The sequence below is a fragment of the Gallinula chloropus genome (genome assembly GCF_964237585.1).
Source record: "Gallinula chloropus genome assembly, chromosome: 3".
Lineage (NCBI taxonomy): Eukaryota > Metazoa > Chordata > Aves > Gruiformes > Rallidae > Gallinula > Gallinula chloropus.
The window spans coordinates 62,883,282-63,171,639 of NC_140087.1; the positions used below are offsets into that span (position 1 = coordinate 62,883,282).

At 39.1% G+C, this 288,358-nt stretch overlaps 2 protein-coding genes across 3 annotated transcripts in view; both read right to left on the reverse strand.

Annotated features, from left to right (window-relative positions):
* Nucleotides 1-37,834, reverse strand: part of USH2A (usherin) — a 385,041-nt gene extending 347,207 nt beyond the window's left edge. The window contains exons 1-4 of the mRNA XM_084261650.1: nt 37,326-37,834; nt 32,239-32,404; nt 2,264-2,393; nt 1,030-1,093 (exon numbers count right to left, since the gene is read on the reverse strand). Of these exons, the coding sequence (XP_084117776.1) occupies nt 1,030-1,093; nt 2,264-2,393; nt 32,239-32,404; nt 37,326-37,810 (845 nt within the window). The 5' untranslated portion in view covers nt 37,811-37,834. The remainder of the gene's footprint in view (nt 1-1,029; nt 1,094-2,263; nt 2,394-32,238; nt 32,405-37,325) is intronic.
* A 33,129-nt stretch (nt 37,835-70,963) lies between these two features.
* Nucleotides 70,964-196,738, reverse strand: ESRRG (estrogen related receptor gamma; the record flags this gene model as incomplete). 2 transcript variants are annotated; one of them, XM_084261228.1, is made up of 6 exons in its annotated part: nt 70,964-71,963; nt 82,470-82,739; nt 116,153-116,314; nt 120,706-120,816; nt 184,689-184,805; nt 196,336-196,738. In XM_084261228.1, 6 exons carry the CDS (start codon nt 196,736-196,738, stop codon nt 71,719-71,721), a joined length of 1,308 nt encoding a protein of 435 aa, XP_084117354.1. In that variant the 3' UTR covers nt 70,964-71,718. The 2 variants fall into 2 exon arrangements, with proteins under 2 accessions (XP_084117354.1, XP_084117355.1); XM_084261229.1 differs by lacking the exon at nt 196,336-196,738 and adding an exon at nt 194,397-194,444 and having other exon boundaries at nt 71,039-71,963.
* Nucleotides 196,739-288,358: the final 91,620 nt, after the last annotated feature.

The following is a 288,358-nucleotide window of genomic DNA, read 5'->3' on the forward strand; positions in this document are numbered from 1 at the left end:
GCAGACAAGTGAGCTCTTAGGAGACTGCTCTACATCTTACTGAAAGGCTATCATTAAGTAGCCTTAAGGTCTGCAGTCACGAGTGTCATTGCATGTAGCCTATCCAGAAGCACCACAGAGACAAATAGGACCTGACTACTTCTGGCTAGCTTGAATTGACTAGATTAATCCAGCATGAACAGGATAACAAAGGTAACATTTCTTTGTAATACACTGGGAAGAGAGGCTGGAGGGCATCAGAAATTGCAGTGGAAACTGTAATTTGGCCTCAGGGATGGAGGAAGTCAAAGCAATTGCCCAGGGCTCTGTGGGCTGAGCTAGCAAAGTCATTGGCAGCTTCTGGTGACAATCTGATATCGAAGGCAATGAACAGTTAAGACAATAGGCACCTCGGGGATGTGAGAGTATGGGGAGCATTAAGAACACCTGACATGGGCCTCTGACACCATGGAGAGCTGAAACCAGAGGAAGGGAACTGCTAAGCACAGAAGTCAAGCTTGCAGCTAGGAAGCCAGCATGCTGACCAATTAGAATTCCTTTCCTTTTTACTCTGATCACTAACATTAGTGTCTAAAGTGGACTACCCTGCTATTCTCCCTTCCTCACCCCACAGTTTACATGGAGCCCTGGGAAAGCTTGGCAAGTCTCATCCAGCAGGAATAAGCTGATCAGCACACACTATGTCAGAATTATAATGCATTGATAACACCTAGATAGTTTATAAGCATTGAAATCTAGCATGTGAATCAACTTTCCGAAAAAAGTCTAAGTCAGGTTGTGGCAGGGACAGCAATAGCAAGGAAAGCACATTTAAGCACCAGTTCAAAAGTAACACACACTAATTTGAATTTATTTTAATACAACATTTTTTAGATTAACAGTCATCTTTGAAATGAGGTTCAGCAAACTACATCATAAGCAATCATCTAAAGGAAACATCATAAAAACACTACACGTTGGGGAATAAACATTGTTATCCTTTCTTCTCACCACACTTCTATTTTTCTTACAAAAATAAATGTTCTTTACCTGTTTGTAAGTGCCACTGGGTAAAATCGAAAATCTTGCATTCTTCCAACAAACTGCTCTAAACCTAAAAAAAAAAAAAACACTATAATAATCTCTGGAAGAGAAAGCAGCTTTGCACTGCATGAGAGCACCTTTAATTCAGTACCCAGAGATCTCTCTTGCACAATTACCCCTCCTGAAGGAAACCATCTTGGACCTGGACAAAACTATAGAGGGCAGTGACTTAATTTTTTTGATAAAAAAGAGAATGATTTATAACAACTTTATAAGAACATTTTGTACCTATCTCTTTTCTGATTAGAGAGGTGGCACGCGGATCGGCTCATTAGACAGAAGTAATGAGCCAGACCATGTGCCACCTCTAATTAGAGAAGAGATACAGTAGGTACAACTGTACCTATCAATTTATACAATAAAGATAAAAAGCATTTTAAAATATTTCTTTCTTTTCTACATTTATTAGTTATCAAGTATTCAGAATCAAAATCACAAGACGGCACATTTCCAAATACAAGCCTTAAGTAACAAGACAAAGAACTACATTCTTGCCCAAGAGCACAATAAAGATTTTAGGTGACACATAGTTATATTTAGGAGTTAGCTTCAAATTCTGCATGTTCCTGAAGAGCAATAGTCAGTGCTCTTATATCAGCAGAGCCAGTAATTCACGGAGAGCAACAAAACATCCCCCAGCTGTTCTGCAATGATCATGTCATGCTACTGTATCATATAAAATTCTAGATGTAGATGAAGAGTAACACTATCAGGCATTATGCTAGTGGTTTACTTGAGTGTTGATAGAAGGGAAGAACATAAACAACCTGAAATCCTCAGGTCTGTTCCTGTCTCTGGAGAGGAACATAGTCTAGCGGCCATACACAATCCCATTCTGAAAACATTTCATATGGTTATGCAGCAAAATTATGATCATAAATTAATGCAATGTATCACTTTAGAGACCTACATTTTGGAGAATACAGGAAAACCTACCTATATGCAGTAACTCATAGAATAAATTATACACCTACCAAACTTCTATCTTTCAGCCAGTCTATTGAGAGAGCAAATTGTATGATAGGAATTTTCTCCTGCAGGAAGATCTTACTTCGCAGCATATAGATAACTTAAAATGACTCACACCTTTGTATTTTAGCTACATTGTGCACATCTTATTTTCAAATATTCCAGGAAAAGTTTACCTGGAATTTTTATTTAGAAAATTTACAAAGTTTACCTGTGAAACTTTGTCCAATTTTTAATGCACCATCAGCATCTACAACTGTTCCCAGAAGAATCCTTGAATCAAAAGGGGTGTTGTCATCTTCCCAGCCATTCAAGAAGAAACTAATTCTGCTGTGATGCACCTATAGAATCAATGCAAATGGACAAATGCACACTTCATTATGCATTCACTAATTACATATACATTGCACCTAACACTGATTAACCATTAACATCACTTTGACCTACTTGCTAACTGTCTGTCTTTTTGGTGCTACTGAGAGTAGATACCTCTTTGCTGTCCATCTGTTAGCAATGCAGCCCAAGATCATCACTTAGATGCACAGAGAATAATTTTACAGTGGTTAAATCAAAAAAGGATCTATGGCACAGTGATCTGTTGGGGAGGCAGAAGAGAAGGAGAAGGGTCTGTTTCACAAGGTACAAGACTGGTTACAGCTACTTCACCACTTCAGGCCACGGGCACATGTTATAGCTGTCAGAGCACTTCTCATACACATCAGCTCATACAGGCCTCAAGGGGCTATCTACCATACTCAGGATAACCTAATGCAGCACGTTTCAACCAGGCCTCTAACACCCCTCCAAAATGCCTCCCTAACCCCAGCATGTTTCTTTCTACAAGGGCTGAAGGGAATAGTAGAGGAACTGGCTTCATCTGCTCTACACCCAGTGGGTAATTCCCTTCCATCAAAGGAGCCCATGGCTACAAATATGCACTCAGCCAGCACCCTTAGGTTACTGTTTTCTGCAAGCCTTTCCTTCCCTGCCAATTCATTTTAAGTTTGAGCTAACATTCACAGAAATACTTTATGGCATTCTCCCAGCTCCACAAAGTCACAAGATGCTGAGCTTTTAATAAAGTACTTTTTCTTTTTTTTATTAAAAACCATCATGTTTACACAAAATTAGAAAACAGTTTAATAATATGTGAGAGCCTTTCAACCTTAAATTTTATGAAATTCAATACACATTCAAAAACTACAGGCAATATAAAATGAAAACTGGAGGCACTGTGGCTACAGTCAGCTTCCCTGACTAACTTAATAAAGTTCATCACAGAAACTAAGTTCAATTTATTCAAAACTTTTGAACACCATTGAATTCTTTACTGAATAAACTTAATTTTATATATTTCAGAAAGCAATTTACTTGCAAATCTGAAATTACTTGTACTTTAGTACTATTTAGCTTACATATGGCTTATTTCACTCAGTAGCCTTCAGATTATTTCACATGGTAGCCTTCAGATTTTGAAACATTGCGTTGTTGCTGCCCATTTTCAGAGCATTATTTTCACTTTGTAGACATGGACGCCTTGCGAATCATTTACAGAGGCCAAATAAAACTAGAGTGCTTCAGCCTGTCTTGATACCCATGCTAATCAAAACAAACCTGGAATAATTGCCTCCATAAGAACAATATTTACGTGAGGACAAACAGAAGGTTTACAAACCAGAATAATTTGTTGCAGACAGGGAAAGCTAGAACATGAAAAAATATCAATTTGAAAACCACAATATAAGCCTTCACAATGGTATTTGACCAATAAAGTCTTTTGAATTTCAGACCAAGAAAAACAGACACAATTATCTATAAATATGAGCTCAGATTATCAGCATCAGTGCCCCAGGCAACATGAGTCTATCAGTATTTTCAGAAAGAAAATATGAAATCAGATGGATATTTTTGTTTGTTGGGATTTTTTTTATTACTCAGGCTTCACACAAAATTGTACAGATGAATTTTTCTTCTTAAACTACACTTTCAAATACAAAGACGCATGCTGAGCTCTATTGCCATTTCCAGATTCAGTCAATATTTCCCAAATTTAGACAGCAATATTTATTGCTCTTCCACTGATGGAAATTTGAAGGCTATTATCATAATTACTAAGCCTTGAGATTTGTTCTAAAAGTTACTGCATATGAGTTTCACCACTCAAAACACATTTCTCCATTTTAAATTATCCTTTGTGTTGACACATCAATGACCTAAATACAACAGTTTTTTATTTAATTTTAATTCAAAGCTCTCTAAACATCTGATCCCCTATTTGCAAGAGCCTAAGTATATGTGTATACGGTGGTTACATTGCATTTTTTTTCTGCATCACATTTTTTACACCCTGTTACTGTCATTTGGTGTTTGACTGTTATCATCATAAAAGATACAGGCTTTTCTACTTTGTTATTTGTAGCATTATCTCATGTTTTACAACATCTTTGCACAACATGCCCGCACGTGAAATATAACTAGTGAAAAGTTCTCAGTGGTATTAATGCATAAAAAAGAATGTGGTTCCATCTCTACTGTCTTTACCCAGCCAAAAGCTGATGAACAGCCAATTTTCCTTTATCACATTAGCACAGCCATGAGGGAAACACATTTGTTCTAGTCAGCTACACTAAAGATACTATTACCAATCTAACATATACATGTTTTATATCAGCAGTATTCTCAGAGTATGAGGGAGCCGACAATATATTAACACTAGCATGACAGTTTATTTAAGAAAAGAAAATTGTCTCTGTAGAGGGACAGAAGTTAGAAATGTATGGCTAAAGCTCAGTGTCACTGGTCTAATAAAGGTAATAATTCTTAAGCTTTCTTTATAGCAGGTAACACTCCTGTGGCAGCTCTGTCATATCATTCAAATAAAAATGTTGTCTTTTACAAGTTTAAAAGTACCTTTATTTTTAGTCAGATATGAAGCATGTTTCTGCTTTCCTGTTTTCACTGCACAACATTTATAAGTGGAAATCGGAAACGGGTGCACTCAGCCCCATCAGCTCCCTGCAAACTTAACTGTCTCAGCTGCAGCTTCTGTGGGACCCGATTCTGCCTCCCCCAGTGGTAAGCTGAGCCCTCACCTCCATACACCCCAACTGATATCAGTGGGACTATTCACGACTTAAGAGTGACAGAATTGGGCCCTAAACGGCCAGGTATATTTTGCTCATTGAAAATAGGTGAGCAACGACAATTTTAAATCTCCCTCCCCCCTCCCCCCTACCAATCTCTTTGTATTAAATAGGATTTAGAATAGTTGGGTTTAATATAGCACATCCCCAAGGTAGCCCTAAGCACTTTACAATGCTGAATTGGATATCAGTAGAGCAGTGACTGTGTAAGGCAAAGGCAGCAGTCATTATGCATTTGGCAGTAGCTCAATGTAATGATCCCCCTGCTGGTTATTAAAGGGGGTATGAATATCTGACATGGGAGGAAGATGTAGGAGGGAAACCATGTGTGGTATAAAAAAAAAATATCCCAGCGGCTCTCCACTGTGGGAGGGGAGGAATGTCACAAAGTTTGGTGTTGGTTTAGACTAAGCTAAATAAGAAGGAAGGCGGGCACCGAATCAGCTGTTTGATGTGTTGGTTGTTTAAGGTCTCCTGACTGTTAGCATTAAATTGCATACAGTACCACAGAAATAAAAGGTGAATTTCACTCCTGCCTGGGACAATGGGATTATTCCTCTGATGCCTTATTAATAAATTTCAATAGGAATTTGTCCCAAGAGAGTAACAGGAGATGGGTAGGAAAGGCTGGCCTCATGGTTGTGCAGAGCATAGGACCAGAAAGAAGCCTGGAACATCAGTGCTCTAATCCCAGCTCTGAAACCATCTCTGAGTCCCATCCTTCCCTATCTTTCAGATACTTAGCAAATCACCTCACAGGGAGGTGGCAAGGATTAGTTACTAAGATAAACTCCCTCTGCAACTACATTAGCCTCTGCCAATGCAGAGCCTAATACCAATTCCAACCAATGGAAAATTCATTTGATGGTGAACAGAGATGGTGAAAGATACCCATAATCTTTTCTCTAATAGCATTCTTGTTATGATCCAGAAGAGTTTTCAAGATGAGAAGTGCCAGCCCAATGAGCTGATAGGCATATTCTTTCAGTGCATCCCAGAGGAAGCTCTTACAGTCCCCTGTGACAAGCAAACTGCCCACTGGAGCCAGCAATATCAAATGCAATCACTTCCTACCTAGAAAAAATTCGCTGCCCTGCAGATCACTGCAGCACAGAATGAAGGAGGGCACATTGAAGAACAAGCTTGTGCTTGTAAAATGAGATAAGCAGAGAAAAGGCATTACAAGTTTTTCTTTTCTCACAAAGAGCTGTGCTACTCTGACCCTATCCATGAAAACGTAATAATGACGTTTAACATTAATTTTGCTACTCGGTTTGGATCAGGCATAGCTGTCAGGTAAACAAAAGCCAATATTTTCATGTATTTACTGGTAATAGAAACTTCCACTACATTGCAGTAGCCCGCGGGGCAAAAATGAAAGATCACAACCAGAGCTGCCTCACCGGCTGAAACTGTGGGAATAACTATGGCAAAAAGCAGAGGCAGGGGAACAAGTAGGAGCATAGTAAGCCTGTACAATACTGCTCCTGAATACTCTTCGAACCTCAAATCACAAGCAGCTCAGAGACTTCATCAACCAGCCATGGTTTCTATGTATTTACTAACTTTCCATGATTTTGTATTGCTGTTCCTTGAACACACAATCTTGTACATTCCCAAAGATGCTCACTGTATAGATTCATTCAAGAATACCATGGCTTTTCTTTTTTTTTAGTATTGAACTCTAGCATTATCTATAGACATAACATATAAATAGGTATATTTATATAGGCATATTATAGGCATAACATATAAATAGGTATAGTAAATAAATAGATAGTATAAGAGGTATAAATGAACAGTATAACAGTTATAATAATTAGGGTTTCAGTAAAAGTTATCAATATGCTTTCAAAAAAACCCTAATATTCCTTTTCATAAACACAGAGATAGAACATATTTTGGTTATCAAGTAAAAGACACAGTTAATATTGGTTCCCCTTTTTTGAGCTACAATGTCACTTTCCAAGGCAGAGCCAATTTGGGGGGAATCCTGAGACCCCAATCTACAAAGTTTTGGCTTTGGGGTATTAGCATGTGCATATATTACCTGGCAAAATATGTGTGTGATATCCAGCACATTCTAGCAATGTACACTTTTTCATCACACGTATTAATCAGCCTGTCAAAGTGTCTTCATATATATATATATATATAGGCAACTGAGACAATATTAGTTTCTTCCACATAGATCCGACTTGCATTATTTCAGACAAAATAAATGAAGTTAATTAATTCTTCTTCACTAGATAATAGTCTTTTTGCACCAGTAAGATTTTTCCATTAAAACTAAATTCTAATACTTACCTTGTACAAAATTATTTCTAACAAATAAAACAGGAAGGAGAGAAATTGAAGACAATCCTTCATGTTCCATTACAAAAATAATAAAGAATACCTCAATACATCATAGGAAAGCTCAATATCACTAACCAGAGATCAAAACTCTAGTGTACTAGACATACAACCAACAGATCCAGCAGTCTCTTCCCCAAACGTTTTACCATTTATAATTATTACTTTTCAAAAAGCTAGCTTTTTTTTTAGTAAGAACAATCTTTTCCTTTATGTTATCTTTCCTCTCCCACTATTTAATGGCACGGGAAAGATTTATTAAAATATTACAGATAAATTAAGGGGAGTTATTTCAAGAAAACATTAATCTCTTCTACTGGTTAAATATACATTCTTTTTACTCTTATTCATCATAGCTTCTAGTAACCATAAAATACAATTTAATCTTAAAGTTTCTTCTCATCATCTATTGTTGTAATAATTAGATCACATTGTCTGGAAAGACAGATGAAGAAACCAGATGGATTTCTTCCCAGATTCGCAGGCCAAAAGGAGGAGTTCCACAATAGACTGAACTCTGGCACCAAAAATGAAAGAAAAAAGCCCCAACTCTACCAGTCATTCAAGCCAAACGATTCCAACCCTGGCCTATTTAGTTATTGTCACAGTTTTGCGTAGCTGGGTGCTGAGAGAGAGACCGGGGGCTGCAGAAAATGGCTGCTGGAATGCGCTAACGGGCCTCAAAATTGTAAACATCAGGAAATTCAAGGCCAAAGTCACTCTGACCAGGGCTGAGCCAATCGGAAATGGATTCATAGCGCCTCTGAGAATCACACATAGGAGAAAAAAAACTCGGAAGCAGCTGCATTTTGCCACCGGAGAAGGGAGCAAGAAGATGTAACGAGCTGTGCAGACACCAAGGCCAGAACATGGCAGGGGAGGAGGCGGCCCAGGTGCCGGAGAGAAAGGTGCCCCTGCAGCCCATGGAGAAACCCATGGAAAAGGCCAAGACCCCACCTGCAGCCCGTGGAGGGTCTCCACGCTGGATGGAGCAGGTGGAGACATAGAGAAGATGCGGTGACCCTACATTGGAACAAGCCCCTGCCAGCACTTGCAGCCATGAGGAGATTCAGAGACACAGAGATGAGAGAGAAATATTTGCATTGGAACAGGTTTGCTGGGGGGAGGCTTGGAATCCCGTGGAGGACTGGAACTGAGAGACATTTTGATAAAGAGATAAAGCCCTGTGGGAAAGGATTCACGTTGCAGAAGTTCGTGGAGGACCATCTCCTGTGGGTGAGACCCCACGGTGCAGCAGGGGGAGGGTGTGGAATGAATGCCTCATCCCCCCCATCCGCTGGCCGAGAAGGAAACCAACTTTCAAGGGACTGTCCAAAACCCCCATCTCCCAGTCCCTGCCCCCCTGTGCTGTGATCAGGGGGAAGAAGGGAGTGAAATCATGACTAGAGTGAAGTCTGCTATGAAGGGAACTGGGGGGGAGGTTAGAGGTGTTTCAAGATCTGAAAGAGGAAAATAGTTCATGAAGTAACCGAGAACCCCATTTTTTCCCAGTCCCTGCCCCCCTGTACTGTGAGCAGGGGGAAGAAGGGAGCAAAATTCTGACTAAAGTCTGCTAAGAAGGGAGTGGTGGGGGGAAAGTCTTTTGAGATCTGGTTGCATTTGTTTTAAGATCTGGTCACACTTCTGATTCTGGGTTTCTTTTTTCCCCACTGTTCTTTGTAGTGTAGTGTAATAAATTAGGTAGTTTCTCTCTTCTTCACTTCGTGTTGAGTCTGTTTTACCCATGTCATTGCTGACAGAATGATCTCTCCCTGTCCTTATTTTGTGTCCTGAGCCTCTTAATATCTATTTTCTCCCCTGTCCAACTAAGAAGGGGAGTAATAGACTGACTTTGGTGGGCATCTGGCCTCCAGCCAGGGCTAAACCACCACAGTTATCCAGCCAACTTAATGATGGCAAACACTTTGACTGTAACTTCAGCTCTTAAGGCTATTTATGCCATCAAAGAAAGTCTCAGACAGCAGGGACAGGAATGACTGACACATATAAAACAAGGACAAGGACCAAAAATTTATCTTTAGGTAAATACTAGTAAATGGAATACGTCCCAGTACGTATAATGCCCAACACTTATTTCAATTAAGATGAAAAAGAAGCAGTGTAGGAATCTCTGATCTGCACCAGAAAGTGAACAAGATTCTTCCACATATCAGCTATCTGCAAACTAAAATTAAAAAAAAAAAAAAAACAAGCTAATCTTTAAGTTAAAAATGTGAACTTATCTAGTTGCAAATGCCAGCTAAAGATTAAACACAAGCTTAAATGTAAAGCCTCTTTCTCAAATATAACAGAACAAGCAAATTCTCCAAATAAGTGACTAAAAAGTAAACTGTAAGAAAACTCAAACAAGTCTGTATTAGTATATCCTTTAAATAAGCTCTATTTGCACAGCAAGTGGTTTCTCAGAATAATTTTATAATTATAGAGGGTGATATACAATATGAAGGGCAATTAGGTAGCTATATAATTTACTTGTAAGGCATAATATGTATATACACATATATATTCATTTTGTTTTCCAGATCAGCAAACTGGCAGAAATACCCTTCCCCATAGTTACTAAAGCAACTTCAGCATCAGTAAGTTACACAGGCTTTACAGAGATGTAAACAAAAGCAGAATTTAACATAACATTTGTTTAATCATTCAGAAACATCAAGGAATCAGAGATTATGAGAAATCAGAAGATAACTCATCCACCTCAAAAATTACTACACAACAAACTGTTACAATTCCTTACCATCACTTAATTTGGTATCATTCATATAAAAGTTGCTACCTAAATGTGGCTTGCAATCTGTTAAAATAGTTAAGATTCAGAAAACCTTTTTTTCTTCTTCTGAAGGTATTGCAGATTTGTTGCATCAGGAACTTTTTCAATGAGTTTATTCTATAGAAACAGACAGTGTATTAACACATTTTCTCCCAAGGTGAGAAAACAGATTAAGGTTATGACCAAAATGACAGGCCCTTGGCTTCCTTGAATACTTTAATAGAGTCAACAAATCAACAGTGGTCACTGATGACAACATATGAGGGAAGACAATAGATGGACAGAGGGGAATTAGTGATGCTGCTATAATGGTCTAATCAGAAACTTGAGCATAAAAATCTTTTTCACCTTCAACCTGTCTAAATATGCTCTTTTTGTCTGCTCATATAAAGATATATGGTCTATTCTACCACAGAGGGACACATGTGCATTCACATCTCTACTCTGTGAAAGCAGGTATGAAACAGAAGCGTAACAGTTAATAAAAGATACAGCAAAGGGTGTTTGCATATCAAGGAGATGAGACACACAGGTATATATTTCAGTATTTTCTTGCATAATTGCAAATCTTGCTGAAGCTGCAGTTATAAAAGGCTTTCACACAGCTTTAGGATTTTGTAACTGAATTTCTGTAAAGAGGAAAGGTCGGTCATACAGACTTAAGCAACACAAAGAGGACAAACGTAATTTCGGGGGTGGGGGGGACGGTGCATGTGTTGTGGAAAAGGATTAAACCATTCACATAAATCCAAGTTTACTTTCAGCCATTATTTTAACAGAATTAATAACCAAACCCCACAATACTGCATTTTGCATATTTTTAATACTCTGCTGTGTGTCCCTAAATGCATGAGAAGCAGCAGACAACCTTGTGACACAATTCAACACCTTCCTTTACTGAATAAATTACAGAATTTATACAGCTCAAACATCCATCTCAAAGTCTCCTTTCCAATACCCAGTTCTTAGTCTTATTTTGTATTATCCTACAAAGGAGAAATAAAAAGTAGTAAATCACTACACTTACATTTAGGGGGTTGCTTTTAAAAAAAAAAAATAAATACAACAAAAAAATATATAGCATATAGATGTGGGAGCAGTTTCCATGCCCCAAGGACTATTTTTCTTAAACATTAATACAAACAGAAAAAACCCTGTTTATCCAAAAATTCTTCTATTCCTCCCAAGCTTTCAGGTAATCTGTCTGTCAGCGGCCTCATGACTGCTTTAGAAAATAAAGAGGTGGGGTAGTTTCCACAGTTTAACCCCTGCAGATGGGTCAGGAATCCACACCACGCTCAACCACGTCCTACTCTACACATTACTCACTGGCACCGGTGTACAGCCTGCTTGTCTCTCCTTACAACACACCACAAGCAGCCTACCCCACTCAAAAACCTTAACTGTACGGACATTTCAGGATTTAACACTACCATGCATTTTTGTAGTGCAAGTATGTTTTGGCAGCGATGACATTACTGTTAGGGATGTTTGGGTAGATGTCTTACATCAAAACCCCCTGTGCTCTCAGAGGCAAAACTTACACTGCTAAGATAAAAAGAGTTCACTTCTCCTCTTTTGCTCTTTGCATTTTAATTTTTTTATTTGGAATGAAAATTGAGACAACACAGAGGGAACTTGGCAGATCTAAAGCTTGGCAAGAGATAATGATTTTATGTAGCAAACATATGAGAACACGAATATGTCAGGAGGAATTTGTCAGGGATCTTGTTCTCAAAAAGACCAAAAAAGATGCTAATCACCATGTTAATAGGGCAGGGGGATGGGTGAGGGAGGGGTGTGGAAATTAGAGAATAATATTCAGCAGGACAAGCCAGCTCAGATAAATTACCTGCATGACACTTGACAGATACCAGTAAACACTTCCTGAGTTTGCCAGTGAGCTTGGTGCTGCTTCAGTTAGAACCCTGCTGCCATTTCAAATGCATTTTTCTTTCTTACCAAGTTCAGGAGAAAAGGACCATTATCTTAAAAGCTATTACAGTTGCCTAAAATGTCAATGATGTTTTCAGATTATTTGCCTATTACCTTATAGCAAATGCAAGATATGCACATAATAAAATTTATTTTACCTGCTATTATTACTTTATTCACATTTCTAAATTCCTGTGATTCCATATTCAAATCCTATACCACCCTCACAAAGTAAAATAAATGACATTTTTAAACTACAAGAACTCTACACCTCTGAGCAAACCCAAACCTACTACCCACCCCTCTATTTCAGGCATCTGAAGCAACTTGGCTGCCAGCTTGATGGAAAAGAGCACAGGAAGATAGAGGCAACCCTGGCACCCACGTGGGTTTGAACATGATGCTTTTCATACATCTTTGGTTCTCTGGTCACAGAGGGTTTTAGAGGTAGAAAACAAAGAGGGCTTGGGGCCATTCATTGCCATCCATTAAATATCAGCATGGTCAGGGACTTTATTATGGTAATTTTAAAAAGGAAAGTGTCTACCTTCTCATTCACAGTTAGGGGAGATGCCTTTACTTCCAACCATTCTGTCCTTTTTAGAAGGAGGCCATCCCAAGGCAGTTCTAGGCTGAGATTCAGTAATCGTAGCCAAAAAACATCAAGTCAACTTTGCCCTCTCACCAGAGAATGACAATCTAGCCAGAATATGCAAGTATAAATGTTTTAGCTTAAGTATTTTTAGCTCATTCATATTAAAACTTAAGGATGCTGTGTTCCTATTTTTTACTGAGAAAAGAACTCCAAAATTTTCCTTTTATCACCTCCATAAACTCTACAGGGAAATCACCTGCAGCCTTTTAAAAAGAGGAAATGAAGTTGTGAGTGGAAATGGTATACAAAGAAGTATTTGGCATTAAGTCACTGAATTTCTCTTCAAAATCAGGATGCCGCTTTTAAGCTGTTAGGACCTTGCAGGGGGAAAGTTTGAAATAATGCAGAAGTTGAATTATTCTTCAGCATGTTTTAAGTAAATTGAAGCTTCAAGTTCACCATAAGCCAGATCAACTAGCTTAATCAATGAATTAAACTGTATTTTAACCCAGACAATCTCAGTACCTGTTGTGGTTTAACCCATCCAACAGCTAAAACAACCAGAGCTGTTTATTTATTCCCACACACAGAGCGGTATGGGGAAGAGAATCAGAAAGGGGAAACAAAAGTACAGCTCACTGGTTGAGGTACAGTTTAATAGGACTGAAAGACATAATAGCAAAGAATAATTGTGATTTTAGAAATACACAACACAAAACCAGCACAAATTTTTGCCACCCAAAGCTGATGCTCAGCTAGTTCCCAAGCTGTGCTGCATCCCAGCCAACCAGTTATATACAGAGCATGACAACATAGAGTATGGAATATCCCTTAGGAAAGTTTGGGTCAGCTGTTCTGTACGCCCTGCCAGCTTCTTGGGTACAAGAAGCTGAGAAGTCCTTGACTTCTTGGCAACAGCTAAAACACCGGTATATTATTAATATTATTCCCATCCTAAATCCAAAACACAGCACTATAGCAGCTGATAAAAAGAAATTTAACTCTATCCCTGCCAAAACCAGGACAAGACCATCATAAGAAAAGAGTTGGAAAGATGCCTTTCTTTACAAGATTTATAGGGGATGTGGACACACATCGGTATTTGATAACACCATGCACAGCCTTGTTCAAGAATCCAGAGGATTAACTTTCACTAATACAACAGGGTAAAAACACTTGTGTTGAATATATTTTCCTGCAGGCCAGAAAACTGCTAGAATACCAGGAAAGCATTCCAAAAAGAATAATACTTTTTCATCTTTGGTTTTATCCCCCTTTTTCTTTCTTTTACTGTTAGACTTTGACAGACGCTCTTCCAGGAGTTCCAGATAAAACAAAATCCTCAATTACATGGCTTTTGAAATTAAAACTGCCTAAATGAGAAAACACAACGGTTTTTAAAAACTAAAATTGACTCATCACAGCATTCTGTCCAGAGATAACATGTGAACTGACTAGTACTTCAGCTATGAATTTATTTAAATGTAGACATACACATGCAGTATTAGGAAGGCAAAAACAGGATATGAAATAAACATAAGGCATCAGCTCTAAACTCACTGTCAAGAGTATACCAAGGCTTCTAACCACAGAGTTCAGCTGAAGGTAACTATCTGTCAAATGTAATCTGTGCAAGTGAATATGCTTAAGCTGATGCTATGAATCAACCAAAATTGCTTTGGTCTTATTGACATTCAATTGCAAGAAGTTGCAGCTCATCCAGTCCAACAGACATCTGACAACACCAGGAGTGCTTCAGTGACAGAAAGCTTTAAATATAGATGCAACTATCATCACAACACACATGGAACTAAACATTATGATCCCTCATACCATCTTCAAAAACTGGTCAGTCAGGCATTAGCTGGATGCCATAAGACCACATGGTCATCCTCTCTGCCTGTTGCCAATTTCTGCAGCTAACAAATCATTAGGACTTAAACAAAACAAAAAAATAGAAAGAGGGAATACAGATTGACTGACAGAAAAAGAGCACTAGATCTTTCATCACTGTCCCATTATATCTCTCTCTGATATCCACTTTATCATTATCATCTTTGTTTCACTTTAAAAAATAAAATTTGCTCAAGCTGTTTGCTTGAGTTAAGGGCTAGATCTCTGGCTACTAAAAACTGCCTTCAGCTTCATCAATGCTATTTTACACGCATCGAGATTCAGACCTCCAATATGTCAAATTTACTTTCTTCCTCACAGCTGTTCTTTACACCTTGAAACAAGATGTCTGAAAATGGATGTATGTGGGATGCTGGACAACAACGCATCTCGCGTACTGGGTCCCACAAGATGAAGCAATTTGTGTCCTAACTTTGCACAAAAGAAAGGGACCCCACCTGCAAATATCTATGTGTTTGTTTGACATTTCTCTCAGAGATCTCCTGCCATTTCAGTGGTAGATGCTCCAGCAAGGCACAGTGTCTTTTTCTAAAAGTTTTCATATAGCCCCACTGTCTACACCAGTTGTGACATCAATCCACCTGCTTGCTCTCCCCAGATCCTGCTGCCTCATTCCTTCCCTCAACATACAGTGAATTGAAACCACCCCAAAGCCACAGATAAGGAATTTGGGGAAAAGAACACGTTGCCTACATACAGCCTATACACTGTGGTTCTCCTTAAAAATGGGTAAGTATTTTGGGGAGAAAGGGGGACAGGCACTCACACCCATGTTATGAGCACTCTGAACAGCTATCCTCATGCTCTGAGAAATCAAGTGTACAAAAACCAGGGACTTGAGGAAGAAACCTCATCAGGGGACCACAGCCACAGAACTGTCTTAAAACAGAAGGGCTGGAAAGGATAAAGGGACAGTAGAAGAAATAGTAAAGAACAGCGAAGAGGAAGGAAAAAGCATAAGGTCGGGAGGGGCAAGTTGTCTCTTTGCCTTTCCTTCTTTTGCCTCGGGCCCATATCGGCCTTTCCTTTTCTTGACTTAACTGGGATGAATTTTAATTGCGGCCTCTCTACGTGTTTTATACACTATGTACTCTCTACTTGTGTGGAGTGGATTTCCCATTCATCACAGGATTGCAGGCAAAAATCCCGGGAGCATTTTGCTTTCCTTCAAAGTTAGCTTTGCTAAAATCAATAACTTGAGGGCTGCTTTCTCCCTCTAGCACATGCCCCCTCCCCACAACCATTTCAAATTTCATGATTTTATGATCATTTGATTTTATTTCTTATCTCCATATAGAGATTTATATTTGCAATCTTCCCAGAAAAACAGTGACAATATCCTATGCCATTTCAATAAAAGCATAAAAGCAACAACCTTGCAGCAACACTGGAAACATGTTCTCATTTGTAGTTTTCACACAGTCAGTATCTTAACTGATGTCTAACAACCTCTTTCTTCTCCCTACTGTGTCCTCCTCAGTACCCCAGCATTCTTCAAATCAGTTCTCGTTTTCTTAGGGACCTGTTTTATATCTTAAATATTTTTATTGCTTGGGCTTTATATCTAACCACCTGCAAGTCTAGTGCAACAGAATCCCAACTATGTTACGTTGTTCTTAGCTTGTATGCAAGCCACTGAACTCAGTTTAAAAAGGAAAAAATAAAAAATGGGAGAGGGTGCAGCAGGAGTGTTTCGTACTGCAGATTGAGTATCATCCCTCAGCAATATTGTTACATCTCTTCCAGCTTTATATTAGCTCTCCCTTCACTAAAACTGTGTATCTTGGCATTTTAAATCCCCCTTCATTTTCCTGGTTGTCTCTCTTATTCCAATAATATCTTTCTTATCCTTGAAAACATGTCACTCCAATTCAGCAGTCTTATTACATATGCTCCTAGCATTTGTATAAAAGATACTTAGCTTTTCTTTCTTGCCCTCCATTACTTTTCTTTTTCACTAACTCCTACAATGTTAATCCCTTCTCAACAGGAAATGGTTTTCCTTCAGTTCAAGTCTTTCTGTTTGTGCATATATCCAGTAGTTCAGTTTGAATTCCCTGAACAACATACATTTGAGAGAAAAAAAAAAAAAAGAGGGGGGTCAGGAAGGGAATTAAAAAGATGAAGCCCTGAAGTGCTCCCAAAGAAATTAACTCTGTTCAACAACAAGCATGTATTTATACAAATTTGATCCCAAACAGTGAAACTGGGAATCAACTGAAATTCAGACCGATCCATAAGGTCGTTTATAGGTTTAAGACAAATTATTAGCTATTTCACAGATAAAGCCTTCAAGATGCAACAATGCAAGTAACAGCAAACAGAATGATCCAAAATAAGAATCATGTACGTCATTAATTTCTTGGACAAGGGTAATTTGAGTACTGTGTTAAAAAGCAAGTGATATAACCCACATTGTCAGTTATCTGATAAACAAGGCTGAAGGCAAAGAAAGATCAATGCAAAAACAGACAGCTTTAGAAATGGTCTGTATTTTTAAATAATTATTATTTTAATAAGTAAACATTCTTTTAAAATAAACAGCTGAATCAAAATATTACCACAGAGTATGCATTCCAGTTATGGATTGGCAATTTTCATTTAATCTTTTCTTGTTGAGAATTTCACCAGTATTTCAGCACTATGAAGTAATAATAAAATGGTCAACTACAGCTCTGCCACTTTCTATCCCAAACAAGAATAATACCAACAAAAAAATATTCTTTATTGTCTGTGTCAGTAGAGTCCATCAATCTATTACAGATGCCTCAGGACAGAAGAAACACATCTGCACAGGGGAGTGGCAGAGGGAACGTGAGAGCTCAAAACTGTAAATATAGATTCTGTTTAAAAACTGAAGTAATTAACAATTTAGCTTTGCTCTAACTATTATTTTAACCATTGATCAATCTGGTTTTTTTACATGGAAATGTTTAAAAAGTGACTCTTGTGCTGCAAATGAGTTCCAAATAATAAAACGTAATAAGATCCTAGCCATCAGATCCAAAGAACAATTGCTTTCTTTCTGCATAATGACTCTATTTTCCCCTAGTCACAGAACAAATCAGATCCAAGACCTGATGATCACTATAGTAACATGAAAGGAGACAAGTATTAAGGATTCAACAAGCTGCTTTTTAGCAGCTCAGTTACATAAAATAGGCTTGCCAAAATTAATTGAAACAAAAGGTCTGAAAGTACATTTTAGATAATCTCATAAGAATGCACGTTTTCCCTCTGCCCCCTCCACTTAAAATACAGCACAACCACTGATTCTGAATTTTCCTGAACTACTTGTAATCATGTAAATTAGGGATGAGATGTAGATGTCAAGTGAAACGTCCCTTCTGAATAAAGTCTCTGTGCTTCACTAGTCAAAGAATAAGCACATACCCACACAAATGAAGGGAGCTGTTGCTAATGTACAATTATTAACCCTGTATTACACTATCAGCTGTAGATTAAATTCTAGTCTTTTGAATTGATTTATACGTGAAGAATTTTGCACCACTTTGCACTGCTCAGTACTGGGACTTGTAAGTCATTCCCAAGTTTAATTCAAGAATACATTGGTTCTACAATAGCTGAACAGCTCTGCTGGGAGTAGAAGGTTGCAAATCCATCCCTCTCTCTCTCTTTGTGATGATTTACATAAGAAGAAAGCAATTATTCTTGCCCTCTGAATGCCTTGCCACAAAAGTTCCATGTATCCAGTTAAGGGATTTTTACAAATAGTCTCATCTTTTCTTTCAAGGCTTAGTTTCTCTTCATAGCCAAGGATTCACAAAATTCTGCCTTTGATTCCTTTCATATTCCTCCCTACAACCTTACTTCAGGCCCTTCCCTCCTCCTCTCTGCCCTGCTTTCTTCCTTCCATCACAAAGTCCTTTAGAAATGGTCATTCAACTATTCCTTTGTACTGTAACTCTCCTACACTCTTTTTGATGACAACTCACTGGAAGCTTCAATTTTTGGTTCTTTAATAGCTGCTTTTCTCAAGAGTTACGAAGTATCTTAGCAGCAAAGCTTTGCAAGGGATCCAAACCTGTGCTGTTAACTGAGCATACCAATCCTGATGTAGGAAGACTGCATTCTGGTAGCTTATATTTGGAGAAAGCTGAAGGAAAAAATCAATGTAGAACCTGCCTCAACCACATTTTATTGGAGATGGGCCAGGAGATGACTGGGGGAGTATACTCTGAAAGTTCACTTTAGTATACGGCACGGACACACCATGGAGATTACTGATGAACAGCAAAGATGAGGATGCCAATAAACACAATTTAAGGAAAAGGATAAAAGCCCTTCAAATACAATATAATGCACTTAAAGTCCAGCAGAGGAGTGACAATCTGGTTAACTGACCTGCTACATAAACAGTTACCTGCCTTGCAGGGAGGAGGTACATGTCTCAGGCACAAATAAGTAGTAACTTGCAGAGACAGAGTATCTATCATCAACACTCAAGCAAGCCAACTAGAAAACCTCAGAGAGATGAGATGTTTTTTCTGTTGGCTAGTCTTGGTGCCGAGAACCACTATTGTCCAATGAGACACTGTCATCAAGCTGGAAACAGAAAGGCACATATCTCTCAATACTGAGAATAAGTCTTCACGATAGAATAAGTCTTCACAATAGAAATTTCAGTGGAAAGAAATGGAAGCTTGAAGTTCTGAAATGTCATATTAGGAACAATATTGATAGTTTAACCTTAGCTATCTGAATAACACATGCTGGTTTGCCTACAGGTGCAACGATGATGAACCTTGCCAGAAATATAGGCCATCTATTATTGCAGTCAACAGCAATAGTACACCTAAATATCACCAGAAAAATTATGTTCAAGAATAAAAATTTTTGGCTTGAGTTCAGGAGGAAGACGACCAAAACCAATGCCAATCTTTAAAATTCTGCCAATGTCACGAAAGGCCTCAGACAAGCACAAGGTTGCATGATTCTGCACACAAACAGGGTGGGGAAAAAAGATTTAGATCAATTTGGAATTGAGACATTTTTCTTGAATAGGAAAACAAAAAAAATTAAAGAAATGTAAGATTCTCCTATGCTCAAAGAGGCCTAATTTATTTATCAAATTAGGAAAGAAACCAGTCAATTTAGACCAAAGATTACTTTAAAGTATCTAAAAAACTAAAAAGTCCTAACTAAGCATGTATATAGACTGTGATAAAATATTCCTATCTTTAAAATCTAAAGCTTCAGATATTTGCATCTGATTGTCAGGAACCCCTTCGGTCATACCACTGAAAAGAACTATGCAATTTCTATTATTATTTTTAATATTGAATTTGAACACTGGAAGAACATTTTTTCTTTACCCTCCAAAACATTCTCCTCTGAGAAACAGGCAATCTATTTCTGTATGTTATGACATACCTTTTATATTCATATGCCACTACAATATTAAATAATTTTTTCAACAAAATATATGCTTAGAAATTATATTTTATGTACCATAGCTACAGATGACAGAGACATCTTTTATATTACAATGGCCAAGAGAAGTGTAATTCACTGCTATTAATTATCCTTTTAAAAACATGGTATGCTCAGGAAGACAACTGAAAGTTACTTTCTAATAAAAAACCAAAACAGCCCATCTCTTATGATTCTAAAATAGCACAGATCATTATTTATCTCTAATTTACTCATTTTTATCTAAATAAATTTTACATAAATTTAAAAAGCAAAAGGACAGCAGATGAAAAAAACACAGACTTAAGAACTGCAGGTTGCTTAAAGAATCAAGACTAGAAGGGGGAAAAAAAAGGCAGCATATCATTCTTAACATAGCGCTTCCACTATTAAAAATACATTTTAACTGGCTGCCACATATTTTTGAATAAAGAAACAAACTTCTTCTAATACAAGTTGAAACTTGATGGATTTCAAATCACATCTGAAACTCTCCATACAAGTCAAGTATAAGTTTGCAAACCATTCAATACTATCTTCTTCTAGCATTGGTCATACAAAAGCTTAATTCCATTCCTGCTGTATATAACATAGAGTCTGGGCAGATTTAAATTGGATTTGCATTTGCAATTGAAAAAACATTCCATTTCCAGAAACATAATCAAGATGGCATTGACAAAAACCTGTATTTTTTTCATTCTCTGAAATTTAAAATCTTAGCCTAGGTGAATTCCCTTCTCTTCTGTTCCCAGGCAGCTCTTAGACTGCAAATCTAAATGTGCAAGAACTTGCCTGAACTAAAGAAAGGAAGTAGTTAAAGAGACAGTCTAAGCAAAGACAACAGAGGCATCTAGGAAATAACTGTTTCCCAACAAATTGAAGTTATAAAAACACCCTACTACCCACACACCATGAGAAGAGGCAAGGCAAGCACCACAGGAGGACTTCTGGATGTAGCACAGCAAATTACTACCACTGAAGCATTCTAAGACTGCAAGTTGAGCAGTAGTATCTGAATAGCCTACAACCATAGCAGACTGAAAGATGAAACAGTTGCTGAGTGCACTATGCTCATTGTTTCTATGAAGAGTTCTCTAAACAGACACTCTATACATTTTACACGTTGTAATATTATTTCTGCTGTCTGCTGGGAGCACAGCACCAACCACACAGACAGACTGCATCCTCCTACGTATTTTCAAAACACAGTTAATAGACAAGAAGCTCCAATACATAGAAGCAATGCAAAATTCCCCCCCTCCCTTCTTGGGGTTGACAAACTATTCCTAATAGAGAGTAAATGATTACTTCAAACAGAAGATCAAAGCGATTTGTTAAATTAAAATGCTTCCTTCATTTTACATGTCCTTACTAAACTTAGGGAATACAGAATTTAAAACACCTCCCATTTAGTAACACATACACAGATAGTATATAGAGTAAATGTTTTCCTACCTGCTTTTAAGTTGCAGGTTCTTTGCTTTTAATATAAATTTTCAAGTACTCAAAAACTTGTGCAGAAAATAAAAGGATTTTGCAAATTGGAAAGGACAAGTTTTCTCTTGATAGTCAAACAGTTATGATGTAAAGCGGTCTCATTAAATCATAAGTACTTTAACCTTTTCTTGAAAGAACTGGAAGATTTAAAGATTTATAAAGAAATTTTGCCTAAACTAGGAAATGACTCATATTTGACATGTATTGAAATGATAATGCTGATTTCAATAGGCACTCTAAGAGCATTTTCCTCCCAGGAGAGTAATTCAGTCATGGCTACCTCTCTGCATTTAGATTTTAAACTTACTTTCTAAAGCTTTTAATGTGCTATAGTCTGCCAAAACATGGCATAGTTACATAGATATGATCAGGCAAAATAAAGGCTAGTAAAAAGATTATTTTTATAATTGCAGACACTAAATATGAAACAAATACATCAATCCGACACGTTCTCAAAGAGTCTCCTGTCACAGCATCCCTGGCTGTATCTGAAAATTCATGTTTAAATTCCACTCTTCTTAATTGGTTAAATAAATTCTGAAGTATCAAAGGGAAAGTGAGAAACCCTTAAAAGTGAATCTGAAAAAATACATAATGGAGCTACTGTTACTAAGTGGCACAAATTTGATATTGGTATCACTATACAGAGATAATGAGGTACGCAATTGGGCTTAATTACACATTACTATGCTTTCATATTTTTATTTCTTTAAAAGTCAATTTTTAAGACATTCGTTTTCCTGAGGTTTCATTCCACTGCCTATCAGTTTCTTTTAAGTTCAGACTGTATATTCTTTGTTCCACTGCATACCTTCAACATTCTTACTAATATATACCTAAAAAACCACAGTAATAAATAACAATAAATCACGATCAAACACACAGAAGGACTCAGACTTTCAGAAGCCTGAATGACTTGATCCTCACTAACTGAAATCAACTAGAAGAGTGGCAGTAATTTCAAGGAAACAGGATCCACAATTTATGGTCTTAAACACAAACAAAACTGAAATTGAAAAACAAAAGGATAAGTTCCTTAGAAAATAAATGCAGACATCGTTAAAGTCATATTAATTTAAGAGCAGAAAAAAAAAAAATTCAATTTTTTTGCAAATCCACTTCAACTTACTTCAGCAGAACTTTTCAAGGATTAATTTTTCTCAAATATTTATTGAGTATAAATAACAATATGGATAGCCAATAGCTCTGTCAGCAATATACTGCATACTAAGAAGGCTACATAAACTATTAAAAAGTATGAAGTTACTCTTAGACTGATACCATCTAGTCTCAAGTAGCTTTTCCAACAGTCTACTCCAAGGTTATTAGTGACTTACGTCCAACATCCTGCTGGCTGCAGTTTGTACAGTAACGTTGCAAGAAAAAGGAGAGAAAAAAATTAAAGTTTCCCACCACCTACCTATATAACTAACTGATATGAATTACCATCTTTTCCTGTTGGATGCATTATACCACATTATCCTTCTTATGAACATTACTGAATTTAAATTTAAAACCAAACCCAAACATTTTCTTACCTCCACTATTCTGATCAGAATACCTTTTCAGAAACACTCTGCTGCAATAGAAAAGACTCAGTCTCTAACTTAAATAGTCCCTTTTTCTGCCTGGTGCTTACACTCCAACAGACTTAGAGAGGAAAACTGTATGACTTCCTACTCTTCACTAGGGTTAATTCCAAAAGAGGGTTCTCTATTTTATGTAAGGCCTGTATAGAGCCTTTCATAATCATCATAAGCTTAGCAGCTCTGTTCTGAATTATAGCCCTTAAACATGAATGACAGAAATTGGACCCAACATTTTGCATGAAATCTCACCAGAGTCTGGAGCAGCAACAATGATGCTTTTCTCTCACTACTGGGAATTCCTCTCCTGATTTGTGTCTCCAACATGTGCCTTTTTTGTCACCATGGCATACCAGTAACTCACCACTACCTGGGACTACTACTTCAGCAATTTTCTAATGATTAACTACACAAAAGATCCTGAGGGATTTCAAGTTCATTACTTTGCATTTTGTAATACCAAATTATTTCATCTCAGTTACCCTAGTCCTTTCAGTCATGCCATTCTTCCTGTATGACACCTTACAGTTCCTCTTCCTGATGGTGGCTCTCCACATCATGTTACCAGCTAGTATTGTCAGTGCAGTCTTAATATTTCTGCCAAGATCATTCATGAAAATGTAACACAAGGCTGCTCCAAACCCTAATTCTCAAGGAATTCAACTGCTTTTTCGCTTCCCTTCTCCCCTGCCCCCAGGATTACAAGCATGTTCCTTTGAGCAATATCTATTGCCAACCCTCCCCATGAGCATTCCCTTTGACCCTACAACTTCTTATGGGTTGTCACATCAATGCTAAACTGAACTCCAGATAGAGGAAATCTGACACATTTACTTTTCCTGAAAATCAGTTTTCTCATCAAAAAAGCTAAGAGGTTAGACAGTGATGAGCTATCTTTAGTAAATCCACGCTGCATTTTATCCCCTTTTTCATTTAGCTCCACATCTTTATCTATTCCTTCAAAGATCATTTCTAAATCCTCATATGCCAGTGTCAAGACAAATAGGTCTGCATTGCCAAGATCCTTCTTTCCTCTTCATACATGGTCTGGCTGGGATGGAGCTAACTCTCTTCACAGCACCCTATACAGTTGCCTGCTCTGAATTTGTGACTAACACACCATTGATAATGCACTATTATTTTCGCTGTTGCTGAATCACAGAATCACAAGGTTGGAAAAGACCTTTGAAGATTATCAAATCCAGCCACTCCCATCCCAAGCTAAACCATATTGGTACCTCATCCACCATATTGGTACCTCATCCACCCGTTTTTTTAAACACATCCAGGGAAGGTGACTCAACCACCTCCCTGGGCAGCCTGTTCCATATCCCAACAACAGTTTCTGTGAAAAACTTTTCCCTAACATCTGATTTGAACCTGCCCTGGCACAGCTTTGTGCCATTTCCCCTTGTCCCATCTCCTGTCACCTGGCTGAAGAGACCATTGCCCACCTTTCCACAACCTCCCTTCAGGCAGTTGTAGGTGGACATAAGGTCTCCCCTCAGCCTCCTCTTCTCCAAGCTAAACAGCCCCAGCTCCCTCAGCCGCTCCTCATAGGATTTGCCCTCCAGCCCCTTCACCAGCCTGGTTGCCCTTCTCTGCACTCGCTCAAGGACCTCAATGTCCTTCTTATGGTGGGGAGCCCAGAACTGCACACAGTACTCGAGGTGCGGCATCACCAATGCCAAGTACTTCCCTAGACCTACTGGCCACACTGTTTTTGATACAAGCCAAGATGCCATTGGCCTTCTCAGCCACCTGGGCACACTGCTGGCTCATATTCAGCCTGCAGTCAACCAACAACCCCAGGTGCTTCTCTGCCTGACAGCTCTCCAGCCAGTCTCCCCCAAGCCTGTAGCGCTGCATGGGTTTGTTATGTCCCACATACAGCACTCTACTCTTGGCCTTGTTAAACTTCATCCCACTGGTCTCAGCCCATCCTTCCAGTCTGTCCAGATTCCTTTGAAGAGCTTCCCTACCCTCAGGCAGATCAACACTTCCTCCTAGTTTAGTGTCATCTGCAAACTTACTGAGGGAGCATTCAATCCCTTCATCAAGGTCATTGATAAAGATGTTGAACAAAACTGGACCCAGGACTGAGCCCTGGGGGATGCCACTCGTGACCGGCCTCCAGTTGGATTTTGTTCCATTCACCACCACCCTTTGGGCCCGTCCATCCAGCCAGTTTTTAACCCAGCAGAGGGTCCACCTGTCAAGGCCAGTGGCAGCCAGTGTCTCAGTCAGAATGCTGTGAGAAACCATGTCAAAGGCTTTACTGAAGTCCAGGTAGACCACAGCCACAGCCTTCCCCTTGTCCATTAAGCGGGTCACCCTGTCATAGAAGGTGATCAGGTTAGTTTGACAGGATCTACCTTTTGTAAACCCATGTTGACTAGGCCTGATCCCCTGGCCATCACGCATGTGCTGCATGATAGCTCCCAAGATGACCCTCTCCATGATCTTCCCCGGGACTGAGGTCAGACTGACAGGCCTGTAGTTCCCCGGAATCCCCTTCCAGCCCTTCTTATATATGGGGGTAACATCTGGCAGCCTCCAGTAGAGTGGAACTTCCCCAGTCTGCCAGGATTGCTGATAGATGATGGAAAGGGGTTTGGCAAGCACACCTGACAGCACCCTTGGGTGAATCCCATCTGGCCCCATTGACTTGTGGGTATCTAACTGGCCAAGTAGGTCGTTAATCATTTCCTCCTGAACCATGGCAACTTTGTTATTCCTCCCCTCCCTGTCAGCCAGTTCCTGAGGATGAGTTCTCAGGGAATATCCATCTTTACTATTAAAGACTGAGGTAAAGAAGGAATTAAGGACCTCAGCCTTGTCCTCATCCCTTGTCACTAATGTTCCCCCTGCAACCAATAAGGGCTGGAGATTCTCCTTGACCCTCCTTTTACTGTTAATATACCTATGGGAGGACTTCTTGTTATCTTTTACAGAGCCGGCCAGTCTGAGTTCCAGTTCAGCTTTAGCCCTTCTGACTTTCTCCCTACACGATCTCACTACATTCCTATAGTCCTTAGTACTGAAGAGTACTTGAACAGCGTCAAGCCTTTCTCTTCTCCCACACTGCTGCCCCATCCCACCTCACTGGTAAGCTAGGGTTGGGCAAAGAAGTTGGGAGGGGACACAACCAAGACAGCTGACCCAAACTGAATGATGAATTACTCCGTTCCACATAACTTCATGCTAACTCCCTTTCCTTCACAGCTGTTAAACTGTCATCATTGACCCATGAGTTTTCACTTTTGCTATTCTCCCTCCTGCTCCACTGGCAGAGATGAAGGGGGCCTGGGTACTTGACTGCTGGCCAGCATCAGCCCATGACACTCCTTCCTAAATGTCAGTGTTATAGCTCCACCTCTGGCTTGGTAGATTTGTATACAATCTATTTGTCAAAGGATTTTATGTACTAGTTCTTTCGTAATTTCTGGACAAAACACATCTGATTGCATCAGCATGTAGTCAATAAGCCTGCAAATTCATGTTTCTACCTCTTTATGATCACTTGTTTCCATACTTTCATTTCTGTTACCTAGAAATAACTCTGTGACTGTTATAATTATGCTCATTGAAAACAGAAGCAAAGTATTTATTTAAGGATGATTGGAGTAAGTTCCCTGAATGATTCTCAAGTGCACCTTCCTACTGTACACAGGTCTTGCCTTCTTCCACAAAAAAAAGATAACTTTTTACCACTTAACCCTCATTGCCAAGTGTAATACATTTTGACATCTTTACAGTCTTTCTTTTTCTGTGGACCCCAGAACCAGACACAGTATTTAAGGTGGATCTCACCAGAAAGTGGAGTAGAGAGGCAGAATTGCTTCCCTTGACCTGCTGGTTATGCTTCTTTTGATGCAGTCTAGGATACAGTTGGCTTTCTGGGCTGCAAGAGCACACTGCTGGTTCATGTTGAGCTTCTCATCAACCAAAACCTCCAAGTCCTTTTCTTCAGGGCTGCTCTCAATCCATTCTTGGCCCAGGCTGTAGCTGTGCTTGGGATTACTCCAACCCATGTGCTGGAGACCCTTGGTCTTAGCTCTTGAATTTCATGAGGTTCACACACAGCCACCTCTCAAGGCCCCAATGGATGGCATCCCTTCCCTTCAATGTTGACCACACCACACAGCTTGGTGTCATAGGCAAACTTGGTAAGGGTGCTCTCGATCCCACTGTCCATTTTGCAAAATATGTTAAACAGACTTGGCCCCAAGAGGTACCCCTGAAGAGCACCACTTGCCACTGGTCTCTACTTGGACATCTTGCTGATGACCGGCCACTTTTGAGTGCAACCATCCAGCCAATTCCTCATTCACTGAGTAGTCCCCTCATATCCTTGTCTCTCCAATTTAGAGATAAGGATGTTGTGCAGGACCATGTCAAATGCTCTGCACAAGTCCAGGTCAATGATACCAACTGCAGTTCTCTTATTCACCTACACTGTAGCCCCATTATAGAATGCCACCAAATTTGTCAGGCGTTATTTGCCCTCAGTGAAGCCATGTTGGCTATCACAAATCACCTCCTTATTTTCCATGTCCATGAGCATAGTTTCCAGGAGGATTTCCTTCATGATCTTGCTGGACACAGAGGTTACATCTTCCTATTTTTGCCTTTTAAATGAGGGTTATGTTTACCCTTTCCCAGGCAGCGGGAACTTCACTGGACTGCCACAGTTTCTCAAATATGATGGATAGTGGCTTAGCAACTTCATCTGCCAAATTCTTCAGGACTCACAAATGCATTTCATCAGGTCCCATGGACTTGCACACCTCCAAGTTCCTTAGATGATCTTGAACTTGATCTTCCCCTAGAATGAGCAGTGCTTCCTTCTCCCCATCTCTGCCTCTGACTTCAGTGACGGCCTACTGGGACTTGCTGTTGCAAGCTTCCATTCTTCCACACTGTTGGCTCCTCTCTCCTGTGCATGCCAGTGGAGGAGTTTTTGGCTGTGAATCCACTGTATGTTCCAAGTGCAGTCTACATCTTTAGTGCTCACAGTTCTGGTTTGAGTGTCAGCTAGAACACATGACCTTGACCTGTGCAGGTAGTCACTGAACAGTACTGATTTCTGTGCACTTTAAGTCTCCCACTTGGCCAGTGAAATGCCCCTCCTTTGAAGGGGTGCCCCTCCCTGCCCATCCCTTGTAAGTTGCCAGTAACTAGTTGATGAAAAAAACCTTTCATGCAGAACACAGAGGAATGTTTGAGTCCTGCTCTTGTTAGAAGAAGTTTCCCAGAGAAAAACTAGGGAATAAGTCTCCAATGACACACATAGCAGTAGTTCTCTCTAATGAATTACACATTTAAATCCAAACCCAAGGATTTAAATTCTTGGATCACCTCAGTAGAATTCATTTACTAGCCTTGTCTTTCCCTAGAATTATTTTATTCCAAAGAAATTATTTTCAGCCTATGCTGTCCTTTCTTTCCTTTCTTATCATTTAATTACTATTTGGTGCTATTCTACCATTTAGCTTTCATTTTTATCATTAATGAGTGGGCACACGTTCCTATATCTGAAATCCAAACATATCTGCCATCCTACCATATTCCTGCTCTCTCTAAACTCAGTTTCTACAACCAGTACTTCACACTCCTCTGTCATGGTGTCTGTTAACCAGCATTTATGCCCAAATATTTCAGTTCTTCCTACTGACTACAGGAACTTCCCTGTTTGTGGGCTCCCAGCTTGTAGCAACTGCTTGACTCTAGAGGCTTTGGTCTGTATCAGTCTCATATTAGGCACAACTTTGTTTAGAAATGGACTGGGACCCACACTTACTTGGCAGAGGCAGTCAGTCTCACGGTCAGCTACATCACACACTCTTCACAAAACACAACCAACTTGCTAAAAACCAAACAAAAGCTTACCAATCTGCTGTGAACGCTTATTATAGCCACATCCTTCAGTCTCCCTTAGCTGTTCTTCTTGTCACCAACTTAGCACACAAAGCCTTGTGATTCAATCCCCAATTATTTGGCTGCAACCACTGGGCGTGCAAGGCAGTCTGCCCCTGTCCTTCCCACACGCACCCTCACAAACAAGATGCATAAACTCCCTGTGAGCCAACAAACCAGTATTGTTTTTGCCTGAGGGGCAGGACCCATTAGAAAGCTCTATTAGCTAACGGTATTAGGAACTGCTAACTTTTGGTAATAAAGTTTTGTCCTGAGTCATTCACCCCAGATTTGACACATCTGCAATTTGGTCTGCATTCACTGAGCAGCAAGGCATCATGGCAACATTCCCCTCCATGCCTACCAGTCAAACATGCAATACTACATGCGGCTTTGCAATACTCTGTAGATAATATCTGGTCAAATTTACATCCAATACCATTTACAGGATAGCTATTTTGACCCACTGTTATCACCAAAGTTGCAGAATTTAAGTGAAAAGTTACACTGGTAAAAAGTTTTGTAGTCTCAGGGAAAAATAGGACCAAATATGCTTTACCTACTAGGAGTCATGCATATTGAAGGCCAGGGATATTAATTGCAGCATGTAATGTTTCTAACAATTTTTTGGGAAACCAAACTAGCTGTCGATAAGTTGGCTGCTCATATCTCTGGCATAATTTTTTTTAAAAAATTAACAAACAAAAGAGCTGTTACCACATACATCTTCAGTTGTCACTAGCATCTGAATTATATTACCTGAAAACTGTAAAAGTATACACTTCTGGGGAAAAAAACATCTGAACAGTTTGTTCTTGTGACTTAATATCACAGCCACATATGTGACATTTCACATCCAGAAATTTCCATTTTGTTTCTTTAGGAGGTTACATAGCAAACACACTGATAACACCATCCATACTTCAATACCAGCATGGCTGCAAGATGACTGCAAACTTTCCTGATTTATTAGCTATGGAGTTCAGTCCTAGGGCTTGTCATTGCTATAAAATAAAGGTTATGCTTACAACAGTGACACCGAAATGAGATTGCTAATCCTTTATGCGTTTTAGAGCCAGTTCCATCTCAAAAAGACAGCATGGAAATCTACATGGTCTGATTTAGTTGGAAAAGCTCGTAGGCGGCCATTATTGTATCAACCCCCTCTGCTGACTCGATCCCAGGTAGCTCACCTGTCACCCACAGAAGAATCTCTCCTCCACACTACAGTGCCCTTACCTACGGCATGGACATTGTCTGGTCTGCTTAGTCAGAGAAGTCAAAAGTCACACTTGTGGTAACATCAGGTAACTTGTATTTTTAGATGGAAACTCCAGACTCTCCCACTGCCTTTAAAATTACTAAGGCCTATAAAACTACACTGTACTTTATCGTCAGAAGACTTTCATCAGTTTAAGGAAACACCTATATGCAAATATACATCAATATATACAAATACCATGATGAAATACTGTTATTGTCTGAAGACGTGGGCACTTCCATACGAATGTTATTTTTGCAAATGTTTGCACATTCTCTCTCATATTCTCATTTTCCATTTATTTCCTCATCCATAATAAAAATTGCTTTTGGACAGTTTCTAAAAAAACACCATAACCATTGCCAAATCTAGTGCTAAATGGGTTACGCTGTAGCCACTATGATCTTTAGCAAGAGGCTGAAACCCGCAATACCACAAATCACAGAATTTAAGGTTTTACAGAAACTTGTAAAATGTATTAAGCCCTCAGATTCTATAGAAGTTATGCTGCTTTACTCCTAGGAACAACTTCCCCAAAGAAACAAAGGACCAAGTTGTATTACAAAGGACCCTCAAGCACTCTGTAAAATATGTGTGTGTATTTAAATCCAGCCCTTTTACTCTTCACTTTGCTGTCCCAGGCTTTAGCAGTTTCTGAGGCTAGTAAAAAACACGGCTGACAGCAGCAGCAGTAATATAGCACCCTTGGAGTGTTTGAAGTGTAAAGTTCATTAGTTCTACCTTAAGGTCATTCTTTTAATCCAACAGCCAAAATCTTATTCGCACTACCACGCTGTTATCTTGAAAAAAAAAAGTAAACTGCAAAAAAAGAGAGACATCAGCTTGGATAGTTCTTACAAGTGACAAGATCAGCACTAAAAATCCAAATCACAGTCAATAACTTTTAGCAAGTTTCAAGAAAGCAGCAAAATTATTCTTGATTGTGCTGTAAACCAAACAAAATTTAATGGAATGGATAAAGGAAATGAAGGAAGGAAAAAGATAAACATTTCAATACCTGGTAATTGTGTGTTATAATTATTAGTTGAACTTGGCGTACAAATAGAATTTACTAGAGAGTCTGTTGGGAATTACAAGACATACAAATAACTGAATTTTAATTTCTTCTGTGTTTGTTTGCTGATTTTTGTACATACAGTTTAAATTTTAACAAACTCAATTTTGCTTTCTCCTCAGTGGATATTTGTACACTTATTAAAATGTTATGTCAACAGAAGACTTTTAGAACACAAGGATTGTTTTAACAATTCTGAATCATATTTTTAAAACAAGAGGTAATAGCTCTAGAAGATACTTGCTTGATTGATCCTGCACAAACTCATACAAGTTTACTTATCCACACTGTAAGAATTTTTTTAAATTAAATGAGACACACCTCTGCGATAAAAGTACATTAGGATGTATAGACAAGGACAACATTCTCTTTTTTAGGAAATCATCTCAGAGACCCAAGACTTATTGGTAATGTTAGAAATAAGTAGGTTTTTTTCACCCCAAATACTCATGTTCTTAAAGGTGAGAAAATTCAGTCTTGTTTGTTCAGAACAGGCACAGTATTTCTCTGCTAAATTAGCAGTCATCTCAAAGCGAGCTCCCAAATTAAGATCCTTACATACAAGACTCTGGAATTATCAGTTGCATCCCCCAATTTACCCTTTTATATTATACAGATATACCATTCTCACACAAATGTTGTCTTTCAACAAATATTAAATGTTTTTTATTTTACTCACCTGCACACTAAGATGAATCCATTTCTTCACAAGAATTCTCCCCAGCGTCATTACTTTTATTGGTGGCTGCAAACCATTTACTGTGCGATAATAAAACGTGGTCTCTTTCTCAGAGATTGAGAGTTTGAACACAGTCTGCCCATCAATAGCCTTTTCTATCACACACCTTTGGAAATAACCAAGAAAAACAACATAAGGTCAGAGGCACACACATATACACATTCTTGCCAAGGTGCTATCCTGTAAAGTGATGCTAACCAGAATACATTAAAATAAACGTTAAAAATACAGCTCTTGAGAAGATGCTCAGTGACAGTGAAAGTCACAGGACGTACTAAATGTAGAAGAACTTTAGCAAAGATATTTTCAGTTTTAATCTATGAGGGGTTTTTTTTTGGTTGGTTGGGTTTGAGGTTTTTTGGGTTTGGTTTTTTGTTCGTGTTGTGCATTATAACCGCTGTTCACTTGGGTTGGAAAAGGGGCCCACATTGCCTACTCTCTTCAGGGTTTCATGACAAACCACAGTGGCACTATTCAGGTCTCTGCTGCAATTTTTGTACAAAGCTGTGCAACAATGCCCACCCTATGGAGGCACTTACATACTTCTCTTTAGTCTAAATAGTCAAATTTAATATAACCACAAAAAGCAGAAGAAATGGCACATTTCAAAAATAAGTCTAAGTAAGGTATCAACAACACTAGCTTTCCCCACATTCTCCCTTTGACATAGCCTTTTTTTAGCCTAAGCGAACTACAGCAAGGCAAGCAGGCTATCCAGCCATTTGTTGTGTTTTCTTCACAGAAGATTTCACATCGATATCAAATGGAACACTGATATATAAGGTACAAAGAATACCATCCATAGCAACCCACAGTGCATATCTAGCTGCTGAAACATTTTTGCCAATCCAATCACCATGATGCCAAGGGTCCTGAGAAAGCATAGCCTATACATGCTTGTGAAACAGCTATATATCTTGTTAAGGTAACCAGGAGCACAACAAAAATTATTAATTTTTGCATTCCCATTTCAACTGCTTGAGGAATTCTGTCCCCAATTTACTGAGCTATGAAAAGCCAAATATTTTAACAGTTACGCCAGTCTAAATAAATGCGCTAAATCACAAGAAGCATATAAAATTTGTATGAGACCAGGATTTGCTTAGACTTATTTCAGAAAAAAATAATCCTCAACTACCAGTAAGTGTCCTCACCTACTATAGATTCCTAAAAGAAAAATAGCGAAAATGCTGTTTGTTGATACTGCCATTATTCACCTTTACATCCAAGACAAAAATATTTTAACTATTACCATTTTAGCCTGCTAGAACATTGTCAATAAAGCAATATTCCAAATAGAGACTTCTGTTTTCCAAACATTACTAAAAACCCATTTCTTAATATATGTTAACTGGTCTTTTCAGTATTTTGTTTGCTCGTAAACATGCTAGTTTTGCCAGATAATAAATGTGAGGTAAGGCTCAACTAAGTAGCAAAATATTTAGGAACTGGATTTACCCAGTTCCTGGATAAACAATAATTGGATAATCCAGGTTTTTGCTTATTTTAGTTATCTAAAACAAACATCCCCACATTGTTTTTATCCCCAAAGGTGTCATGACTTTAAGAAAGGAAGTGACCTTGATGCACATCACTTTCAAAACTAGAAAGAACAAATGTGAATTGTGACTCACTGCTGAAAAAAAAAAAAAAAGTGAGTCAGAAAACAGAGGAAGAAAAAAGAGAAAAAAAAAAAGAAAAACTAGTGCTAACATAGGTGAAACAGGCATAAGCATTACTTATGACCCAGAGCACTATTTTCCATTTCAGCCAAGATTACAAAATGAAACCACTGTTCCTTGTAAAGTTTCCATCTTCTGGTAACTCGCAGTCCCACAGAGCCAATTCTTGACTACATAATTCTCTACAGTGGGGTTGTAGGGAGAAAAAGCAAACAACACAAATCTACTTTAGCAGCTTTCTAAGAAAAAAACATTCTAGAGAATGTAACATAGCTGCACGGTGATCCCCACACATTAACTGGAGCACTTGCAAATGGAACATCTGCACATGTTCAAAAAAATCAGATGTACAGTCCAATTCCTAATGTAAAACAACTGAATGTATATAGAGATATAGGATGATTTTAGTCCTTTAAATATATAATATTAAGAAATACATCTACTGCCTATTTCACAATCAGGTCATTTCCTCCAACCTTTTTGTCTGTAAAAGGCTCCAGCTCATTTCTCTCACTGCCAATGTCTCCTGGTCACCTAACTTCCAGTTACCCCAGCTCACACTAAATTGATATAAACTGCCTATAATGATTACTTATATATGCTAAGCTTCAACTCATTCTTCTCCTATTCCATTGTGAAGTGTTATCATCATATACAATTTCCTGTATTCTGCTAGGGCTTACTTACAGGCTATGCCCAGGCTTACTGAAAGCATTTATATTAACTGAGCACATGCAGTAAGAGAGGGAGCATGGGGAACGAATAAAATTCAAGGACAGAACTCTGCTCACTTATTGCACTTACTGCCTAAAGGGAAAGTAAATTTAAAAACTGGAGTACAAAAGTCAGTGTTTGCTCACTATTCCCTTGCTTGTCTTCAAGATTTCCAATCTGCAGTGACTTAAAAGCATACCTACAAATATCTATACTCTATACCTTAGAAGATCAGGGTTTCAAATAAATCCGCAACATGATATGATTTGCCTCTCTTTGTATGAAAGTTTATTCCTTCCCAGATTTACATAAGAAAACTTGGTGTATGAAATCGAAGAAGAAAATTACTGATGTCTGATTATCCACACTTATTTGTTCCCCCAGAATGTCACAATCTTTTAAGGGCCTTCAGACTTTGGATCCTTCCATCAGTATCTCCACTTCAGTCAGAACAGTAACTTCTAGCAGAAAATATCTACTCTTACACAGGCACATGCTTAAGAGAAACGTCAGAGTCCTTAGAAGGATGCAATGGGATACTATGTAAGAGCAATCCTAGCTTCTTTCCTAATCCCTCTCTAGCTGCATAAACCGTATAACATATGGCAGGAAAACACAAATTAGGATGGTATGTCCAAAAACTACAGGTCTGCTGAAATTGATGTAAGAGCACTTTACCAGTAAACAAAATACCTTGTTAAACTTTTGGCTATTCTACTGGTAAAATGAGCAGCTATCTCTGGCTTATCTTCGGTGTTGTGGTGACAGCACAGAGACTTTGCTAGAATGAGGCATCCCAGGTCTGTGAAGTGCCTCTGCTGTGATAATGGGGTTTAAAAGGTCTCAGAAATGACATCTAACAGGGACGAGTCCCCATCAGGGAGTGAAAAATGTAGGACAGCTGGTAAGTCAATTTTCTGCCAACCTAAAGGACTTGCTAAACCAATACAATAAAAGGAAAAGCATCTAAGCTTGCTATTAAATTATTTCTCTCTTGCAGAATGCCTTCTGAGTCGAACTTCGGTGGCAATTCCTGTTTCACCACTACTGGAGCTCTGTATTCATTTTGTGACAAAAGAAAAGTTAACAGGCTTCTTTCTGTGAAGTGTGCAAAAAGTCTGGACAATGGCCTATCATCCTGACCACTGGAACAACTGCTGTCCAACTTCAAATTTCAGGACTGGGCTCTGGTATTGCAGCTACTCAGGATGTAGAAATTACAGTCTCACAAGGCAGAAAAAATTCAGTGATCTATTACAAAAAAATGAATAAAAACATTGAGATTTTAAAGTGATCTATAAAACCCACTGAACAGGAGTATGTACATTGTGTAGTTATTAATACAGTAGCAATTGGAGGTTAATGTTTTACACTAGTCCATGGATAATCAGACAGCAGTAGAGTCTGGTTTCCACACAGCACTTAATCATTTGAAACAAAGGACATACATTTTGCTTTTAGGCTGAATGCAAGCAGAAACCTGTTCCACTGACAAGAGTTTCACGGATCTCACTCAACATGTCACTGCAACAGTCTGCTTGGAAATTAGCAGGACATTTCTTCTTCAAGTTAGGCATGTGCTCTGCAGAACAAGACTGATAAGCCCACATGTGTGTGGGCATGAACTCATGGTGACTCTGGCATTCAGGATTCAACCATCACATAGAAAATGCTAGACCAAAAACTCCAGAGACATCTACACATACCTTCAGCTGATTTAACCTAAGCTCAAGCTAAAGTCACTTGTGCTTTGCAAGTCTCATTTAATTCCCCTCCATCACCACAATTTTTAGTTAGGCTGATTTTTAAGGTAATTATCCTTGCATAAAGCAGGCTATAATTTTACATATATCATTATCATTTTAGACATTTCTATTGTTTGTGATGATTTTCACACCCCCAAGACAGCTTAATATTTCCTAGCAGCATGCAAAATAGGTATCAAGACTTGTGATGCATTGTTCAGAGAGTTCTTCATCATAGTAAGACTCAGTCAAGCTGAAGGGCCACTTACAACAGCAATATTTGGTAAAAATGTGACATGTAAGAGAGGGACGATGCTTGACCACATTTAATTTGTGAACACCTAGTGAAACTCCACTAGTAGTTTAAATACTTGGTCATTTTTTAAAGTAGTAACATGACCTCTCATTCAACCAACATTCCCCAGATCTTCCAGAAAAATTCTGACCACTCTTCTAGACTTCAGAAATATTCATTTTGGAATATCTGGGGGCTTTCATTGTTTGTTTTTAAGGAGTAAATTTATGCTGGGGGATAAGCTTTAGGTGGTTTTCCATCATGAAAGAAGCAAGAGCACAAATCCTTCACAACATGTTTTCCTACCAGCTTTTTAGAAGGAGGAATGCAAATTAGAAACACAAATTCTGATTTTTAAGAACAAACATGCATATTACAGTTGGACAGCTACTGATCTGAGTCAATGCTACTGAAACCAAATCTACTTGTCTTGACATTTGCAAAGACCCCAACCTAAATACAGCTTTTAAACGTCACAGTTTCTCACTGTAGCTTTTTAAAATTTTAAATAGCTTGCTAATAATGACCGTGACTACAATGATCAATTTTTTTAAGAGCACCAGGAAAGTAAACACCTTCAATACTACTTACATTACACCTTCTTGCTCAGGTTTCAACCATACAGTTAATGTAAATGAAGCTGCAAGCCTCAGAGAATGGGGAGTAGAGAAGCAATCCTTGTGATTATGAAAAATAAAGCTGGAAGCATTGCTGAAGGACCCTGGATGCAAATCCCTTTTGTCCTCTGTGATACAGGTACCAAGGCCTTCTGAAAGAAGCGGTTTGTAGGAAGAAGGTGATGACCTGTATGGACATTCCTGAACACAAAACCTCTGGGTGCAGGACTTAATACTTTCAACAGCTACTGAGCTATGACAAAAAGTACTTCGGTCTGGCAGCCCACAAGTGGCTTGAGTTGGCACGATTGACACATTCTTGAAAGCTCCCACATTTTCAAGCCTCGGGAAATGTCCCTGAGAGCTGACCAACACAAAGGAGTCATAATAAGTTAAGATTAATGTTTCAATAGCATGAAACAAGAAACGACACCTCAAGGAAAGAGTCCAGCAATTCATGTTTACAAAAAAGCTCCTCCTGATTAAAGCCTCTGTAAATAAATAATGATGTCCATGTCGGTAGCAACGTCCTCAGGTAGTACACTTTAACAGTTTATGTAGCCTTTCATCTTCAAAACATTCATGCAAGGACTCAGTTGCAGGGGACATCTATGTCTTCTGGCCAGCAAAACGCACGTGGGCAACAACCAGTATCTGCAAATGACAGAAAACAGATACAATATGTGGGAAGAACGTGCCCTTTTGCACAAACAGAGGTAATGCCACACTAGGGACTTAGAGAGTTTGAATTCTTCTTTCAATTTTCTGCCAGCAGGCCCACCTGCACACCTTTTCTGGCTATGGCCAAGACATCTCTTTAAGTGAGGGCAAAGGGACTAGGCCGACGCAAGCCCACACACGTTCATGGCTGAACAGTTTATCCCTGATCTGTCGCGTCACCTGAGGTCAGCGTTCAGCGTTGCACATTAAGGTAACGAGTACAGCATAAGGCAGCAACCCAAGGCATGCAACTTCAGCCTCCAAATGTCTTTCCTGAAGGTTTCGAGCTAGTTCCTCGAATCTTAAATTTACAATCCCCCAGTGCTTACCTCAGCTTTACACCTCTGTCAGGGAGCTGCTCAGCACTATCCCCACCACGCTATTTCAGGGTACGCTAAAGGACACCCCCCACCTCTGCTCCTGAGGCACGCTGGGTGCCAGTGAGCGCCAGCAGCAGCCTGAGCCCCCAGCGATGCATCTATCCTTCTCTCAAGTTGAGTGCCCGCTTCATGCCTTACCCCGCTGCCCACCTCACACCGCTCCTTTCAGCGCTCGGCAAAGCCGATTAAAATCACGTTCCCCATCTGTCCTGTGTGGACCTTTCTAATACCGAACGCCTGCGCTGGGGCTCACCGGCAGGCCGGGTAGGGGCAGGCGGCGAACGGCGCGATGGCAGTGGATAAATAAGTTGATTTACCGTTATTTACTCCTCCTGAGAGAGGAGCGGTGAGGAGCAAGGTGAACGGCGCGGCGCCCAGCGACTCCCCCCACCAACGCCACTCGCCGTCGCCCGGCAACGCTGCGGCCTCCTCCCCGCCCCCGCGGCCCGGGCCCGCCGCGGCCCCGCCGGCCCGCCGCGCTTTAAAGCGGCAGCAGCAGGCGGTAGTCCGGAGCAGACGGGTTCTTCCTTCCTCTCCCCCTCCCTGTCTTAGTTTTTCACGCACCCGCCCCTTCCCCCGGGATTAGGAGGGACGGCCCGAGACAAGCCGTGTTGCTGGCGCTCGGGTGCGCCATATGAAATATTTAACGCAGTCCTAGGTAGCCGCTCGTCACCTCAGAAGGAGCTGGCGACCTGCGGCGGACTGCCCCGGCTCCGCTCGGGCCCGTGGTTCTGTGCAGCGGCCCTCCATGGTTCCAGGTCCATGGGGTCAGGCGCCTTTTCTGGGGGGTGCGAAGCCTCCTGCGAGGCGTGTCTGTCAAGGGCCCTCTTTTAAAGATTTAGAAGGAACCAGTTAGTCGTCTATGGGTCTGATTTTCTCAAGTTTTAGGGTCAGACTTCCATAGTTAGAGAAAGGAGAATTAATTTGTTACACACTAAAACTGGGGTCATAGTTTGAAGTCAGAAGACAGACTGAAGAGCACAAACAAGAGCAGATTAAGTACCATAGGTACGCTTTCCACAGGAAAGAAAAATGAAACGCAAAGAAGAAACATTATCAGGACCTTCAGATGTTTTTGACAAGAACCCGGTTTCTCACTGTGACATAGCTATGCAAAGCAAACAAACAAGCTGCAAAATTGTCATCAATGAGCTGAGCATGAGCTACAATTGGCTGCTTGTATGTATTTCTGGACAGAGAAGCACCAATTAATACCTCCCCTGAGGTTATATGAAGCATCTATAAATTTTATCTTTATTATGGAAGTTGCATGAGCTGCAACCTGGCTGGTATCTTCCCTGTCAATTTTGTTGAAATAGCCTCCAGTCACTTGTCACCTTAGCATGTTTGGACGTTTACTAGCTACATAGTGACAAAATTCTTTGGCAACATATACAATTGCTAAGAAATCCTCCTCTGTCATAACTCTTAATGCATTTTAACAAGCCCTTCATCCCACATCAAACAAGCTCCTCCACTGTTCCTGGAACATCTCTGCTTTAATACAGATCTGTTTCCTAAGGTCATAAAAGATAAATAGTAAAGGGTTATCACTTTGCAGTGTTTTCATGTTCTGGTAGTGATTAAACATAGTAGCTCTTCTGTCAGATTACCTTCTCAAAATTATCCAAAAGTAAAGAATGTTGTTTACCACAGAAGGGATGACGGGGAGGGGGATGGGGCCACACCACTTGTCAGAGGCATGGTGCAACACCTCAGCACATAAAAAAATTCCTAATAAACACAGACCATAGGCTACCACAGTGCCATCGATAATACAACAGTAAGAACGTTTGCACATCAAGAAAAAAATAGGTATTTTAGATCAGGATGGAAAGAACAGACAGAAAACAATGCAATAATAAAAGCCAGGTGTTAGCTGCTATCTAAAGATATCAGACAAGTTGGGAACAGCTCAGTGATGGAGCACGCACCTGACAAGTGGGAGCTTACCAAGTTACCACAGATACCAGAAGGTGAATCGTGTGTACTTTTGTATTTCAGGAATGCCAAGAAGTCAGGTTTTGCTCTGCCCCACCTTTTCCTAGCAATCAGCAAGGCTGCTTCAAGAATCCTTATAAGTCTAATAGGTATCTTGAAAAGAAATTCAGAGCACATTCTTCACAAAATGCACTTTCTGTTGTATTCTGCAAATACTTGACTGCACACTACCTCCCAAGTAGGGTCTTTCATGGTTAGTGTTCAGTTTGGGGAAATGGCCCTGGGTTGTGTTACACCCTCCATCCCCAAAAATAACCAGCCCAGCAGAGATACAGGTATTTGCATTAAATATGTGAAGGGGAAAATTAAGACAATAGTAAAAACCTTGCAAAACCACACTACAGGCCAGAAGTGCAGTTACTCAGGTCAAAGATCACTAGATTTTTGCCAAGGACACCATTGTTAATCAGGAGTAAAATGAATAAGCTACCTGTGGGAGACTAAATAAATGAGAAGGTGTCCAAAGGCCTTTGCAGCCAGGAACAGGCATGTAATATAAATTGCACTGTAAACAAAAACCCCAAGAGTGATTTTGCAGGAATTATTATGGATCCCATTCACAAAATTGTTTTGAAGGCCTTCTAATATGCTCCAACATGTCATTCAGAGGATATGTTCCATGATCTTCCCAGGCACAGAGACGAGGCTCACAGGCTTGTAATTCCCTGGGTCTTCCTTGCTCCCTTTCTTATAAATGGGAGTGACATGACCTTTTTTCCAGTCCACAGGGACCTCGTCCGGGAGCCATGACTTTTCAAATATGATGGAGAGCGGCTCGGCAACCACATCAGCAGCTCCTTCAGGACCCTGGGATCCATGTCATCCGACCCCATAGACTTGTAGACATTCAGTCTCATGAGGTGGTCTCAGACTTGCTCTGCCCTTACAGTGCTGGGGGATTTACTCCCCCAGTTCCCACCTAGAGGTCCAGGGATGCAAGGTTCTGGAACTTGAGAATTACGAGAATCCTGGCTGCTGGAGAAAGACCGAGGCAGAGAACCCATTCAGTACCTCAGCCTTCTCCACATCAGTTGCAGCCAATTTTCCGTTCTCACTTACCAAAGGGGGTATGCTCTCTTTGGCCTGTCTCTTCTGGCCAATGTACCTGTAAAATCCCTTCTTGTTTTTAACATCCCTTGCCAAGTTCAGTTCCATCTACACCTTGGCTTTCCTGATGCCATCTCTGCAAGTCCGAACAGCATCCCTGTATTCTTTCCAGGCAACACACCCTTGTTTCCAGAGCTTGTATTTGCCTTTCTTTTCCCTCAGTTTGGCCAGCAGATCCTTGCCTATCCATGCTGGTCTCCTGCCCCTCCTGTCCACTTTCTTATTCAGAGGGACAGAGCTCTTGAATTCTCAGAAAGGCATCCTTAAATAGCAGCCAACTTTCCTCAACATTTCTGTCTCTAAGGACCATCTCCCAGAAGATCTTGGCCAACAAGTCCTTAAACAACCTAAAGTTTGCTCTCCTAAAGTTCAGGGTCCTGATGCCACTCTGCCAGGCCCACATTCCTTGAGACTGCAAACTCAACTAGGGCCTGGTCACTGCAGCCCAGGCTGTCTCCAATATTAACACCTTTAATGGTCTCCCCCACATTAGTGAGTACCAGGTCCAGCAATGCATCACCTCTGGTTGGTCTGTCCAAAACCTGAACCAGAAAGTTGTAATCTGTAGACTCCAGGAATCTCCTAGATATCTTGCAGCTCACCATGTGGTTTTCCCAGCAGATGTCCGGGTGGTTAAAGTCCCCCATCAGGATGAGTGCCTGTGACAGCAATGCCTCCTGCAGCTGAAGGAGGCAAGCCTCATCAGTAGTCTCTCATTGATCAGGTGGCCTGTAGTAGACCCCTATCACCAGCTGTTCTTTATTAGTCCCATCCCTAATTCTGACCCACAGGTTCTCAACGTGCTCCTGATCACTTCTCAGAGAGCGCTCCTCACAGTCTATCCACTTTTTAACATAGAGGGTAACTCCACCACCCTTCCTTCCTAGCCTACTCCTTCTAAAAAGGCGATACCCTTCTACAGGGGTATTCCAGTTGTGGGAGTCATCTCACCATGTTTCCATGATTGCAACTAGATCATAATTTTCCAGTGACATCATGGTTTCAAATTCCTCCTGCTTATTACCCATGCTGCATGTGTTCATGTAAAGACACTTTAGCTGGGCTTTCTGACTCACTACCTTTTTTGAGGAGCCCTCCCTCAAACCTCTGACGTTTCCCCCACTGCCTCCTAGAGCAACATTAAGAGGTTCTGGAAGGAGGGTCAGCAATACTACCTCCTCCGAGGAGCCCCCAGAAGTTCCTATGGGACACTTTAGAGGTATTTCCCTACAACTTCATAGAATTTCAGTGTCCGCAAGCCCTTCTCTATCTTGTTGAATTTCACCCTCTTCATCCTTCAAATCTATTATAAAGCTAGAGGCTACTTGCTCTACCCTAGCAAGCTTCACTATATCCCCTCCCCACTTCCTAAAAACACTTTCCATTCCAGCTTTTTTCCTAAACCATTGTTAGCAGTCTTAAGACCCAGGGACTGCTCCAGAAGTTTGAGGAAAGTTCCTAAGGAAAAGAAACCATAAAACCCAATTTGTTATACATCAGTCTGTATCATGACTGGAAAATTTTGACAAACACTTGTCTAAAATTTATATTCCTTGAAGCTGGGGTTTGATACAGATATGAGAAGCCATCTTTCTATAGTCAAGTTATGAGTCCTCAAAAATACCAATTTTCACATGCTCAGTGGAGCATATTCTTGGAGATAAAAACTTATCTGCAAGTTTGCATACAGGTCAAACCTACCATCACCATTTCCAAACTTCAATGTGCTTGGCTTTGTAGTAATGATAATCTGGTAAGAAGAAAAAGGATGAAGAGGGACAGTCAATACATAATAAACTTACTCAAAAGTCTAACGATACAAAACTTGACTGCACAAGTAGGGTACAATTGCACATGTTTTACAGTGCTATACCAACTTAAAACAATTTCTTAGAACCATAATCCCTGGAACTATTGAGGTAGAATTTCAGTTAATCTATTTCTCTACCCAAAACAACATGGGTGTTCTGCACCATCACAATTGCTTTTAAATAGTATTTTATTTACTGGTGAGCAAAGTCTTGACAAGTAGTTTGTTCATCAATTTTGCTTGTCTTCTGCTCATAAAGAGTTCTGAAAAACTGAGTAATTTTGCAGTGTTTTGAAGGCTCCCATTTGTATCATGTTGTGCAATCTCCTTATACCAATATTAGCTTGTATTTGTGCAGTGTTGACTAGTCACATCCTACTGTCTTTGCATGAAGAAGCCTTTGCAGACTAACCCACGGAGCATGACTTTCAAAGATTAGGCTCAAGTGTACAATCCAAACTTCACTTTCAGCGAATATTCATAACAACTTGGTTTTATGAGTGCTTTTTCTTGTAAAACTACACCATTTGAATATTTGCAAGAAATTAACATAAGAGATCCATTTGCATAGCCAAGTCAATATTTATTTCAAATTTAACTGCCTAGCAAAATTATTTTTTCCAATATTTTGCAAGTAATAATAAAACTACAATGCAAGTACATTTTAATAGCTGGAGGGGAGTTGATCATGACAACCCAGAAATAATTAACAACTTATGTTTTAAAGGGGAGGAAATTCTGTATAAGGCAGTGAAATAAATATTAGAGTAAAATTTTCTGAAAGCACAGGAGGAGGTGGCAAGTATTTTATAGAGCTGTTAAGAGCCTTTTAACAGCTTTAGAAGTACAGTACATCACACCGCTTATTTTAGCACCAAAAAATTTCTTTGTTACTAGAAAGGCAGAAATGAAAGACTTCAGCAACAAGTTTTACAGGCTTCCTTCACTTGAAAATACTGAGCTAAGACTGTACATATCCACATGGTAAATCCAGTGAGAAGAAACCTCAGCAAGGACTTCTTTACACAAGGTTTCTTTTGCATCACCACTTAACAATGGCCTTTCCAAGCAGGAAGGGCCATCCTATACAGCTGAATCACTTGAGCTCTAGTAATCAATCTTCTCTCTCCCTCTAGCATCTGTTGTTTCCTCCATACCTCCCCTCACCCCAATCCATCATACACTTCCCTGGCAGTTCCAAGCACAGGACATGTCCCAGTAACAGCTTCTCCTTTCCTTTATTAACCCATTCTCCACAAAACAAAATCCCTCCCCCTATTCTTCATTTTCCATTAGACCTTCTCCTTTAATCCCTTATTTCATGGCTGCTTCACCAGGCAGCACATTCCATCCTTTTCTGCTTTATTATCATTATGCAGCCTTGAGCATGCACACTGATGCCACCTTACTTACCCTAAGACTTCTTTCAGCCAAACACGATTATACATCATCTTCCAACTTTTCATTCCATCCCAAAGGAGGATCTTTCAAGCTCTGCAGCTGCCTCCTCTTCTCTGATCAGGTTCAGTTACTATCCATCATCAGCACAGGCCTCAACAGCAAAAGAGGTGGACTGTTCCTCCCCTGCCAGGAGGAGCAGCCAGCAACAAAACACCAGAAATTTTATGAAGAATCATACACTTGAGATGTTAAAGGAAAAAAAAAGACAATCCTGATCTTAAGTTTCAGATACATTCACCAAAAACAGCATTTCTTCTGAAAAATCTTTTCCTTATTTACAAAAAATATATTAACTTCCTGTGTTTTCTTAAAAAAACAAAGCAAAATGGTGAAACTTTTGACATGCCATATACACATTGAAAAACTGGGTTACACTGGGATTTGTTCAAGTTTCATATAATTAGGAAATTTTCTGAAGACAGATGATCTGGGTATTTGATTGAAGACTGCACCAGACTATATAATTTTCTCCTAGAAATATTCAACTTTTTCTTTCCAAAAATTCCTATTCCACAGTTTTCAAAATACTTCACTTCATCTCCCCCCAAAACTCCTGCATTTATATCCTTCTCCTTCATTCAAAATTCACTTCAATTTCATGGCCCTTCCTGTTACTTCTTGCAAATCACTACAGTAAATTCACCCACAGTTATCATTCCCAAGGACATGCTCCTTCCCCAAACAGCTTCCTCCTATTTGGTCCTGTAAGGACCTTATCACTTTCTATTTAGACCAACTCTTCAACCAGCAGCAGGTCCTTCAAAACTTTAACTTCTGTGCTCAGAATCCTCATTTCCCAACAGTTTTTCTCTCTGCTACTCATCACATCTGTCTCTTTCACAGTATTAATTGCCCCACCTTTAGTTTTCCCTCTTTTCCTACTCAGCTTCCCTTCTCTATGAGTTTTTACCCTGACCTCACCTCAGTCCAAAATTCTCCAAAGGTTGTGGTAAATATTTTTTCTTCTCCAGAGCTGTCTGTCTTCTACATGTCCTAAGGGAGACACTCAGAGGGAAAACTCCAGAGCTATAAAATCATTGCTGTCCTTTGCCAAGCTGCTGCAGTAATGGTGAGGTAGGACCTTCATCTCCAGAGCAGAGTCATACTACCCTTCTTTCTTATATAGGGCACATTCAAGGTCTCCCCTAATAAAACATTCCTGCTGCACCAATGAGATCCTTGCTGAAGAACAAGACATGGTGGGGGGGGAGGGGGGAAGCTGCTGTTGTTTGTCCATCTGCTGCCTTCCACGAGGAGCTAAGAAGATAATGATTTGGGTAAAGGCCTGTTTTCTTCTCTTCCTCCCACCTCCTCAAGCTCACCTGTGCTAGCATAGCATTGCCTTCTCAAGTAAAAATTATCTCTTCAAGTCATGCAGTGTCTGTGGAAGCCACATGATTTTCTTTAAAGTCATGATTCCTCTGTTTCTGGTGCCACTTTTCTTCAAGAATCATTTTAAAAGTCTGTTGCATTTAGACAGACAGCCATCTCCCTAGGGCCAGTGAGGTAAGCTCATTACACTTCCACCTGTGAGTGAAGCACATTAACATTATTCATCATCCTGAGATGTTCATTATTCCCAGTTGTCTTCAACAAGTATTATATCTTCTGTAACCACATACACTTTTTTGCACCTTATTCTATACTGTAAATTCCAAGGATCATTAGCATATATTGTAGGACCTCATACTTTCCTAGAATTGTAGGATAAGTATGGGCTAGTTTAAGTAAAATAAATGGACATCCTTCTCATAATAAAATTCAGATACTAGATGAAGGGAGGCCATCTGAAGAGGAAACAAAACAGTCAGACAATCCAAATTCTAAGATTAGGAACTGATAACTGTACGTGTCCAGGTCTAAGCTTCCTTATGTACAAGTCAAGACAATTGATACTCACTTCAGCAAAGCACTAGGAGATGCGCAGGAAGGAACAAAATACTAAAGAATTATCAAGTGCAGTAAAATTTCTGAATTTACCAATCAAATGTCAAAATGAACCCTTTTTCTGAAGTTCGATAAAGTGCTTAACATAGAAACTGAAATCAGAATTACCGCTAACAAAAAGATCTACTACTAAAGGCAAAAAAATTGAATTTTCATATGGTGGCCAAATAGTCCAGAAAGCTGGTCCTGTGAGATGCTAGAGAGCAGTCAATAATTAATATTCAATGGCAAAGGAAAATCGATAGTAGGACCCTGCATCTTTATAAGTTTTTCCTATATGATCAGCTAAAATAGAAATAGGATTAATAACACGAAAATACAATCTAACTGCCACAGCAAGGAATCAGGGTTTTGCATTTCTACTGGTGAAGATGTTCTAGAGGAGAACGTCTTCAAACTTCAAAGTGCTGAGTGACAGCACAAAGAGGCAGAGGAGTCCGCCAGCCATGATAAGGAAAGTGACTATAGAAGAAACAGGCTTTTTGTTTTCCTCAACCATTCTCCCAGTGGAGAAGCTCTTTGAAGAAAGGTTGATTTAACCTCATTCTAGTTTAATAATAAACAGAATCTAGAAAGCATGATAAGCAAGTCCAGTGGGACATAAGGACACAGCACAGGAAAAACATCAGGACAATTGGAGGGAAAGAGTGCTGCTAGAGGATGCATCAGAACCAATCTAACAGCTGACTGCTGCCCAAATGGGCAGTCCTACTCCATCCAGAGGACCAAGCAGATTGTATCCTCTCACCAAGGAGTGCCAATATTGCATACAGAGGTATTGGCAAGAATAGGAACACCCATTCTAAATGCAGCAGGCTTTTGATGGTCTTAGTATGCTTCACGGAAACATATCTCAACTTGCGTATTTATTTTATCCTTCAAGTTTCCTTTCAGGGCCAGGACTAGTGGCAGTTTCTGAAGCAGTTGTGTAGACTGAGGCATGACTTTCTAGTACACTATGCTTCCTAGTGTCTTTCCCTTTCCCAGGAGCTTTGGGGGGGAAGAAGGCCCAGCAAATTTTAAGTGTCTAGAAAGTGCTTAAAAACCTACTAGCTAAGTCAAAGGGAGATATCTTAATTAGTTATACCAGTAATGGAAAAGGAGGCAAAACTCAGCCAGGAAACATTCGCCTTGGCTAATGCCCAGAATCTTAACAGGTAGACCAGAAAACAGAGAAAGATGGGACAGCGCGTGCACATAAGAGAAATAGCACATCACTAAATAGACAAAACCATAGGAAAATGTGTTCCATTTGTTTTGTATGGGGCAGAACTGCTTTTCGCCATTATCATTGCATTTTCATGATCACCCTAATGAATATGCACAAATGTCAGTGCAATTTTCATCATGACTATGCAGAAAAGGCTAACAGTTTGGTACAGCCACAGTCCAATTGACTCCTCTTTGAAATCTCTGAGGAAAGGTAAATTCTACTACTCCAGTTTCCCTAAGGGAAGAGAATTAAACTGTATGTGCATCAATATGCTTATACAGACAGAGCTAAAGACTGGGCAATGCATTGCTACAGCTTTATCAGTATTTCTAAAACAATGCAGCCTATGCAACAGAGAAGGTTTAAATAGCAGGTAATGATCCCACGGCACTTTGCACATAATTTATATTAAATATGATGTATGTATATATTTTTAATCAAGCTCATTTGCTTAATACATATTTTATAAATCTCATAATTACAAGATTTTTTTTCTTGCAGAGTTGGTCTCAGAGCAATGAAAAACCATCAAGCTCAAGTAAGACATGCTAAATAGCTCAGGGTTTCTCTAGCCGCAACTACACATCCATAGTCTTAGACAGGGACTGGACAGAGAAGTCTCATCCCATTAGGATACACTGCAAAGGCGAGTGACAGCTGCATTCACAGGAAAGGCCTCAAGACCAATGAGGACACATGATTTGGCTTGGGCCCAGGCAACAGCATTGAGGTTTAAATCCTCTCATTCAAGGACACTTTGACAAGAAAAAAAAAAAAAAGAAATCACTCAAACATCTATATTTGTGCCTTTCAGCATTTATAAGTTTGGGATAAAGAGAAGTAATTACCATCATTTTACACACACACACACGATGTTAATCATGTAAATTTTCAAAGTAACACTAAAGATACCAGCATTATACTGGCATAACATGAGTTTAACTGAGTATAAATGAGAAAGTGGCCTCATATTACAGTCCAGTTTTCAGGGCCTAGAGAACTATAAATGAATCATCATATTTGCCTATTTAAAAGGTACAATTTTCTAGTGACTGAAACAGATTATGAAAGTCCTTTGAATACACATACCTTTTGTTGAAACTAATTTACAGAAGAATGCAACTATTTTCAATTAATCTTCACAAATTTTTCAAGTCATTGTCCATGAAAAGACTGTAGAAACATTCACTTTAATTTTTAGTTTTTAAAGTTTAACACAGTCATATGAATATGACTGATGTCTACTTCATGGTTTGTACTCCAAGCAAGTCACTGTAAATCCTGCCTTTTGACACTTCTGTTGTCTACTGCAGATGTTTCACTACTGAAATAATTTTCAGTTTTAGAAGTTATTTTTCTTTTTAATATAACCAGATATCTCCATAGCAATCTAGCATTCCTACAGCTGGAAAAAGGAACAAGCATTTGAAAGTTTGATGCCTAAGACAGTATTTAGAAGAAACAAAACCCTACGGACTTCAGCAGGCTAACATAGAAAAAAATCTATTGTGAATGCCAAATAAATGACTGCTGATATTCCTTCCTAGTTTCAGTCAATTAGAAACAATAGATTCTTAGAAGGATAGAATCTGATATTCTGAAAACTTTTTCAGATACATTTCAACTAATAAGCTTGTTCACAAAAAATATCCCAGCTGTTTTTCTGAACTTGCCAGCCATCCTCTGAAGACTGAACTTTGATCTTCTGTTGAGGCCTATTAACTTTTCAGGACAGCTAGTAATGACATCAGGGTTCAGATGGAACATGACAGGTTGGTGGCTCTTTTACCTTTGACAGATAGTTATTTGTGAGCAGGGAGTGGATCACCTACACAGCTATCTCTATTCTGCTGGGAAATTTTTCCTCTTTAAAAAGAAAGGAGAAACCTAAGTGGTTTCAGAACAAACAGAAACTTCCAATGGCATTTTTACAATCACAATTTCTAATCAAGGAAAATGCTTAAAAAGTTTCTAATGCCATAAAAACTTGGTGCTGGCTTTCAATGCTCTTGTACCATTTGGGTTCTACATATAATTTCCAACTCTGTTTTACCTAAAAATAAAGCTATAAAGCATCTTTGCATTTTTTGGGTTCTTCCAACCTTTGTCAGTGTTATTTAACCATACTGGTAAAAGTACTGGTAACTACTGTAAGTTTCTCTGAGGATCAGCAAAACTAGAACCTCACTATCATCATGAGCAGAGCATTAGATTGCACTTCTAATGGTACTGGTTCTCCATAGGCCAGACTAAAGTTACCCTGTTTGTAGTTATGGCAAACACACGTTGAAACCACATTTTTCCATTATTGAATGTGTCCTTAACACTCACAGGTTGAAGGAGATATCCTATCAATCCATTCTAATTTAGTATATTAAAAGAAAGTTCATAGTTAGGATTCATCCTTCTCAGCTTACTTTACATTATAAGGCATTATTGCCTGGATATCCAAAAAAATTAAGTTTGTGACTGAAACAATTTTGTCCTTCACAATTCAGTATTACAGAAGTGAGTCCCATCTTTTAGCCTTATATGAATAACCTGATTGAAATCTGCAAGAATGCTTACTCAGAAGGGCTAGGGGAAATAAAATTGATATGAATATCTATAGCAGCTGTACAGAAATTTTAACTTGAAAGTCATCATCCAGGAAGATGTGATTGAACTCAGAGCAGTCTTGCAGCAGAAATGGAATCTGGGAAACTCTGAAGCTGAATCAGCCTTACAGCTGTTTAGAGGTAATGCAGGGCATTGACTCAGAACCTCCAGCATGACCCAAAAAAAGGCAGTTCAGGTTACTCAGCTGAAGTTTTGCTTCTCTGTTTTGTTTTCTCATTTAAAATGTTGAGCTGGAGTGTTCAGTGTCAAAGTAGAATTACGTGTGCGGTCTGGGAGAGGTATTCTTTCTCTTTTGACAGATTCTCGAATTAGCATGACTCAGCCCCTGACAGCAGAACTCACCAGATGACAAAGACCACAGTCAGCTGCTGAGAAAAGTTTCAACCTTTTTCCTGATTTGGTCCCAGATTGGCTTCTGCTTTTTTTCCTGATTTGGTCAAAGTGTTGGAAGTGTGTTCTTTTCACCTACCATATACCCACTTAAAGGAGACACTGGTCATCATGATATTTTAAGAAAAATTTCTAAAATCCCATTTATTTTCCTTGCTTTCAAGATGGTTTTGTGATACTTTATATAAAGATCATATTTCCAGGACAGAAGTAAAAAACCGCAAAAGACATTCTTAGGCTTTACTGCCAGAAAAAAAAAAAAAAAATTAAACAGAGAGAAGTCCAGAAAATAATAAGAAGGAGAAAATAGAAATCTGCAATTTAAAATCTATTCCTGCCACATAATGCTGTAGCAAAGCCTCCTTCTGTAAAGTTGATAATCTTTCCTGGGAATCCATCTAAGGAAAGGATAACTAAAACTGGACCGGGGTGAAGTGTTTGCTCCCCATAACCAATGCATTGCCATAGACATCTTCTTCCAGAATCAGGCTTGGCCTCTCTTCCCTTTCCCTCTGAAGACAGATTTCTAGTTGACAGTGCTCCTTCCTACTTGAAGGAGATGAGACCTCCTTGTAGACAAAAAAAGGGGAGTAAAAGAGTAAAAGGGGAGCTGAAAAAGCATGGTGTCTTGTCTTCCCCACACTCCATCCCCCAACTCCCAGGCTTTCGAGCATTTTCTGTAATGGCTTTTATGTAGACAGTGCCTGTTAGTCTTCAGCATTCGTGACCAATATGTCAATCTCTTATAATCAAGAACTGGGATTCTTCTCCCTGCCACGTAAAGCTCCTGAGGGTGGCCACTGATACATCAGGGAAGCCTGAACTAAACCACCAACAGCAACACATAAAAAGAGAGCAGAAATAGCATCAGTAGCAAGGACTCGAGGGTGTTTGTTTCACACGATGCCATGAAGTCAAATACTCCTGGCTATAAAAAGCGTATGTGAAACACCACCAGTCTGATAAGTAGGACACATTTTTACAAATTTAAATAAAACCCTGGGCATCACTTAAATCATCTGAAATATTTGATATGTTAGTCCACAATGCTGCGATAGGGAACTCCAGAGGTGCTGAAAACCCTCTTTTTGAAGCTGCTAGACTGAACACTAGCTTTTTATTACAGAAACTGAAGAGGTCTTATTTGACTGTAATGCAGATTAATATGGAAATACAATATTCATAGACAGGTTGCCAACATACTTCAGCTTGGATATGGAGGACTGATTTCTGTAAAAGTAGCTTGGTCCATGTTTTCTCTTCCTTTAATTGCTGTCTTTAGAAAACCAAAGGGAACAAATTATAGCAAGTGCTGTGAAGAGTGTATCTGGTGAGCAGAAATTACTATATTCGGATACTCACTTTGCTTCTCTTCCTGACACACTTTGAGTGTGTCAAATTTACCTTCATGTGAGAACTGAAAGTAACTGTTGTCACCAAATCAAACTGAATTAAGTTGAACCAGCAAAGAATGACATATTTGCATCATCAAGTATTGAATTCCAAAAACACACTCTTCCACATTACTTTTCCACTTGAGGCTTTCTTTAAGTGTTAAGTAACTGAATAATATTTACCAATACTCTTATTCATGAGGTAAGAACATTAAGAACTGAGGAATAAGCCTCAACTAAGCAACTGCACTGAGGGGTAATATAGTCTACCTAAATTCATCTCCTTTGGAGAATAGTTCAAAGAAAGAGCCAAGCCACTGCTTCTGGTCCTAATTGACTCTAAGATTTGTATCTAGATTTCCTCATATGACCACTAATATATCTAAGGAAGATATACCTCTGACACAAGAAGTGTTCTAAAACCTCATGGCTGTATGAGATTTTTCCTGTTCTGAATCAACTGCAAAACTTTTCAGTGCATTTAAGTGTTTACTACTATAACACAAACTGAATAGTTTTCAGCCAGCTATCCCAGATGAAAATAGCAAGCAGCTTATGTATGTAAACTTTGGACTATACTGAAGCAATACTTAGATACAATCAACATTTTTTTGTTTCATAGGTGAGACTTTTAAGCAATTTGCATTAACATTTATGAATACTCTTAATGTGAAACAACTTATTTTGACTAGTTACGGGCCATCTCTTCAACTAGTGTGAATGCTACTGTTCTCACCACCTCACGCAAACCACATCCCTTGGCTCCTACTGACTCCAATCACAGCTGAAGATGTAGCCCACAGTTTAGAATTCACTGAAAAACATTTAAGCCTTCAAACTTTATATTTGCTTGTGTTCATGCTATAAAGCTCAATGACTATAATAGTCATGGAAAATTAACGCTGAAGGGGCACAGACTAATTTAGAATGAATTTGGTTTAAACATGGATGAAGACAATTCATTTGCCTGATTGCCTAGAGAAATGAAGTTTTGGATGATGAAATTGAGGCCAGCTGTTGAGAGAATAGGAAACTCAGAAAAACCTAGAAGAATATGAGAGTGAAGATAGAGAGTCAGCAATGAGGATGAAGTCGTCCAGTTTTTCTACCCAAAGAGTCAAGAAATCAGACAATCTGGGAGGTGAACTAACGCACACTATTCTTATGAAGAACTGTAAATTAAGTTACTATAAATTTTCAGCATGAAAATTGTGAATAAATTACTTTAAAAATCTAGTTTATACTTCTACTTTATAACTAGTTGGGAAGTTTTCATAATAGACTATCACAAAATATTTTCTGGGTAAAATTTATTTTTTCTGCCCTGTTTTTAATTTACTGCTTGAGCCAGACCAACTGTGCTGCTGCACAGTCAGTCAGCATCCACACCAGGAGATCACATTTGCACATAGGGTGGTCACATCATTCATTCTCTTCTAGACCTAAAGTTGTACATGTAGGCATCTTAAAAACTGGAGTTAACTGCCCAGCTCTCTGTAACAATAGGGACTGTCTCAGGACCCAATCTTTGCTGTTTTGCAGTCTACATTTACACAAAACCCATCAAATTAGCTGCAGACATTGTGAGCTTCTAATTGAAGCTCTCTGAAGACAAGGTGACAGAGAACTAAAATAAGGAAAAAAATGGTTAATAAAAGAGTAACAGTGCAAACTACAGGGACTTTGCTTTTGAAAGCCCTCAAATACCATAGAGCTTTTAAGACAAAAGGAACTGCAAGATGCACCGTGCCTTCGGGTTGTCTCTTCTAGCTTGGCATAGAAAAATACACAATTTAAGGTATCTTTCTGCAGAAACAAATCCTGCAGGAGTCTGTACATTTGAGGTAGGCACTCAAATCCATTGCATTTTTGTGAATATTTCTTTCAAAGACTACTCTTCCATTAATGCACCCCAGAGCTACAAGACAATTGCTTTACACGGTGACATTCCTATAGCACAAACCATTTGTCTTGCAATTGGTACAAAGCCTGACTAATGGATGAAACCTTTCCTTAAATCCTTAACAATGGTTTAAGGAACAAAATAACAGAGTAAAACTATGGGGAGATTGAGGCAGATACCAGATGGGAGACTTAGAGAAGTGTTTGCAGTCAGCAGCTAGCTGCACCAGGAGATCTGAAGGCCAATATGTGCAGACATTATGGCAGATAAGGTAGTGGAAAGTAATCCTCACAATGAGATAATATAGCTTTTTCATATAATTATGATAGTTGAAAAATGTAGTAACTTCATTTGAAATATCGACATCAGTCGGCATAAGCTATAACATTAATAGGCTGAGTAAAGAGAATAAATAGTTTTATCCTATTTAATCATAAATTTGGTTTAATGACCTTTATCTGATTATATGAGCAGCCTGAACAACGATATTAAATAAATAAATAGAATATTAAAAGATTGTTAGCAGATAAGCTGCTTGGAAATTTCCAAATTAAATGTATTTTGGGGGGAGGGAGCTCTGTCATTAATGGTATATACATTTTCAGAATTTAGATGCCTGAACTAGTGTTCCAGTTGACCCCTGAGGCTGTTGCTGCAAAATACCTCTCCTTGGAACCCTCATAGGAACCGAAGGATTTTTCTCAGGAGATGCTGGTCCAGCCTTGAATCAGGTAGGTAGGGTTAACTTTCATCTTTCAATAAACCTTGAAAAAGCTCCATAACTAAAAGGTACTTTCTTCTCAATTATACACAAATAACAGTTATTAAATAGTTTTCTAATGTGCTTAGCTTGAAGAATTAAGAAAACCCCAAACACCTAAGTTGTGTTTACTACAAGTTTAAAAGCACAAATAACAAGTTTTGGTTCCCAGGTTGACACTGCACTACGTCACACGCTTCGTTCCACCCTGCCTGAACAGCCCCAAATGCATTTTCTTGGCACAGCACCAGTATGAAAGATCACAGTTCCTCCCTTTCACTCCCATTTTCTCCCTTCCATTTTTTCCACCTTTTATTTCCTTAGCTTTTCACAGACAAACCTTGAACTTAACTGGAGAACCGATTCACTTAGAGCAGAATTTTTTGCTGTGTTTGGGTGTTTTTTTGTTTATCCTATTTAGTTTTTTTTTAAAGCAAGATCATTTCCCTGGTCTTGTTCCCAGCATCATCACAGAAACTCTGCTGACATACCAGAGCAGGCAAAAGATTTAAATCAGTACTTCTACCAAAGACAGACCTTCACCATAAGTCAAGGTGCCTGCTAACTTTCTAAACAGGCTTGATTAGCAAAGCAAAACATAATATATTATAAAGAAGTTCTCAAACGCAGGTGTTATCCCAGAATGACACTGGCTGTATGATCGGGACAGATAATGTTTTATCCTGGCTTATGAATATATTTGCATCTAGAGATCAAAATGAGAATTTTATCCCATTGACAAGTATAGAATGCATTTTTTAATGGGAAAAGGAAGGTACAACATGGTGTATATCTTTGTAAAAGATTTATATACATATATATATATCTCAGATACAGCAGAAAAAAATATTGGAGACAAATAATTGAGCCTTAATATGAGTTAAAACAATACTTTTATGATTGACATTTTATCCTTGCAAGTTTTCTGAGTCTACAGTACTCTACAGGTGAGTTCTTTACCTTGAGATTTTTTTCCCCAGCTCCCTGAACTTGAATTTCCATCCCTGGAAAGACAATGGCTCTGGTCAAACCAGGAAAGTAGCTGCTTTCCTCACCAGCTGGCAGCTACCTAAAGGAAGAGCACCACTAAGCACTGGAAAAAGTCCCTGCTGGCAGAGCTCAGCAGCAGCTATGGTTCTATTCTAGGTGACCACCACCACCAGTGCAATGCTCATCCTACCTCATACCCTAAAGTAGCTCAGCTGAGCTCTATCATTTCCTAGATAAATACGTAATTTAAGACCCAAAGCAAGTGTAAGCCTGTGGGGCAGGGTACATGACAGACACAGGGTATTTTGCTAAAGAATTTTTGCTTTAATTGTAGCAATAGGTTTCTGCTAGTGAAACATCATCTGTATTGAAGATTCAACCTATATACATCTGCCTCAAAACAAGTTATGTATGCAATAAGAGCCAGAAAACTTTCTGTATTATTATGCATTTAATCTTTAAGTAGATAACATGAAAGCTTATACGTGTTCACATTTGCATAAAGCAATGACAACATCAATTCTGATATTCACACAGCAAGGAAATCCAGATTTCTGTAGAATTGCATTCCCCCTACCCTCCTTTCTCAATGTCCCCTTTTCCCCTTACAGGCCTTTTAAGTCACCCTGACCACACCTTCAGCCTCCTCCCTTGACCTTAGTGAGAAGCTTCTCGCATGTCAATTGCCAGGCAAAAAGCCAAGTACCACTGAGCTCCAAACTTTGCCAGACAAGTCTTTGATTTTTGCTTCTCCATCTTCCTGTTACCTTTCATGAAACTTGGCACAAGTGACTATTCCCAGGATTCTCCTCCTCCCCCAGCCAATGCAGGAGGGAACAGGACAGCGGATTATAAGAGAGAGTGGAAACTGCTAGTGCCTAAGCTTTACAGTTTAAGAAAGCAGAGGTCTTCCTTACACAACAGATGCTGAAGGCTTTCTAGCCTCCTTTGCAGCCTACTGAATGTATTTGTTTGGGAAAATAGAAATGACAAATTGACTTTTAGATTAATGGCTACCATATTGGTAATGTACAAATGACTTTTAACAGCCACTATTAACTTGGTAAAGAGAAGCTTGCTAACTGCTCTTTAATTAAGTACTCTTAATGACCTTAAGGGGATTAGTAGTCTTGTCTGATAATCAATAAGCATGGCAAGATTGCTGCCCCATAGACAGGGGCTAGAGAACAAAATTAACCTGTGCAGATTAGTTCTATCTAGTTTGGTTGGTTTGCCAAGACTGCTTCAGTGTTACTTTGGTTTACTATGTGTGATAAAAAAAGCAAGATTGGAACATGTTTTACACGAGATTTCTCCTCATTCAGCCAGTGTTAAATGGCATGTGTGCTTGCTAAGGAAATCCTGTATTCTGAGCAGAAACTAGCACAGATCCATTTAGATTAAAAACCCAAACCATGCAAGTATGAAGCTTTCCAGCCAAAGTGCTGCTTGTTTTCTGTAACAGCTGGACACCCTCCACCCATACCCCTGTCTTAACCTGGCCTTCTGCAGTTCCTTGGAGACACACTGTCTTCTCTTTTTCCTTTCACTGCCCTGCCTTCCTTCTCCTGTCCTCCACACAGCAATTACAATCCAGGCTCTAGCAGCACAAGTTCTGCCCCATTTAACCTATTAATGCAATTATTCTGTCCAGTCCCCACTCACACAGGTGTGTCTTCTCAGTGGCTGACCTCAAGCCCAGATGAATTTTGGTCCATTGGATAAAGCACAGAAAATTTATCCTTTCTCTTCCTCAAAATTGAAGGGAGCTTTCCACAGAAAATAGATATGGGGGTAGAGTTCCTTTTTGCCCTTATTTTTAAGGTCTGTGTTCACCTCCAGGTATTTGCCTTGTCCCAGCACAAAGATTCATCCCTTCGACCCAAGTGCTGATACTCTAAGGGCTCAGAAGAGGTCGGTAATCTTTGCCCTGCAGTAACACTGCCACTGTAAAATGCAGAGAAAAGTCAAAGCTATCAAAAATATTCTTCCTTCCAAATGACCATATTTTCAGACACAAATATATATATTTACAATTTGATAAGAACTCATATGATAAGAGAAATAAGCAGTTATGCTTAGGAGTGGTTTATGAACAGCATCTTCTCTTTTCCCTGAAAATAAACCTCCTCCCCAGCTCTTTCAGCTCAAGTGCCATGCCTGCTGTAAATCAAGTGGCTTAATTGTAGAAGAGAAGCCTCTGTAAGACATGTATATGGTATATTGACACTTACACTACCAGAGCCATAGGGATATTAAAATTGATTTCCAACAAGCTGAGGCCTTCTGCTTTCTAATCCTGCATCCCACAAATATATATTAATCCAACTCCCTAAACAGGGGTAATTAGCTTCCAAAAATAGCTGCTCATATAGTAGGTAGAACACAGATATCCAGCTGCCAAAGTGCACAGAACAGTTTGCATATTGACCAGGGTGAAACTTTATTGCTCTCAGCTTACAGGAAAGCCCTTGCACTTGGTCAAGCACGTAGTACATAGCGACCTGATTAGGAGCCTCTCACTGTTATTTGTGCCCACCCATCCTGTTTGTTTTGTTGTCGTTTTTTTTTTAAACTATATTTTACCTGCTATGCAATACTTTGGTTCCTAAAGCTTTCAGCTAAGAATCACTTTTGCTATATTTGCTTATAAAGGGTTTCATCAGCCACTCAGCCCAAACAGCAACAATCCACACAGGCTCCACTATGCCCAGGCTTTTACTTGTCGCTGAAACAAACCACCACCCTGATCCACTTGAAGCAGCTCCTCTTGAATAACACCTAGCAAGGTGGACAAAAAGCTACTTCTTACCAGACTAGATCCCACACCGGGCCTCATTGTAACAAGAGTAGCTTCTCTCTTTCTGCCTTAAATACAGACCTCCTGTTCCTCTTTCTTAATTGTCCTGGGCCATCGCCTAAACTCCTGCCAGCTGAGAGCAAATTGGGTTAAAGCACCTGGGTGCAAGCAAAGACCCAAACTGCCCTATCAGCTCCAGCGGGGAGCCCAGCTCAAACTACCCTTTTGTCAGGGGGAAATGGGGCCAGGACACTGCAGCTCTTCACACCTCCTGAAACATCCTGCTGCTTAAACAAAACAGGCTGGATCTACCTCTGTCACAAAACCAAAGATCAGTGTTCTGATTTTTCTGTTAAGCTGCCTCTTTAGCCCCTATCTGCCCCCTGCCTTGTCAGCCCGATTCATATTCTGCAATGACTTAAGAAAAATAAAAAGGAAAGAATATAACTATTGACTCTAGGAGGGCTAGGCTGTTACTAAATGGACATAACAAAAAAAACAAGCTGAAGTTTTTATCCTCTTTCCTGATGTCTACTCCACTCCCACAAAAGTTCTTTATTTCTGTCCATATTGGGCTCTTCCCCACCCCCCTCATCTGTACTTTCTTTCATACATGGGTCTCGTTTCCTCTCTGCAGGTTTTGCCTCTCTCTTCTAACATGGGCATGACCTCCTCATCTCCAGATTCTTCCGTCCATGCACGTGCTCAATGACTACTGTTTGCCACCCTTTCTGGCCACTGCTAATGTATTCATATTAACCAATCCCTGCTCCAAACCCTCATTGCTGTTGGCATGGTTTGGATAGCTTGAAGAGATTACTTTATGCAATTGGTAAGTCATGCTCATTGCTGTGAAAGTGGTGTCTGCTGAAGGAAGTGCAAAATTCCAAATGCAAATTTTTTTTTTGGCTGGAACATCTGTTAAGACCATTAGACTTCATGAATGGCACCTCTAAGCTGCTTCAGTCCAAGGAGTATGTTTGGCTTCACAGGTGTTGAGTCACAGAGCTTCTGTCACCTACTTTTAGGCACTGATGAAGTCAACAGTGAGGAATACAACCTCAGACCCACCCATCGTAGGGATTTGGTACCACTGCGTTCACTGCAGTGTGACCCATTGTGACCCAAAATGTGATGTGCTTCCTATGAATCACGCACACTCGATTAAGCCACGGGTGTTCTCCCTGAAAAAAAAAAATGCCAGTAAGTAAATCGGCATAGGGAGCCAAGTTAGCTCTTCTTCTATTCAGCATCACTTTCCTCTCCCCATCTGTGCCTGTTCTAAGTCTATAAAGTGGTACAGTCCTAAAAAGATGTCATAGAGTGTCTTGTTTTTCTTGGAGCTATAAACCACATTGCAGGTAGGCTTTGTGGTCCTTTTGTTATGCTGCTCTTATGAAAAGGTTTTGTAGTGTAAAGTGACTGACCTTAATCTTTTCACATTGGGAGCTGAAATTTTTTTTTTCCCCTGAATCTTCTGATTGTAAGACAAGAGTTCATTTATATGTAAGATATAAGAATAGCCTGGCTCAGCAAGTCATTTAGAAAGACATTTGGTCAATGTAAAGGAGTAAGGGGGGGGGGGAAGGGATCCCCCTCGCCATTGTGCACTTTTGTCATGGTCACCTTGTGAGTGGGTCTCTGTGTCAAGGTGACAAAGGAGCAAGGGAATCAATGTAAGAACTATGTAAAACCTCATATATTGGCCAGGATAGGCACGTTTACATCTCACAGTATTATCAAGGCCCATCTTAACGATTTGCCTGAAATGCATCAACTTATCACAATCTCAAATATATCAAAGACAATTTGGGCTTTTTGTTGCTGTAGCTGAAGGATAAGACATAAATGAGAGAGGATAAAAGTCATTGAAAGAAATTTAAGAACTCGTTCTTTTTACTCCGATCTGGGATGCAAAGCAAAACCAGCGTGGTGCTGTAGTTGTCTGCATCCCTCGCTGCTGCCTTACAACATGCAGTTTGCCTCAAAAAGTCACCTACAACAGTTTATTTTGACTGTCCTTAAGGACTGGAACACATAGACAGTGTCAGGCCTTGCCTACGTACATGGGCTGATCCATTACTTCCCAGCGTTAGTGGGATGTGGGAGCTTAACTCCACGCTAGAGATGGAAAAGGTGGTGCAGCCAAAATAGAGCAAGACAGAAACTTGTTATAATGGATTTGCATTCCTTCACCCCACTGCTACTCATCAGGAAACACTCTGGGCCAGATCGCTGGCTTGCTGTAAGCGATTCACTTGCACTCTGCAGAGTTATACTCTGCAGAAGCAGCGGCTGCTGTGCAAGGCTTGTGCTGCAGCTTTTAGGGCACTTTGAGCAGAGAGACCATCCCAGGATGCTCCAGAATATGGCTGATCTCAATCGTCTGGAGCCGCATAGGACTGCATGGCAGGCTGGTGCTGAGCCTGGGAATGGGGTCACCTGGGAATGGGGAAAAACCAAATGTGTCTTATGCCACAACAGCACAGCTTGGGGAGATGGGAGAGTGCCACCCTTCCCAGGAAAGAGCCCTTTCTGAGAAAGCTGATGGCGTGGAAGTCACAGGAAGACTGCAGTGGGAGACAGATAGAAAGGATAAAAGCATGTCTCCCATGAGACTATATTCCAGTGCTTCTCCCCCCCCCCGCCCTTCATTTTTCCTTTTTTTCCCACTCCCCAGTGACTAGAGGAACAATTTAGTTTTTTACTTGAAGGTTTTTCAATAACATGAGAAGCAGGCTGCACCAGACCCCTGTCTTTTTGCTTAGGAACAAACAGGACCGCTTTCTGCGTTTCTAGAGAGGATGCTCTACAGTGTAACGCTCCGTCTCAAGCTGGAGATTGTGGCATGTGTAGTATCCACCAAGCACCACTCACTCAAATTCTGGGCACTCACTCAAATTCCGGGGACACACATAACCTCTGTTCCACCCCACTCCCAAGACTAGTCCAAATAAACCTTATGCTACTGCTGTAGGTACTTCTTTCAGATTAAAATAACAGCGTGGGCTGGGGCATTGAGAACAGAGCTGCAAGCAAAGAGTGGTGCAGGGTACCAAGGTGGGGAAAGGATGTGTTCTGGAAGGCAATCATCATTTCCCTTCCCTGCCTTGAATCCCATATTTTGATCCAGCATAGATAACACAGTGCTAGTCCTGCAGAGACAAGGAGCAGAAGGAGCCTGGAGGGGAAGAAGGAGAAGTAGAAAGGCTGAGTAGGGGAAAGCTTGCTTTCTTATCACTATTTTTGTGATGATAGAAAACTGCTGTGTGTTTATGTTAAGGTTTCACAGCAGAGTGGGAACAACCTCCCACAAATTAACTCAGGTGGAAACCATAGGCATGATCTAGGATATAAGCCCTGCTTGAGGAAATTATTCTGTGTCTGCCTCTAAGCCATACAGCTCAGCCCTAGTGAGCTGTGGACAACTGATTTGTTAAGATGTTTTTGTTACATAGGAAAGGACAAAGTATTGGAGGAAAGTTCAGCTGTGGATAAGAAGGAACCTGTGTATGGGTTGAATCCATGGGGCAGTAAAATTGCAGGCCCTAGGTGTGGAAAATGCTGGAAAATGTTGCTTTTGCAAACTGAAATGGGTTGCTGTATTTTTTTATGCTGACTTGGGAAGTGGAGGAGTCAGACTGCCTCATCAGAAATCCTTTGTTGTGAATAAGGCATCTTGGTTGAGCTTGTAAACCTTTGAAATAACTAATCCATGGATAAAAAGGGGAGGGATTTCAGACAGGGATATGATATAAAAATGCTACAAACTCTGACCAAAAGTGTGCCTACTTTGTTGGGTCACCCGCTCTTGCAAGAACGTACAATAAATTACTGCTTCACTAATGTGTCTACTGAGAGTCCTTTCTTTAGGACCATTGGCATTTCTAACATAGGGAAGTCTGAAACACTCCTGTGCCAGAACATAGAGGTGATCATGAGGACTCAGACCCAGGCATATTTTTTATTTTTTAATCAGGGTAGCAGCAAAGAAGGAAACTACTGAGGATGTTACGGAGTTTTTCTGTTCGGCACAATCGAGGAGCCCTACAGACCCCAAATTAACCTCTTGCAAGCAATACTGGCCCTTCCGTGACTCCTTCACAGCCTGGTATGAGAATTATGCCCTCACTGACTTCCTCTTACTGCTGGTCCCTCACCCTGTGGACGTTCCCAATGAAGCTGCGAAATCAGATAAGAGCACGGTAGATTGAACTGGAGAGTATTAGGAGCGTGATTTGTGAAGAACTTGCAGCTTAAAAAGAAATATTTATTTTTTCTTTTAGCCTGTCTCACTTGCCATTTACTCTCACACTCTCTCTCTAAAAAGCTGAGGGGCTATAGCAGCAGGCTGCCCAGCACCCAGCCAGGCAAACATCCATAGTTTGCAAACCTCGCCTGTGCCACCTGCAAGGAGAGCCGGCAAGGACTGCCATCAGCTGCCATGCCAGCTCATGGCTCTGGCCACAGCCGGCCCCGCTCTCTGCCGGCCAGGCCGCGGCCTGTGTGAGTGGTTGGCAGCTTGTGCAAGAGGCGGGGAGTGCGGATGATGGGTGATCATTGGAGGAGAAGTGTACCCACCAGTCTGTGCCTCCCCAGGACACGGTCCTCCTTCTTCAGGAGTTTGGTAGCTGCTCTAACAGATGTCCTGCCCACGCACTATGAGCTCACAGGTATCGCCTTGCCCACACTAAGGTGCCCACCCTGCACCAGTCAAGTGCCTCTCTGAGTGAAGCATCTTTCAGCGAAGAGGGTACAAAAATCACCCCGTCTCTCAACAGGGCAGCTTTTCGTGCCGCGTGCACACCGGTGACAGAGAAAAAGGCCAACAGCAAGCCGACTACTGGCCCTTGTGAAGGAACAGCACAGGGTTAGGGCCTGGTTTTAGCAAGACAGAGATGCAGACCCCCAGCAGGTCATCTGTCCCCCTCCTGGCTCTCAGTGCTGGACTGAGCAAGGCAATCACACCACTGCCCAGCAGCTTGTTGGTCCATGGGATCAGCTGCTCAGCAGCAGGCAGCAACGGTGGCATCGGCTGATGAGCGAGGAGAGGCCACGAGGCAGTACAGAAGAGAGGATTTGTGTTAAGGCTTCGGGACTGTCTTAAATCTCCGACATCTGCCAATTTAAGTACAGCTGAATCGCTGGATAATTCTGCTGGTGGCGCTCCTGGGAACACCCAGCCCGAGCAGAACAATTTTGAAGGAAATTACATGAGCTGGGATTTAGTGTTGTCTCTTTAGCTTGTGGAAGAGATAATCTGGCCCATTTAATGTGGAACAAAATTTGCTCTGTTTCACAGGCGTAAGGAGATAGTTTTGCCTTGAGAAAGCAGCAGTAAATGACTCTGAAGTCCTGCTGTCACTCGTTCACTGAGCTGCTGTAATATGGAGTGGCGAGGGCTGTTTTCTTGGGCCGTTTTCTACATCTAAGTAACGCTCTTTATGAAGAACACCACTTAGTCTTATGACAAAATTCCTCTAGTGTGACACAAAAGAGCATTGACATCATTCGTGAAGGTTGGAGAATTTATGGCACAGTTAATTATTAATTTGGCTGGCGTTTGTAAAGTAGAAGGGAGTTCTTGTGCTTTTAGGCCATGCTCTCAGTGTGTAAATCTCTTGTATGGTTGCCATAATAATATTCCTGCAGCTATGTTGTCACCTATTGTAATTTTTCTGCTAATAAGAAAATTTAAACTAACCAGGAATCCTAAATTTGGAGACTAGTTGTTTATTTCAAATATACTCTAGAGAAATAATAATGCAGTTCTGCTCTGAATTTAATTTAAACAGGAACAGGCAAAACAAATCTCTGCGGAGGGCATTTGACAATAATAAAATATTTCTCCCAGCGGGTGAGCTGGTAGCAATTGTATTGTTGCCATCAAAGCTCACGTTTCAGCAGGTCATTACCATCATAACAAGCCCTTGGACCAACTGGCATGGACATGCAACATTGAGCTCCTGATGGGCACATTATTTCAGACCTTTAACTTCATGGAGAACAAGACAAATACTCCTGGGAACGGAGGATTATATTTTGAAATTCCTTTCTTTTCTGTTCTGCTTAATAATAAGAGCCTGCGTGTAATCAATCTACCGCCACTTGCTTTTTCATATTAACGGAGATTGTAAGGAGCCAGGCTTGGGAATCCAACCGCTAAGAAAGAGCGGCCTTTAATCTTAACAAAGTGCTAACGATTAGCATGGCCGGGATGTGGCAACACAGACACTTCGGGACACTTGTGACTAAAACCACTAAAACCAAATAAACACACCCTTTTCTACAGTTACTTTTTTTTCCTCCCTCCCCTCCCCCCCCCCCCCCCCCCCCCCCCTTCTTTAATAGCAATGGCAAGGAGGAAGTTTGTTTTCTGTATGTTAGAGACAATCTATACACGCAGAATCGGCACCTTATCAGAGAGCCTTGTGAGGCAGCTACAGCAAGCAGGCTGTATGACCAAGGATATAGTAATTAGCAAAGTGCCATGTGAAATCAGAGACCTACATCACACCAGGGAGACGAAACACAAAGGGAAGGAAAGGTGCGAGTAAAAAAAAAAAGCTGTTAAGGAAAATAAACAAAGGCTGTAGAAAAGAATTCAGAAAACGGATGGAAGCTGTCCTGTTCCTGAGGTTAGTGTCAGGACAGGTAATGTTACGAAAACAGAAAAGAATTGTTTCCTGCTGCAAAAAAAAAAAAAAAAAAAAACAAAAAAACCCAAACCCTGAACAACAACAACAACAAAAAAAAAAACAACTGGGGTGTCTGTGTGCTTAGGGTTTGGTTGGGTTTTTTTCCAGTGGGGTATTACCAGGCGACGCTGCAGGATGTACAGCTATCCTGCTAAGGATAGTCTTTCCATCTCTGTTACAAGAATCCATCTTTCTTTTGTTTTGTTTTTGGCGATTAGTTTTGGTTTTGTTTTGTTTTTTTTTTTTTTTAAATATATTTAATCTCTGTTACTATTTCAGCAGCATTGGCACTGTGTTAAGAAGTGCACATAACTGCATGGGGAATAGCATTGACTGGTGCGTGATTTTCATGCCATTTCTTTCCTCCTTTCCACCAGACTACTTTTTATTGGTGAGTGCCAGACCTTTTCACACTGCGACCTCACAAGGACAAAAAAAAAAAAAAAACAACCCACCAATCAAACAAAAAACCCAAACGACATCAAGTTAAACCATCACTTGGATGTGAAGCTCCAAAGAAAACTCAGAGCCAGTCAGAAATCCCCCTGCCATTCAGTAGCCAGCTCAGCAAGCCAGGCGTTTTCCTTTTTGCATCAATAGTGACGGCATCAGCCAGCTTGCGAGCGGGCACGGGTGCCAGTATAACAGCGTGGGAGGAGCGGAGGGCTCCAGGGCCAGGCTGGCGCGGCAATGGGGGCAGGCGGTTGTCAAACAAGCACTCACGGCGGCAGAACCATACTCTTGCACTGGGGTGGCTGCTTTAACTGGGGAAGGGGTGGGGGGGGAAGGCAGAGTAGCAGAGGGGACGAAGCAATGAGAACCATGACAGTCTCAATCTAGTTTCGCTGAGCTGAGCCAGACCCACAAAGGGAAGACGCCTCCGTTTTGCCGATGTCCTTATTTTAGCTACAGGGTGTTGCCGCGGCCGCAGCAGTGGAGAGCTGCAGCAGGACGCACCAGCGCCCTGAGCCCTTTTCCTCTCTCTTTAAAGGTTTTGTAGCTATTTTCATAGTTTAGAGAGGTTTGTGCTCCTAGCCAAATTCCCCACAGATACCTACTGAAACATTTCTGCCTACCGAAACGTTTCTGATGGATTTCTGTGCGCGTCCTGGCTTTACTGCAGAGGCAACGTAGGGAGAAGGCAGAAAGAAAAAAGCCAAAAACATCTCAGCAGAGTTGCACCCCTAGAAGCACTTTATTTTCTGTGGTGCTATATTTAGGATTGCATGGTGCTGCTCGAGCCTCTCATGAAAAATGGCACAGAAATATTAATTATGATTTTTTAAAATTGTATGTGAAAACCTGTAACCAGTAGCTGGAGACAAACCCACATTGGAGCAGCCCAGGAGTGCCACTGCTCACGCTCTTTCCCCCCCTCTTGTGTGTGGAGATTCGTAACATCACTTTCATTGCACTTCCCAGTTATGGCGCAGTCTTACGGTTCCCTTTGATGAGAGGTACTTTGTAGGAACAGAGCAGAACACTAAAAATCAGGGTGGGAGAACCTGTTCTGTTCAGGTGTGTTCGCGTGCCTGTGCACACAGCAGCGACAACACTACCAACCAGCTCTGGCCTCCTCTGCAGAGTCCAAGCAGGATTCATCCTTCTATTGTTCTGCCACTCCTCTTTCTTAACCCCTCCGACCCTACCTCTTAGGCTAGCTAAGGTGCAGGAGGCATGGGTAGCGGGGCAGCAGTGCCCTCCCATTTCCAGGCATATCGCTACCGAAGGACTGCTAACCACAAAAAGCCCCCAGCGCTGCCCCAGTAGCTGGGCTGAGGCCATTCCCGTCGCTGCACATCACCGGTCCGCTCAGCAGCCTGTGCGCCATCAGCCAGCATCTCCAGAGAATGGCCAGCAGCGAAGGTGAGAAATATGTCGGCACACACAAGGACAAAACGCTATCAAGATCAGCTAAAAAGCAAGAAAAGCACACATTAGCACTTCTGTGATGGCTCCGGAAGGGTTGGCGGGATAGAGGGGCTGACCCCGCGCGAGGGGGGCCACAGCCTTGCAGGGTAAGAGGCTGTGAGGCCGTTTGCCGTTCAACCCCCCCTGGATCCTGATGCGATTTATCGGTGCTCTTCATTAACACCAGGCTACATTATTGCTCCGGTCGCTATTCACTTCCATTCAGAAACGCTGGATCACATAAAACAGGATTTTAATTCTTTTCTTTTTTTTAACCCAGAACACACATACAAGGCGTCTCCTGCGGTAGGAAATGAATGATCGACTGGGTTGGCGATGGAGAAAGCAAATAAGCACTTCCAGATGATATTAACGTGATCTTAAAATAGTGAGAAAGTTTTCTTTTATGACATTGACAGAGAGGCAATGATTTTGAGTAATGCAGGTTGATGTGAAGATGCTTTAAGATTAAATAAGTGCTATATAAAGGCCTGTCAGCCTGAATTCTAATGTGCTATGAGACATTTTGCATATTTAAGAGTATGCAAAATGTCTTGTACCACACTGGAATTCATTCTGACAAGGCTTTATATAGCATTTATTTACACTCGCATTGTACTTTGCGGGAGAAGGGGTAAGGCTGGCTCCGCTTCGCGCGGGAGTGACAGGAGGTAACGCCAACTGCTCCGTTTCCTTCTCCCAAAAAGAAAACAAAACCAAAAAAACCCCACAACACAAAAAATAAAATAAAAGCAATCAAAAGTGGAAGCTTGTTTAATATTGCTCTACCATCATCCTGAAAGGCATAATAATTTGAGTTACACATCTGAACTGATTGGAGTTACAGAATCATATCTCCTTTTTGCATTTAACAATATATACAATATAAAATAAATACATTTACACAAATGGACATTGGTTGGAGCACACGGTATGATACACATCACAAAAATATACAGTTGATTGCTATACAGATGTGAAGCCCATCTACAGCTATAGACATGTTTGTTTTTATTTGTTGTTTTGTTTCGTTTTTAACTACTGGCTATTATGCAACTCCTGGATTATTATAAGCAGTTTAATTTTTTTTTTGTCCTTTTGCGATCTTTGCACGATAAGACTGCCATAAAATGTTTTCCTAGGCAGGTAAACAGAGACGCTTAAATAATTAAAATACAATCACCAACACCCATTTTCTCTTCTATAAGAAAAATAGCAGTTTTAATTTTTTATATCTTTTTATGTTATCATTTAAATGCAAAATAGTGGAATAAATACAACAATCTGATCTGATTGAAACAAATGTGTAACTGCTGGGAGTTACACAATCATATTGCTTTAAATAAGAAAAAATTAAAAAATGAAGCAAAAATAGAAATTAAATCGTTATGGCTAAAACATACACCCTTTGAAATTTTCCCAACACTTCACATTAAGTAAGTGGTCTTGAAAGAACTCTTCTCCGGCAAGGTTTAAGATGAACAACGTTATAAAGCCCGTGCAGTTCTTTTAGCTATGTTTCAGGTAATGCTTTTACAGTCTTGAGATACTTGTTCTTTTGCAGCTCCAAAAAATTACAGAAAATGAAACTAAAAGTTGCACCGTGTGCCTTTAACACATCTCCATCGTTTGTGTGGGTTTGTGTACTTCTAGTCGATCGGCTTTTGACCCTGAAGCCCAAGTTCTTTAACGTGATACAGCAAAAACAATATTTATATTATATATTTATATATATATAGTGTACTTGAACAGTAGCAACTTAAACCCTGCACAAACTTTCTGGAAAATAAACTTTTTTTTTTTTCTTTTTTTTTTTTTTTTCACTCTTACATATATAAATAATCTTATAGAATCAGCACCTTTTTCCCAGGAGTTGGTTTGGTTTTTTTTTTTGTTTTTTTTTTTAGACGTTTTTCAAAAGGGATGTGCCAATTTCTGAACTCCTATCACAGCTATAAATTTCAAGTTATTGACCATCTGAATGAATTGCTAATGATGATTTACCTAGAATCACACTACAGTCACTTCTCTACTGAGAAAACACAATCTACAATATAGTCCCATATAGCTAATGATAGATACACAGTTTGTTTTTTTTTCTTTTCCTACCACGAGGCTGATGGAGCATCAGCCCACTGTTATTTTGTTTAAAGCACACAACGTAGCAATAGTTTTGGAAACTTGTCCGCACCAAAAAAGTTTTGCAACAACACAGAGCGAGTTAATAACAACATCTGAGAGATGATTGAATAAAAGCTATATTTACAGCGTTTAAAAATTAGACTTATCTATAATCTTGAAATATTCAAAGTTTTATTTCTAAGCTATACATTGGTATTCTATAATAAACTGTTACAGAAATTATCCCTTGTTTTGAAAATATTATGATTTCAATGTGTATCTGTTCATAACGAGTATTTGTTTGGAGTTTCGATCTCTTAATTATTACTAGGAAGAACTTTATTACCGGTAAGGAATAGAATATACTACTGTAATCTCCTGAGGAATTGTACATCCAATATTGTCTCTAATTCTACCCTGTGTCTATAAGCACACACCACAAGAATCCAAACACCACAAGAAGAACAAGACAACAGTCTTTGAATGCAACATAAAAATTCAGAAAAGCACAGCAAACATGAAACATTGAAAAGCTGAACTACATTTCTTTTGTTTGTTAGGATTACAATTTTAATTACATCTGTGTACATAGAATAAGGATGTTCACATAGTACAGGGAGCAGCTACTAACACTGGTACATTGGTATAGCATTTGATGGAGGTTATTGTTTATTGGTTATTTAGCGACTGTAGTTTTCTGGGGGCATCTAATCGGTTTATACATTAGATTACACCTCGTAACAGTCTTGAAACTGACTGACTTTCATGCTGTGACAATACTGGTTGAAAAGCATGTATACTGGTTTAGCTACTTGTTAACGATTGCCATTTACAAAATAAAATCTAAATCAATAAATAAGGTACAGAAGTGTTAACTTCTTCAATTTGGTCAGAAGTCTGCTACTCTGGTTTCTAAAATTTGCAAACATCGGCATTTGCCGTTATTGCCTCTAAGCTACTGCCGGTTCTGAGGGGTCTTCTGCGCGTGAGGTTAGAAATTTGCAAACAGGCGGGTGGTTTCTGGTTCATTCTGCAACTGAAGCAGTTAGAAATCCCGTCGCAACTATACCTGTGTACAGTCGCTGTCTCCTACCAGCGTTACGGGTTGGTATTTGACGTGGAGTACTTCTATGTTAGACTACTCGGATATACTGCAGGTGTAATCTAATCCTTTGAGTCAGTGAACAATTAGTTATAAACTGGAGCTCATGTTAAGAAACTGGATGTTTTGGACCAGACTGGCACACAACATAAATTGCATCCGTGATAATATGCACCTTCCCTTCGACTATTGCTTTAGTAAGATAAATTCCCACATTAATAAATGGCTGAAAACTGGTAAAGCTGGTACAAAAAAATCTCCATTAGTAAGAAGAAACAAAACGTTTAAAAAAATCTTCCTTCAGGATTCATTTGTCCTTCATTATTGTTCATCATTGTTCAAGCCAGCACAAAAAATGCAGTATTTCTTTCTCTTTAGTATTGCATGAATGAATAAAGCTTAAACTATTCCCTGAAAAAGTTACATCGTAGCTAACCTAAGAAATATCTGGAAGACTTGAAAAAACAATTAAGGAATCAAATGGCTGTAACTGATCTAGATGGAAAATGCAATGATAAGAAGCAGCCGATGCATCGTCGCTTAGTCGTCTAATTAGAGACTGCTCCTATGAAATCTAATACTGCATTCAGTCAGTTCATCGTGTTGTACTGTACTGCTAGGTACGGTGGTTCTCTCTTTGATTCCTTTGTCATTGGGGACATTATGGTTCATAATAAGTTCACTGGCATCCATATTATGGATTTCCATCCTTTGGCAGGCCTGGCTTCCATCTCTCTTCAATTAGAGACCTCTTTTAAAAAGTTCAGCAGCAAAGAAAAAAAAAGAGAAAAGGAAAAAGGAAAGGAAAGAACAGAAAGGAAAAGAGAGAAAAGGAAAAGGAAATGAAAAACTGCATCAGAAAGACACAGAAGAAAAAGTTGAAAGCTGCTTCACAGTCTTGCTGCTAAATATCAGTGCAGTCATTTTTTCCTTAATTAAACACTAAGTTTCTTTGCCATTATTATCCTGTTTATTTTCCCTTTTTTTTTTTTTTTTTTTTTTTTAAAACGTGCATGATGGGGAAGCCCATGATGCTTTAGTCAGACCTTGGCCTCCAGCATTTCCAAAAAAAGTTTGTGCATGGGGACTTTGCCTTCCAGTTTGATGTTGTAGAAATGCTGCACAGCCTTGGTGGAGGTTTGCCTCAGAAGTGGGAGAGTCATCAACATCTTGCCTGCACGACGTGGGTCTTCCATGTGCTGCCCAGCCTCATAATCCTGCAGAGCCTCATGTAAGACGTCCTGAAGTTTCTGCACTGCCTCAACATCCTCTATGTGCATTGAGTCTGCAAAACAAAAGAGCAACAGGAGGTTTCAGTTTGGTGTGCCCAAGTCAGACAACGCTATGCCCACACAACACTGTCACTGGTTCTCTCCATCCTCTCTCACAGAAAACAACGATCATTACCCACTTCTGGAAAATATCTGGAACTGCTGTCGGACTACAAACATATATTTAACTCTTGTGTAAGTAATCCTTATCCTTGTTCTCCTCAACCTAGTAAAACGGTCGCTCTCGCTGCTCCATAAACCATCCCTTACAGTTACTGCTCTGAAGAGACGATGGTGCCAGAGGGATGTATGATTTGGGGCTTGTGTTTTATCAGGGAAGCAAGAATGGCTGCCCCGCCACGGAGAAGCTTGGTAAAATCCTGCGTTGGCCCCCAGGGCTGTGGAGCTGGATGCCACGGTTGTTACCCACTGCCCAGGGAAGCTAATCATGGGATAAGGACCACTGCAGATAGACAAGCAACACTTGGTATGTTACTAAACAGCTTTTGCTCTGTGCAGCTAACATCTCCTACAAGGTGTAATCCTTCTCTCCCACCCACTCAGAAGGTGATTTATCTTGTTATTGTTGGTGTTTTGCATTTTTTCCTGAGTCACTCAAAGCAAGCACCTTGCCCTGTACCTTTCCAGGTGAGATGTTTTGGTGGTGTAAGTACTGAGTCACAAGCCTAGACACAATGCACACTGGGAACTAAACTAAACTGCTGCATGACCCTGAAAGATTAAAGCAATGAAAGGGCGAAATAAAAAGAAAAGATCTCACTGAAATAACCCTCAACAGCGCAGATACAGAAAAGGAAGATGTCCCTGAGAAGGCGCAGTTACCGGACCATGCCGAGACAACTTCGGACAAGCAGCCCTAATTCTTTGACTTTTATGTAGTCATAAATGCTAAATATTTACCATTGGACTACCCTGAGGTGGTCCCAAGGGAGGTGAATGCAAGTAAGGAAGCACAGTCACAGGTGAAAAAGGCCACTGAACAGCTCCTACCAGCTACCAAAACACAGACAGCCTGGAGACTTACAGAGCCAGTAACACTCTGCTGCGAGTCCTGGGGACAGGCTACGCTGTCAGTGCAAGCTTAGCTCGGGGTGAAACTGGGACACAGCATCTAATTAACATATATGCTTGGAAACTGCAGTTAGTACAACACTGCTTTGCATCTTAAATTTTGGTTTTGGAGTAAAGCTCCCGTTCCCAGACAGGATAACGTCTGAGGAATTGGATGGTGAAGAACCCACTTCCTGTCATCATCTCCAAGCCCAGCATTAAGCAGTTTGACGCCCTGGATCAGTATTTTGACAGAGCCTTATGTTTTACCCTGTTGATGATAGCTACATCAAAATTTGCACGTGCTTCAAATATCTGAATTACATTCAGAGAATTAAGATGCACCCAAGACTCGTTTCCCAAAAGCTGATGTGCACCTATTTCCGCAGATAATTAGGCCATACAGTAAATACCTCTCTCTTTTCAAACACAAGCATGGAAACCAAAACACAAACCAGTAACTAACAGGTTAAGGAAAATGTTCCAGCTTCTATTGTCAAAACAAACGTGCAAATTGAAAAGGGAAAAAAAATAAAAAAGTTACAGCTCCCGCTCTAAAACAGACACTTAATTATATACAAGTTTGGATCATTTAGCACGTTTTATTGATTCTGATGACAGTTTATCTGTTAATTACACATAATGGAGTCCTATGGGAATTTTACATGTTTAATAATTCTGAGTCTTAGTGAATGCATGCTCTAAGAAGCACACAGTTAAGATGCGCTGCAGGGATGTGGAACTGCACATCAAGGTGCACTGTGCCGTAAGTAGAGAAACGCAAAAATCTCTCTCTCAGGGATAAAGCCAGCGACAACATTTTAAAAAAGATGACAGAAAAATGTTACCTCTGGCAAAATTTAGTTCTAATTAATGTGAGACCATTCCCCAAATCCCCACATTTTTGATAGTTTTTTAATATGCCAATTCTATTAAATAATTCTGTGTCAATACGAGAAAATCCCTGTATCTCGTGTCCTACAAACACAGGTTATCCGTACAGACATGACAACACACACATACAAATGTGACTGATGTCTTAAGCGTACTGTCCAACCACCGTGCTTCATCTGAGATGCAAACTCCAACCCAAATGTCATCTTTACCCCCTGACTCTTTAGCAAGTCCTTGGATACTCCCTGTTGTGCTACAGAATGCACGATGTGCTACTCCACATCGTTTTTCTATAAACCACATGCAGTTTGTGCAGAGCCTACACACCCTTCCCTCCTCCTCCAAGATTTGGAGGGCCAGATTTGCTGGGGAACCAAACCGTAGCTTTTTAGCGGCAACAAAATGTTTAGTGAGTCAAAGTCTTGCCAAATTCTTGTGAATTTGTTTTTCTTAGGCCATATTGCATAGAAAGACAGGTCTTTCTGGAGAACCTGACTACAAATGTTTAGCTTTTGACCCTCTACAATTTGTAAATACACAGACAGAGTCCGGACTTGTCTGCTCTTTGCACAGAGATGAAACTTGCCTGAGATCTTTAGCTCTGCAGTTTGGATAGTGGTTTGGCCTGCAGTGTTAGGAATGAATATGCTCCAAATACTTCTTACACAGAAACTGCGTGAGGAGGGAGAAGAGGAACAGAACACCCCTAGAAAATGTACGACATTCAAGAACAGAAGGTGAATCAAAACCTTCTCTCTGATACGCCTACTAGACTCCACGCTTTCCACCTCTTCCAATGTGTGGACAACACATTAGAACAAGGGATCTTTTCCTCTCCTCTTAAGGGTGACAGTATACCCTCCCTCTGGTAAGCAGAGCAATTGCTTACACAGAAAAGTAATAGCAGTAAAGCATTTAATGCATTTGTTGCTGCCTTTTAAATCAATTTAGCAGCTGGGAAGAACGTGACCAGCCAGCTTTCTGCTGGCCTGATGTAAGAACCCCACTGCCAAACTGGTTCACAGAGCAAAGTTGAGGAAGCTGTGCCTTGGGAAACGGCTTCTGTCACCGGAAATGAGGTAAAGAAAAAATAGTGGCAAGCAGGGCACTTCCAAACAGCGATTCAGACTTCAAACTGTTCTTTTAAAATGGCAATTTAGATTGAAAGATTTTAAAATTATTTAATCAAATTACTATGATACTTTCACTTCCCGTTCACAGAAAAGACTCAAACTCATCTCGGCTTTGCCCATCCGAGGCTCTGCTAACGTTTAAATGCAAACTCGCTCAATCTGTGCTATTTAATTAGACCATGATTCAGCTTGCAGATTGCTCAGGAAAATATTAATCTCTACAAAGTTCCTTCTTCAAGTTTTAGCCTTGCAGTCTGGAACTTCCACTTTATTCCCTATATTAAACGAATGTAGATCTTAATCCCTCAGGCGTAAACCTTTGAAAATAAGGGAAGTGGTTGAAAACGCTGAACTAGCCACGGGGAAAAGAGGAGGGAAAATAAAAGAAAAGAGAAATCTTTGCAGTAACTACAGACTGGCAGAGGCAGAAGTGAATTCAGAGCAGGTTAACTTATTGCTGATAAACCCAATTCTTACTAGTAAGAGAGGGCAATGTCAACAAGAGCCACTCTAGTTTAAGGAAATGCAAAGTCTGTGTGACAATCCAGAAATAAATAATTCCACAGACAATCTGAAACTGAATTATAAATACAAAGACTCTCAACGTGCTGCGTGTACCAAGAAAAAAACCCCTTTTTTCTTCTGTTTCTCAGGGTTTTTTAAGTGGCTTTGTTCACAGTCTGGATAATTTAGATACATCCGACACAGGTAACATCCAGAGGAAACCTATAAGCAGCTGTAATACGCTTAAAAATCAGTGCCTATATAAACTATGAAATTAAACATGGGCATCATCACCTGAAAGGAAGGAGGATTTTATCATGAATGCCCTGCAAAAAAAGGATCCCAGGAAGGTGAAACTGAAAAGCTCAGCAGACAAAAGCAAAAACTTGTTGGTACCTCATCTAGAACACACCACAAAGGGTGACAGCTGCTTAAGATTGGAAAGCACCTGAACTGAAGGCAAGGAAACCTCTCAAATGATTTCTTTGAGGAAAGTTAAAGGCTGGCATGCATGTATTTAGTATGCAACATCACTAAGAAGTGGCAGAAATCCAGGAGTCTTGAATGAAGTATTTCTTCATGTCATAAAAATCAGCACAAAGGAAGAAATTACTCCAGTGGATCGAGCAGCAGGGAACCTGCAGCAGCAAAGGCACACATGCTGATAAAGCACATCAGAAGGGCAAATATCAACAGGTACTTGAAAGACAGCGATCACTGAGGCTACTGCGATTCCGTATTTCTGAGCAGTTCATAATACCAAAGGTGATAAATCAGTTTAGAAAGTTGTAGGAGCCCGAAAGAACTGGATGGGATGAAGAATAAGAACAGCAGGGAAAAAATGGTTTTGCTTTACGTAAAGACAACAAAATCCTAATCTGGATTATGGCTCAAATAAAAGGAATTTATTATCTAGGCTGTACAACCAATCCAAAAGCTTCACCAAAAGCACCGCAGTGTTTACCGACAGGTGAACCATTCTCTGAATTACAGAACCCCTTCCTCTCATGCCTCTCTGCAACATATGCTGGATTTACAAGGGGAAACTTGCATTTTTGCAAAATGCTTGTCCACGCTGTGTTTCTGTATCATTTTTATGAGAAACACAACAGAGTGACATTTTGAAAAGAATCTTGCTTAACACAGAAGCAACCCATAGAAACTGGCTCTCACTCAGGAAGAATTCTCATCCTTTTCCAGTTCAGAACTGATGCTTTGGTCCTCCTTGTATCAGCACATGTATTTGATTTTGACCACCATTTGCCCATCTTTCCTGAACAGTACTCTCTGCTAAGGATGGAGACAAATACACATGGTCTGGTATCTGGATTAACTATTGGAAATAGACACCTCAATCAGAACGTATGTTGGAAATTTTAAAGGAATAAATTCAAGAATTCCTTGTCCATAGGAACTACAGGCAGCGGAAACAAACAGAATAGTCAAACGAAGACTTGTTTGATTGATTTTAGTAAACAAGGGTTTCCTCAGAATTGCACTGATTTGGCCTACTTTTAAGAAGAGACATGAAAACTGAAGCCTCAAAACAATTTTTAAAATACAGTAGGAAATGATGATGCAGTAAGTAATCACTTCACAGAACACCCCTATTTATTTCAGGAGCTAACTGGAGTCACAGTGAACTAAAACCAGAGGCATAACAGAGTAAACCACCTTTTTAATTCCTGAAATGGCTTACTTTCCACTAGGATAGGCAGTGAGGGCAATAAATAAAGGACTCATTCCACAGCGCAGGAGGAAGGGCATACTATGAACTGGTTTGAGCTCATAGCCAATAAAGCTATTCAAACTCTGGGAAAGGGGAATTCGAATGATAGAGCTGTGAGCAGGGGGGGGGTGTGGGGTGTGCGTAAGGCACCAACTAAAAGAAAATGTTTACTGAATGCTTCAAAACCCTTTTTATCCACTACAAGCTGTAAGTAATTGCTATAATTGCCATGGAGAGCCACTGGTTTAGTGCTGTGGAAAAGCAGGACAAGTAACAGCAGAGACTAGTGACTGCATTGGTGACACAGTGGTCCATGCCATTGCTTTCCTACCCAGAAAATCTGACTGCCAGCACAGAGCAGACACAGCCCCTTACAGTCCCGTCCCAGCAGTAAGCAACTTGGGGCTCCGTCCTCCCACTGGGCTGGCCTCAGTCCTTCCCTTTGCGACTGTCAGGCTGCTAGCAGGGAAATAATACCGAGCCATTTCATCACAAAGTGAGGAGTATCTCAAAGTTTTTCCATTACCAGACCAACTACCAGAAAAAGGAAAACAAAAATTAAACAATTACCTCTGCGACCATTTTCTTAGTTTGTCTAAGAATTGTGGGGGCCGTCTATCTGATCACATGAAAATGGAATACGAGGAGTAAACTGTGTTCAAGTAATATGAAAACTCTGACTAGAGTGGCAACATCCTTATGGAAAAATTGTTTCCATGCTTTACCACTCTATCTACAATTACACAAAAAGTTAACAGACCTGGCTATTTGTATTTGGCAAAATAAACATCGGTATCTCACCAGTAACACATAGGTGGTGTGTGTGTATATATATTTTAAAAATATGCTTATTCACAACAGATACATTTTAATAATGAATTCTAACTCTAACAAGATGAGTAAATAAAATTAAATGAAAAAATTTGGCACTATCAGAAACTAAATATACTATGCTATGACATAAAACAAGCCACAGTCTGTACTGGAAATAAAGATGACATGAGGTAGAACAAGTGATTTATAGGGTTCTACCAATTAAATTTTTATTATGATAATGTTATTTCATGATGACAGCCTAGTGCTGTGAATACACTGTTTTGGTGGCTGGAAACCTAAGTTGCAAGAACTAGCTAATTTTTTTTTACCAGGATAGATGATCTTTACTGGCATCCATGTGGATCTGTGCTTCATTATGCTAAAACAGACAAGATACTTCTTGGTTCTTGCTCCTTTAGTGCTGAAAGGGTGCGGGTTTATTTTTTGGAGAGTTGGTAAGAGAGACCAGAAATTGTGATGGTGAGCAGAGGTCCTTTTCTCCTTCTGGTGATACAGGCTAGACTGCCAGATTAGCATTTAAAATTAAATTTTCAACAGTGCATAGGGTTATACTTTTAAGTGCCTGGCATCCACATTTGGGTCAGATTTTTCAAGATGCCAGCAGCCTATTAGGCGGACACACACGGATCAGACTTTCCAATGTGCTAATGTATTTTGACACTCTCGTTCCTTACATCAGGTCTGAGATGGGAACTGAGCTTCCTCATAAAAACCTGGCCTCGGTTGTGACTCCGAAGATCTTCTGCAACATTTGGCCTGAAGGCACAATTTAGTCCTTACTGATGAGGCAATTTCAAAAAACTGCTCACCTGCAGCTCCCTGTTTAGTATTGCCTAATCGATACACAAAAGCATTTTCTAACACAAGAGAGGCGAGCAGGTCAGCTTCTCCGAGCCGGAGCCTTCTCGCCCGCGCGCTGGTCTACGCTTGGAACATATTTTGTAAATATTTCACCTTCCCTTACACACGAGGAAGTAATTGGTACATGCATGTTTTGGAAACCATTCAAAGTTGATTTTCTGCGTGGGTAAACAAAGTGCTCATTGGTGCCAGCTTGTTTCATTTGGGCGGCGTGAGGTGGAACGCGGGGCGGTTGCATCCTGTGGCTGCAAGGCACCTACTTGCTTTTGTGTAGAGAAGGTAGAGAAAGAGGGAAGGAGCTCATGATACTGACAGGACATGGGCAATGCTACGGCGAGGGGGGCTAAAGGCTGTATTCTTTACTATCGAGTCATCGGAGAGGCTTAAAGCCAACCTGGCAAATTCTGTATCGAGCATCACAAGTGAAAGCTAACTGCTGAAATCATGCCTGCACAGACTGCAAAGTACATAGGACTGAACAGCCTATACAACACCTGAGCTCCTAAAGAAGTACTGAAACTTCTTCAGATGCGGTACGCACTCTGTTTGAAAACAGTGACGACCTACAAGCCTGCTGCTACCTGCATTCCTGGAAATTTCTAGAAGCGGCGTGGCACTGGCCAACCCTGCCAAGGGAACGTTTGGTAATGGCAGTCAGAGAAATGGCTCCTCCTGCCCACCTTTTAGAAACCAAACAGCAGCGTTACTCAGATGGAGTACTGCACCAGTAGACCCTGTGGGTCTAGAGACAAGTTAGCAGTTGGGGTGCCCAGGTAATGCCTGCGATGCTGAGATTTGTTGGCCAAAACCAAGCTTGTGGCATTTATTTAAACAAAATACAATCAATAAGAAGACAATCTACAATTTCTTTCTCTGTTTCTATGCACCAGCAGGGAAAGTACTGTGACACTCTATCATAAATCACTAACAGAGATACAGAGCTATAAAACCATCTCTGTCTACTGTTAACAGGAGAGGCAACCCAGGAATCTTTCTAGGCACTGCAGATATGGCAAAAGAAGTCTGAAACGCCTGAGATTTTTTATTATACTTTGCTCATTCTCTCTACAGCTACAAAAAAGCTAACATATTCTAAAAGGGAAAAATAAATAGTGGAAGTTTCAGAAGAGAGCAGATGTAGCAACAGACTATATTAAGGTGTGAATTGCTAAATGATTTTTGTTTTTAAAGAACTAAGTTTACATTGATCAAGTTCAGAGTTATGTGAAAATAAGGTTTTGTCTCCACAAAAGGAAAAAATTCATTTTACTTTTACTTTCATATTGCTTTTAATTACAAATGCTACTAAAATTAAACTCCAGGGGTCTGCTCTTTGATGGGCTGTAATCCTGCAGGTGCTATTTTACACCTACAGGTTAGTGTAGCTACAGCGGATTTGGGGTATCTGCTGCATGTACAACCCCAAAGCTCAAATGTTGAATGTCAGCAGTCAAAACATTGTGCTGAAAAGGAAGTCGACTGGCTGGACTGCTTTTTAACTTCCCCCTGCAATAGTTAATTTTAAAGCAGCAATTTTATTTATTTAAGATGAAGGAAGGAAATGTTTTCACTTAAATGTGCCCTGAATTTTAGTGTGCTGAATTTATTTATCCCTGGCATTATCCTGGTTGTAATTCCCAGCAAAGTTAATGAAGCTACAGATGATTTTGATACACTCTGTGCACAACGGATGACTAAACTTTTTCTGGCAGCGCTATCTTTTATTATTACTTAAGCACCACATGTCTAGTTTCAGAAAAACAAAAAAGGAAAAGGTGTGAGTGGTATGTAACATCACCTCCCTATATTCTAGCCCCTGATCCCTTTTATCAAATAATCTATAGGCATACTTCTAATTCGGTCTTTGAGTTACAGAATCAAAATAAATACAAAAGAACCTTCTCAGTTTCGACTCCTAATACCAGATAACTTTCTTGCTCGTTAAGCATGACCACTTTTGAAGAAAAATCCTTCCTGTAGCTGCAAAGCATCCTCAAGTGTCTATTTACAACAGTCAAAAATCGTAACTAAATCTTCAATCAAAAATAATTCTGATCTTTGAGAGGCATTTCAGCACGTTGTGTATTCTGGAAATAAGACAATATTCTAAAACTAAGGACAGAGTTAGTGGGGTGGAGAATATTTTACAAAGAGACTAATAAAGCATTTTGGCTTTGCATGTTTTTGAATTATATTTCCAATTAAAAATGCAGAGTGCTAAATCACATTACAAAGACAAATAGGAAAGTACAACTTCATTGTTGAAAACAATTTCCCTCCTATCAATCTGAGGATTCATGCATCAATATTGTAGATGAACTGTTAATTACAAAATCAATTAAAAAATTATTTCTAAAAACAGTCACGCGTCCTGGCTCTCAGGGGGGCAATTTGGGCAGAAGGTCTCATCTCACTAGGACCGCGCCAAATCACAAGTCGTCATCCACAAGTAAGCAAAAGCAATCTGGTTTTTCATTTTTCAGCGCGGCTGAGCCCAGCCTGAGATTGATCGTCACATATGGCCCCAGAAAACAAACTGTCAATACCTTGAATGCTGCAGAATTTGAACAAATAGCCGTCCGCCCATTCAAGCCACTCATTGCATCCCATTTAACAGATTTTATTGACAGTTTCCTTCTTGTAATTAAAGGGAAAACTACTGGCCAGCAACCAAGATAAAGTTCAAAGATAGGGTCAAAACAAAAGCAGATGGAGGGGCACGGTGTGACTGTCAATGGAACATAGCATCAGAGCATGTTATTGACACACAGGTATCTAATGATCGGCACGTCATTAAAGAGGGATCTATAGTGAACTTTATGCAAATGCTAAAAGGGACTTAAGACCACAATAAAGCATTAAGGAGACACAAAAGGAAAAACAACAAAGCACAAACGATTTTTACTTATCTGACAGTATTCACTGCTTCAGCACTTTTAAATTCAAATGTAGGAAAAAAAAAATTCGCTGGGAAGACTTTTAACCCTTGCTGCACAGGTAATAATTTCCCCAGAAGCATCCTCATAAAGGCAGGGGACCCGCAGGGTAAGGTGTGGTCCTTGTGAGACTAAGTAAGAATTGCCTCTCTCCTCCCCTTGCCCGGATTCCCCCTACCAAATAAATCAATAGCTGCCTTTAAAGAAAATGTATATAGCATATTCTCATGCAACCTTGCTGTTAGTTTTAATTGCAATGATTAGGCTTGTCTGGATTTAGGCGCACGTCCTCTATATTCATTTGCAGGGATCTTTCCCCATAAAATACTCTCCAAATCATACAGTTCAGTATTCTCCACTCCCTCAGGAACATATTCCACAATTACTTAGAGCAAAATAGTTCTTGCTTTGTTTGGTGCCTTTTAAACTAAAGTCTGATTAGCAATTTCCTATTCTAAACCCATGATTAAAACAAGCATGCAGAAAGTATTGGGGTGGAAGGGAGGGGGAAGTGACATATTAAAAATGTAGCAACCGTCATGCCACTCTGCCAACCTGAATTAGCAAGTGCTATAGCTTTGAGGGTGACAAACTCTTCTTTCTCCAGCTTCATGCTCTTGTATTTCTTTACCAGCTGCAGTATGGCATTGTTAAGATCAAGAAGGCCTGCCAGTTTGGATTGGTCTTCATCCATAATGTAATCTTCAGCATATACAAGCTCATCTTCAAAAGAAAGTGACCGGTATACAACACCGAGAATCAAAATCTCCATCCAAGCACTCTGCAGAAGGCTCATCTGGTCAGCTAGAGACAAAGTGGAGAATCCTGAATAGGAAAAAAAAAAAAACAGGAAAAATATTAAGCATGTTTGCATTTGTCAGAAATCTGCTCCTCATTTGATTTATTTTTCCATACATTGTGATAAAACACATACGTGCTCTATTATTCTCCCTTCTGCCTTTGTGCCTCTCCTCCCCATCCTACTACAGGAAAGTAAATCAATGTAAAATCAAATGTTTTCTAATAAATAAAGTTATAAACAAGTTGGAATTTGCAGGCTCCTTCTGTAAGAATTATACCAATTTGCGGAGGATCGCGGTGACAGTCTATGATTTGTATGGTGTCTTCTTTGCTCTGAAATACTCGTGCTTAGTTGTAAAACCTGATGCTGTGAAGCCAGGAATCTGATGACCCTGTTCATCATTATCAAGAAGGATAATTTAGTAAAGCAGAAGAAACCAAAACAAACCCCACACATAGCTTTTTTAAAAAGGAAAATTTGATGTTTTAATAGAATTAAGGTGATTATCACAAAGAGGAAAATTCTCTTTGACCTTTAACCTCAGGAGAAGGAGAAGTAATACCTTCCCTTCTCAGAAAAGATGCTAATTACTTCTGTAAAGGCTCCTGCCTCTACTGCACTTGTTGAAATAACAGGGTGGCATGTTAAAGTGCCAACCTAACAGCAGTCACACCATCCTTTTCCTGAGGCCAACCAAAAATTTAATAAAAGCTTCTTAATGAATTTAACTTATATTTTTCTTTTTTTTACCCCTCGCTGTCTTTCCTAATAGGATCACTAAGGGCAAACATCTTTACTGTCTTACCTCTTCAGAATCTTGTTTACAGTACCTGTTAATTTATTATACCAAACTGCTCATATCCCAATCACATTAGGAGCTACAAAACAATATGGGAGAGGGAGTGATTTTCCTGGCCTGTTGGTGAAATGCAGTAGTTTGCCAGTTGGCACCATCAACCACAAGTACTTAATAAAATCATCAAAGGGGATTAGTCAAGCTTTTCTTAAAGGGTCTTAAGACGTCTGAGGCTTTCATTTAGTTGTTTATGGAGCTGCTTACATGTCCTTTGACAGGGTTCCCGCTGTAAGAACATCCTTTTTGGCGCTCAATTACACTTAAATGCATTTTTCTGTTTTGAAAGTCGAGAGTTACAGTCGAGCAGGAATATATCACAAACCAGCAAATCTGCAAGGCATCGACTCCAAACAAGATTTTCTCTATAAGCACTAAGCAGCAAAACTAATACAGTAAAAAAAGAAGAAAACCCCACATCCAAACCACCAGGCATCCATAAAAAATGAAACATAAAACCGGCTGCATGCTTGCTCTCCCTCATTTTTCTCCCCTTCCTTATTTGTTTTCATTTTCTCTTACTGTCTTTGGAGTCTTGTGATAGAACTGTAGCTCTCTGCCTTCAAAAAAACCCCACCAAACCACACCAAAAAAAAAACCCCACACAACAAAAACTGAGCCAACAACAGGAAACCCTTGAAGAGGTAACAGTGAAAAATAACATGCCTGCGATTAAAATAAATAAGAGGGAAATGGAGAAGAAATAATCATTTGAAGGGTTATAGGGAGGAATTCGTGATTTCAATTAGCTTCACCATTTCTGCTCCTTCCCGTCTTTCAAGGACCAGTTTTTCTGCAGTAGCAGATGGACAGAGAACGTAGCCTGCAGCACCGTCCTGTGACAGCCCCATTCTCCCTCCCAGACACTGCTGTTAGTAAATAGATTTACACATTCTCCAATCTCCACACATCTTTCTGCCGAATAATTAAAAGCAGGATGATTAGTTTATTGAGTGGAAGGAGGAAATTTTTTATTGAGGTCCATCCACGATTTTATCAGGGCCAGCACTTTTACGGTTGTCATGAGGGTGCAGGCATCCAATTTTTCTTATCTGCCTGATTAATACAAACGCTGTTTCAGGACGCATTAATTAACAGATACAAATCTACGTTCTCATGGAAGGATCAATACAGAGAAGAAAAGAGGCATCAATGTGAATTTAGTGCTGATGATGGAGAAGGCACTCTATTGACATTTACGTGCATAGAAACTTTAAAGTTGCAGTGGAGCCCTTTTGTCCCTGTGATTTACAAATTAACAATTTTTCAGGTATAACAATGTTTCACACACTTCTGAGGAGTTTAATTAAGCAAAAAGCAATAAAATCAGTTTTGATTTAAAAAAGTGTAACCTGCAATTTCTCTCTCTTTCTTTCCTTCCCTGAAAACTCCCAACTTCCTTCTTGTATTTGCTTATCTATTTTAGTACAGGTTGGTTTGTTTGTTTAAATAAACAGTGCTATGCTTCAATAACATTTATTGTGTGCCACAGTCAAAGGAGATTACATATGCCCTGTGAGAGGGAAAAATGGGATGCTGCCTACGATTTATTGTACGGTGCTCTTGAAAAATCTGCGTTCCAGTGCTGTAAATACACTAATTGTTTTTACATGACAGGTAAAAAATGAAAAGAATTTTTTTTTTGCATTGTAGAAAACCTGGAAAATATAAACCACATTGGCTCTCCAATAATAAATCAGATAAACATGATTATTTTCTTCTTGATCGAAGTAACTTTCCCTTGAAAGCCTGCTCAGTGAAAGCATGTTTTAACTTTTAAAGGCATCATCCCTCGTGGGAATGTAAAGCTCTATCAAGTTGTAATTAATCTGGTTTGGTTTTGTTTTGATTTTTTTTTTTTTTTCCAGAAAATGTGACAGCATCCATCATGTCTCTTGCGTCACGCCAATGCCCTTTTAATAGCTGCTCAGCAAGTCACAGTTAAAAGAATAGATTACACAAACAGATGTATTTACATAGAGAGATTTATTCTTAATTGTTTGGAGGAGGTTGTACTTACTTTGTGCCAAACTCTGCTCTGACTCTCCAAGCTTTTGTCATAGGTATCCCCTAGATCAGCCACATTCTGTGACAGGCCGACATGCTCTATTTTAAAATATAACTACACAAAAGTCTCCAAATTGGAGGTAAATACACACCCAGCCTTCTGGACCGGTGGTAGCCCTCCTCGTCACAACTAAGCTCTTTCCAAACCGCCCCGAGATGCTGCATGACTGCGTGGTTTTGAACTTTGTCAGACATTGTGAGGCTCCTTAATCCTTAAGAGTCTTGCAGGTCATCGTTTAAATGCAGAACTGCATCATGGCTCTTTAAAACACAATGCTGTGTACCTCTTTCTCCCTTAGCACGTACCATATTGGTGACAAGTTTGATCTCTTTCCATCTCCCTCCCCAAGTCAATGCCATTTAATGTATCTCAGGCGTTTGCTAGCAGAATGACTCTGTACCTTGACCTGCAGTTAAATAGCATGTTTATCTGCGATACAGCGCGCTCCAAATAAACCAGATGACAGTTTGAAATAACGTCATTTGGAAGGATTGAAAGGCTTCTCAAGAGTCAGGTACCCCTGAGGTAAGAAGCTTGAAGGAAGCATGTTTTGTGCCAACGCTCCTGCCATCTTCTACTAGACGCTCGTGTGCTTGACAATGATGCCATGGGCACTTGTCAAGATTTTTTTTTTTCCTCTTTTTGCCTAGCAAACTGATGCACTTTGCAGTCAACTTACAAAAAAGGCTAAGCATTTGAAAGTGTGAAGGGCAAAAAATATCTGACGGCCAGTCTTCAAAAATACACTTTCATTTCAGAAAGCATAAATGTTTATTTCCTGAGCTGAGTGTTGACAGAAATAGGCTGCAGCGCAGGCATATGAATTTAACCCCTGGTAGGCATTCTTTTCAGTGCGGTTTTTATGTGGCTGAATGCAAGCATTGTAAATCTACAGGGTGTCTCGTAATATCAGTTAACAATAGCATTGATTTGCTGGTTACAGATTTTCTTCCTTCCTTTTTTCCCTCTCTTTCTCCTCCTTTCAGGGACTGTAGTGTTTCTTCAGCTAAAAATAGATACTTTTCTACAAACAGCGTCTCACACTCAAATTGTAATTATGCTGTAATGACTCACTGAGATCACCGAGTGTGGATTGAGAAAAGGTTGATTGAGCGACTGAACATATGCTTGTTTGGGGTTTTTTTTGCCCCTTTCGCATACCAGTAAGCCCAAAGCTCAAAGGAAGCAGAAATAAATAGGTAAAAAGGCATTTTTATTATAGGAACAATTGGCGACGAGCTCACCGTGCTCTGCAGCGCTCAGCCCTCCAAGACAGCTCCAAAAAGAGTTCGCAGTCTTTTAGACAGGGCTGTTTAAACCACAGATCTTTTCAAATATCAGCACATGCACCACTTGCTCTCTATTTCACATTGCACAGAGCTCCATGTTAAGCAGGGTAAATCTTTTATATTCCTGAAGACCCTTTCCTCTACTTCATTAAGATGGACTTCATGGACACTAACTCACTAGGGGCTAGAGTGAAGCAGCTGCAGATGGTCAAGTGCCAAAGTCAGATCTGTGCCTCGCACACAGCCACTCTGAGAACGACTGGACAAAAAAAAAAAAAAAGGAAGAAAAAAAGAAGAAAAAAGAAAAAAGACAGTGGCTGGACTTATCTCTACCATTATTTTTAGCCTTAAGCATTTGATGTGATGCCTAAATCAGGCTACTATGACATGTACCCTACTTTATTTCACTTTGCAGGAAATGAACTTCCCTTCCTCTCTGCTACGTGTTTAGAAATACGAATATTTGATCAAGCCAGTTATGAAATTGCTGGCAAATCTGGGAGTTGTTTGGTTTTTCTGATAATCACCTCCCATTTATTTCAGCAGTCGGTTTTGTGATTGTTAGTTTTATGAGTAAAATATTCCTCTTGCTTGCCCTGGTTTGCACTTCAAATATCTTCATTTACATTTTTTACAGTCAAAGCTGTGCTTGAAAATAACGTGTGCACTAGCGTGTTGCAGATTCAATGTATTTACACAGTTGGAATATCAGAGTTGGGTTTTTAAATCACATTTAATTTTGATAGATTAACTCCCTTGTAAATGTTTTATGGGTACTGATGTTTCCAGCACAATTTCCTTATTTCAAAGATGACGTACAGTCACCACTGTCCAAAGAACAAACTGATATTCTAAACACTTTCTAAAAAACTTCTCTTTTGGCCCTGATTAGTTTAGTTGGAGAGTGCACGGACTCCTGGTCAAATGACAAACAATGTGCTGAAGGCTTATGCTGGCTGCAGAGAAGTGAACGTAAAGAAACTCCATTTCAAGATCAGGCCCAGGCCCAGTGCACTCTTGGACGTACAGCTGTCACTCTGTCTTCCTCTCCCTTTGCCGCACACACTCAGCCCTTGCCCAGATCCATCTTATAACTTCAGCTGGCTTCCAGGGATGTAAACAAAGGCCAGGGAAATTTCAGCAGTGAAATTTCTGCTAGAGCTACATAATGGTTTCTAGACATGATCATAGTATTTGCTGAAGGAAACCTTCATAGCCTGACTGCCACTTAATATTACTCTCTCAGAAAGCGAAGGAAGAGGATGGCATGATTCATTTTTTTCGGGGACATCTTGAGCTGAACCTCCTACATAGATCTCAAGGAAGATATTCTTTCTATTAATAAAAAAAAAAAAAATTGATTACATTTCAGATACTCCACACTCTAAAAATGTGCATCGAGACCCACAGACATATAAGCTGCTATGAAAACCATTAAACAGAAGGAGAGCGCTCTCACTAATCACCAAACATATTTCACAGATTATGGGTGAAATTTGGTGAATGCTGGAGCAGAGACAGATTCAACTCATTATGCCAGAGCGAACCCGTTATTTCATATTTTTTTACATTTTTCTCTATACCCATTTGCTCATGGAGCCCCTGGTCAAAGAGCTAACACAGCTGCATGTGATTGCCATAGCAAGAGCCTAGTTTCACCCAACAACTTGCGCCGAATACAACCACCACCTTTCGTGGGCTGTGCAGCATCTCCTTCTGCCCCTGTAGCCCAGCACCGCAGAAGCAGCACCGGGGCTCTGCTGCGCGCGGGGCTCTCTGCGCTACGCGTTGCGACTGCCATCTGTTAGCTGTGCTGCCGCAGGAGAGGAATCCGACTGCAGCCACAGAGGTGCCCAAGAAGTACTCTGAGCCGAGTTAAAAAAGCGTTTGGAGAGCACTGGGATGGCTTGGGCCCAGGCTGTCGCTTTCTTTCTTGGATTTTATTTTGGCGTGCCTGCATTCCTCACTCTTGCTGTGCAGGTTCTCATAAAATATACATTTTTTTTTTGTATTTTGTAACACGAAAAAATGCCTGTGATAAGCACTTTTTCACTAACACCTACCAGTAAGATGGGAAATGCCACACATAACGCTAAGAAACCCGGGGCTTTTATCACAACACTACTTTCATCTCACTGAAACAACAGCAGAGAGATGGCCCGGCAATAAAAATGCATTCACGGTGCATGTCCCTCTCAATCCATTATGAACAATGGATTCTCACTAAGCAAATATTCGCTTGTCAGAAGTATTTGCAACACTGGATTCATTCAGCAGGACTAAGTAAGTGAAGTTCACAGCAATTTAAAAGCAGCAAATTAGACATTTACAAACAGTGAGGATACTGCTTGTCTAGCGTGACCTTTCACTTGAGCTATACAAAAAGGTGTTTATGTAATTTAAGTACCAGTTAGAAAAATTTCTGGTTTGTCTTTTGCCCTGTGAAACCTTACATGATAACACTAAACAGGAGCAATTTCAGCTTGTCATTTCTTCCCAGGGTAAGAAGTGTATCATGAGATGTAACTCGCTATAGTTCAAATTGATTTCAGTACTTAAATCAGAGGCACCCCTCTCTAAACACCCAAGTATTTTCAGGCAGCTACTTTTACATTTCTTATTTCTAGTTACAGCGCAAGTTCTTTAGTAATAGCAATGGCAAGGAGCTGGAAAATGTGACTGATGAAGAGTGTCTCCCTGACTTCACATAACCACCTTCGGTTGCTAATATTCTGCAGTGAAACATTAAGGATGAAAAAAGACCTGGTGAGTCATCCTTGTGTCAGGACAGGTTTGGTAAGACCTCCCCGTATGGAGTACTTTATAATGGCATTTCTGGAAACGTGGTTTGAAGTGCTGTACTCCTCGTTTCCATTAATTTTCATGTCATACTTTATTATTTAAGTATTCACTGAGAAAAAGGAAAGTAAAAGACAATTGATTTAAACAGATTAATACTTGATTTTCCCTTTGGGCCAGTTTTACCACTGGGACTTGTGCCATTTTAAATAACTTTACTTCACACTCATACTGACCTTATAGTAAAAAGAAGCCAGGCCAAACACTCATATTTTGATTTATCATGGGATGCCCTGAGAACAGAGGAAGACCTGATAAGCAGTAAACAGTTTGCTTTATTTATTCCCTGTATGTTAAGACAGTTGGCACTCCTTATGTATTTCCTTCTCTGTAGCGAGGTTTTGAATCCAAAGATACAGAAAATGAAAAAGTTTTAAAATTCAAACTAGCAGTCCAGTATGGTGCAGCATAGCTGTAGGTGTCCTTAAGGTCAGGAGTATGAACTTGCAGATTCCTGAGGATGATCTTTCTAATGCACCACAGACGCGATCTGATCTGCTTATTTAGAGTTAACTCTTGCAGTTCTTTAAACTGTAACTTTTGAACATGTTTTGGTTAGACTACAGGAGGATTTTTTTGTTCTCTTTTGAAGCTAGCAGGGCCAAATGATGTGATATGGTGTGCTCCTAAAACCATCTTTGCCCTTAGACTTAAAAAGTCTGCCTCTGGGGGTACAGCAGTCTATACAATACCTGCTTCTTAAACCATCTGATGTATTTTGAGGTATCACCTGTGTACCCAAACAACTGCACAGGAGAAAATAAAATATTTATAACCCTGATTATTTTCTCCCACTGAGCAGATATAAAAAAGACCAATCATATTTTCACATAAATCTTGATTTCACACAAATTTTCCTTCAATCTGTTGTGGATGTATGTATCCGGGTACGGGCACACTGAAGCCAGATTTACTAGTGAAAAACTATAAACTTACATTCTGTAAAGCGACTGCAGATGAAAAACAACAAGTATCATGAATAGAGCTGAATGTCTTTCAAAGCCCAATCCAGAACATAACAACACAGTTCAGCTTGGAAAAAGACATCCCTCTATATCCATATTCTGCGTGTGGTATGTGCGTGGTAGATCCTTTACAAGAGTTCAGCTAGCAGAAATGAAACTGCAAGCACACATAATTAAACAGTCTACCCTTTTCCCTTCTTATTATTATTTTACTGAACTAAACAAAATTAAAAAAAAAATGAACTTGCAAGAGAAACCTGACTAAACCAATAGCAACCATCAGCATTACTTCAGGCACTGCTCACTTCAATCTTTGTGTGCATCAGCCTCCCGGCGACTGCACACACAGACTGGGAATATCAAGAAATTGAGAGTTTGAGCTTCTTCAGCCTGGTACACATTAGGCTTCCAATTCAAATTTGTCAGATTATTTTATATCAGGTTGGTTTGTTTTATTTTGTTGTGTTTGGGGTTTTTGCTACAGAAAGGAAGGATTTCTTCTGCATTTAATATGTGCTGCCTTTTATTAATAATCTCTACGGGTCTGTTTTGAAAGTGCTTTTCCTCGAAGAGCACTGGGTCACTGCTGTTTGCCTTCTGCTCCCCTGGGGAAGCCACCAGTCATTTTTCCTCACGGAGAGCTATGGCAATCCCCACTCCCTCCATCTTTCCATCAGGCAAAGTCAGGTTTCCAGGAATTCCCCAATCATGTTAATAATACGAATCCAATACTGGAATGTATTAGCATACAGAGAAAACCACACTTAGGCTCCAATCAACATATCTGTGTTAACCTCGTATGTGCTGAACTAGCTAAAAATCTAGTCAAACCCAACAGCTTCAGGTTGCAAAATTTTGGGTAAATACATCCTTTCGCCATCTGGTGGGAAAATGACAGTTCAGAACACTGTCCTACACATCTTCCTCCTTCTTCCCAGTTTTTCAAACTTCTCTACTGGTTAGTTGGTTTTCTTAATGTGCGGCAGATGCCAAAAAATTCAAATGATGTTTACAGTCTCCCTGGTTTGGGAGAAGAGAGTCACACATGCTGTCCTACACGAATGTGATATTTCCAGTTTACCTAGTTGAGTGTATATGTACCGTTAAGATCATCTCTGGAGGCTGTGTCTTAAGTCTACAACAGTCCACACACAGGGAAAAAAAAGAGAGAGAAAAAAGAAAGAGAGAAAAAAAAAAGGAAGCTGCCTGATTCTAATACACCTAATTAGCCATCGGCAGACTCTTAATTGCATACATTAGGATGATTCCATAGTGGAGATTAATTCTAAATATACCCAAGCAGCTGGTTAAGATGCCATGGATTACAGTGTGGACTGTACTTTTCCACTTAATTAGATATCAAAATTAAGCAGCAACAAGCATTTTGACATAACGGGGATCAAGCCGCCGCTTGGCATCCCAGAGCTGCACTAAAGTGACCGCTAAACAGAGCCGCACAGATGGAGAGATATTAAATGCCGCACTGGAAAGTAATTTCAAATAATAAAATATCAATATTTACATTTTAATTACCCCTACTGAGAGCCGCTCTGTCATTTTCACTATTGCCGACGCAGCAAGGGGTAGCGGAATGACATTGCAGCTCTGACTGCAATGACTATTTTGTTTCCATTAAAGAATGACAAGTGTTTTAGAGGTAGTGACACCCAGTGTGTGAACAAGAATGACAGCAGATCAGAAAATTCCTATTAAGGGAATAAATGACTCAACAAGAGAATTTACTTCAAGCAGTCGGCTCCTCCTTGAAACACATAATCCTCTCTAAATTTTCTGCAGAAAGTTTATTATCGGACGTGCCTCGGGGAAACCTGAGCTTCTCATAAAATATTTAGAACTATCGGACCTTACATGATGATCAGTCAATTTAAAACCAGTAACAGTTAATGCTTATCCTATCTAAAAGCTATATGAAGGATCTGTATGAATCAGAAGTTTAGGGCCTGGGGGGAAAGGCACGTAGTGAAAAGGAGATTCCTTCCCATAAGACCTGAAAGTTTTGACAGTGTACACCAGGGTAATTTTTGCTGTCTATTCTTCAGCTTTACTACCACTGGCACAGTGGGTGCTCCACACCCTGTTCGGGTCAAAATTTGCTGGCCTTCAGAATTATACCCTGAGATTGATCCCAACAGATAATGCATACATGTGCGGGTTCAGGCCCCCCCCTCCCCCCGGTTTTTCCCCTCCCTGCGTATTCCTTGCACATTCACAAACACTACTTTTCTTTCAGGACATACTTCAGAAACCTGTGAGACACCTCTGCAGCACCTTAGGAATCTAATTACTTCTGATCATGTCTGAGGTCAATCTCATGGAAAATATTATATTACATCTGACATGCTGCATTTACAAAGAAGAAAAGGAAAGAAGAAAAATATCAAAACAGTAAAGAAAAAAAGGTCTTCCTTGGGGATGTCTGTCAAACTGCAGAGATCTTCAAAGAATTTCAATGGCCTCAGACATGAGAAAGTGCGTAAAAGAAAATCCTTGGTCAGTTCACCCCAATACTCAGTGACCCTCCTAAGCCATGGCTTGCATTTATTTAATAATGTGTAGAGCTCAACTTCCATAAACTTGACAAATGGCTAGAACAGAACATGGGTAAAAAAAGGCATGAAATTTTTTTTGCAGAACAGAAAAGGAACAGCTTTATGGCAGTGACTATTGCAGGAGTTTTAGAACCAGCTTTGACATTAAGAATTAGCAGTAAAGTACAAAAACCTTACTCTGACATTAGCTGCTTAACAAGTTGATCTTCTCTTTCTTGTCTTTTTTCTTCACTTCTTCGCCCCCCTCCCCCCCCCTTTTTTTAAGTACCCAGGAAGTACTTCTTAAGCATCCCTAATGCTTTTAGGACAAGACACTTCCCCATTTCTCAGCCACTAGCACCTTTTAATTTCTGAAAGAGCCACGGTTGAAAATCTTAATTAATTGTTCCATACTGCTTCAGGATCATTATGCAATGTAATAAAGGCCGTGTAATTATGAAATTTTACAGCCATTACCAAGGCTGATGGCTCGTATTTCATCCTCAGCTGGACCCAATGGCTTTTAGCCACTCAGCTCCCCTTTGATGAACTACAGACAGATCTATCAGGCCCAAACAATATCCAGGCAAGGCGGCTATAATAGCTACCTACAGATGAAGCCACAGATAAAGATAAACTATAAATCTACACACAAATGCAGGCACATTGCCTCAGGATGACAGAGGGGAGAGGATGAGACACTCAGAAAAGCTGCCGGCTTACAGACAGGCAACCTTCTCGCTCTGCCTCTTACTCAGTTTGGAATATGTTTGGTTTCTTAGAGATGTTAAAACCTTCTCCTACTTCTCAAAAACAATTATACTTTTAAGAGTCTATAATTCTCTATGAAAAGCAAAGGGTCACTTTATCCATCTACTAAATTCAACAAAGGGGATTTATATGGACAAATCAACGCATCCTCCAAATGAAGAATCCTAATCAACAAGTTTGCTTCTGAGACTGAAAAGAGCGAAACATCCCCGATTTCTAAATGTATCATCCTAACCAGATGCACAGAGTTGAAGTTAGATGATAGGCTTTCACTGGAGGCAGCACCAGCGAGGCAATTTCATGCAACATTGTCCTACATTATTTTATTTTCAGTCTGAAAATGAAAATACTTCTCAAAATTCAGTACGAGTCAAAGGAACAAGGGGATTATATATGATCTTGGTACCTGCATCACCAGAATGTACTTTATGGGGATGACCTCCATCAATGCCCTCTTTAATTTAAGACAGAAGGCCTTCCAAGTATGTATTGTTAAGTCACTCCAGAGTGAGACAAGGCTGACTAAATGATCTCTAGGTAGGAAAAAGAGATGGAGAGCTTCAGCATCCTGACCAACTCTCAGAGTCCAAGGAAGAGTGAAAAAATTAGCTTGAAAACTGCATTTATTAGTACCCCTTCCAGCAGCCCAACCTTTCTTGTGAAGCTGATGTGCTCATGGCTGAGGCTAAAAAAACCTCAGAAGACAAGAAAAATTAAATGGAAAACATCAACAGTAGTCTCTGATTTTCAATATTAATGACAGAATGTCTCAGACCCTTCCAGAGAAAGTAGGACAGATTTAGAGGAGGTTCAGAGAAAGTAAAGCAGAACAGTGTACCTAAGGAAGCTCTTATGACAAGAGGCTCTGAAGGCAGGAATTGTTTTCCTCAAAATAGTGATTCACCAGAGAACACAGTAAAAGTGTGTATGTGTGCATATATATATTTTAAAAATGTATAAAAATTAAGTCTAAAGCTTTTATTCCCCCTGTTTTTCAACACAGTCCAAGTGCCATTACAGTGAAATGCAGGAAATTCAAAACGGAAGGAAGGAGAGTAACCTCTTCATTTATAGCATCACTTGGACTGGGGAACTCCCTGCCAAATGATGTCACTGAATCCAAGAGGGAGCTGATGCTTACACGGACAGCCAGAATAGCTACAGACAGAATACCATGAATCCAAATAAAAAGGACAAGGAGATTTTTCTTCCTTATTTAGTCTAGTCGCTAAGCGTAAGGAAACAACGAAAGTTTTCCTGAGGCTCCTGCCTACTATGAGGTCCACATCTTTTCCCTGGAGGCTGATCACTGCTGAAGACAGTAGAGTCTATGTTGATGACCTAACCTTCAGTTCCTAGTTTCCTGAAATCTGAAGCCTCAGTATTTGGGCTGCCTTTCTTTGAGGTGTTTGGAGCCTACTCCTACAATTAAAGTTCAAAAAGGAAGAACTTAGAGAGATGTGCCCCAGGCAAAGAATTTCAAAATCAAAGGAACCAAGCTCTCACTCTGGAGCTGCTACGGTAGAGAGATGAAAATAAGAGCCACAATGTTATCATATACATAAAAGCAGCCAGGTATATGTATAAGCGTGTGTTTGCATAGGCCTGAGCTCACATGCATTTGTACTTAGCAAACTCAGGGTATTCTGAAAGCTGGCAAGATGAATAGGGATCACTTGCTCATCATTTGTAGTCTTTGTGTATTAAAGATGGGGTTGTGGTTTTCGTTTTTTTTTTTTGGTTGTGGGTGTTTTGGGGTTTTTTAAATATAAAAACCTGTCTTGCTGAAGGACAAAACAAAAACGTAATCACCCAGGTCAGATCAGAGAAGTATTTCCTGAGACAGGGAACAGAGTCACAGAGGGTCACTGGTCAACAAAGCTGTAACTGAAGGCAGGCAAGGGAATGTGCGACTCAGCCTCTTCCAGCATAATCCTGGGGGATGCTTGATATATGGTCTTTTAAGGACCAGTATCTGCTGTTAACATGCTTTATTGAAACTGCACGTATGGTGGGTTATTCACTGTACATGGTGTGAATTGATCTATTCCTTGCAGTGTATAGGGAAGCATCATAAACATTCTTAATGGAAAAAAATCCTCAAATGGAAAGGTTTAAGCACATATAGTACATTAGAACATCTAAAACACTAGACTGTAGACATGCTGCTAGACTCTGATTCCTGCACAGCATTTTAAATTGTCTTCTTGTGCTACAGTAAGTTACCAAAATTCAGTGAAGACATTAGCATGGCCTATGAAAATTGAGACGACTCGATGTAGAGAAAAAAAACAGGTAGGTCTTTTACCTCCTCCATTTCCCATCCAGTAGACTCATATTTAGCCAATTTAGCATCAACTCATAGATGAGCTCTGTAGCTTTACCTCTTTTTATCCTCCCACCCAACCACTCACACTGGTAGGATGAAAAGCAGATACAAAATTACTCAGCAGGAGTATTTTTCAGAGAAAAAACCTCCAGTAGAAGTAAATGAAAATATGTTATTTCTGTTTCTATGGGAAACAGTAGCACCAAACAGTCTGCTATATCAGTCTAATAAAAAGAATTATACTACTATGACAAAGTACCTATCTACCACCCTACAATTTTTATTTCACAAAAGAACTGCACAGTTTTTATTCACTCTGGTACATGTCCAGTCTGTCAGAGAATGCATATCATTAATCCACAATGTAAAATTATCACTATGGTTTTTAATAAAGTCCACCAAAGAATTACGCGCTGGTTGGAAAGTTAGGCTGTTAATTTGTGGTTTACCACAAACTGCCTTGAAACTGAACTGGGTCAGGCATAGTGAGACAATGTTTATGTTTGCAAATATGGATTACTGCAAAGGAAAAGGGTATTAACATTACGTATTTTGTGAAATACTTTCATTACTAGATTTAAAACATATTCCTTCTTTGAGGGATTTTTTTTCTATCTAATAAAGAGCTGCATACATCTTACACGTCCTGACCTTACACATCAGGATTAAGTATTTTATTTAATAAACCTGTTTTAGAGAACATGCAAAGGAAAGCTTTTGCTAAGTCTGTTAAAAAAAACAAACCTAACTGCAACAAGACCATACTTGGACACAGAGGAAGATATTAGCATAAATACACACCAGAACTGGAAGGGAAATGGGGGTATAATTGTATGTTTTCTCTTTCAAGACTCACCAAAAGTAGCACAAATCTGTAGCTGCTAAAATGCATGCCATGCTTTACGCTGATTTTCTACACTTGGTATTCCCTAGCTGAATTGTTTCTAAAGTCTATGGTGATTTTTTTCCTACAGCAAATCAGCAGTTTTTTCAAGAGGTCTCTGTGCAACCCAGGAGTATGACATTTACTAATGTGTTGAGATTCAGGGATTCTCCTTTGTAGAAGCCAACACTAATAAGAAAGATATGGTTCAGTGTCCTGGGTATTCTTCCCAGTTTTATTAATTAGATGGAAAGCTTCTCCCTCTGGAATACTACAAGGTATTTATTAACACTTCAGCCCACAAACTAGAGTAAATCTACAGTAGTGAAGGTAATTGTTACATACACCGGCTCTTGTTATCAACTTGGCAGGGATAAGCAAAAAGAAAAAAACACCCCACAAAAAAAAAAACCCAAAACAACCCAGAGGTTTAGATTGCAATCTTTTTCATGATATTTTAATTGTGTTTCTTAATCTGCTAAATTAAAAACTATAGTACAATCTTATTCAGATCACTGACAATACAGATCATATCAATTTGCAACAAAATGTATGAATGCTCCTATCTCTTTTAATTACACAGAGAATTTAACAGCCGTATTCACTATGGTCACACAGTGACTAAGTTACACACACTCTCTCTCTCACAGTTGGGCTAACTTATCCCTCAGCATCTTCACATTTTATTTCAAATGACCCATCTTTTCATGTACAGACACCCTGCCCTAGCTGATATTTAGTATCTCCTCCTTCCTTCTCTTCCTTCATGTTCAAGAGGAGGAGCTACTCCCACTGCCATGTCTTAGCAAGCTGGTGGCTGACAATGACCAGGCAGGCGGTCAGGAATATCTCAGTTACTTACGTGCTTTATAAAAGCAGCATTAGGTAAGCTCAGAGCTACTTCACAAAACCACATTTATCTCACCATCAATTTCAACCTTCCTTTTCATTGCATTCTTCTGCTATCAGACCCTCTTATACCTTTTGGGGACCAGTAGGTCAATGTAAAGCATTACCAGTGATGCCCTGTCCTTAGCTGGTACACACTAATTCACCTACATGTTTTTTTCACTATACTCTCAGTGCTCTAGAAAACATTAGTTTGATTGTGATGAGTTGGGCTTTCTCTTACATTCCTCAGCTTATGATTGACATTCTTGCAACCACAACATGTTAGGCTCCACCACCTTGTATTTGGACACATTTATCAGTAGTTTTAAGAATTACACAGAAAGCGTGGTTGTGCTTTGTGTGGATGCACTGTTAGGGAGGTATGAAACATAATTCTAATGTGGAAATACTGCTAGTTCATTTTTTCTTTGGCTTCTCATTCCATGATTTGCTTTGAAAAGGCTGTTTCTTGCTGATCCTTTTTTATGGTGGCTTTCCTTATGTACTTCGGCTACTCATATCAGTAGGATGAGAAGGAAAGAGGTGAGAATTTCCTCACGTGTTCTATCAAAATACCATGTTTGCTGGGCTCTCAGGCATGTTGGGTATCAAGACAAAATCAGCACCAACTCAGTGATGTCTGTGAAAGAATGTCCATAAGAAATGGCTCCAAAAGCTCATCTACACTAATTCACTGCTACTGTGATTTGCTTTGTCATAGAGCTCCAGTGAAACATTCTCACTATGTATTTATATTTTCATTCATTCAGTATCAAAGTAACAATTAGATTGACAACAGATCCCACTTAGCTATCCTTACTGAACAGGGCACACATAATTTATAGTTGGCACTTGGCAAATACACCCTTGTCAAACAGCTAACTAACTTACTAAAATCAGCAGTTTTCAGGAGTGTTATCACAGATGATGTCCGAGGCATAGATGAAGCATGAGGTACATGCATACAGGAAGAATACGAGAATGACAGTATAGTCTCCCAAACCTACAACTGACCTTCTCTGTGACTCTGTCAATCACTTAATCCCCCTCTGTCTTGCAGTCCTTCTGTGCAAGTTATGCATACTCACATTAATTCACTGCGTTATTTTATTCACTTAATGCTTGAAAACAACAATAGATAATTTCCTGAAAAAATGGCTACAAACTATATTCAACATTCTTGAAAAGTATATGAAATGGATGAAGGGATAAACTGGCTAAAATGCTTAGAAAAGGATGGATAAGTTCTAGCCCATAGTATATAAAAGAAATAAACCAGTGATGCATTGTGCTCACATCTTTCAATCCTAGCATGCTGTGAATCATATTTAATGTTTTAAATCTATAGCTCTCAGAGGACTCCCAAAATTGGAGGTATAAATCATGGTTTCAACATAAGGAAGTTAAATGATTTGCCCAAGGTCACATGATAAGTCAGTGTCAGAGTCAAGAAAAGGACTTAGCCTTTAGCTTCTAGTGTTGGGCCATCGCTATGGATTATGGCAGATCTTTATTTCTGGCTTGAACTAAAGCCCTCTGAGGCCAGTTGAAAGAGTCCTACTCACATCAACAGGCACTGAATCAAGCCCACATGATGAAACATGTTCATGTTTCCTCATACTTTGCCCACTAGCCAATCATCAGAAAAAGACTAGAATAAGATAAAGGGGAGTTTAAATCGAGCAGTGCAACAGAGTTTCAGATGGCTTCTACTCAGGTGACCAGGTTTTTTTCCATGTGTTTCTATGGATGTAGAACTATGCCCACAGAATAAATGTTTTGCATTATCTTAAGATGAACACAAAGTAAAACTGTGATCTTTACCACATTGTGCTGACTTTATAACACCACGAGGGTCAAGCGCACTAGTGTTATAAAACTGTAAACAGAATACTGTAGGTATGAAAATGCATAAAATACATTTAATTAGCTCTAGGTTGTGACACTGACTGACAACTGAAAAGCGAAATTTCAAAGCTATGCCTGACACCTTTGGAGTCATTTTGATTTCAGAGGAAGATACACATTTAGGCTAGATCTCTATACATTTATGTGTATTCTTTTAATATTTGAAAAATGCATATTATTTAACCAATTGCCTGGAATGTCTGTTGGAGAAATACATATTTATTTTTAAAAGCAATCCATATATTATTTACTCGGTGGATGAAAATGACTTCAAAAAACCGTTCTGGTCCATCAAATAAATACATATTTATAAATGGTTTTTAAAATGCGTATTATTTACCCAATGGACAGTAATGGCTCTGCTAGTGCCATTAAATGTAAATATGTAATTAGCCACATAATAAAAAAAATCCCTACAAAATTTCTCTGAAAAACATTAAATTTCCATGTGTCAACATACAATATCTTTTCTATTGTTGCTATTTTGTTTTTAAACAGCAAAAGTGATTACCCTGTGCTAATGACTATGGCTTTGCCGTATTTTAAAACCCCACTAGCTCTGCAATTACACAGAACAAAGTTGAACTCAACATTTCTTTCTTTTAAAATTAATATTTCATAATTCTCATCTTGCAGTTGGTGCACCTGGCCTGAATCTTTCTGCCAGCCCCACGGACATTGACGAGTCTGTGCATAAAGCATGGCTCCGTTCGCAGCAGCAGGGCTAACTGGGCGCTTGTGTCAGTGAGGAACTTGGAGCATGTGCTACAATTCTGCGTAGCTCTCACACAAACACCTCCACGCTGCTAGCCAGTGCACCTGCAACACTGCTGGACCATCTTGGTGAAGACCTGCCAATCTTGTCCAGTGCCAAACTTTACTTGTTTGTTTATTCATTTTCACATGGGCTGTTTTCTACAGAGATCTCCAAAAACCCCTTTTTTGAGACCTGTAGCTCCAGGGACGAAATCTATTTTATTACCCAGTTCTGTATGAGTTCGTCTTTGAAAGGATGCAGCTTCACAGAAGCAGCCATCCCAACGTTAGGGATTTTGCTAGGAAGAAGAATTGCCAGGCTTTGCCTACAAAAAGAGATGCAGACGTTCAAACAGGAGTGAACGGCACCATTTTTAGTAGTGCATATATGTGCTGGAATAAGTGTCATACATTAAGATGTAAATTGTATTCTCTGAGCTGAATGCCAGGTGATTAATTCTGATAGCATAGTGATGAATTGGTACAGATGCTGCACCTGAGTAATGTTTGTTTCTGTACACATTCGTAACAGAGGTGCATCACTAACACAGGTGTCACATGCGTAGCTGTGCAACATCTCTGATTTCCTGAAAACACTGGCATTGCTACTTAGGTTGTATGTAGCTCTGCCAATTTTTCCAATTAGACCCATTATTGATTTGATGAAAAAGCAAATTAAACATACCATGGTAGTATGTAAATTGGTTAGACAGAACATAAGGTTCTGGGTGCTGAGCTTCTTAGACACATGGGCTCTGCGTGCAGCTTTTACTCACCAAAGTCGCTGGAGATTATGTATACAGGGGAGACTTCTGCAGGAGACCTAGGCAGCAGAAGTCTAGTATGAGGTATGAAACACCCCAGAATATGCTATTGTAAAGAGATCTTTGGAAAAAAGTGCCATGAAGCTCAAACTTTGCTAAGACAACAGAGCTAAAGTTTCTTCATTTTAAATCTGGAATAAACCTCTTGTTTTCATAAAGCTGCTACAGATCTACACCAGTTTGAGGATAAAAATAGGTAAAAGCAGGAAATAACTTTTGTTTCAAAATAGCGAGAAAAAATATTTGTGAATTGATGGTACATTTTAAGTTGTTGCAGTCTCTGGCATGTGGAATCAACACTGTGTGCAGCTCATAAGTATTTTTTTGCAATTTCCCCTAACCACAGAAGAAGGGTTTTGATGCCAAAAACGAATAACATGCAGTGGCCACCCAGGAGTTTACATGGTCATATTTGCAAAACCACTCCTCCCACCCTTTGCTCCGTAACAGGAGCTCACACAATGTGGAACCCAAAGCAAGTACGTGTGCTCACAAGCAAGCTTCTTCCCTAATTTCTATTTAATTCATTTACCAAATCCAATAAAACTGCAACTGTGAAAATTATTTTCTCACAGAGGGGGCTAAAGGTTCTCTCCTCAAAATCACTCCAAAGCACCCAAGGTTCAACTTCTCAAAGCGAGTGAGCGGGAACAATCATACCGACAGGGTGCTGCAATAGCAGGTCCACCCAGGGCACACAGCTCGTGGCAAGAAGTTTCTTAAGGTCAAATACAGTAAGCCCACTGTCTGGCTTTGGTGTGCTGGAAACCTACATAAGTCAGCACAAGCCTACACAATCCTCTTTTCGTATTTCCAACGACGACACTAGTGTGCAGAGTCCTCTCTCTCACGTATTCCAGCACTTTAAGAAGGGCCAGTAACATCATTTCCAACAAGCTGAAACTCTTGCTGAAATCAGCAATGCCCCTGCAGGTCTGTACTTTTAGGGTCTGTACCCCATACTGTTAAAACGGTCTAAAATAGCTGGGTAAAAGCTGTGCTGTTTAAGACAAGATTTGGGTTTCTTTTGCCACAAGTGCTGCTAGGATATAAGCCTATATGTCTTTTTCTCCCTTAAAAAGCATGTAAATTGTTGTGTACAAATAGAGTCACTAATGGAAAGCAAGACATTGAGAATCAGACAATAGACATATCAATTAATCCCTGGGATGCACATGAGGCAATTGATTTTCCCAAATCCCAAATCAATTTAAAAAAAAAAAAAAAAAAAAGGAACAAGAAAAACAATTTGAATTTCCACTCTCTTAAAAAGATGGGAATGGGAGGAAGAGAGAGAGGGGAAAGTTAGTGTGCCAATCCTTCTCACGGACTACATTCTGGAATAACTAGATGTGAGCTAAACTTGCAAAAATTGTGAAAAACGAGTTCTGGGTCAGTGGAGAAACCTGAGGTTTCAGATTAAAATGTGTAAAAAGAAAAGAAAGGAAAAAGAAAGGAAGAATGCAGCAAGTATCAGGAAACTTTTGGACTGCAGTCTTACACGTGCACAAGGTGCCTGCACTAGGAAAAGGGCTAATGTTTCTCTTCCTGTGCCTTTTTCTGCGCTGATGGAAGTGATGTCCTGCAGCATTTCAAATCATTTATTGAAGTTTGGTGGTGGTGGTAGTGGGAATGTTGTTAAGGGAAGTAAAAAAAAAAAGCAATGTCCATTTGAAGCTTGTCTGTGAACTTTGCATGAACCGCCAGGAATAATGTAGTGTGATGACAAGCCAGTTATACCTTCCACTAAATTTGCTGTCTGGAATGAACTGAAATAGTGTTTGGTTTGTGTAATTACGTCCATCTATCTTTATATTCCAGCGGCATATCGCAAATTGAAAATACTAAAAATTGACTGTTGGTTCTGATATTTAATGATTGCCAAAGACAAGACGATGATTTATTGGTTACTTACCGATGTGACACATTTGCATCTTATTAGACGGAGATTACTATTCCTTAAAATGCGGACGAGGCCTGATCATGTCTGATGGATTGATTTGATTTGCAAATGTAATCAAACTAATAAGAGGGAAAAAATGAGCAATAATGCCTTGTTTTTCAACTGGCAATCATTCCCCTGCCAACAACGCTGATATCCCTGACTAAGCAGCCTTCACACAGTCTTCCTGTCTCCTCAAATAAACAAAGGGATGCAAAGAGCTTGATAAGAGGATAACGAGAGCCAAGTATGGATGGAATAAGGAGCTGGTACCTCAGCACTGTACAAATGTATCAGTGGGAATACCAGGATTGGACTTACTGTGCCTTCGATCCTTAAAAAAGAGCGAGCAAAAAGCCAGAGCAAAACTCAATGATAAAAAAGCCTTTACTGAGTGAGAAGAAAAAAGTGGTTTTAATTTAGGGAACCCCAGGAGAACACTCCTCACCAGTACAAAAGTTACAGAATAAATACCTGGAATTCCTCAACCTGATGGGAAGCTAATGGGGGAGTGTATTTTGGACAATATAATTTCAACAACTGTAATCACTGTCTGTAGCCACAGCATCACAGAACCTATTTCCAGAGGCATGCTGGATGGTGCTTTAAAATCCTCCCAAATACTAAATGCAGGCTTTCTGGAGATTTTTATCTGCACCATATTGATAACATAAACAGTTAAATAATATATTTCACAATAACCATTCTATCATTCTGGCCAGATGCTGATGTTTCTGTAAGGGCTGAAATATGGTTCTAGATAAGAGCAGACTCTTACTCTGCTTACACTAAATGACCCTAATTCTCCACAGCAGGATTCTAGTCCTTGTTAATAACTCTGGTCCTTGTTAATAAGGAGGAAGAAAAAACGCCTTGCGCAAGGAATTGCACCAAGTCCCCCTCCCCCATTTAAACAAAAGTGGTAAGTCAAGCGGAAGGCATATAGTAAAGCTCTGAGGTCCACACAGTTTTCAGATTGTGACCTGCACATTTAGGGATTGATCCAAAGCACAGTGAAATCAAGACAAGTCTTTTTGGCCTAAATGGATTTTCATATAGAGCTTTACTAAAGAGAGAGGTTTGCGCATGAAAGTTGACAGCTGAAGAAGTGATCCTACAAATATTTGGGAGCAGAGAGAACCCTGCACAATGGAAGCATCTGTGTAAATAATGTGATTGTACTACTTAAATATTTTCCAGACTGATTGCTAATTTGCTTCACTAAGGGATATTTGAGAATGTAAAAAGACCCCTTGCTTTAAGAAACAGCTATTATGAAGTGTCAGGTTAAAACAAAATTGAATATATAGCTCCAATTACCACGCTCAAAGACCTCAAAATATTTTCATAATTTCAAGTTTTACAGCTCATCTAATTTATACTTATTTTAACACTGGAAAAGCACCCCAGTCAAATTCCAATTAAATAATTACATTTTGCCCACCTAAAATTCTCACTGCATTTTTAATTGGCTAGGACACACTTCACTGCTTCTCCTAAGTTGTTTAGTGTTGCCATTCAGTATATAAATAGCTACCACTCTTTACCACAGAGACAGTACACTTCTCCGCACAGCTACCGATGGCAAATTCTAGATCACCTCTGTTGGCTGCAGCACTCGGGAGACCCAGGGCAGGCTCTGTCCCTGTCTCCCCGTGTCATAAGCTCTTTTTGGGTGCATTTTTTCTTTCCATGCAGGTGATCGCGGGTTTGCCATCAGTGCTGGCCAGTAACAGTCATAAGTGAGCAAACACTCCTTTGCCGACACCCCCTTCTTGCCCTGCTCTCCTGAAATGCCCGCCTGGGCCTCTGGTCAGACAGTGCCCTCTGTAGGTTCGTGGCACTGATGGCATTACCCTGCACATCCTCGGCACTGCTCCTCCTGTCCCCACCTCTACCTGCGCTCCCTGTCTACCGCCTATCTGAAACCCCCGGTTTCCCAACAGCCTTCTGATTACAAAGACCATCGTGTGCTCCCCTAGATGAGGATTATGACGTGCAGTAAGTTACCCATGGGTGAAGTGCTAGGCTCAATCCTGCGATTGCTGTGAACTCCGAATTTGTGTTGAATACATTAGGCACAAGTCATTAATGCTGTCTGGAAAGTGTTCAGTAACTCAAAATGCAAAGAAACTCTTCAAAATTGACTCCTACCAATTTCACTGAATGAACATCATTAGAATTCAGAATGCATATTGCATGCTAAATCTGCAACTGAAGATTCAGTGACACTAAGCAATGCGCTCCTGAATCTTCACAACAGTTAACTTTATCTCTGGGAAACTTCAAAGTAGCAAAAAGTGAAGAATGGATCACAGAGTAGAATGGCTTTCTACAAGAGACCGATATGGGGAAGGACTCAAAATTCTTCTCACTGCAAGCGCAGTTAATTAATGAAAGACACAAGGGTCACGGTAACTCGCATATGCTACCAGATATAGCTTGAATCGGAGCAAGTTTGGAGTCTAATGCCTCTTCACTAAGGCAGGCACGATGCTATAGCGCAGCTATAAGAAAATCTCTGTCTGCAAATACACCCTGCAACCTGCTAATGTCATGATATATTCATGCCAGTAAACACAGCTGCTTCTTTGAACAAACCTATGAGCAGCAGCCATTACATGCTAAGTTGTTCCCCCTCATCTCTCCAACAGCTAGATGCATGCAAACTGCAGATTTGCCCCTGCCTCTTCTCCACTCCCATCGCAATTCTTCGCCATAGTGCTCTCACACGTAACATCAGGAACTGGTAAGTTAGCTGACTCTACCTTCCAAGTGCCACTGAACTTGGAGCCTTCTGTCTGTAGTAGGATCTCATTTCAATATTTGATTTCAGCTCAACTGTAAATGCAGCTGATTGAAATTGATGGTGCACAACATGGCAGATGAAAACATCTGATGAAGGTTCAGAGTTATGCTGTGGCATTTCCACTCATCTATAATACGTGCCTCAGGAGTTTGAGGTGGAAAATCCCTTGGGCAGAGCCACACACCATCAGAGAACCTTCTCTTTATAGAACAAGTTTTCAAATGAAAGGAACGTTCTGTGGGTTTTTTGTCTTACATGAAAAGCTACCTAAATATTCCTGTCTGCAATGTAATAGTATTAAACTTGGGGACAACAAAATAACACAGAAAAATGATGTAAAACTACAGCCAAGTAAGTGTTCCAGCTAAGTAATTAAACACTGGAGCATTCAGTATCTGCATGCCATGCCTTCTATGTTTCTTGGGATGCTTTTTCCACACACATATGTATGTGTGTGTATATATATATGTGTGTGTGCTTAAATTGAATGTTGCACAACAAAAAAGCTTATTAGCAGTGAAGACATGAGTTCATAAAGCTCCTGTACGATCCAGCTGATGCAAAAGGCGATTACTGCAGACTCATATTTAAAAACTGCTGATTCTGTTACCAGATTGGATCCAGCCTTGCCATTACAACCCAGGTGCTCCCCTTCTATCCCTATACTATATATAACCAGGCCCAGGTCACCATGTGCCCTGCCAGAAACGTGCTGACTGGCTAAGGGGGCCTTGCAATTCAGGTAATTAATCCTATTCTAATGTAGGTTAAGCAGGTGTGAAGCCGAACTCATCCAGGGAGAAAGTAGAGGCATCCTTAGAATTATAGTATTTAACCAGTCTCAGCTGACTTTAGGAACTAGACCATCCTGTGCAGCTGACCCAGTCATACAAGTGGAGACCTGTCTGCTCTAAATCCAGTCTGAGTGATCAGCTCTTTCTCCCCTCCCTCCTCCCATCCTGGATTGACAGTATCAACACAGAACTGAAAAGCTGCTCTTTTCTTCCCCACCCAGAACAAAGTACATATACTTTCCTTGGCGGGCAGATAAGTTAGATGAGTAAGTCACCTGTTTACTTTGAAATAGACTAAATGGTTACCGTAAGAGGGCTATATTGCTCTAATTTTACTTCTGCGTTACCAGCAGGTTACATGATCCCTTCACAGACCTATTTAATGGCATGTAACATTCAAAATCTTATTTCCAACAAAGCCTTCGGGAATTTAAAAGTGACAAAAAACTCCTCTTTGTTTTGATGACCTTTAAAATTTGAATCTGGTTGAAAAAATTCCTTATTTTTCTAGAATAATAGTCTTAAAAATATGAAGGAGATACTGAATGAACGTAAATGTTAGGCTCAGATTTGCAGCATTTGCCGCTTCTGCAAATTCCTCACCTAAGGAGTAACGTCAAGATTTGTTTCAACTTTTCTTTCTGTGTTTCTGAGCAAAGCATCTATCTGCCCTGTGGCCATGCACTGCTTTTAAGAAGCTGGCCATCCTTGAGGTATCAATTGTACGGTTAGGGAAAGTTTGGGAAGGAAGAAGTTTGAGTTGTTCCATACAGCATGCTCCGAATCTGGCAGTCCTTTAATATGGCCGACAGTTGAACGCAATGATGTGGGGGCTGGGAGGCAGAACAACTTAAAGAGGTAACGCACCTGAAAGCCTGAAGTGCCCAGCTATCTCCTGTACGGCACTCCAGGTGCTGTCCCACTTGCAAAAGGCCATTATTGCTGAAGTCTCAGATTCAGCTTGCTTACAAAAAAAAAAAGAACCAAGAAAAAAGGGAGAATGGAGACCACAGTAAAATTAAAAAGGTTAAGGTACATTTAGACTTCCTACCCTCTGGTAATAAGATTAATTCCTTGTTGGCTCAGAAGAAGGAAAACTGTTTCTGAGTCATCTGCAATTTACACAGACCTAATCTAGTAAACCCGTTTGTCACACAAGAAAAGGTACAAAGGTGAGAATTGTTGTCCTCTAAGTGGAAATAGTTGCTTAAAGCTCGATTCTGCACATTGCTGCAGAGACTCCGAGGTGGAGTACACACAGGGGACAAAGCAAACTCTCAGCTCCCGCTGATATCCTGACTACTGATGTGGGTTTATCCCTTCGGGGCCAGATCCTTAAACAACTGAGGCTGGCATCCCACATTTGACTTGTACACCCATGACAACTGATCCTACGGAAGGCTCTCGGTCTGTCTCTATAGATTAAGCGGGTAAAATACCATCTCTATTTTCTTCTACAAATTCTTGTTGCAATCCCTGATCACTGAATAAGACAAAACCACTTCCTACGGTTTTATTTTGCACCTTCTTACACCTCTCCCTTCAAAATACACTCAGATGTGCTACCACAACAGGGTAAAATGTTTTCATTTTCCCCCCTCTCATTTTTTCTATTTAGCATCACCTCTGAACACCTTCAGACATACAAAGGGGTATTTTCAGTGTCACGGTACCTCAGTAATACAATGTTTGCAAGTAAGGATGCAGGTTGTGTAAGTCAGTCTACAAGGCATCCAGGGTAACGCAACACTGGATTTTGCTAGAAGAATAATAGGGAATGGCTGCTACATCTTTTTATGCTCTTGCATTTAAGAATCAAGTAATAGCCATTTTTGTTTACAGAAAGAAAATGAAAAGCACTGGCATTCATTACTGTTGATTTGCTCTCTTTTTATTAATCATTTCTTATTTTTAAAGGGCCACAGGAGTGAACAACATAATGCAATGGTAGGAAGATATTTACCAATTTAGCACCTCATTATAGAACTACTCAGAAACCTCTTTGTCTCTCGTTTAACATAATAATTATTAGTGGCAACAAAAGTGGATCCCACACTTGCACTATGATTAACAAGTGATGAATTTGGGTTGAATATATTGCATTTTGCTAAGTAAACCTTATTATATCCAAAATCCTCAGTCTAAAAAACATCTAATTTTAAGAAAATAATTTCCACTCCTGTTTAAATGCATGTTTCCAAATGAACCAGTGATATTCTATAGAAAACTGCCTCTTTTATGCTTGAAGTCTCCAGCTGCCACACAATTTATATCTCTTTCCTCCCCTCTTTGTTTTTCAGCCATTTTCCCTGAATGTCAAAGTCAATTTAGTGCATTTCACTTTGCTGAATAAATCAGAGGCGAAATCCTTGCTAAAAGTGAAAATTTGATTTGCTAAAAGGAGCTTAGGGCAACTATTAATCAATATATCCAGAGTGTCAAAGCTAAGGCCATGATAGACATGCATTCATTTGGAGATTGGTTGAGGCAGATAAAGGGGGACATTGGGAAAAAAAGCCTCCAACAGCCAGACAGTGTAGTGTGTATGTTGGTGGCACGGGTGGAGGGAGAGGACTGTTTAGAAAGAAAAAAAGACACAGTCACTCGGAAGAGGTGAGTACTTGTGTATGAATAAAAGGTGACTTAATAGAGTCACTGTTTAATTCTGATCTTGAGAGAAGTGGATTTTAACAAAGCATGTTATAAAAATGAAAACATAAGAACTGAGCACGTTCTTTTGTTACCTGTTCATTCAATTTTCTGTTGTTGGTTTGCTTTTGCTTATGATTATTAAGAATAACAAGCTGTTTCAAGAAATAGATAAGGATTTTAAAGTCAAAATTAGCAAGAGTACAGATGCGTCTGTAAGATTCTTACCACACATTTTATGTTCACGTATAATATGCAGATGATGAGATGTTTATATGTCTGGGCTTACTGTTCCACTCACCCCAGTTAATGCTAGCAAAAGACGCCTGAAGTGACTATCCTGGAAGAGCTCTTTTTACCCCAGGATGACTAGCAGTAGTGGAAACCTCCTCCTCTCTCCATTGCTGGCTGTCTCAGTTCTGAACAGGAAGCAGTCTTTCCTGATTAGCAGACACACTGAGTCTATATACCTCTGCACAGAGTCTCATCTTTTGTACTAATATTAGCTAAAACTTTACCACTTACTTCAGTAACAGACCTACCAAGAACAGTCTGCCATCATACCTTGGGTGAATATATGAAATAATTTTAAAATAAACAAATCTTGATGTGATCAGTGGCATAGATGTAGTGTTGGCATTTTAAGCACACAGCTGTTCCATTCTGCTCAGAGTAGCTTGAATCAACATGGTGATCTACATACTGTTAGTACTGGGCAGTCCATTCATGCTAATGCTTACAAATACAACCGATGGTCAGTTGCTGATTTCCCATATCATAAAATTTAGTAAGAGAGATCAAGGAAGTCAAGAGTTTTTGAGAAACCTTTTGCCTGGAACCTCTACTTGTATGGCCTAGAGAATGATCTGCCTCAGATCACATATGTCAATGTTCAAGAACATACCCATCACAGGAAGTGTATGTCTGATTACCATAATTAGTGCATCTTTGCAGGAGGAGTGGGCTTCTGATAAACAGAAGGCTTCTGACAAACAGAAGGGAAAGAGAACTTGCGAAGTGTCCAAGATATCACATCGATAAAGGGCAGGATGTCCTGATTCTCGAGGAGGCTCAAGTTATTATCACTACAAACCTCTTAGTCAGCACGACTCAGCTCATACTCTATTCCATGTTACATGAGCAGTAAACACCACATTTACAAGTCCACCTGTCTCTGGAGTGACAGGCACTCTGTGACAGGGGGGTCTAAGATAGCTGCAGGAGCCCTCAGGTTGTCTGAAATACTCCCAGATTCAGCTGGCAGCACAAGAGATGAGAGAAGGTCTCAACCTTAGCAGAAACGATTTTTACAGCAGAAAGTACCGTGGTACAGACCTACAGGAAGACATCTACTCCCCTTGCAGAGCTGAGATTCTGTATGAGCTGCCCCAGTAACAATCCAGAGAAGGATTTGGACATAAACAAGATGCTGTCTGTAGATAAAATAGATGTGATTATATACACCTGATAGTTCCAACACATGCCTTCATTTCAGTCTATTTTCAAAGTCTTACCAACGTGAATACTTCCATGAAGTAACTAATGTTCAGTATTTTTGCTCTGTCATTTAAACACATGCTGTATGTCCACTAAGATGTAGATACATACACAACTACATGCATCAGAACAAGTACATGTACACCTAAGTCCTATCTGCATGGATGTATCATATACATACACTCCCATGCTTTCCTGAACATTTGATTTCCAAAAGTGATTATACTCAGCTTTTTCTCTGTACTTTTACCTACGTGGGGTGGTATTTCTGGAACAGATTATGAGAAAAAGGCATTTTGGAAATGACAACTCTGCAGCAAATCAACTTCTTGTTCACTATTAGAATGTTAAACAATGCCTCAGAGAGCTGCTTTGGAAAAGAAAGCTTAAATATTGTCCTCCACAAACAGTATGCTGGAACAATAATGCTTCATAAAATGTTAACACTAAAATATTCAAAACATCCTTGGATTTACTCCATCAAAATCATGCCCCCTTTTTGGTTTTGGTGTTTTGTTTTGTTTTAATACTAGCAATAGTGGCAGTATCAATTTCTAACTATTCCCTTTCTCGATTGCTGGTACCACTAGCAAAACAGGGACACAGCTGAAGACAAGCAGGCTTATTTTACTAAATAATGTAACTAGTTATTTTTGATGTATTAGTCTGATTTACTGTTTCCAAACAAATTTTTCATTTTAAGTGCAAAAAGTTGATTTCTATGGTCTGGTTGATGTTTTTTCATGCATGCAAATTTCTTAGAGAACACTTTGTCTTCAGCTTCCTGTTATGCACATTTTTAAGAGCTTAATGTTTCCTGCCTCCACTTAATATGAAAGAACATTGCACATTTTTGCTGAATGTCAATGAGATAGTTACATTACAGAAATTGTGCCTAAACGACTGATACTGTGACAAGGTATCAGCAGAATTCTACCCTATGCTGGAAAAGAGTTTAATTAATATAATGCAGCTAATTTAAAATGGAACCTCCCCAAAATGCAATGCATAGCATAGGAAACTCAACCACCAGTAAGTACTGAATTAGGCAAGGATCTCTTATTTAAAAGATACATAAAATTTATTTAATTTTTTTTTTAAAGATAAGTCTTTCAGAGGCTTAATAAATATATTTACTATTTATTCAGGTCAGCTAATATGGATTTTGTCTCATCAGGCAGGAGATAAAGAAGCATTGGCCTCTCCTTAAGCACCTTCAGTATTTTACTAACGAAGTTACAGTACATTGGAATATTTTAATCTGACACAAAGAACAACAATAGATCTGACTGCTGGGCTGATAATCTTCTTATCACACCCTGTGAAACCTAGCTCTAATATTTGACTGAGCCTCCATTACTCGGCAACACATTCTAAAAAGGCCAACAATGGAGAGAGAATGAAGTGGAGTGTGGAAGTACCTCCATATCTACATAAAAGAGATTAGAGGCGACAGCGTTCCATTTTACAGCTCAATCATATTGTGTTAGCATGCGCTTATCCGAGCGCGGATGAAATTGAAAGAGAAATAAAAAAGAGTCAGGCAGATAGGAACCAGAAAAGCGAGGCATGAGCAATTTCCAAGGATATAAAAGGATGCTAATGGTGGGGCCCTGTCATTCTTAAAAAGGGCTATTAGGGCACCATCATCTGTTCTTGTGCCCTTACGCTCCTCTAACTAAAGTCAAGCATTTCCTAATGCCATTGTGATCTTTTTCTTCTTCAGATAAGACATGGTCATGTTTCACAACAACACACTTTCCATTTATTTGATTTATAAATGCAAGGAGACTAATTCTATTTACTGATAAAGGCCTTCCATATATATTTTTCTCTCGATATTTCCTTTTGTAGATGTCACAAACTTTTTGTTCAATAAAAGCAACGATTGAAATGTTCCCAATAGCACAAAATACTAATGATTTTATGGAAGCATTTGAACTTTGTATAATTTTAAAGCATTTCTTAGTCTGTGACTGCAATGGGAAACAGTTGGCCAGGGCAGAATGCATATTGCATTGTTACCATTTTACGGATAACCTCATTAAAAAACTTTCTGTTAGAATTGGAAAAACATTATTTTGGCTTCTTCCAAAAAGACAAATTTCACTTTGAACTACACTGCTTTACAGCCAAGATCTTTATTAGTTATTAAGCACGTGATATATAAAGGCCTTTAATTATAATGAACCTTAAGAAATCGCTATAGTAAGGGAAGATTTGCTGATTGGTGTGCTACACACAAATTTGCTACTGATAGAATTAATCAATTCCAAGAGATTTACACCAAGGATTTACTTAGTCTGCTAAGCTACAGAGAACATTTATGCAACTTGCACCCTTTTCCTAACTCATCCTTTTTCCAATTCTGTTACGCTTCTGCCTTCAGTAATATCTGTTAGCTTAGAAAACAGTCAGCTAGCACCAACCCAGGCTCTTCTACAAGTTGTTTTGTGCCAGATATTAGCTGAGCATAGGCAGTCTAAGTTCAGCACTACTCCATCATTTTAAACCAAGCTACAAAAGCTCATCACATTTGCCCTTTAGCATGTCAAGCCCCTTTGCATTTTGATTTTTGCGATCAAATGCCAGAAAACAAGCACAGATTTTATTACTGCCCTCTGTTACCAGAAGGCTTATAAAAATATTGTCTTTATTTCCTGTTTTGTTTGGGGTTTTTTCCTTCACATTCTTAGACAGAGTGTGGCTTTACCAGGGAAGGTGTATTTTTGAGCGCACCTTGTAATAAAAGGCTGCCTCATGGCAGAAATGTTGCTTAACTGGTTCAGATCACGGACTTTAAATTTTCAAGTCCAGTTTACAGCATCCAGTACCTTCTCCATGCTAAGCTAAGGCTGCTCAGTCTCATCCTTTTGCGATTCCTACCCCTCCAGCCAAATCAAAGCTACACAGCATATTCACAAATCAACATAACAAAAGTTTCCCTACAACCACTATGCAGAACAAGGGACTACTTTGAGAACTACTCTATTCTGGTTAAAGTGATCTAGGTATCTTCCAACGATGAAACTCAAACTCACCTATTTAACTCATTTTGACTTAATTTGGGGTGTTTTATTAGCAACCAGTGTAAGACAAAGTAGCTAGTATAATATAGAGTGATGTTTAAATTAGTTTACAATTTGCTTGGGCTCATCTAGAACTGCTCTGAACAAAGCCATTCAGAAATGTCAGCTGTGTTCCTAACCACTGTAACAAATTGTTGCCTGAACGCTGCACACCTAATGACTTCAAATTAGCTTCACTGCGATATTGCCTGACAGTTCGTTACGACTGTTAGCAACATAGCTGGCGTATCATGACCAATAAATTGGTTTCAGTGTGGGCTGGGAAAGGGACTTCCATCAATTTGATTAAAGAAATTACTGTAGCATTCAAAGCATAAAGACAAACTAGTTTAAGGAGACAGAAATAAGTTAACTGTACCAGAAAAACATTGCTTGTGATACAAAAGCTTGTTTATACACCATTTGTGGCACAGAGAATGACTAAATTTCAACTGTGTTGCATACTGACTATTTTAGAGTCTGTAGGCTGTTGTATCTCATCTGTAGTAAAATAATGCTCCACAAATACACAAATTATTTTATTATTGGTTAGTGTTTATATTTATCGAAGATGACCCACAAGCATGCAGCAGAAAAACTGAGGCTTTGTGCTGGTTACCACAAGGGAAGAAAAAAAAAAAAAACAAACCAGGAAGATTGTTTCTTTCTTATTTGATTTTTTGTGATTTCTTTTGATACTAGAAATAAAATATTTTAAACTTTGATAAACAAACAACTGACTGGATTATTTATTCTACTACTAAGGTATCCTAAAATCACATCTAAGATGAGGATGATGTATTACTCAGAGGAATTAAAGGTTATCTGTTCTTATGCTCAGTAACGCTCCACTATCAAAATTAGAAAACTAATGAGCTGATGAAAACACACCAACATGTTCACTCATCTGCTGAACTAGAAAAATACCTTAAGAAACAAGGAAAAAAGCCGACCTTTTTTGCTTGACTTTCCCATTTGTGAAAGGTGACAGACTGAGAATCCTGAAGACTCTCTGTAAGTTTGTCTGCTAGCCCACAGAGCAAGCACAAATACCTCAGCACAGGAGAGAAGTAAAATATATTTGAAATGTTATCTGAAGAAATTGCTGATCATCTGAGAAACTGCTTTTGATGATCCCCATTTCTCTTGCTAACAGGAGCATCAGTCAGCTTTTATAATATCAACACATCTACATGATGTAGACCACAGTCCATTTCATACAGGCCAGGGAACTACTAAGCCATAAGAGGAGACCTTTTGGTACTATTGAGCTCTTTCTACTGAGCTGCTGGAACAATTCAGTTCTCACACTAGTTCACTCAATGAAGAGAACAATTCCTCTGTGCCAGCCCAAAATATAACTGAATTTTTGCACCTCCTGTGGTCAGCATAAGATTGTGCTGGATGTATGTAACTGAGGAACAAAACTTACATTCATCTATTGCTGAATCAGATGAGGAGAGGACTTATATTGCCCTTCATACCAGATCAATCAGAAGTAATACACTAAAAAAAAATAAACTACTCAACTGAGCAGCATGTAAAATTTATTAACACAGTGACACAGCAACGATAATACTATTTCTAAAGTAATATATATGATCATCTAACCTATGTCTTATGTGAATAGTCTGGAGCTTTAAGAAAACGTTATGTGCGTCATATTTTTTACCAGAACAACCGATATGATGATTTCTGTATGTCATCTGTTTGCGATAAATGCTGTATGTACCTGGAATATGCTTTGCCCATCCAATGATCACCACCAGTTCTCTGTCTGCCAGGTCACAAAGAGTGGTAAGTGCTTTGATGTCACTGTCGGGAACAGTGGGGTCAGGCATAGCATAGATCTTCTCTGGTTCAGCCACAAGCAAATGGGAGACAATCTTGTTATCTGTAAAATGGTCCAGAACAGTACAAGATCACCAGTAGCATCACACTACTTTTCAAACAGATGGCTCATATTTCAAAGTGCACAAGAATTTGTCTTAAGATACTGGACCTAATTAAACCTTATTGTAACTTCACTGGTTTCTACAAGTGTGTTATGGCACAAACAAAACTGACTCAAGCATAACAATGTTTATCAAGCTAAATGTGCATGGTTTTAAGACAGCAAATTTAATGGAACGCAAAAATGCATGATCACCTCCTAGTATTGGAACACAAACTTTATAGAAAATATTTATGCATTTTGTATATTTTGGACTGTCCAAATAGAAATGTTTTGCCTTCCAATTACCTGCAACTCACCCCATTCCCAAAGGCACATGTAGTTCCTGAGCAAGTAAATATCACAAGCAATTAGTCAATCACTAAAATCTGTCCCTTCTGTCAGCAATACCAACTACCATGCTTCGGTTTGAATGTCACTGTTAAACTGCTGCAACAAAAATGGTCTCAGGACTTTCTCAGTGGTCATTATCCCATATATCTTATATTGTGGGTTTCCTGCCTGTTGAAATGTTCAAAATGAATCTGTACTCCTTCGTGCCTATGCTGTATTTCCTTTTCGCGAAGCACACAGATTTAGAATAACGTAAAAAAATCACTTAAGTACAAAACTAGAGTAATGATTTCCTCTCATTTCCAGGCAGAAATAGCTATTAACATAAATGAAAATAAAGAGCATAAAAGCAAGGAAAGTATCAACAAATGCAGACTATCTCAGAAAAAAATGGTTTTGTGGAAAGAATTACACTTTGCCATATTCACCCATTGGTTACTTTTATCTACACAGCATTTTCATTCACGTGTTTAACACTTACTTTTCCATTCACAATTTGACTTGTGAAGTCTATTAGGAATAGTCAATTAAGTTATAAGGAAAAGTGAAGAGAAAAACAAAGGGTAGAAGAGCCTAGATGATTTACAATACAGGGTTGCTATTCTATATTATCTAGGTAGGATAAACGTAAAATGTTTATCCATGTGTAGGAGCACCAGAAATATCTCTGCACAGGAGGCTGACTAGTTACTCTGAAAGGGCAGAACTAAAAAAATGAGGAAAGACTGTTTCATTAAGCCTCCTAACACAGGAGCTACCTTTCATGGTAGGTACACCTTGTGACCTCAAATGCACTGCCAGAATTTCAAGTCCAAATGGCACCCTTTAGTGAATTTATAGAAATCTGTTCCTTTTGTTAGGAGAGTTATGCAGCTTGATATAAATGCAACTCCATTGTGAGAAGGTGTGAGGCATTTTCTGACTGCAGAGAAAGCTGCCAGAATGAGTACCATCCTCCCCTTCCACGTGTCCTCCTATGGGGGAGCTGCAATGGAAGCTGATGGATGTGACTTGCCCAGGAGTGTCAGAGAGGCTCCCTACCAGTCCACAACTGATTTCCATAAAATACTCACTTGATTCAGATTTCTGATACTTTACTGCTCTTTCGTGACATACACTCCTTGATTCTGATCTACTGTCTCTACAATTTTTGCCTTATTCCAAATTTGTGTGTCAGAAGTTGTGATATATGTTAGCCCTTCATAAAATAAGTGCAAGAGCCAACTGGAAACCATCACATCAAGCATGTTTTATTACAAGGGGATATATTCATGCTTTATATGAACTATGGGAACAATGCCAACTAAGTAATTCTTGATCTCAATATTCTACTGATTATCAAACTGATTAATGAGGAATTCTATTCTTATTTAAAGATGACAGATGGTAGCTTTAACTTATATTGGCAAACAGCCTTTGCACATAATTTTTTAATTTTTTAAACAGTCTTTTCATATTCTGTTTAATTTCACACAGGAAACATCATCTTTTAAAGTGAGAAACGATAACACTGCTTCTTCCCAAATTCCAATATTTTTACATGCATTCAAAAGTAGGATAAATAAATTAGAGTTTGTTAATACCAAAGCAGATATAGCTGAGGACTTCAACTTTGTGGTTTTTAATCAGGGAAAAATGAATGAAGCAGCACTCATATCCCCATGTTGTGGGTTTTTTTTGTACAAACAGAAGAAATGGCCAAAGAACCTTTTTTTTTTCTCTCCACTTAAATTAGGTTCCTCACCAGTGGTTTTCTGTAGATTATTCATGAACAGTGTAAATTTTGACTTAGGATTCATAAAATCTCAAATTCTCTTATTTTTCCCCACAATCAACAAGGTCTATAGGTAGGCCATTAGATTCCATGGTGAAGCTGGAAAATCCAACAGAGGCCAGAAGAAGGGATAGGAAAGATTCTCCAATCACCTGTTCTTTCCCTACAGTGGGTGAAAAGTGCATTTATTGAAGCATGCTTTAGTACAGACCATAGGAAAATTTAGAATGTAGTAGGAAAACTCCCTCACTCAGGAAATTGAATAGCCATGAGCACTGTTTCTAGGTAAATCTTATTTAATCTTTCCCTAATTAGAATCAATAGAACCCAATTCTCATTCCTTTGCCTTTGTTGTGCACAAACTATCAGTCAGGGTGCAGAAAATCTCCCAGGCTACTTCCACACAAAACCAATCCAACTGTTTCAAGTCTTGACACTTATCTGACAGGATCTGAAAATTAAGTTTTAAAAATGTTTGTTACAAAAATGTTTGCAATTGGATGAGCAAAGAAAAACAAAGGGAGGTGCTTAGGTAATGAGTAATGATTTATACAGAGGTTAGTTTATCTCAGGCAAATGGAGCTTACAGAAATTGGTGTCGTTATCGTCTTAAAGGTAATGTAATCTTGAGTTTACACAGAGATTCTTGTGTTTCAGTACGACAGCGTTAACCTCTGAAGGGCTGGGGGTGTAGGTTGGATTTTTTATTCTTCTTTTTGCCTGTTTGGTCTTCGCTTTTTTGGTATGCCAGGCTATCAACATTTCTACTTGATGACAATATCAAGTAAATGAAAAATTGACAATCTGTGTCCCCAGGAAAACTAAACCTCTAATGAAATTAAGCATTAGAGTTTATTAAATTTTATTGTATTATCAGAAAGTTTTTATTATAATGTGCAAAATCTGCTTAGTGCAGCCCTAGATTGTATTTACAGAACGGTGGGACAGCTTATGGAGGCTGAGTAGAAGATGCCAGATTGGACAATTGAAGGAATATAATCAGCATAATGTTTTTTGGAAAGGCGAAAGGAAACTATGCCATATGTTCACTTAAGCCTTAATTTTATGTAAAACTGGCTGTTTTTTCTTTGACACAGCTAAAATGCCCTTTCCCTTACAGTTCAAACACTGTTTATTTGCTCTCCAGATCCCCTATGCTCCAACGTATTGCACACAGTACTGTCCCCTACTGGGGAAAACGATCGGAAACACATCCCTTTTCCATATAGCCAGGTACTTCCAAGAGCCTAAAACTGACACCTGTGTTGTCAGAGGCATGGAGGCAAATGGGAGACAAGGAGGAGTTTGCCCTCCTCATTTCTCTATCTTATTTCTCTATTTTAGGAGCAAACTAATCTTCTTGGCAGGAGCAACTGGACTTCTGTATTCGCATTCGAATTTAAAAGACTTTACAACACTCGACACAGTGTGTGTGCGCCTTTCCAGGGTAATACACTAGTCTCTTGCACTACGGGTATAATGCTATTAAATTTACTTCATGGAATTAGTACAGTCATTGCCTGAGTTTATATAAGCTGCAAAGCAAAACCCCTAACTATTTTTAGTTAATCGCAAAGAGGATGGAACTTGTATTTTAGCAATGAGATGATCATCTCTCGCTCTCTCTCTTAATTTCAGCCTGGTGAGATACAATCAAGGATTTTATTAAAACATAACAAAACAGAGCAAAAAAAAAAAATCCATGAGGGTACTAGAGCCCAAACTACCAATCTATGCTTGTTATTAGTATGGCATATTGCTGTTTTAATCTAATGCTAGGTAGTGTATTAATCTGTAGGTATAAATTAATGAGGCTCTTAATGTATTTTCATTGGGAGGTTGAGCAGTCAAACTCATTTAGTTAGTGAAAACTACAAAAATCAGTTTCTTGTGAAATCTGAAACTAGAAGCTTCAATGAACTAATGATCACAGTATGAACCATTTTATGTACCTCTGAAAATAAAGATAACCTGTAAATGTAAAATTTGCACTGCATAAACCATGCCTTTATACACTTCCACTTATAAAAATACTCTTTGTTCAACTACACTTGAGAAAGATGAGCATATTTAAAACAAAGTATATTAACAGTTAGATGAATATAGAGTTCGTGGTACAATCTTCTGACCAGGCACTTTTTGCAGTCAGGAGGAGCTTAGGAAACAAGACTAGGAGTCAATACGTTGTACTCGAAGAGAAAATTTGTCTATCTGGTGTACTCACATGGCTTTTTTGCTGGCTGAACTAGCTGAGGGTTCAGGTATGGGCTATTCTCTGCATCTATTCTGCGCTTGTACTTCTGGCGACCTCCACGTACTCTGTCTAGACGGACACCTACATTGGGAAAAATAAGAAAACATGTAATTAAATATATTATGAGGGCACTTTGCAGGTAACAATCTTCTATCTCCTACTTTCCGATATTTATTTAAAAGGGAAAGCAAGGCTATGAGCATTAGCAAGCCATTTAGATTCTCTCACATGTGGAACTAAGTATACAACATAATTTCCTGTTGGTTTAAAAATGTTTGTTCATTTTTACGTATTATTAGAACAGTTCACAAGTTTAGTTTCCATTTGAAAGAATCTGATCTTAAGTCATCTTTGCCAGAAGCAGAAATTCAAAGCTGTAATAAGCACCATGGACATACAAGGCTAAAATTATGAGCAGAGAAGTACAGAGAATTAGAACTTTAGAAACAATGTATGCAGTATACAGATTAGATAGTCAAAACCAATGGCTTTAATTAACATGGATTTACATGGCCAGAGGATACAAAGTATCTTTAATAAAATAAGAACATACATGTGACTTAAAACATGAAAAATGCTTCATGAAGGTTTGAAAGACGTTGTATGGCTCTTCATTTAGATGGTATCAATGATGACTTGGCTGCCCGTGTGTGGAGCCAGGACTTGGACTACATAATCCTCATGGGTCCCCTCCAACTCAGTATATTCTATGATTCTATGAATAAACACTCATGCTCTACGTCCATATTGCTCATTGCTTCAATAAAGCATTCTGCTACCTGTTTTGTATGGAGTTTACCTTCCTGAAACAAACTATAGCTGCTCTCCCAGATAAAATGAATAAAGGAGGCAGAAAAAAAGAGGTAGTGGTCCTATAAAACAACTAAGTATTTTTAGTTCCTTCTGCGTCACCCAGGCATATTTCCAGACAACCAGGATGAATGTCAGTATAACCAAGTAGTATCATAACAGTGAAGTTGAAGCACTCAGCACATATGTAGGGCAACAGGACAAGTAATACCAAGTGCAGGATTTGTCCCTGATGACATGGATTTAAGCAGACAAGAATGCAAGGACACATTACATATCAATGAGCCCTGTGAGCGATGTAATAAAGCGCAGCTCCCTTTCTCACTTTTCAGTGCTATTTTAGCTCTCCTCTCTCTATTAATCTTTTGTATTACCATTATCGTGTCCTACTCTGCTACTTCCCATTTCCCAATTCTCTCTCTTGCAGGAAATATCTCCAGAACTGGCTTCTACAGAGCAGAGAGGCCACCACCAAAGAAATGACAGTTTATGTGCACAGCACAGAGTACCCACTGCCCATCAACCTGCACTGGCAGCACAGTCCAGTTACTAGGAAACACCTGTCAGTCCTCTTTCATCTTCAAAAACCAAAGACGATTGACTGGGTTTTGGTGAAGGAAAGTAATTTTACTAACTAGTCAGGAAGTCAAGGCCAACTCTTGCTGGTTTGGTTTTGTTTCCTCTTGTTTTATCTTTCTTGCTTCCTAATTTTCTTCTCCTGTTCCATGTTTCACTCTCCAAGCTGGCAGAAAGCTAAGACACCTGCTAACACACAGCTAAGCTCAGCTGACTCAAGGGAGACAGCAGGTTACACGTCCAACTCTGTGCTCCTCTCTCAGCAGGGAAGGCTTTGCATGCATGGGGTTCTCATTTACCCAGACAGACCATCAAGGTTAGGAGCACAGGAGATACTTGGCTTAAGGAAACAGCCAATGCCTGTAACCACAATGCAGCAAACTATGCAACAGTGCTCAATAGTTTTCGCTCACCAGGGAAATGGGTTATGATTACCTCTATTTAACAATGAAATTTCATTCTGTTTGCAGCAGAAGATACTGCATCTCACTCCCTCAAACTCAAGAAGTATATTACTCATTTTATGTTACCAATTATACTTTTGAGACTCACATTATATAAATAATAAACCAAACCAACAGCATGCCCAAACAGGTCTGTGTACAATTATGAATGAAATTTTATTTATGGTATTCACCTATACCACTACCAAACTTGTGACTTATTTGTAATCTAAGCTATTTGATAAAATTCATAGTGATCCAATCAACAAAGCAAGGTGATTTTTTTTGCTTGTTTTTGAAGTTATATTTAGAAATGCATGAACTACAAGACCATTTTAAAAATTGATAGCCCAAAGCTTTTCAAAGCTAATGATAACTCTGTCTTTTCCACCCTTGAATCAGGAGTTTGAGCTATATCTGAAGCAAATGACATCCAGGGCAATACACTGCCATAAAAACAAACAGCAGTTTGACAGTTGAATATTCAGAAATAGGCACAGGATTAGAACAAGCCACATGTGATATTGGTGGGATTATGAAAAAGACTGCCCAGCGTTTGGAGAAAAATAGATAGAAAATGATTTCTGCATAATTCAGATGCCATCCTTCTTTCTGCTTGGGAGCAGATTTCATAGTGATAAAAGATGGATAGCATCAGACAGAAGTATGTTTAATCAAAAAGTAATGGAACTGAAGCTTAAATTAAAATAATATAAATCTACCAAGATGAACAATTTTTTTACTTCCTTTGCATTTCCTGAGGTACACATTCAAGCCATTCACATACTCAATGGAAGGAAATACGGACAAATGTCACAGTGGGAAAATTATACATACATACACCCATGTACTCACCTATTATACGTGGCTATACCTGTAAATATAGCTACTTACTTGTTTTTTTTTTTTTAATAAGAAACACTATGATCCTAAATATCTGGGTAGTAATGATATTGCACATTTTAAAATTACCTAAATCTATAATGTAACTAATTGCAATTCTAATGTGAAAACATTTTGATAACATGATACCAACAGACTGTAAATTAGAGGTTTATAAACCTTTCATTAAAACTGATACAGTTTACCATCATTTTAACTCCTAAGCTTACCTCAGTCCCACAAAGAAGCTATTTTAGAATGAATTTCTGATAATCTTATACACTGTAAGTGGCAAGTCCCAGAGTCTTTGTAGTAGTTAACACCACACAAGACACTTCTTAAGGAAGTATACCCATCCAACATGCCACAAAAACTTGGGAGTTTGGTGGGTAGCAAGCTGAAATCCACAGGTTCCTGTGTATAGGGCATGCATTTCCCCCTGTAACTCCTATAGATTGTATGAAAGAATTCATTGCATAAAGATACATTTATCTCTTCTCAAGACAGTAACAGCTGATGCCTTCTTTGTTAGAAAAACAAAGGGAAAGAAGACAATTTTGTCCACAAAGACCTTAATTTGGGGCAGGAGGAGCTTAGCATTTTGATCACAGACGTAGTTGCTATAATTCAACACGTACTCTGTACTCTTAAGGAGGATATTGTGGCACCTAGCTAGCATACAGGGAGAAGTTAAGCTCTAGCTCTGCTGTGCATGTGGCTTGCCAGAGTCCTCGGCAACTCAGTTCACTCACCCTATCAGTCCTCAACCATAAAGTAAAAAGGAGGATATCCACTCAACCCATATACACCCATGTCACATCTCTGAATGAATTGCACTGTATGTATGAGAATTACAGCAGCTGAGGGTCGAAATATTAATTAACGTCACTGAACAGAGCTCCACTGAAGACAAGCAAGTTGATTCTCCACATTCCCCAATACTCAGGTTAATTTTAAAATTCTACAACAGAAAAACAAACCCAACAGCACTAACAAGAAAAATAGGGATGACCATGGGGTCCAAATAGAGGGAAAAGGCTTGCTACCAGTTATGACACCAGTTACTTCCAACAGTCAACTGCAACCCATTCACTTTGCATCTTATGACAACTCATGAACTCATCTGTTCAGGTGTCAAGGGGAGTCACACATTTTGACATGATTTACAAAGCTGAGTAGGATTAGACTAAAACTGTAACATATGGAAAGATAGAAACTATGTAAATACAATAACTACTTTTTAAAAAGAAATCAATTACACATACTAATACAATGTAAAAATTACTCCACGTAGCCTTCAGGGAAAAAAAAATATCCCCACAGACACTATACAAAGGTTTAACTCCTGGTTCTTTGCATAATTTCTATCAAATGTTTACCAACAAATAAAATTATGTTGGGCAATGTAAAATGAAAGTGTCCACAGAGTCTTGCACAGCAACAACTGAAGGCTAGAGCCGATTTACAAAATGGGCCACCCACCAGGTACTTCAATCTACACAAACTTAACAGAGGCAAACCTGAACCTCCCATTTTCTTTGTATTTCCATACCTGTTCCTCCCTCAACAATAGATTATTATTACTATTTTCTCACACTGCCTTGAAGCCCTCATCTGGGACAGATACCCGCTGTGACTCAGGCTACATGATCAAAAAGATTGCCTTTACCCCAGTGTATCACTCTTTTTGCAGTTTGGGTCCTCAGTATGATAGCTCTATTTATCCACGTCCTCTCATTTTTTCATACAGATCCAGGCCATATCCAAAGAGTATCTATTTACTGTTTCCTCCTTTATAAAGTACCTCTCTTCTTGTTCTCCATCTCTTCCTCCTTACCTTGGCTACAAGTCTCAAGTGTTCATCTGTCCACTTGTCCCACTAACACTCTTGTTCTTTCACAGAGCTCTGTACCCACAGGAAGTCCTCAGCCTAACTCGGAAGGTATTAGCCCAATCCTTCAAGACCTATCAATACCAGGACTGGCTGTAAGAAATTGTTAATTACTATAACTGGGAAGACCTTTTCATTTTGGGAAAATAAAAAAAAAGTAATTCACTTAAACATGAACCAGTATCTAAATAAATCAAAACTCTCTCTCTAACTTCCAGTAAAGAACAGGCTTGCAATCAGAACCAAACCCATAATTTTGACTTCCTGGAGAAATCTGAAATTCTTTTCCCTCTCAGTCCCCATTGGTTGCACACCAATGCCGTCCTGGCAAGCTCCACCTCTAACACAAAACTCCGTGTGTACTAAATAAATTCCCATCTCATTTTTTGAGATACAGAACTGGGTAACAATCCATTTTCTACAGATATCTGTACAATTCCCAGCATTGCCTTAAATTTTACAGTGCGACCAGAAAGAATGGATACCCACATAACTGCATCTTGCCAAACTTTAGAGGAACATCAGTAGCAAATGCAAAAAAGCAGATTAATGGCGAAACTGGAAAAAGGAAGAAGAATTTTAATGGCAAGTTCTGATGTGGTTCTCCATTTGTGCTCATTTGTAAGACTGCTGGGTAAACTTGGGTGAATTTCATAAACTCTGCATTTTGCTTTTATTCACATAGGACAGGAAAACCAGTTGATTTTTCCACCGTGAACGCAGACAGAACGCATTTAGGTATAAGAAGGCATGGTTGGCTAGCTACTCTTCAGACAGTTCAATAACCTCAACAGTTTGGGATTAGAGAAGTGTAAGGCCAGTGTATTAATCCTACAATCTGAAAGATTTGTAGTGGAAAAAAATACTTCCACTTTAAACTACAAAAGACCTCTCTCAACATAGCAGAAGCATGCAGGAAGTAACACAGCAAGAAGAAAAAGAATAATATGAGCTATCTTTTCTTCTGCATTACACATTTGTTTTATGAGCTGACTTAAAAGAACAACAGAGAGCTGCTGAAATCAGTTTACAAAACGTTTGGATAATACCATGTGCAGGTAAAAATTCAGCCAGAGATGTAAATTATGTGTCTGTTAAGCAGGTAACAGATTGAAAACAGAGTCCCAAGTCATCAAAGATGATAAAAGCTGTAACCCACATTAAAGCTTTCCCGATCTACAGCTGAATTAACAATTAGCAGGGGAAGGCTTTAGTGTTTTGGCATCTGATAGCCATCTGCACTATTAAATACCCTACTCTAGCATTGGAATTCTAGAAATCATCTTCTTAACTTCACATCCCGTCAGTACCAAAATGTATTTGTTAATATTGGATAAAATCTACTGTCCTCAAGAGATGCCTATAAAGCATTTTAGTTCAGAAATCTGCCAATATAACAGACCAAAAGACAAACCAGTGTTTATTGCTTCAATATCCAACTTACTCTGTGACTTATGAAAAAGTTGCTCAATTTATCAGTTCTTCTGACAAACATTTGCAACAAATGGGGTTTTGTTTGTTTGTTTGTTTTTTAAAGTATTGTGCCAATTAAAATATTTAGTGTTTTCTTCCAGGTTGAAAAATCAAAAGAGGAAAATATTGCTTTTGTCACAGAAGTGTTTCAAACTAATATTTCATTGCAGATTTTGCTTATGGTTAATGACGAAAAATATTTCTGGGTAATCAAATGTAAGCAATGTTTATGAAAAAATCCTTTTTATTCCTAGGAGGAAGAGATTGGTTTTGGCAAAAGCTAACAGAAAAAAACCAACCCAAAATCAGGCAAAAAACCCCACTCCTCTTTGGTTAAACCTCAGAGGTTTGTAGGGGTTTTTTTCAGTTTGACAAAAGAACTGATAAATGTATTACTTGCACAGCTCAATACTCAACCTCTCTTGAAAGGAACATTAACTTTGCATGAACTAATCATCTACATGCTGAATTTTTGTGCACTGTCATTTCGGCATTAAAACATAAAAGAACATGCATAAAATCCACGTAGTTTTCCCATGCAAATGAGATTTTGTGTAAATAAATTCTATTATTTCTTAGCACAAGTGATTTCCATTGAAGAATGGTTCATAAACAAAGATGTTCACATGAAGAAAATGTGGCATAAAATGTTTCAGAATACTACTGTTGCTTTACATTTTTAATAGTTCCATAGGAAGGTAAGTATTCTAATCTGTGACACTCACAAATACAAATTAGGTCGCATGCAACAGGTGACAAGTTTTAATTGAATGTCTTCTGTCTGCAATTCTGACAAAAGGTGAATGGAAATAAATGAGTCTGGCAAGACAGCCCTGAGCCGTACAATACCCAATATCTCATTATTTTTAAACAGCTATCTATAAACTGATGCTGACAAGCCTTGAACCTTTTATTTCTGTTCAAGAGAGGTGAATGTGCAGAAAGAAAGAGGAGAAAAAAATAAAAAGAAAAACAGGACAGCCACTCTTGCATTAAACATGCAACACCCATTATTAGCTCTCAAATATTACAAAAGAGTACCTTTTACACTTCACGGAAGAACTTATAAAAAATCTGTTTCTTTTCCAGAAGAGTGTCACACTATGCACTCAGTTCTTAATGCCTAAATCGGATCTTTTCTTGAGTGTTATACTACCAGAACTTCATTAGAATTATGGCTAGACTCACGTTAAATTTAAGAGACTGAAATCAGACCACTAAATACAGGCTGCAAAACTTGTTTCTTTTCCTTCACTTTTCCAAACTGAGAAAGAGCCTACATAGCAGCAAAACGTTCATGTTTGTAAACTGAAGGAAAAGCAATGCAGAAATAAGACTGTGACTGTATGAAGCACTGATGTTTCAGAAATGAAACAGTTACTATCATATAATAGTTCTCTCCACATCACCTGGATTACTAATATGCTAATAAGTAGGAAGCAGTGTAAAATACTGCAAAAGCTTTTATGAACAACACAGAAAATACCATTGCTAATTGCACCATTAAATTTCACATCAATGTGCTTATATATCATAAGTATGCTATATATTAGTATATGCCTTGTTTTTTTTAATTATGCATATGACGCCCTGGGGCCGGGTATAAGAATAAATAAAGGCCATCTATCACTAACTAAATAGCAGAGTTCTTACCTTAATTTATTTAAATATAGTTACACAAGATGCTATCTTATTTCAGAGTTCAAATTACACCCAATTTAATGAAGTGGAGCTTGCTGGGCTGTAAAGTCATTACTGCATCAATACACTTGTAACCATTACTTTAAGGTGACAAGCAGACACTGGGAAAGTCAGCTTGGCTGATGATCAAAGGAGAGGGCATGGAACACCAGGAGACAGAAAGGTCAAAAAGTAAGTTTGAGCAATACTGTATCGATGCCTGAAGGTCAAAAGCAGGCCTTTATTCTAGATCACATCATCGCAGCTTATAAAGAATTCAAGAGCTATGCTAGTGACAACTTTAATAGAAAAGAAGTCTAACTGAAGTTCTGGACCATTTGCTGGCGACTCTCAAGAGAGATGGGAAGATCAAAATGAAATGCATTATAATAATCGGACTGTGAAGTACCAGTAGCATGAATCAAGATCTCAATACCCTTTTCAGATACAATAATGTGTAGTGTCACAATATTTCAGTTAGTGACTAGGATGGTGTGGGATTCTGGAATTAATCCGAGATCCAGAAGCCACAGGAAAGTTCTTTATAGTGTGAGTTGAAACAGTTATTTAAAATCATATCAGTCGTTCTGGGACCAAGAAATAGCTTGCTTAGAATTAGGATTTCTATCTAGAGGAAGTGATTTCATTTTGCTGGAACAGAACCAGAGAAAACTAACGGACTGCTCTCATCATACTAGAAATATTAAAAGCTCTTTATAAAAAAAAAAAAAAAAAAAATTCCCTATGTTTGGGTATTCTTTTCTGTTCTGTTTTGTTATCCTCTTCCCCCCCACCACCGCCTCCTTGGGACAAAATCTTCCTGATCTTCTTCAAGGAGTAGCCAGTTAGTGATGAACTGTATGAGAGTAAGATGAGCAAAATTTGTTTCCAAATTGCACTCATCTGGCAAACTAAGAGATACTTAAGTCTTCAGTTCAAGTGACTTTGTATTGCCACGTGAGTCTTAAGTTGCCTTCAGTGCAAAAATATGTGTTCTCACAGAAGTTAGGACTTCAAGGATATTCATGGAAACACCATTTAGACCCCCCTTTCCTCTTATCTCACCCATAACTGCATACAATTACAGGATAATTCTAACTTCAAGATAAAAGGAGATCTTACATTACAGGTTTCAGGTGTCTTTGGCAAATAACATGGATTTTCTTTACTCTGTTCTTCCTGTCCACATACTGTAACTTTCTGCTTCTTAAAATTCTACCTGCTGCAAGAGTAAAGTTCAACAGCGGCTTATATGAGTTCATAGTACAGACAGCCACATTTTATGACTGTGAGGAATTCGAAATTTCTGGTTTCTACTCCTTTTCTGACTTCCTTGACAGTTGCTTCCTTTGAAAAAGAGAGTATCTGCTACATAAAAAACCCGGTGATCTAAGTTAACTATGGTCAGACTGGAAGGTACTGCCATACCATATCACAGCAGTGTTGCTCCTGCCTGAAAATCTCAGAGTTAATGAAGAAGAATGAATTTAAGGGTTGGTTTTGTTTGTTTGTTTCACTACTTGCAGTGGGTTAAAGTGATGATTGTTCAACCACAAAACTAAAACTTTAAAATTAAGTGGCCATATGGGCATCAAATCAAGACATAGCACAGTAAAATAAAGAACATTATGTCAAACGTCAATGTGGTGGAATTGCTCCCTATTAGTGTTACCCTATACTCTAAAGTATTGTGTTGTAAGGTGCAAATAAAGAAGGGAAACATGTTCTCTGCATATATCATGGCTTCTGGGGGTAACAGGTAAAAACATTCCAAAGTGTGCAGCTTAATGAACACTGGGAAAAAAAACACTCAGGAAAAAAGTATCTGTCTTTTCCTCAACAAAGTTTGTGGTAGTGTATCTAATTGTGCGTATATAAAAAAAAAAAACACCACCCTGATAATTTAATCTACAACACTGTGTTCAGTAATCCACAGAAAAAGAAATGAATAAGAAAAACCCTTTACAAACAGCATTCTATAATTTCTGGTCATGACAGTAACAGCTTCAGGAAGTTCTGCAAGTACAGAACATTTTCATCTACAATGTGCTACAATTAATCTGAAACTTTTTTCTGTCCCCACCGCCCCCTGGTATTAGGGGAATGTAGTTGATGTGTCCTTAATACTAATTTCAAGTGTTTAGTCAGAGGCTAAAACCAGAAAATAATTTTTCATTCAGAATTAAAAAATCTGTCTGCAAAGTTTCTGAAAGCAGAGGGAAATTTGGGGGTTACAGTAGTGTGTATCTAAGAGAATGGTGCTTTATCATAGCTCCTCATTGTGCAAAGGTAGTTGTGTCTGCACGTACATTCTTAGACATATGGTTGGTCTTTGAAGTCACAGACTAAACCAGTGCATAAAATCAGAATGTTGTAACATTAAATGTGTGTCCTTGATTAAAAATCACCTGATTTTGTAGTTGCACGTGATCCACTCAAAACAGCCTTGCCAGGAGGGGATTTCATAAGCGGCCAATACCAAGGCTCACCATCCCATCCACAGAACTCATTTCAAGTAGTATTTGTACAACGTTTTTGAGTGTAGAAACATTTTCCAGGGTACTGCTAATACTGCAGATACAGTGGATGAACTGGTTGAAGAGATACTGTCATCACAATGAAAGTCTTTACATTTTAACATAGATATTTATATAACATTATTGAAACAATTTTTTTTTAAAAATGCACTTTCCCATTGTCTTTATATAACCTTTCCCCTGTTGTTCCACAAATATCAGTATCAAACTGTGCACACATGAGAATTGGAAAGCGAAACCAAACAGGATAAAACCAAACATAATTAATCAAGTTCTGATGCTAAGGTTAAGTGAGGAGCAAAACAGTGAATAATTTTTAAAAAATATTTAGTTTTATAAAAGGGCTCCAGTCTTTCAATTGAATTATATGGACAGACCTATGCAGTATATAAAAGTATAAGACTTGCTGGAATGTTGTAAGATTAAAAATCTCCTATTAATTTTTTGAATATTCTACTGCTCACTGTTTTGCACTTAACACAAATAGGATTGAAATAATCCTGTACATTTATATTTATAAAAATCCTAAAATAATATCTGATACATTTGAAAAAAACCACCAGATTAATTTTTGCAGTTTCTATGATGAGTGTATATATTTTGTGTTTTGTCTTGGTAAAGCAACCGAAAATAAAATTAAACACAAGGAGTTAACAGGTACAGGCAAAGTTCTGTGGACATAAATGAAAAATTCTAAGTAACTCTTCATTTTGAATTTTAAGTATTCTCCTGAACATATTTAACATTTCATTCAGGCCCAGAGCGTAACTGATTTATATATTAGCTCATATATCCTGCTAGCCTCATAACCTGACACACTGCCTAGCATGCTGGAGCGACGAGTTTCTGGCCTCTGCAGCTCACCTCACTAATACTTGAGCAATTAATGGAAAGTTTATTAGTGAAACCTCTTTATTGATACTACTGCTAGAGGCTTGCTGTACAAAAGCATAATGGTTAGCCTGCATATTGACTCTTCTTCTGTAGTTAGCACTAGGAGTAGATCAGAGTTAATGCTGAAAATCCCAGTTGAAAACAATTATAATGTGCTTGGTGTTCTCCGGCCTTTTCGACTGTCTGTAACGTTACGCACAATTAATGCTATGAGATAAATTGATTTCCCTTTAATAAAACACAATAAATTTTGAAACAATTAGACAACGTACTTCTATTATAAAATGCTCTGGCTCTAAAACAGAAAACAATGACAATTTTCTTCTAATCTCATAGGTGATGTTGGGCCTTTGGGAAATGGGCTAATAAATTCTATTTTTCTAAACTCAGCAGACTGATTTACTGCAAACTTCCTCCATTACAGTTATAGTAGATGTCTATCAAATTGCTTATGAGAACAAATTTATGGAAAATATCCAAGAGTAATGCCTTGTTCTTATTAAAATACATGAATATGTATGTAATTTTAGCCAGACTAAATGAACAAAACAAAACAAAAAGAGAAAAAAGGTCAACAATTGTTGTTATGAAAATTATTCTTTTCCACAAGAAACAACTCCACCCTGTTAAAAATGTCTTTATATATGAGAGATGTTTGTCTAGAGAATATTTTTGTTTAAACTGTAATGGCAACTGCCATGAAGAAAAACTGTACAAATGTGTACAAGTGTATGCTAATACAAGTAAGTGGGCAATATAATTACATAAATAGTATTTAAAAGAAGAAATAAGGCATAAAATTTCTTCACCCCTGAGATTTATTTTCATACAGAACTTTAAAAGATGCAGAATTTAAAAAATAATAATTTAATTTTAAGTCAATAATTCTTGACAAGGCCAGTCTATTTAAATTAGCCCATGCTTACTCTTCTGAATGCTGATCTCAAAGGGAATATTCACCGTGTGCAATGCTAAACGCACACACATTTTATTTTTCTAAGGCCCACAAAATGAGTACTTACCTAACAGGAGACCAAGGATTTGTCAATTGATGCATTGCAAATCTAGTGCAAGTCTACTGAAGTCTACACATTTCTCCACTTACTTCTAAGGACAGGAAGAGCAAATAATTTTCTTTCATGTACTTCGTACTTTTTCCAAATACTGTGTTCCTTTCAAAGTTTTCTTTTTCCTCTGCTATTTCTCTCCCCAAGTTCTCCTTCCCCCATTAAAACTTATATACTAGATTGATTCTTTCTTACTTTCTTTTTTTATTATAAACACATTTCTATCTGGATTTCATTCCCTACAACTGTGACACACAAATTAAAAGAAATTATGCTAAAACAAGGACAGAATTAACGGAGTAAAAAGACTATAGGCAACCTAACTAAACAAACCCACAAACAGAAACCTGGAGAAGTATTTCACGATATTTATAACTAATACCTACGAAGCAAATGAATGTGTATAACCCTGTCACAAGGATAGGTTTTTTAGCAATTTAACCATGAAGTGCCCATACAAGTCAATCAAAATTGTTTTTGTGACATCCACTGCAACATCCAAGCCTCATCTCATTAACATACTAAAAGTACGATGAGACTTACCATACCAGTTGACCATAAATTTCAGCAAAAAATTGAATTGTATTTCATCTTCTCAGAAACCCAGCTTTCAAGCAGAAAATATCTTGGACATATTATGAAACACTTTTTCGAATGCCCCCTTCCACAAATCATGTACTGCCTTTCACCTTTTACTGTATATGTTCCTCCTGCCATATTTGAACAGGGGATTCTTTTAGTTGTTCCTTCACTTATTTTTTTTAAACACACCTAATTTTGAATTATTAAAAATACTGTTCTTTTGCCTTTAGAAGCAACCATTCCAACAGACGTTCTCCTAACATTGTTTTGCAATTTTAATTTCATCGCCTGATTTTTCTATACTTTTCCTGTCTACATAGTCAAAACACACAACCTAGGTCAAGCAAGATTTTACTTCAAATGTTTCCATACATTTGCTATGATATTGAAGACATTAGAACTCTTAGGTCAAGAGAGGACAATCATGGCTTAAATTATTCACGCAAAGTGCAAATAAAACACATGAAAAATATTTACTTGACACTATTGCCAAGAGTATCAGAAATGCTCTTGGTATAATCATTATTTAGTTTTAAGGATTCTTTAGTTCTTTTGAAAGTCAGATTAAGAAAACTATAATCTTTATATAAAGGAAAGATACATAAAATTTGTTTTTATTACTAATCCATTCTTCTTGATCTGACCAAAGCAAGTACTAAAGAAACAGATGCACGTATGTAAGTTCTAACATCTTAAGTGGCTGCAAAGGGCAGTCAAATTGTTCTTGAATACACATGAGTTCCCTGGATCCTGTGAGTTCCCAATGAAAAAAATGTAATTCCTGCCACTTCTGTGATCAGGAAACCAGACACAGGCTTAAAGGAAAAGGAGGTGACCAGATCCATAATGTGCTGCAGTTCATACACTTCTCTTTCTCCAGCGGAACAATCACCAAAGGCTGCGTGTGCTTTGCACATCATGGTGTAAAATTGAACAAATTACACTACATTGCTTAATGATTAATAAAGGCTAAGAAACTAAATTCCTCAGTCTTCTATTCTACTTTACATATGTAATCCTTCCATAGAGAAGCAGGAAACTGAACACACAGATTTAAAAGTCTTGAGAGCTATTAGCAAGTAAAGTCTCTGTGTGGTTTTGTTTTCAGTGTTTAGCTTTTGTCCATCTCTGTACCTCCAGATAACTTCTGTAAGATCCAAAATTATACCCAGGACTGCCCCTTAAGCCAAACAAGCTTGCTTCTTCCTCCTCTTTTCTCTCTCTCTCTGACCTTAAAATGTTCTCTGCGGACCAGAACCTCCCTCTGCAAGGTCCATGGTCTGTTCCAAGGAGGTGTTTTGATCCTAAGGTCAAATTTATAGATATTAGATGTTCAAGCTTTTTTTCTACTAATTATAATCTGGACTAGATATATTCAGGAGAATGGTACAAAAACATGCAGAGAATTCTGAACAAGAGAGCACTGCTTATTGCATTACTATAATGACATAACAGGAATAAGATCTTGTCTGTATTTTTAAAGGAAACTGATTCAAACGTTTTTTCTCGAAGCCCTAACTCAGTTAACCTGCAGAAAAGAAAGGAACTGACCATTGAAGAACATGCCTAAAAGTCTGCTTATATTCAGCAAAATTGTGCATCAGTTATAGGAAACATCAGTATGCTTTCTGGGAACAGTCAGCCATATCGTTTATTGGAGAAAATCAAAACAGACGGCATTGAGGATGAAGGAGGGCCTTTGGGACTGAATACGGGACCTTTTTTAATCAGAGATCTCAATGGTCTTAACAAACCTGATATTTTCTGATACTGTTTCTTAAGGTTTTACATGTTTCCCCTTTGCTGACATGAGAGATTTATGTGAACATCGCACACCTTGGCAATACTCAGGAGCATTTGTTTCTTGAATTGAGGCAGGTTTTAGAAACTGCAACACAATTCATTTTTTACTGCCTTTCCTCCATTTTACAGAGTTAAGTTATTTTCCACTTGTCATGCCATTGTGTCAGAGATGCTGGGGTACAGTGAATTGATACTCCTTTATTATTCTCTCCGGCTTGTGTCTTTCCTTTTAGACAGCTCAGTGATCTTTTCAAACTATGCACAAAGAGTGGACTTCTCTACTTGGTGCCAAGATTGCATGGGGTCTGTTCTTTCAGTGATGGTGCTTACACATTTCTTGAAACTAGGTTAACTTGTAGTTAAGCACTACGTTGACAGGAAACTTGGATAGATACTCTAAGTACCTCAACCCAGTGGAGTTTCAGTGATACCTGGACCTTTACATTAAGATTATGAGCAAAAAGCAAAAATAAAAACATACTGCAAAATTTAAATTGAGAATTTTGTCTCTGTCCACTCCTTTTCACATTCAGAGTGATGTTTAGCACAAGTTCTACACACCAAAGATGGCTCAGGTTCTACATCAAACACTTTCTACAGTTCAAATAAATTCAGAGCAGAAGTTCTGTGATTTTGATTGGCACCTTACCTACATCGAGCATGGTGCGGTCCATTTTTTTATTCAAAGCTATTACCACAAAACAGCATTAAAATAAAGTTAATCCGACACAAGGATTTATTGATTTTTAAAATTATCTAATGGGGAAATTCTCCTCATAGTTACATAAATATGCAAGATAAAGCAAAAAAAGCTTTTCATATATTCGTTTTTAATTTGTCCCATTCTATTCTATTGCTTCTACTTGGAGGAATGCACTTCAATTTTTGCACTAAAAATAAATAAATGCACTCTATAGTTCAAAATTCTTAAGCCATGGAATACACTGTACCACTAAGGTATACAATCCTTGTCAATGCTCCATGCAGTTGGCAATTGTCACAGTAAACTAAACGGAGTGGGATTTCAAGTGCTGGATGCTATACTTAACAGCCAGAGAACTTCAATCTTGTTTGAAAGGGCATAATTTACCAAGAGAAAATCCTCCTTTGACAGCATACACACAGGAAAAATAGGGTCCACGTGGTAAACTTTAAAGGGAAATTTAAAATAAGTTTGTGTCTAACATGAACATACTTCACAATATTAAATGAACAGGTTAATTATTATGTACATAAGGTCTGACATATAAGTAAAGAATTTTTGCCTGTGCTGGCAGAGATAGAAAAGGTTTCAACTTCAGTTATATGGACCAATGCAACTCATGAAATGAACAGACATTTACCTGTTCACTTCAGACTGTTGCTACTGAACTGGGCCATAATCAGATGCTTTCCAGATAACTCTTACATGTCATGCATCATAAAATGAGTAATGACTCCCAAAGTATATTGCCAGAACTGGTGAATCTATATTATTTGACTTTAAGAAATAAAAAACTAATTCAGTTTAGAAATTAGACCACAAAACATGTCTTATTACATGCAATGGCAACACAGTCCCTTCTGCCAATGGTAAATATCAATGGCTAGGCTAGTAATTCCTCCACTGAGACCAGGCAGGGAGAGACAAAGAATTCCTCTATGTCCTCTCATTCATCAACAGATATTACCAAAAAATGGGTGCATTATTTAGTGATAGTTTCAATTTATATTTCGCATGTGAGAAACCACACTAAATACTATTTTACAAGAAAGTAAGCACTGCAAAGGAACTATTCTAAGGTGCAAAACATTTTAAAAAGTCAGTTGGTTTGTGGACACGTACCCCCTCTCTTTTAGTTGTGATGCGCAAGTGTTAACAAACCTTGAACAATTTAATTTGGATGTAGGATCCATGAAAATAGGTACTGCTTTTCCAGCCATATATGGGATCTTAAGACAGCCCATGAAAAACAGGTTAAGTCTATCTTTCAAGAGAAAGTTTTTCATCACACTTTATGAAAGAATAGCTTACCTGAGGACATGCTTGAAGATCAGTGGCATGTTCCACGGCACAATGAGCTGTTATGATAATCAGGTGATTTTATGCAGTTTTCTTGATGAACAAATGCCTGCAGTCCTTACTCAGAGAAAACTCTAAAACTCCCATGCCACTAAAATCCCAATTGCAGACTTTTTCCAGCATGAATAATATTCAACATACCCTCCTAATTAATGTAAGCAGTATTACTGCCATTTATCTTTCTTCTTCATTGTTTTTTTCTCAGTTACTTTTCCAACAAAACGCACCGTGTTTTATTGTTAAATGTGATAAAAAAAAGAAATGAGCCAAATCAATTACAGTCCCCTGTCAATCTGTATGGCTAAGGCACAACTTTTACTGTTTTAATTAAATGAAGAAATGAGTCTATTGTTTAAAGACATTAAAGAAGGCAATTCAAAACTTGAAGTAAAGCCTTTTTGTTTTTACTGAGGGGCAGAGATGCCTATAAAAGCAATGCTGGTCTCTATTTGAATTTCATAGCAGTTGTGAAATTTATAAGCGCCACAGAAACAATTAGCTATCCATTTTTTCTTTTAGCTAAAGTACCACTAACTCTAATGGGTTTGGGTTGTGAATACATTGTTACCTACAAAGTGTTGCTGTGACTAATTCTGGTCTAGCAAGAAGACAGAGTATTTAATGAAGACAGAAATCTAACAAATGATCAGGGAAAAGTCTGAAATAAAACCATCAACAACAGAAAGCCACACAGGTTGCCCATGACAGGGAAAGATTACTGGAATTATGCTGTTTATTTTTAATATAAACCTGATCGTTTATATGATGACTGTAAATTCCAGTCCTATTCCCATTAAAGTCAGCAGAAGTTTCACTAATGAATGCAGCTGGAACAAAAAAAGCTGTGCTGCGAAAAATCCCATCAGTTGAAATTCGGATCAGTTGGTTCACATGGGTAAAGCAAACACACCAAGCGCCAGTAAAGACCTCTGCAACAGTTAAAACTCCTTAAGCCCTTTAAACAGCATTAACACAGCATTTACAAGTCATAGGAATAACTTGTAAAGGAGAATACTAGTGCTAGTTACAGGCTGTACTTCCAAACTGCAACTTACTCAGCAGTTACTGAGTGAAGTGACTTTCAGGGAATCCTTCCTCTGTTCAGGGATGTACGTGTGCCCAGCTATGAACGCACACCCAAGCAACAAGCTGTTTCCCAGGCATGCAATTTGCTTTTTGCAGGCGTCAGTCGTAACTGCCCTGCCACGTGACCCCTCTCAGTACTAATGAAGAGGAGCCCAAGTTGGGCTAAACAACCCTTGCAGAATACAGGTCTCTGCAACACTGTGGCCCGCTATGCTAAACTGGATGTTCCACAAAGACATGAGACAAGCTTTGGGAAAGCCACAGTCTTGCTCACTATAGTAAGGTAAGAAGGCATCAGAGAGCATACGTGTTGGCTACATGGTCCATAACACACGTCACAGTCCCAATCCACAGAAAGAAAAGCAAACAGCAGAAATTCCACTAACTTAAATGGGCTTGAGAGCTCGGTTATTTGTTGTACAAAGTCTTTTTAGCAACTACAAACAACACTTGCAACAACAATATAGAGTTCTTTTGTGGAAACTGATAGAAAAATGCCACCTCACTTTGAATGCAAAAGAAATAACTCAATGGAGCAAGCTGAAAAAATTAAACGTTTTACTCTCATGCTAATTATACTTAATACTGATTATATAAATGTGTATATATATTAGAAATACTAAAGCATTATCTTACTGTAATGATACATTTAGCGTCTTTATTGGATAAACTGAATTTCAACAGAAGTGCTTGTTGTAAATGGGACTTGACATATGTGTGGAACTGGATAAAGGGATTTTCCATCAAAGTCTGTGTACTAGAAAACTCTGCAGTAGTGGGTTGGCACAACAGGGACTGCTGAGTAATTACGAAACTACATCTTTACTTTTCCTTTTCCGACTCACTCCTTGTGTTCAGCAGAGGCTAAAACAGTAAGCAAAGTTGGGACAGTATGCTGTTTACAGAGTCACCTTTCTCACTCGAAACATCCCTAGGCCAGAGGGGATCACCAAAGAAGTCAGCCTAAGAGAAACATAAACCATTATTACTCTACTGGTTTTCCCTAAATGCTCTAGGTAGCCGCCACTTTATCCTGTGTACACCACATTCCATTACTGCCCAACCTAATAAAGACTTCTGTCACAGCGATAGCTTTTCATCTTCAGAGTTCCTTTCTCCTCTCCTGATAAGGCTGCCAACTCTACTCTCTGTAAATGAGCTCATGCGAACACTTTATTTTCAGCTTGTGGAAACAAAAAGGGCCACTGCTCAGCTTCAGAGCTTGAGGGGGCGGTTTTCTATCTTCAAAGCATGACCAAGACATTTGAAAGGGATTAAAATTAAACTGGTGAGCTTAGTTTAAATAAGAAACTTGAAGCAGGACTACTGCACTTGCAAACCCTGCTTTTTCTTTAAAAGCTTCAGAATACTCTTTAAAATGTCCATTTTAAGTAATTTTTATTTGTGTACTCTTAAACCTTTGGTGATTGCTAGCCAGCAACCCATGTTACTATCAATAGCTGCAGATTGCTGAGCATCTCACTTACAGGACAGATGGTTATGCCATCCCAGTGCACTCAGTTCAAAAACATGTGAATTGTAGCTTCAGCTTCCTTATCCAAACTGCAAATAGATTAAAATTTTTTGCAATCAGTGGCATATGTTTGCATCTGTTTACAGAATGACTGGGGCCAACCTGAATTGACATGTTTCATTCAGTGACATCCTAAGTACTGTGTGAATGTCCAATTCCTACCACTGTTTGCTGCACAACAAGGACAGCTGAAAGAAAATCAAACATATACAAAGACTATCCTTGCTGCTAGATTTTATACATAAAATTTGTTTCATCAGATACTTGCTATCTAGTGGCTACCATTTTGGTTACGTTTTTAAAAGCTTATGTAAAGTGTGTCTTTAGGGACAAAGCAAACTAATCATCCATCTCTTAAAATACTTTGCTTACAAGCAAAGCTACTTCTCAGCTGTAGTTGGACAGGCAGAGAATCAAGTGAGCAGTGGCTTAGGGCACAGGAATTCCTACAGTATAACATCTCTATATGAGACCAGCAAATAAAAAAATTATTTGCTGGTCTCAACTTACCAATCTGTAGAACACCTCATTCATCTCAAGATGAAAGCTCAACTAATACAGCTGTCTGCAGTTAAAACATAGCAGAAGTACGGGTTTAAAAGCAAAGCTGTATAGCAGGAAGGAGTGATCACTTAGCAAAAATCATTGAGGAGTTTTAGATATGGAGGTTTTCCCTCAAGTTGCTCTCTACACGGTGTCATTCTTCAAGACACTGGAAATCTACTCTTACCACCTTATCGACTTCAGAGATCCAATATTGCTGTCCACTGCTGTACATTGTACATTTTGGGCTATTGTATAGAACAAATTCCTCATTGTTGAAGAATTTTAATGGCACAGTTTGAAAATGGAGTAATTAACATATCAGAGGGAATCAAAACAGACTGTCCTGACTGGAAATGCAAGTATGTAATAAGTCTTGACTTTTTAAAGTTTTAACACATACAACGAAGGTTACCCAGAAACTGTAAACGGCGACTGGAGAGCGGAATCTCCACGCCAAACTTACAGGAAACTTCTGTTAATGTATTTTTAAATACATGCAATGCACCCTTCCTTTTAAGAAACATCTTGGAGAAATAAAGGATTAGAAATGGTTGTGTCCAAAGGTATTAAAAAACTCTATAAGGAAATAAGAAGCTGGCCAGGACTAAGCACTGAAGAAAACATGAAACGAAAAGCTGGACAGAGATGGGTTTCCTACACTAAAACCAGGAAAAGGGATTTGGGAGATGGTTTGATTAGGTTCAAAAGAACCAACTTCTGAAATCACCGCCAGCAGCCAAGCCAGCTGTTAGAAACTGCCTCCAGCAAGTAGCAAAGCACTGTTTGGTAACCATGCCATACATGCTGAGCTTGACAAGCATGTCCTTCTCTACCCAAACAACTAGGCAAACTTTGCCATCTTTTCTTCTTGATCCCATCTTCAAGTTCCCTTGTGCCTTTCCTCACCGCAAGCTATTTGATATTCATGAGTAGCAAAGTCACAGATAAAGCCTGGCTAGGAATCAACTTTATGTAAATGCTTATTTGCTTATCAGTGTAAGAGTCTTAAGTGGCTCTGACTGTAGAAGTGACCATGACTCTGAATGTTTCATAGAGTTGGAAGAAAAGCAGCCATTGTTATAAAAACAGAGTAGTAAAATTAAAAGTCATGTAAAGCAACAATAAATGTTGTCAACATTTAAAACCTAATTTAAAATTTGAATGATTTTACAACATTCTGCAAATACAACCTATGAGAAATAGCTTCTGCATACCAAAAACACACTACAGATTGAAAACAATACCATTAAACCCAAAGGGTTGTATGCAGGATAGATTTGAAAACAAGTTCATGGCACACCATTGGCCTGATCTTGTTTCTGCTACTTACTGCAGTTTTAAAAGCCTATTAACTTCAAATGCACGGGACTTTGTTGCTGAGATTTAGCAGGCCCCCTTCATAGTATCTACATAATACTACCATAAACCTACTATTCTTAATAATACACTGTATTATAAAGAATTGGGGCCTCTGGCCTTGCCATTAATCTGCTCCTATTAGCATGTAGGTTGTATAATGTGCGCTGGATACAAAAACCATTAGGAGTAAGTAATTGCAATTGACTAATTGATGACAAGCGACTGATCTTAATCAAATGGAGGGACTTTGGGAACTTCTCTTATTGCAGAAGAAAGGTACTTCTGCCAGTCCTAGAAGAAATACTTACTTCATGTATCTCAAAACCAGTTAGCATTTCCCAGTATATTTATACCACATAGCTGCCATTTTGGATTAATATGGTATACTATATTCACTTGAGGGTGTTACATCACTGTGATTCATTACATCATGACGATGTAACTGAAAATGAAATTGTAAATCAACATTTGTTATGCTCCTTCTCAAAATAATAATCTTCCAAATAGGATTTTGGACATTTAAAAGCCTTCAGTTATAATCTCTTTAGCTAACATTCTTAGCAGTGAGGGTATACTAACTCAACTTTCCTGTTTGCCAGAGTCCAGATTTGGTTGCTGCTGTTTCCCCCTTTTTAAATGGAGAGGAAAGCTGACCCTATGTGCTCCCTGGGATTTAAATTTTTAAAAGAAAAATGTTTCAAGCTTAACCCATGCTCAATCATGATTGTCTTCTTTTATTGTGGAAAGGTCCATCACAAAAGGAAAGCAACTACAGCCCATAATAATTTCCATTTCTGTGTAACTTTAATGTTCTGCTTCACCACAGAAACTTTTCCACCATCCTCCATTTGAGAAAGGTAGTTAAAAGTATTTAATATCTTAATGGAAAGGACAGTTAAAAAAACCCTACAAGGAAGTATCTTGTTGGATAAGACACCTATAAATTCTACCATTTATTCACAGTAATGGACTTTGAAATGGTCCTTAATGAGCACACAGGCATTAAAGAAAACCTAAACAAAGTTGTAGTGCTCCATCAAAAATTTTGACCTAAAGCCACTAAGTGTACAGCATTAGGATAAGTCTTGAGCAAAGACTGGAACACTTGAAGGGAAAAACTTCTTTGCCATCAGAACAGAGCAAGCAGACCTATCTTCTAGGGAAAAAAAAAACACAAACAAAAAAAGCACTATTTTAAATAGAAGATTAGCAGAAAGTAGTCAGTATTAGGAAACAATGCAAACCAAATTCTGCAGTAAACTGAAATAAACTTGAATGGTAAATCTAGGATGTTGCCTGTCTAACCCAATCCCTTTTTCTTTGGTTTGTGTTTGTATGAGATTTTGCTGGCTATCTTAATCACTTTGTATCATGAAGTAAACTCCAGAGAACAAGCAGACAAAACCTTCTCAAGGCCAGTAGCTGAATTTGGGTCAGACTGGAAAAAAAAAATGGTTTAGTGGCCTGCACTCCCTGTCTATTGAATCTTTCTACCTGGACGCTGTTCCTCTGCTGAATTACTAACAATAATGTTTCTCTGTCTCAAAATTCAAGTGGGCATTGCTTGGAATAGCAAATACTGATCTTTGGGAGAAACATATTGTTTGTAAAAATATAAGAGCATTTTAAAAAATCACTATCTATATTCTAGCTCTGCAGCCTTTTAAGTCACATATATTTAATAAGAATATTTACTCTATAACTCTTACTTTAATAATTGGAGTTCTGAAATATCCCTCCTATTCCTAGCTTCCTTCAAAGAATTACTGCACTTAGCCAGAAAAAAAAGCCCTGTTTTTTATCCCTCAACTGCTATAGTTCTCAGTCTTCCATATTTTCAGCTATTATCCCTTTCTTGCAAAGAGCCCACTTAATAACGTTCACTCTAACAACCTCATTTATTTTCCAGAAAATTAACTCAGTTTCAACCCTGATTAATGATTTCATCTAAATGAATCAAATTAAAAATTGAAAATTATATTTCAAAAGCCAAAGGAAAAAAAATTGACCATTTCCAGTTAACAAATGATCCTTTCAAATATTAAAAGATGACCATGAAGAGTGCGTGATAGTAATGAAATCTAACTGGGGCCTACTGCTTATCTGGAGTTCACGAAGGGGGAGAAAAGGGGAAAAAAACCTTTTTGTATTGTTAACGCTTAAGTCTCTGGGGATGCCAAACTGACTTCCACTTAGTCTTTGCCTATAATCAGCACACCAAAATAATACGAGAATTTCAATGTTAATTAAACCGGTAGGGTTGGAGATGCACCAATACTGAAGAGGGATTAGGAAAGCACATAGTACCAATAACCCCATCTGTTAACAAATCCTAAACTATGAAAGAGCTTTTTAACCTTCCCCAAACTGCTAATATCTAGTTAGAGGCTTTCTACTAGGGAAGAGAAAGATCTTGGGCTTTCAAAAAAAGGTCAGCTATGTTAAATGAATAAAATCTGGTTATTCAGATCATCACACATACTGCCTTGTGAGAGAGGCCCAAGCCATTAGACACTTAAATTGCTTACAAAAGGAAAACCAAAGTAATTTCTTTTCTTCCTCTACTCCTTCCTTCTTCCACCCCTACAACACATTTTCTCACAAACATGTATTTTGAAACCCATGATTATTCTACGTATTTTCCAGGCTTTTTGTGTTTATCAACAAGTAAAAAGTAGTCACCCTTTATATTGATAAATTAGTAACACTGCATTTTAATTACAAATTTACTGATGACATACAAACCATTCAATGAAAAATTTTAACATCTTGAAATCGGGCTAAAGCACAGAGACTGACACTATCCCATTTTGCCATGGCAAAGAATACACTAGATAAGTTTCTGCTTACCAGTTTGAGTCTACTGAAGGTTCAATGCTTGCACCAAGGTTGCTTCACAGTGATTTTTGTTAACTGTATGGAGTAACTTTAGAGAAGTGAGCAGTATGGGGTGGGGGGTGGTGTTTGTGGATTAAGACCCAGTGTGTATCTGTGTGATACAGATGTCTGACCCTCAAGTAACAAACTGTCCCATTTGAGCCAGGGACAACTCCAGTAGCAAGGCCAAATACATTGATGTTTCCAAAAATTTAGGAGTTAGCTGATGAAAGAAACCAAAGCCCAGTCTGGACAGACATTTCTCAAAGCTTTCCAAACAATCCTGACATACATTTGTAACCAACCTGTAACACACTGGATAATGAAATCCTGGCACAGACAAGGTCAGTATTTCAAGCTATGCCAATCTGGATGCTGGTGTGGTGTGACGTGGACAGACTCTGAATGGGCTGGGCAGTAACAGCAATATTCAGTTTCCATTATGTAAACCACTGCTGAACCTAGGTTTCCACTAAAGACAACACCAAATTAACCTGGAGTGCAACTAGTCCCTCCTAACACAAATACATACATTAAAGGAATAACAACAGTTGAGCTGAAAATACACCAAAACAAGCATAGTCTTTACAAATTTATTATTTACACTGATGAAACTTTACTGAACAATTTCTCCTGCAAACTCTAGAATTGTCCTTGTAGCTCTTTTGCAAATACCAAGAAAACTGTAATAGCAAATATATTTCAATATTACTAATCCTCATTAAGAATTTGGAAATTAACACAGTTTTGAATAAGACAGTATTCTAACCGATTTCAGCTTTGACGGATTGCAATATTTCATGTCAGGTCACTGTCTCAATACATGATGCTTTTCACCTCTTCAAATTCTAGCCACTCAGAAATGTGGCTTTCATTAATTCTCATGAAACAAATATCCACCTTGGCTTTCCTTGCTCACTATATCAGAAACAATAAAGTCCTGCACTGTGATCTTACAAACACGAAGAAACACCAGCTTTGCAAATAATCCATGGTACAGAAAAAAATTCTTGCAATAATTGCAAGCATTTTCTTTGAAAGCAATGGGGAAAAAAACCTGCAATACCACAGAACTTTCATTTTAGAATGCCCAGGAAAAGGCTTTTCTACATTTTTATTTCCCACTACAAAGGAGTCCTTCATATCCTTTCCATCCTCCAGGGTATGTATTCCTGCAATTACATGCTATTCCTTTAGTAGCCCAACAGTTGACATTCTTGAATTGCACAGACCAATTCAAGAGTGTCTTCTAATTGCAATCAGTTTAACACAAAAAGGATTTACACTTATCCAGAAAGTTAAAAACGGCCTTAAATTTGCTGATTTTTTGCTGAATCTCAGTTACGTCTGCAAGCCACAATATATTTATTGCCAGGAACTCTGCTACAAGCAGTCAAAGAGACAAGATGCTGAATGCTTAATCAGACCTTTTTTTCACACAGCAGAACAGAGAATTAACTTGCCTCAGAACCTGCATCTACATGAGGTACAGCAATGCCTTGTTTCAAAAGGCAGTGGCGTAGCTTAGCGTTTTCTTTGTTTTGTTATGCTTTTGCATTTACTAAGGATCTTGTTGAGGGACTTGGGGTTATTTTGATCTTTGGGGCATTTCCTTTAGGAATTGAATTTTATTTGTGTAGCGTGAAGTAGTAAACTAAACTTCATTCAGTCACCACTCAGACGTACCACTCTATGATGTCAGCAGAAATAAAACTTAGTTATGACTGAGAGGGCTCACACAAAACGAACTCCTGTAAGCTACTTCAAGAAATACAGCTGGAATCCGAAGTATTTGTACAACAAATGAAGCCTTAAGAAATAAATGACAAATGATTGAGAAGATATGAATTTTATGTTACAAAGTTACTGAACAATTGACTATAGCCTCTCATAAATGTATCACACCAGACATAAAACCTACAAAATCACCAAAGAATTAAGAACTTCAAATATATTAACTATAGTACAAAACTGGCATATTTCTATGAGCAAGAAACAATGGGAAACTATGTGCCATGACATTTCAGGATCAAAACTGCTAAATTTTAAACAGAATATAGCTTACAAGTAGATAAATGTTATATATGAGATATATATAGGTACTCTCTACTATATATAGTAGTTTGTGTGCTTATATCCTGGCTGTATTTAATAGTGATACATTATATCATATACGTACTCTGGGAAATAAGGTATATGAGTTCACAGTCAATAATATAGTCTCATTCAAAGTCACATAAAATTGGCCAACAGCATTGGCAAAAGTTGAACTGACTTCTCCCGGGAAAGCAAGAGGCACATACTTCAATCATCATATTTCCAGCTCTATGTACTAAAGCATGAGGTTTTACAACAAAGGGTTTAAATTTATTTTTTAAAACATTTTCACTAAGCCTTATTCTTGAGAATAGCCAAAACTAACCCTAATATAAACTTGAGTATTGTACCTGGGCAAAGGAAATTTTATCATAAACACCTGAAGTTTGTCAATATTGTATGACTGAGAAGATATTGTTAAATTGAAAAACAAAGGATCATGAAAGACTGTCACTACCTGTCCCCTAATTTATTTGCAGTGTCTTTCTGTATGTAACATACGCTGAGAGAGTTGGGCTTGTTCAGCCTGAAGAGAGAAGGCTCCGGGGAGACTGTATTGCAGCCTACCACTACAGGAAAGCTGGAAAGGGACTGTTTACAAGGGCATGGAGTGATCAGACAGGGGGTAAAGGGTTTAGGCTGAAGGAGGGTAGATTTAGAGTATACATGAGGAAGAAATTCTTCCCTGTGAGGGTGGCACAGGCTGCCCAGAGAAGCTGTGGCTGCACCCTCCATGGAAGTGTTCAAGGCCTGTTTGGATGGGGCTTTGGGCAACCTGGGCTAGTGGATGGTGTCCCTGCCCATGGCAGGGACTTGGAACTAGGTGATCTTTGAGGTCCCTTCCATCCCAAACCAGTCGGTGTTCTACACTACTGTAGTACTTCTATCTGCACCAATACCTGCTGATAGAACTTGTTTTGTTTTGTTGTGAGCTTTGTTTTTTTTTTTTTCCAAATTCCAGGGCTCTATATAAAGATCACAAAAAGCCTCATTTTTTAAAGCTATTAACACTTTAGAAAATTCTAAGTGCCCAAACACAGCTAGATTCACACTTCTTCTAGCGTTGCATTTCTGAAGTGACGTCACTGGTGAAAGAACAAACAAAAGCCTCCATTTCACCCTTTAGAGATGAAAGCAGTAAACACTAGAAAGTGCTCAAGTTGTTGCTATGTAATACTATGAAAGTTGATTTTCGTTACTTGTTTTTCCTTACTGTTTCCAGACAGAGGTCTTAAGTTCGGAATAAGTAGAGATATAAAGCACCTGAAACCAAATTCACGTCAGTAGTATAAAACAAATCAGGGAGTAGTAATAAATGTCAGAGCTGTAGCAGCAAAGGCAAGTCACTGTTTTTTCTCATACTTAAAGTGAAATACCTAGCTGTTATCTTTGTGCCTGCAGAGCCTCCCTATTGTAGATTCAATAATACAAGAGGCTTCTTATCAGCAGCCCGGGTGACTGATTGGAGCTGTGATATGTTTAGACAATGCACTGTATTTAACTGAATTTACAGATGCCCCAACTCAGGCCGGAGTAGTAAACGCCAGAGACTAATAGGAAATTAAACATGTACAATGGACTAACTCCATTTGCTCTCACACACTGTAATGTGTTTAGTTAACTTACTCATAGTCACAATTTATCTTTTTCTCCACGGATTCTCCAGGATATGTTTCAAATTGGTCAAAGATTAAATCTTCCTTTCAATTTTTTTCACTATTTTATTGCTGCTTTCCCTTATTATTTGCCACTCTTTCTCTTGTGCAGATAAGCTAAACAAGATGACCCCAGGTATACTCTGCCAACCCAATTATCAGATAGTCAGGAAGTAAAGCAAGGGTACAGAAGACTCCATAATATTAATATTAATATAACACGAGAAGAACAAAATCAGCTATTTATCTGAAATAAATGGTTTACTTAGCTCATTTGAAATTTAAATGCAAATTTTAATGCACCCAGTAAGTAACAAAAAGCAAGCAATACACAGAGTGTATGGTGAACATATGCAGGCCCTAGTTTGTGTAGGTCACCAAAGACACAGCTTAAACAAACAGTTGTTCCATATTTTCATTAATGAAACACTATCAAGTAAATACACACCATTCAGAGAATCAGAGGCTTTACATAATTTCCAAATCTTTAATTTCTGAATCTTCTTCACTATAACAGAGAGAAGTAACTTTTCTTCGATAAATTCCAGGACTGATCTGTGTCTCTACTTGAATCTCTTGAGCAAAAAAAAAATTCAAAACCAATTTCTTAATTAATATGAAGACTCAATGTGTGGCTGTGTTGCATTTATTAAAGCTAAAGAATTTTTACTAATATGGAATAAGAAAAAAAGTATTGAAAATACAGCACATTCTCACATGTTCTCACAGCCATTATATTTACTATTTTGGTTCTAAAATAAAAAAAAATCAATTCAAGTTCATATAAAAAGAACCCCTCAGGTCTAAGAAAGAAAACAAGGGCATTCCAAAGGTTTCCAGACACATACAAAAGGAGACAGAAACAGCACTTGCAGCTTATTTCCAAGTGACTACCGGACCTCAGTATTTTTGGACCCAAATCCTGCATTCAAGTAGCCTGGCAGATTTAGAGCACTTGCACAAGAAAGGACTTGAATTAAGACGAGGTAAGCAAAACAGTGGAATATGCCTTATCAACTTGCCAGAGAATTAAAAAGCATTTGGAAAAAAACATTCACCCACTCTCCAAATATTATCTGTATAACAAAGTTAATTACTTGAATACTTCTCTTGAAAGAATCAGTTATCAAGTCTTCAATGGAAACAACATATCAGAATGACAGACTTTCAATTTGATCCAATAAAGGAAATCTCAGGCTTCCAATTTAGAAAGCGTCACTACAAAAATGTATTTTTAGTCTCTGTTTTGTTGGGGTGTTTTTTAATCAGATATTATAAAAAAAGGACATAAGATATTACCATTAGGTTTTACTTAATTTTTGCCTATTCTATTGAGATCTTTATCTATTTCCATTCCTTGGTGTATATCCATTATCCACATGGAAAACGATTGTTTTACAACAGCTTTCCCCTGATACAATATTTCCCATTGCAAAGATCTGCCTTTAAAAGAAATGAATTCTTACTGATTTTTCTACCAGTAACTAGCTTCTTGAATTCTTGGGAAACCTCACTAAAAGGAAACTAATAAAACAATCATTATCTGACAGAGCGGGCTTCACAGAAAATTGGTTTTTTTCAACTTGTAGGCAGTACTACAAATGTTACTTTTCCTAATTGGGTCTGATAGTATTTGCAGTACAAGACATGGATAAATCTTTCACCAATTAGTATTAATTATGAAATATTTTTTTATTTTAATATGAATCTAGAAAGCCAGTGAAGCTGTGTTTGCATCTTTCATCAATTTAAGTAATATCTTGCTTTATTGCTTTTGTCTTAAGAACAGACAGGCTGAAAAATTATTTGTACCCGTAATAAATTTCTGGCTGCCATGTTCTATATAGTTATGATAAATATTTAATACTGCCATTTAGATCACGGAGACCTCCTGAATGTGTAATTCATAATAATCTGTGACAGACATGTGCAAATGAGCGTGTCCACGCTACCAAACATTAAGGAAATTATTAGTAAAGAAGGTAAGAGTTTCTCTAATTTTCCAGCTATAAAATAACTGATGTTTTATACAAAAGACTGAAATACTTGAGTCATTGAATCCTGCCCTCCATAACAGTAATCAACCATAGAAATAAATAGAGAATTCGGTATAAAATGGTACCAGCATAACTCATGATGTACACTGAACTACGCCAACATTGAAGTAAATGATGCAGATGGGTATAAGCCATACACCTCAGGCTGTAAACCAAAGCAGCAAAATATGTAAAGAAAAATACTGGTAGAAGTGCTAACTATCATCTACATGTTACCACCACACGGCCATCTGAGTGTCATGGCCATACTCTATCCCTGCTTCTGCTCTTTGCAACAGAGGAGATTTTAGGTGACTGCTGTCAAGATGACATTGACGCAGGAGAATGGAGAGCACAAATAAATGCAGGGACACTCTGGCAAAAATAATACAAACATCACAAATGCAACACAAACGAATGGACCCGTGAGAGCCTATAAATAACTAGCAATGGCTCTTGAATGGTTTGCTCACTAGTGGTTACTGCACTTTCCACAAATCCATCATATGTTGTATACCATTTGTGTCTTTGCCTTCACTTTCATTACACTACTTAGCCTAAGTAGATACAAGGACATTATCAGGAGGGACTTATCTGTCTGTGTTGTATGCACTGGGATTTTAAGAGAGGACTGTATTGATAGCAGCACGGTGTGTACTTATCTGGCCTCAGCGTAATGGAGTTCAGAATTCCAATAGAAAAGCTAATAAAAATATACCCAAAATAGCAAGAAGGAAAAGGATCTATGAAAGGGATACAAAACTAGACTGACATCATCCTTCATAAAGCTGGAGTTAAGAAGTCAGGCCTGTTGGAAATATCTCTCAGGATGTTATGGTTTACTACAAAGAGGTTCATCCTGTAGCCAGTAGCTCAGTGACAGCATTGCCAGTTGCTGCAAAAAGATTAGAAAACGTGCCTTTTGTTTATCAGCACTCAAAAACGAAGAGCTAATTTGTCAGTTCAATTATAAATTCAGTGGAGCAATGCCCCATTGCTCCACATTAAGCATTATCATGAAGACTGAAATTTGGTAGAAATCTTTTCTATTTAGGTAAAATAAGATATTCAAACTTGCAAAATAATTTTATCTCAGACAAAAATTTAGTATAAAAATTAATTTGTCATCTTCTGCTAGTCTAGATTGCTTTTATTTAAATATATTTCAATAAACCTCCCTGGGACTGATTAGATGATATTCAGTATAAGGCTGCATGTCATTTATTGCTATTTGTGTTATCATTATCTACACACGACTAAAGATAACTGTCACCATCATTTACGCTACACAGGGTGCATGCGTCTATGCACTTCATTATTCCATCTAAAACCCCTCAGACTTACAAACACTGCCTAACCATTCTCAGATTTCCCTGCAATGGCACAAAGTCAGAAGTTAGAAAACATCAGAACTGATGACAGTTCATCCAACCTCGATTTCAGCTTTCTCTTTCATCAGACTTTATGCAGAAAATAATGCTCAAAATTGCAAATCAATATCCTTTTGCTGTATGTTATTACTATCTTGTAAATACAAAATATTCCAGATGCATTTTTGAAACTGAGAAAAATAAAATGGTTTGCAATATTTACAAGTACTGAACCCTTTCTCTCTCACATGCTTTCTTAGCAACCTTTATACACCTATATTTCAGAGCCGCACAGATTGCTACTAGAAGATCCCTACCACCTTATCTTGTACCAGAAAACTCAGAGATGAGACAAGTGTCAGTTGTAAGGCTACGGAGCGTCTGGCCCATTTGTCTTCCCTTAGTCTCATGCTGTGTGAGCTCATGCCCCAGGGATCACCAGGCCATTTCCAGAAGTCGATTTTGCAGATAGGAGTAAGTTTTTAATCTGCTATGTCTCTCCTCCTTTCCTCAAGAAAACATGTTTGTGGGTTTTAGACCAAATCAGTGCTCTCAAAGTGGTCAGAGCTTGGTTGGTCCATAAGCTGAATATGTCCTGGGAGACAGCAGTCTGGTTTCTCTCCCTCCCCACTCCAGGGCCACAGCAACTCTGTAATTATTTATTATATTGTCAGCCTGACAAAATTTTCATGAGAAATGAAAGCAAAAGAAGGACAAAGGCAATTTTTCACTATTTGTATTCCAGCATAGGCTGAATGGAATTTTACAAAACAAAGCATAAACACTTCTTTACCTCAAGACAGAAACCTCTGCCAAATAAAAAAATCCTGCTGCAAATATAGGAGGTGGAAAACCTTCTCAAATAAAACACTGCAAGATTATTTGACAAATAAAGTACGTTTAGTCTCTGAAAAAGGGAGTGTGGTTCAAAAATCTCTGCTGGTTTGGGTTCTCTGTTTTCTGAGAAGTCAGGAAAACACATAGGATTTGTTACTAGGAAGGGAACTTCCCAATTCTGACATCTGACCACAAAAAACTCTTCTCCCAGGAGGGAAGTCACAGTCTACTCTCAGGACTAATGGAAAGATATCCAAATATATCTACTGGGCAGATTGTATCTCCAATCCCAGACAGAAAAATGGCATTGCAGAGAAGATACACAACACTTTGGGTTTCTGTGAATTTTGGAAACAGTTTGAGATCTTGATTTTCATATTGGCAATACAGAGTTTGAACTTGGAACTACAGTCCTTCAAGCTGTCATACAAAAGTGAGAGAAGACAGTGCATTGAAAGGTCTATGAGGTCAGTCAAAATTCTCACCATTGAGGGGTGAGGTTTCCACTGCTATGTTTTTTCATAAGACTGACAGACTGTGGCACTGGAAGACCCAGCGTGGATTGACAAGGAGCTAAAGAAGGTGGTTGTCATCACAAATGGTAATCATCAACATTACGAATGATGTACTTCACGGGAGAGAACAAGTGTGACACCTAAGAAAGCAAAACCTGAACAAGCTGTGAAAGGGGAGGAGAAAAGGCTGAGAGAGAAACATGATATAGAAATCACGATTTTTTTGGTCACCAGCGACTCTGTATGAAAACATAATAATGGGAAAGATTTTGTCCACATATTAACAATTTACTTTTAGTCGTATTCACCCTAGTCTTATGTATGGAAGGATGTAAGATTTCAATTAGTACAGCCAAAAGCAGGATTTGGTTTACCAACCACATTTGATGTGCAAATAACATTAACCTTTTGGCCTTAAACGAAACTTCCAGCACCAGAAAGCGCAACATTTTCCACTGCAGAAAGGAGATTTTTTTAAATGTTTTTTTTAAAAGGTCCTCCCTTTTTCATTTACATTTAATTATATAACTAAATAGCATGTCCAGTTCACAGAATAAACCAGTGTGACCATCAAATAATTTTTCCTATTCCCCCCTTTGCAAATAAAGTAATTTAAGGTTCATCAGAGATTTAAAGATGTTAAAGTTATTTAACAGTAAAACTTGGCTTTTCAATCCTAAATAATTAATACATTATGAATCAATAACCTCCCTTACAACCCATTTTTATTAAAAGAGAAAAAAAAAACCCAAAAAAACTTACGTTACTTCGTATCAATTTACAAAAAGAGCAACTTTTTGCTTTACTACTAGAGTGAAATATCACTTACAGGCTTTTCAAGCCCATGTTGTCTATGTTGCACTAAATGTGAAAACTGTCTCCCTGATTCTGCACCATGCCTTACAAAAAAACCACACCGCTTGCAGATCAAAGGGAGACGACGTATGCTTTCATCCCAGCTGACGGACGATTAAATTAAAACAGATCAGCAGTACAGTGCATGGGCAGGTGGCTTTAGCTGCCACTGTCGGCCTCAGAGCGATTAAATTGCGGTGGAGATGGAGGGCCTTCCGCTCTCATTCCCGCACTTACAGATCAAACGGTGACAAATGAGATGTTACTGCTCTTGTAAAGCAAGGCTACAATCTGTCAAAATCCAACATAATTTGTGACCCTACGTGACATCCTCTTTCTCTTTTTTTTGACATTTGAATACAGTGATTGTACTAGAGTCAAGTCCATTTAAGCGAATATAGTCAATTCTATCTAGAGGAATATAGCCTGTTAGCTCCAACATGGTAGCGAATATATATCTGGTTAGTACTCCAGCGACCCTTTGTGTTAAGTGCATACCATTAACAATGAATTCTGATTTTTCCAAGTTATATAATTTGATATCTTGACAGCTCAGACACTTAAAGCACCACTATTTGTTTTAAATGGCTTTATTTTATTGTTTAAATGTCAGTATCAAAATAAAGTAATGCATACAGTCTTGTCAGTTCCACTGCAGTGGGAAGTGTTCCTGCGAGGAGAAAAAGGCCTTGAAAGAGTCTGTTCTAAAAATGGACTAAAAAGTCAATTATGCTTTTCGCTGCATCCTCAAATGACTTGCAAAATTGTATTTGCACTGGGTCTTTTGTTTAATGGGTGAGCTTATCAAGGTACCAAGGAAGGAAGCACAAAGGGACTGTGACATCTTAAAGAAACTCTCATACTAATAAATAAAACCTTCAAGTAAACATCAAGAAATAGTAACTGCACCTGCATTCATTTTTAAGCTTTTGTACAAAGTGCCATAAATTGGCACACTATCACTTGGAAGATCAAAAGTCTGATTTCTGCCCCAAATGGCAAATTAACAGAGTCAATGAAAATCTGATTTGGAGAACACTTGCAAGCATTGACTAAATAGTTGTATTCTATTTTTGGTGGAATAAATACAGCTTACAACACAGCAACTTTGTTAGGTTTTAACCAGTAGCTTTGGGGTTAACAAGTCTTTTTTCCACCACAGACAAGAACTTGCAGCAGTTATAGTTCTCTTAATGTTCTAAGGTGGGCAGTTTAGCTATCTACCACAAAGCAGTCAGAGATCTGATCTAGGGTCTCTTTATATTTTCTGTTGACCATTGATCTTTGGGCTGGATAACTATACCCTTCAGGGAATTAAGTTAGGAACAGCTTCATTTACAAAGAATGAAGATGCATACAAAATCTCTCAAGTGAAAATCTTGAGGGAAAAACAGATACAGTACACTGAAAAGTATTTATACTTCAGACATACACAGCTGGTTCCATTTTTATTCTTCAGCCAAAACATAACCCAAAACTTCTTTCATCACATTTGCATATGTTCCCTGTTTTATATATAGTCCTTAGACCTGGAAGCAGCAGCAGTAAATTTGCTAATAAATATAGCCAGCAGCTAAGGTGCATGCCATGAAGCTACTGTAGATAATCTGCCATGTGCAGAAAACCCCAGCTAGTGGTTGGCCCCATATTTGGCAAATTATATACACTAATCCTTCCTTATCGTGATGACCCTCATAGCCTGTCTAGGCTTCTAGACCTGTCAACACCCTATTGTTAACGATTTATAAAAAGGAAGACTCAGCCCATGTGCCACACTCCATCCTTCTAACCTTGCCTATTAAAGGCAGGTTCTCTGCAGCCGTTCGACATGGCAGGGAGGGGTGGGGGGTGTGGAGAAAGCCCATCATGTATATGGTTTACATAGGCAGCAAAACAGCACTTCACCCCAAACAGAGCACTGCAAGGCCCCAGGGTCATCAGGTCTATTATGTCAGGAGCGCACCAGAGGCGCCAGCAGTAGCTTATGGCTACAGCTGCGCTGGGCAGTAGTGCACTGCTCTGGGTAAGGAAATGCACACTGCAGCACGCCAGTGGCCGTATGACATGAGATGATACCCAGGAAAATCCCTGTAAAACAGTGGGCTCAGAAATAAAGCCATAACACAACAAAGTGAGAACTGTGTTTCTGCTTACTACACCACTTCTCTTGCTACTTACTATCATGGGGAACTACTTCAAATTCACTATTAGGATTAACGCTGCAGTACCCAGATGAACAAGGTAGATGCCAAAGGTACTCCGAGTGGAAGAGATCCCAGGTTATCAGTGCTAAAAGGGGGAACACAATAAAACAGTTCTCGATACCAGTAACTCCAGCAACAACTTTGCACTAGAATCTGTGTTTCTTTCAAATGGCAAGATCACTGGGCAGCGACAGTCAGGCAGCGATAAATCCAGTCCACGAGGCTCAAGAGAAACAGGAACAAATGTTTCTCTATTGTTCGTATGTATGACTGTATTAGAAATCATCTGTTGATTTGCAGCAAGATACCCTATTGTAATGAAAAACCACCACAGCACAGGATTGCCAACTGGCCCATGTTTAGAAGAGATTACTGGCTTTTTATGAGTTCTATCTGGCTCTGGTTTTTGTAAAGGCTTTTCTAGTTTTATAGGCTGTCGCAAACCACAGAGCTGATCTCATTCCACTCTTCCTCCTTCCCTCATCTCTTTGCTTCTGATGTAGATTCTGTACCAGTCACAGGGGATATAGGGCAGGCTTTCACCTTTGACTGTAAGCATGATAGGAGGGGAAAGAAAGGTGGCAGAAATATTATTAACTTTAAAATATTTCCTGTTCCTCCAAGATGAAAATAAATTGTCCCCACATGACTACGTGGGATAGAGATAAACTGTTTTCCACCCTTTAGGAATCCTCTGACACTTCTGGGTTTTCCTTTTACCCCCCTAAAGAAAAATCTGCACTGCTTCCCATAAACAGCATATTTTAATAATTAAAATATGTTCAGTTTGTTGGGGTTGGGGTTTTCTTTCTTTCACTGCTTATTATGTTTTTCAGTGGCTTCTTCTGATTCTGCACCCAACCCATACCTACTGTTTCATTAATGAGGCCAGCTAAGAGTCATATATTTCTATTTAGCTTGCCGGGCAACAAAATGGAAGCACGTGCGCGGGTAATGCTAACACAACCAAGGGCCTCCTAGGAATAGAGCGAGAACACAGCGCCTTTGATTTATAAATAGATATCACTATTTATAATGCATAAACAAAATGTTTCATGATTTGTAACACTAAGCCCAGGCAGTTATATTGTTAAAAAAAAAAATCCAAATGCCTACTGTCTACAGAAATAGAAACACTTATTTACGCAAGCATCATGAGGGCACAGACTCGTATTATATGAACTCCTGCCAATTAAATGAGGTACTTGCTAATTACTGTCCTGTATCTTCAAGGACCAAAGGGTCACGTGAGGCAACATGGTATCATGTAGCAGACCTGAACCCAATCCAGGTTAGATTTAATGTTCAGAAATGATCACATACTGTATTACTCATGTCCAGCAACAACATTTTGATTACAGGAATGCTAAGCTCCTGGTCTTAACCACAGCCAGCACTTGTTGCTACTGAAAGATTAATGTTATCTCTGTATTTAAGTAACCCTCATATATGGCCAAAATTAGACTGTAAAAGTCCAACGGTCTCGGAGTGAAATTGTTTTTAGCAACAGCCTACAAACGCACGGCTTGGGCAAACCATCTGGGTCCCAACTGCACGGTGCCTATACAGTGAAGTGCAAGAATGCCTGTTGTAAGCAGTGACACCATTCCTACCTGGCACGTCACTGAAGAAATATTTCAGGAGAGGATAAAACAGTTTCTTAACTTCCACTGGCCAAGGGAAAGCCTTACTATCAAAAGTGATCCAGAAGAGTGAAAGGGGGAAATTGAATTTAAGGAGATTAATGTCCAATTAGAATATAAAGGTTTGTTTTTCATGTATTTAAAATGCAAACAATGCTGTTTCTGTTACTGTGTAACTAACATTTTCTATTCCAACTGAAACATCTGTATTTGCCACTTATTTTGGCATGTAAACTGCTAGCTTACTGCTTGTTCCTTCTAGATGCGGAATGAATTAAGGCACATCTATTTCATTTCTAGCTGTTGTGTTGGTGGGGTGGCCTATGCTTTCTGATCCTAAACTCAGTAAAAGCAAACAATACAAAATCCAAAAATATCACAGCTCTACACATACTTGAACAAAATTGCACAGCAGTTAAAATTAATCAAAAGAAAAATGTGAGAAAATGTATCTGTCATTATATACCCAGTCTGGCTACAGATGTCTCATGATTTTAGCCAGTGTTCAATGGATTATGGATCAGGCCTGATTTATAATGAAATTTGCACAGTACATAAATACTGCTGGTTAAAGCATTGATAACTTACTATTGTGATTTTAATACTAAAATTCACATTGCTAAAGCATGATGCAAAAATTAATGTATATATTGTATTGCACCACAAAATCATTCAAGCATACAAGTCACTGCAGTACATGAGACAGTAGCCGTTAAGATTTGATGGCCAAATCAGAGTATTAAAATAATAATTTTAAAAAAAGGCCTACCACTCTTCACTTGCTATTTAACCCATCATATAATATATGTATTATAGTAAAACTGAGCTTGCATTTAATGTGGGACTAAAATGAAACATTATTGATATTAAGCCTTGGGGTTTTGTTTATCAGTATACATTGACAGTAGAATAAAGTAAGCTTACGAAAAATTTAACATCCTAGAAACAGAGATTTATTTCTGCAAAACAGTTTTCTAAGCACAGGACCCTTGACTACACAGCACAGGGTGGCTTATTTGCCACATTTATTTGATTTTTTTATTCCTCTTTCATTGCTTCCACATAACTATTAATATGCAAATAAATATTTACCTGGAAATGCTTCTTTTGAACACTTCTCTTTCACCGTGGACTATCCCTTTGAGAGTAAGCCAACTTTTACTTAACACCTCCTTCTTCTACTGCGTCTATTAGTTTTGCAATTAAAAACTAACTTCTGTCTTCTAACAAGATAATCCCAAGCAGGCCTTTCCGACACTGCACAGCTAATAAACCCCATGCAACTACACATATAAACCCACAAAATTATTACAGAATTTTAGTGTGAGTTGACATACTTTCACAGAACATCTTTCCAAATCCGTCAGTTTCTGTTCTGGTAGGACAATCCCATCAGAACATTCAGTCTCATCATCTTTTCAAGTCCTTTATTTCCCTCGTTTTAACATTATTCCTATTTGGTTTTGTTAGGGTTTTTTAACTACTAAGACTGTTACTTCACAACACTTTCAACTACTTAAAAATAAACGTCTACTGAGAACTGAATAGAAATGTGTAGGAAGTATTTTTCTAATTCAATGTAGGGAAACATCCCAAAGAAGTTCACAGCTAATATTCCTACAAATCAAAATTACTTCAACATTTAACAGTTTCTTTAAGCTGTCACTGCTTTCTTCATTCCTGATGCTCTGCAAAAAAGGGAATGAGCCCACTTCACCTTCATATGTTGCTATCTTCAACAAAAGTGATTTTGTGCACACTTGTAAACAAAGGATGAACCTTTTCTGTACCTTGCCACTGGTATTGTAGAATAATGTGCTTAAGGTTCCATGTTTTCCTTTCCATACTGTAGCAAACATGTAAATTGCAAAGAGCTGAATCTGCCTTATATCATCAGTTGTGACTGACTTCACAACTTTGTTCTGTAAACTGAGGACAAGATACAAATTAATCTTACTGAAATTCATTTGCTCTTTTCCAAGCCTGGGTGTAACAAAGCCATCTGCAACCTACTTTATCACAGAGCAGACAATGGGTAAAACTCCCCGGGTCAGCAATAAACACTTCAAACTAATAGCATAAAAGTGACTAACTGGTTATTGCCTTGTTGTTCTTTAGACAAAGAATTCTCTCATTTCTCTAATCTTCCCTCAATACAGAAAAAAAAAAAAAATCTTTTCTTTCCTGCCCAACACAGGGGAAATATAGAGATGAGAGGACTTTATGCCCTTTCCACACTCTTATCCCCCTCACAAGACCAGTGGTTAACTGGGACCCAAGCCTGCTACAGCCAATGATCTTGGTGATTGTCTTCAACCCGGCACCAGTGACACCGAGCAGAATTTCCCATTCATGGATCTTAGCCCTCTGTGTGCATCGGAACTATTGAACAAAAAGAAGAGACAGGATAAAACAGAGATTAAAATTACTTTCCTTCAGACATGCTGAGCATGGACACCTTCTGTATTTCAGTAACATGAGACCGGTCCATGGGCATTCATGGGTTCTGAACAAACAGTGTCCTAGCACAGATGTCCTTGGAAAAGGAGAGAAGGGAAGGAGAAATATTTATAAAGAATTCAGGCCCATATACTAATTTTTCTAACACAGAGTAACAGAAAATACTAGTTGAATAGAAATAGATTACTTATAGAGTATGTGACAACTAATGTGCACCAAGGCAAAACGTGTTTTAAAATAACAGCTCATGGCTCATTTGAAGATCCTGTCCCAACATGACCTCTGAGGGATCTTGGTATCTGTTCAATATAGGGAACAAGAAAGATAGAAGGCCTAACATAAAGCTGTATTACACAAAGATGTTTGTGGTCTCTAATCCGCAGGCTCATGATGATGTATCAATTCAAACTAACCAAAGCAAAAGAGCTTTATAGTTTTAAGAAAAAATGATTGCCATTCTAAAACTGACATTTCAGAAAAAAAACATATTCATTCTATATACATTGTACTGATTTGTATTAAATGGGTATGGGAACACTTGGCAGAAATAAAAAAAAATAGTCTGTTAATGGACAATAATAATTGTGTTGTAAGATGAAAGGGAGAAGGAGAAGAGGAAGAGAGAAGAGAGAAAAGGTATCTTGTAATGCAAGAAGTTCAAGCTATTCTTTTCTCAAAATACATGCATGACACGTGTTAACACCTGCTATTTTTGTAGCAACAGCAAATCCCAAAGTATTTCACAAATCAATCATATCTATATAAAAAAAGAATGAACACAGAGAGAAATCCAACAGATGGATGATGTTGTGCAGTAGTTTAGGATGGGAAGTACCAGGAATAATCATCAAAATTAGAATTTCAGATAAGAATCCTTAGCAGTGAAAGAAAAACCTTCAAATTGCACTTTCATACTACACCAAAGTGTTGGGGGTCAGTGAGAGAACTGAGAATGGCAATCTTTTAATTAAGTTCCCATTTAAAAACAAAAAAATCATCTCATTCTGTGGAAATTTGAAGAACGCAGCTTCAGATACACAGAAAATATGAAGAAGATACTACAACTTTTAAATTATCAAAGTACCTGCAATTCTTTGTTCAAAGATGGCAAAGCAATCAATATCAAGCAAATAAAGTCCACCTGCATCTATCTAAAGCACTATATTAAATACAAGGCTGAGGGTTGGATACTGCAATTGGTTAATGCCTGAGGCTTCCATCACTGGAGACCCAAGTTCAAAGCCTTGCTCAGACAACCAAGAAGCACATTTACAGATGTCAGCAAACCAAATCTGATAGCTGTTTCCTTGAAATACTGAAATACTTTCCTTGTTTGCAAAACATGTAACTCCAGCACTAAGTGCCATCTTACCCATACACATTTCCACCAACTGACTACTTCACGTTGGCACAACTGGCCACCCCTTCTTGTAAGGGTCCTAGGACAGAATGAGCAAGCCTAAGGTACACTGACAGCAGAAAATGGCTGAACTGTGCTACTAGAGGCCCTTCTGCCATCTTCATCTATCCACTTGCTGATATGATTGCCATTAACATCATGTTACTTGCACATCTTTTAATGGTATATTAATGTAAGGATTTATACAAAAAGGTTTTGATTTTACAACCAAAATCTTCCAGTTCATGAATTCAGATTACCCATGAAATAATGAGTAACAATTTCTAGAAAATAACCACTATGCATACATGTTTGCTGCTGGCAAAATCAGTTTCAAGATGCATAAAACCTAAGAGATTCTCACAGCTGGAGAAACAACTGAAGGAAATTCTTAATCATATGCAGTGCTTGTTATTTGTGCACATCGTGCACAACTTAAAAAACATTAATGTTGTAGGGTTGTTTATTCAGAATACAATCAATTAGACCCATCCTTCTTTTCACTTTAATACTTCTCTTTCTTGCTTCCAAATATTCAGACATCAAATTCTAAAATTGGAGTTCTCTCTTTTCATCATGCAACCTGAATGTTTCAGTCAAATTTGCAATTTGACTTTGCTATACATCGTTAGATAAGGATAAAAAAATGTCAGGAATTAAAAACATAGCAGTTTATGTTAAACACTAATATCTTGTTCTCTGCAGGGATCATGACTTCATAATGTTGCAGAAACAAAGGAAAAGAAACAAGCCAAAGCACTGCTATGCATATTTCACAATATCCATCAAAACCAAACCATAAAAGAAAAAACCACCTGACTGAATTTTCACTTCATTCTCTAGAACGTTATCAGCATGCCATGATGAATTTTCTATGGCTCTAGAAACTTGTTTATCTCTTTTGAAAAGATGCATATTGATAACCAGGCTGGAAGTGATAGTATAATTAGAAATGTTCATTTTACTGTTTTCCAATACCTAACAGGCTTTCAAGTCCTGTTTCAGATGATCAAGAAATTCAAAACAAATTACATGAACTTCAGGATGTTTGAAGAAGTTCTTCCTTCTTTCATTTATCTGATTCCAAACCATATGATTCCTTTTTCTAATTGTCTTACCATTTCAACTTGTTTCTCCACAAGAAAAAAAAAAACAACCTGGCTTTGTTTTAAGGAAGGAAAAAAGTAATTCTCAAAGAAAGATCTTTGTACCCTAAAATTTTCTCACCATTATCATCTTTTTCTGGAGCAGAGATGAATCTTCACTTTGTTGCTTACAGAAAAAGAGACCACCAAAGGAGGACTGTGATATTAATCTATGAATGACTGCAAACCTAGCTGATTTTCTAGAACGACGGACGCACTGAAAAAATAACTACCACTGCATTTTTCTGCTGTTTTGTCTGAGTCCCACCACTTTGAAACTCAATTCTGTTTCTTAAAATACTGGACTTAACTCAGTTTTTACACTTCTATTCTGCTCCATCTAGTGGATTATTGATTTTTGCAATGAATGCTGCAACAATAGTATTCTAATATACCATGCTGGGTTAGCTATTAGGGCAAGTGACCATGTTCAAATGATTATTTTTTTGGCTTTAGATGAAACAAATTAAGTCACATTCCTGGGTACCTGGATAAGACTATAGGATTCTGGCAGCATGTTCAAGCAATATAAATGGGAAAATGGTGTCATTTAATTATATCACTGAAATGAGACTAAGTAAGGGACAAGCTTTGATTATAAGGGACAGGTGGCAAAATTTCTCCTGGTGCTCACACAATTTACTAGGTCAGTCCTGGGGAAAAAGAATATTCCATGCCTGTGCTGTTTTGCTCAAACATCAATATCCTCCAGGCTTCATAGCCTAGATTTTGCAGAGTTTTTTTCCTGAACTCATTGATAGGCAAAATTAAGTTACACGCTTGATAAGCTGCTTTCTTTGCACGATATGAATAACTTTATTCAACCAATGTTTCTTCAGTACCTCTGCATTTTTTCATGGGGTTTTTATTCCCCACACCACATTGTTTATAATACTCTCTTGAAAGGTTTCTGTTCAGGACTTCTGCTAACTTTTCAGAAAGACGTTTAATGTAATGAGAGTTTGATTGATGAGAGGAAAAATTAGGTAATTATCCCTCATGTGTAACTTATTTCAAATTAATGCAGCTTTTGATGGTGAGAATATTTGTTTACTTTTCAAAAGGAAATATGAAAAAGGTTAGCCAACAAAAACCCCTGCATCAATGAATCAATACTACCTGTTCATACAAAGAATCATCAGAGCCAATGATTCAAAGACAATGCTATTTACTTGTCTAGTAGGCTGGGTGTAGGATGCGCATTCTGTGAAGCAATTTACAGCGTAAGAAGAAAATATTAATTTACTCTCCCAAACCATATAAAGTTATTACGTTATGCTTGGTTTCAACTATGAATCTAGCTTGCAAAGTATCACCATAAAAACTGAAAGTCAGTTGAAATATTAAGCCCAGAGTTTTCCAAAGAATTGTGGGATTTAAACACTTACCAATTGTTTCTAGTTTTGATTTATTTTTTCTTTAATATGACAGGCAGCTCCAGTAGTTTGCTGTAACTGGATGAGATAAGACTAACTCCAGATTGATTTGCTTTTCAGGATTTTATTGTAATAGTATGCAGCTATACAGCACTTTCTATCAAAGATTCTGGAAGTGTTCCATACATATTAATTCAATAAGCCTCACAACATGCTGGTGAGATAGTTCGGTATTATTTTATCCATTATATTTTTGCTGGAGGCACACAAAGTAGAAGTGACTTGTTCTGGAATAGAAATTGCTCCTGATTCCAATCCTTTGATTTAACCACTAGAATTACTCTCTCCATGAAAAATCTGGCTGCCCTGAGATCAGGAGCAGCCTTCTCATTGACTTCACTGGAGCCACGATTTCATGGAAAGACAGACAAAAACTCTTCCTTAATGATTTGAAATGGAACAGTACTTTTAAGGTTCAACATCCTGCATTAGTTGATGTACCTTCATTAAATTTCATCCTAGAAACACACAAGTAATTTCACCAGAGAAGCAGTAATTTTAGAAAAGATTTTAAGTATGTATACAATTGACCTGACATATTATAATAATGCTGTCAATATGACAAAATAGTCCACTGCTCTGTAGTGTAGTAATTCACAAGAGTCACAGTTCTGACTTTGCAAATAGGAGTGCAGAGTTAATTTTCAGAAGTGACTTCCATTTTTACATTCATAATTTTGCAATCACCGTAGTTCTGAGAACAGTGATATGCATTAACGTAATTGATTGTGCTTTGAAATCAAGTAATCAAATGAGCATCAATTAAGCCTGCAAATGTTTGAAGCCACAGAACTACAAGTAAAATTATTTTTCCTTATAAAGCTCACAGTAAAATATACTAGGCAAACCTGTGTCTACCTTCCAGATCAGCCTCACAATAAATAGCAAATAGATCAAAGTTTCAGACTATGCAATAAATACCCAAGTGTGTATGCAGTCTTTCTCTATTTCAGTATTTCACTTTATACTTAACAACCAAATCCAACATAGGATATATACATCCCATGTACCAAGAAACAAGGCCTACAAGAAATCTGAAGAGGGACAGTTTACAAGGGACCATAGAGACAGGACAAGGCGTAAGGGGTTTAAACTAAAAAAGGGTAGATTTAGATTAGATATTAGGAAGAAATTCTTCCCTGTGAGGATGGTGAGACACTGGCACAGGCTGCCCAGAGAAGCTGTGGCTGCCTTCTCTCTGGCAGTGTTCAAGGCCAGACTGGATGGGGCTTTGGGCGGCCTCGATTAGTGGACAGCATCCTGGCCCATAGAAGGGGGGTTGGAACAAGGTGATCTTTGAGGCCTCTTCACAACCCAAACCAGTTGGTGATTCTGTATCATGATGAGTAGCTTCTTCCATCGGACTCATCTAACAGAGCTGGAACTTGAAAGAACCAGGCTCCACTTGTATGGAGCATGAGTTAGGCATCTCAGGACAGAATATAAATGATGGAACCAACACACACTGCTGCCACCTATATCTAGTTTATGTGGTTAATTTATATGAAAATTTCAGACCTTTTCCTCCAGGCTTTCTGGAAATGCCTCAAACCATTTCAAATTCATTGCATCATTCCTGTTCCTACAGGAAGGTAGGTCACCATGCCTCTTCTCCAGCAAACCAGGATTTCTTCTCTTAGAAAGTATAGTAATGTAGGTTCCTTCAGGTATAGTGCACTTACAGAGATTTAATGCTGTGCTTTCTCTGAGGGAGTGAAAAGGTATCCCAGCTCCTGGGAAAAAAACATTCTAACTGCTATGGGTGAGGCTGTTGAACAAAACAGAGAAATGATCCTGGATGCAGAAACCATGTCTAACTTTTCACAATCCTAGTGGCTGACCTTAAATTGCTGAGGTGTAGCAGTGGGATTACCGCTATCTTACAGAAGAGACAGAACTGTGGACACTTGTGGTTTAACCCTAAGCGCCACGCAGCTGCTTGCTTATTCCACCACAGCTGGATGTGGGAGAGAACACAGAATGTTAGGGGTTGGAAGAGACCTCAAAAGATATCTAGTCTAACCCCCCTGGCAGAGCAGGATCACCTAGGCTAGGTGACACAAGAACATGTCCAGGCTGGTTTTGAATGTCTCCAGAGAAGGAGACTCCACCACCTCTCTGGGCAGTCTGTTCCAGTGCTAACTGAGTAAAAGGGTTGAGATAAAGACAGTTTAACAGGCAAAACAAAAGACACATGCATGAGAAAAATAAAACAAGGAATTCATTCCCCACTTCTCATGTCCAGGCAGGTGTTAAGCCATCTCCAGGGAAGTGGGGCTCCATCATGCCTAACAGTAACTCGGGAAGACAAGCACAATCACTCTGAACGTCCCTCCCTTCCTTCTCCATCCCCCAGCCCCTTATATGCCTGTGGTTAGTTGGGGTCAGCTGCTCAGGCTTTTATCCCTCCCAAATTCTTGTCAGCCTACTCACTGGTGGGGTGGGGTGAGAAGCAGAAAAGGCCTTGGCCCTGTGTAAGCACTGCTCAGCCATAATGAAAACATCCCTGAATGCTGAACACTGTTTTCGGCACAAGCCCAAAACACAGCCCCATATCAGCTACTATGAAGAACATTAAGTCTATCCCAGCCAAAACCAGCACAACACTGTATTTTGTATTATCTGTTGAAGCGATGAAGCGATGCTCTGAGAACTCCTTCCAGACTAAGATCTCCGGGGACACAGAGGAACATCTTCAGTTCTACAGTTAAACAGAAGATAACTAGGTAAGCTGTTCAGACCTATCAAAAATAGTAATTCCTGTATTTTCACAGATATATGCCACTGTAGATGGCTACAGAAATTTCAAGGGCACTATAAAAACTCCAGTGGCACTTGGGTGTATCAGGAAATTCCGCTGCTAGAAGAATTTTCCCAGGATTTCCCAGGACTGCCACTTTGAAGTAAAGCAGATAAACTCCTCCTAACTCCCCAGTTCACATAACTAGAGTACCTTAAGTGGAATCCAGCATCTTTTCAAATTGGTTGTTGTTATATATGGAAAATTCCCTGCTGATTCCCTGCTTGTATATGTAAAATTTGCTTAATCTCAGGTTATCGTTCAACATTACAGATTAATATTGAAGCAAACAAACAAACAATCCCAGCCATTTTTAAATTAAAGAAAAAGAAAAAAACCTGTTCAAGATTTTTCAATTATTTGACCTGAATCTGCAAATACTGTGGGTAACGTTTGGTGCTTTACTAATTCCAGTGAAACTACCAGGAAAATCCCATCCCATAATAAGTGCTGGCAGTACTGCATCCTGAAATTGTAAACTCCTGAGGCACAAACCTGTCTATAAAACTCTTGGACATCTAAGGTGGTATAAAAATAATAATGCATTCAGCTTTATGCAATTTTCAGCTAAAAACCAGCCAATCCCTTTTCTCTGCCCTCCCTCCTCCACACAGTTACCACAGAAATTTTCTTCTGTTAGGGTAATATATATTTTTAATGCAAAATTTCAACAGGAGCCATTTTTTATGGTCTACTAATAAACCCTTGAAAACAGGGATTTATAATGGAAACAGTGACGGACCCTTAACTACAGTGTATGCAACTATAATAAAAAGAATTAATGTAGTCAATTTGTACTACTGTTCTCAGAACAAAAAAAACCTCTATTTCAACTGCAATCCTTTCAACAGCTGATTGGCAAGCCTGTCCATTTCTAGTCTGCAGTGTTGTCAGTTGTCTTCAACATGATAATGAGCCTGTCACCATATTCAAATAGCCCTGTGACAGCATGTTTTGTGAGCATGACGTCCACTGCAAAGGGTCTGTCAAAAAGCACCTTTCAGAAAATGAAAAGAGAATGCTTTTCTGATGATAAATCTAATTTCTTCATAGCTAAAAGAGTGAGATTTTTCATCTGATTTTGTCAGTGTTGTGTTGCATTTGTGTCTTCAGATAATCCTGTGTTCTGATGCATAAAATTTTAAAGTTATCTGTAAAGACAAAGTGAGAAATAATCATCTTTTTTGAGTTCACTGGAGGTTTTGCATAAAACTGCAGCAGTGCTGGCTTTCCATCAAATTAAAACTGGAGGGGGGAGGGAATGGCATGGGAGGTTAGCTTGTTACCAGAAGCAAAGAAGGCACACAGTAAAGATCTCAAAGTCTACACACTTCATTCGTTAGGGTCTTCACTCTTTCCCAAAAAGCCTATTAAAAAAAAATCTCCCTTCCTCTGTGTGGTCCTAGTTAAGTATGGTTGCATGAAATTCTCTGGCTTTCAGACCAAGGGGGAAGAACACAGACACAGACAGAGCTCCCAAATACTCTTAACAAGTCGAAGCTGTCACGCAGGCTACAACACTATGTATTCCACGACCAGCTGCCACCAGTGATACTGGTCAGCTGTAGAAATTTGCACAGAGAGGCACACTTGAAATATTTTAGCAACATAGAGTCCTTTGCATGTGTGTAAGCATCTTCCATTAATTTAAAAAAGAAATATACAGGTGCATTGAAACAGAGTGCTGTATTTTTTCTGTTGACAAAAGCTGGCCTTAATTTGACTTTACCTTTTAGGATTCTTTTCACCAGTTGCTGATTGAGGAATCCACGCATAAAGGGAAGTGTTATAAAGAGAAATACAAAACCCCACACCAGCAAGCAATAAAGCTTTCTCTTTTTCAGTCACTGGGCAAGAAAGGGGTGGCCACGCCTGGACTTTGAAGTCCCAGTCTGAATAACACATTAACCCCTGGAGCAGAAGTTTCACTTCTAGCTGTGCCTCTAACAGCACATGTGGTTTTTACTAAGCAACTCTCTGTGACTTTGGTTAAATCCTTTAAAAATGGGGCTATTACACCCCACATCACTGCAGTGCTGTAAAACTTCAAATAAATATCTCTCAAGAAATTGTTGACAAGCTCACTACAGAAAAATCATGCTACACGACTCAAGTTTTTTCTAAGTTATTAAACAAGTTTGTTTCCTTAAATATGTGTGAAAAAGACATCAAACACGTGGATTTCCTCCGCTAACTACTGGCTAGTATTTAAACTAAGTGTTTTAGTAGTAGTAGGACCTCGTGTTTTTCAGGCCAGTAAGAAGATGAAGTTGCCAGTCACATGAGGCTCAGCCTAAAGGCTGTACTTGCAAGAATCTGGTTGAATTTGTTGGAGGTTGGGGCAGACAGATACTACAGGTGTGAAGGTGCAAGTGTCGTGGTTTAGCAACCTACCTGATCACCCTCAACATCTGCCTTTGAAAGGGCTTGCGTTGCTTTTGTCTTACAACTGCCAATTTTTTTCTTTCTGTTTACATATATGAACAAATATAATAACCATATTCATTTGGCCTATAATTCATTATTAAAATCATAAGTGAATAAGGAATTTGATTAATCCAAGTATAACATGCTGAAATAAGGCATTTTTACTGACAGTCAATTTTTTTCTGCCTGTAAGAGGAGAACTTTATGCAGAGGAACTGTATTTTAAATTGTTTTAAATTTGAGCTACATGACATGGTATTCTACACTTGATAGCATAATCCAGTATACCTGCAATTGAATAAATTGCAAAGGTAGGATTCTTAAACAGTTAAGTGAAGGCATCTAAGCATTACGCAGCTTTAGACAGCACAAATGGACAATCAACATTAAACATGACTGATTTTTAAATTCTTCATTGCTCAGCTGGAGGGAAGTATTACAAGGCCAAAAACCAGAGCTGTGGACAGCTGGCTTCACGCAGTACCCGTTCTCTGCCTCAATTTTCAAGCCATTCATTACTTTTGGGGAAAAAAAAATAAATAAAGGAAAAACACACACACACATGAATCTGAACCAGGCCACACAAACATACAAAGCAAGCTTGGGTTCTTTAGGAGTTTCATTGTCTCAGGGAGTCGTCACCACCCTGAACCCTCATTAAAGCTGAAGAGATGCTGGAACGGCATTAAAATGAATGCAAACCATTTGCTGCAATCTTCTGCTCACACCATCTCCAAATGAAGGCAGGCATTGCATAATCCAGGCAGCTAGAGCTCCTGACAGGTGGATGATTTATGCTCATAGTCGGAAGAATCGGAGAGCCTGCAGAGGACACAGCGTGAGCAAGGTGGTGGCGAGACAGATGCTCTCAGTGGGCTTGCAGAGGCTGGCAGGCTCCAGCTAGCTCAGGTGCAACCTGAACACTTTAGTACTGAACTCATATTGCCTAGATTTCAGCACAGCAAGATACCATTTACAATATTATGTACAGTAGATATACTATCAAACCTATCTGTGTGCTATTTATCTCTCTCTATTTGTGTATACAAGCACACACAAAATATTTTTTTTCTATTTGCAGTTCAACTTACTGTGTTTATATTCGCTTTATACATGCATATTCTCCATCAAAAAAGAAAGGGCAGATTAGGACAAATTCTGCATTGTTACAGCCATGCAGCATAAGTGAAACCACCAGAGTTGAACAGATGTAAGTGGGGGAAGAATTTGGCTCTGGCTTTCAGAGAACAGGGATAGATCTGGGATACTGAGAATCCTTTCCGTGTTTCAGGAGAGTTTGAAAGCTAGGAAGGAAAATGACAGGGGGAAAAATGAAAACATCCACAGGTTCAAATATATTGGGGTATTCGAGTCATTTCTATTATGTGTCTGCAAAGCACAGGGAATGTTATAACCACATTGTTCTGCAGAAAATACATAACATTAGCAAAATATAATGAAAATTACACTTGTGTCATCTACTTTTTTAATCTTTCAATAGAACGAGTTATTCTGTGTTATTCAAGGGTATTGAAAAATTCCATCCAAAATTGCAACACCATTTCCAAACATGTAATTTGGCTTCCTATTGAAAGAGGAATTATCTGCAATAGATGTGGGGGTTTGAACTTTGTCTCCTTGTCTGTAAGCAAGAGACTGGTCTATTAATTAGTAAAAATAATAATAATTAAACACACAAAAAGATATTACAGCTATTTGTGTCACACAAGTCTGTACTCATTTATTCTTTAATACAAAAGGTGAAACAAAACCTAAATTATCCTACCTTAAGCGTATCAACAAACTGAACAATTCACCTGCCTCATCAGACCTGCCACATTTTCCAATCAAACCTGTCACTTAATCCTGTAGTTTTCACAGTCAACCAAAGAGTTAAAGCACTCAAATGTGCACACTGCAGGTTATCTGGGTTGAATCTGGGACTTTGCTGACTCTCAACTCCTTTCCACTTTAACAGATGGGGTCAAAGGTGGAACTGCAGATGAGAATTAAAGACACATACATCCCTTTAATCAGATAACACATTCAAAGACTTGCAAATTCCCAAGAAGCCACTTTACAGGCACGTGTCATGGGCCATTCCGTAAAGGGAGAGGGAACTGCAGAGAGGAGGAAAAGAGGGCTTGTTTCAGCTAACCAGCATTAAAAAAGGCAGAAAATTAGAGAAAACAAATGGTAACAAAATGGGATGGATTGCTAACATTCAGAATGCTTTCTGATCGCTTGCTTCTCCCTAGAGAGAAACTCCAACGTTTGGAAGCCTTCACACTCTGCATCCAAATGCTTTTTCTAACTTCATTAAGCAGCAATGTTTAAGAATAATTCACAACAAGTATTTTAATTAGAGCTAAGCTGAAGTACCTTGACAGTATGGATATCTCCAGCAATACCAGGACGCCCAGGAGGAAATACAGTCATTCAGTTTGACTAGTACTCAAAAACAGTACAGGTCAGGTAACGAAAACCTCAAGAAATTAATGATTCTCTCTCCCACCTGGCCAGAAAAAGACTGCCTGGAGCACATATGCTGGCAGCAACTATTTTCTCATCAGCATTCTTCTGACACAATTGTGATATGAAGAGGAAAAAGAATAGAAAATCATGAAAATGAGAGAAGATAAGAAAGTGAAGAAAGAAGAATCTTATGTCATCTTAGCTAGTCTGTGGCTTTGTTCTTTGATTACTGCGCTTCTTTGCATCTCTCACAAGACCAAGCAATGGGGCATGTGGCATGCTCTGCCAGACAAACAGCATCAGCCAAGGCTATGCCTGTACACACCAGACTCACAGGTGTTTCAACTTCTCTTTTTGTCTGGAATACGGTGTGAAATTTATATTTTGGGGCTGTTGAAAAGGAGGAGCCTGATCAGTCCCTTTATAATACAATTGTTACACTTCAAGCTTTCCTTCTCAGCCTGATCCTTCACCTGAGGTATAAATTAGCAGAAACTTTTCTGGTGCATCTTTGAGCGGTAATTCACAAAAGAAATACATTAAACCTGGTATTTTAAACCCGCTTTCTACTTTTTAAGGTAAACATTCATTTTCCTATTTTGATATTCAGCTGTCTCATCTGTCTTGAAATTGGAAACTTAAAAGCTAGCATTAAAAGCTAGACAGGGAAACCAGCTTTGCGAACTTAAGAACTTAAAGACCTCTCTTAAAATTCAATAATCATGGGCAGGTGCCCTCAGTCTGAATCCAAAGTGTATTTACTCCATCTCCTGAGCCATCTTAACTGACTCCACAAACTACATCCAGAAATACAGTAGTTCTGGTGACTTATGACAAATATGTTCCTCTTCTCATGTTTCAGTGGATAAACCTTGGGATTGGCTGTGCAATGAAATCTAAGGTGTTCATTTCTTAAGCTTTCATGGAATTACAGAAAATATAAAAATGAGATAGAACTTAGGAAACGTAGACGTTGGACACCACTGTAAGCCCAGTCATGAAAAGCAACATGTGGCTGTACAACTGTTTAACAAACGATGTAAGATTGCTCTGGTGCTTGATTCAGACCAGAACAAAAGATGTGGCACATCTGGAAAGCCTTGCTTCACTCAGCCACCCACAGGACTGTAAAGGAATATTAGAGAGAGACAAAAGGTAATGATGATGCAATAAATAACTTTGATATAGCTGACCAGCACTGCTATATGGACTACCCCTTGGCTAGAAAAAGGAAAGTGAAAAAAAACAAGGATGATGGCCTTGCATTATCTGTTGATTCCCAGGGTCTGCATGTGCTCAGCATGCAGCAATTTTCCAACATTCTCTCTGGTTAGTCAAGCAGTTTTGCTACAAAACATTTGCAACCTGCCAAAAATTCTGCCAATGAAGGCACAGACTGAAGTTAAGCTGATTATAGAACAGTATCATGCAGGTTTCCTTTTAGAAAGTATTTTATTTTTTCCTAAATTAACTATTTTAATAAATAACTGTTTTGATGTGCACTGCAATAAGATCCTACACAAGTTGCAGAGTGTCTTGATTTTGGATCTACTTCACTAAAACTGTAAATCAAACTGGCAGCTGATCTTATACCTGATGATCCTCAGAACTAAACCCAGATGCTTAAGAAGAGAAAAACAGATAAACATATTCACTTTGTTACAACAATGAAAAGCAAACAAGAAAATATTTATATTATTCAGTAAGTGAATGTATTTAACATAGCTTGTGTTTGACTTTCTCTAGAATCATTTATCTAATAAAAGACTATTGAGGCTTAAAATAAAGCTGCGTTTTTCATTTATAAAGATTAATATCTGTATTAAATCACTACTATGAGGGAAATAGACTGCCCCCGTGGTTTCCCCTTTCTGTCATATAAATACCCCAAGAAAATAAAAAGAAAGGGGGGGTGGGGGGCTGGGGGTCGCAAAGAAGAAAGAAAGAAAGAAAAAGTCTGGTTAGATGAGATCTATTACTAGAATAGCTAGTAAGGATGGCTAAAAGTGACATAATGACAATTCACCACTGAAGATGACATTTCAGACTTCTACTGTTGACTTTGAACCACAAAAGCCACATTACCAACTGCAAATGAAATAACATACCAGCCTCACATTGTGACTCTATGAGTAGAAGTGACAAAGATTCACCGATGGTAAAAAACATCTTCAGCTTAAAAACAATGACTGACCTTAGAGAAGACTGTAGCTTAGTTACATTAACATCCCAATAAACATATTGATTTGAACTTGTTTTTGTAGGACAGCAGGGATTTAGAAGTGTGAAATATTTGAGGGATTGCACTATAGGAGGTCAGAGGTAACAACTGCAGATGGTAATTTTAGTGCTTCTCAACACATTCATTGCTTTGGCTGACTGAAAAGGCCAAAAGAGTTTCTAAACCTCCAAGCTTTTTGGTGCCAATCCCTCCGGAGCAGCAAAAGTCTGCCAGTACATCTGACACATGGGTTCTATTTAGCAGCACCTACATAATTTCAGCACTTCTACCCAAATAATCCAACCACACATCCTGTTGTTTCCACTAAGATTTTACACAGCAAAAGTCTTATTGAGGAGATGCGAGTGCTGCTCAAGGGCTAAGTAAACTACAAAAAAGTGTTGGATCCAAGTTGGATCACTGCACCTTCTTCCTGAGGTACTAAACCTATTCCCCTCAAGCAGGGAATGTGCAAATATCTGCACAGCATAAAAAGAAAAATGAATAATAAAAATAACGTTAATGACACTTTTCACAAAATGATCCCTATTTAAATACAGGGCAGGGCTCATGTTTAAGAATTCACGCACACTGCAATAAATGGCAATGCCATATTGATATATGTGTTTATGGGTGGCAGAGACCAAGAATGAAAGGCAGCTATTTGTCTGGGAGCTCATGGGAAAACATGCCATATCATACACAGTTCTATATCCTTCAGACTTGTCTCCACCTTCCCTTATCACTTATATTACTGTCACTGTATTTTCAGTGCATAAGCAAATGCTCACAAGGGTTAAATCCACTGGAAAAAAAGTGTATATAAATGGAATAATAGTTTCTAGGGCCTGTAAAGATGCAACTAGGAAGGCTAAAGCCCACTTGGAATTGAAACTGGCAAGGGACATAAAGGATAATAAAAAGTGGGTTTTTTAGATATGTGAATAGTAAGAGGATGACCAGGGATAATATGGGTCCCTTGCTGAACGAGGCAGGTGTCCTGGTAACGGGGCATGCTGATAAGGTGGAGATACTGAATGCCTTCTTTGCTTTGGTCTTCACTTCAAAGGCCCCTTGGGACCCACAGACACTGGAAGAAAGTAATAGAGTTTGGGAAATGAAGAGCTTCCCTCTGGTTGAGGTAGGGGCGGTCCAGGAATGTCTCAAAGGGATTAACACACACAGATCCATGGGCCCGGATGGGTTGCATCCATGTGTGCTGAGGGAACTGGTGGAAGTGATTGCTGAGCCACTCTCTATCATCTTCAACAGGTCTTGGACTACAGTAGAAGTGCCTGAAGACTGGAGGATAGCCAATGTCACTCCAGTCTTTAAAAAGGGCAAGAAGGAGGATCCCAACAACTATAGGCCAGTCAGCCTCACTTCTGTCCCCGGAAAGGTGATGGAACAGCTTGTTCTGGATGCCATCTCCGAGCAGTTGGAAGAGAAGAAGGTCATGAGGAGTAGTCAGCATGGATTCACCAAGGGGAGATCGTGCTCGACCAATCTCATAGCCTTCTATGATCTCATCACCAGCTGGGTAGATGGAGGGAGAGCAGTGGATGTCATCTACCTTGAGGGAGAGCAGTGGATGTCATCTACCTTGACTTCAGCAAGGCTTTTGATACTGTCTCCCATGACATCCTGATAGCAAAGCTGAGAGAGCATGGGATAGATGAGTGGACAGTGAGGTGGGTTGAGAATTGGCTGTTGGACCGAGCTCAGAGAGTGGTGATCAGTGGAGCTGAGTCTGTCTGGAGACCTGTGACTAGCGGTGTTCCCCAGGGCTCAGTGTTGGGTCCAGTCCTGTTTAGTATCTTCAATGACGACCTTGATGAGGGAATAGCATCCACCCTCAGCAAGTGCCGATGATACAAAGCTGGGAGGAGTGGCTGACACGCAGGAACACTGCGCTGCCATCCAGCGAGACCTGGACAGGCTGGAAAACTGGGCAGGGAGAAACCAGATGAGATTCAACAAAAGCAAGTGTAGAGTCTTGCACCTGGGAAGGAGTAACTGCTTGTATCAGTAGAGGCTGGGGGATGACCTGCTGGAGAAGAGCTCTATGGAGAAGGACCTGGGGGTCCTGGTAAAAGACAGGTTGGCCATGAGCCAGCAGTGTGCCCTGGTGGTGAAGAGAGCCAATGGGATCCTGGGGTGCATCAGGAGGAGTGTAGCCAGCACGTCAAATGAGGTGATCCTCCCCCTCTACTCTGTCCTGGTCAGGCCCCACCTGGAGTATTGTGTCCAGTTCTGGGCTCCCTGGTATAAAAAAGACAGGGATCTCCTGGAGAGAGTCCAGAGAAGGGCTACAAAGATGATTAAGGGCCTGGAGCATCTCCCTTATGAGGAAAGGCTGAGTGAGCTGGGACTGTTCAGCCATGAGAAAAGAAGACTAAAGGGGGACCTTATTAATGTTTATAAATATCTTCAGTATGGGATGCAGAGGGAAATGGCCAGCCCCTTTTCAGTGGTCTGTGGAGACAGGACAAGGGGCGATGGCTGCAAGTTGGAGCACAGGAAGTTCCACACCAACATGCGGAAGAACTTTTACACAGTGAGGGTGACAGAGCCCTGGGACAGGCTGCCCAGGGAGGTGGTGGAGTCTCCTTCTCTGGAGATATTCAAGACCCATCTGGACGCCTATCTGTGCAATATGAGCTAGGGAGCTGCTTTGGCAGGGGGGTTGGACCCGATGATCTCTCGAGGTCCTTTCCTACCCGCCCTATGATTCTATGATAAAAATACTGCTTCCTTATTTTAGGATTAAAAGAAGAAATATGACCAAAGAGTATGTTCAGTTAACAACCTCAGACTGTACTAATATTTTCTCATAACAAAGTGCTTAATTTTTAATTGTATTCCAATTTAAGTAGACTTGTGAATCTACAAAATCTACTCCTCCCAATTCTGAGGAATGAATAGGCAAGGTATGTGCACTAAATAAAATACCAGAAATTTGAACCCCATTCAAAATCTTTCTAGCTCACTATTTTTAATAGCAAAATTACAAAGCAGCTATAGGCTGAATGCATTCTTTGCTGATGTTTGCCTGACCCTGCAAACAACTGCAGTCACTGGGATTCTCACCAGTGACGACTGTGGGAGCAGAATCAAGTCTAACATCTAATCCCAGGGAAGCTGCAGATGAGTGGGCCAGCAAACAACTTTAACCCCAGATCTGCTGATGTCAGAGAGTACACTCACAAAATATGGCAAGCCAAGTAAACAGAAAGCCATGCTGCCTTCTCTGCATTCAGTTCAAACAGCTTATTTTATGAAAGTGGGGTAATAGTGAAAAGGACAACTGTAGAACAAATTTGTACCTAGAAAGAAAGAAATTTTGTTTAAAGTCTGAGCCTAGTGAATTGCTGGGATTTCTGTTTCTTTCCCAATGAGATTATGGGGACCAAAATGCTCAAGAGGCAAAACATAAATCAGCCCGGGACAACACTGCAACACAAGCTTCATGGGAACTTCTCAGGGTTGAAGGGACATCTGGTCTTAGCTGTAGGTACTTTCATGTGATTTCTAAGCCCAGAACAAACACCCACATTTGTTTTTTCTTGAATATTTTTTAATGGATGAATAGAAATGCTAGTTGCTTGAGCTCACTACAAACACTAACCTGCAGTTCAATAGTTTGTCCTTCCTCATCAGTTACAGAGAGTGGATAGTCATGAGCCGTGTTTTAGGGCAGACAAATTGGGCTGTCAGTTCTAATGTGTGAACTGGGCTATCAGGCCACATTTTGGTTAGGAGGAAAGGGGCCTACTTATGAACACCAACAACACTTAGAGATTAGTTTCTATTGTTTCCAAGGAGATTTAACAGGTCCCAGTATCTATTAAACCAAGCACCGGCTGAATGGAAAAAAAGGAAAGAAAAAAAAAAAAAGAGGAGACAAGAAGGGAAGGGGGAAAGAAAAGGAGGGAGGGAGGAAATAAAAGGGAGGGCAAGGGAGAAATTGAAGGCGGGAAAGAAGAAAGATGAGAAAAGAGGGAAAGAAACCCTTCCCAAAAAAACACACTAGAAACCAAACTCACAATACATTGTAACATCAGAGAGGTTTGATATTCAGAAGTGACTTGAACAGAAGACATGCTGTGTTACCTCTTGATATTGTAACACAGGAGCTTTGTTTAATATCCCGCATTAATGAAGGAGCTCCTTAAGTATAATATTACAATAGAGAGCACAAGAAATATCGATGAGGTCAACCCCGCTCTATTAACTGTCATCTTGTACAGAAATATTTTCTTTGAATACCATTAATGCTTTCTCCTTCCCTTTGTTCTAATTTCTGAAGGCAGCAGAAACTAAAACTTCCTCCACAATAATTTCTGCTTTCTTCTTGGCAGACTAATGGTATTAGACTTGTGACAAAAATTTACCTTGGCAATGTCTTATATACAGTTCTTTTCAAAGGAGATGTTGTTAGGAGGAATCCTATTAAGCAGGCTTTTTTGCTAGCCACAAAACATAGGTGGTAACACATTTTTAGTTGTAAAGAGGATTGCTTAGTTTTATTTCTTATTTTGAGAGAGAATCCATTAATCTGCTCCTGTGCATATCATGCATCTCTTTACATAACAGCAAGCTCAAGCTGCCTATTCTCTTTGCTGTATCATATTCATTTTCAGAGATTGTCAAACCCAGAAAGGATCAATATGATAATTTAATCTGATCTGCTGCTTAACACAAGCCAAAGATGTTCATAAGGTAATCTTTGCATAAGGTACTCTGTTAATTTATGTTTTAAAATACACATCTCTAAAAAAAAAAGCATTCTTATATTTGAATTAATGAAATCTCTCAAAGTGTGAAGCAAAAATACTTTAGAATTTTAGCATGTTAGAAAAAGTTCAACTGATGAGTAATAACCTTCCCATTCATTGCAGTACTGTGACCAACTCAAATGCTTAGGTGTTTTAAAAGCTGTTAGCAATTTCTATCACACTAGCAACAATAAAGATTCAGACACGAAAAGGTATATTACTGATATCCCCATAGCACAGTCATCTAAACCTGCCAAATGAACAACAATCTAACGCAGCTCCATCAGCTTCTGTTAATATGAGGTAAAGATCTGGCCTCCCATTTTTAATAGCTAGACTAATTAAACTGGAATTCTCTCGCTCTGTCTATTCTAACTGGGTACAAAGTGGACAATGATCATTTGTAAAGGCCACCCATTCCTAAGGAAATGCAAACATACTTTTTTGAAGCAACCCACATTTTCTACCATTTCATTATGGCATCATTTACTTTTCAGACAAACTTAAATTTGTTTCCTTACACATGGCCCACTTAGGGGCTACACTTTCTGATATAACAAGCAATGCCAGATCACTCACGGCAAACAGCCCATTAAAAAAAAAAAATCTAAAAATACCCAGATATCAGAGATGAGAGATATATGGGAGATGCTTTAGTGTCAACAGGCCTGTAAGAAGTATGAACTCGCACTGCTCCGAACTGAAAGAGCTGAGACAGGACATAATATTTCAGATGGTCTAAAAGCTGCGTTAGTGCCACTCAATAGATTCCCCTCTGAACTGTAGTTTTTAACCTTGCTACAATACAGGGACAGATAAAAGCAAGGCTATGGCTTTGCCTCTACAGGAAAAACTGAAACATGCAGAATAATCTCTTGAAAAAATAGTTATATAAATGCTGCATCTGAAACAAAAAGTAATTCTGTTTGGGAATATTACTCCAGTGGATTTATTTCACATGGGCAGCTACTCTGAGCAAAATCTGCAGACCAATGAACTTGGAATATCTTCTATCATAGCCACATGTTAGTAAGTAGTCCCACAGATATTAAAAAGGCAAATAATAATGGAAGACTAAAAGTAGAACTCAACCAGACTGACTAGCAACAGAAAAAAAAAGTCAGATATAACTTATAGTTTTATATCCAATCTTCCTTTTCTAAAAGGAAAAATAAACTCCCCTTTCCCACTTCAATTGTAAAAGAAGAAAATAGCTGTAAAAAAAGAAAATAGTTAAAACACCCAGTCTTGCACATGAACACAGATTTAATTTTACGACCTGAAGCAAACTAATCACTGGCTTCCAAAGTGTTTAAAAAGACAAACTTGAAAGACTGATTATAAACCAACAGAACTGAAAACTAGAGAGTACCTTAAAGAGTTCATTTTTTAAAAGGGCAAATTGTTGCCCCCCACCCTCTTTCAGCAATTGCAATATTATTTAAAGAAACCTCTGAGGATAGATTTTAAATCCTTCTCCCTAGAATACACAAGAATCTTTATGTTGTTTCATCTGTTCTTGTGAATCTTTGAGAACCCATCAAAATATAAGCACAGTCAAAGAAACCGTATTTCAGGAGAACCACCAACTGTGATTCTTGAAACTCTGATGTTTCATAATACTGACACACAAACTGAAAATAGAAAAATGTATAATTTCTTCTTTGAGTAAAGTGTATTCTGCTGTGCTGCTAAAAGGCATTACAGACTCACAGAATCACTAAATTGGAAAAGACCTTTAAGATCATCAAGTCCAACTGTTCCTGTCCTATGCTAAACCATATCCCTAAGTACATCATCTACCCTTTTTTTAAACACATCCAGGGATGGTGACTCAAACCCCTCCCTGGGCAGTCTGTTCCAGGCCCTGACAACTCTTTCAGTGAAAGTATTTTTCCAAACATACCTATTATTTTTTCCTAACATACCTATGACAGTAAATTAAAATGACACCCTCATATTGCTCGTTTGGGTAAAGTTCATCACCATGTACTGAATGCTTCAGTATGAGGGACAACACAAATGCAAAAACTTCTATACACCCAGACTTATGTTTTCAAGGAACAGTCCATGGGCTAAACCAAAATGAAGTGTTTCTTTGGATCCACCTGTGGTAACTTCATTGTGCTACTCAACTGGAGTTGCAGAAAGAGCCAGGACTTCAATCCCACTCCTGCTCAGACCAATGTGACATGGCTTTACCTTTCCTTTTATGGCTTCTGGCCCACAACTTACACACTATAAAGAACCTTGATTTATGTGTTGCTGGCTATGCCCTGTCAACATTCTTGAGAGTAAGGGCAGAAATTCCCCACTCCACCGTGTATTACATGTGACCAGAAATCTAATTCCCTCATGAGGGCTGAGCCCAAGACAAAGCCCCAAAATTTTAACACTAGGTCTCTCACAGAAATACTGAATGAAAATCACCATTATCTTCCCACAATAAATGATTTAACATGCAGCTGTCACAAGAGAAGCCTCTCTATAGATTTGCTGTAAGTGGTTTTTGGACCTTGCCCTAAAAGCTAAAATAAAACTAAGCATTTTTTTCAGGCACTGTGATTTCTATCATGAATTTTATAAGACAATTCACAAAATGACAATGTAATGAAGTCCTTCCAAAAGTGAATGAAAGTGCAATGTCTGATAATTGTTTTACTTAAAATTACATTTAAAAACTGTTTGTTAAGGAAAATTTCTAGAAGAAAACTCCCCACTAACAGGGTAAGATTTCTGGAGAAGATGCACACTGCCAGATGTGCAGAAGTTCTTGTAAGGAATATGATGCTTCTCTCAAAGCTGCTTAAACTTGATTTTATTTCAGGTCTGCAACTAAATTTTTTTTGTAAATAGATTTAGGCTGTCAATTTCCAGGCATGCTGTGCCATCAGTGTGTAGAGACTGCTGTGACAAACGTGGAGGCTGCAGCAGCAAATTTTATTATAAACTGGTAATTAAATTGAACAGGTTTACATTTGAATAGATTTACAGCAGCATGATCTCTGACATGCTGCATGGGACTGAAATCCTTGTCTGTACATAAAAAAACATTTAAGATGCACCAGGAGTTATTTCAACTCAGTGTAAGTCCATGGTAATCAATGCATTTACACCATTTTACACATAAAAGAAGTATATATATCATCTTTCTTCATTCTGTGCATAAAGGATGTGGTCAAATCCAAAGCCAAAAGCTAATCTTCAGATTTCCCCATCGGTAAAAACAACACCTGACTCCAAACTACCTTCCAACAAGAACAAAAGAAAAAAAATATCTCTATTCCAAGTATGCATCAATATGCTTTCAAAAGCCTAAGTGGCCAGTAAAGCAGGAAAGAAAATAAACCACCTTTTTTTAGGTTGTCTTAAAAGGTTGGCCTCCCTTAGGTGGTCAGTAAGCAATACCTGAAAAGAAGACAACTCTCCTTAAGTGAAGAGACTCAGCAATTAAAAATTGGTAGATATCGTACTGTGCTTTGATAGAAAAACTCACACAGTAGGAGTGGAAGTAGTATGGTGTGCCCAGGAGTGGAGCTAACAAAGGAACCTTGTTTTCAAAGGAATTAGCTGATTTGGCATTGTAGAACTTTCAGTAAAAGGCATGTACTTTTAAAGTAGACAATTTACAAAATTCTGACTAAGAAAACTTAAGGGACTGACTTGCACCCATAGTCAATGACCATCCATGCAAAAAACCTGATTCACAATGTGCATCTGAGTTGCCTACATTATCTCAGTTACCAAAATCACGTGCAGAAACACAGTAAATCTGCACACCATTTTGGCAACTGAGATAAAATTACTCATCTGTAGGAGAGTCACTTAATTCCCTTAAGGGGTCCCATAAGATGCACACAGACTAGATTTTTAATGATATCTGTTAATGGATGTGCAGTGATGCCCCCAAAACTTAAAGATAGAAACCAATCCACCTGTATGTGGTCTTGGAGGCACTGTTCCATTTCCAAACAAGTGGCTCAATGGAGAGATAGTACATTACTAGTGATACGGCATCTAAACTTACTAAAGATGTTCAGAAGGACAGCCCCTTTCAACAGGTGCCACACTCAGGCATTCCTTCCTTTCTACAGTTTAGCTAAGGATCACAGTTTAACCTTTGAATAACTGCTTCTAGTGGTCTGTTACATGAGAATTTTGGAAAGGAAGGAACCATCCCATCAACCACTGGAAAAGAGGGTCAAATCCTGCTGTTCTTTACTGAGGCCAAATCCCCACTGAATCTGACAGGAGTTTTGCTCAAGTAAGACTAAGGACAGCAGGATTTGGCTCACAGGATCATAGCATCTGCCAAAGCAGTTGCACAGAACAAGGTTTATTCTTAGTAAGTATAATCCAATAAGAATATGTCTGTAGGTGCGTGATAGGCCTAATTTGTCCATCATCTCTCCACTAGTCTGTGTTGTTCTTGGATTTTACCCTGATAGCTGTATACTTAAACCTGGTTTACATTACTATCAAATGATTTGCAAAAATCAGCCATCTATTAAAGCTGACTTTTTAAGCACTTTTAGCTGACAAAACAAAAAGGTGTGGGACTACTTTAAAAAGCAGTTGCTTAACACAAAATACTCTCCACTGGAGACAAGATTTACAAAACATTACACTGATTTTATTTTAAAAAGTCATCTATCTTAGAAGTCCCTGACATCTGCTGTTATTCTTTCTTGGTGATAACAGTGTACTACAGTGATAATATAAACAATACATGCACATAAAAATGTATTTTTGCATACTAAGATTTAAGGAATTGCCTCTTTCTGTAACATAGATTAATCAGGTTCCAGGTGACATAGTACTGTTTCTTGGAAACATTTTCTAATCTTTACCTGTTATTTAATATCTTAAAAACATAACTGATTAATTAAAACACTCAGCATATAAATATAGTGAGGGGCAGTGCTTCTCATATGCTTCAAAAAGAGAAAAGGCGGGGTGGGAAGGGGTGGATTCTCCTTTTCTATATGCCATTTTTTACTGCAGTGTAGTTACAGTAACTTCAGTAGACATACTCAAGATTTATACCTGTTTCACTGAGAAGTAACCCTGTCAGTTGTTCTGGTGAAATGAAGACTGAGTAAAAACAAGAAAAGAAGGCGGAGTGTGTATTTCTGCCAGAACTAGGACAGACTAGCAGTGGATAAGGAATGGAAGAAAGAAACTTTTGAGAATTTGTGATGCAAAAGCGTTAAGGAAAATGAGAGGGTATGTTCTGATGACTATTCTATTAGTTACCTACTGAAGGAGACCAAATGTTGGGGTAACATTTTGTTGTACTCCACAGAAGACGAACTTTTATATAGATACACCTTGCTTCCTTATCTTAGAAACAGACCATCAGGAAGAGCAAGTGTACATGAAAACTGCCTTTACAGTAACAGATCAGAACACTCACCAATGTCTCTTCATTCCTGCTTGCCCTACAATTGTTGCATGTGTCTGCAGAGAGATACAGATTGACTTGCTCAGAGTCTTACCTTCTTTCAGCATGCCAACTTTTAGACACTTCATGAAGCGGCAGGCTTGGCAGGACTTGCGTCTGCGCTTTGTGATTTCACATTCGTTCGTTGCTGGGCAGCTGTATTCTATGTTACCTGTGACAGAAAGTACAGGGAGAGAGATGTGCTCAGAACCACGGACTAACACACCAATGGGTAAACAAATGTAAATAATGCTATAGAAAGGACAGTTCTTTCAAGTAAAAATAAGAAATCAGTTGAAGGATAAGGCTTTTGACATTTTTTTTTCAAATCCAGACAGCTATAGGAAAAAAATATATATACACAACCACAACTAAAGTGAGTCTGTGTTTGGCTTCATGAACAGCCCCTAGAAAAATTCTTCAAGTAGATTATTCCTGTTGGTAAGAGGAGTAAATTTTGTCGTTGATTTGTCTGTATGAAAGCACTCTCTGGTTCCTTTGTTCACCAATTTCATCAGACTTTCTTTGGATACAACACAAAAAGACAGCTACCATGCTTTATTGCACAATCAACTGTTACAGGTACTACAGAGCTTCACCCTCTCTTTCCACAACATCAGGTAGGTGTCACCCACACTGCTACCGCCACATCTAGCAAGTTCTATAGCTGCCAGGTCAACTCTCTCTGCCAGGACATCTCTCCTTCTCTCCATATTTCAGATGAAGTTCTTCTACTGAGAAGCATCAGAGAGAATCATTCCCAGACAGTTGTCAGAATGACAAAAACTGTGGGAGATACTTGTCCCTGTATCCCCCAACTCTCCTTAAGGCCTAGAAAAAGCTATATTCTTAAATGCAGGCCCCCCTGGGCAAAGCATTGTCTCCTGTTTTCTTTATCTTACTGCTTAGCATGTATTATTTCTCCTCAAAAATAAGAAAACAAAGCCTGAACATTAACAGGTAAAATGCATGTGAGTAATTTTCTCTTCATTTTTTAAAGTCACATCTTTGGGAATCCAAGTCCAAATGGGAGACGTCTGTTATCTTTTGCCATAGTACTGCTGTACTTTTCATAAAACAGCTTAGCTCAGCTTATTCATCTGCCCAGTCGTGCATCCTACTGCCCATGACTACATTCTGTATGACAGAGTTTGCAGCAGTCAGAAGTTTCACCGAGAAACTGACTTTTAAATAAAGTCTCTTCCCCATCAGCCTGTCACATCTTGCTTTAAAGGTATTTCTTTACTTTCTAACCCTTTCCCCCTGTGATTAAGTGCATTAGTATCTTAATGAAAATGCATTCTGTTTATTGCCCACTTGGGAAGCTAGAGGTCATCACACCAAATGCATAAATTGTCATCAGAGACAGTCCAAGCATAATTGCAATTTTGCTGCTCCATGTTTGCTGCACTCAGGGTCCGTCAAAGTCCCCTGAAACACGTGCAGGTTCTAATAATTAGCATAGAGCCTGCCCGGACCACAGCATTGATGAAATATTTCAGAGTTAATCACACTTTGTAAACACTGATTTATATTGACTACCTTTCTCCAGACTGATGTCTCCTCATTAAATATCACATTAGTGTATTGCAGGACTGCACAAAGACTCAAATGCTCAGCAACTGCTAATTCAACAGAAAGTAATACATAAACCCCTTATATCTATTGAAAATTGGTTAAGTATTTATGATAAAGGAGGTCTGCATGGTGCAATGTATATTCTGCCAATACTAGCAGCGTACTTCGCACAACCTTTTCAGGCCTTTGTAGGCTTTATTCCTTTCCAACGTTGCTACATGATAGACTTAGCAGTTCTGGCAAGTCAAACAGATCTTGGTATGCCTGAATGCTAATGGTTCTTTGCAGACAAAACTCAAACTTCAGTTTAGTCCTCTTCCCCTTCCTTAGCTCTGGAGAAGAAAGCTATTTAAGAAACTGAAGGATGCAGTGGGTAGGTAACTGAGCACAACAGCTCCTGCAAAGCTTCTTTCTGATACGCATTAGCAAAGTTAGGAAATAACACTTCTGGAAGGATTCGCAGGAAAGGGTGGTAAAGGCAAGCTTAAAAAGGTTCACATTATCCTTTCACACTACCGAGGCATTTTTAATGAGGCACAACACTATACACAAGACTTTCAAAGCCTTTCACAAACTGTAATTAACTTCATCATGTTATAGTAATAAATATATTGCCATTCTTCTTTAAAAAAATAGAGAAACAGAAATGCTTTGCACAAGATCAAAGGTATCTTTACACAAGGTCAAAAACGATCTCAATCAAAACTAAGATTGAGACTACAACATAGAACTTCAAGCAGCAGAGCTCTGTCACAAGGTAAGTGTAGCACTCCCACTACAGCCAGAGCCCTTGTGCAAAGGCACAGGTGACAAAAGTACAGACGTCCACATCAAAAGGTAGAACTGAAAACCAGAAAAATATAAGCAAAATCGCTTATTTCCCTAAGTAGACATTTCTAATCCATACCCTGATATTTCAGTTTTGCACAGAATCCTGTGTAAGACAGCAAGGGCGTGTAGCATGCAGCACATTATGCACAACAAAATGTGCTTTTCCAGCAAATGCTTGCCACCTAAAGAACTCTGAACTGAACTATTAGGCTAGTTGGTTAGATTCCTTTACTTTAGGCTTAGAAGGGGAATTTTCACCTATCAGTTTAGGCTACTTTAATGCATTATATTTTACATCAGCTGTTGAATCTTAGTTTTTGATGTTCAATAATAAACTTGGAAGATCTTGGAAAGAATTCCTCCAGTGAACTCAGGAGAGATACAGTAACTGGATTTATTGGTGCAGCAAAGATCCACACTTTCCCAACAGCCACTGCCTGTTCCCCTAAAGTGTTTCCACATTTTAGACTATGGTAATCTGCAGCAAGAGTTCTGTGAAACTAACATTTTGTCACCACTGTACATATGAAATATCCCCACAAACAGACTTCAGTTCTGTTAGTGAGCCTTCGTAAAAAAAAACCAAAACATCCTTGTGGAACTTTGCTATGGAATATGTACCTGGATAAATATCGCAGTCAAAATGTGTTTCACCTAGCACTCAGACTACTAGAGGATGTATTTTTGACAAGAAACCAAGTTTACTGCACATTGCTGGTCTATACACAAAATAAAGAAACAAAGTATTTTAAGTGTTTGGGAATCCGTACAATTTCATAGGTACACTACATCCATTCAAGATGCTCAGATCAGTATTTTATTTCTATGAGTAGATTCAGAAGGAAGCTCTACCATTGACTTATCTCCTGCATGATGCTAGAGGCTGAAACTGAGCAGCTAGTTAAGAGTGTAAGTTGATTTTGCCCAGTCCTGTCAACAGCTGGAGAGGTAGCTGTGTTATACAGCAAACAAAATCAACATGGCAGCTCTGAGTCTTTAAACTGGGCTGACAAGAATGATCGAGCAATTTATAATATCTCCTGGCTGGTTTTCAGAAAGGACTGGGCTCTGATTACTTATTTCAGAGTCTTTTGTACAATTAGTTTGCAGGCAATATAATTTTCTCACTTACTCCTTAATAGAATTGTGCAGCTAGCTGGCTGATAGAATAACAGCGTATATGTAAAGCTCCTGCCTGAAGTGCCAGGGGATAATTTGTATATTCCTTTCAGTAGCATAATGGACTTCTACAGTTTGGCAGTTAAAGGGCTGAGTAATGTAAATTACTATGACGTTTGAAAATAAAAATATATGTCAAATCTTTACTCCCCAAAACACATTGCCCTGTGCTATAACAGTACCATGGGATTTATGCCAGCCTGAGTCCCTTTTCTCTCCTCATGCACCAAGGAATGTTTATTTTTAAAAGTTCTTTTTTCTACTAATTTGTTAAATTTTATTATCTCAGCCAAAAGATGAAAAAATACTTCTAACACACTGTGCCTATCAAGAGCAACTGACTCACAAAAATGATGCCATTTGAACTTGAGATAGCAGATGAACTGCTAAAACTCACACTGTAAAACCAGCTCTCTGGTTTTAGATGCTTCAGACTGTCAGATTTGTACACACAGCTTGAGGATAAGTGGACCAAGACACCATTTTTGTCATCTCACAGACAAGGTTTGGAGGTTACCCTGAGTGAGATGTGGAATCGCAGTACAATTTTATTGGCACAGGGACTTACTCAATGGCTTTGCAAGCCAGGCAATTAACTGGACTTAGCTAAGGAGACCATTTTTTGGCCATTCTTTTGCACAAAGTGACAGAAACACTCAAGGTAACAGAAGGAGTTAGAACAATGACAAAGAGGCCACTGAAAGCACTGGGCTTTACACCTTAACATCTTATCCTAAATGAAGTTATTGTCACCAACAGCTACAACTTTAGGACCTCACAGATATCGAGACTGCAAAGTTGGCTCTTGAAACTGGCTCCAGTGCGTGGGACAGGCTGAAACAAGTGTCTCTCTCTTCCAGAAATATTGACAAGAATAGAAGCTGCAGACAGTGGTTCTTAGTAGAAGCTTTATTTCCCTTTTCACACTGTGACATTTGATATTGTAACACTGAAGATGTAAAAGGATGGAATATTCTCAGAAAAACCTTGGACATGAGGAAGACTGAGATACAGGGTAAAAATGTGTTTGGAAAGAGTAGTCATGAGCCACTTAAAAAAGGAGGAAGACTACTGAAGCTTTTACTGTGTGGAAATGGAAATCCAGAAGAAAAAAAAATATATACACCAACATAGGGGTATTAAATATTCCTTCAATGTAATAATTTTATGCTATAATTACTATCTTTCTATTTATATTCAATAATGCCCCTTTTTTGTCCCATACTTTTCCTTTGAGTTTCTGTAACGGAATACCTTTTCTCCAAAACTTGTATTAAAAATGCAAGCGTTCTCATTATTCTTAATAGAGGCTACTGCATCACTGGATGTAAATCTTTCTGCAGTCAGGTTTACCCCAAGTACTACCTGTTTTCCTGGGTGACAGACCCAAAGGAATAAACCTGGTTGTCTGTGGACTGGTACACGTGAAAACTCTGGAATATGAAAGGTAGCCAGGATTACAGCTGTATGTCTTCTGGGAATTAATAAAAGAGAAGTCTTAGTAAGAGAGACAGGAAAATTTAAGCCAATAGAGAGAGTGAATCACGGTGTTAGGTCACACCTTGATATGTAATCCAACCAGAACAGAAAACAATAGTTTCTGGAAAGTAGGTAATGTTGGAAATAAAGAGTGACAGGCTAACTTAGGAAATGAAAGATAGAGGAAAATCTCCCAGATGGACTTGTAAATGTATTTGAAGCTTACAGGTCTTAGCAAAGAGCTGAACTGAGGAAAGTAAAAATATTTTCTCTGAAGTTAGTTTCAGTTCTTGCAGATTCTGTTCCCTATTTTGCAGTCAGAACTCAACTGAATTTAAGTATGAGTGTTTTCACAAATAAAAGTACTCTTATCAATAAGGTTTCAGAAACGGGGTCAGGCTGGAATGAAGTTGGATTTGAACCTAACTGAATCCAGTTTTGGCTGACAAATCCTTAGATGGATTCACCTGATAATGTAGATAGATCTATGAATCACAGACCTATGAATTCTGCTACATGTCATCTAGAGCTGATTAAGCCTAAAATTGACTATATTCACAATTTTTCACCCAGATGACTTCAGAAACAATACTGCACACACAGAGTTGCAGAACATTTAAAAATTGGGTTCTTAAATGTCTAAAATATTTTTTAAGGTGATAGCACCGCATCTGAAGGATTATGCTTACGCCCCTGTTGCCTGTGTCGCCTTTTCTGTTACAGTAAGAAACTCCAGAAAAGCAGCTAGGAGTAAGATGGTATTTGACAGAGGGACACAGCCAGCTTAAAAGCACGTTTTAAATTAAATCATTGAGTGGTTTAAAAGAAGACAGTGTATTATGTCACTTAACTATAATATGCTTAGAACCTCCCAAATTTTTGACTTATTTTTCTTGAATGCAGATTTAAAACAAAAATGTGAAGGTTATTTTGGCTGTTTCGACTGCATGACATTTTTGCATCAGATTCTAACTTTAGGTAGATGAGTTTCCACCATAATTTTCAATATGAGGCTGACATTAGGGGTTGCTGAATGATGCCTGTAAGGGCCCTACTACCTTTGATTCCCACTGGAGTAAACTTCTTGGTCTTCAACAGAAACAAAGGACATTTAGGTCATCTTGAGAGAGAACCAACACTTTGAAGACACTGAGACTTCATATGCCTCTAGTTTCAAACTAGACAGAGCTTCGTAAGTAGGGTGGAGGCTTTCGGAGACGTTTATAACAAATATCGAGATCCAAACCTAATTATAATGGCATTGGTATGTACCACTGTACCAGATCTATTTGCAAACCACATCTCTTCCTGAGTATTTCTGACGGGTTCAAAATAGGCATGTGCAAATCAGGACGCTCATTGTTACTCCCTATTAATCTAAATGTAGCATATAATTTACAAGCCTGTAAGGAAAGCAGAGGTAGTAGAAAGCATAGGACCATCTTTATCCTTTCTCTAGTTCTCAGATTTCAGCGTGTTTGTATTTTATTGTCTCATCTTGTTTGGCTGCCATAGTCACAAAATGACATTATGAAAGGATTAAAAGACGTGTTGGGAGGAATTAAAATACTTGCTCACTAGTTTGGTTGGCCCACAGACACAAAGAAATCAGGGGAAAAGGGAAGATATCTATCATTGCTCATTTAAAATATTCTTTGAAAGAAATGCTGATGCATAGAGTTTCACTTATATAAGAAAGGTGAATGATTTAATCAGGTAATGATGGATTCAGGTGACATTTAGTGTTAGGTTCACTGGAGGGCTGCCATCTTTGCGCCAGAGCCAAGGTCCACAAACTATTGCACTAGAATGTAAGTCTCCACCCTATCTTTCTATAAAAAAACCTGTCATCATAGGCACCAGTAAAGATGCTGAAAAGCCATAAAATCTTACTTAATTTGCTTTCATTTCCTCCACAAAAACGATGCATGGTATTACAGGAGTCAGCTTTCAGAGATGCATATTAACCTTTGGAAGCCACTTCAGTCATGTGCAACTTCGAATCAAACTTTATGTTGACCATTTTAAATGTCACCTTATCTGAATTTACATAGCTAGTTCTAACTTTCCAGATTAAAACTTCCTGATTAAAAAAAAATAAATATATTTACTGTAAAGTGTTTGTACATTTACAGATCAAATTGGCTCAGTAATGGGTAAACATTCTAAAGAGTGTTGAAAAACCTGAACACTGAAGGCATTAAAAACAACTATGAGTAACCAGAAAGGTGAACGAAGTACAAAGCAGTTTAACACCTAGCTCCTAGTCTGGGCAGGCTTTGAAGACCATAGGAACTACATTACTGCAGACCAGTAGAGCTGAAGGCTCTTAGGTGATCAGCATAAAATGAGATATTAGACTTGATCTCGTTCATGTAATGACCAAAAAGATAACAGCATTACCACGATGAAATGTTTCTTACTTATATTAGGAGACATGGACAGGCAACAACTCTCAGGGAATAAAGCTCTTAAAGGAAACAGTGAAGGTATGACTGCAGGGCTTCTTACTACCTACTGCTTTACTCAGCCTGTGTAGAAACAGAAGACTGCTCTCTCAACACTGTTCATCCAACAGTTTTTCTTTAAAAAAGAAACATCTAACTAAATAGAAAATCCCTACAAAACGAGGGCTACTGAATGCAAAATATTTTAGCTTTTATGAGGAAAACTCACACACTGTCCAAGGAAGTAACAAGTAAGCTCTGACCCTTTGGCAACACGCCTTACCAGGAATGCAACCTATCAATACCTAGGCTTTTCACGCTGCCTTTTCATGGTCATTTAAAAAGATGACAGTCCTGAAGATTTGGAACAAGGGAGGAAAAAAAAAACAAGGACTAGAGGTAGGACATTGTTTTAGATATGAAGGCTAAAATAAGGTAGTAAACTGTCTTTGTAAGTGAAAGTCTTATCCTCTACTGAAAGCAGTAGCATTTCAATTCCCTTGCAGAAATGTTTAAGTTACAGGCACTGAGTAATTACAGAATATTAATGCAAAATGTGTACCTACTACTCTTTATGATAACTGAGCAAATAAAAAATATGAGAAACCTATTTACACTAAATATTCACTACAAAATATCTAGTAACACCAAGACCTCTGTGCTGAACACGACTTTGCACCCAGCTGACAACTGAAAAATCTTTTTTTCTCTCTTTCTTTTAATGAAAGCTTAGAGTTTTCAAGATAATACAGTGCAGAGCAAAAACTGTGGAGAGACCCTAAAAATCAATGGACCTGTAACTATATTTAGAAGTTGCTATTTTCTACTATCCCTGATGTTACGCCAATTTTGGGGAGATTTGGCTGTGTATGTGTTTCTGTGAGACATTTGCAATCAGCCACCACGTAAATTATCCCAGGAGCAAACTGAGAGCTGCAGCTGAGTGAGTACTAGGCTGAGCAGAGAGAACATCCAGTTCTACCGTCCCTTATATGTCACAAAAGGGGGCATAACGTCATTAAATTCTACTATGACCTAAGATGACACTGATCTTGTATATTGAGCTGGTTTTGGGTGGATTTAGTTTTGCTTTTTTAGCCAGGTAATTTCTTGTTTCTATTTCTGCCTAGTATTATTGATTTTTATCATAATTATGCATTCTTTACCACAGCCCCAAATGTATTTCTGTCCTATGTAAAAAAATATGCATTAAAAAAAGACAAAACTAGTCCTCCTTATAATTCAAGACAAGGCTCATTTAATTCCTTTACTTTTAATAAAATTAGCAGGGATTGCAAGAGGCAGGAAGAAGAGGAGGAGAAATCTGTCTGCCAGAAACAGACATCTTTTAGCCTAAATTGCTGTCATCTGAAAGGGAATATTAATCTCGCCCTTAAAAACAGGTGAATATTCTGCATTAGAGCAAAGTTCACCTCATGTAAAGGGCTACTAGGCACCCCGTGACACATTTCCCTGTCTTGTGTAAGATGCTCGTGGTGCTGCCCCTCTGAACAGCTGCCTGTGGTTTTCACCTACTGAGATTTCAAAAGACTCCTCTGAAATGGAAAGAATGGAAAGACTCCCATTGACTTAGTGGAAAGGGTATCAGGCCTGACATGAACACAAGATGTGCTTCATAATCTAACTTTATCACCTCAGCCTTGCTCTCTCTGAAGTCAGGGAAGTTTTGCCCCTTATTTCAGCGGGAGTATAACTTTGGTTCTACAAGTCTGAGCTAATTTAGTAACTCAAGAATGATAAACAAGAAAGGTTTAGGGAGTCAAACATTCTTTTTTCACTGACTATAAATAAGTAACCATTATGATTAAATTATTAGCATTTAAAATAAGCAATTCTTTGAGCCAAGGCATGCTACCCTTACATACACATATCCTCACAATATATCGACCAGGTAGTCTGCTTTAAAATTCTCTATTTATAAATTCCTTGGTTTTTTTCCTGTTTTCTTATTTGCAGTTATACAGCAATCCACTTATTTTTAAAACAAGCAGTGAAAGTGTGTGGTATGAACCAAGAAGTGAAATGGTACAGGGAAGAACCTATAAGAACACACTAGTACTAAATTTCTATCATTTAGAGGAAAAAACCAACCAAACAAAAAAATCCCAACAAACAACCCACTTCAAAAAACCCACCTCAAGGGAATTAAGTCTTCAGGGAAGCTTAGCAGTAGAATTTGCCTATTCACAACAGCAGTACCTTTTTTTAATATACATCTTGATACTCACCACAATCCACGGTTTGAGTCACCATTATTGTGGATGGTGCCTAAATCTCTTCACAGTTGCGTCAGTTTAGTCAGCACCATTGCTGAAGATGCTGCCATGACATTATGACGGTAACATACCTACTATTCTTAGTTTCTTTATTATTGCTTTTCCATTTGATGCTTGGTTTTGCCTTACTGCATTTTTTTTGTCTTCACAGCACTGTCACCTGCTGATGCAGCTAGAGCTCTAACCATACTGAGACTTTGCACAGCTGCCAGTTCTAACTTGAGCTGTGTGGCCAAGTCCAGGTTGCTAATCTGGAGAATGACGTCCCTGTCTTGTGCTTCCATGCCCTGAAACTTGCTGTCTGTGGTGCGGTGTAAAATTGCAGGCTACCTATTACTGCCAGAAGTCAACACTTCAATCGGTTAATGTTTCTGTGGCATTTTTTTGTGCTCAAAACACAACAAAAATAATCATGCAACAATTCAGTTCTGTAGGACAGCTATTACGTAGCAATTAAATACCATTTATAAAACCCAAGTTGTTAGCTGAAGTTGGTGCTTGAAGTTTAGCAACCATGAAATACACGTTGCTCCAGTTGAAACAGTTTTTGAGCTTTTCTGAAAATGTTCCTGAAGGTCAAGTGAAATCACCTACATCTGGGTTGGGTTTTTTTTTTTAAACCTTTCCAAAACAAAGACTTGAAACGAGCATTTTGTTTCTGTATGGGCACTCAACATGTGAACCTAGGCCGCTATGTTCCTTTACTGGTTGCAAACACCGTAATGCTCAGCTCTATTAAAATCAACCGAAGTCTAATGTTTCTTTTTAGCGGCTACATGGGCACTTCCAGCTGGTAAAAGGCCCGAATCCCCACTAGTAAAATGGAGGAGACGAGAACAAAATGCCCACTGCTTCAGCAATGGATAAATTAAAATAACATTTATTATGTTTCTTTATTAATTTCCCATTAAATATGAAAGTACTGTAGCTAAGAAATTTGGACCAAATTTTTCAAATTTTGGGTTGTGCAAAATTACAAACTGAAACTAACTTTTTTCTCCTTATTGTAACTCATTATAAAGAAGAACAGCATACCATGAGATTGAATTGTCTTTCCTGAGATTTCCAACATCTATGAAAATCTAGCAGGTTTTATTGAGGAGCTTAAATTTGGACTTAGCAACCTAATTTTAGTCTCTGAAGTTTGAATTTAATTTAATGTGACACTATATTCCTGTACAGGCCAACCTTGGCCTCGTGTTCTTTAAATAAAGCACCTTCAATTTTACTTGAAAGGATGATATCTAAATCAAAGTAGAAGGTTATTTTGCCTCCATTGGTTCTGAAGCTAGAACAAGCGGTCATGTAAATTACCCCATTTGTACTAATTTATGCCAAAATATGTGGCGTATTTGTAACAGGTATCCAGAGCGGATTAGTACAAAGCACTGGGCAGAGACCAAAAGCTGCCAACTCACTCTCCTTAAGAGCGTGATCTTACAGACATTTGTTGAACCTGTTTAAGGGCACTCTATGCTGTGTGAAAGACCAGTTCTTAGTACATTGATATACACAAAGCACTACATCATTGCTCTTAGTTCCAATTTTAAATGCACTTTTAACAAAAACTTCACAAAAAATAAACAGTTTTCTTCCTAGAAATCATTTATGGGAATATATGAGAAACTCATGCAGAAAACATATCTTAGCATGCACCAGATGGCTCCAGTGTTTTTCTAGTTTTCATAATCCAAACAAACATGGCAGTGGGTCTAACATGACTGACAACTCCCAAAAAGCCCCAAGGGGCTTTTTCACGAGTAACATCTGTAGGACCAAAACACTACGAAGAATGAAAAGGTACAGCGCGAAGTCCTAGTAGGATTTAGCCAGGGATTGTACTATTTAACATTGATCAGAAGAAAGAAAAGTAGTTTAAAGAAAAACCAACCTTGAATTGTCCTCTTGAAGAAAGCCTTGCATGCCTCACAGGAAGCCACTCCATAGTGGTACCCTGATGCAATGTCGCCGCACACCAAACACAGTCTTTTGGGCATCGAGTTCAGCATATATTCACACTTGGTCTGTGAATCTTCAGCGATGGTACTGGAGCAGTCGTCATACCGTTTCCTGACTGGCCCATTTCCCCCAAGCCCTGTGGCTGAAGGGTAGAGGGGAGGTGAGTCCAGCCCGTTCTGATGTCCATTCATGGTGGAACTGTAGCTCCCGCTGGCGTCTGAGGAGCCACCAGGGCTGTGGTGGTTGATGCTGTCCGTCAGAGAGGCAGGGCTCGACGGTTCCGTCTTGATGTACGACGAACAGCTAGAATCAATGTGTCGATCTTTGCTTGACATTCTGCAGAGAAGCCTGTAGTGGGGCGAGAGAGAAAGAAGAATCTGTGTATTAAAGACAGTGCTCTTTAAGGCTGCTCTGGAAGGGTTAGGGACTGCACATCATTCATTCATTAGTCAATACCTCTTGTTCTACATGAAGGTAATCAGCATAAGGGCATGACAGAGCTTTGTCAAAGCTCCAGACAGGCAGTAAACAAAAACTTTAAAGAGACCAAATCCATCTGTTGTCCCCTCCACCTGCCCTCTACGCTACGTGTCAACTACACATCAACTCTAAATTCTGAGTTTGTCATCTAGCAAGTTAAAAAATTTTTAAAATCCTATTAGAAGACTTGGCTATAAAATGTCTTCCTTTTTCCATCGGTACTTACTGTAAATTCCATCATTATCAGGAACAAATATTTCCAAGTTTGATCACATAAATGTTCTGCCCTGTAATTAATATCTGTCAGGACACTTGACTAAAACACACATCCATAATCTATTGATCTGATCCCAGAATCAAAGAGTAAGTCTCCCACAGTCCTTTTTTTCCTTTGTCAATATTATTTTATTATACACACAGATATTTAGTAACGGAGTAGCACATCAACTGAGAATTCTAACAAATAATTAAAGCTGGACTGCATTTTCACAAAATGTAAGTGAAATGATTCATCAGCTCTGGCTGCAATTACTTTCTAGCCATTATCCTCAGACTAACCAGTAATAACTATGCCACTATCCCATATATCTACAGCTCTATAGGATCTGACATTTTATGCGCTCCATTCTTGGATTAAAAAAAAAAAAAAAGAAGAAAATTTTCGATACAAGTTTTGTCTTTCAGAAGGTGAGATTCTGTCTTCTCATTACTCACGTTTTCAGAATTAAGCATCTGAACTAAATCATATAGCATCTGATCTTTAAAATTAGTGCTTTCTACAGGGGAAAAAATAATCTTTGTCTATTCCATCTCAACTTTATTATTTTTAAACATATTTTAGGGAGAACAAGAGACAAAAATAATAATTAGAAAGAGAAATCGGTTACAGTCTTCATTTTCTACAGCTATGATTATGAGACCACAGTAGCAAATGGCCTACCCAGCATTTTCCTGACAGTACTCTCAGAAGCTGCCAAAGTACAGATGACAGTTATGAGTATTTCTCTAGAAACATTTTCAGCAGAAAAGCAACTACCCTATAAGACCATCCAGAGCTATAGATTCATGTTTTCCAATCAAATGCAGAAGTCAAGAAAATCTGACTGACAAATTTCTAAAATCATTGAGATCCTGTCTTCGCTTTTTTTCATTTAAAGCAAACATGAAACAAAACAAAACCAAAAAATCCCCAATCAAAACAAAAAACCACAACAAAAATCCAACATCAATTTCTACTTCAAGATTTGGAACCAAATTCACCAAAGGAAAACAGACATAAATCCAGAGAGTTGGCTTGCTTTCCAGTGAGGGTAACAGAGATCAAAGCCTGACCCTTCATTAAAAATATAAGCTTAGGGTGAGATTTACCCTAAAATCAGTGCCATGGATCTTATTTAGGACCTCTTAATTGTTGTGATTTTTACTGTAAAATTCTGTTGAAAACAAACAACATGTGAATTTGGAAAACAGCCAGATTGATGTGCAGAAATGCTGCCCTCCAAACTTAGAACCAGTACGTATTTGGGGAGGTGGAAGGAGCAAGCTATCTGGTGTCAGCAAATAAACCAAGGAAATGGGAAGGTTAAAGCCGTGAAAATATCTTATTACATTGGACCACCTGCTTGTGTTGTCCTTTCCTCAAGAACTGGAGGGAGGGAAATCCCCTTGCCAGCCTGCAGTAGCGTGTGCCTTTTCTTGTGCATCTGCTGCCTTGTAGCCGTCACTGTTAATGAGTGCTGTAATTAATAGATAGCTCTCTCTTGTCTCTCTACTTGCACTCTGGGCTAAGCACTTTTCTCAAGTCAACGTTTGAAAGAAAGCGGGTCGGCACTGACTTACAGCAGCTCTGCGAATTCCTTTTAATTTAGAGCACTTACACCACCACTCCACTTATTACCTTATAATTACTGGACCGCTCTCACATACATTATGATCTTAGAGTAGAGTTAGAAGTTATTAGGGTACTAAAACACGGTGTCTCTCTGTCTCTCCCTTTCTTTGACGGTGAATTTTATACAGCTACAATTAAGAAATATCAATTAACTTTCACATTCTACCAACTTGTTTTTCATGTTATTTATCTATACACTGAGGTGCTTTTATTGACTAAGCAGGTACTTGGTCTTTTCATCTCCATGCTGCTGAGATTGCATTTATACGGTGTCAAAATACAGCAACAGGAGTCACTGCCTACAGCCTGTCATAACCAACCTGACGGCACATTCGTGTCTAAGACTCCTACTGCTGATTTTTTTTTTCCTAATTTGTGCAATAATGAGCTCGAATGTCACCCTTCCCTCCCCAGAAAAACCATTTGCAGTTAATTAGTTGTCCAAATGCATGTACTCTTAGCCGGTGCAAAAGTGGCTATCTCCCACTCCGAGCAGTCAGAACCAACATACAATCAGACTTCTACAAGCATTAAAATCCCATCACCACGTGCTGCCCAGGCTAAAGTCAGTCTACCGATGCTTCTGAAGTAGCAGTTTCTGGTACTAACCAAGATAGAGCTGCTTTTGCCCACAGCCGAAACAGTACAGACTGGCCTAGGCCACACTGGCAAAGCACAAATGCGGTTAAAACATTAACCATTCCAAGGAAAAGCAGAAACAACAGCACCTGACCCAGAGAACAACTCTCTCGACCCACTGAAGAAGGTGAACCAGAGGCAAGGGCTGGGTACTACTAGCTGTGGGTGGGCAACAGCCACCTACTGCTTTCACACCTTCGTTACGGTACCACATTTGAACAAAAGTAATTCAGGAGCCATTGTATACGGATGGCAGGTGGGACCACCATCAAATTATCATGCTGAACATTTGGAATAATGCCTAAGCTAGATCTCTGTAAAATCCCTCCCTCAGTTCCCTCCTAATTACTACTTAGCTCGTTACACTGAAGAATTCCTAGACACCATTGCATTATAGTCTAAAACTACAGTTGGAGCTTAATTCTCTCTTCCTCTCTGTGTCTGAAATTCTACAGCTCTATTATTCAAGCCTGAAATATTCACAACTATCTATAAATTCAATTGTCAGCTGGTGGGTTTTATTCTAGACCTCACTTCAATCTAAAATTAGAGGCACTAAAATTCACATTAACTCTAAGAGGAATGTAGTGAATAAGACTTTATTTCAAAAGAACACCTTTTTGTCAGAAAGAGCTATTTTCAAGATGATGGCTTTATCTGCATTCAAAGAGAATAAGCCCAATTCCACATTGTGCTGTTAATGCAAAATTTTTAGGTCACATTGGATTAATAAAAATCTAAATTTAGTTAAGGTTTATGAATAGAAATAACATGTGTCATATAAAAATGTACAGTATTTATTTTAAAGCCTTGGTGGGGTTGTTTTTTTTCTTTACTAGATTTTAAGTCAAATAAACGGCAGCTCCATTTGTGGTGGGCTGTTCTCAGGTAAGTTTTCTGGTAACTGGTAGTTCTCAGGTAAACTTTCCTTTCAGTAACTATAAGGAAAAGTAACTAACTGTCTCTAAAAGCATCTCCATGCCAGTACACAAGGGAAACTAGGTACAGTGCTACAAGCCTCCAGTGAGTTATATACAACATATAGTATGACTCTTCACATTTCTACTAAATTTACTTTACATCATCTTTGTTTAGGACCTAAAGCCAGTCACTGCTGACAGAAAGGTACAATGACAGAGCATTTAAAAATGCAACTCCTGCTTTAAAATAGTCTTAAACAATAGCAAATAAATTGTAATGCCATGTGCTTATGAAAGGTTGAATATATTAAGAATTTATTAATGCAATCACATTTATATTTCCATCTACCTGCCACATTACTAATGATATTGACAGTGCTGACACTGCCTAAATCAGTATCAATATACAGCGGAGTGCAAAAATGAACTGCATCTGATTACAGTATATAGCCTTAAAAAAGAAAGCCTTCCCATTCGAGCCACTGGGAGCTCTTTATATTCCATCCAATTGATTGAGAAAGCTACTTTTCCCTCATCTCCCTTATTACCAATACCTAAAGGAGGTCAAAACAATGTGTCAATACTTCATAATCTGTGAACACATTTCATGCTTACTTTTCAAGTCAGAAAAGCTCCATTTACAGCATCATTTGCTACTTCAGAGCTGTGCTGGTGGTTTCAGTGAGAGTAATAATTAGTCGCAGCAATAGGAGTGAGCACATCTATTACAGACCAATACAAAAGTCCCCTTATACCTGCACATCAACTTTTTCTTTTCTTGAAGAGAGAATTACCCTATTTCCATAAATGTCAGAATAGGTTGTTATCAGTTGACATTTTTAATGACAGCTACTACGTGGGAGCATCAGCAAGGCAGGTGTTGTTATGCACACCTAGGTACTTTTTATGCTAACAGTGCAATCCATCTGATTTTCCTCCGATACATCCCACTAACTGACATGGATGTTGACCAAAAAGGTCTTAAACTTGTTATCCTCATACTTTAACTATGAAAACCAATGCATAAAAGAAAGTCTTGGTCTTGGTGACACAGGAAGTCTGTAGCAGAGTCAGCAATGGAAGCCTGCTCCCTGCTTTGCCCATAAAGACCGCATTTCCTCTCAAGTACTGTGCTTACTTTCAATATCATTTCACAGGTCTGCACCAAAATCAATAGACAGAAAACAGTGAGGCATGTTCCAGTGATTTCCCACACACTGCTGCTCTGAATGTAAGTAGGGGGAAAAAAAAGTCTGTGTGGAAAGAAATGAAAACATTGCTTCTTGCACCGATGCCCACGACAACACCTCAAGACTTCCACCGGGTTCTGTGAAAGAGCTGAGTAACAATTTCAGCCAAACCGCTTCACATTGAACATTTTTTTTCTGCTTCAGCTAATTGCACTCCAGTAAAGTGGCAAAATGTGAATCACTTAGTAGGAAAATGGGCACCAGCTGCTATTGTCAGAGAATGGAGATGCCAAAGAAAAGGAAAGTGACTGAATGAAGTGTCATGTCAGAAATCAACGGTGCAACGTGTGATTTGAGAAAACATGACTACTTTACAGAGACAGGGTGTCATTATGGCATCACAGTAATACGATGCTTTGACAACTGCTGGGTCTAACATATCATCATTGCATTAAGGTGCACTGGCTTAGTTGGGGGAAGGAAAAGAAAGGATTTTTTTTCTTTTAATAAGAAATATTGTAAGGCCTGCTTGGTTAACCTCGTGGATGAGATCATTAATTGCAAAACATTGCTCATCTTGCCCCGTGCATGCACAAACAAAACTGTTACTACACATTAGGTCTTTATTAATGAACACACACATGGAAGCATGTAGCAAAGAGCACTCTGTGCAACACAGAATGGCTGTGGTGGGTTATTTTGTTTGGTTAGTTTTTTGTGTTTGATTGGTTGGGTTTTTTCCAAGCAAATATTGAATGTTTCATTGTTTTCTGCAATGTCTTCTTTTATGTCTTCTTGAAACCTTCCCCACTTCACCTTGGTAAGAGAACACAAAGCAAGCCAGTGAGTTCTTCCAGAGCAGCTGTCGTAGTCACTAGCAGCTGGAACAGAAGCAGCCATGCTTGATGCCATCACATTGTTACCAGCAGTGGCATGAGTTAGCTGATGATAGCTGACAGAGGATCCAGCTTCCCCAACAGTTATGACTGCTCCCTACGCAGTCTACTGAACGTTGTTGCTAAAGCACTTCCTACACACAAGGCAGTGGAAGGCACACTACCGCGTGGTCATTTAGTTTAACAAAACAAGCCACTCTCCACCGCCCTTCACATTTCCACCTCATCTGAGAGGCTGCACTTTTTTTTTCTGTGCTGCTTTTAAAAAGCAAAAATTTTGAGTGTCTGATTTGCAACTACTTCAAACCCTCCAAAATGAGGGGGAAATAGTTTAACCTCACCTCTCTTCCAGTATATAAATATTCATTATTGCTTCACCTTCTATTTCATGTCGATTCCCTGTGCTTCCTGGTTGATGAACTTTGTTAACAAGAAGGAAATGATCCTGAGATACCCCAACGTGTTGCAAATTATCACTGTTGACAGCTTATACATATAAAGATTACATCTGATGCAACAATGCATACTAGTGCCATTTATCTTTAGCTCATTTCCTTGGACCTATTTCAACTGAGGGTGAACATCTCTTGTTTATAGCTCTAAATACTGTAAGTGAGCAACTGGCAAATCAATAAAACTGTTAAATGCATAATAATACTGTGTAATTACTTACATGATGTTTTGCATAATTAACTGTCTGAGGTGTTCTTTGATATAATGGATACTCACGAGTATGGAATAACCTATAAGCCTATAAAACACACCCTGTGTATATGAACAGAAATTATGTTTAAAACTCTCATTCTAATAATCCAAATCGGGCTTTGGCAGTATATGACAGAAATCCTTCCTTTCCTGCCAAGTCTAAATCAATTCTTATGGCATTACTTCATAACTAACATGATATTTCACTGATGATGACTATTACCCTGATTACTTGGAAGTAATGTAGTAATAGCAAAAATACACTTAAACAAACTACTGCTATTTAATCAATATTATTGAGACAAACTAAGTGTTTTAATAAGTCTGTATGGATGCACTAATGCTGGTTTAATTAAATGTATCCTTAGACATGCACAGGCTCGGCAGCATACAGATCCGACGGTTTGACAGACTGTAACATTACTCTTCTGAATTTAAAAGCTGAAGCACTTATAAGCCAACAGAACTTAAATCTTTTCAGACTGCAAAATGATTATTCTTTACATCAGGTATTCTTTCAGAAACAAAAACTAAACTGAGAAGCGTACTTAAAAACCTTACACCTTTGAGCCAAAATACTAGCCATGAGTAGAGGTGCCAGCCCTCCTTAACAGTTGTCCAATGTATCCACTATATGCCAAAACAAACACACAAAAAAAGTCTGACTGAAAGGGAAAAAAAAAGCTCATAAAAAAATCACAAAACTGGCCTTTTATTTTGCACGTGTGTATGTAACAAACATCCTATTAGCTGTGTGATGCCCTACCACTAGCAGGCCAGGAAAGCTTGCCTGCTTCTACAGATTTCATGAATTCCAAGTATAAAAAGATACATTTTTGGCATGCTCTGATGAGTTGATTTTCAAATACTTTGGGGAAAAAAAAAGTCAAATACAGAAGAGATGGCAACACAAGTAATAGATGGCACTTCAAATGAAAATCATCCTGGAATGCCTGAAAAGTTACACATAAATATATGATTTGTACACTGTGTACATCTTATGGTTCTGATACAACTTCAACTTCAGTAAATACTTCATATTCCTACTTAATTTTAGGTTTCTCTTTCTCCTTCCATCTTTCTATCATGTTTACACAGAACGTGGTTGTGGTTTGAGCTGCAACCATATTATTAGAAAACTTTAGACTTCCCTTCTCTCACATACAAGTTTCTAGCCTAATGTTATGTATTTTTTCTTGCTACATTACTTAACATGCCTGAAATGAGTCAGCTCTTCAGTGCCTGAAGAGCTGCACAAACTCATCCTAAGAGATTTCCCATGCTCAAACAGCTTCAGCCGTAAGGCTGTGATGTGACTACTGGAATGACAGCCAAGTTTCATCATAAGAAAATCAGTATGGTGATCAAGAAAAGTAAGATTTTATTACTCTATTTTTTCAAACTGCAGCCTAGCAGTTTTAATTCATACCAAATGTTGGAAGACAGCAAATTTCTGGTTAAGAAGTTAGGTATTTTTCTGTGATGGAACATGACTTTATTTGCGGTTATATTCCAGTGACATCAGGTGGAGCCCACCTGATGTCTCCAGCCCCCAGAGGACATGGTAAAGTGTCAAGGAGTCATCTAATTATTAATTGTGAGGATTCTTTTTATTAAATCAACTGAGATAGCAAGAGAAAATAAAATGCTACATCTAGCTACTTTCAAGGGAGAAATACAAAACTACAAAAGTAAGTAAAGATTTATTCAAGAACATAACAGGCTTTCTAAAGAGGGATTATTTTGAAATGATTACAGCATCAAAAGCAGTTACTTGCACCAGTCAGAAAGCCAGTACTACAGATCAGAGAGACATAGCTGTCATTCATCACTTTCCAAAAGGAAAAAGACAACAAAGAAACGTCTTCAGTCTCAAGAGAGTCTCAAAGTTTGCATCATCAGATTTTTCACAATTTCTAGCAGCGGTTCCCTTCCATCACGGTAAGGCAGAGCGTAGGTGTGTTCACACCATGTACCTGTCTCCCCACCAAGCTCCCTCACTGACTTTCTGCAGATGTAGAACTGAAGAATTATAATTTGCCCAGCCAAGTTCTGTTAAATTGGAGAAGCGATTAGAAAGAACATACCAGAAATAGTATCAGAGAGTGAGCGTCTTAAAAGACTCAGGACTAAAACTTATAAAGCAAGTGATCCTTCTCCCACCCCCTCACTCAGCTGGCTCCCAAGGGTGTCCTGTCCTCCCAGCCAAACGCCACAGGCGCTAAACCCCCCCTGCACAGGGGCGCACACACACACACAAGCAACCAGAAAGCTACTTGGTGAGTTGGAAAATGACGTTTTCCTGCAATCAGTGTTTAAGTGAATGTTTGTCCCAGTGTGTTACACCATGCTGTCAGCTAGCAGCAGGGAGTCGTTGAGTTGTTACTACATTTGATTTGACTGCCAGTAGGAAGCTTTATTTCTACCAACTGTTAGTTGCCAGCTCTAAGGATCTTCTCTTACTTTGTGAGGGTTTTATTATTTTATTTTTTTAGATATAGTCCATTACTTTTCTTTTTGACTCTGCAGACTTTTAGTGTATGGCACATCACAGCAGTCTCTTCACTTACACTTGCCACCTTAAACACAAAAAAGTAACCCTATTAAGGCAACTAAAAGTCGATCCTGACACACATCAGAAAAATTATCTCTACCTGAACACCTGAATGAGAGATGTAAAGAGGAATATTTACATATAGCAAACTGAACCAGGAGAATTTTATTCTGCTCTTTGTCGTAAATGGGGTGGTTAGAGACTGGAGGAAGAGGTTTGGAGAGAAAACCTGTGTGGATTTTCCTCCTAAGGAGAGGACTTGCTACCCAGATCTTTTAGCAGGGCATTTTGTTTGCTTGTTCATTATTCTCGTACACCCTCTGAAAGGTTTCTCCTCTGTCAAACAAGATCCTATAACTTTAACAGTTGTTTACAATGCTTCCTCTTCTTACACAATAATGATGATTTTGATAATTAGGATCTAATTATAATGGATCTGACAACAACTTCCAACAACAGAAAGCATCTTTAGAAAAATGAAAGCATATGCGTGAATAGTGCAGGGAGGTGGGGTGGGGGAGAGAAATACATTCCTATGAGACAGCCTGAGAACTCAGGCTGAATGGAAAAGTAATTAACACTAAAGAGCTAAAACTGTAATTAAAGAAAATTTCATTAAAGGGAGGCAGGTGATTCCACTTTCCTAAATATGACAAGGTGCTGTATAAAAATAAAATAGCAGCCGGTTTCTATGAGCAGAGTAGGAAAGCCATGTCTTTAACCAGATCAAATTCTCAAAATTGGCTGTCAAGACGGGATTGTTGTGATTTATACCCGTCTATCAAGCGCATGAAAGAGAGAGACAGGAGAGGAAAAGAGGCAAGCTGCTGTCGCTTCCATTCGCAAAGCACCTTTAATTTCCACGGCACCATCTGTTACCAAATCTAATTCACATTCCCTCCTAATCTGGTTTAGTTCTGTAATACTAATTCTTCCACTACTCTTATGAACATCACTCTCAAGAAAAAGCTTTGGTTCTGGGTTGGTAAAAAATTGAATATTATACAGTTAAGGTTCTGGTGACTTAAGCAGAGCATGCTGTCCATTAAAATGCACTCCTGGTAAAAGGATTTGTTTCCAGTCAATGCAGAGATACAGAATTGCTCACATTTGAAAAACGTCAAGGGGGGAGGATGGGAAGAGGAAAAGAAGGGGAGAAAAGAGGGGTGAAAAAAAAAAAAAACAACACAGCTGATAATAGGAAAGTAGGCTGTGGACATGAAAGCAGAGGTTGTCATAAAATACAATTGTTGTCAAGTTTAGTCACTTTCAGTACTGGCTATAAAATCACTTTGTCACGGTCCCATATCGAAAGCTTGAAACTGTATTTTTGCTAAGGAAACTAAAAGGAGCGAAATGCAGGATTCTATGAGGAAGAAAACATTTCTTTCAAATTATGAGATGCAGATACGTCCATAAGATACCAAAAAGGAAGGGACAAAAATTGGAAGTGGTTTAAAACAGTCTCCTGAGAGCCAGCATTTCACCAAATGCCACAGTCTTACTCTTAGCTCTGTGATAATGACAAAAATCCCACTCACTTTTATGGGGCTTGGAAACAAAGTCAAGGAGCAGGGGCTTTTCTGCGGTAAAGCATTTTTAAGCAGGCAGTCCCTCATCTACAGGGTCTAAAAGCGACTGAGCTTTCTTCTTGGTTCCCACACAAAGTTCCTTGATCAGGTCCTCATGAAATCAACACGAAATGACAAAAAGAACCAAGACAAATAGTGCTACTAATAATATTATGGTACTACTTATTAATGATGTTCATCTTTTACTTATTAACAGAGATCTTAAACCACATTTCCAGGGAGTGTCACGATCTCCCTCTTACAGATGGACAAACAAGAGACAGAAAGGTGAAGAGGTGCCTAACACAGCTCAGCAGGCCCATGGCACAGCGGAAGAGAATCAACATTCTGGCAATTCCAAATCCAGTATATCTTGCCTTTTTTTTTTTTTTTTCTTTTTGCCATGGCTTTGAAGAAAACATGCTGAAAACATTTATTTCTAAGAAGGGAACTTTCCTCAAACTTCCAGAAATAAGATCTTTGATATTTTTAAATATTTTTTAATTTTAAAGGCTACATTATCTGTCCTCTTATTCCTATATTAAAATGCTTCTTTTTCTGTTAAAGTAATCCTGATTTCTTTTTATGGAGCCTTCCCATAAGTAAAGCCTAATGCAAGAACAGTTTTAGCCAGCACAAAGGGTAATGTGTGAGCCATGTGTAGCTGTGAATAGCCCAAGGTATTTTTGTTTTGGATATATTTTTTTAAGGATTTGAAATAGAAGAGCCAGGCAATACCAAGGGAAAAAATACTTTGACAGAACAGTAATATTCTACAAAAATGCAAAACAAAATGCTAGTGAAAGAGCAATACGTAACAATTTCCTGTCAAAAAGAAAGATTACAAATTTGTAACTGCTGTGAAACCCCCATGAATGGAGATGTCAGTTCTAAAGATTAACGTGAATTCTTAAGTCTCCTCCTCCAATTGCAACTGCTTGATTCACAAATTGCTTAAATCATGGGTAATTTTATAAATGGTGTTGGGTTCGTTACTTTAATGGGAAGAGTAGGTAAAAAAATCAAATTCGTTCCAAATACAGCACATCTGCCATTCACTGCGCGTCAAAACCTTGAGTACAGGGGAATAGACGCAGCAACTCTGAAGCTCTGTAGATTTATACTAGTTAATGGTGTTATTCCCCAACCAAGCCTGTGATTTCAGAGGGTCTAAGGTCCTGATACTGTAATATGCAAGATGCAGGTGGATTACCATAACCCACTGCACCCAAGGAAAGCCATTCTGACTTCAAAGGACTCTGAGAGCACGGCAGCCTCTGTCTCTATACAGGTATTTTTGAGTGATACGAGTCCTGGCTCAACATTTCTATTTCTATACTATAATCTCTTAATATTTATAAATTAAAAGTGTAAGAAGAAAAGAACCTCTTTGAATTCTTATTCTTTGTTTATCTATTGATTCTAAAAGCACTGGAAATTAAAGAGAAGCAAAACCAATAGTTGAGTGTGTTACTTGGGTATGGGATTGATGATCAGATTCATCATACACTGAGATAAATCCGAGAATTTATAGAAGCAAAACCTATGCAGCATAAGCCTTTTCTAGTCTGTCTTGGATTTTAATGTGTGATTACAGATTTTTTTACAAATAAATAAATAAATAAACCTTTGGCTTTTTACAGTTCATTGTTCTTCACATATTACTAGGTGTAATTCAAACCTATTTATGCCACTGGGTTTGCATGTCAGAGATTTGCCTCTGGATATAAGCAACAAAGGTCAGGAAGTAATGGCTTTCACTTTTCAAATGTTTGCATGACTCGGGCAAGTTTGCAGGATGAGCTTTTCACAAAGTCCTGATACACTTTCTACCCTTTTTATCTTTTGTCTTCTAATTTAGTGGAAGTCACAGGGAGAAGAGAACTTCACTATATTCCAGAAAAATTGCCTGAAGGAAAACATGTGTTTTGGTGCAATTACTACATCCAGAAAAATGATGTGGCTATTTGCAATTATAAAGCAATCGTATCAACACGCCGCAATTATTACACACTGTGGTCATCTCTTCCGTAAGAAGTTACCAAGAGATTTGTCTCGAGCTGAAGCATTAATTGCTCCATATTGCTCCACACTGTAAATTTCAGCTGGATCTTAATGACAGACTTGCTCCAATTATTTCAATGGTATGAAATCTAGATCAAATATTTATTTCATATAGATCTAAAAGTTCGGCTTAAGTTGACTGGCCTTGGGTAAGCAATAAAATACAGACTCGCCTAAAGAAAGCGCTGCATTCCACCATGAAACTAAACACACACGTCTGACCTTGAGAAGTTTTGTGCCCCACAGTTTTAGGACGAGTTCAGGCTGCCTGGTGAACTGAGCCTTGGTCACTTAACAAAAGTCCATTAAACGATAATTTTACCAGACTGGGCTTTACATTTTACGTCATGATAGAACTCAGGAAGGTCTGGAATAAAAATCCACCTGCATTTCATTAAGTATCTGCCTAGAATATGCATGAAATCTGCTCCACTCCTTCACCTGTTCTTTATACAGCAGAGGGTCTGACAGCAACTGAGTCTTTGTATTACGATTTCTTCAGTGAATGAATGGCCTGGAGTTCTAAAAAATAAATTATAAGCAACCAAGGCAACACCAATACACTAACAACTTTAACTGCCCATAGCTGGAAGCTTATTAAACTGAGTGTGCTTGCGAAGATCAGCATGAACACCTAAAGAAGGCCACTCTCATCTAACCCTGGATGGCTGCATCAAACATACTGTCAAATCCAAAATGGGCCATCAACTGAAACATCCGTCACAGGACAACAAATAATGATAGTCAATGATGATGTGGGATTGGCTCACTGTACATTATACGGGCATGCTTATCCTACAGGTTGTATTAAATATGAGTGCCTAAGATTTATGTTATGGGTGATAAGGCCAAGAATGCTGTAAAAGTTAAAAAATATGGCAACAGTATGCAGTACATCACTACTAGGATAATTATTTATATAAAAAGTTCCCTTCTTGGACTTCCAGCACGTAGGGATAGAATTCATATATTCAAAGAAGACATAATAATAACCTGTCAGCTTGTGGTGATGGATATGTTTTTAATCCAAATGACCAGAGTCTCCAGCCTACCTGTCATAAAAGGACAGGAAAAATTGAATTTTCCTTTCATAATTCTTTAAGTTGAAAGGGAAAAACACAGAAGCATGATAAGTGGCTCATTCCAGTGGACAGATGGACAGGCAGTAGTAAAATGTATCAATAAAAGGTACTGTTCCTTCACTAATGCTACTTTCACTTGTTACACATTCCAACTCAGAGGTAAGGTGCTCCTTCCCTTCGACTTTTCAAGTGTACCCCTATAGAACCCAAGTTATAGTCTATAGAGTAAGAGATTTCTATAAAGACAAGAAGTGCATTACCCTATCTAGCTGTCATTTGAAAGCATCCTGTACAAACTAGCACAAAACCACTACGTCATGTGCATCTCATCGCCTTGAGATACTCTGCCAGAGTACCTGACATGTATATTTTAATTTCTCAATTTCACTCAATCAAGGAAACCTGGCAGAAATTTAATAAGTCTATCAGCCGTTCCTGATACAGGAGGAAAACTACACAGCACACTTCTGTCCCCTCCACTCATCACACATACAAACCCACAGCACATTTGCCTCAAATCTTCCCCAGCCTGCATTCTTCCACGGGTAAAAATGACAAAGAAATTTAACTAAGTTAATTTTAAGTGCTGAAAATGTAGGCAGACTGCTCAGTTATTTCATTTTAAAAGATCTTCATTTTCCCATCTGTGTTATGGCAATTTTATTACACATTCGGCAAATTTACAGTAACAAGATGTTCCCCTGACAAATTAATCACTTTCCAAGCATTTTATCATATAAATAAAATATCACCTCAAGAGAGAAAATCAGCTCAATCAGTTGATTTAACCCATCTTTCGGGGAACTCGTCTGAAACAGATTGAGCGCATTTTTTCTGAAGAGGGACTGTGCACACATCCTCCTGGACTCCCAGCTCGTATGGTGAGGTTTTTCCAAGAGAAAGTGTTTCAGGCGAGCTGATAACATGCAAGAATCTTACTCTTAAGAACTACACTGCTGCAATGATAGTCCTCTATCAGGAACAGAGGCTCATTTAGGAGTTGTTACAGTCTTTCGCTGTGGAACTACATCTCCCCTTAGATCACTGATAACTACTCCTGCAACATTTCCTCTGTTGTTTCGCAACAACCATAAAATAACACTCTAAGTCTGCTCTGATGGTTTAAGAATCTCACAGTAAATGAGCACAGATAAAACCCCAACCAGTTTTGCAGCTGATCAAGGCTTTGGATTTTCGCTTTGCTTTTTAAAGTTTCCCCTGTGCTCTCTACTCATTTTGGAAAGTAAATTGTGTTTTCATGAAAAATAAGAGAACAGCAACATTAGCAATGCCATATATTAACAGCAGAAAAGTTAAATTCATGTTCTCCCAAACTAATCCTTAAAACAACTCCCTGCCTTTCTGGAGATAATCTGTCACGGAAGCAATTTAACCTCTCTGCTATTTAACCTTTCTCCCTCTGCTGTGTTTCCCGCATTCTACTTTCATTCAGGGACTGTCAACAAGAAGTATATACAAGAATAAAAGGGAGTGTCTCTGTTTACATCACCATAATCTAAAGTTGTTAAAACCAAAATATTTTAGCCAGATTTGTTATTTTGTACTTGGAGTCAGTAGTATCAATACAGGCTTTTGTATGTATTCCAACACTCTCAAGAAATATGATAGCAAATCACCCTTTTGCCAGAAGAACCACCCTGCCAGACAACACATAGACATAACTCTTGCAACATGACTATGCCTCAATGAGATATTTACAGTATTCTCAACAAGAAAGTTGTGGGTGCCAAGGAAAATACAATTCACACATCTAGGCAGCCTTTTCACCCCCTTTACTCCCTCAGCAAAATGCTAACTTTACCTCCTTGAATACTAACACATGACAAATACAAATAACACCACAATTCACTAACCTACAAGCAGAAAAAGACCACGCTTTATGAAACGCTATCAAACAGCAACATAAATGCTAGTATCTGCTACTTAGCCCATATAATTAATAATGCTCTAAATAGCCACATTAATACTACAAGGCACCAAATATTAAAAACTGCAAGCTCTACACAACCCTGAATGACTCATATGTTTGTATCAATGAAGACTTCAGATGAACCATTATCAACTTATACACAAATACAAAATACCATATCCTACATGTATCTTTTACTTACTGAAACATTCCTGGGTTTGGTAGTTTTTTTAAAAAATGAGTCTCAGAGGTCATTAAACACTACAAAGAATTCTGACCACAGATCAGAGCCACTTCAGAGCTTTAAGTGGATGCTGAAAAGTTTTTAAAAAGAGCAAAACACAAAACAATTAATTACATTATTTCTGAATCTTATTCTTTTCTATCTTGGGAAAATATAAATATCTGTGGTAGAGAACGCAAGTGAAACAAGCCCATTGGAAAAGGTTGATTATCCATTGACTTCTTTCTCCTAGTACTTAGCCAAGAAATTCACTACCAGTATCAACTGACTTGTACATGCAAGCTCTGAAGTCACAAAAAATAGCGTTTAAGAAGCAGCTTCCTCAGCTTTCTACAGAAAAAAAGGGCATCCTGAACATGAAGTATTATGTCATGGGATGCTTGCTTCTTTCCTCAAAATACAAGCAATGGCAAGAAGTATTTTTGTTGTTCTAATTAATGTATATTTTTAAAAGACTCAGAGCAGATGGAACCTTAAGTCAGTGTGAGATATTCTGTTCCCAACCAGCACATGTGAACGAACCATTTCTGATGTAAACATATCTGAAATCGGTGCTTTTCTTTCAGTAGGAAGTGTAAAGTTCAATGACTATGTTGAGAAAAAGCATGGGGAGAAGATACTACTTTCTCCTCACATGTTTAAAACTGAGCAAAATTCAGTAAGGTTGACTACAATTCTGAACCCAGTATCCCACTAGATACTGAAGACCCAGGTGCTAGTGCAGCCACTGTGGAAGCAGTGTAAACACAAAATTGCTTTCAAGATTCAGTTCAACTGATTATAGGACCTGGCCAGCATTTTATAAAACTTTATGCAATACTCAAACCAAAGCATACGTAGCCATTCACAAAATGATGAGCAAGTCTTGTAGACCTCACTTAGGGCAGAAAGGTACAGGATGAGAAGCAATCTCAGAGAATGCTGGGTGTTCCATATTTAATCCAAATTCCTACTAACATCTATTCTGACATCTAGTTGAAGCAAAGTGTTTTCACAGCCTGCTGGTGGACTTCAAAAACTCTGCACATGGCATTTAGATGCTCTGGCCTAAATAGTTGAGAAGCACAGAATCCCTTCAACTGGCTTTCAAATTAAAACTTAAGCTTTTCTTTTGAAAGTTATGTCCTTGGAGTTCCAAAGTAGCCACTAATGCTTTTCTACACTCTATTTTCACCATTTTTCCCCAAAAACTATTTCCTGATTTACCACAGAACATATACTGTACCCTAAAATCATTTTATAATGGAGTCAATCTACAGGAACAATCAGGACTCAAAGACCTCAAAAGCTAAGGACATAAGAGCTTAAGTTACTTTCAACGGTTAAATTAATAGTCATTTAATGGGGAAAACACAGGACTTTGGGGATCATATTTTAGATGAAAGATGTATATTCACACTGACTCAGATACTTTAAAGTAGTCTCCAGGATCTCAACTTTTGCAAGCAAACCCTCCTCAATCTGAAGAGGGTACAGGACACAGAACCTTTTAATTTGAAAGACGACAAAGTGGATTACTGGTTAGTTACACGTGCCAGCAGGGTGATCCAATACCATGGACGTTCTACTGCAAGTACACGATGTCGCCTTAATGGTAGCTAGAGCCTTATTGGCTTAAAAAAAAAACGTAAAAAGGGGTTTGCATGTGAATTGAACTTAATAGGTTTGACATGGACTAACCTTAAAGAATCCAATCCACTCAAATCCCTTTGAAGGCTGTAGCTGAATTTCATGCAAATCTTAGAGAAGTAGCCAGGCTGTTGGGATTTCAAGATGCTGTGTCCCTTTCTTCTGCAGATCTAAACCGGGGCAAAACAATGACACAAAACCCTCCCACAATTTGAAGGATTCTTCTTAAGATGATCCTCATTTTATTCTTTGGCCCAGGGAAGTTTGAGATTTAAAATTTGAAAGCAAGAAGAACCTGACATCTGGAAACACATCAATATATGAAACCAAGCTTTTACTTTTTTTTTTTTTTAAACACAGCATTGGACTGATGCTCTATGCATTATAAAAGTACCTGACGTGATACCACTGTTATTAAAATCTTTAGAATAGAATGATACAAATTAAATTTCCTATGCTCAAATGTAGCATTAATGATTTTTATCTTTTCTAAAAATAATTTCATTTTAGCAATAATCCAACATAGTCAAAATAATTTTGAAATTCAAGCAAGCAACTTTAAAATAAACCCATTTATTTTTTCAAGGCCACTTAACAATATGAAATTCTTTTTGCTCACCCGAATTAAAAATATCTAAAAAGATTTAGGTGTTCTATGTATGTTTATGTAGGCAGAAAGGCATATATATATTTGTCTGTGTAACAATATATACACTGACAGCTGGAAAATTATTTGTTTGATGACTGGATTTAATCTTCACCTGATAAACATGAGAGGAGAGGGAAAGGGAAAAGCATTTGTCAACTGCTTTTCCTCTTAGAATAAAGTACAGATGACTACAAATGTAACTAACTATAACCAAATCAAAGGCACACAGCGTGTATAAAGCACTGACTATGCAAAGTAGTTATAAATTCTTGGTTAACAAAGGGCACAGAAAGCCCTTAAAGGAAATATTTTATTTCTGCTAAATTAATACCTAAAAGCATTACATTTCAACAGTTTCACTTAGGTTTAAAGTCCCCAAAGATTCTCCTCCTGAAACTGGCTATATTTTATGTGCAAACCAGGCTGAGAGCTATCTAAATCTAGATAAAACTCATTGGCTTGTAATCTCCACAATGATCTATACATCTAAATCTATATGCAAATCAAATGCTCTCATGCATTAACACATTCCAAAGCATCTAAGAGTAAGAGAGCTCTTTCTCCCTCTACAACCCCCCTCCTCTGCTCCTCTCCCCCTCTCTTTATTTACACTAGCTACCTAAATAATTCACACTGCCTTCTTTTCAGCCTGAATGTTCTTCTGTTGAAGCCTGCAATGAGCTATTGCAGTAACCAGATGGACACATGAATGCAGCAGGTGGGACAGATGGCAGACCGCCCTGTCTGACGCTGGCTGCCTCAGCCTGGACTGCCTTTTCCTTCCAGGTACATTATCATCAGTGTAGCAGAAAGCAGTATGCGGAGGGGGGAAGAAAAAACCTTTACATACAATACTATATGAATTAGTTAAATAAATTACCAGATGCTTATTTGCTTTTTAAACTGCAACGTACTCAAGAGTGTGTAAGCAGCATTGCCTCTCTTCCCTCAAAGGAGAAAAGTCTGTCTCTACAGCAAGTCCCCCAGTGTCAAGCATAAAACAGAATGTGCCTGAAATCCCACACAAATCTTGAGGTAATGACTTCACAAAAATTTTAATTCCGCTTTTAGCTCCCACATACCTCTGCCCTTTCCCAGGTAAACATTCTAATTTTTATTTCTATAAATCTATGTATCTTCTGGTAGGTGGTCACAATTTTTCGATCCAATTTTAATAGCTAAAATACATGTAGTGAAAAGGCCACATTTCCTTCTGTGTACTGTATTCCCTGACTGAATTTGTTTTGTTTCTCATCTGAAGAGATATATAAAAGTAATAGTTTACTATCAAAGATTTTGTACCTCTAGGAAACAAATGGAACCGAAAGCTGAAACAGTACGTCTGTCTTTGACTGCAAAAATTAAAATGCTAATATGTTGATTTCCTCCATGGAACACTGGGAAAAACACAATGAAGAAGGCAGTAAGAAAAAACGCAATACACGTTTTGAGGAAGAACACATGGAACTGAGATCAAAATAAATCTGGTGACACATCTGGCTGAGTTCACCTGGCATCAGTGTCATTGTACCACAGAAGTTACTCCTATCCAAAATATACTGCTGTCTAAAAAAGCATAAGTGATTAAGTTCATACTCTCTTCAAATCACCAGCACATGATTCAGTGTATTAACTGAAAGCACTGGTTTAAAGACAATTTTTAAAAATCATATTGAAAAAAGTCATTAAATGTAAGCGGTCAGTTAGGTGCTCTATGCAATCCTTTACTATCCAGATATGCCAATCCAGCATTTTCTGGGTTTTTTTAGAATTGCAGGGTTTGCAAGGAACCTTATGAGATCATGAAGTCCAACCCCCTGCCAAAGCAGGTCCTCTTCTCCTACCCTTTGTGCTGTACGTCAACAGCGGCAGCCTCTGGTGCTCCCTGGTCTGTGTCTCCCCTGCACAGTGCGGTTCATTCCACCTCCTTTTCATTAAATGTACCTTCTCTGAACTGACACAGAGGAAACCACCCACCACTCCCTCACAAGCCAGGCAGATTTCTGCTGATCTTACAATACAACAATCTATACTTCCTTGTTAGCCTGAGGATAGTACTTTCCTTTTATATTAAAAATACAAAACTGCACACAAATTTCATGCAACTACACACGCGCACATACATGACTGCAATCGCTGAGTTAAAAGGTATGTTGGGTCCCTTTCTGCAGCTTTCATGAACTGCTTGTGTTTGTAGCCATCGAAGCTTTTCCTCAGGAACTACACTGTACTTCATGGTAGCATCACATATATACTACCATAACAGAAATACTAAATACTAATGGTAAATCATATGGCATTGATTTGCTATTATGCTTCACTACTGAGTCAAAATATCTTTTTTACTAATCCGAATAAGCAATGACATGATGTTAGAGGTTACTAAGTGTAACCCAAGACATGTCCTGTGTCAGATTCTGCTCCTTCTGAGCATACTGGTATAACTGGAAAAAGGAACTGACTGTAAATAAACTTGTGGGGGTAAACGAGGACTGGTCCAAACTGGCAACTAATGCCTGAAACAAACAGGAACTTATCTCTTCAGAAATTTGAACACACTCAGCAGGGACTCTAATAATAATAAACACAATAATTTAGCATCTAGTTTCATCTAGTCCAGGAAGACAACATAGAAGCAATACCAAAAAGTTTATTATTGTTTACTTCTGACCTGGCAGAAGCCAGGAAATACAGAAAAGCTCAAGGGACAGACTGCTTTCATGGGATGCCCACACCAATTCTGAGGCCAAAGACAGTAAGCACTTTGGATAAGCAGCACACTTCAGTATTCTTATGTGTTCTAACCGAAAATCCTGGACTTAATCAAGGTTTTATGTTGCTACCTCTCAGAAAACACAAAAAAAAAAAAAAAAAAAGAACAGTTGAAAGAATCTAGGGATCATACATGCAAATTGACAAAATTATGCAATAGATTTGGGTACCAGCAACTTCCAGAAATGGCGAACTATGCACTACCAGCTTCAGAGAAGGATTTCAAGTTATAGTAACTACTTCACAACATGAGAGAGACAATAAAAGCAGCACACTTTACAGTCAGTTTACAAATGCTATCACAGAAGTCATAATTTCACTGTGATGATATAAGCTGTTTTCTCAACAACATATGAACAGAACTCTGAACATGCAGGAACACCCTCTCTAAAAATAAAGCTCTGAACCACTGCCAGGTTGTCACAACAGGAACACACACTGTTGGAGCAGCAATCACAGAACCGAACTTGGATTCAAAAAACATTATTACATTAGTAAGGTTGTTCTGCTACTGATAAAAGGTTAATACAATTGAAAATTCACAATTCCCAAGCCTCCTGTTTTCATCAGCAAACTCATGGGTGAACCCATGTGCAGTCATGCATATTTTTAGCACTGAAGTTTATGTGGGGAAAAAAGTAGGGGAAGAAAGAATGAATAAATTCATATTGAAGGCCGCAAGACTGGTACTGAGTTCTTTCTGGTTTGGCCGTACTTTGACAGTTGAGATATTATTTTAAAACAATTACTTTAATTGATTTATTAAATTACTAATTATTAGTAGTACTTATTAATATGGTGATGTGACTACTCATGGGATTTTAGAAAATACAATAATTCTTCACTAATTTTTTCTCTCAAACGTCAAATGTAAACTTTGAATCCTCCTACTTGTGTAATGCTTGCCATTGTTTTGTGGACACCATTTGAATCCTGAGATATCCCAAAAGAAGTCATACTTGTACCTCTAAAGCGGTGTAGAGGAACATCCTGAGGTTGATACTGAGAAGTGCGTTGATACACAAGTGAGGTTGATACTGAGAAGTGCGTTGCTCAGGTGTCTGTGAAGACAGGACTTGGACCCTACAAAAGCAGCTATTGTTCATACAGGCATTTCAGTAAGAAAATGTGCGTGCCTAAATAGGCATCTGTAATCTGACAATTTTGAAGGAGTTACCACTGATGATAAAAACCCCTTCACTCTGTTCTATGAAGAGAGTAACTGTCACTCCCAATCCCATGAGAGCGTCATAGGAAAGAAGGCATAATTATACTTAAACATGACTTCATATAAATACCACTACATTGATTTTCAAAAGGATCAAATTTTCATTACAGCTCTGCAAATTCAACATCTGATGAGTTTTCCAGGGCTGACATAGTAGGACTTCTAAAAATGCTTCAGGAAAAGTGACTTGTATTTCACGAGCTTCTCATGTTTTGGGATTTTTTTGGGGAGGTCTGAGAATTGGGGTTTGGGGTTTTTTTTTGTTTGTTTGGTGGATTTCGTTGTTGTGTTTCTCTTGGAATTTTTTTCTCAATCAAACAACATATATTGTACAAATGCAGCCTAATAGATACTAACCTCTTTTCAAAGTCTGGTCCAGAAATAATGGGGAAAAAAAGAAAAGAAAAAAAAAAAGAAAACCAACACGCAAAACTAAAAAGGAAAAGAAACCATCGTGTTAGTGAAGTTACACACAATACTCATGAAAAATTATGACACCTTAAGTACATCTCTACCCAAAACATGAAAATTTCTCTGGTCAGGTAATACACGGAAAGAGGAAGGGAAGTGGGAGTAGCTTATAAACAATGCTGATATATAACAAGTAAATTCTGTGTCCACTGCAAATGTATCACCCTAACTTTTAATACATAGCGTGAGGGCCGAATTTGATGCTGAATGTAATAGATACAATAAATACATGGCTTTAAAAGCTCCCAAATATTAAAATGCCAAGGAATGGAAAAGCTGCCTGTTTAAAGGACATGTGCACAGAAGAAACATACAGACATTAAACTCTAAATCATAAATGTGCAATTTCAAAACAACAATACAATCTACCTGCTCCCCTACGTCAAGGACCAAAAAAATTAAATGCTGAGTGCTGACATTCCATTCTCCCTTTCTTCTGCTACAAAAGCTGAGGCACTAAATTTGAACGCCTTGCCATTTGCCTCTATGCCTGTGGTTTAACACTAACAGAGCTCTGCTCTTAAAGGAGGAAAAAAATGTCTTTAAAAATCTCAAATAGCTAACAATTCTTGCACTTATTCCTTTGCAGCTGAGCAGAGCCATTTACATAGTCCACTGAACACTGTTTAGTAAACACGACAAGAGTGCTTCTATCTTGGTGCCCTTGTAAAACCAAGGCAGGGTTTCTGTTTTTAGTGCACACTCTGGTTCAGTGTTAATCCTGTTTTATGTTGTTCACACCTGCTGCTGACTAGCAGTCTGCTGATGGGTTGTGGTTTGTGCTGCTCTGAGACAATCCTCACCAGTTTCAACAAAAAACTCATCACTGAAGTAGAAACAAACCCCCGATCACTACACAAAAACTGTAAAAGGGAAGAACTGACGAGCATAACTCATTTTCCCAACTCTGCTACTCCCCACCATTCAAAACTTAACATGGGCTTTAAGAGCACAAGCTTACATTTAGTCCTCATGCCCAGCTTTTCGAGAAGTTCTTCTCCAGATAGCAAATCTTACAGACAAATGTCATGGACACAACCTTTACAAATATAGTTGTATAACTCACTTTTCCCTTTATGCCAAATAAAATAATACACTTTGCTCTAACAGAAGTACCGAGTGTTGCTAAAAGCATCCTTTTGTGAACCTTTACAGAAACAGGCTTTTGCGGATTTTCCAAGAAACTTCCTGTAACATATTTCCACATGAAATTCACACATTACAGTTCTAGAAAACAGCGCTTTTACTTTTTAATCACAGTGCTGATCTACATATTTAAACAATTTAAAAAAAAAAAAAAGACGGCCATAAACTCAGATCTTCTTCCCATTGATCCCATCAGTGAAACACACCTATAGCTCCATTTGTACAGAAGATTGAATGCTTTAACAGAAACAAAAAGGAGATCTGTCATTAAAAGAATAGGCCTGGAATTAGATAGTGTCCACATCCAAAGAAAAGAAAATAATCGAGGAAAGGAAAACCAGTTACAATAGAAATCCTTTGTTTGCCAAACACATCAATGCAAATACTGTATTGAGATCAGGGATACAAATCATGTGCAACAAAGTTTTGCACCATACCACTTTTACACCTACTTTAAGGTACTCTTTGTATGATTAGAATAACATGAAGACACATCAGGATATTTGGAGAGCAAACTCTCTGTTTCCTTTATCCTGTTATGCCTTATTGGCCTATTTCTTTCTACACAAGAGAAAGCAGAAAAATGCCTTCTGTCCAAGAGCCAAGTTCCTATACCTCATAAAGACTATATGAACCTTTTCATAAATAAAATGTTGGTTGGAGGCCAGTCAAGGCAACTCTTCATCTATTAAAATTTATTTTGCATCTCATGGGGAAAGGCGTGTTGAATGACCATGACCATCCTTTGTGATTTTTTAATTCTGCATAGGCACACCAAGGTGTTTCTGCCTATACAGGAAGATAATATGCATCAAGCAGACGTATATAATACATATTACAGTTTTTCATCCAAAATTCATCAGCAGAAACAAACCAAGATCTATCAATCTTTATGTAAATTCAGCATTTCAACCTCTCTTGCAATTCAGATGTAAAACCAAGGAAAAAAGGGGTCAGTCTCACTTTGTCTTATCTCCTTCTGAAGGATTTCTACCTCCTCTTTAGTCAACACAAGACTGAGGACACTGGCTTAATGCCAACACTGCTTTTAAGCTCACACAGAAAATATTATGGGGTAATGTTAGTATTTCCTGGTCATGCTCCCTTAGGCAACTCTATCCTGGTGCAAATGTCACATCCTGGCAGTGAATCCTTGGACACAGGCTCCGTTTCTTCACTGTTTTCTTTTAAAATACTACCAAATCATTCATTTTTAATATCAGTTATAGAGACCGATCCAAAATCTACTAAAATGAATGGCATACTTTCCATTTAGTTTTGAATCAGGCCACTACCAGTAAAAACAAAGATTTCTTAAGATTTCATCTTGGCAGTAGGTGGTCTTCCGTACCTTGGAAAACATCTTTGCTAGCTTACCGAACGGTGGTACAAAACCCCCAGGTAATTTTGTCAAACAGCTGCACGTGCATTATCCCTACTCCAGTACTACCTAATGCACAAATACCATGCGTTACAAAAAAAAAAAAGGGGGGGAGGGGGGGGTGGATGAAGAAGCTCCACCCCAGTCATCCATCAAGTGCACATTCAAGACACTGTTCCTAAGAAATTTAATGTGTGCTAAAAAGACATAAAAACACATAAAAAGCTTTCAGATATAAAAGTGCTTCAGAAACCAGGTTTTAATATTGCCAGGTGCAGTTTTCTGCCAGATTATAAAGTTGACTTAAATGCCAGGATACCGCATTTCAGAACCGGCAGCAGCAGCTTACATATTGTCTAGTATTAGTGGCTGACGTGTACTGCTGACTCCAAAGCCAGGCTATCATCATCCGTGGGGGACAAGAAATATATATATAAATGCAAGCACATTGGCATTCCTTACCAACCTCGCTACCTGCTGCCTTCAAGCGCTCTTTTCAAGTATGGCCTCCACAGAAGAAGAGGGAAAAAAAAAAGTTAAGACTACTTTATTTTGATTATAGTGCTTTCCCCAGGCAGGAATTTTTATTTCAGTTTGAATCTTTAAACCATTACATTTTCAGTGATGCATTTTTATATTTACAGTTGACATCTTCATAGAAGAATGAAACCTTTGAGCAACAGCTCTAAAGCATGAAGGTTGCCTGCAGTAAGTACTTAAATTATTTTACACCCAAATGGAGCCAGTTGTTTTTAGCTAAAATTTAATAAACCTTAAATCAATGACCTTTCTTTTACTGAAAGCCTGCACTTGGGAAAACTAACTTTCTCAAGGAACATATTTTGGTGAGTAAATGCCAAACAAAGGGCTATTTAAATCTGAACATTCTCTCAATTTATAGCTTGTGAACATTCAGTTCCTAAATTCCCAACTGCTGCCTAATGTATAGAACAGTGGTGCCTTGGTTTAATCACATACCATTGATTTCAGAGTGTCACAGTGATCTTATTGACGGTAATCAATAATAATCCAAAATCAATCAGATCTGTCTTGCACTATCATTCATCAAATTTGAATATCCCAAAATTAATTGTAGGCCCATGAAAGAAAAAGAACACACAAATTTAAAAAAAAAAAAAGGCACAAAAATAAAAATCAGTAAACTCTGAGCAGATAACAGTGCATCAGAGCACGCTTCATGCCTGCTGGGTTAAGTTAATGATGAATCATACCTTGCCTTCCCAGCAAAGGCTCTGAGACATATTCTTTTTCGAACACAAAAATACACAGCGACTGAAGGCAGAGGACATACTAGTAAATGATCAAGCCTTATTTTATGAACAGCCATGTTACGTGCTGAATTTCAAATGTGTTGCCAGTATATTACCAAACGCACAAGTATGTTACACTACGAAGAACTGCACATTTTAAGTTAGCAGCTGCACTTCACAGAGCAAGAGAGGATACAATTACTGAATTTCTGTACCAAAAGCATGAATAGATGTAGCCACTTATCAAAAGAGCTGTTATTGTTGCTGAGGACTCCTCTCTCAACATATTCACCTGTAATTTTGTCAAGGTAATAAATCCTTCCATTCATTACAGCACACTCAAAAGCACCCTGCTATTTAATTTAAATGGAAAAAAGGCCCAAAGTGTCTAAAACATTTACTTTTGCTAATGTAAAAGTGCTGGCATTTTACTTCATTCCCGATAAGCTGGTGCCAGTGGATGTGATTATTCTTTTCTTATTCAAAGCATATCAGTAGTTCGAAAGCACTCTCAATCTTATCAGGTGTATGAACAGCACAGTTACTGAAAACAGTTTGTACTGCTCCTCTTTCTTTCTGCCAGGCTATCAGATAAACCCAACTAACTAACTGTATTTACACGCAATCAAACATAAGCTGTGTCTTCAGCATACTGTAGCCTGTTTTCTGGCATGCTACAGGTTTTCTGCCTGACATTACTTGTAACAAAAACATGGGTGGTGAATTAGCTCACAACAAAAATACAGCTATTCTGTGTAAGACAAAAGGGATGGGAAGGATGGGGGGAGGAGGAAGAAAAAATAGTATTTTATGAAGTAAGAATGATCACTTCCATCAGCCTGCTGCTGCTTGGGAAAGAACATGGAAGCAGTAGTATTCAAATGCATTCAAAGCATACCCGACACAGGACTTTAAAGTAAGGAAATAATTTCTATTTGCTTTTTTGTCTCCTGTTCTCTAGAAACTGCCTCTGATTTGCAAGGGGTGAGAAAAAGGAAGGAAGGAAAATGGTTACAGTGTCTGAAGACATTTAATTGCCTTTACTGTCTGTCCAGACAGGACTGAATTTTCATGATCCAACCTTCTTCTGGTATTAAAATTATAAAGACTCACCAGAAAACCAAAACCACCATACTCCCCTCCAAACAAGCCTCTCCTTTTCAGCCAAGTGTCTCAGACACTGAATTTTCAGTGCTAACTACTGAGGAATAATAAAAGATGCACTACTTCAGAAGGGCCAGGGCTTTGAAGATTCCGCTTAGCACACAGCCATAGGAAACGTGAGCAAACCCCCCTCCATTCTTCTCGGAGGGACGGCTACAAGGTAGCATTTGAAGAGTTAAACGTTAACCTGACCGGGCGCTCTAAATGAAAAGTTCTGGAAGGCTGGGTGAAATCCTTAGTTTCAGCTCTTGATGAATTACAGCCCCCTTTGGAAGCTGAAGCTTCGGTCCTCGCGTGGAGAGCGCTCCTTCCCACCGCCCCCACCCCTGACAGCCTTTTGCCGACTACCTCTGATGGAGAAGCAAAGGGCAGGCACGTGCCACCACCTGAGCCCATCTCGCGCTTCTGTCTGGGCTCCCGGCGCAGAACGAGCCATCCTCTAGATTTGTAGGAGAACAATGAGCTGAATTAAGCCAAGTGTGCAGTGCCGGGTAATTCAGCCGATTGTTGTTTCTCCATCTGTGACACTGCGGCTTGGTGATTGATGGGACAGGTGTCATTCATACTAATGTCAGCCACTGACGGTGGCTGCTCGGCTCTTTAAATATCACCCAGCACCAACTGGGCCCGAGCAGCTCCCGCGAGAAGAACGATGGGGTGCCCCTTACTCAGTTATTGGGAATCCGATTCTCACCCTTTTACGGGAACAGTTGGTTAAAGACGTGGCATTTCGTGCCACTTCAAAACATCTAATCTGTCCCACTACAGTAACGGCTGCTACGAGAACGTTGCCAGGGAATTATTTCACTGCTGGAAAAGTGAATATAATTTAGTAGAGGAAATCTTGCATTCACAGAACATTAAACTACCACAGTGTAAAAATAAAAAAAAAAAAAAAAACCCAACCAATTTTGCTGTAAGAATTTTACCATTCTCCAAATATTATTTTGCTAGCAGCCCACATGGATTTGCTTTCGGAAACATTCTAAATTTGTTTGGTTTTAAGATGACACCTGGAGCCTTGGCTTACTAGATTTTTTTTCTTTTTTTTTTTTAAAAAAAGGGTAAATTAATCGTGTTTAAAAAGAAAACCCTCTCAGACATTCTGAAATTAATTCCTCTGAAAACTATTCTAGCATTAATACTTGTCAACCGAGCATATCACAGTCCATCTGAGCAAGAAAATACCAACTTAAACATAAAAGGACCCCAGCACTCATTCTCTGTAAAGACAGACACCAGGTCCTGCAGCCAATCTGAAAGGAGAAGTAAATAAAGAATACATAGAAAACTGCTTGATTTTTTCTCTCTGTTGCATTTTCAATACAATCATATAATCTCCCAGAAACTGGCTATACTAAGAGCACAGCTAAGAGTACATAAAGGAGTGTGATTTCACCATTTTGTTAACTCCTGCTCTTTATTAATTTTCCTGGCTTGTATTTCCTTAGAAATATTCTTGGTGACATTGTTTTTAAAAGTGTTTCTTCCAAAAATAGCTCTAGAAACAAACCGGGCTGCGGCGTGGGGTGGGAAGAAAAGCAGGATCATGGATAAGGATGGACTGTATAAAACAAGCCACCTCCTCCTCTCCATGCTGGTCCTAGCACCTTTATATGGGAAGGAATTCCAGAAATGCTCAGGAACATGTTAGCGCTACATTTTAGACAGACTTTTTCATTACACTTGCCAGTATCTTGACATCTGCAGGATTCTGAATTGTTTAATATCTAGCTGCCTGGGGGCGGGGGGGGGGGGGGGGGGGGAGGCTGGCTTATATTTTAACTTTTTTTTTTTTAAATCTCCTTTTTTTCTTTTTTTTTGCCTTTGTTTTTTTTTTTTTCTGGGGCCATTCAAAACAAGCAACAGCAACTCCACATCATCTTCTCATTCTAACTTGCCAAAGCCATCAATCTCTGATCACACCTATTAGAATCTCGCTGCAGCCAACACTACATTTTGCGACAGCTTGACCAGTTGTTTAAGGAAAGAGTGTGTGATGGAGCAAAGCTAAATCGACACATCTGTGATACTTCTGACACCCCTCAGCATGGCTAATATTAATTTGTTTTCTTTGGCTAGGTAAGTGCTGCCAAAACACATTACATATGGTATGTAGTTCCAATCAAAATGATGAAAAGGAGATGTGCAGGGTTTTTTTTTTTTCACTTATAGCAACACGGAAAGATACAGAGGAGTAAGAGTCATCCACACTGACCTACAGCCTAATAACCTAAAAAAACCTCAGATCATTTTATTTTAATGTTTGATATCAGAATACAGCCCTTTAAGAGAATCTGCCCTCCCACATAAACACAGCAGTTCAAATCTGCGAAGATGTTTTACTCGAGGAAAGGTAACATAATTTTTAACACAGGATAAAAGGATATATTTAGAGTATTCACACATGCATAGAGGTAACTCAGCATGTTTCAGTTGGTTATCATATAAATAAATGGGCACAATTCTGCACGCAGATGTTATAAACAGCTTGATTAGACCAAGGAAAATCAACCTTTATTTCATACACCCCGACACACTAACTTTCTGTGGTATATGGAGATCCCTTCTCCAATTTGATGCTTAATGTCCTATGTTAGCATCAAGAAACATATGAGACTTATAATTCTACCAATATTTCTTGGTTTGCCTTATAAATTATTTGGACCTAAATCAGACAATTCCGTCCAGACTTCATACAAATTTAGAATGGTGACCCACGGTAAAAATTACACATTCAGCAGTAAAGAAAAAGAGCATATGCTTGTCATACATTCTGGGAAAGTACCTATATTGTTCTAACTTTCATTAAGATGTTAACAGAATTTTTTCTTTGCAATTCTAGGAAACTGAAGGGAAAAAAAAGTATTTCAATTTTAAAAGAAGCCGGAAACGATGCTCTGATTAAAAAGCTGTGCTCCTTAGAAGGGGAAGATAATTAGAAATTAGGGAAGAGTCCCTTTGATGGAAATATTCTATGTTAAGGAACAGCAAAGTGAAATGCCCTTCTTTGTTTGAAGGAAATAAAAATTAATTGAAAAACATTACAAGCATTATATAAACAAACCCATGAGTTTTAAAGCTTCTGTAACGTAGCAAATATATAAATTGTTTCACAAGACATACATGTCAAAAGGCAACGTTCTATCATATCTATCGAAGTTACTCTCCAAAGTGCTAGCAAAAAGGCAAAATAAAATCCTTTAAAAATAGCAATTACATAATATTATCTGAAATAGCAAGTTTCATATTTTTCTTTAATGTTTCACACTATTTATATTTCTGGACAAGCAAACACTAACAAAACACCCTTTAGGATTTTTGGTTAGGACTAAGGACCATTAAAGTGGAACGTGTATTTTACATTTTTGTCTGAGGACATCGTGATTTATATTAACGACCATACATAGGAAGCTTCCCACCCCCCCAAAAAAAATTATATTCTTTAGGTGTAAACATAACTGTGTGTCCAAGAACATATGTAGCTGAAAAAACAGTTCTTTGATTGAAAGCCAAAACTTACAGGAATACGAATAAATATTAGCCAAGTAAATTACTTGGAAATTTTTATTTAAAAAAATAGCACCTTTAAAAAGCAAAAGCATGAGTACAAATACAGAAAATGCTAGATTACATGGAGAATCTGATATAAAATCTCATGCAAATGTTTTATCTACACTGCTCGCCAGCTCTCTTGTCAAGGATAAGAAAAAAATAGACACATAAAAGCAGTAGGTATTTGCCAAGCAACTATATAGAAGGAAGTTATATAGCTCTGCATATACTTACTGTGTACACGTTTGTGCGCGTACACGCAATAATACATGTACATCTGCAAAAGCTGCCTAAGGAATATACCAGATACCTGGCACACACATGAATAGACGTATTTCAACTCAAAACTTGCTGTACATAGACAAGAGAGTTTCCACATAAAATGTAAATATAGAAAACTTATACATATACATGCTACTACAGATATGACCACAGGCATGTAGGATTACCTAAATCAAGCCTAAAAGCAAAAGAGGATACACGAAATGGAAGAGAACATGTAGTAAGTGGAATGTCAAGCTGCAGCGACTGTTGGTGTCATCCCTGCACTATCAAACATACATATGAGTATGATTGGAGACAGAGAGGCTAAATATTTCACTGTCAGAGCATGTCGAGAAACGCAATTCATTTCTCTCTCATGTGCTTTAGGACAATGACAATTTAATACAAGGCCAGTGGATGTAAAAGAGATAAAAACTGAACAAACTGGCCTGGCATAATCACAGATTTCCTCTAGAGAGCATGGTAGCGTGAGCCTCATATGCACTTGTAACAGATCAACATTTTATTGTTTCTTCCCTCCATGAATTTGCTATGAAGAAGAATTTGTAGCAAAGCTACGAGTCGTATAGACAGAGGCTACATTAAGCTCAAATAGGAGCAAGAGTTCCACCCATATTTTTTTTTCCTACTCATCCTACGCCTTTCAGTGATCTAAGCTAGAAATAATTGAGATTCTTCCTCCAACAGTTCAAATAAGTGTATTTTTTGTTCCTGCTTATACTTCCACAGGGGTGCATGCAGATCTCCCTGCAGGTCAAGGGTCAGTCCTTTAAAAACATTCCGTAAAATGAATAATCACGACACTTAGAAGAATTATGGTATAAAATATGAATTATTTATATCATAATTTCACTCCGTAACATACAGAACTAGCAGCATAGCATATGGACTGACATATCTCTGAAAATAGACATATCATACTTTTCAGCTACTCTAAGCAAAGTAGGTTTCAAGTATTGTTAAATATTATCATAGACAAGTTACCTTCTGTATTTGATGAATAGCACCATGTATTTGAAATTAATTGCAAAAGTAGGCTTGGCTAATGAGGCAGCCCTTATCTTTTCTCAGCAGTGCAAGCACAAGTATTTTTCTGCTGGCTCAATATTTTTTAAATGCCCAAAGTGCTATTAACTAAGTTCAAATCTGATTAAAATATGAATGCTAAAATATTCACAACAGCTAATGCAGCCACACATTTAAAAATATTTTAAAAGGCAAAGGAAATTCTTATCTCTTTTCTTATCATTAAACATGTGTTTTGAAAAATAATAATTAAATAAATTGTTCCCTACAGATTCTCCCAGTTGTTTTGCTTCCCATTAGCATCTTTGAAAACAGTTTGTTAAGACAATAGTTATTCTTTATTACGAAACTATGGGGATGGTGCCCTTCTACCTGCCTTGGTTTCAAAAGAAATCTGTAGGAAATGTTTAAGCTTGAGGACTGTTAGAAAAAGGACAGCGTGCCTTCAGAAAAAAATGGGTAAAAAAAAGTAGAGAAAAAAATGATCAACCATTCGAGAGAATTAATGGATATCCACAAGGGCTTTGCTAATAACACGGGTTAATTACCGCTGCAACGCACCAGGCTCAGTAAATAAAAGAGCAGAACCATACACACATTAAAATGAGCAACCAACACCAAAAGAGGGGCAAGCCCCAGAAAATGAAAGGCTGGCAGACGGGCATTTCAGCGCAAACCCTTTATACTTCCAGCAGGATTTAAAAACTTGCCAAGCAGTCTATGAAAACCAAAAAAGCAGAGCTCTCCGACCGGAAGCAGGGAGGAAGAACCGACCAAGGCCTGCCTGCTGCCCAAGGGGAGAGCATAGGCAGGGTCTGACTGCGCACCCACAGTTGGGGCTGCCTCCACAACGTGGGGCTGCGTGCCACATTACACACTGGGCACGCGGACGGAGGCCTGCAGACTTCTCAGTTTAATACTAGCTTTGGGCTTTATTTCTTAATAACAACTTTAAGTGGCTATTCTAATAAGGCAAATGCAGGAGGGTAAAAGATCTCCACAGCCTGGAGAAGCCGTGGAGTGGAATCAAGCGCTGCTTTCCATTTCACAAAGCCCACCACCCCTTTCCTCCCTTTACAAATAAAAGATACTCCTAAAATAAATTCTCTCAGAATTAGAAGTGATGACATAATATTTTCGAGAAGCGGGAAACTGATATGAACTCCTTAATGTTCAGCATATAATCACCTCACGCGGCACATGCACATACCCACACAAATACATATATTTACGTGCTGATGCATGTGAGTATACACACACTGACATTCATCTGTACACAAACACAACCCAGACAGACTTGCACGGCAACTCCACAGACCGTTTCCCACATTGCAACATGAGGATGGTGAGGAAAATACGAAACGTGTATACCGACCATTGCTGCACTGAAGTATTCACATGATGTGACGCCTCCGTCCACTTTTTAATGTTACATCCATTCTACACAATCTTTATTTCTTGTCATCTGTGCAATTTATCTGTTGCACTGTGAGATGAAAACCTGTGCACGTTATAACAGCTGAATCTGTTTCACGTTTAAGCGCTGTTGCACGTTTTTAAATGGATAAAGTACAGAAACTGCTGAGGGTTCAAATAAATGAAACAGCGAGCCACAAAGGGCAAATGTACACAGTGCACAGAAGCTTTCTGGAGTTACAAATCTCCTCAGTTTTCTATGTTTGGCATTCAGATATCATGTTTAAATTTACTCAACTAGTCCCACTCCTCCCTCCCCCCCCATCACCACCACCCCCCCGCCTTTTTTTTTTGGAGTGTTTCAATTGCCTTTCCTTCTCCCAACAGCTGTGACAACTGTTAAAACAGTCAGTAAAATTAAGTCCGCTCTATAATCCTTTAGTCAACGTTACATTTTAATCAGAGGTTGAAGGAGATTTCACATTATGAACACACTGATTCATTTAGAATGATTAAACTGACACATATGTCAAAATGAGCAGATATATTTATTGCATCTGTTAGCTTATTAACTATTAGTAATTATTAGTGTTATTATTATTCCTGAAAAAGCAAAAAGCCAAGGTTGCAGCTGGCTTTAAGTTATCGCATTCTTTAACATGCTCTGCCTTAAAATCAAAGCATACCTAGTGACGGTCAGACATACGTCTGTGCACTCCCAAAACGCTCGGACAATTTTTAGCTCGAATCCCCTCTGCCCTCATCCACAACACAAGAACTGCAGAAACTACTGCATTTATTCTATACGTCCTTACACTTGTATGCACATACATGTGACAATGTATAGTCAAAATACAATTACTATGAATATTAATAATGTGTAAAACTCTGGAGCTTATTAATTGAGACAGAAAAGCAGATACATTTCTGAACATTAGTTATTTCTCTGTGTCCACTCGACCACACATGCCTTCAAACTCTACGCTCAAGATAATATATTGGGAGTGTTTTAAGATGACTTTTAACTGAGCCAAAGAGGAAGAAAAAAAAAAAAATCAGTCAGAATCTTGCACCAGAGCCAAAAAGACATGTGCCCCGATTTCATTTAAATGCATCTATTCTAAGAGGCTTATCTAAACTAATCATTCAAATTAGCTGTAAGAAGGTAAATTCAAGAAAGCTTCTTTGGGGGGTTGGAGTGGGGGGAGTAGAATAGCCGCACAACCCCCCACAAACTTACCGTTTTTCAGGTATTTTATAAAAAACACTGTTGTTAAAAGCTGTGAAAACTGCGTTCTTCTTACATTTACGACGCTACTTTACACTATACAGGAGCTCACAGCGCGCTGACCTATAAACCGCAACCGAGAGAACATCCTACCTCTGTTTATTTTCTTTTATTTATCCCGAAACATTCCAGCGGGCTCCCCTGCCTGCCCCCTTCCCAAATCTCCTTCCTGCCAGCCGGGCTATTTGTTACTTTCCGCGTTATTTCACCAATACGCGATCACCGCAATTCACTTTTCATTCTCCGGCTTAATTACAAATAGCCAGGCAATACGCAGGCAGTAAGGACAGCTAGTGGGCAGCTACCTATAATACACTGTCACCCCTCCATACAGCCCTTGCACAGACCGCGCGTCCAGGGCGATGCTGGCTGCTGGCTGGCGTTTGGTGGGTTTGGTGGGGTTTTTTTTTCCTTTTCCTTCGGTGTTGTTGTCACCCTCAGCGTAAGAGGAAGGCACAGCGACCTAACTGGCTGGACATAAAGAAAAATGAGCCGGTGACAGCTCCCGTGATATACGAACGTCTCATCCCGGCTGCGGGCTGAAAGCAAGTTCCGGGGACACCCGCCAGCCCTTCGCCCGCCCGCGTTTGTTGGGGCGCTTTCCGCCGGAGACGCTCCGCCAGGTAGCTAATAAGTGCCAGCCGAGAGCCGTGGCTCGTTAAAAAGTATTTTGCTGCCTTTCGAAGGGAAAAGCAAGAGCTGAGGGCCGCGCCGTGCGGCACGGGCCCCGTAAAGTACGAGACACGCACACCCCCCACTTCATCCCCACCCCCCCCCCCCCGCCCCGGTGCTCCCGCCGCCCGTCCGGAGCGGCGCCCCCCGGCAGGGCAGAGCGGCCGGGAGCTCGGGGCAGCGCGGCGGCCGGACGCTGCCAACCGTCGCCCCGGCGGCACGCGGGCTCCCTCCCTCCCGCCGCCGCCGCCGCCGCCTCAGAGCCGGAGCCGAGAGGGGAACCGCCGCACCTGTCAGGGCAAGCGGCGGGGCCGGGCGCTCGCCCGCCAACAGTACGGCTCCTACCCGCGGCGGAGCGCGCCCCGCAGCTGGGCGCCTGCCTGCCTGCCTGCCTCCCGCCCGCCTACCCCGGCGCGCAGCCGCCGCGCGGTGCCCCGGGCCGGGCCGGGCCGGGCCCGGACGCGCCCGCGACGGCTCACGCCCGCGGCCCCGGCACAGCGTTACCTGCAGCGGCGTCTAGGCGCCTGTCATGTTTTGGGGCAGGCGGCGGCGGTGGGGTGGGGGCGGGGAGCGGTACCTACTCTTCCTCGTAGTGCAGGGAGAGCGGCTCCGGCAGGCAAAGTTCTACCGAATCCATGTGCGCCCGGCGACCATTCTTCGTGCGCCCCCGCGGTAAATCAAAGTTTCCGTGGCCGAGCGCGGCGCACTTGGCACGAGCGCTCTGCGGACGCGGCGGCGGCGGCAGGCGCGGCCAGTTGGGACCAAAAGCTCGCCCGCGCGCCTAATCAAGGACTTAAAGCCCCGCTCGGAGCTCATGAATATGAAGTAGGGCTTTACATATGCAGTCCCCCCGGCCCGGGGGGACGGCGGATTGGTGGGGCGGTGGCCAATCAGGCGCCAGGGGCGCCGGGGCGGCCCGGCGCGCGGGCCGCGCGGCAGGTAGAGGGGTGGGGACGGGGACGGGGGAGCGGCTTGAGGCGGCGGCGGCCGGGGCAGAGCCCGCAAACATGTCCGATCCGCCGGTGGCCGGCCCGCCGGGGGCTCCCCGCCTCACCGCTCCCCTCCCGGCTGCGGGGAGGAGACCGGCCCGAACTTGGAGCGCAGTTCGGCAGGTACCTCGGCGGGCTCCCCCTTGAAGGTCGCGAGGGATGAAGTTTGCGCTGCCCGTTGCCGGTTGCGGCGGTTTCGCTGCGGCGGCCGGGGCCGGGGCCGGCCGGGCTCGGCTCTCGGCGCGCTCTCCTCCTGCCCGCCGCTTCCCTAAACCTTTGGAACTGCTCTGCGCCGGGGGAAAAAATAGATAATAATAACACCGAGTGCAGCCTGCCGAAGCTTCTGGGTAACTCAACTTTTCATTGTCATCTGCCTTGCGGTTGGGGGGGGGGTTGGGGGGGGGGGCGGAGGAGGAAGGAGGAGGGGGCGGCTGGGTTTGTTCTGTCGACAGAGTATATAAATATATGTACGCGTATATAAATACATAACTCCCTATTTAAAAATTAAAAGCCTCGGTTTGTACTTTCTAAAAAAGGACATTGGTAACAAAACCAGCGCTCAGAGCCGTCTCCGAGCAGCACGGGTGAGACTGGGCGCCTGTGCAGGTACGTGGGTTCATCGCCGGGGTACCTGCATCTCAGCACGGGCGTATTTCAGGTGCGTACCCCCGGGCGAATATTCAGATGGGCATATTGAGATGTAGTAAAGAGAAAGAAAAGCTCCAGAACTGATCGATTTCTTCTGTAACTGGGGAGGGATTACAGCGACCAAACTCAGCCTGCCTCATTGTAACAAGATAAGGACTGCGCTGGAGTTGGGGGCAGTAAACCTGGGAGTGCGGGCAGACCTGCACAGTGTTTTTGGGATTTTGGCTTCTGTTAAGTAAATTTTGCCAAATTAGAAGGGAAATAAACACATAGCCCCGCATAAACATCACCAAGACACCCCCCACACCAGCCACTCGTTCCAGCAAAACACTGCTTAAAGCCAGCTCAGCGTTGCTCATCTCTGTTGTATGAAAGGTCCCTGATTAAACTTGTTCCAAGAAAACAACCATATTCAAATTTGGAGACACAGTTTGCACAGAAACACACGCACACACCACATTTTGAAAATATCAGTCATGAATTCAGGGTGCATTGTATTTCTCTTAAAAGCTACTGTTACTTAATACTACAACCAAGACAACAAACTTATTTTCCAAGTTCAAAATATTTCTGCCCCTACCAGTGAAAACAGATGAAGCCTATTTCTGGCAAGAAAAAAGAACAAAGAAAAAAAAAAAGCCCACCACACAGCTGGAAAAAACGTTATTTTTTCATAATTCAGCTCGACTCTTGCAAAATATTTTGTGACTGGAGCTCTAACACGGTGCAAAACAAATCAGTGCATGCCCTCAGAATGCATTAATACCATTCACAAACAGAAACTCAAATGCCATCTCCCAATATGTTTCACAGCATTTTACCAAATATATACAGCAACAGAAACCAACTCCAGAATTCACAAATAAGTTCAGTAGACACATTTGTATATGCTTACAGCAGAAAGATTCCAGTATTATGTATTTAAACTCACATGAAGACCAGGCCTGCTTCCTACAAATCTGGTATAAATACATGCGAGTTTAGGAACTGGAACTCACAGAGCAAAACTACAGCTCTGACTACTGTATAAAAGCAGGTAATAAAAGCTTAATTACCAGTAGCATTATGCTGTCTATATTGTTAAATGTGAACTCTGTAATTAAGATGTAAATTCGCTTGTGAGCAGTGAATTAAAAAGCTCTGAAATGAAAAATCCAAGCACTCTTTAGAAAAAACATCAGAGAAAAAAAAATCAGTTTTTATCAAATTTTAAAATGAGTCATTTAATCATGTTACAGTATTAGAAGGCCTTCTAAATAACAGTTTGATAGATGTCAATTTCAGAATCAAATCAGATCTCGAATATGATGTCTTTATGTATAGGTATCTGTATTACTATGTAAACCCAAAATACAGTCCCTACAAACTGATTTACATGTGTATATTGGCAGAGCATGGAAATATAAATATATTATTCATACTGGGTGTCTCTGAGTGTTCGTTTCTATAGATTTATACCCAAAATTGCTATTTTTCAATATATTTATGCTAGAAGTCCTTCAAATCTTTTAATGGGTACTTGTTTTCCTATTTAAAAATCACCCATAAAGCAGCCAAATACTTGAGTAATTCAATGCGGTCACTTTCCTGTGTTATGTTTCCTACCTACAGCCTCCTTAAAATATGACAGCTAATCCATTTTGAAACTCACCACAGCACAGGTTAGCTTGATTTCTACTTTTGTTTGCTATCTCCTAAGATTATATTCAGGAGCTGAAAGACAATGGTATCTTGCCTTCTGTCTTCCTGCAAGCCCTCCTTTCCACATTCGCTACCCTATTTGCTTGTCACACACACCTCCCCGCCCTCCTCTACACCCCCAAAACAATACATTTTCCTCTCCCCCTACGAGCCACCACTACCTTTCTATCAACCATCTCTCATCCAAGCAAGCAGATCTTTTCCCTGCCAGTGCTGCTACTTGGGGACCCAGAAACACAGCGCTGTACTTTGCATGTTGATAAACAAAGCAGTTGGCTTCTGCTCCCACTGGGGCTGAAGGTCTCATCACCTCCACCAGACCAGGGCTTGGAATTCCAACTACATTTTTGAACTTGGGTTTCACAATTACCGATCAGTTTAGGGAAAGAAAAGGAAAAAAATTATAAGAGTACTACAGCAAATAAAACTGGACTAAGCACAGGTTCACTTCTTCAGGCTTTTCTGTAAAACTACATAAAAATAGCATTAGCGTAAAGACAAAAAACAGGACAGGTACCAGCTTACTGACTTGTGTCAGGGGATACAGAATAAGAACACGCATGCAAACACGCATCTGCACCAACTTATCGAAACATACAGTGCAAAATCTTACCACAAGGAGTCTATACAAAACAGTGGTAATGGAATCGGAGAGGGGAAGGAAAAAAAAATCATCAGGAGAGCCTGCACCAGTCAAGGGGCATTACTGAGCAGCACTGCGTTTTCATGTCTCCCTGTGCATATAATTTTCCCCGTGTGCTGAAAAGTACCTCTTTTCAGCATCTTCACATTTAAATACTGTAGACATTTCAAGGCATCCAAACATCCAGGTTCTTAAAACGCAGCTACCCCAAGGCAACTGAAGAAGTAAGATTCAGTGGCACTTCACACAAGCTGCATGGTGAATTGTGTCAAACGTATATTTACCAAAAGGAGCAATAAGCCCAAGCCATCTGGGAAGGAGCAAGAACACAGAAGAGCCTGTTAGCTGCTGAGAATTTATTTGCAAACGAATATACTGTTACTTTAGGTGGAAATTTGCCATATACCATGGCACCTTACTCTAAGTCTAACTGAAAATATCATACTGTCTTAAGAGTTTGAAATAAATATCAATGTATCAACAAATACATGATTTTCTCTTTATTCACAGTCACTAATTAGAGAAACAGAACTCAGTTGTGCTCTGCTACAATGAGATCAGCATCAGAACAATATTCTCACTCTCTACTGGCCTTTTGCCTTTTGTGCTTCTCACCAGAAGGCACTTGGTGCATCCCTGGACGTGCTGCTAATGAGTTAAAAAAAACAAACACAGCAAAAGTTCCAAATCCTGCTCACCTCTTTGTACAGTGTTGGACAAACTGTAGCAGGTTATTACTTTAAAGCCATCTGCTACTTCAATCTGTATTTAGCATTAATTACTCCTTGTTTTGATCTTAGGGAAGGAACGCTCACATGACACCACCTCAGAACGCTCCGTCAAACTTTTCCACCGTGTGTTCACAAGTACATAGCATGAGGCTTTCAGCTTCTCCTGCTACGCTCAGCTCCAGCGTATAAAAAATGTCTCCGTGAAACAACAGCAATTGCCTTACCATGTTACTGAACTAGATTCAATTCATCTGGTCTCAAATAAATACTCCATATTTTCTCCTCGTTTTATTTTCAAGGGCACGGGCATGGGTATTTAAATGACTGCCTTCACCCGCACAGAATAGAAACTGTTCACATCCCCGTAAATGAAAATTATTCTCTTGACGAAACACCTTTTTCCAAAGCCTCTGACAAAAAAAAAAAAAAGAAAGGAAAAGGAGCTGCACGCGCCTTGCCTGTCACCCACCAAAGGAGGTCTACTCCCTACAGATAATTCAGGCACACGCTTCAATATACCCCAAGCTCTTTTTTTAGTGTAAGTTTCTTCAGAGAAGCTGAAGTACATTACTGTCTCAGACAGCCAAGGATAAGATGACTGAGGGAATTCAGTTGCTCTGTTTAATTAATACAGGATTATTTCACTTTCATTTTGTGAAGCTAATAATATGACTGGTGGAATGTCAGTAAAAATTAAATCATAAACTAGTGCAGTACCAAAGGGAAAACTTACTTTAGTTATGGAGTATTCCCCGCAGAAATCTTGAAAATCTTATACATATTTACACTGATAAAATACCACATGTACTTCGTGGGATACTGCAAGCTTTCTACAATCCTTGTGGCATGTATTTACAGAGCAAGAGTTAACATTTTGAGATTATACATTAATAAATGAGTTGCAGTTATATTGTTTCTTGAATGTTAAGCACCACATACTAAACGCAGGAACACGTTCAAGGTCAATGTCCTATTTTAGACCTTTTCAGCAGCTGTGATATTATGATAATCACACTTAAAATATTCCTATAGAAAGAGTAAATTAGCCCTTTTCACTAGAAGGATTATGATGATAAACAACAAATCCAAAAGAGAACAAATTCAGATTTTTTTATCCCCAGCCCCCATGCAATAAATTGCTGTCCCTTCTTGTGATGGCTTTTCTTTTTTTTTGATAAAATAAATCCACATTACTCCACACTTTCATTGCCTTTTTGGCTTTTTTTGGAGGCCACCTATGTAAAAATGTCTTCCTTAGAAAGGGCTCATGCTTCCCGTTAGAACCAAACCCTTCCAATTGACATCTTATTCTATCACCTGTACCGCAGTGAAACGTAATATCCCACCAAACCAGAAGGGAAAGAAGAAAACTTCACATCAGCAGCTATTCCTAAGCAAGATTAGGGGTTTAGCTCCATCTAATTGAGGGATGACATGTGTCCCTCAGTGGGTCTCTTCCCACTCCCTCACCAGCCCTTCTACCTGACTGCAAGCTCTAAGTGCTAAAAATAGAAGAAGAAGAAGAAGGAGCATAAATATTTCCCCAGTGAAAACACCAATAATCTTTACTGTGAGCTGACATGAATTGCTTGTTACACTGCCCTAGGATATCATGGCTCGTAGCGCGAGTGCACACACGCACGGAGCCACCAACCATCCTCAAAGCTCCTGTAATGTGTATTTGTGCATGTGCATGTCGCAGAAGCTCCTACGACATCTGACTTGGAGCCAGTACACCTGCTGTACAAAACACGTTCACTCCAGCCTGCCTTACTCCCCCCTCCCGCTACTGTCCCAGCCCATCTTCCATCACTCTTCCTTCTTCCTTTTTCTCCCCCTGCTCCCCCTCCACTCCCTTTGCTCTGGCATTTTTATTATTAATGTTATTGCTATTATTACTGTCCAAGCATAAGCTGATCCACAGGGGAGCCTGTGTAATTTAACCCCTCAAGCGCTAAATTCCTTCACATGTGCCAAAGACACAGGTTTGTTGTTGCCTCCAGCAATATCCCAGGAAGACGAGTGATGGCGGTGTCATATCATCACACAGCGACTTAATCTATTGCGACACCCAGGGAACGGGTAACTGAAGAGATTTACAGAACATGCTCTCTGACTGAATATAAAACGTTATCCCCTTTACCAACAAACTCAAGTCACAAGACACAAAGTGAAACAAAATTTACCCTCCTATGGCTCATCATTTCCATGACTCTCCTTTATCCAATCTTACCACTGCGTTATTGTCCCACTGTACATCTCCTAGAGATACACCACTTTTTTGTCAACATTTTTATTCTCCCTCCTTTGTTCTTCTGCTCTCTGATTAACAAGCAGCCAGATCATGTTGAACTGCCAAGTAACATAGCCTCAGAAATCTTTTATCCATACACTAGATGACTGGAACCATCACTTACATCAGGGTTATCTCTGCATGCTGTCTTTACGTTCTCTGACGTCTAATGCATGCTTTTCTAAACAACAGATTAAAGGGGTTGCCCTTTTTAAAGGTGCGAGGAACACTAAACTATAAACACTTTGGCTACAACAAATGCCGATGAGCAGGGAAGCATCTATTTCAAGTACTGAAAGGCAAAAAATGATCTGCTTGTCAAGCAGGGACATTCCGCACGGGTGTCCTACTTTTGTTATCCATAACTATTAAGGAAGAATTCAATGTAATATAGGAGTGTATAACTGTTCTCTCCAAGATCAAGGTGAGATTCTCTATCTCCTAATATTTCACTGACCTGGGAAGCAAGAATTTGGCATGGAATTAATACTGGAGACAAATGAAATGTCCCCAGCTCAGGAATACCTGACCATGCTGGTGAATCAGGGTTTTCACCATGGGAAATTAACAGCTCTGAAACAGTCAGAAGAAACCAGTAACAAAAGTTGCATTCACATGCATAAGCATAAACAAATCCTTTCCTGCCCCCCACACCCTGCCCCCCCCCCGCCAAGAAGTTGAGGAGAGGATTCTGCCCCTCTGCTCTGGTGAGAGCACACCCTGAAGTACTGTGTCCAGCCCTGGGGCCTCCAACATAAGGAGGACATGGAGCTATTGGAGTGAGTCCAGAGGAGGCCACAAAGATCATCAGGGGACTGGGACACCTTTCTTGTGAAGACAGGATGAGGGAGTTGGACTTGTTCAGCCTCGAGAAGGGAAGGCTCTGGAGAGACCTTATAGCAGCCTTCCAGTACCTAAAGGGAGTCTGCAGAAAAGCTGGTGAGGGATTGTTAACACAGCACGGAGTGACAGGACAAGGGCTAATGGCTTTAAAGCTGAAATAGGGTACATGTAGATTAGATATTCAGAAGAAATTCTTCCCTGTGAGGGTGGTGAGGCCCTGGCACAGGCTGCCCAGAGAAGCTGTGGCTGCCCCCTCCCTGGTAGTGTTCAAGGCCAGGTTGGATGGGGCTTTGGGCAGCCTGGACTATTGGAGGGTGTGTCCTTGCCCATGGCAGGGAGTTGGAACTAGGTGATCTCGAAGGCCTCTTCCAACCCAAACCAGTCTGTGATTCTACAAGCAGCTGTCCTTTAACTCATCTTGAGACACCCAGATCTAAAGCAAGTAGCAACTTCCACAAAGACCACTGAAATCTGTTGCTGTGGTAACTTCTAAATTTTCTTTCTACATACAAGCCTTCTGTTAAATGCATATTTAAGACTAAGGGCTGACTGACCCCTTACTATTGTAAAATTCCAGATCAAATGATTTCTTAGACACACAAGTGTGCAAATAAACCAAGCACCATTAAGCACATCTTGTACTTTTCTCCAGTCATTAATATTAAGACACTTGAAATAAAGGTTTTTGTGATTATGCAGCTCCCAGGTGGGTAACAGTATGGTTCCAGAAATTCCAAACAAACATGGAATTTACCAATTGCTCTTTTACCAGGTGCTACAGCTCAATCCGCCTGAAACTCAAAGATCTGATGGTGTTGATGGAAGCCTTTACAGAACCTCTCGGGCTGCACTGAGATGCTGCTCGCCACTTTTGTATTCATATCCCACTTAGTGATGGGTGGAAAGTTAAGGCCATCAGTCAAAAATCTGTCAGTATATACCAATGCTAGTGCAACAACCCCGCTATCTCTAGTACACTTGTATGCTAACCTTTAACGGGATATTAATATCTTTAATACAATACATAAGAATCGCATGTTAACAGAAATGCATCTGTTATGTTATTACAATGAAAGCTTTTTCTGACTGTATGAGTAAATATGACTGAAACAGTATAGTCCTAACAACATCCTTCTGCAACTGAAGTCTTCTATTATCATCTGTGTTCCTGTTCTATAGCAGCTACACTGCTATTGACCAGACAGTTAGCCCTATTCAATTATTCAATCTCAAATCAATAGATTTAGCTCCATGTGTAGTGGTTAAGGTGTAAACATTATGTATACACTCTTCCTCCTTAATTCACATGCTTGCAAATTTGGATTTATATTGTTATTTCCATTTTAAGAAACACACAGAGCTAGGTTTTTCACAGTAGCATTCTTTTTTCCCCACCAGTTCTGCCTCCTCCTCAGGTGTTACGTTTTCAGAAATCTACTCTAGCTTGCCTATGACAGAAATTTCTGTCTTTCAGAAATCAAAAGGAAAAGCAAGAATTGTAATTGTTTGACTCAAGTATGCTGAATAAACCGATTGAATAAGCAGTATGGCTTTTAAACAGATTCAGTTGACGTTTTCCTGCGAAAGCACTGAAGGTGTGACTTGGTCTAGAAAGCACAGGCTTTAGACGTACTGCACCTTCAGACACTTGTATCACAAAGCATTTGGTTCAGTTACTGTAGATGGGCACATATATGTTATCTACATATAATTACACAAAATTATTTGCAGTAAAAAAGTACTTTTGTTCTAGTTAGAAGCAACTTCATTAATTTTGTCCCTCCAAAGTCCGCTTCTCTGCCTAAGGATCTTCCGGGCGAGCCGATTTGAAAGCACACCAAGTCACAGCGTGTTGTGTGCCTTACTGCTGCTCACCTGGGAGCCAGATTCTACAGTCCTTTCCTAGAAAAACCTCTTATTAACTTGAGTAGCACCCCCCCCCCCCCCCCCCCACACACCCCCCAAATAAAGCTTCCTAGAACAGATTAGCTACTAATTAGCTACTTCTTGTGCATAAAACCATTTTTGCGCCTCTAGAAAACAGATCTAATACCAACAGCGTAATACAGTATTGCTACTGACCAGATAACCCAGAAGAAAACAGCTACAACGTATCTGACCACGAGTTCAAACAATACTGCCCAATAGATTAGTGGGTTCCAGGGGAACACCCTTGCTGTTACCTGCCTTGAACCCATCTGGGACCATGTTCAAAACACCTGATGTTCACAGGCACAAAGATGATGGCAGGGAGCTGTTAAAATAAGAGAATCTAAAGCCATTTCTGCATGCAGACAGTCCAGCGTGGCTGGTAAGAGACAGGCAAGAATTTCTCTAATACTGTCAGACAAACAACAGGCTCTAAAAAATTGGAACGGCTTTAAAAACAAAATGTCAGAAGGAAAAGTTGCAACTCCATCTTCCTACTGACCTGTTTACTCCAACTTCAGATTATCTGCTCCTGAGGGATTAACATAAACTACTCCGGGTTTATTAAAGGCCACATCTATATTCTTTAGTGCTGTTTGTATTTGGTACACATATTTTCAGAATGCTAGCAGTCTTTATTCAATAATGAATTTGGCAGCAAAACAAGAATCGGTTCTTTTTCAATGTTATTTTTCTAAATAAATTCTCTAAACCTGATTGAGTTAGATCCTTGAATCATGCCTTGGAAGATGCAACTCTGAGTTTCTGAATAAAGTAAAGCACTTAAGCAAATCAGACTTTTATTCTTCATCCACTGAGAAGCCTGAGATTTAAGATGAAAGAGCTGGGCTGCTTTCTTTTTCCTTATCCTGCAACGTCCCTTCATTTTCCCTGTTTTCCCAGTAGATTTACTTGTAAATCTGGCGACAGCCACATTTGAAGTCCTGAGGTCTGACTCCTGACCTCAGTTATGTTAGCCCTTCCCTGCAGAAGAACTACCCCTTGGATCACTGACTTGCTATTATTCTATGGTTAATAGACCTGACCTGCGCAGTATTTTTTTATCTGGCTACAGTCCTATCTCTAAATTCTCTATTTTGAATGAATACCGATTTTGTGACATGAAGTCTGCTATATAATGAAATGCAAACAATGAAAAGGCTAAATCAGTTTACAAAAAATCTATTTGTCAAACAGTGTGGAGATGCTCCCAATTTAGCCCGGGCAGCGCATGCAGCTCTTGATAAGGGAGTTAAACCCCAGCTGTTCCACTGCACAAAAATAAAAGCATCTCCAAGAGAGAGACATTTTCTTTTGGAGAATCTTCCCTGTAACCTGTAGCTAATTATATATAAGAAAAAAAAAACCAAACCCACCTCCCCCCACCCCCCGTGGATTCTGCAGGAATTTTCCAAGAGCCAGGAGCAGCCTTAGAGTAGGTAACAGCAAACGCCTCCCCAGCGCAGTCCCCTTATGTCACATTTGCATTTCTATTCAGCTACATTGCCTGACAATGAAGCAAATGGGTCTGCCTTATCTGTACAATTCTGGACAACAGAGATTTCTAAGCCATACAAAGGAACGAGCTTAACATTCAGCACTCAACACCTCCCGGTGCCCCCCCACCCCTTTGGGGAATGCAGTCACACAAACACCTGTCCACACCAAAACCTGAAACCCTCGCAGGGTACCCGAAAAGGAACCGGTTAAAACATAATAAAAATAAAATAGAAAGCTGTCGAGAGTTTTAAGGAGCTTGTCAGCTTCAAGGAGGAAAACAGTCCAAACCCTCAAGATTTTCAGGCTTTGTTTGGACCATAACAGAGAAGTCAAGGAGTGTCCCCGGAATGTAAATGTAGATAATACCTAGTCGTCAACCGTTTGTGACTCCCTCTGTCATTTTTAGGCTGGTCTTTAATACAGAAGATGAAACCTAGAGATCCTTTTATCAGGGAAATTTCATTTCACCCTCCTTTTCATTAGAAAACCTTTAGCAGCTAGTCTGGCTAACTCATGCCATTTCAGTGCAGTATGAGGAAATTTCCGGCTAATTCCTTCAAAATTAATATCTTCTCATTTAAAACTTAGAAACGACACACACACACACAAAAAGCAGCCCTGCACAAGCTGAAACTTCCAGCTCAAACTTGTGTTATGACAGGACTTAAGCCAGTTGTAATACAAGACTAGGGCTCTGAACAGCAAGAAAGAAATTACAGCAGCAGAGTTCTAGAGACACTTCTTGTCATATATAGATATATATGTGTGTGTCTATATACATATATAATGTTAGATCTGCATTGTATCTGTCTTCTTGACCCTCTCCTCGGCCTCAAATGCCCAGGGTAACAAAACAGGCTTTGTGCAAACAATCTGGAGTTCAAGGAACTTAGCTGGGGAGGGGGTTATCCACACGCTTATTTGCATGTACAGAAGTAATCCCGGGTAGCAACCATGGAGAGGGGAGTGGGAGGGTGTCTTCCAGTCCTACTTAGTATATCCTAAAGCACAATATATGTTTACGCAGCATGCTGAATTTTACACTGCTAGCTCATACTTTAATTGTCCCAAACTTCCAGGTAAGGTTATTCTTTGCTGTTGAACAACTGCTGAATTTCTCCCCAGAGGTGGCTGTGATGAGTAGTGATTCTCCATCTTTTCCTCACTCACACAGTTTTGAAGATTTACCGGCGTGAATATCATCACGTTAACATAAAATGACATTATTATTGCCAAAAATCCAAGGCAGTTAAACACAGAGACAGTGAGGGATGCAGGATGCTTACTTGGATTCAAAGGCAACACGAAGCTCCTTAAAGCAGCCCGTTCTTTTTATTTTTACTAGTACTGACGCTTCAAAAGCTGCTGTTGTTGCCTTTGCATGAGTTGAAGCAAGGTACATACTGCCTCTTCAAGTGTTAGCGAGTGAGCAGCCAACTTTCATTACCCTTAGCACTGAAAATGGCTTTATTGCTGAAACTACCAATTGCCCTGGTATCACACCTCCTAAAGCACTGCAGATCCCTCAAATGCTGTCAAGGTGACAGATCACTTTTACCTTCAACTGTGTGGGCACATGAGCAAACTTCATACAAAGTGTGTGCATATGGTGCAGAACAAAATTTAATCCTTAAGCTTGCTATGATACAAAGAAAACATAAAACAAAACTAAATAATTGCTACTAACATCAGTGTCTTAAAACACTTCTCTAGACTGCAGAATTTGATATATTATGTGTTACATACTACTATGCTGTTAGAACTCTCGTGTCTGTTGATTTATTTAAAAAAACACAAAAAAACCCCTAGTATAGATGGAAGAGGAAAGATGCAGTAGCTGGATAGTTAAGAAAAGAAACCAAGGAAAACATTTTCCACAGATTGGTCCAAGGTCTGCTTAAATCTCAAGTCAGGTCATCTAATAGGCTTACATAGCTCTCCAAATGAAAATAACTCTCTGTGTCTGCCCCCTAATAAACGTATGCGAGGACAGAAGTTGCAAACACCACTTTGCTGACTGCATACGTAGTTTATGCCAATGTATTGCACCTTGAAGATACCTATCACTGTGGTTTCTGTAAGTCCATCCCTTCTGGAGTAAAGCAGCGCAGCTGACCCAGAAGGATTACACAAGAAATTCAACTAATTAATGAGCCCAGCAGGCAAAACATCATTTCTTATGCTCTTTGGGTCATTTACAAGGTCAGATGTTTTGTTTAGGTTTTTTCCCCAGTATCAATTCAGACTTATTCATCTGTCAGTATACACCGGATTTGTAAGTGGCTACGTAAAATTCAGCTGTCCCCCATTATCAAGCCAAACAACATGTTAAATTTCGCCTGATGCCCACAATCAGGGATGATTCAGCTTTATCAAAACATGCTTCTCTAACATTACCTTGCTCTTCCATGGGGAACAGTTTAGAATTATGAACACAGTATTTCCCATTTAAGAAAATATTCTGGAACACAACTTCAAATATTCTGGAACCTAGCTCCATTCCCCCATCCCGTTCTGCTGTCCTTCTGACAACCGCTTTTCTGAGCATCACATGGCACAGTTTTCTTCCATCTGCCAGGGAACTTTCCCAAAAAGTATACTGACTTCAAGAAATGAGGAATCTGAATAGGAGATACGTTCAGATAGAATTCAGAAAAATGATGAGCCCACCTCATCTGTTTCTCTAGCAATATGTGCACTGTTACTATCCAATGGCCTCTTTGGTAATAAACTTGTCCCACCTCCCATCTGCTCTTCTTACTGGCCTCCTGCCACTTCAGCCTCAGTCCTTTCCTATCTTCAAGATGTCATTCAACTTCACTTGGTCCCCTACCCATTTGTTCCTCTTTCCAAGTGAGATCAAGCATACATCTTTCTATGTCTCTCGCTCCAGCCTTTAACTTCTGCGCCATCTTTTTAGTAAGTGTCTACGTTTCTGCTCCATTTATCATAGTTGGCAGTATGCACTATGCAGGTGTCAAGAAAACCAAGAGAGAGTTCACTATTCATGATATTGCCTTTTCAGCCTTCCTGTGGCTTGCCATTGAGTGTCAGCTCCTTAACACTAGGCTGTATGTTGAGAAGAATGTGCATCAGTTAAAGACAAATTACTTTAAGCCAACACAAGGGCACATAAAGAAAAAAGGCTGCTTTAAAATTAGACTTTTTCAGCCTCACTCTGATCTCTTTCTAGGTTATTTTTCCTTTTATTTGCTCATTAGCTGAGATTTTATGTCACCTCGACAGCATTTTTCCTTGCTGGCTAAAAATCATTGTACGAACCATTGCAGGATGCTGGACATAAATAACAGGCATGCAGACCTCTGTAAATGTAAATGCCTAACGCTTGACTTTAGTAAGTGCTTCCTTTTCACATCAATACAGACTTGTGTTTCAGCAAATGTAATCCAGCTCAGAAAAAGAGATGTCTTGGGCTCAGCAGGACGGAAATCAAAACCAAATCAGAAACACCTAGCTGTCTTTCTACAATGATGGAGAGCAAAACCCCACCCATCCCCTCTGGTCTGTCCAGCAGGGAGGAGAGACAGCCTCCCCTGGAGCTGAGCACAAGAAACCTCTGTGCCTGAACCAGTTAAGACCCATTGTTTTTAAGGACAACACTCAATTCTATAAACACATCACAGAGGAATGGCAAGCCACATTCATATCCTGGAAAACTGGTTTAATTCACCATCTCACCAGAGAGAAACTTCCCCATACGTACAATATTTCAACACAACACAGGCAATTAAAACCAACTGCAGCATTAAATGCTTACTTGCAATTTCAGCTATTGCTTTAGAATTGGAGGCAGAGGGTTTTTTTCCTTCTTGTTTTTTTTTGTTTTGGGTTTTGTTGTGGTTTTTTAATTCCCTGAACATACTTATTCTGTCATTTCAAGACAAAGCTTCCCTGTAAACAGCAGAGTAATTACTATAACTTCACCATCATAAGAATCTAGCTTAGGAAAGCATCCTAAGAACCTAGTTCAGCAAAGACAGACAGTTGACTTGATGAAAAGTCACAAATTGCACATATGAAGGTTTTCAAACTAGCCAGTTCTTTAGACAACTGCAGTTCAGAGATAGTATAAAAAAAAGGGGGGTGAAGAATGCGCCACTGAGATACCTACAGGTTGTAGCAGATTCTGGGTCACATGATGTTTTCCTTACACTAGTGCTTTTTAAAATATACAATATAGTTTTGATTGTTTTGCATGAAGGTAAATTCAGAATTTTCCATACATTTTCACCACAGCTCAAACTTGACAAACTTTTACAGTAGAATTGCACACATCCAATATCAACACAACTCGCCACTTTTCCATTTGATGTGGCAAAGAAAGAAAGGATGGACACCTTTTATATTTGTTAATTTCTAACCCTTCTGTCCAGGCCACCTTTCTGTTTAACCCATCATGAGTGTGAGAACAGTAATAAAGTTAGAATTTTTGTTACAGTAAAACGGACAGGTCTCCTGTTTCTGGCCCAGACAAGCACAATCTCATGCACAGTTTGAACTTTTTTCTTTACCAATACTATTCATTCTTTGAAACAAGTCTTCAAAATGGTTCTGTGATTGGCAGAACCCCATCTTAGAGCTTTTCACATCTTCTTTCACATCATTTCTGTGCAAGTAAAAAGGACTATTCATGCAAATTCATGTAAATACAAATATAAAAACAAAGGCATAGCATGAAAATGTACTTTATCACCTTGCAAAATTTCCTAGGGAAGTAAAGCTTCTTATTTCTTCAATGCAGTAAATATGTTACAAATTGAAATGGAAAACATTTAGACAAACTATTTCCTGAAATTTCCTCTTTTGGCTAGAAAGCAACAAAATATGTCTTAACCCTCCCATCCACTATATCCCTTCATGTTATTCAGAGACCACTACATCAAGTTCTCACTTAAAGAAAATGGTAGAATATACAATTGCTTTAAATACTGTAAGCTATTTATTCTCTCTGTTACACCACCTAAAAAAAAAAATAATCATGCCTACAGAAAGTCAATAGCATGGAGTGGGTCAAGGTTATGGCTGAAAGGGCAGGAAAAGTGCAGGATGACTACACACTGGGAATGGGTAACACAACTTAGCAGGCAACACATGGGGTATGTTATGAGCAACAGCAGATTACAACCTTATAACGAAGCGATGCCTCTCATACCCTGAAAAACAAGGACAGCCCAAGACAATGACCCATCCAATTACCTCTAGGCTTAGTTGACTGGAGGATGAGGAATAAAATATCTCAAGCACAGGAAGCACCCTCCTAAATCAATCCTATGTTCATTCCTTTTACCCCTTCACAGGTAGGCTCCTTTTATTCTGGTCCACTCAGGGTCTGGCATGACTTAGAGCAACCAATTAATGTGACCATAAAAGCCTAGCAGATTCTGTCTGTAAGGTGCTATCACCTATTTTCACTGTTGCATCCCCTCCCCTTTACCAAAGTGCCATTCACCAGTTTCTGTAGGAAAAGAAAAAAAGAGGAAAAAACCAAAAAAAAAAAAAGCTACTTAGTACCCAGTGCCATCCTGTGCAATGGGGTAAATCCACACCCTGTTGACCACCACTCCATAGTTGTTTGCGTTGTCTCTCTGGTTCAACAAGTCTGCGCTGATGGCACCTGTTAAAGCTGCTTCAACTAAGCTGTTCTGCATTTGTCTGGCTGGATTTGGACTTCCCGGATCCCTGACTGAATACAAAGTGATTTGAAAAAACGGTGTTTGGCAACAAGCACAGTGGGGAGTACACTGTGTGTTGGTATACAAGAGCACAATGTGTTCTTCATAACATCACTGAGGGAGCATGCTGCTAGAATCTCTCTGCTGTCGAGATCAAAATGGTCTCCTTTGTTGTCAGCTGTTTAATAGCAGCTGTTTAATGTAATTCCAAATGATCTGCTTGAATGAAGTTGTCATTCTTGCAGTTCACTTTAATGTAGTAAAAAAAAAAAACCCAAAACCACCACCCAAACCCCACAGCTTGGTCATGTTATTTTTCCATTGTTCTTCTGAAAAGTTACACCCCCTTAAATTTCTGCTAGCCTAGCAAAATAATAAAAGTCTGAAATAAAACACGAATTTGAACGGGGGGGGGGGGGGGGGGGGGAGAGGAGTGGGGGAAAACAGGCAAAGGATCAAGTGTTTATTTCAAAACACTTTCCTTGCAGACACTTGACAATGGTACGACTAAAAAGATGTTTGCTACTAAAAAGATATGCCCAGAAAGAAGTGAATTTGCCAGCAAACACGGGAGCAAAAAGAATACCTATTTCTATAAGTATTTCAGGATATTTTCTCCTAATGGGGCTTCTAATTTATTTTATTGCATTTGATAAAGCAAAAAAAGTTGTAGCAGAATGTTGATACAGTGAAAAAAAAATTGCTTGATGAAGCAATTTAGCTTATAGGAATATGCTTTTATAATGTGCATGGATTTTGTTAAAATCTGTTTGATACCAGGAGCGATAATAAGGACCATAATCTGTAAAAATATTTGCAGTTCTCTGTTGAACAATAGAGGGCACTAACGCTTCTAATCTGGCAAGCGCATCACGCGCCAGACAGACAAAATAGCGGTGGTACTTGTAGCACACAAACCACATCATCTATGCTAAATACGTAGATAGTAGAGAGAGGATTTCTGTCTCTCAGAAAAGTTCTTTTTGTCCTTTAAACTTCCCCTTTTTTCCCTTTTTTTTTTTTTTGCCTGCAGAAAGCAGGATGTGATAATAACACACTAATACTTGCAGCCTTTCAAAGTGTTACTTTCTTTTGTTCATTGAACAAAGCAGATGCAACTTTTCCTCATACAAATCCCTCTTCTGTGTACTTTCTCACCACATTCTTCTCTGTTTACCTATAGCTCTGTAGAGTAGCTCAAGGTAAAGCAATTCCTCTGATAATTGCAGAAGCCAAAGGACACTTAACATGTGCGTTACCAGTGTTCCCAGCAAGGTAATATAGAAATATTGGCTCCAAACATCAGCAATTTGGAGAAACTGGGGTACTGTCTGAAAACTGAAAGTTAGAGGGGCTTATGGAAAGGATCTTACAGCACTAAGGCATTTTAAGCAGTTTCACTTAGCACTGAAAAGATACACCTACTGAAAGTGGTACTTTCAAGAAAAGGCAGTTCCAGAGCAAGTATTTTAGAACGGTTCTGCACCTTACACTACCCTCTCTCTACCAGCATTAAAAAAACACTTAGAAAACAATTCAGCATTTTTCCCAGCATAAATCTCAAGAAGACAAAAATTTTGTTAAAACCACTAGCAGTTCTACCACCTAACAAACACACACCCTCTACCTTTTTAAACCCTTACTAATCTCTCTCTCGTTGCTATTCAAAGAAACAGATTTGTTTCTCATCAAGAGAGACTCAAATACCACATGCACCAGCAGAGTGTTGCTAACCCTCTGAAGAACTGGTCAATACACTTTAATTCGGTATAACTGTTACCTGGAGAAACATACAAATACTAATAATTTTGGTGCAGTAATTTCATCACATATTTTAAACGAAAAATGAAACATCTGTCCCATATGCACTACAGACAGCAAAGTCTTCATGAATTGTATGGCTTGATTTCCAGCTCCCCAGTTTCAGAAGCGATGCATCAGCTTATCAAAGATACCAAACTCTAGCAGCTCTTAAGATACTAGCATCTTGTCTGAGTCAAACGATACAGTTTTAAGGCCATGTTAAAAGCTGGACTCAAGTTATTTCCACTACAAAGCAAGATACACACAAGGATAGAAAACAACTCAAATTTCTGTCCTGAGTCAGTATGAAATATAATGAGCTTCCACCTCCCAATCCAGAACTGTTAAAGACTTTCTGGCTGCGGATCCAAAATAGTAGATGCAAGTACTAGGCATTCCTTGACTACACTGAAAAGGTCAAAAGCCTACACAATATTCATCCAACCCTCATTGGAGTTCTCTGACGTCAAAAGATTATTCCCTAACTTCAAAGGGTTTTGTGTTGTTTGGTTTAGGGATATTTTTGTGGGAGCTTTTTTTTTTTTTGCTTTTTAAATATGACCTTAACCCAAGCATTCTGCCTTTTGTATCTTTTTTTTTTGCGTCATTCAAGACTGGCCTTTGCATATTCCTTCAGTTCTTTCAAACAGTGATAAGAGATACTGTGAACTAACAGGTAAAGCACAAACCATGCTATGGAGGATTATCATTCCAGTTCATATAATTATTTTAAGTGTGATCATACCAATGACACTCAATTGTATCTTACTATCTTGAGACACAAGTACCAGTCAGACAAATGGTACATGTGATGGGACCCAACGCACAAGGAAACATACTCTGGCCATAGCGACAGATAGAGTCTGTCTAAACAGGAGATAGAGCCATGGATGCTACAACGTTTTGTATACAATAAAACTGCAGTGGGCCAACAGACATAGAAATACACAGGCAGATAATACGTATCGAGAGCACCTGGAGAAGAACCACACCACACATACCCCACAAGGTATGTCATTAAAAAACGTACATTTATCACAGAACTGCTGGATATGTAAAACTGGAGATGCCAAATATTTTGAAGGACACATAGTATGTCTTCTCTGCTGCTTGACCCCATCTCTAGATTTTTCTACATGATAAGGTCCATCATTTCAAAGTATGGATTGTCCTGTCATCTCAGTCACTGTCTCAACATTATTTTCCTGTCATTTTCCATGTTAGACAATACAATATGCAAATTGATCCAGATGCCATCTCAATACAGGTATTTGAATTTACTGGTTTCTAATCCACAGTTTTTATTTGATAGATACTTATAACTAACTGGGCCAAATTTTATTACTAGGTACATCCCTAAATCTAGACTCAAAAGGATTTACTTCAATAGAGTTAGAATGGACTCATACCAGCACAAAACTAATCTAGAGGCTAATGAAATAAGAAAGGACCTTTATCGAACAATGATTCCAGCAAGGTCATTTTTATTCTTTTCCTTTTATTATTGACCTGTCTGGAACAATAACCACCATGCCTTGGAAATACATTAGGAAATACCTAAACTGCAGTTATGCACAACTGCCTGGACACTAGCAACTTCCAGAAAACATCCAAAGTCCTTGAAAACACATATGTATATTGCCCACACAATGATTTTTATAGAACTTTCAGACCATTTTTTAGACCATATTTTTAAGAAATTCAGATACTTAATCTAGTACAGACAGAAAGATACAGCTACTCCACGCGACCACAGGAAATACTATAGGTGATGTTTTTTGCATTTTCTTCACATTCAGCTTTTGAATTTCTCTGCAAGTAACTATTTGATCTCTGTCCTGGGTCTGTAATGAAAGGTACTTTGTCAATAACCAGTTGGACATATGGAGAAGAAAAAAAAATAATTCAAGATGATGGAAACAGAAACAAACTCAACAAAACTTCTATAGGCTTAAAACTAGAAGAAACACTGGACCTCTGTTACTCTTTATGGCACAAGGGGTAACTATTAATCATGAGATTAATTCTTGCCAAGGATTGTTCCTCCAAAAGAGAAAAGAAGGAGCAAAGCAGGTAGTTATTTGCACTGCAAAGGTGCACCATTACCGATGCCTGGCATCAGCACTGGCTGCTCTCTGTACCAGCGAGGCTTACAACACTGAATTGGTAAGTGCATTTCACATTTCATGAATCCCTAAAGCAATAGTTAGTTTTCAAAACAAGAGGAAGTTAATCAGCAAATTGCAGAACATATCCTAAGAGCCAAAAGTACTCTCCTATTCACCCTCCCAGTCCTTCATATAAATAATGAAGAATTATTTTAAAAATAATTACAGAGTCCTGATGCCTAAGCATAAACAGAGAGAGGCCGCTCCAGCCTCAAAAAAATTATGAATATCCTTCCTTTTAAGAAGGAACCTATTTCCTAATGGGAGGACATGACTTTGAAGTGTTTTTTGTTTTTTCTTTTCCATAAGCAATATACAGAAGTTCAATTATTCATAAGAGGGACTAGTCATGTAAATAAGGTCTGGAAGACTGAGCACCATGTTGCCAAAACACATCTTAAAGCACCAAAGACAATTTCAGCCTAGCCCTTGCTAGGAAGGGTGTGATCTCAAGAACCCTGGCCTGAGAAAGCAGGGTTCCTGAAACAGCATGTATACCCTCGGGGCAGGCCATTTACAGCAAGTTAGAATGTACAGTGTGAAGCTTTACATCAGGAGATTTACAAAAGCCAGAGTCGATAACACAAAACAAAACCACAGATCACCTATCTACCAAATGATAGCCTGAAAAACAACGCATAACTCTCAAAAATCTAGTCCGGTGAAACCAATGCTTTGATTCCTCCAGCAAGGCTGAGGCACGATATGCAACTGAATTCAGGGGACTCACTAATTCTTTCAGCATGTCTTCATAAGAAGCATCTCCTGCTCTTTAAAACGGCAATTCTGCCCGCTTCAATCAAGAAACAGGGAATGATTTAGTATTTTTGTTGGCTGGTTATTTATAAGAGATCTACTCTAGATTAGTCCTGCTTGAGTGGCATCATAAATGGCTCCATTCCCCAGCAGTAGTCTACTTCAGATGGGAACCTGACAACCTCTACTTAGTGTGTCTTTCATAGTACACAATGAAGTGTAAAAACTGCCATGAAAAAGCCTGTGTTTCAAAACAAACCATCTCGGTAATAAGCACTTAAAACCACTTTTTATTAATATATTTCTTTGTGTACAAAACAAAAGCTTAATGCTACAACAGGCCTTTGACAATGTTTTTGGGTTGTTTTTTTGTTTGTTTTTTCTTTCTCTAAACAAAGTACTGCAGTGGCATTTAGAAGGTCCAAAACAAATTATTAGAAATAAAGCGTTAAAGTGAGGCTTATGAAAGGTTTGATTTTTTTTCCCCTCATCACAGCTTAATAACGTGGGGTTTTCAACCAAAAAGCTTAATCAAAATCCAAAGTGGAAATCCTAAATTAGTAAATATTGAATTTAACCACTTTTATATCTCAGGTATTAGCAAATACCTTTGGTCTACAGAGATACAGCCCCTCCTAATCCTTATCTGAATTTGCAATTAAGACTTCAGAGCTACAGATATCTGTACACAGCTCTGTACACAGCTCTGCTCTCTTATTTTTAAATGATTGGACCCAAATCAAATCAGTCTTCAAATACATTGAAAAGTAAATGTCTGATGTCTAATTGAACTAATAGATAACGCTCTTTTTAATACTGTTAATGCTTAGTGTGGGCTTCACACAGACAGGAGTGAGGGGAGGGAGAGAGTTAGAAAAAAATCCACACAGAAAACCTTGTCATTATATTATTACCATGCAGCTCCTTGGTATAAAGATAGAGTAAAGCTAATATTTACAACTTATTTACAAAAAAAAAAAAAAAAAAAAAATAGAATTTAAATGTGTAAGGAGTTAGATTCTTCTTCTCTTTCACTAATTGTCACCTCCAATAGGACATTGTAAGAGCCTGAAAATGAAGCACTTATGAGTTTTCTTTTCCAATCTCTTGTGGGCTTCTCTCAGTTTATCGCAAATGAACAATCGTGTTGGAAGGGGCACCGTCTGTTTAATGTCATTAGTGATTGTTTCATAAAACAAACAGCCGCTCTGCCATTCTGCTGCAGTTAATCTTAAATCTAAACGTGGCGGCACTTGGGGAGAGTCTCAAACATGGTTTGTTCTAACCAATGCAGGGCTCTTAATCTATTGCAAGTCAAGGCGCTTATCTCTCTGCTCAGCTCAGAGCAGTGATTTCTTTGTCCAAATATCAAACCAAACCCAGTTAATATCATGCTTCCAGCCTTTTCCCAAAGATTTTTCCTCCTTAAATTGTGGCCAAAGCCTAAGGCATATTTATTTATTGCTTATACCTTTTTATGCTTATTTTTCATTATTAGCAAAGTCAAACTATTTCCCAGTTAGTGCACAACAGTACTTCAATGAGCTTAATCATCCGGGTGAACTGATAACTCTGAGCTTTACCTAATTGTCCTGGAAAATCATTCATTCTGGATTAAGCCTATAACAGCACGTGGGTTTATAACAATTGAGGATTTTTACACAAAGGCTCAATCCAAAGGGATAACAATCACCTTAAACTTTTCATTAATGTTTATGGAAGTAAACGTTCCCCACCACTTCATGGTATCACGTCTATAGCAGTAGTAGTCATTAAAAAAAAAAACCTAACCAAACACACCACACAAAAAAACAACCATCACCAAACGCAGTACTGCAGAAAATTTCACAATAGGTTTTCCTAGGTGCCTCATACCTTATTCCCCCTCAAGAAAAATGCTTTTTAGTGCTACCACACTCTTAGCTGGTACACAAGGTTATGCATATTTTGGCAGTTCACGTATTTAGGAAAATTACAAAGTGTTTATAAGTTTATTTGTGAAAATAGAGAGATAGTATCTATGATGTACATGGGTACAATAGATTTTAACTCTCTTCTTACTTTTAAATCTACTCGAGTCTACCACGAATTTTGAAGTCCAGGATCTGGAACAAATGAGTATGCACGTTCTCGTAAAGTCAGAAAAAAAAGCTTCTTTTGAACTGGTGGCAGTTCAAATGAGTGGATCTGAGTAACAGGACAGACACCTCTGATGGCAAGTGCTCACATGGTGGTGGGGAATGGAAAGAAAGTTTTTCCACTCTAAAAAATCCTGAAGCTTTTTTTTTTTCCTTACTATTACTAACATATCATCTTGTGTGTCCTGAGGGAAAATAAAACAACACAAACCCTTGATGGTGGAAGAATCCTGAGCATTTGTTTACCAAGAAGAAAGAATAAGAAAAAAGTCAAGAAGGATTAATGTTCAGCACTCTGGAAAGTTCTTACAGGTAAGCAAAACTTGTGGCACGCAAACACTGGTGGGTAGGTATACAAAAATAGCTTCTAAAATGCCACAATAATAATGCTTATATAGCTTATGTATATGCTCCTCAGTTAAATTTAGCAAGCTGAGCTACAGATACATGTCAATATGGTGAAGGTAAGGCAAAGATTTTTCACTCTCAATTTAGAAAACACAAAAGAAAACAAAACCAGTGATATGTCCATGTGAGCACTCACTATTTAGTGGTCTATCCTTCAGCACCTGTATGAAGCTCCCCTAATAAACACAAACAATTGCTCTTTTCTTTTCTCTTTTAAAAAAAAAAAGAAAAGAAAAAAAAAGAGAGGGGGAAAAATCAATTCAACTCAGGTTTTTCCACATCTTCATATCACTTCCCATCTCAACTGGCTGGAGTAGAATTTCAATTAACTGCTAGGAGTCCAAGAGAAGCCCGTCTGACTCTGTTCCTCCTGGTCATGCCCCATAATTGTAGAGGGACCTGCATTTTTCAGCCAATGACACGGCTTACAAAAATAGATACACTGAGTTATTTGATAAAGGAACCAAAGCCTGTCACTCCTGTTCAAGTGCCAAACAACATGAGAGTGAGTGAGATTGTGTTCAGATCCCAAACCAGCCCAGCCTATTATTCCACAGAACTATTTCATGTTGGGAGGGAGAAAACAAAAACGGGGGGGGGGGGGGGGGGGAAAGAAGTGCGGGGTGGGAGGGAAGGGTGGCAGGGTCAAAGGTATATGACATGCAAACCAGTCAGTTTCAAAACCTCCTTTTTTGAAGGAAAATTAACTGACATATTTCCAGCCTGCTTCCAGAAAGCTCTCCAGCACAAGGCAAAAGCGGTATCTTTATGCATCTCCTACACATCTTTTTTCAGAGAAAAGAAATGTTGGCAAGTATACGTGCCCTCTCATGTTCAAAAATAATCTTGATTCCCAAGTAAAATTCTTCTGAAGATCAGCTGTCAAAGCAATGCTAAGAAGAAAAAATTACTGCTAATGGCTCTCTGCACCAAAATTTTCAGCAAACAGGCTTATAACTCTCTAGAGTTACAAAACCTACTCTCTAATTGATTTTACTGGACAATTAATTGTTCCCTTAAGAAAGGGTGCTTTTATCAAAGAGAAAGTGGCTGGTAAAGTATCCTTGGACCATAAGAAATAGTTAAATAAATATTTCAGCTTCTATTTACTCTTCATATCAGCCGCGAACATCGATCCCAGCATTTGTCTTCTTTCTTCATTAGATTTATTTCTGAGCATCGGAGGTATTCAAGTCTCTACCAATTCAAACAGAAATACTAAATGCTCCATAACGTTCAATGTTTCTTGATTATACAAGTCATATAATATTACAAACCATTTTTTCACAGAAGCGCATTGTGGTGTCTGTCTTGTATAGTCCCATGAGTGAACATGACAAGTGGAGCAAGTACCGCCGTAGCAGTACCTTGTGCTTACCATCCTACAGGTGTGCCCCATACTTTACAGCTTAAAGAGAAAAAAAAAATAGGTCACCATTTGAAGATGCCTCTCCTAATGCACCAATGTATCAGGTTAGTACTTTCTACTTTATAATCAAGACCCGGTACCCAGTTTTAAAGCTCAATTATTGAAAGACCCAGTAAAAATGAAGCCATAATAATCAAGCGCAGGCTTTCCACTTTCAGTGGCAAATCCAGGTCAGATGAAATGTATTCCAGTAAAAGTGAACTCAACCAACAACTCTCTGCAGATCTTGCAGACCTTACGCACAAACTCAGAGCTTATTTAGAGTCCGATCAGAAACAAGGTCTCTTCCCTTCTTTTTTCAATTTGTCAAATGGTGTCACACACTCTAACCCCACACACCTCCACTGCCTTTCCTGACACGGACTCTTGACTCATCTTCCCCAGCAGGCAGGTGCAAACAGAAGGAAGCAGGCCTGCTCCTGACGCTGGTAGACAATTAGAGCAGACAAGAGCAGGGCGATGCTGTTATTCCCCTCTCTCAGCAACACAAAGACATGCGTGAATACCTTGTCCAGGTGGGAACTACAATAAAGAACCAAACAAGTCCATCAGAAGCAATACAAAAAATTCCTTGATCACCACGAGCTTCAGATTTATTTGTATTTGGATAACAAAACAAATCCTTGCATCCATCCTGGAAAACTTATGACATGCTCTTCCTTCTCAGCAGAAATGTCACTATGATGCCAAACAAGTAACAACTTCGAGCACTGGGATTAGTAACTCAGCAAATAAAGTAATCTCTGCAAATAATCGCCTCCCAGTTTCTTGTCTTCCTTTGCTCAGTTCTTGCTCTGCCTCCTCTTGGGTTCTGTTCTTATTACTTTATTCACATATTAATTCTCCCTACTTTGCTCTATCCCTTTTTTCCCCTCTCTACCTTCATATGGCTTCCTCTTTGCCAGACCAACAATTTTTAATTAAATATGATTACAGGAGTCCAACCTAAAAAACCTTGACCAAACACTCTATTCAGCAATCACTTCCATTTACAAAGAAACACAACTCCAAACCAGAATGCCACACGCAGACATGAGCACATGATCCCACGCATACAAACACACAGGCATTTGTGCTGGTTGGAAGTTCAAAGACCTGTGTGCTTTGTTTATTAATAATATGGGTACAAAGCAAAAAGGAACACTCAGGGCTACAGCCTAAAAGGCCATCCTGATAGGCTAATCTGAAGGCAATCACCAACACTATTATATTGTTACTTATCAAAAGGCTATTTAAACAATAAGATAGAAGCCCTTTAAACAACGTAGACACTTGGACTTTGTAACAGAGGTGGCCATACAGATCAGGCTGGCTTTGATTTCTGAGTACTGTAAATATGGAAAATATAAGTAAAGTCTACCCTTCTAATTGACACCTTGGGCAGTTTACTTAATCAGTTGAACACCTTCAATGAATTAAATTCCCTTAGGAAAGAAGGCTCCATAATCTCTTCACTAGGAGTCCTGTTATAAATACTATATAAAATGTTTCTCTGGGTTTCTGTCCAAAGACTGGAGAGCTCACCCTGTTAATCACAATGTTTTGTCTTTTAAATGAATCTGAATGAGATTTATCTTCCTGTCTTATTTTTACATTGCTATATTTACATTTGCTATGGAGCACCTTCTTTTGTGTCACATTCTGCCTGTTAGTCCACAATTAGCCTCTTGTGCCAAATTTGATATCAGTACTTTTTTCAGGTAACAATACGGATTAGTAACTGAGAAAAGAAAAACAGTTTCTTTTGCCTGATTTTGGCAAACACCAAACACTTGGCACACTCCAATGCATCTATATCTGACCACCTCAAAAGCCTCAACAAAGTATTAGTAACTGCAGAAACCCAGAACTCTTTTCTCCCAATAAAAGGGGCAAGAGGAGCAGTTTATTAAAGAAAAAAAGATTAAAAAAAGTTATTGAATTTTATTTAGAATTGTCATGAATCTACAGAAAAAAACTGGTGGGGGAATTAATACAAACTATCATGGCTTCAACGGCTCAATAAACTAGTGACTACTTCAGAAGATCAAATTTAATTACCTTGAGTTTTCAGCAGCCCATATATGCAACAGTCTGGGAGAACAGAGGTGGCCCACATTGTAAACAGTGTACAAAGGTACATTCATTGCACAGGAGTTAGAATAAACTCAAAGCCAGTTGGCTGAGCAATAGTTGCAGGCCAGCAGAAACTCTCACTGGCACCCAGGCTCCTAATGATAGTCATCACCGTTGTTACTAATAACAACATCAATGCAAGCAAGTAGTACTAGGAAGGAATATCCAAGATTCCATTGCATTACTGTGCACAGTTTTCTCAAGGGCACATTTGTTGTCAACTGCTACCACAGCTCCAGATAAGATCATGGTGGAGGTTTTTCAAATTCATAAATATGAATATAGAACTCTAAACCTGACTTCTATGCTGATTTTACTTTCATGAGATTCTGCTTTCAAACTGTATAGCTATAGAGCAGTTTCACAGCAAGCACGCAGACAGCAACAATATGGATTTGTCTGCATACAGTAGTTTCATCTCCAACTTCCTCGTGCAATCTACTAGGGAGTAACATTGTAACAGAAAAGCCCTGAACCTGACAGTACTTAGAACCCACAGTGTTATTATATTTTTAAGAATGAAGTCTGATGACAAGCCTCAGCTGCTCTTCCATGCTAAACATCTATGCAAAGGCCCACATATTCATTTTTAAAGGAGGGGAAAAAAACCAACCCACTCCCTTGGCTGTGTTCTGCATCTATTTCCAGACCTCTTACCTACAGTGTTTGCAGAAAACAACAAAAACACAGGTTTTATGTCAGATAGATGGAAAGTTTCAGGGCTTCTTACAGGCTGTGTTAACAACCCGTTGATTGTATATGCATAAGAATCAAAGGAGGGCAGGAAACTTGCTTGTCAATGCAGATAACTATCTGCACAAAGGAGAGGGCTTGATGGTTACCATCTCGTTTGTTTGCTGTAAGGATTGAATAGACTGAAAAAACCTTGTCTGATTTTTCTTCTCCTTTTTTTCTTGGAAGGGCCGAGAGGAAAGCATTAAAAAAATAGAAGTAGTTCAGACAATAAACGGCATGTATAATACCACAAGTAACTTCTTATATCCCAGCGTACTTTCATCTGAGGAGTTCAAGGCACTGAATGCAATAACCAACTTGCAGTAGGCCTAATGTATTTTGCATCCCAAATGTGCTCCTGAACCTGGCTATCTTGCTTTTTAGTTTTAAACACAAATTTAATTTCTGCCAGAGATGCAGTGAATTATACTCATCTAATTTAAGTAACAGTGAACTTTATTAACCTCATAGGATTGGTGAGATCTTCAATGCTTTATTTCGGGACTGCACAGTGGTGCACCGAGCTCCCCTGAAGAATTTTATAGTCGGAAGCAGTCATCTCCTTCAAAAAAGTGTATGCATGCATGTGTGTATATATGTATATAAATATGTCTACGTACACACAAACTTATATGGACATATGGCTGTATGTGTCTGCCTGTGGCCTGCAGGCTGCTTGTTTAGAATCGAGCAATCCCTAAAACAATGTTGAAGGAATAAATTCTGTAAGGACTACAGTCTTCTCTCCAGGGCATGCTGTAGTAGCATGGTTAACTGCTACACATGCATCGTGGAAAGGCTATAGACACAAGAGGCTCTGAAGGCCAAAGGTACTTAATTTTCCTTGACTTACTCAAATACTGAGCTGAGAATATAAAGCGAGTCTCGTGATGCTTTCGCAACGTGAAGTCCTGCCAGTCAGGGATTAGGCAAAAATAACAAGAATTATTTTAGTGAGGACCTCGAGGTGGAGTTGAACACTGGTTTCCAAGAGGAAACACTTTCCTCACTAACCTTTTCTCTTCTGGTGTAAGCTTTTTCCTCCACACGGAAAAAAAAGCATAACAATTGCAACAACAAATAATTGCTATATATGATGCATAACTGCTACTACCAGTAGTAATTTATTTCTGTAGTTGGGGATGCTTTCTACATGTTCACATGGACAATTACAATTTGTTGTCTGTATTACCACTGTGCCTATAACCGTGTTCATAGACCAGGACCCACTGTCTTGTAAATGCTGAAGAAGTTCCAAACAAAAGGACAGCTCATGCCACAAGTAGCTCACACAACATAATATGGCTGTAAATTTGAGCTAGCATCAACAGCCGTTGAAAGAGGCTGACAATGAAACAACCAGGAACACAGAAATTGCCACATCGGCTCAAATCTAGTCTTATCTAGAACTATAGGCAGAACCTGATGCGTCAGTGCAAAAAACCAACCCCAAACCCTGCACTAGGCAGATCTGGAATAACCCATCCCCCAAGAAGGTGTTCTTGCAATGTCTCCTAGCAATTAGAGTGCAAACTTAAAGCATATCATTTCAGATCTCTTTTTGTAGTCTTATTTTTTTTAATAGACAATAACAACACAGAATATTCCCACTCATCTAAATCACTGGACCTTTTCCTAGAACATGTAAAATTCCTTAGCAACTTCCCAGAGCAAAGAAGTCCATTATCTACTTGCACATCAGGTGAAAAATTATTATTTATCAGTCACTTTGTTATAGCCTTCCCTTGCTCTTGTACCATGAGATAGAGAGAAAAGCTCTTCCCAAAATGCCTTTTCTACACAAAATAATGAATGTTAGAGTCTTACTGTGTTCTTCTTTATTCAATCTCCTTTCAAAAGGTAGTAATCCCAATCTTTTCAATCTCTCCTCATGTAAGAGGTTTCCCATGCACCCAATAATACTTCTTGCCTCCCTCTGAACTCCCGGTAAATCTGTAATGCCCTATTTGAGATGATGTCACCCACTTGATGAACTTGGCACCATTTACATAATGGCATTACTCTATTTTCCATATTATTCTTCCTCTTCAACTAACCATCAGAACCAATGGCTGGGTTTTTTTCCTGAGTTGATACAGGGTTCAGTTAGACAAATGATAACATTTTAGGCAGATAATTAGGAATTTTTTTCCCTCCCAGTGGTCATTACTTTGCATTTACCATCAATGAATTTCATGTAGTAGGAAATCTCTCCTAGGAAAGGAACATCCACGTATACGAATTTGGTCCCATCTCTTGTCACAAATCAGTGTGCCACTGATTCCCCAGATTATTCCAGTTTTAGTTTAAAAGCTATTCCCTTAACTGACACGTCACAGGATGGCAATAAGCTATAGCTAGGGATCAAGTAGATACAACGACTTAACCCAAGTCACACCATCAGCCTGTGCCACAGACAAGCATCAGGCTATGTTACAACAGTGTCTGAGCTATAAAGCAGCCATGAAATAGCAATGCTGAATATTAGTTACATTGAATTAATAGAACAGTAATTCCTTCTGACTCAAAACCTGAATCAAATAATTTTTTGCCATTTATTTTGAGGTTTTTTTAATGCTTCTTTTCTCAGCTAGCTCTTCTCTTTGATACGTATGATCCCCACAAATTATCTCTTTGAAACAGGCTCACTTAATTTATTTAACAGCATCAAAGACTCTGATTTATAAAAAAAAAAAAAGAAAAAAAAAAAGGGAGTTTTCTACTTCTTAGGATGTTCAGTTTCTCTGCATTACTCAGTCTCTATCTCCATAGCTCAGCCTTTGCACCATGGAACTGGTCTAGTCCAGAGCCAAATTTCCAACATTTTCCATGAAGAGACCTGAAAAAAAAGTCTTAATTCTTAATTGTTCCAAGAGACTAACAAGTTGCTTTGACTTGGTGCCCCAAAAGCCTCTTCCAGAAAATCAAATGAAGTTAAGGGCACACATTCTCCAGACACCAGCAAGGAGCGTGTACATACTCCACAGCACTACGAAATTACATTATAGAATACCAAGGGACTGCCAAAATAAGATAACCTAATGCCTTTATTCAACAACTCTTTTCAGGAGCTTTGCTTGGCCTAGAGCTTTAATAGATTATCCTGAAACAGGAAATTTTGGTTATTAAAATAATTGGAATTATTCTACTACCAAGTCTGCAGACCTCAGCATTCAAGTACCAAAGCTTCGGAGCCATTAGCACCTTAGCACTTCCACATCTAAACACACTACCAGCATGCCCTGCTACAGCTGAAATATATCCTCTTTTGGGACAAATCCTGCTCCTCTTACTCATTCAAAACTCCCACAGAAATTAAAAAAGGAATAATATATAAACATGCAGCAATTACATTATGGATAGGAAAGCCCTCTGGACTCAATATTATAGATGCATCTGTTAGGTGTGATTCAGAGCCCCTACTGACAAGAGCCAGGCATCCATATGTAATCAGTGCATAGAGGGGAGGTCCTCTAGAATTTTCTTCTCATGCCCTAATCTAAAGCTGCAAAGACCCTCCTTTGCAGCATGCCTTTACAAACACACAAAGCACAACTGTAGCTGAGGTTCAGGTGAGGCACTACATCAACACATTGTAAGGAATCACAATTTACCAGCATTCCATCTACAGAGAAAGGAAACCAGAACAATGCTGAAAGATTATGCATTAATCTTACCAGGCATAGTGAAGAATAAATTTTATGTCTAAAATATCCATCTGAAGCCAGAAAAATTATCTTATTTAAAGCTGAGAAGAGCGGACAGAAAATAGTGTTGATTTTAGGAGAGACATGTTTGGATACCAAAATGCAGTGGCATTTTGCATGCTCTGATTTATAGTGAAAACGTTTGCATACCCTTAACAATAGTTATTGGTGAGGATTGCAAGCTAAGTGATTAAAAGTAAATTCTTATTTATCTTTTTAGAAACAAAGCACATTTGCACTTGCTATGAGATGAATTAGTAACAACACGGTTGCCTCATTCTTTGACCATTAAATATCTTCTCGATGTGTCTGTCTGTGGCTCCCTGTATGTATGAATACATGAGCTCCATGCTGGTTATCTAACTGCAGGTGAAAATACCTAGTAGTGGCCTGGAAAGAAGGTGATTCTTTTAAATAGCTATGAGGAAATTAACTTTCCAATCAAGATTTCAACTTGTTGACTTACATGAATCAATACATATCATTTCCAATCTTTACATTATTGTGTGTTAGAAAAGTTAGCGCTGAGCTGCAGAATTAGGTCACTTGCATTAGATCTTCTAATTAACCAGTTCTACCTTTAAAAGAGCACTCGCTCAGCTTTCAAGACTACTCCAGCATTTTGTCAATAGAGTTCAGAACAGGGCTAATGATTACCATTAAAGAAAGCCCAGAGTGATTTTAAGAACTTATCTTTCTGTATTTTGCTCTTTTTATCCAACTGTGGGATCCTGGAGTGAAGTCACTTCAGGCAACTGTTCAGGTTTACAAAAGAAAAAAAAATAAAATAAGGAGGTCAGGGAAGGAGCAAGAAGAAAATTTTCTGTAAGTGGAAAAGACAAGAGCTACTTCAACACAAAATACTCCCCTCCAATTTACTGGCTGATGATAGAAAAGCAACGCATCCCTAGATATGCTATTAATATATATATTTTTTAAAAAAAGACTAATAGTCTTTAGGTGGGGAAGTGTAAGAACAACATTAATACATAGACAAAAGTATATCACTTGTACTACTGTGTCTTGCTCCAATTCCTGGTCTTTGTAGTTTAACCCACTGTAAAGAAATTCTGCTTCAATTCTTTGAATGCTTGGTCCTTGCCTTAAATCTACTTGTGTTTTCCTGTGCTTATGTAGATCATTAGCTCTAATGGCCTTCACCGCCTGCCTCATCTGCTCCTTACAGAAGTGTTTTTAGCCAAACTGATGTCTCCTTTGCCAATCTACCTCGATATTTATCTTAAACTCTTGTGCGGACTTTCTTGCTGAATTTCACGTTTCCAGTTTCTTAAACCCTTCTGACAGGTATTCAAACCCAATCCTGACTGGTTTCAAAGGAACTGAATGTGGCTGTATGCTCTGTACATATTATTGCTTTGAATGAGACACAATTCTTATTTACAACATCACGTGTCCATTGCTGCTGAACATTAAAAAAAACCCAAAACCCCCCAAACCAACAACCAGACAACACAACAACTTACGAGAGAAAAATCCTAGCCAAAGCTATTTCTGAAGAAACCTGCATTGCTCAGCTGTGCACTTCACCACAGGAATAATGGGTGCTCTAACAATTGTACTGCTGTTTGTCCACACTATTTATCAGGACGTACACCTGGCGGCAGGCAGTGAGGATCCCTGTGCATGCTTGGGTTTCACCCTGCTGGTGTTCTGTCCTGGCAGTGAGGAACACCAGGTGGTTACAAGCGCAAAGGGTAGGAGGATCCCCAGAAATCTCTGCAATTTCCTGCCGGGAAGCCCAGCTTCAGCACGTATTCCAAGCCCGTCCCTCTACGAGATCCTTCTTCCTATCACCAGTGTATGGTGGTAAAGGTTTAAAATCCATCTGTGCTTTTCACACCCTTTTACAGTGTGAAAGGATGCCTTTGGGTCAAATACAAGACCAGCATGTCCAAAAATATATCGTTTCAGCTTTCTTCTCTGCTTAGTGTGCTCAGTTTATGTTCCAGTAGTTGAAATCTCCAGTTAACTACCTTGTTTGCTTTTTTTAATAAATCTTTTTGAGTTCTGTTGTCTCCTCATAGTGCTATCTCAGTTACTGAGAGTTTTTCCTCTACATTTACACAAGGCTACTCCTCCTCCCTGCTGCCTTCGTCTTTGATCTCCTCTCAGGAGTTCGAAATTATTGACCGCACATGCTGTGTCGATTTTCCTACTTGCCATTTGAATGAATTATCATCATTACGCAATTCCTCTAGAAACAATAAAGTTAGGAGGTGAAGTTTGTCTGGATGGTCAAAGAGCCTAACAGCCCCTTTTCAGTTTTACCTACTATGCACCACTGAATCAGGTTTTGCAGATGATGGAAAAGTATATTCCATGAAACTCTGAGGTTGATGATCTAAAAATGCAATAAAGCATTGGGCAAAGCTTACCTGAAATCAATGGGAAACTCCCGCTGTTTTTAACCTGTGGCATGACTTGACATTCAGGGTATGTTAGAAAAGGAAGTATTGCTTGATTTACTATAAATTAGTAATGGGCAAGAGTAGCCAGCTGGGCTACTTCCATTGATTTCAATGAGTAGCATTCCTCCAAGAGTATCCATTTCCATGTAGGTCCTTTGCTTTTCATATGACTGAGAACCAAAAATTTAAAGGAAATTATGTTATCAATATTTTAGTGGATATACTCCATTTTAATGAGATTTGTAAGATACAGTTTTGGCCCTAGATTAAAAATAAAACATGTCAGTTTGTTACTCCCATTGCTTTTTTGGCTGGTGTTATTTAAAAATAAAAATCACAATAAAGTATGTCTTGAATAATTCATTGATCTGATTTTACATCATTTGAGCTCACACTCACTCCCTTCCCCCCCACTACCCAAACAGACATAGCTGTTTCTGTCAACAAGCAGCAATCCTCAATTACTTTCACCTTGGATTTCTGTGGATGAGTAGATTATAATTTTAAAAATGTGGTTATGGGGACACTGCTTCAAGAAAACTTACAAACAAGGATGCCCAAACTTTGCAGAAGAGGCACCTAGAGAAAGTCCTCTCCCAGAAGTTGCTAGTGCATGTTTTAAAATTATGAGGTTCCTTAAGCATATATTTTTAACCCAGTTTTATGTCAACAGTTTGAGAGCAGTGGAGTATAAGAGCAGCAGTACAGCTACTAATGTTTACATTGTCACACTGTTTTTAATTTAAAAGCAAAGAGCCACACTACCCTTTAAGATACAATTAAACCAGCAAATATGATTTGATTTATTAAGAGCTACTAATAAGTAAAGCTAGCCAGCTGGGCACAATCTACACAGGGGAGAATGATGGATGAATTGATAGATTCATAGTTCACCTGACAACTAATCCACACAGCAGCCACGGTGGCAGTTCTTTGGTAAGTGGTGCAATTGGGCACAAATCATCATCATCGAGGTCATCATTTTAAGTCTATGGCAGCTTTCAGTCCTCTATCTCACAGATCTTTGCAGATGCTTAATTAAGCCTCATGATATCCCCTCAAGGGAAGTCAATATTAGTTTACCTATAGGTAAACTGAGATACAGCAATGCACAACTTGCTCAAGGTCATAGAGTGGGCCAGAGGCAAAGCCACGAATAAAACCCTATAAATTTGACCCCAGCAGCCTGATTTAATTACGAAGTGATGCTCCCCTTCTGTTACCAGTTCCACACTGGAAATAGCAGTGACAGATGCTTTTGAGAAGGAAGCACAATGTGGTAAAAGAAAGAGGTAACAAAGTAGTAAAAAGCTCCCCCATATAGAACCTATGCTCAAAAAAAAAATTAAAATATGAAAAACTCTAAACATGGAAGCAGGTCTACCTGGGCATCTTTCATTGAAGAAATATAACAGTTCCCTTTACTGAGAGGGGAATTTCATCATTTTACTTGCTCCCTAAACTACTAATTAACATTAGTGGCAAGATAAGTAAACTAAACCATTGTGGTAGCATTTCTCAAATGTTTTGCATGTATGCAGACAGTGAAAAAAAACAGATGGAGAATACTATAATGAATTGAAATGTTCTATTTAAAAACTGTTTGTCAGCTGTAGTTAAGTTGACACTGTCATCATGGCAACAAATCATAACACTTCCCATGTTGTGCCTCCACGTTCAAGTTTGCTCCTCAGAGCTGAGCTGTTGGAAACTGGAAGTTCTCATGCAGCCCCATGAGTGGAACAACAAACAAGTGATGGCTACCTCAGGTTTCTACAGTGCTTAGACTGAAAGGAAAAAGGTCAACGGAGCACTTGGTTTTATAACAAACTGTTGGTTACCTCTACTATGCTGCACCAGATTAAAAAAACAAACAAACCAATCTACATAAGTAAAAACACTCAAAACCATACAAAGCAACTTTGTGTTTCGGGGTGCTGATAAAGGCTGAAGTTTTTCAGCTCAAGGTCGCTGGCTCAAGTCAAGTTTGTTCTTGATGTACTCAAAGTCATTAGAGCCTGCCATGCAAACCCCAGCCTGAGCAAAACGCGCTTCTGGTCTCTCCGTGGTCTCCAGTGGGCTGGAGCCCTCAGATACTTAAAAAGCAAACATAATTCCAGCTGGCACCACTTGGCACCTTTCTTGATATTCTCAGGGGAGGAGTGAGTGGGCACTGACACAGTGCTCCCTGAACAATCCTGGGTCAGCTTGCTTGGTTTGGGAGGTGCCCTGGCCAGGCTCTGCTTCTGGACACAGTCCACTCCTATTACACGGGCTCCAGCCCTCAGTGCTTCCATTGATACCCTTCACCAACCTGCTTTGAGGTTTGGTGGTTGTGCTGTGGTGGGGTTTTTTTTCTTTCTATAAATGAAAGGCAAAACTACATATTTTCTTACTCTTAATTTATCGCCCAGATGGAAAGCCAGCAAATGGAAGTGGAGGAAAGAGCAAGGCATTTTACTATCAGACTCTTCAATCCTTTGTCTGATTAAACTTCAGCCTCAGTTGAAGCCCAAATAGGGATCTGTAATTATGATTACACTACCATCCATTGCAGACAGTAATAACGTTTGCCAGGACTGAGAATTCTGTCATCTTTTCACAGGGCTTTTGAAACTAAGTCTAACTGCTAAAACAGCCTGCAACTCTGAACTGCTTCAGCTTAATTTAAATAGATTTGTATTTACATTTCTTTTGCTTGTATTGGTTCTGCCTATGCACAGTAAAAAGCAGTAATTAGTAAAAAAGGTGCAAAAGCTCGATTTTTCTTTACATGGCCAGTAACAGGTTTGAATCTAGTAGAACTAAAATGTAAAGGAATGGATAATGATGGGCAAATAAGTCTCAAACACTGTACTTGGTCCTAATTATTCCACTTTTTTTGGAGAAGTGAGAAAAATGTCTGCAGAACTGCTTACTCAATAGAGCATGAACAATGAAAATATCTCTACACAGCTTGCAACCTCCTATAACAATGGCTGTAGAAAGAAAGGACATTATTAAACATCGTGTCAAACGCATAGGACATTTATATCTCAGTTCTTTATTTTGCTAGATTTATGTATTTAGCTAGTTGTGATCAAAATTATTTCCAATACTTCTGGGTGCAGAATTGTTCTCGCTATTGTCTCAGGTTTTACACATGGAAAGATAGAGATTGTCACGAGGGAAAATCAGACACTGGTTTCAGCAGCAAGGACTTGATTTATTATTGCTTCAAACAAGTTTCATGCATTAAAGATCCCTGTACAGAACATGACATGTTCTTTCTTTAAAAACAGCTACACACTTTAGGACAAGTGACATGATCCAAATGGTCTCGGCTGACGTTGATGGCTATTCTAATGCAGCACGGGAATGTCTCCCTGACTCAACATGTTTAACATTTTTTCAAACAGAGAAGAGAATAATAAAGGGAAAAGAAAAATACTTTGTTAAAATGAAATCTCTATTCTGCAAAAATACAGTTTTCATCTCACTTTCTGTATTGGCTGCCATCCCTTAGGCTAAAGAAAGCATTTCTGCATACATACACACACAGCCCCCCTTATTCAGATGTGAATTTCAGCATCTGATAATCATCTATTGAGGGTTGTGTCTGAAATCCACTGATCTGAAGGGAAAACATTCCCTCATCTTCGCTTGCCTTTGGATTAGGTACGGACAGATGTGTTACTTCTAGGAAATAAATCGCTAAGTAACACCGCTGAAGCAAAAGCACAGGTAGACATTTTTATGGGAGGAAGAGAGGGGGAGACTGATAGAGCTGAAGGGACACAAGAGTGTCACACAGGGTACCAATAATAGAGCGTTTTAAACCACTGCAACACAGTTCATCTTGAGAAATTTTTTAAGCACTTCAAATAGAAACTAAAACCATGCTTTTTGTTCTAATATAACTAAAATATGTGAGAGTTGTTTCATATGTAAATAATTAATTTCCTTTTTAGGGATACATAAAGCTAGATTATTATTTCACTCCCTTGTAAACATACAAAACACATGAACCTGCCATTATTACTAAGGCCTTTTTTTCCCCACCCCTCCTCTACATGGATCCTCTTATAAAACATGTTATTTTCCCACTATTACAAGAACAAAAAAAATGTGGTGAAGTTTCTTTTGGATCCCTCCAAAACAACATGGTGGTTGACTATAAAAAGAGATTAAAAGTGACCTCAGTATTCCTTTTTCAAGGGACAAAACAATGTCTGCCCCAGTCTCATTGGCTCCAATCACACATTACTATAACATGAAGACAGCAGCAATATTCTGGATTTATATGTATGTAAATGGACAGAACGACCTTCCATCCTTGAGGTTCCAAGGAATTGTAGATAACTTAAATAGTCTTTCTTCCTTCATTATTTGCCAGCCTACCTTCTCTCCTGTTTTCCTCCTACAGTCCCTGTCTTGTTATGACCCTCTCATGACTCCAATTTCCTCTTCCCACCCACACATCAAATCCTTCCATGAACACAATGGGTTCCTCTGCTGTGTTTCCATGCACACACTTCAGCTACAGAGAAACTGCTTCTTTAAAGTCAATCATCTCCACTTCTTAACATCCAGAAGAGTAAACTACCACAAAGCACAGTGGTCCAGACTGTCAATGATCATGTAAGTACTGCAGTCAAGCTATGTTGACTTATGTTCTCCAAACTAAGGAGATGTCCCATTCACCAACGCAGGTGTTTTCAGCCCTAATCTCAGTTCTGCAGTGACCATTATGTCAGGGAGACCAGCATCAACCTCCACACAATCACACCTGCACTCCAAGAAAATAACAGGCTATGAAACATACCCACTCCCCAGAGAATTAAGGAATTATGCCACAAAATCCCTCGCCATATAAAACAGCAAATCACAACACACCAGAACATTTAAACACAGGAGATTTTTACTTTGATTTTATTCAGTGCCTGTACAAACAACCTTTGCTAAGGAACACATCCTAAAAAAGGCCAAATCACAACACAATAACTGAAAGCACCTAAACAGCACCTGCAGCATCTTTTTCACTAAAAACCAAACAGCACCAAATTGCAATTTCCCACCTTTAAGTGGGAATTTGTTTCACAAGACACTACAATAAAGCTCAGCAAAGGGAACAGATACACAGTGACTGCTGCTCAGCATGCTTCCAGTGTTACTCTCTATCTCCACATAGCAATTGCACATTAGTTCCCCAACCTTCCATTTTGCATTAAGGCCCATGACTTTTTCTCCCTTGGTTCATCGTTGTCCTAAGCTAGGTGTGGCAAGAACACTGCTACAAGAAGAGAGATCAGAGTAACCTATTTTCTTTTAATATTCCTCTGAATGTATTCTTAATACTTTGCCTGAATGTTTTGGGGTGAAGGAGTTAGTCCACAGATTCATAGCATTCACCTGAGATTTTTGAAGAGGAACAAATATATCGTAGGTACAGAGGAGCAGTACCTTTGAGAGTAAGCTTAAACATTCTCTATATAATCCCAGCAGTTTTTCATGCAGTGGATTTCTTGAGACTAGAGTGGTGTGAAAGCAGCTGAGAGCATAACCAAATCATACTGTCAATCTGCAAGAACCTCAGCTTTCCCCACACACAGCCAGCAATGTCTTCCCAAGTAAAAAAATGTGGTAGTACAAATCCCCTCTGAAGTCACAAGAGGTGGGCTTCTTCTGACTACATGAACGCAATGCTGCCAAAGTTGTTCATCTTTAAAGGTGGAAGAGAGGCAGGTACTTACAGTGTTGAATCTCTCTCCTCTAAAGCAGCCATCTGAAACAAGAAAGAGAAATTGTACCCTAGAAGGCCCCATTTCTCTCCACCAGCTATAAAGAGTGTCCAGGATGGGAGCTCAGATATAGAAGTTTACAGTAGAGGTATCTAAAGTTAGGTGAAATGAATCTCATCGTAGGAGTTTTTCCAAGGACTTGAAAGAGGAGAGGATTTAATCAAAGGGCTATTTCAAGCTAACTGTCACAGTCAAAAAAAAAAAAAGGAAATAATTCACTTAGCTATGGGCAGCTTTAAGTTGGGCTCATTTCTCCTCAGCAAAATTGGTTTAGACATCACGCTTAGAGTTATTTCACTCTGTTTGCAACAACACAGTAAATGGGTCAGAACAGAAGATGAATATGAGGATTTTGCTTTTTTGTTCTTGATTTTACAAATGAGTTTCTCTAGGGTCCCATTCACAGTCCCTTAATCTTCCCACCTCTCCATTCCAGTCCCAAATGGGACTTCACCATTTACACATGTCTAAAATGATCGAGATTCTTTGATACAAGGATTTAGGAACATCATATATTACTATTTTTCTTCTCCAATTCTTCCTTCTGCAGCTCCATGACATACTTCCAAAAAGGCTCTGGCTGGACAATCTTTTTGTTTTTCCTACTTTTTCAAAGGAAGGAAAAGGTGTTTCCCCAACTTATATTTGTTGTTGAACCTTGTTAAGCTTTAAGAAAACCTTTTTATTAAAACATAGCGTGTCCACTTTGTTTGGAGAAGCTCACTGTGAACATTAAGTAGAAGGTCTTGCAGACAAGTGTCCAGGTGCTATTGGGAATTACATAAAATCGCAGTGACTGAAGGAATACTAAAAGCACAGAGTAAGGCAAAGTGCTTCAATAAAAACACAAAGGGTGGGGTTTTTCTTGTAAGAAATGGATTAAGCATAGCTGAAGATATTCATACAGGTGTGGTTAGACTAACTGCACTGGATTATACTGACATTTATTAATACAATTTAAAGTCTTCAGTTAATAGGCTTGAACTCTCTTGGCTTTACACAGGGTGTGTAAGAGATTGACGTACCAACACTATAAATACTCTCAACTTTTCCATTTTCTATCTTGACATTTCTCTTCGACCACTGTCAGGATAACATTTGCATCTCGAGACAAAGACATAAAAATATCTCATATGTGGAAAAGGATCCTCCACTTATTTATCTCTTCTTATTCTCTTACTGTTATCCTGCTCCTGTCATTGTAATGTAGCGGCCAAAGAGGCCAGGCAGGTACATTTCTGTGTGCAGCTGAAAAGATGCTTCATGCTGCTAACAAGTTATAATTGAAATTACAGACAATACAGTCTACACCACAAGACAGAGACTGGACAGACAAACCGACCAACATGCTCTCTTAAACTTTCTTACATACCCCAATCCTCTCCCACCCCCTTCGCCTTTCTCTGAAGGTAAATATTAGCTCAGAGAAGTTAAGATACATATTTATGAAGGAAGAAGAGCTAGTTGTCTGGCACACATGTAAGAAAAGAGAAGCTAGTCCAGAGCTGAGATCAGAATGGCAGAAGAGAGGAGTTAAAAGAAGATAAATAGCCAAGACAAGGGAAGAGCTCATGCATTAAAAGCAGTAAGAATTCATTACTTCAAAGTTACAGGTATACTTTGGTAGTTTAGCATTGTTCTGACAGCGTAAGACAAACGTACATGGGCACATAACCAGCCAAAATAGGTTTGCTTTGTTGTGTATCAGAGTGATGTAGAGTAACTGGAAAAACCAGAAAACCTGACACAACAGTAGGGAAAAAAAGACTATGTTAGTATGTTGTCTTAAGTAACACTATCTGTAAAAATTGTCCAAAGTACAATTCAAGGACCATTTCTGGATGAGTAGCTGTTTTGTTTCCCGTGTACAGCAGGTAATTTTTAATTACACCCTTTAATAAAGCCTGAGCTTGAGGAATCAACAGAAGTACAGTCGGCCAGATTTCACTTGTCTTTGCAAAAAATTAAATTACCCCACTAATTAAAAAAATAAAAAAAAAAAAGCCTGAAATTTCAACCAAGAGCCAGGTCTAGTCCTCTATGGCAAACATGAGTGAAATGGCATTCAAAGTAGACAAAAGCAAATTATATTCAGCACTCAGGTCAGCATACAACAGGATTTTAAAATTTTCCATGTCTTTGACAGCAACAAACTTGCTTTAGATGCATCAGTAGGCTGGGATACTTCACCTAATGTCCAGTACCGTAGGTGTGAATACTCATGAAAGCCAACAGCTGTTTATTCACAATGCAAAAATTATATAATCATGCCACCGACCTTGGTGGATTCACCTCCCTTCAGGTTCCCAGTGAACTCAGATGAATTGTTCTGCGGCCAAGAATATTGCATCAGCTTTAGCATAAAGTTTTTCTGGTACCTTAGAAACTGTGAAGTCATGGCAGAACAACTTCTAGGTGATTTTTTTTTTTTTTTAAATGCAATTTAAGAAAAGTATAATTGAAAGTCTGCCTCTCGCTTGCAGACTGCTTACTTGTAAAAAATTACAACAACTGACACAAGTACAAACTAATACCATGAGAGGGCTGAGGTTTAAGATAGCCAAGCTCATTTAGGAAAATAAGTTGGAGCACTCCCAGGTCCTTAGGAATGAATCTCCTATTCCACATCTTTATGACATCTTTGAAGTATTCAGTATTTGGGGAAAAAAAGAAAAGATTAAAAATATTGAAATGTTCTGTGAAGATATTAGCCTTTCATTTCCTTTTGGCCAGCTACAAACTGTCAGCCTGTTCAAACCCCAGACACTATACCAATCCCCAATGCCTAAATGACATTCATCAAATAATTTCCTAATGAAATGTATTAGAAACCACTTCGAAAAAAACATATCTGTCTAATTTCCCAGAACAGACTAGAGGCTTAATTTTGTTCTCGGCTACACTGGAGTAATTCTAGAATAACTTAATTGATGACATTGAATTACTCAAATTCTCAACAGCAGCATATCTGGAAGGTGAATTTGGTTGTGGGAAGAACAGAATACGAGGACTCTACGGTGCCAGATTCAAGCCTCACTTCCTTCCTCAGCACAGAGCTGAGGGTGGGCTGTGGCCACCAAAACCCGTTTTCCCTGTAATTTGATGGTTTTGTGAGTATCACATAGAGACACACAGCGACAAATACTGAGAAGCCCTGAAGTTGCTCCAAAATACAGCAGTGCCGGGATGGAGGACAAACCAGTTCAAAGGGTCTCAAAAGACTCCTTGGCAGCTGCTCTCCCAGCGGCACGAGCAGGGCACAGCTTGCAGCCCAGCCTGTGTGTTAAATGAATTCCCAATGCATTGTCATTGTTATTAGCCAGGGTAGATGGGAGGCTTCTAAGGGGACAAGCTTTATAATACATTGCTGAATTATAAGACCAATGTTCAATGAAATAATATTTGCAAAAAACCAAGAAAGACAGAAAATTCCAATAAAAAACATCTCTCTCTTTCCTCATGCAGGGGAAACAAAACCATATATACATCATCATCAGACCAGCATTTGATGACATTTGGTCACATTTGGTTTTTAAAGAATCGCGACTTTTTCCTTTTAGGAAAAATGTTTATAGATCAGCTAAAATAACACAAGTTGTCTATCAATTGGAATGGATAAACACATCCAGGATAGTTACTGGTAATCTGTCTGGAAAAAGGTGTAGAAAATAGATATATTTAAATTTATATAGGCTTAGACATAATAGTTTTTCTGTAGCACAATATAGTCTTTGTCTTTTGAGCATAATGGAAAATACTGCAAGTTCGGCATTAAAGGCAGGTTCCACAATAGGGAACTGACTTGGAATTCACTGTCTTGAATTTCATATGCACATTTGGGTCATAAGAGCCTCATTCATATATCTTGTTCCTCTATACTTGGCGATGTCATAACATGACTGTATAAGCTAATATACAAAAACTATTTGAAGTAACTATTCCAGGATGCACTCTCTATTGTTCTTACCTTGTCTCACAGATTTGGAAGTTAAGGTCTTTTTTCTATGCACACATATTTTTCATTTTGGAAGGTCCATTAACTAAACACATTTCTAAATCTACTTTTGGTTTTAGTGGACCCAAACCTGCCATATCTTCCCTCTACCCCACCCTCCCGACAGAAGTTCATCAGCTACATCTTCAATTTTGGAGATATGTAGAGGGCAAGCCAATGTGCAAGAGCAAACTAGGAAGCATTAGAAAGTCTAATAATTCTCCATTAAAAGAGCTGATGACAGCCATGCTACAGAAGCTGCTCCCCAGAACAAAGGGCAGCATGAAATGTAAGTCCTGGACTGAATTTACTTGCCAGTAGCACTACAATGGTCAAAAACCTGCAACGAATTTTGTATTGATTTGAACTGGAATAAAAAGCTAAATTATTCCAAAGACATAAGGCAAGGAAACAATATTTTGTCCAAAATACATCAGGTCATCAAGAAATAATTTGTATTAGAGGAAACAGCAGCAAAATAAACAAGAACAGCTAATCGTTTTCCTTCTTTTTCAGAAACAGAAAATACTCATTGCTGCAACTAGCACACAAGTTTAGACACACTATCCTTAAAGGACTTAAGGTTCTCTTAATGCATATAACACTCTAATCATCTTGCAGATCCTTTGCTTCATTTTCAAAGCCACAGACACCATTTCTCTTCACTTTCACAATCATAAGGCTGGTGCAGCTATGACAAGAGTTCATTTGGAAGCACTTCATTAGCAAAGGAGGTGATCCTCCCCCTCTACCATGCCCTAGTCAGGTCCCACTGGAGTATTGTGTCCAGTTCTGGGCTCCCTGGTATAAAAAGGACAGGGATCTCCTGGAGAGAGTCCAAAGGAGGGCTACAAAGATGATTAAGGGCCTGGAGCATCTCCCTTATGAGGAAAGGCTGAGTGAGCTGGGACTGTTCAGCCTTGAGAAAAGAAGACTAAGGGGGGACCTAATTAATATTTATAAATATCTTCAGTATGGGATGCAGGGGAAAACGGCCAGCCACTTTTCAGTGGTCTGTGGAGACAGGACAAGGGGCAATGGCTGCAAGTTGGAGCACAGGAAGTTCCGCACCAACATGCGGAAGAACTTTTTCACAGTGAGGGTGACAGAGCCCTGGGACAGGCTGCCCAGGGAGGTGGTGGAGTCTCCTTCTCTGGAGATATTCAAGACCCATCTGGATGCCTATCTGTGCAATATGAGCTAGGGAGCTGCTTTGGCAGGGGGGTTGGACCCAATGATCTCTTGAGGTCCCTTCCAAACCCTGTGATTCTATGAAACCACGTAGGGTACTGTTATCTACTGTCTTATCCAGCATAACAGTTGGAAGTGAGATCTTCCAGCAGCATGATACCCACTAGCTAACCACAGCCCACCTTGCAGAACTTCCCAGATCATATGATGAAAATCCCTGGATAGGTCATTTTCCCTCTGCAGCAAAAGTAACAGCTTCCTTTGGACATGCACAACTGAGCTCCACAACCCCAGACAGAAGTACATCGAGAGTTGCAATAAAGGTGTATATGCAAGCTAATACAGTGTATATGCAAGCTAATATGAGCAGTCAGAGCTGGAAAAATAAGGGTCACAATAAAACACTTTCTGACTCAGGTGCTTGCCCAGCCAGGAACCTGTTAGCACCTTGTCACAAGAACCCCTAAGCACACAAAAATATGAATTTGGAAGTCATAAAAACCAATAGACACAGACAATTAAGTGACCAATGAAAACCTGCCATCTTCTCCTCCTCTTTGGAACATAGCCAGAGATGACTGGTAGGAAAGAAAAGATCATTTGGAAATACCTCAACTTTTAATGTTTACTAGGAGGAGAAAAAACCAAAACACAACCCCCAGACAGGTGACAGGTAGCAAAGGGTGGGAGAGAAAAAGAGTAGTTTGTGGCAATATCTCCATTAATTTTATGAGACTTTTGAAACCTGAAGCCTGGTAGTGACTGCTGATTTAGCAGCATCTACGGGCAAACATGCCGAGCATCTCCTGACATTTTCATACAGAGCAAGTTCCAAGGCATCTGCCAAAGAACCAACATCTCTACCGCCACAGCCTCCCAGCATCACTTTTCTCAGCTTTCTCTAGCTCACTTTATCTGCTGCAGCCACAGCTCCGAGTACGTTTTCTGTACCTCAGTATTCTAAACTCCTCTTCAGTCACTGCTCAACAAATCCCGGAAAAGCACGCTCCACCATGGCATAAAAACTACTTACACTTCGGCCATCAAACTTGACATGGAGTGAGCTTAAAGCTTTGGTTTAACTAAAAATATGCTCTGATGGGTTTCCAGACAAACGTCTCCAGTCATAACCTTTGTCTTCAATATCCATTCAAAATCTGTTTAAAACTTGTTTATCCTTTCTAGGATTCTATGAGGAGTCCTCCCATGTGTAACTTCATAACATAAGCCTTTAATTACGAAAAAGAAAAAAAGCCTGTGTGAGAAATCAACACACACCCACTCTTACCAGCATACCTGTCCCTACCCTGTTCGTCTCAATTACATATGCTTAGGTGGGACACTGTTTATTATCGCCAATTACGGGGCAACTCTGTCCTCACTGCAGAACCCCATCATGTCAGAGGCTATGTAAGTACAATAAAATAAGTTGGTCCTTGATGTAAAGAGCTTTTGGCAAGTTCACCCTGGAGAAGACTCTCCTGGTATTTCTGCCCAAGCCACCTCTTTGGAACCCTTTGCTGTTCACTGTACAAAAAAACACCAAACAAAAACCACAAACCACCAGGGGAAAAACATCAAGAGAAGACACACAACTAAAAGTAAACGTCAAACATCATGAGAAACACCTTTTAACATAGATCTTAAAGTACAAGTTGGACCACCTCAGTGATTTTAATAGGATGAAGTTTCTTCCCTTGTGTCGCTCATTGTACAGTCACTGTGAAGAACAAAGAGACTTGGAAAACAGATCTGATGGGCACTTGAAAATCGGTGTATTTTCAGGATTTCAGAGAATTAAGGGCCTGACTCGTCCACTAGCACAAATCAGAAATAGAGTCACACGTCATTATGCAGTTCTAAAACAGGTATGCAGCCAAGATGTTGTGCTTGCTTCAGTGGAATAACTTCAGTAACACGTGCATATTGACATGCAAATAAACCTCTTGAAATTGCACCAAGAGAGGTGGAGAGAGAAAGACAATCTTGATTAAAATTTTTTGAAGGACACCACTATGAGGTGCTTAGTTATGATCAGCTCAACATAAATTATCATATAACTCATTTCCAATGAGAATGCAATATGAGCTAAATTTTACACTGATTTATAGCTTCGGAAGGCTTCACTGAAAACCCTGCTTGTTTCACAAGTCCAAGCCCATGAAGAATTTAGGTTTGTTTTCTTTCATTAAACACGTGCAATTGAGCATTAGATATAGAAGGTCAACAAGAAAATAAGCAAGAAGAGGACTTTGGATGGTACTTTTTAATGTAAGGAAAAGATTATTCCCTTTGCAAAGTCCTAAACCTGCTATTGACTGCAATAATGACATCATTTCAAAGATGGCATATTTTGAAAAGAAATACGATAAGATTTAGTCTGAAGTCTGTCTCTTACATTCACAGACGCTCGATACTTCTCCTCAGACAAGAAGCCTCTACCTGCAGCAAGTCCCCATTTAACTGGCAGTCCTCAAAGAGCAGGTGGTGGCCTACCTTAGACAGCAATGAAAAAACCCACATTTTTCTCTTCCTTTGCTAACCCGCTTCAGAGACACTGTGAAACCTTCTGCTAAAAAACACCCCACAGATGATCCAAGCAGAGTCTATGTTCTGGTCGCAGTTGCAGCATAAAGCCAGAGAAAGAGCAGAAGTGTTGACTCATTTGTACCAGTGTAAATGAGGTCGGAGTCAGAGCTGGGACTGTACGACAAGACTAGCAACTTGCAAAACTGATTATTAGAAGGTTACCCCATACAAAACAACAAGCACACCTGAGGATTCGGATTTTTGGAGGTACTTGGGTTTTGTCTGTAGGTTTGGGTTTTTTTTTTAATTATTGTTGCACGTCATTAATCTGTTCAGACATTATCTCCCTTTAATTTTGCTTGTTGCTTTTAGCAGCGTATTTCAAGATATCAGCAAAGTATCTCTCTCTTTGTATTAGCTCCACTCACACAACCCTTAGTGCTCAAAGACTTGCATGATTAATAGCTCTGCCAGCAATTCCTATTTAAAAACTATTCCTATTTTATCTCTTTTTACCCTGTCCCTGATTTTCCTCTACTCTCTGTGCAGAATACACACTGCCAGCATCTTCATGCAACCCAAAACTTTGCAACTTTATTTTTCACTATTCCTTTTCCACCGTAAGATGATCCTGTCAATTTTGACTGGATAATAACCACGCAACTTAAAAGCACAATCCTGCAAGTAGCTGAGTGCCCACTACTGATGTGAGCCAGAAGCAGTTACTTCGCAACTTTGAAAGAGCTCAGCCCCTTGCAGTATGGTATCGGTGCGTTTCAGCTAAGCTGTGATTTACCCATGCCCCTGTTTCTCACTCGGAAGCCAGCATTGCCTTCTGGTCTTGGATTTCAAAAAGACAGAGAAAGGTATTTAAACAAGATCACACAGGATGTGTCACGGAGCAGGCAATGCAGGCTCCTTACTGCAAGCCTCCCAAGTGAGCACTGGAAGTGCAAGTTATATTCTCAAAATTATTCTGTCATCCCCGTGACAATTTATTTTTTTAATTTTTTTTTTTTTTTTTACATCTAGTGCTTCTTGACTCTGTTTAGGTAGCCAGGTCTCCTCAATATCTCATTCAGGTGTAGCACAGAAAAGTCTAACAACTCTGGGCTGGCAGCCAACCTCGCCTGTGACTGACGCTCGCTTAACTGAGCAAAGATTTGCTCTGCTCCAAGCAGGAACCTGACTACACAAGGACCAGCAGTGACAGCAAGGGTGCAGGCTTGCATCCTAACAACGCCGTTTCCAGCTTGTGCTCAGGCAAGTGGAACCAGCACTTAAACTGAATGCTAAAAGGCTTCAATCTTCTGCTTCTTTCCAATTCACCTCCTGTATAAACCCAGGACTTTTTATTAAGAGCAGCACATTAGGGTAGTTACATTGCTAATCCGGGCATAATTTTAAGCTCAATGAAAGGCAATTTAAATGGGGAAGGAGAAGGAAAGCAAAGGGAGGCACAGAAGACAGAAGGTGGAGAGGAAGGAACTGCTTAGAATACATTTTTTAAAATGTATTCTTGCCAGTAAATGATAGAAATAAATCAGCAGTATGAAGTCACTGGTAGCAGGATTTAAAACAGAGTTTATGACCATTTGCTAAGGGGCCAACATAAAGCATAAGCAAAACTAATAAAAATATCGCTTCCACGAGCAATGATAACATTAAGATGTTGGAACAAATTCTTTGATTTAAATGAAATTACACTTCTCCCAACAGACTACAGGTGAATTTAACAAAATCTCTGCCCCAAAGGTTTTACTGTCTAACCACTCAATGATTGGGATGGATAATAGAAACAAATGTACAAAGGAAGTTTGCACCCATCAGAAATACACAGACACCTAAATCTCCTTGCCTCATTTGGAAAAAAAAAATAAAATCTTACTTTCTATGGAGATTGAATAAAGAATTACAGTCTTTGTGTAAGCAATTCCACATTGTTTATGAACGACTGATCTGTCCCCATCTGTCTATTTTCTTAACTTTCCTTTTATTTTTTAAGCTGAGTATACTTTTTGTTGAATAGAGATCATTAAGAGGTAAAATATTCCAGTGGTACTTCAGTTTGAACCTAGATAGACAAGTCAGAGCTGGTCTTACATATATGATTTAATCAACATTCACACAGTTTTGCTATCTAGTCTCTGATGCTTTTCAAGTCTCAGAGAAGTTGCTAACTAGGACCCAGTTTATCAAACATACTAGCAACATACTGGTCAAAGAGCACACTCATACATATCTGGGGGCGTTGGGTTTGACATGCAAGAAACACTGTCCCAAGCTGCGAACAGCAATGAAGTTAGCCTAGCTTGTGGACTGAAATAACCCCTTAAACTTTTCATCTCTTAAAACTTTGTTTTACATTTCAATTAGGTCACAAGCAAAATCCATTTGGTCATGTCAACCTACAGATGACATAGCTTGATCATAAAAATCATCACTGAGCTAAGTACAATTGGTAATCTCCATAGCAGACAAAGACGCTCTAAATTAGAAATGTGTGGGTGGGTTATGCATCTCTCCTATCTGCCCCTTCAGTAATTCATCCACTAATTTCTTTTTTTCATATATATGTAACTCTTAAGTGAATATAAAAGAGAATATAAAAATGACCAAACTCTAAAGCATACATTAGTGGGATGAGCAGAAAAAGCAAGAGTGGAAGTGAAGCCTCCTTGAAGTAGGACCTTATAGTCCACAAACATTTAAAGAGATCCTGTGGCCAGATCTCTATTTCATCTTTCAGAAGACAGAAAACTGACAATAACAAAAAACTTTGGCACCATTAATATTGAAATGTCTCCCCTCCCTCCTTTCTCTGGGATTTTTTGAACCTGTATCTTATAATTGAAAACCAGTGGATTAAACATAACACATCAAACCACTGTTAACACTCAGACTCCTGCAAGGCTGAATCCTAACAACTCTGTTTTCTGCTTACAGTATGTGCAAGCAAGTGGAACCACCACATGCACTGCATGCTAAAGGCCACAGCCTTTGTCTTTTCCAAGTTCTGTCTATTTCAGAGGCTAACATGCTGCAATTAGTCTAATTAATGTGAAACAATGAGCTGTGTTACCACTTATCAAATTGATTGTTCCCCTATCAAAACAAAACAGGCTGGCTTTTTGATGTAATTTCAAGAGATGATTTGAAATGTCATGTTGCTGCAAGCCAATTACCTTATGACTGGAGTCACGGTCAACAGAATACATAATTAGTACGAGTTTGGGAAGGCTGCTTACTGCTAGTATGCTAATTAACTGTCTTTTGTCATAAAACAAAAAGGTTGTAGCTAGGGTTGTGAAATAGGTCTTTTTTATTTACATTTCTTTGTGCTTATCAATGTGAGGCATGACAATGCAAAAGAATGGAAAATTTTAATTCCACTACTTCAGATTAATACTGAGCTGCAAGGTCAGGCACTGTGTTGGACTACAAGGAACACTCAACGCTTCCACGTGCAGCATGCAGGCTGCACCCTCTGCCTGGAGTATGGTTAAATTAAGTGCCAAGGCAATCTCATACCAAAGAGCCACCAACTAGCACCTACAAAACAACCAATGGCACTCAATGGGTACCAGATGCTCTTTTCCAGAAAGGGGAAGAGTTACTGCGGTAGCCTGAGCATGCTAGGTGCTGTCCTGCAAACCCCAAACTGCTCTGCCACACCTCTTCAAAAACATCCTCCAGAAAATGACTGAGCTACGAACAAATGACATCATTACTTCTGCTTCAGCACAGTGCTCAAAGAACACTTAACGAGGGCATGCAGGATAGCAAACGAACCCTGCTCGTGAGGAAAAAGCTTCATAACTCAGCTGCTGCCACCTCCTCTCCGTCGCCTCATTTGTGTGATAAATTTTGTATTCCTCAGGCATTCGTTAAAGAGCTGATCCTGCAAGGCACCGGGTGCCCTCTATACCTATAGGTTTCGGGGGAAGCTGAGGAGCTCATTACTTTGCAGGATAAAGATCTACCAGAAAGAATCCAAACTTAAAAGCTAGCTGTCAGCCGCTCCCCGTTCTGCCCTCTCTCATCCCAGCTCCTTTCCACGTGCCACAACACCGTCACACGAGGGTAACAGAGGGCAGAAATTAGCTTAGTGAATCATCACTAATTCCTACCAATTTAAATTCCGTTTTTCTTTTTCTTGCCTGTAATTCAGCACTTTATCTAAGGTTTTGCTTGGCCTGAGCGACTCCCAAGAGCAAGGTCTGGAATCACTGGAAGTTTTAATGATGTTGTTTCGCTAACAGCTGCTGACTTACAAATCCTCCTATTTATTGTAAACCCGATTTTGTTTCCCTGCATACGCTTGGTTTCAACCACTATAGAGATAATTCTCGTGCTTCTTGATAGCCCTTAAAAGCAGGAGAGATGCGTAAATCACTCTCTTACAAAGAGGGGAAATTAAGTGCTCGAAACTTACATCAAAAAGTTGTCAAGCTTGCCTTTTCGTCAGGCTCTCTTTAAAATCAAGCCCAGTCTACTCCACGTGCGCATAAAGAATGATGAAATTTCAAGTCCAGAAATGACATCGAGCGGGTCACCTTTGAAATCACAACATGGAATCGGTAGGCATTCCTAAATTATTTTGCTAATTTCTCTCTCCCAATCTGAGCTGAACTCAAAGTGTAATACAATTAGGTATGCACGCAGGAAGGCTAGATTTTTATCTTAAATGATGAAACCTATAACGAACAAGAAAACACTCATTTCTTCTGGTGCTGTCATTTACTAGAATCAACATCATCCTTCCTGTCTTTACCCAGCAGAGAAAACAAAGCTAATCCCAATTTCTAAAGAGCTGGCTAATAAAGGAGTCAAGGGATCATTAGTCTAATTAACTCATTCCTGTTTTCAGTTTACATTTCATTATGCTATTACACTCTTTGAAATGTCAATTTTTAAATACCACATAAAACTGTTTAACATACAGACATTATGTTCAACAAATCTAGGGACATATAGAACAGTTACTCAATATTAGTAAATTAATAGTATCCAGGTATGCAACCAAACATCTCCCAGCTAAAGCATTATTGTAAGCTTCATTTATTGATACAAAAAAAACCAGTGAAATACCAGGAAAATATTTCAGTGGCGCTTGGGCCCTTGCTTTACAGTGGTGCTTTTCTTAGCTGCGTATTTTGTAATACTCGGGTAGATGTCCTTACATCCACTTTTGGTAATCAGACTGTTTTAGTCTGAACAAAAATACATCAGGATACTAAGCTACAACTTCCTGCCAGGGTTTTCTTTTTTCCCCTTCTTTTTATTGGGTGTCTTTCTATAGCTTAATATAATGAGTCACTTACTGTAGATTAAGTCAATTTTTAAATTGATTTAATGAGTCACTGAGTCATTTACTGTATTTTAAGTCAATTTTTAAATTAGTGCAACTTCTGTTAAATTGATGGTCACCTTTGTAACCAGCTGTTTGGAAACAATCAACCTGTGTTAACAGTGCAGTCTTGTACTTCTATACTTGTACAGACAAGTACAAATTTATAAACAATTAAATGCTTTATGTAGACAGAATACTATATAATACTATGTGTGTGCACACAAAAGCAATCAAGAAAGCCCATAGGCATGTACCTAACACACATTTGCCTTTGTCCCCCTCTGAACATCTCACACACACTGGCCATCTACTTGCTGCGGAGCAAATAGTTTTTAAGCATTTCACAGAATTACAAGGTCAGCAAGTCCAACCATACCCATCCTATGCTAAACATATCCCTAAGTACCTGATCTACCATTTTTTAAAACACATCCAGGGATGGTGACTCAACCCCCCCCCCCCCCCGGGCAGCCTGTTCCAGGACCTGACGACTCTTTCAGTAAAAATTTTTTTCCTAACATCTAATCTGAACCTGATATTTAATCCAGTAAATCACTAAACATGTGTAACAGTACAACATGACTTGTTCCTGAGCATCTTCTGGATTATTTACATGTCTAAGTCAGACGTATATCACAAAGTGCTGGAGCACAGCTTGAAGTACAGAGATATTTGCCAAAGGGGTTCTTTGTAGTGAAATGTCTGTGAGAGTTTCAGATACCTGAGCAACTAAATTAGGCACAACTCTTCAGTATCCTCTTTTCCAGATGCCCCATGATGAGATGCCCCCTCCACCTGCCTGAGTCTCCTCCAAGAAAGTCCTTTCTCCTATGACTTTGCAGAGCACATACACCAGCTCTCATCTCAATAGTTGACAGAATCAGGCTACGTGCACCAGAGTACACCTGTAACGTTTTCCCAGTGAAAATGTCAGACATAGTGATTCCTTTGTATGTACTTTAAGGGAAGCTAATGATTTGCTTGCGCTGACTCCAACTCATCGCCAAAATGAAGACAGACATATTGAAATGGGAATGAAGCACGACAGCAGCTCTTACATAAATGAGATCCAGGCATCAATTATATCTGCAACAGTATGGGCACAGTTATTAGTCATTCTGGATAATAGGTAAAGAGATCTGATCTTTATGTTCATGTGAATCTTAAGTGTCCAAGATTCACCAAACCACTGTAAAAAAACCCCCACAACTTTCTGATGTCATCCGACGCTTATATACAGCAAAAACCTTACTAGTTAATTCACTGGTTATTTTAATTTCTGAGAAATTGAATTTGGTCTTCTGAACAGCCTGGATCCCAGTGAGATCTCCACAGCGTCTCTACAACACCCTTCAACCGTGACACTGCACTAACATAAATTTAGATCTGTGCTATAGATGCTACAGAAATGAAGAAATGTCTGTTTCAATATCCACTTGTTCAGTCCATCAGAGAAAAAGAAGTGCTTGCTGATCCTTACCACACAGAAGGTGTGACTAGATGTCCCACTGGCTGAAGGAAACCATGCAGATACTCCTGATCAGCATTTCTCCATAACTGTCCTTGTATTTTGAGGAGAAGGGTTCAGGTTTAGACACTCACGTTTGAAAAGTTTGAGAACACAAGCTTACATTAGAAATCATTTACCTGGTGAGAGACACATGACTCTGCCCCAGGATGAGATGATTGTTAAGAGGTACTTATTTAAAATTTCAAACTGAGGGGAGATTTAAACACTGACAACCATTCATGAGCAACCATGATACGGAATCCATTCAATGTGTGTACAGGAAGCACAGAGGACAATGCCGCCCCGCTTTTTTTCACCAACATTGGTACACCTGAGGAAAAGAAGTGCCTTTAAAGAGGTGTAAAGGAGGTCTGAGTACAGTACATGTATTATTTTTAATGACTTAGCAAGGATTGAACCACATCCATTAATTAATGCATTTCGAGGCAGCTAATGAAACATAACATGCCTACCTGTTAAACACATAATACATTATATTTATTAGCAGCTCTGCTTTAGGAGGACTGAATCCAGATAGGAATTCTGGCTAACAAGGTACCTGATAATGCTCCCACAACAAGAAGTGAACATTAGGTCCTGTTAATTCATGTTCTAAGTGTTATTCAGCATCATGGGCTGACCCGACATGATGTAACAGGATGTGGCATGCCAGAATGCATCATGACGTGTTCCGAATCATAAAAGCAAACAAACCCTCAACAACTAAACTTCCCTGCAGCCCCTGGTATGGAGTTCAACATTCCTGATCAGACACTGTCTTAGCTTTATTATAAGAGTGTTATACCTCTTGTTGGTTGTTC